The sequence below is a fragment of the Arvicanthis niloticus genome, chromosome X, assembly GCF_011762505.2.
Source record: "Arvicanthis niloticus isolate mArvNil1 chromosome X, mArvNil1.pat.X, whole genome shotgun sequence".
NCBI lineage: Eukaryota > Metazoa > Chordata > Mammalia > Rodentia > Muridae > Arvicanthis > Arvicanthis niloticus.
Genome location: NC_047679.1, coordinates 6,922,718 through 7,211,075, shown reverse-complemented (window position 1 = coordinate 7,211,075; position 288,358 = coordinate 6,922,718). Strand labels below are relative to the sequence as shown.

Below are 288,358 nucleotides of genomic sequence, written 5' to 3'. Positions count from 1 at the left end.
TAGAGACGAGGGTAACATATCCGTGCAAGTGTGTTAGGTAACTTTCCTGCAGCTGTCTGCTCAGCTGCTGGAGTCTGAGCTAAAGTTCAAAAGGAGGCATCTCCATGAACATATTTTCTAATTTAAAAAGTGTTAAAGCACTTTAGACTGAAATATCTTCGTGCACTCAAGATCCACAGATGAATGTTAATAAAGCAGATAGGACAGGATATGCTTACTCAGGGCAGATGTGAAGTCACCCATGTTGAAACTGCATTCATTAACTGCGTCAGCCCCAGCACAAATCCTGTCTTCCTGCTGACTCCCAAGACAGGCTCAGAGTTAGGCATGAGTCATAATTTTGACAATGCAGACAGCAGCAGGGTGTTTCTCTTCCCACTCTGGCTCTTGTTTGCTTTGTGCTGATTGGAAAGCAGGGGTGAGAATGGAATTCTAACTCCATTCAAAAGGCTCCAGATGAGGGGGTCACTTAACGACTTACAAAGTAAGTTTTAAAGTAGCTTTTTGAATGGAACAGCTCTCATGCATGCTACAAGGCAGTGAAAACTGGGCTTGGTGATTCGTGCATTCTCTTAATCTCACCCCTGGGAGGCTGAGGCAGGAGGATTGGCACAAGTTGAAGGCTAGTTCCATCTACATAGAGAATTTTACTGCATTTTTTAAAAAGATGTAATTTAAAAAAAAAACTGCAAAAATTGAACAGCACCCTCTCTCCCCCACACTGCTGATCAATGTGCTAATGAAATGACCAAAAGAAGAAGCCCAAATGGCCAATAAGTATTTTTAAAGGTATTTTAGCCATCAAGGAGGTGCATATAAAAATGACTTTGAGGTTCCATTTCACCCCAGTGAGAATGGCTGTCCACAAATCAAATGGCAGCAAATGTGGGGAAAGAGGAACTGTATTCACTGCTATTGAGAATAGAAATGAATGTGCCCTTTATGGAAACCAGTTTGGGGGTTTCTAAAAAAAAACTAAACATAGAACTATTATAAGACCCAACTGTCTTAGTTAGGGTTTTACTGTGAGCAGACACCATGACCAAGGCAACTCTTATAAGGACAACATTTAATTGGGGCTGGCTCACAGGTTCCGAGGTTCAGTCCATTATCACCAAGGTGGGAACATGGCAGCATCCAGGCAGGCATGATGCAGGAGGAGCTGAGAGTTCTACATCTTCATCTGAAGGCTGCTAGTAGAAGACTGACTTCCAGGCAGCTAGAATGAGGGTCTTAAAGCCCACACCCACAGTGACACACCTACTCCAACAGGGCCACACCTCCTAATAGTGCCACTCCCTGGGCCAAGCCATCACACGAACACATACCCAAAGGACTCCATATCCTACCGCAGAGACACTAGCACATCCATGTTCTCTGAAGCTCTATTTGTAATAGCAAGGAAATAGAATCAGCCTAGATGCCCATCAGTTGATGGATGCATAGTGAAACAGAGTTACACATACATGATAGAACAGCCAAATTAAATTATGAAGATTCAAGAAAATGGGTGCATCTTGAAATGATCATAGCAATAAGGTATCCCAGACTCAGAAAGAGAAAGACAGAATTTGCAGGTTTCCTCTCATGTGCAGATCCTAGCTTGTAATGTGCGCATACTAAAGGGGACCATGTTGGGAGGAGGGGGTGCTGAGGCAGGGAGGGCAGATAATAGATTCTGTGTGCCATGAAGGTAGTTAAAAGGACACTAGGGTTACAAGGGCATAGGAGAGAACAGAGAGAGAGATGAGAGAAGAGTCAGGGGATCAACAAAATCTATCTTTGAAAAAGAACTCTTAAGTTTCTACTCCAGGGCATGATGTCACATATTTTTAATCCCAGAACTTGGGAGGCAGAGGCAGGCAGATCTCTGTGTGTTTGAGGACAATCTTAGTTACATAGCAAGTTTCAGGGCAGCCAGGACTACACAATGAGACCTTTTCTCAAATACACACATAAACACATGTAAAACTCAGGAAATATACTTCTATTTTAAAATCCATGGTGATATTTAAATATTGAACACTATGAAAGATATCACTTAAAAAATAAAGTGGGGCTGGAGAGATGGCTCAGTGGTTAAGAGCACTGACTGCTCTTCCAGAGGACCAATTCCCAGCACCCACATGGCAGTTCACACTTGTCTGTAACTCTAGTTCCAGGGCCTTCTGACACCTTCACACAGACATACACGTAGGCAAAACACCAACGTACATAAAATAAGAAAATGGATAAAATATAAAGTATCATGCATATACTCCAATTTTCCTATAGAAACTGTGCCACTAGCAATTTACGGATGTACTTCTTAATAACATTATCCTATGATCAAAGAAAATGACAGAATGAAATCTGAATGGTGATACAAGTGCTACTATCAAAGAGAAACACAAGCAGCCACGATGATTTCCTGAAGTTAGAACTCACTATCACAGTCTTGAAACAAAGATCAAAGTCAAAACTAACGGATCAAGAGCTGGCTCAACCGTTAGGAGCATATACCCCTTTTGCAGAGGATCTGGGTCCAGGTCCCAGCACCCACATCAGGATGCTCACAACCACCTGTAACTCCAGCTCCAGGGGATCCAACACCTTCTGGTCTCTGAGAGCCCTTGCAGCCACACATGCACATACCCCCACACAGGCACATACATATATGCACAAGTAAAAATAAAGTAAATCTTTTTAAAACTATCAAACTGAATCTAGAGGTCCAAAGGGGGTCTGAGGAGCTCAGAGGGCAGTGACAGGTGGACATGATCAAAATGTATTATATATGCTGATGAAATTATCAAGGAATAAACTTTTAATTTCTTTTTTGAAAAAAAAAGAAAGAAAGAAAGGGGCTGTTGAGATGGCTCAGAAGTGAGGAGCCTTTTTTGCTCTTGCGAAGAACTGGGTTCAATTCCTGGCACCCACATGGTAGCTGACGATCATCTGTCCTCCTGAGACACCAGATGTGTAAATGGCATGCATAAATACACGCAGGAAAAACAACCCCACACATTAAATAAACAAGTTTTAAAAACAAAAAAGAAGCCGGGCAGTGGTGGCACATGCCTTTAATCCCAGCACTTGGGAGGCAGAGGCAGACGGATTTCTGAGTTCGACGCCAGCCTGGTCTACAGAGTGAGTTCCAGGACAGCCGGGACTACACAGAGAAACCCTGTCTTGAAAAAACAAAACAAAACAAAAAAGAAAAAAGAAAAAGAAAACTGAGTATAACTAAATTTTTGAGCATCAGTCACCATTGACAAGAAAAGTAGGCACAGAACCCAGGAGTGTGTCATTAGGCATAGAATTCAAAGGCATAGAACCTCTGCAGCTCCAATGCTCTTTGCTCTTCTACAAATAATAATAATAATAATAATAATAATAATAATAATAATAATGAAAAGAAAAAAGAAATGTGCAAGGAAACTAGATGTAAAGAAATGATGACACACTCCTCTAATCCCAGGAATTATGAGGCAGAGGCAGGAGGATCTTTGTGAGTTTGTGGCTGCATAGAGGGTTCTAAGCCAACCAGGAACCTAGGAACCTGTCTTAATAAATAAGAAGGAAACTGGGGGAGGGGAAGAAGGGGGGAGGAGAGCCGTATTGGCTGGTTTAGTTGACCACTACGGCTCATGCAGTAAACTACATTCTTATTATAAAACAAAAAAAAACCAGTAAAGTACACAAGAAAAATGTTTCTATAAAACAGTGTTATTATGAGGCTGCACTTTCATGACTACTGAACAGGTAGGTCTATAGCAAATTCTTTGCTAGTCACTCTCAAAGGAGAAGAGGCTAAGGGCATTGGGGAGCCTGCAGAAGCCACCCAAGAGCCAAGAACACATCTAGCCGTGTGTGGGCAGGTGAAAAGTAAACTGTAGGAGTTTGGACAAGGCAGCATTAAGCTCCTGGCAGTAATGGATGTGGAAGGAATCACAAGTTCTTTGGATGACTCATACTTCATTTCCTGGAGCAATTTATTTCCCAGAGCATCAAATTCAGAGCAGCCCATTACCACCAGAAATGAAATTGTACCTTTGGTGTTTTATTGTTCATGGTAGAGAGAAAGGGCTAGCTCCAAAGATTTCATCACAGAGAAATGTGGTCACATCTCACAGGCAATGCATAGACAGCATCCCTGGAGCTGTGTTCCAGGAGGCAGCCAGCTCTTTCCACCAAGAGATCTACCAAAGGGGAGGACCATGTTACATATATAATACAGAAAGATCTGGGTGACACTCCCAAAGGGAAGGCAATGACAAATGTCAGAGCAAGAGAAATGCTATGGGCTACCAAAGAGTTTATTTGGTACCAAATGAGCTACTAACACATGTGTATTAGACTTTTAAAATTAAAAAAAAAAAGAAAGAAAGAAAAGAAAGCTAGCAATACTAACTACTGCAAAGATGAAGTTCATTTCTTCCTACTGGAGAGGATTTAACAATCTGGAAGACTGTCAGGTTTTTCATAACTAAACATAGTCTTCTCGTGCAATACAGCAATTGTACTTCTAAGTATTTAATCAACTATTATTGAGTTATGCTCACACGACACCCTTACATATAAATGTTTAAAGCACATTTATTCATAGTTGCCTTAAACAGGAAGCAACCAAGAGGTATTTCAATAGATGGCTATATGAACAGACGGGTACATCTGTACACTGGAATACTATCCAGTTATTTAAAAAAATGAAGTGGGCTAGAAATGTCATATGTCCCCCAGCGTAGTGTCAAGCAGAAGAGCTTCTCTACCGGCAAAGTCCCCGGTGCTTCATTTACTCGCGGGTTCCTCTTCTCGGAATCCATGGCAACCACTGGCCTGCTTATTAGCTTTCACTTTGTGTTTTCCTAAATGCCAGAGAAAATGCCTTCCTGTACTGGTTCCTTTCACGTAACAAAGGCATCTGGAGCACCAGCCTTTTCTCTTTGCTACTCTCTCCTTTTCCCTAGGCTGGGGACGAGTCTCAAGACAACTGCTCTAGCACTGAGTTTCAGGCCCTTATTAATCTTTATCCCGAGACCGGGCCTCACAAAAACGGTTTGGTTGTTCTCTAACTTGATATTCTCCTGCCTCGGCCTCCTGAGTAGCTGGGATTAAAGGGGTATGCTACCACGGCTGGACTTCATCCATATTCTTGTATGGCTTGCTTGTAATGTTTTTTTTTTTTTTCTTCTTTTTTTTGAGAAAGAGTTTCATGTAGCTCAGTTTGGCTTTTGACTTCCTGCGTAGCCAAGGATGACCTCGAATTTCAGATCCTCCTGCCTCTAGCTCCCAAGTGTTGAAATTATAGGAGTGGGCTCTCATACCCAGTTTATAGAGTGAACCCCGGACCTCTGTGCATGCTCTGTACCAACTGAGGCTCCAGATGCCTTTGTTACGTGAAAGGAACCAGTACAGGAAGGCATTTTCTCTGGCATTTAGGAAAACACAAAGTGAAAGCTAATAAGCAGGCCAGTGGTTGCCATGGATTCCGAGAAGAGGAACCCGTGAGTAAATGAAGCACGGGGGACTTTGCCGGTAGAGAAGCTCTTCTGCTTGACACTACGCTGGGGGACATATGACATTGTGCATTTTTCAGAATCCATAGAGTATACCCTAATGTAGGCAAGGTTTGTTTCTTCCTTTTAAAATCACAGGTTAGGAGATTGCAAGATGGAGTGCAGAATGTGACTAAAGAATCTTATGGCACTACACATGTGCAAAATTTCACTGCAGTGGGTAGAAAGAAAAAAGGTTGAGCCAAGCAACAAACGTGAGACTAAAGGTGAAAGGAACCAGAGTCTAACCTGTAGTTGTCTGTGTTATTCCCCATAAGGTCACATAATAACAGGTCTGACGCTATGGTGTGCTATATACCAGAAGCCAACTATTAAACAAATGGAGGATGGCTTCTTTGTGTTGGAGTGGGAAGTTACAAATGGGCAACGAGGAAAGGCTGGAATCATCTGAATAGTGCTGGAGGAGGCAGAAAAAAAAAAACCACCTTAGGCTCCCTAAATTCTAGAAGCAGATTCTCATTCTCGGACAGGGACTATACAATACAATATAAGATCAGGGCATCTGGTAGTCCAGAAGGACACAAAATCTGTACTCAAAATACTATTGCTTAGCCAGATGGAGAGATAGCTCAGAGGTTGAGAGCACTTCTGCTCTTGCAGAAGACCCAACTTCAGTTCCAGCATCCATATTGGAAGGCTCACAACTGTCTGTCACTTCAGCGCCAGGGAGATCTGATACTTCTTGGGCACCTGTGCTAACATGCACATATCTACCAACACCCCACACACACACCCCTATGCCCCAACACCCCCACAACACAATTAAAAATAAAAATAAATAAACCTTAATAAAGAAAATTTTTTGCTCAGGTGGCCATGGTGACATTGGGAAGGCTAAGGCAGGAGGCTAGTGGCTTCAAGGATACCCTGGGCTACATGGCTATACACTGTTGCACCAGCAACAATGACAATAGTAAATAAACCCCATCAGGTTTAACTCACTGTGACTTAGATTGTTGTTCCATACTGAGGACCTACTCCTGACACATGACCAATGATCATTAACGAAGTATATTTGTGGAAAATTTAAAACTTACATATGCACCAGCTTTAAGAAAACCACAGATGCGCTGGGGAGATAGATGTCCCAGTTGAGAAAATGCTGCCACATAAGCACAAGGACCTGAGTTTGACTGTAGCACCCACATAAAAAAGCTGGACATGGTACCTCATGCTTGTGATTCCCAGCACTAGAGAGGAGGCAGGTGAATCCTGGGGATCGATGCCCCCCCCCAACCTAAACTAATCAACTAGCCCTAACTAAGGGGAAAGCTTGTCTCAAAAAACAAACAAACAAAAAACAACAGGTAGACAGCACCAATCCTGTTTTTTTCCCCCTCTTTGCTTTCTATTGTGATAAAACACTATGATCAAAAGCAACTTGGGGAAGAAAGGGTTTATTTCATCTTACAACTTGTAGTCCATCATCCAGGGAAGTCATGGTAGGAACTCAAGTCAGGAATCTAGAGGCAGGAGCTGATGCAGAGGCCATGGGGTATGATGCTCACTGGATTGTTCCTCTCTATGGCTGCTGTCCTTAGCACTTGTCCCATGATGCTGCCATCTCCAAAATGCTGGGGTCTTTGAAACTGGGCTGCTGTAACACCAAAAGCCTCTTGTGGTGCCTGGGCAGTATCATCACCAGCTTTTCTGGTGACAGACCCAGGGGACCAATATTGGGAGCAAAAGTGGATGTGTCACTAACCTCACTTCTGGGCATCTGGCACACAACTTTGACCTTGATGGGGCTGGTGGGACTTGGGCAGAATGGTGGAGGCAGCTGGTGTCAGGTAAATACGGGAACAACCAAAAAGTTGCACTTAGCTTTCTTGGAGCCAAAAGCAGAAGAGCTCAGATAATTTTTTTAATCAAGTATGCTGAGATAACTTAGCAGTTAAATGGTGAATTGTGCCGGGCAGTAGTGGCGCACGCCTTTAATCCCATCGATTGGGAGGCTTTGCTAATGGTTTCTGTTTTACATCAAGTGTTATAAAATTAGATTATGATACTGTTCTAAGAAACATTGAGCCTTGAGCTTTAAATGGATGAACTGTATGCCATGAAATGGTTAAAAGATGGGAAATGAAAATGAATAATGAATGTAATGGATTGAAAAACTCCTTTGTGCTGAAATGATTTTTGTCAAAGGTCCTTGGTTCCCTGTAGATAACACTAGGGAACCAACTCATCTTTTTGAAAATAAATAAGGATTAGAAACCAGGCACTTATTCCTTCTTCATGCTATGAACTGTGCTGCAAGGTATCCAAAGAGTTAAGGAAAGAAAGTTGTTTTTATTATAGAAATACTTTATCCAAGAAAGAACAGAATTAGAATCTCGAAAATTTGCAAGCCCAAATGAAATACAGAATCTTGGCATCTCTTTCTATTATATGAAAGGCAGAGCCACCCATACCTATATCTGATATTTAGTGTTAATACTATGAAATGGAGTAGCCAGGCAGTACATACCTCCTGGTGTGCTGTGATCTGAAGCATTCTTGCTAATGAAATCAAATCTAAATCCGACCAAGCTTCCACATCTAATTACAAATGCACAGAAAAGAGGTGTGTGTGTGTGTGTGTGTGTGTGTGTGTGTGTGTGTGTGTGTGTTAAATGACACACAAGAGATGGAGCTGGTCAGCCAAATAACAGCCTGTGGGAAAATTTCCATGTCAAAAGCTCTCCTTTTACCTCTACAGACAAATGACAAGAATGTTAGTCAGAAAGCAGGTAACCTATAAACAGGCTTAAGAGACATACCAACCATGCACTGTAAGGGACCATGTCTGATTCCTAGTTTAAACAAGCCAAAATGTAAAAACATATACATGGGAGAATAGAGGATACCCTAGACCAGTCCTTTTCAACCTTCGTAATGTTGCAAATCTTTATACAGTCCCTCATGTCATAGTGACCCCCAACTATAACATTATTTTGTTGTTACTTCATAACTATAATTTTGCTACTGTTAAGAATTATAAATATCTAATATGCAGGATATGTGATATTCAACCTCTGTGAAAGGGTCTTTTGACCCCAAAATGGGTCTCAGTCCACAGGTTGAGAACTACTGCTCTAGATACTGAGCAGAGTTCATTGGTATTAATAGACTAATGTCAATATATTTTTTTAGTAGGGATAGGGGTAAAGTTTGGGGGGGGGGGCTTTTAAAAATCTTTCCTGAATGCATACTTGAAATATTTTTGGTGTGAAAATATAAAGTCTTGGATATGTTTTAAGATAATCTCGCCGGGCAGTGGTGGCGCACGCCTTTGATCCCAGCACTTGGGAGGCAGAGGCAGGCGGATTTCTGAGTTCGAGGCCAGCCTGGTCTACAGAGTGAGTTCCAGGACAGCCAAGGCTATACAGAGAAACCCTGTCTCAAAAAAAAAAAAAAAAAAAAAAAAACCAAAAAAAAAAAAAAAAAAAAAAAAAAAAAGATAATCTCACAATGGTGAGGCTTGAAAAGCAGCTGGGAATATATATGAATTAAAATTGGTCATATGGTCTTAGCGGCTGAAGCAAGTGGCTGTTCGTATGCAGGTTCTTGTCTCAGGCTCCTCCATGGATAAAATGGGCAGACAGCAAAGGCTGAATCAATGTGAAGGACGTTTAGCTACCTGGGAGTGACAACACAAAGGGAAAAAAATAGAGGCTCTGAACTCTAGGAGGCAGGAGGATGCCAATGGAGAGAGCTTCTCCAGTAGGTGTTAGTTCTAACCCCCTTGACAAGCTGAATGCGAAAGAGATTAAGAGCAGACATTAAGGCTCTGAGCTCTCAGTGGTGTGATGCCTACTACGAGTGGGTTTCCATAAAACAAGTCCATGAACAGATAGCTAGCTGACAGAGAGCAAGACAATACCAAGAGTGAAGGTAGTGAAGGTGGGAAGGTCCCAGAAGCAGGAACGGTGGGGTTTGAGCAGTGTGTTTGTCCCTACGGCCTTCTTCCTCTGAAGAAGAGGCTCTGACCTCTGCTTAGAAGAGTTAACTGATACAAAGACTGTGCTGGGGGTTTGTACAGGCTCAGGTGGACTCTTGTTAGCTAGGTGTACACAAATGAACTGAAGAATTAGGACCAAATAACGGAAAGTTCATTAAAACCAGAAAGTGCGGGCTGGAGACATGGCTCAGCAGCTAAGAGCACTGACTGGTCCTGAGTTCAATTCCCAGCAACCACATGGTGGCTCACAACCATGTGTAATGGGATCTGATGCCCTCTTCTGGTGTGTCTGAAGACAGCAACAGTGTACTTGTATATATAATAATAAATAAGTAATATTAAAAAAACAAAACATGCCTCAGTTAGAGCTGCTACTCTGTCCCCTCTTTCCACTCCCAGTTCAGAGGGAGGTAACCGAGGTTTTCTCCATCCATTCCTCCCCCGCCCCATCACTTATATTACTACTAACTGATGTATATGTTTGAAAATATTTCTGAGTAAAAGGAGATTGGTCATTTGTTTATTGAAACAGAATGTAGCCAGGCAGTGGTGGCGCACACCTTTAATCCCAGCACTGGGGAGGCAGAGACAGCAAGATGCCTGAGTTTGTGGCCAGGCTGGTCTATACTGAGTGAGTTCCAGGCCAGATAAGGCTGTACAGAGAAACCCTGTCTTGAAAAAAGAAAGAAAGAAAAAAGAAAGAAAGAAAGAAAGAAAGAAAGAAGGGAGTGAGGGAAGGAGGAAAGAAAGAAAGAGAGAGAGAGAGAGAGAGAGAGAGAGAGAGAGAGAGAGAGAGAGAGAGAGAGAAAGACAGATAGACAGACCCTGGAGCCCAGGCTGACCTTAAGGTCCTCCCTCCTCTTCCTGGGTGCTGGGATTACAGATACCTATCATCAGTGCCAAGCATGGAAAAACCCCTTTTTTTTTTTTTTTTTGCTGTGTTGGAGATCACACTGCAAGTGTTTGGGGCATACTACGTAAGCCCTCTACCACTGACTTAGCTCCCTTTTCATGCTTAAAATGGATAGTTATTTCTTTTATTAATTTTTAATTTTAAAAATGTATTTTAGCATTAAATTATTCCAGTGGAATGTCACTGTATATAAATTACACTTCAGAGAAGGCTCCATGGACTGTTTGAGACAGGGTCTCTCTGTGTAGCCCTGGCTATGCTAGAACTCACTCTGTAGAGCAGGCTGGCCTCGAACTCACAGAGATCCACCTGCCTCTGCCTCCCAAGTGCTGAAACTAAAGGTGTGTGCCACCACCTCCGTGCTATTTTTGTTTTTTGTCCATTTTGATTTTTGTTGCTTTTCCTGGCTTTTGTTTGCTTGTCTGTTTTTGTCTTTTTGAAGGAGAGAGAAAGAACCTGAAGTTCGGTGGGTAGGGGGTGGGGAGGAGTTGGGAAAGAGGAAAGAATATTATCAAAATATATAAAAATACTTTTAAATAAAATTTAAAAGGAATGTTCTTATTGTGTTTTATAATGTGTGGTAGATCACTGCCATTGTGTGTATGGGGTAGTCAGAGGACAACTTTGTGAAGTTGATTCTTCTGCCCTTATAAAGGTTCAAGGGATCAAACTCAGGTTATCAGATCTGCATGGTAATCACCTCTACCCACTAAACAATCTTACCAATCTTAGGCTGTTTGTTGTTGTTTTGTTTATTATGTGTGTGTGTGGGGGGGTTTGTTTTGAGATTTTTGCTGTTTGTTTTTGTTTCTTTTTGAGACAGAATCTTTGCTTTGTAGTTCAAGCTGTTCTAGAACGCAACAAGTAGCCTACCGCTGGCTTCACACCTGTTGTCCTATTGTTTGTTCCTAAGGAGTTACAAATATTTACTACTTTGCCTGGGGGAAGGGTGGGAGAGGTAGTTTTGTTTGTCTTTGTTTTCCCCTTTTTTTGTTTGTTTTTTTGATACAGGGTTTCTCTGTGTAGCCCTGGCTGTTCTGGAACTCACTTTGTAGACCAGGCTGGCCTCCAACTTAGAAATCTGCCTGCTTCTGCCTCCCAAGTGGTGGGATCAAAGGCGTGCGCCACCACTGCCTGGCCATTTGTCTTTGTTTTTAAATATTCTTTCAAACATTAAATTGAGCCCTGAGTATATCTTTACATATAAATCCATACACATTTTTGTCTGGTTCTATAGTCCTAGAATGTCCCATCAAAAGGTGCTTGGTCCCCACCCTGAGGCTCTATTTGAAAGTTATGGAACCTTTAAGAACCAAGTAGAAGTAGGTCACTGTAGATGTGTCCATTAAAGGATATTGAACCGTGGTCCCTTCTTGTCTCCTTCTTTACTCCCAGGACATGAATTAACCAGCCTCCTCTGCCATGTGTTCCCCACCCTGCTGATGCCTTTGCCACAGGCCAAAAGGCGAAAACTGCTGAGTCCAAATCAACCTTTCTTTTATGTTGTTTATTTCAGCTGGTCTGACACAGAGACACAAGACTAAGAAACCAAGTAAAAATAAAGCAGAACTTTCTGCTGCATAATCTGGCAGCTAAATCTCATCGTGTGTGTGTGTGTGTGTGTGTGTGTGTGTGTGTGTGTGTGTGTGTGTGTGTTTGTATATGGATATATATGGGTGTGTGTGATATGTGTATATGTGTTGATATGTGTGTTTATGTGTGAATGTGTTTGTATATGAATATTTGCGTGTGAGTTTGATGTGTATGTATGTGTTTGCATATAGGTATATATAGGTGTGTATGTGTGATGTGTGTGTTTGTATGTGTCTGTATATGGGTATATATGTGTATGTGTGATTATGATTTGTATGTATGTGGGTACACGTGTGTGTTTTTGTGTGTATGTATTTGTATATGGGCATTCTAGGTTTGTGTGTGTGATGTGTGTGTATATGTGATGTGTGTGAGTGTGTATGTGTTCACATGCACATGTGGAGGTCAGACAACAACTTATAGAAGTCATTTTTCTCCTTTCACCGTGTGGGTTTTGGGGATCAAACACGGATCATTAGCCTTGGTGTCAGAACTGGGAGCTGTGTCAGCAGTTCCAAACTATGACACTATCCTCAGCACAATGCATTAAGTGTCAGTGTTTCCCCAGTATTCTCCGTGATAAAGATGTGTATTTCAAGGAGACACATCAGGAAGATAGGTCAACAGAAGATGGCCCTAGGCATGCTTTCTATTACTCGGCCATCTAAGTCCAGGCCTGAGGTGGGGCAGGGTACAAGGTAATCTACTGCCCCAACTCCTGAGATGGATTGATAGAGCAAGTGGCTCAGGCCTCTAGCTTCACTATAGAAGATCCTTGGCACGAGTCAGTGATTCTCAAAAATAATTTAGGAGACCAAATTAGGTCATCTATTTTTAATTATTGTGGTTATTAATTTGACAAATTGTAATTTAGTGCCACTCTCAGATGCAATAATTCGTGAGACCTGAAGAGCTGATCATGTGTTCTTTCAATTGAGGGTTTTGGTTTTTTTAATTCTTCACACTGAAGGCATGACAGAGTTCCTTACACCCTTTAGCCAACAATGTTGACTCTCACATTTTCTAACTTTATCTAAAACACAGTCCAAGAGAGTAGCTTTTTAAAAAAAAAAAAAAAAAGTGCATTATTCAAAACACAAAGACCTCTATTTTGGGAAGGGAACATTTCCAAGAGCTTTAAAAAGGAAAAAAAAAAAATCACCCTCAAAGTTAGCAACAACCTTGAGCAGTATCTAATTAAAGCATTTACAGTAAACAACTGATTGATAAAGACAACTCAGAAACCCATTTATTTTTCCATTGAAAGTGGGTGTAATCTTTGAATCACAAACCTGCCTGGGCTTCACTGCCATGCAATAGGATGGCTTGCTGGTTTTCTATTAAAGAAAAAAAAAATGTGGTAGGCAGTGTTGCTCACAGTTTTTCTTCGTGTAGCACTTCTTGGAATTATATCAAAAGCCATCCTTTACAAACAACCCCCCCACACAATCTTAGGTGCTTCTAAGTTTGGGTCAGTTTGCTGTTGGTAAGAGCCCAGCTAAGATGAGATCGCAGCAGAGAAAAACAAAAATGCACGCTGGCTCTTTGAACATGACCCGGGAAGCTCTATCAGAGAAGTCTGGGTTTCTATTCATTAGGCAGCCAAATGAATTCCTGAGTGGGAGGAGGGTCGATGAGGAGTGGGTGGGGGATGGGTTGGCCATATATTTCTGGCTCTTTCGGAGATTCTGAACACATTCGAACATACAACTAAAGGTCTGGGATCACCATGGTAATGAAAGAGCCATCTAAAGGGTTGCTTTGAAATAGCATCTCTGGCCATAAGGCTCTAAGTCTGAATTTATTCGCAGTTTTGCTTTTGCCTTGCAGTGTTACAAACTATAAGAGATAAAACAAAAGCCTCAGCTAGACGTAGTAGCTAATACCTGTAGAATACCTCTACATGCTGAAGAGGCAGAGGTAGGAGGTGCATCATTTTAAATCCACACAATGATTTGCATGTATCCTAGGGGCTCCCTATCTGTTTGAGATCATCATCAGCCAGCCTGGACTACACTTGGGGCCACTGAGATGGTGCAGCTTGTACAGGCACTATCAGCCAAGAGCAAGTTCCTGAGTTCAATCCCCAAGATCCACATGAAAAGGGGAGAAAAAATCGACTCCTGTAAGTTGTTCTCTGACCTCTATACGCTCCAAGCCCACACTCACACATGCACACACACACACACACATATATGAATACATGTAAGGGAGGAAATGAGAAGAAGACCCTATAGAATCTGGGGAGTGTGCCCTTAGAGATGTAGCTCTGGTTCCGAGTTTTGGAACTGGGTGACTCCTGGAGCATGGGGCCATGACTCTTGCATATTCACTAGGAAGCTGACATAATTCACCAGCATGGAAAACTCCCACCATGGTATTCACTGTAGCCATCCTAATATCTAGAGTCCTGTCACAGAGCATGAACTGCCTTTATCTCAGCTTACCAATGTGCTTGAGGATTCCAGGTTTGTTTTTGATGCTGCTGAGTTATGTCAGCTTCCTAAGTGAATATGCAACTCTCCCTACTTTATCAGTAACCATTCCTAACTTGCTTCAAGTCTTTCATGGGAGATCCCCTTCCTGACAGTTTCAAGACAGTTCCCAACTCAGTTGAGATACTTCCTGGTTTATTTGGACTTCCAACTTTCTTGAGATTCTTCCAGACCTATTTGTGACTCTTCCTGGCTTGTATAGAACCAATCCTTCCAGACATGTTGAAGACTCTTCTTGATGCAGTTCAGACTCAACTAGGAATACTGAAATCTTCTGAACATGGTTGAGGTGATTGATTCTTGATGTATCTGAACATTTTCCTATCGGCTGAGATCCTTCCAGACACGTAAAATTCTTCTTGACAACTTGGAAACTCATTTTGATTAGACATCTGTTGTGGTTTGGATATGAAATGTCCCTCCAAAAGACTTATGTATGTATGTAAGAGTTGGTTCCCAGCTGGTGGCACTATTTGAGAGGTCTTGGCAACTTTAAGAGGTGGGGCTTGGTTGAAGAAAGTAGGTCACTAGGGGAGTTGTTTTTAGGGGCTAAATCCCTTTCTGCTTCCTGTCTGTACATGCTTCTACCAAAGTGACATTCTACCTAGACCACGGGCCCAGAATCAATGGAACCAAGGACTATAGACAGAATTTTTCTATAAACTGTGAGCCAAGATAAGCTTTCTCTCTTCAAGCTGTTCCTCTTGGATATTTAGTTACAGCAATGAAAGTCTAACTACCGACAGTCTTTTTGGAATTCTTGGTTAACTTTCCTGATATATATAAGACTATCCCTGATCTGTTTGAGACTCTTCAAACACCTCCTAATTTGTTTTGAGATGATTTATGACATGTCTGAATCCATGCCTGATATTTTAGATTTGACCTGTCCTGTGTGACAGCTTTCCTGAGAAACTTTTCAACATCTTTGAGGGCCTTCTAAGTTGTTTGAAACCCTGATTGAGTTATTAGATAACTTTCCTGATGTAGCTAAGACTCTTTCTGATATATTAGCAAATTTTATTGACTACTGGAGCTGTGCGTTATGACTTCTCTAAAAAATATTTGGGATTTTCTTGACTTGCTGAGACTCTTCCTAATAACTTGAGGCCCATCATGAGATAATGAGAACTTCTTATCAGTTTTAGAGCGTTCCTTTTGTGTTTGAAACCATCCCTTACCTAGTGGACACTTCCTTCCTTCCTTTCCTCCTTTCCTCCTTTCCTCCTTTCCTCCTTTCCTCCTTTCTTTCTTTCTTTCTTTCTTTCTTTCTTTCTTTCTTTCTTTCTTTCTGTTTTTGTTTTGAGACAGGGTTTCTCTGCCCTCGCTGTCCTGGAACTCACTCTGTAGACCAGGCTGGCCTCGAACTCAGAAATCTGCCTGCCTCTGCCTCCCAAGTGCTGGGATTAAAGGTGTGCGCTTCCACTACCCGGCATGGCCACTATTTCTGACTGGTTGAATGTCTTTCTCACATGGCTGAGATGCTCCTTAGGGTGTTAGAAATAGCAGCTGATGTAATTAATCTCTTCCTGTGAATCTGAAACCCTTTCAGATAGATCTAAGACTCTTCCTGTAGTAAGCCCTTTCCTACACATCCGAGACTTGTACAGATGACTTTCACACTTTTCCTGACTTGTTTTATTATCATACCCAGAGCCTCTGTGATGCTTAAAGAACTTGCCAACATGTTGGAGACCTTTCCTGACTGCTTAGGCCTGTTTCTGATGACTCTGAGATACTCTGTGACTTGTCTGTGACACCCTCCATGACTATGTGGCAACATTCCAACATTGTTGACTGTCTTTTTGGTATATAATAAATTCCTCTTGTGTGTTTGAGGCTTTTCCTATTTTAGTATTTCTGCTCAGCCTAATGATTGTGACATGCTCCCTGACATTTATAAACCCATTTGTGACACATTTGTGCCCTTCCCATTATTCAAGACACTGTCAGGCATGTTTTACATCCTAGCTGCTTTTTGAGACCCTTCAGATTTACTGACAGATCTGAGAACTTTCTTGACTCTGTGGGTGTGGCCTATTTCTGACATTTTCCTAAGTTCTTCTGCCTTGGGTGAGACTGTTCATGACATGTTAAACATTTCTTCTGAGTTGTCCAAGAGCCTTCCCAACTTATATGAAAGCTTCCCCTGGCATACCTGAGACTCTTTTGAAGGTATCTGGGCCTCTTTCTCACAGTTGGAGATGCACATTAACTTGTTTGGAGCTTATCTTAATCACCCAGAGAAACTTTAAGACTTGTTGGATGAGATTCCTGATGCCTTTAAGACATTCCCCAGAACACAGCACTTGCTAACATTTTGTTACTCGGTTGGACATCTTTAAGGTTACTCATGACACATTTGAGACTCTTTTTTGATATGGTGACATTCTTTGTTATATCTAAGACACTTCCATTCTGAGACCCTTCCTGACTTAATTGCAGATTTTTTTTTTTTTTAAAAAAATATTTATTTTTATTTTCTGTGAATGAGTGTTGACCTGTATATGTTTGGGCATGGTGTGTACCTGGTGCTCACAGAGACCAGGTGAGGATGTTGATTCCCTGAAACTGGAGTTACAGATGGCTGGGAGCTAGATGTGGATGCTGGGAACTGAACTGCAAAAACATCAAATACTCTTAACTGTTGAGTCATCTGACTAGCTAAATTATAGCCCTGAGCTGCTTTGAAAACCCTCCTGATTTGAGACGTTTCTTGATGTGTTTGAAAACTTTCCTGTATGTTCTAGAATGATACTAAACAGTTTTAGACAGCATCTTCCATGACTCTCTCGGTCAAATCCCACTTTGACTTGTTTGGAAACTGGTCTATATGTGTGTATGTATTTGTATATCTAGGACATATTTTAGGTTCTCCATGACATGTCAGCACCTTCATTACTTATATAAAATAGTTCCTGATATCTTAGAGACTTTTGGTTGCTCTTCTAAAACTTACCAACACCCTTTATGAGTTCATGACTTGCTTGACATTCTTACGTGCCTGAAGATAATTTTTCTGACTTGTGACCTAGCTAGAGGTCTCTTTGTGTCTGTCTGCTTGAGGCAATCAGTGACGTAAAAGTTCTTGTTGATTACTTTGGGCCTTCCTGGACTTGTTTGAAAAGATTGTTGATAGAATTAAAATTTCTCTTCTCACTTGTGATAGTTTCTGAGACTATCCAGACACTTCCTAGCATGTTTAAAACTTCTCCTTGGAATATTTTGGGCTCCTTCTTATCATATTTGAGAACCTTAACATACTTAAAGACTCTTTTGAACATGTGTTGTCAGGATTCTTAGTGAGATACTACAAACTTTTCTGACTGCCATGAGATAGTTCTAAAAGTCATGTGAGTCTCGTGGTGAACTATTCAAGCCCCTTGCAGATGTATTTGTAACTGATCCTCCTGATCAACTTCATACCCCTCCGATGACTTTGAGATCCTTCCAAGCTGATTTGAAAAGATTGATCACATAGTTCAGACCTCTCTCCTCTTGAGAACACTTTCTATTCTGCTTCAGAAGTATTCTGTCCTGTTTTAATGCACTTCCTGGTGCATTTGAGACATTTTGATGATGTTGAGACCCCTCTCTGTTGTGACTGAAACCTTTTCTGGGGATTGTGACTCTTCTTGAGACACTGCAGAACCTTATTGACTTGGGTGTTATCATCCCTGAAGTATCCCAGATACTCAGCTGTTGGAGAGAGCTCCTGTCTTATTAGAGATGTTTTCTGATACATAAGAGACAATTCTGGATTTGTTCAAGCCTTCTTCTATGTTAAAGACACTTCCTGGTGTGTTTGTTATGACATGACTTTCCTGACATGTCTGTGAGAGTCTTCTTGCTGTCTCTGAGATATCTGCTCACTGTTCCAACACATAATGACATCTATGAGGCATTTGTCTCCTTCAATCATTCCTTTTCCTTACATGGATATTTGAGACCCTTCAGGTGACCTTTGGAACTCTGTCATCCAGGAGATTTTTAAAAATAAACCTGAGACTGTCTGCCCTTCTTGAGAACCTTCCAGATGTGTTTGAGAGTCGCTTGCAGGGATTTGAGGCTCTTCCTTTAGTTTAGAAAACCTCACTGACTTACATGTGACTCATCTTGACTACTATGAAAAAGTTCTGGACTTGTCTGAAGTGCATACTTAGGTGATTAAGAGTCTTGGTGTCTGTTCTGGAAGTTCTTGAGAACTTTGAAATTCTTCTTGTTATACTAGGAAACTTCCCAGTCTAGTCTGAAATACTTCACAATTCTCTGAAAACCTTTTCTTGAATGGCTAAGACCCTTCCATAGGCATACAGGCTGGTGTTTTCTCCTTGAGGCCTTTGGTTACACACTTTCTGTTCTTTCTGATGACTTTGAGACCTTTCAGAGTTATTTGAGATGTTTGATGCAGGCGAGTCTGCTCCTCAGTGTGTGTGATACTTTCTGACGTGGCTGCTGCACTTCCTCACCTACTGGAGATTCTTCCTGCCAGTTGGAGGCTATCCTGAAGTGTGCACACTCTAAATTGTATCAAGTAGAATTTTTTAAAAAGAAAAAAGAAGAAAAGAAGAAAGGAAGGAAGGAAGGAAGGAAGGAAGGAAGGAAGGAAGGAAGGAAGGAAAGAAGGAAGGAAGGAGGGAGGGAACTCTATTTTGGATATTTCCTGATAATGATATTTCCTGAGTCTTCATCTGCCATCTTTGCAACATCTCCTAACATATCTGAGACCCTTCTAATGTATTAAGGAAGTGTTCCCCCTGTATTTCACACTCTTCCTGATGGAATGAGCCTTAAAACTGTTCATAAAACATGACAGAAAGGCTCACAAGTTGAGAACAAGTGCTTCCGAGCCACCACAGGCAGCTGCAAACACAGTAGGGACAGTTCAGAAACCTCATAACTTCTCTAGCACACATAGCGGCCTCTCCTAATATCCTTAAGACATTTGCCCATTTATTTGTATCTGCTATTGCCAAATTTATCACTTTTTGTGGTCTTAAGAACCTTTCCTATGGTGTGAGAGAATTCAGACTCCCCTCCTGTGTTTGGGGACATATGCTGGTATACCAGGCATCTTTCACTGTATTCGAGACTCTCCCTAATGACACTGAAGGCCCCTTTAGAGAGAAATTAACACCCTATCTGACTTGCCAGAGACTCCACTTCAGTCCCTTTCTGGAATTTTTGAGACCTATACTTATTTCTTTGAGACATGTTTGTGACAAGTTCGAGACTTCTTGACATATTCACAACAGGAATCCAGGCTGTGCAAGAATGTTCCTCTCTACTGGAGACACTGACTAACCTACTTGTAAGTCTTCCAGGTTGCTTATTCGAGATGACTTGTGATAGTCTCGAGACATTGTGCTCTGTTTGTGACGCTGTTGCTATGGTTGAGACTGTTGGGCCTTATGTAGTCTCATAAATTTGAACTTCCTATGCAGTCTTCCTCCCAAGTGCTTCGTTACAAGCATGCTCTACCATACTCAGCTTCAGAAATCTATTTTAAACTCTGCTGGATGGAGTTAAGATCCTTCCTTTTCTAGTTTTGGGCCTTCATTGACTTAAGTCAGTCTTCTCCTGCTATATTAGAAACTTGGTCCGACCATGAGGCTCTTCTTGTTTAGTAAAATGACTCCTGATATTCTTGTGACTCTTTTGAAACTTATCACTTCCTTTCCTAATTATCAAAGACCCTTTCTGATATTTTTGAGGCCTTTTTTTTTTAACAAGTCAGTGGCCTTTTTGGATTATGTGATAGTCTTCCTGTAAGTTTGAGACCCTTTTGTGACATATTTAGGCCATTCTCTTCAGCCCTTTTCAGCTCTCAATGATATATTTTGAATTTTTGATACATTGGGCCATTAGAGATCAGTTCAAGAGTTATTTATAATGTGATTAAGACAATTTTTTGTCAGGCAGTGGTGGCAAATACCTTTAATCCCAGCATTTAGGAGGCAAAGGTAGGCAGATCTCTGTGAGTTTGGGGCTAGCCTGGTCTACAGAGCAAATTCCAGGACAGCCGGGATTACACAGAGAAACCCTGTCTTGAAAATAAAACAACAAAGACATTTTCTCTCATTTTGAGAGTGTTAAGGACATGTTTGGGACACTTCCTGACATATTTGAATCCTTCCTTTATAATTGAGATCTGTCTTTGATCTGTGACCCTCCCTGAAGTAATTAAAAGTCTTATCATCCAACCCAACAATTCCTCTCCTAAGTATATACCCTAGAGAAATGAAACCCATTGTTCACAAAAATGTGTGCTGAAACACTCATGGCACTGACATGATTCATGGTAGTCCAAAAGTGGAACTAACCCCAATGTCTGTCATCTAACAAATGAGCAAATAAAGTGCATCCACATGATGAAATCATCCTTGGCCAGATTCTTTTTTTTAAACTGTGAAATATCAATGCATAGCACAACCTGGCAGATCCTGAAAATGTGATACTAAGAGATGGGATCCAGACAAAAAGGTTAGTTAGTTAGTTAGTTAGATGATGTTAGTTAGTTAGTTAGATGATTCTATTGTAAAAGAATGTACAGGATAGGTGATTCTATAAATACAAAAAGACTAGCCATTGCTACTGCCTGGAGTAGGGAGGAATGAAGAGTGGGGCTAATAGGTATTGGGGTGGTAATAAAAATCCTGGATTTGGGTGGTAGTGATGTATGTATTCAAGGCACTACAAGACTGCTAGAACTGTGCTCCTTAAGCTGATAACTTGTAGGGCATATGGATTATATATCAATAAAATCTATTACAGAAAACATCTTAATGATATGTTCCTTCCCCTTTCTTCCTTCTTTCCTTCCTTCCTTCCTTCCTTCCTTCCTTTTTCCTCTGTTTCATTTCTTTCATTCTTGACAGAATTTCCTCAGGTATGCCAGGCTGGCCTGGAACTCTCAATGGAGCCCAGGTTGTTTTCAAACCCATAGCCTTCCTCCTTCAGTCTCCTTCAGCCTGAGTGCTGAACTATAGGTGTGTGCCACACATTCAGCTGACTTCTTTAAAGCTCTTTCTGATGTGTTTGAGGCTCTTGTTGATATGTGTTAGTCTGACTTTTAAAATTCTTTTGAGACATTTCCAGAAGTGTTTGAGACCCTTCTTTATTATTTGAGGGTATTCTGCTTTGATTAAGACCCTTCTTGGCATCTGTCATAGTCAACTGTTAGCAGAACCTAAGATTCTCACTGCTGAAAACCCAGGAGGCAGAATTTAATAGGAGGAAATAGGTTTAAGACCCCCCCCCTAAAGAAAATAGCGGAGACTTTTCTGCTACAGGATATTTGACCCTGTTTCTAGTTGTGGTGTGGCTCAGTCCTTAGCACACATCTTTAATCCCTCTGGCTGGAACACAGACTCACCCTTAGTACTCATCTTTAATCCCAAACAATGAAGGTAAAGTTAGTCTGTAGAAGGAAGCACCCATCATCAAAAGTAATGTCTCATTGAGTGGCAGAATCACAGAAAGATTTGACAGAGTAAAATATGCCCAGCTCTCAGGAGAAGAGAGAGGAAAGGAAAGCTACTTAAGGGAGAGACAAACAGTACAGGAAGAAGCCAGTACAGTACAGGAGTACGGCTGAGTTTGTAAAGAGCAGTAGAGTAGAGTTGAGAGGGAGAGTAGAGCAGCAGAGAGGGAGGAGGAGGCAGGTTTACTGGGACAGTTGCAGAGAGACAGGTTGCAGAGAATTTTACAGAGACAGATTGAAGAGAGAACAAGCTAGACATAGGTAAAGTAGAATGAGCCAGAGAATAAGAAGCCAGAAGATTAGAAATGATGGTTAGAGTTAGTCTGAGGCAATTCAGAGGCAGAGAGAAAAGCCAGATTGAATCCATTAGCTTGGAGAGGAATTTGAGCCAGAACAGCTAAGTTGAACCAGCCAGCCAGAGTTCAAAAAGAACAAGAAAGATTGAACATATTCATCAGTAAGCCTCCCAGACAACAATTAAAACAGGACAATAAAAGTTACTTTTACACGTTCCTGTTTTAAATCTCTATCTTGGGACAGGGGTGAGGTCTTTTGTGGGAAACACATTGTCACAGTGAGACAATGGGCAGGGAATCTTCAATTTGGGCAAAGTCTTTTCTTGAGAATATCATCTCCTTATCCTCTTCTTCAAAAGCAAATGGAGCCTTGCTCTGAGCTTCTGATCATACCATTCGTGTGGCATTCTAAGTTCAAAAATGAACCTCAGAGTACTTTCTTCTGCTCATGTGAATTGTAAAAGAATATGTTAGTCTGAGAAGAACCAGGAGGTGCCTGGAAGTTGAGGTTCAAGGTCTCCATCCATTCTATTTTATTGGAGATAGGGTCTCTCTATGTATCTCCTTGTAAGGCAATTCACAGGAGCAAGGATTTGGGAGGGGAATACATAATGTCTACCAGCTCACCTACAGCACATAGGAACACATCTGTAACCAAGTATTGAGTTAGATTCAGTGACACCTTTTCTTTGAGCCAACTTTCATGTACAAATAAAATACAGAGATTTTTTTTTTCTTATTTATTTTCCTGGTCTTTTACTAAAAATGATTTCTGCTCAATTACCTGTACTTTTCATAAAAATGTAATTTTGAATGCTGTCTCAAAGAACCAGAACAGTGAGGCTTACAAGAAAGGAGCTCATTTTGTCCTCTAGACATATGTAGTCCAGGGCTGCTCTGTTCTTCCTTATTATGGAACTGACATCCCCAGGTGACACATTATCCACATAGTTCAAGATCATTATGTCCCCTTTCTAGCCACCAACTAATGGGAAAATGTAGCAAACTGTTCCTCTGGGGGAGGGCCCAGCCTATTCTGGGTGGTGCCATCGTTGAGCTGGTGGTCCTGGGTTCTATAAAAAACCCAGGCTGAGCAAGCCATGATGAGCAAGCCAGTAATCATGCAGCACCCCTCCATGGCCTCTGCATCACCTCCCGATTCCAGGTTCCTGCCCTGTTTCAATTCCTCTCCTCCCTTCCTTTGGGGATGAACAGCAATAATATGGTGGTCTAAGCCAAATAAACCCTCCCTCCAACTTACTTTTGGTTATGATATTCGGTCACAGCAAGAGAAACCCTAACTAAGACAGAACATGACCTTGCAGGTGCATCATAAGTTCTGTTTGTACCTTTGGTTAGAACGCCATCATACAGCCTGGCTCTAACAAAGCTGAGGAATGTGCTCTATGGTCTGAGAGGTCATTTTACCTTCTTAAAATCAGAGTTTTGACCACTGATAGCAGCAAACATTAGGGACTCCATCATCCATATCCTCCCATTTGAACCTGGGGAATTTTCAATTATGCCCCCAACCCCAGAAATATTTCCCTATGACAAAATAAAAAACAGTACCACCCCCTGACACACACACACACACACACACACACACACACACACACACAGGGACAGAGAGAGAGAGAGAGAGAGAGAGAGAGAGAGAGAGAGAGAGAGAGAGCGCTTTCTCTTCCTTGATAGCACTCACAGAAAAAAATTTTTTTTATTTTTATTTTTTAATCTTAAGCTAAGCTAGGGGTGGGAGAGGCTGTTGGAACCAAAGGCATATATTTGTAATTAAGAAATGCCCAGAACTATTAGAACAGTACCTAACAACTACCATGTACTTTGTCACTGAATGTAGGCAGGAAAGGCATAGAACACTGAGAATGCAGGACAGAATCAGAACACCATCTGTACCATGAATAATTTATACATCTTAGATACCTGCAGATCACACGGGTCAGGCCCAAGTTATATACTGCATCCAAGTAAGAAGAAACCCTTAAGCATTGTGTCTTTGGATTTGACTCGAAGTCTAATAATAGTTCTGAGCACATGCAGGAAAGTTGAGTATCACAAAGATCAACATTATTTTTGATTTTTTTTTTTAAAGTACACTTCGGATGTAGCCTAGAGAGATGGCTCAGTGGCTAAGAGCACACGTTGCTTTTCCTGAGGCTCCAACTTTGATTCCCACCACCTAAATCAGGTGACTCATAACTGCCTGTTATTTCAGCTCCATGGGAGCTGAAGCCTCTGGCCTCCCATGGGCACACACACTCACACACACACACACTCACACACAAATAAATCTTTTAAAGCTATATACAAAAAAGCTGATCAAATTAAGCTAAACTCTCCACAGTTTTACTTTCTACTTTCATAATATAAATAGATATGATTTTATTTGACTATATAAAATATAGGGACTGCAAATGAGAGAAAGCATGCAATATTCATCTAAGACTGGCTTAGTTTGCGTAATGTGACATAACTTCCCTTTGCTCTGTGGCTGAAAAAATTCCTTTTCCTTGTCTACTCCACCCCCTCCACTGACAGACACCTGGGCAGGTTCTGTAACTCAGCTACTGTGACTAGCCCTGCAGCAAACACTAATGAGCAAATGGCTCTGTCATATGATGGCTTGGAGCCTTTGCCTAAATATCCAGGGGCAGAAGAACTGCGTTATGCAGTAGATCTAGTTTTAGTGGTTCTTTTGGAGGGAGGAAGGGTGTTGGTTTGGTTTGGTTTTTTTGAGAGGGGGTCTCATTATGTGGTCCTAACTGGCCCAGAACACACTCTGTAGACCAGCCTGACATTAAACTCACAGAGATCTGCCTGATTCTGTCTCCTGATTGCTGGGGAATTAAAAGCCTATGTCGACACACCCAGCCCTATTTTCCTTTTTTTTTTTTTTTTTTTTTTTTTTTTATATACTTCCATAGTGGCTAGACTGGTTCTTGTCCCCAATAGCAATATATAAAGGTTGCTTTCTGTCCAATAACTCACCAGCATTTGGGGCTGCTGTTTTCTTAATGGCTGACTTCTTTGATTTATCCTTCTTGGATGGCTAATAAGGACAAACATTTTTCATATGCATTTTGGTCATATGAATTTCATCATTTGTACCCTCTCTGTTCATTTCATTAGCTCATTTATCATGGGGTTCTTTTCTTACTTTTCAGTGTTTTAGTTTGTATATTCTGGATACTAATCCTCTGTCAGATGTACAGCTAGTGAAGATTCTCTTGGAGGGCTGTGTTTCTGATAAATAACATGAATTAGGCCAGGCTTGGTGGCACATATTTTAAATCTCAGCACTCAGGAGGCAGAGACAGATGGATGTTTGTGAGTTTGAGACCAGCCATAGCAAGTTTTGGGTCAGCCAGAACTACATAATGAAATTCTATATCAAAAAAAAAAAAAAAAAAGTAAAGTTGGGAGTGAAGTGGCCCTTCCCAGGGAAAAGCACAACCAATTGACTGTCAGTGCCAAACAGTCAGCCCTGAGAACATGCATACAAGTAACATTGTATGAACTCAACAGGTTATATTTGGGAATATATGTCTGTATACAGATACATATTTGGATGCAATAACAATTGATGAAAAAGAAGCCATTAATATGAAGGAAATCACAGAGGTATATGAGAGAGTTTTGTCTGTGTAGGGGTTGCAAAGGCCATTCACTTGCTCCAACTCTGTACATCACAACACTTACTTATCTCCCAGTGCCAGCACAGAAGCCTTGGTTAATAATCAATGTCAAAACACAACTTTACCCCCTACCTAATCCAGCTCCCTTTACTTCCTAAAGTAAAGGTTTGTTCAGTGCTGTCCTCCAAACTACATTGCCACTATCTGAGGGTCAGCTGTGCCCACCTGAGAGAGCCCATTAAGACCAGACCGGTGGCTTGCCACCATGGCCTCAGGGGGGAGGGAGAGAGAGGGGGGAGGGAGAGGGAGACGGAGGGAAAGAGAGAGGATGGATCATTGGCCCCTAGCTTGAATTTCTAGCCATTCCTCCCAGACATCTTTATGTAATTTGCCCCTAATTGCCTGTGGGCTTGTGGGAGGTGGTGGAGTACAGAGCTGGTTAACTGGGGGGCTCCAATGTGGCTGCTTTGGGGGAGGTCACCCATGCTCTAGGAAGTAACTTCCTACCTGTAAGCACAGTCAACTCATTAATTCCCCAGGGTGAACTGTGGTGGACTCATTGGTTTGACCTTTGGACCTTAAGGCCCTTGTTCACAACTCCCACAACAACAGCCCACTAAATTTCCTATCTGTAAATCTGTGTCCCTTCTTAGGCCAGTGGCTCATTGGCGTCAGTGTTATCTACTGAGACAGAAAACAAGCTTTACTGAGGAAGAGGGTTCAAATGTGGGCACAGTACCTTTGAAGTGACTGACAGGTCTAAGAATTATTAAGCAGGTAGTTGTATATTTGAGAAAAGACATAGTTGTCTGTTTGAGAAAAGACATTTTGTCCTGAAGCTGTTCACAGTATAAAAAAGAGATATGTTTTCTTCTTTAAAAAAACATAACATGCCGGGCGGTGGTGGCGCATGCCTTTAATCCCAGCACTTGGGAGGCAGAGGCAGGCGGATTTCTGAGTTCGAGGCCAGCCTGGTCTACAGAGTGAGTTCCAGGACAGCCAGGACTACACAGAGAAACCCTGTCTCGAAAAACCAAAAAACAAAACAAAACAAAACAAAAAAACAAACAAAAAAACCTATAACATGAGGTAACAGAAGATCATAGATGAGGCTCTTAGAGTTCAGGAGATCAGAGTGGGCCTTGTAGTAAGGATGGCATTTTTTCCTTGTGAGGCAGAAAGCAAGAGCCAGGATGAAATGCTTGCAGTAAACAAACATTCATTTTCATTTGAATGGAAGGTTGGATGATCAAAGGGCAGTGCTCTTTGAGGTTAGGAAGGGTGTTAATCAGGTTTTGAAGACAAAAGAAAAAGAATGAAGCACTATGCTCCAGAGAGACAGACAGACAGACAGACAGACAGACAGAGAGAGAGAGAGAGAGAGAGAGATCATAAGAAATTGTTTTGCGTGATTATGAAGACTAGAAACTCTAAAATCTATAGAATGGCCTGGGCAGGTTGGTGCCCCAGGACGGCCAACGTTCCAGTTCCAGTGTGAATGAAGGTTGTCTGCTGTAGAACCTGGAAGAGCCAGTGTTGCAGATTGTCCAAAGGCAGTCTGCTGTAGAATTCACTGTGGCTCGAGAGAGGCCTTGGTCAAGCATTTAAGTGATTAGCCAATGTTCACTCTGTTATGGAAGGACATCTGCTTTACTCTAAATCTACCAATTGATATTAGTGTCACCCAAATCAAAAACCTCACAGAACTACCTAGAATAATTTAAACCGGGATATCTGGATACTTTAAGGCCCAGGCAAGTTGACTCATAACATTAATTGTCACAGGAAGGTGAGGCAGGTTCTCTGCTAGTTTTTAAGGTTTTGCCAACTATTGAGGGAGGCCTGGTTTTTGGAAGGAGGGAGCCTAGAGGCAGAGAGGGATATTAAGAGATAACTATGGTCAGATAAGAGGAAGCAGGAGCCCGTAGGGAGACACAGAGGCAATCATCCTGATAAGACTTGGCAACTGACCACCCTGGAGGGGATAAGGGAAGATATGCCCACAATGACTCTACGGTTTCAAAACAGGGCACCTGGGAGGATGAAAAGCCATGGAAAGAACTGGAGAGATGGGGAGATAAAAGAGTCAAGTCTTCCTGGGAGCTGCTCACCTGGAGCCTGTTCAGGTTATTCTCCTGGGCAAGTTAGCAATCAATAGGAAACAATCCACTCCAAAACTGTAAATGCAAACTAGGGCAGCGTCCTGCTCACATCTGCAGCTCGATTTAACTGCCCACTTCTGCCAGTTTCTCCCGGTATCATGACAAATCCTATTGATTCTGCCGTTGGTGACAGGAAATCCAGTCTCTTCGTGTGACAATTGAAAAGCCGATGAGAAGAAACTTTGCTCAGTTCCTTTCTACAGGACCCCTGATGGACTTGTTTGTTAAAACTTGATTGCCATTTTCAATGTCATAATTCTGGTCACTTTTTGGTCTTCAGTATCCTAAAGGGGAGAGCAAATTCTTTACTGCCTGAGCTGCACTGTGCCCAGAAAGTGTTCTGAGTCAGAGAGGGAAATGTCTAATATGCGTTACATAGCAGGAACAGAGTTGCCCCACCTCCTCTACCTCGAGGCTACTGGTGTTTGAACTGGAGTAGTCAGGCTTGGTAGCAAATGCTCAGGAGCTCTGAACCCTAGACTGTTAGTGAATTTCTGGGGGTTGTAGCTGAGGCTAGGCCCCAGGGCTTAGAGCATAACTAGGTATATGCTTCCTCCACAATGACAACCCCTCATCCATTTTGAAAATTAGATTCCCCTTTGGTTTTAGTGTCACTGGATTTTATTTATTACATATGTCTCTGTCCAGGTTGAAAAAATATTTTTTTTAAGTACAAAAGACCTTCACTTTTAATGTAGCTGTCCTGTAATCAAGTATGAGAATTCAGACCTCCCTCGGCCTCGACATTCCTTGGAGTTAGGTAGAGGATTGTAAAGACTCAGTCCCCATCTGAAGAGATGAATTTCTTTTTTAAAATGAATGAAATGTGTTCTTTGATGGCTTCACACATGCATAGCATGTACACTGACCACTCTTATTCCTGCTCTTCCCCGTTTTTGCTACAAACTCCTCTCTCATATTCATATTCATGACCCAGTGAGTTTGACCAGGGTCAGATGAATGAATACCCAATGGGTTTGGGGCCATCCTTTTAGAGTTTGGTAGAGTCAACAATCGGGTTTACAACTGAAGACGAGGAGTCTCTCCTTCCCAGAATCTATTAGCCAGAATCTAGCAAATTCACCCTTTTTAAATGAGCAACTCAATTAGTTGTAGTTAAATTTAGTGAGTGGGCCAAGCAAAGCCACAACTAAGCTTTAGAACTTTCTTACCTGACAGCCACCAACACTGTAGATTCACCCTTCCTGGACTTCGATGAAAATGGAACCATACAGTGTCTGGGGTTTTTGTTTGAGGCTGGCTGCCTTAACAATAAGACTTCCAAGGTTCATCCATGTTGTAGCATATGTCAGTAATTCATTGCTTTTGATAGGAAGATACTATTCCAAGAAGAGAGGATAGGATGTGGGTACCCCACCTTCTGTTTCACTGGTGCATAGCCATGTGGATTGCTTCCACCCTTTGACTGTTATCAGCAACACTGGTCCAGATTTTAACAACACAAGTCTTTATGTGGACATATGCTTTCATCTCTCTCATGTAGATAGATGCCAGGAGTGGATTTTCTGCCTCCAAATTGGTTGTGCTATTTTCCACTATGTGGGGAAATCTCATTTCTCCACATTCACATAGCTGTTTGTCTTTTTGAGTGTAGCCACCCTAGGGGAATGAAGCACCTCACTGTGATTTTGATCCGTTTTTGTTTTGTTTTGTTTTGTTTTGTTTTCGTTTTTTCGAGACAGGGTTTCTCTGTGTAGCCCTGACTGTCCTGGAACTCACTCTGTAGACCAGGCTGGCCTCGAACTCAGAGATCCACCTGCCTCTGCCTCCCAAGTGCTGGGACTAAAGGCGTGCGCCACCACTGCCCGGCGATTTTGATTGTTTAGACATTTCCCTAAACATTAATATTGAACATCTTTTCCTGTATTTATTAGCAACTTGGATGAAATGCCTATTCAAATCTTTTGGCTTAGGAATTTTGAGATAGATTCTTCTGTAGGCAAGGAAGGTCTTGAACTCCTGACCCTCTTGCTGCCAATTCCTAAGGGCTAAGATTACAGGCATGTGCCACCACATACAGCCCCATCTTCTCTTTCCTTTTAAATTACTTTTGTTTTGTGTATGTGTGCACATACACATGTTGTGCCACAGTACACATATGGAAGGCTGAGATCAACTAGCAGGAGTTGGTGTTTCTCTATCATGTGGGTCCTGGGGGTGGAACTTAAGTTGTCAGGGGTCCATCCATCTTTTCCAACTCAACCACTGTGGCAGCCCCTCCTTTGCTCATTGCAAAAGTTCTTGATTCCAGGTTGTGATTTAATGAGTCTGCATAATATTTTCTTTGTAATTTAATGTGGCATCATGCTTTGAATGCCTTAATATTTATGTACCTTTTAAAATGTATTGGTATATGTCTCTAAGTAGGCATTGTAATAGTGACTGTGCTGTAGTGCTATCCAGATTTCTTTCTTTCTTTTTTTTTTTTGTTTTTGTTTTTTTTTTGTTTGTTTGTTTGTTTCTGTTTTTCAAGACAGAGTTTCTCTGTGTATCCCTGGCTGTCCTGGAACTCACTCTGTAGACCAGGCTGGCCTCGAACTCAGAAATCTGCCTGCCTCTGCCTCCCAAGTGCTGGGATTAAAGGCATGCGCCACCACTGCCCGGCCAGATTCCTTTCAATGGTTGACTGTTTTCCTCCTTTAAGTGTGTGGCCAGCACAGGCATCCCTCAGCTACCAAATTCCTCAACCTCTGCCTCAGACATGGAGATCTGCCCAAACAGCTCACACCCAACAGAGGATCAGTGAGAGAGTATAAAGGTCTGACCATCCCCACCCATCTTTGGATGACTCTGAATTACCTTTCTAATCCCAGAATTCCCTGCAGGGTCAGCAAAGTCCATCATGAGAGCTGTGTGTGAGCTTGAGTTCTCTCTCTGGCCCATCCTACATTCTTCTACCTTCCATGGGTACTCGTGGGGGCTGGGGGATTGGGTGGTGTTCTTCAAGAGCTTTCCTCATTTTTAGAAACTAAGTTTCCTAGTCAATGTAGATCCCAACCATTTGACTACACTGGCTGTCCAGAAAGCTCCGGGGTTCCTTCAGTCTTCCACCTCCTGAGTGCTGGCATCATAGGCAATGCCGACATGACCAGCCTTTCTTTCTGAGGATGTTGGAGACTCAAACTCGTCCTTATGATTGCATAGCGGACTTATCGACTGAGTCACTCCCAACCCCTTAACAAACATTGTACATTAAACTCCATCTCAGAGACTTTTCTAAAAAAAAAAAGCAAGACTATAATAATTAGCTTTATGAGAATGCCCCAACGGCTCTTCTGAGAAGGTCTGAGGAGTTTCGATGGCCTCTGCTTGTGCACAAGCATACACATGTGCTGTTTGTTTGATTGGCCTGCAAGTGAGCACCTGACACAAGACAGAAAAATAAGAAATTGTCTCTGGTGATATTGACCTTGAGAATCATAAAGAGTAAGTCATTACCCCTGTCTGGTGCAAGGAGACCACACTCTTAAGGTTGGAGTGTAGAGAAGAGTACCACGCCAGGCAGAGGGGCACACATCTTTGATCCCAGCACTCAGAAGGCAGAAGCCACCGAATCTCTGAGAGCTCAAGGCCAGTTAGATCTGCAGGTCTACATAGAGAGTTCCAGGACAGCCAGTGCTAAACAGAGAGACCCTCTCTCTCAACAAGAAGACGACAACAACGATGGTGACTACAGTGAAGAAAGAACAGAAAAGAGTGACAAGGCCTTCTAGAAGCACATTCAAGTTTTGTCCAGCACCTGGGAATGTGGCCTTCTGAAAGATTTTGATGTTAATCATTAATCATTCTGTTGTGTCCACACAGAGCAATGGACCATTCTGTACCAGCTTGTGAGGATTGTTTTGCACAAACACCAAGATTGATAATGTGCCCCTAAGGGGAATCGGCTATACAGCAGGGCTCTTCAAGGATACATCAAAGGGGCAAGACTGGCCATCTTCTAGACTATATGGCCAAGGGACAGCTGGCACACCTGTTCCCTGAAGCCTGTGTTCTACCTTCAAAATGAGGATCTATTTGTCCTCTTCATACTCTTCAGTGAACCCAGACTCTCTTTGATCTTAGAGAAGCAAAGCAGAACAATTGACAATCTGAAGATAAGAAGACGTCTGCTATAACAATCATTTTTTCTCTTAGTGCTGAGCTCAAAGCTCGCCCAAGCCTGCCACAATTGTCTTGATTGCTCATATCTGTGCTATTTGCAGGTGAGGTTTAAATTTGGGGTCTCTTCAAAGCTCTTTGCATTTGCTCAAGGTATCCTTGAGACATTGCTCGTCTGTTCTGAGATTGGCATTAAGGAGATTGGTGTGCTACAAAAGCAAGACACAGAAAATGGTGTTCATCAACCCATTTTAGTGATGGGCCCTCAACCAGTATCCCCCAAACCAGCTCCAAGATATGAGCTGCTTACCCCTCCATTAACATTGGAGTGTGACCTGTTCACTCTTTTTGTTTGTTTGTTTTTTCGAGACAGGGTTTCTCTGTGTAGCCCTGGCTGTCCTGGAACTCACTCTGTAGACCAGGCTGGCCTTGAACTCAGAAATCCACCTGCCTCTGCCTCCCAAGTGCTGGGACTAAAGGCGTGGGCCACTACTGCCCGGCCTGTTCACTCTTTATCACTCAGAATAAATGGCTCTAAGTATAAAATCCAGTATTTGTCAGTAAAGAAGACCAAAGTCTTCTCGTTTGCAGGAAAATGAATGGAAGTGGACGGCATCATGCTGAGGGAAACAAGCTGGGCACAGAAAGATAAATGCCATGTGCTTCCTCTTCTGTACAGAACTCTAAAACAAGGAATGCAACAGGGAAACTTAATGTTAAAGATGATTGGAGAACTTGAGGTTGGGTGCTGTGGAGTCAGAGTGTGTGATACCTACAAGTGTCAGATTGTCAGAGGGATCCACTGACATACGATTCATATGCTTGGTTGGTTGGTTTGGTTGGTTTGAGACAAGGTTTCCCTTTGAAGCCCTGGCTGTCCTGGAACTTGCTCTGTAGAGCAGGCTGGCCTTGAACTCAGAGATCCACTTGACTCTGTCTCCTGATCGAGTACTGGGATTAAAGGTGTGGGGCATCATGCCCAGCTATAACTCTAGAAACATTTGCTAACTGAAAAATAGTCCTTGAAATAAGGGTATTTCCACCCTTTACGACTATTTGTTCACTTCTGTTTCTCATTTGAAGATCTCTTACTATATACAGAGGAACGGTCCTGCGCCATTTTGTAGAAGGTAGAGGGATTTATCCAAAGGTGCACATTAGTGTCCAGATGGAGGCAGTCCTAAGAACCTGTGATAAACTTAGCCATTCTCAGGTATGTCATCACAGGGCTAGAGAGATGGCTCAGGTGTTAAGAATATAAACTGCTCTTCATGTGAATCCAAGTTCAATTCCCAGCACCCACATCTTGGTTTCCATCACCCATGATGGTTCACTAGCGCTAGCTCCAAAAGATCAGATGCCTCTGATGTCTGAATTCATATGTACACACGCATTCACGCATATGCATGCACGTACAGATCACCACATGGGCCTTCATTTTGAATTCTGACCTAGGAGGCAGTATGATTGGAATTCTTTTAAAATTGTTTTTGGAACTAACAAGATAGAAGAAGAAGCTGTCAGACAGCCTGCCAAACAACCTGAGTTCAATCCTTGGATCCCACTGTGGACTAAGCAAACCAACTCCGGCAAACTGTCCTCTGATTGGCACATATTCACTATGACCCTCCCCCAATAATAATACATATAAAATAAAATAAAGTAGTATTGCTTTTGCTAAGCTGGGTGAGGTAGCTCATGATTGCAGTCACCGCACTGCAGAGGCCGAGCGGCTGGATCACGAGTTGGAGGCTGGGGACCTAGGGAGGGGGGCTATTTTTGCTCAGTATGTGATGTCATTTCAGTTCTCATGGTGACAGACAGTGTACTGCGGTGCGCTGTGCTTGGGAAGCTTGATTATGTCTGGAACCTAGACGCCCCTCCCCTGTCGGGTTAGAGCTGGCAAAAAAAGAGAGAATTGAGCAGAGAAATTTGGTAAGATTAGCAGGCTCCAACACAGGCAGAGGTGCCCCAAAGCTCCCAGCTCAGTCCAGCTCTCCTGGGCTCTGCTCCCAGCTCCTGCTGCTGGCTAGCTCCCCAGCAGCTGCCTCCACTGGCCTGGCTGTCTCTCCACTCTCACAGAACTCCACCTTCCCGGTGGCTGAATACACATAGCTTCGGTAATTTTCCTGCAAGCTCTGATTTGACCAGCTGCACACATGTTTTTCCAGTAGTGGCTAGAGACTGCTCTCTAGACAGACACGTCTGTCCTGGGAGCGCTTCCCCCATCTGGGACTGGCTCTGCCTCCAGGTCTCAATCCTGAGAGTACTTACAGACCTTCTCTTATTTTAAATGAAAAATAGCACAAGACAATAATTGCTCTGGGTTATAGGGTGGATTCCTACTTGCTACTTAGAATCTATGTATCCCATATGTTTGATTTACAGACAGGAAATAAGAGGGAGTATTAAATGAGCCCTATTCACAGTACAAAGTGGGTGGAGGAACGAGAAAGGACTAACAGGAAAAAAAAAATCACTGTCTTTGACCTTGTACTTATAAAATAAGAAGATGAAACCGGAGAGGAATTGGTAGCGGAGCCATTTTGTAGACTGCACATTTTCATGAGCCAAAGAAAGTAACCTGTCCAGTCTCTATGCTGTGAATCCACTGAGCTGAAAAGGAAGGGAGTGGGTCTCACTTGGAAATCCAGTTCTTTAAAGATCCAGTGTGAAGTTACGTGTGGGCGGGAATGAAGATTCATAAGCATTAGGAACCCCACCTGGATACTGCTGCAATGTAGCCAGGGCTTTGCTGTTAGAGAAATACATCAATGATCCTTCCCGTCCTCATCTTAATGGCCTGGCCTTGCAGCCGGGAAAGGAGCTATTTCTAAAGTTTCCTGTAGAAAATGTTGCTGTCGAATCTGTGTGTGTAGACCTCTGTCTTCGGTTTAGTTTTTGAGACAGGGTCTTTCCTGAATCTGGGGTTCACTCTCTTTTGGCTGGGCAGTAAGTCCTGGGATTTGTCTGTCTCCCTGTCATGCCCCATCCCCAACCCTCAGCACTGCCTCACTGGGCTTTTATGTGGATGCTGAGGATCTGAACTCATGTTCCCATATTTGCACAGCAAGCATTTTACCTACTGAGCCATCTCCCCAGCCCAGCATTGAACCCATGTCATAGGAACTTGTAAGGATATAAATGGTCCATGGCCTTTGTTCTTTCAAGACTAGACTTGCTCATCTCCCCAACCTCCTCCATCCTCACACAGGGAGTGTTTACACCCAGTTAAAACATGCCTGCCTCTGGTGGCTGGTCATTTTATCAAATAAGAGGTGGCTGACTTTGTCAATTTTCTTCTCCTACTCTGAATTAATAAGCCTGGCTCACAGAGCAGTGAAATTTAATTTCCACCAAGCAAATATAAATTACTTTCTCCTTGGCTGGTTTTTAGAAATCTTCTAGTTCTTGTGCCTAGAGCACCCACTTACTTACTGCCCACAGAACTGAAGCTGACAAGAGGGCAAAGAGTAGGAAATGACCATAGGCCAGTCCTCTGCAGGGAACCTTCTCCTCGGCTATGGGTTACCTGAACACACGTATGGGGGGTCCCTATGCAAATGAGATAACTACCTGCCTACCCTCAAGGACCCAAATAAGAGATCTTGCACTGGGCATGATGGTACATGGCCTTAGCACTCTGAAGGCTGAGAGGGAACTGTGAGTTCAAAGCCAGCCTTGGCTACAAAGAAGACTGGGCTAGAAATGGCTTTGTGTTTGAGTGCTTGCCGCTCTTACTGAGGACCTGAATTCAGATCCCCAGCAACCATGTTGGGTGGCTTATAACCACCTGGAACTCCAGGGGATCCTACACCTTCTTCTGGCCTTCATGGGCACCTACACATCTCTCTCTCTCTCTCTCTCTCTCTCTCTCTCTCTCTCTCTCTCTCTCTCTCTCTCTCGTGTCTCCCTCTCTCTCCCTCTCCTTCTCCCTCTCCCTCCTTCCCCCTCTCTATCTGTCTCTCTCACACATACACATACAAACACATAAAATCTTTTTTAAAATAAAATAAGAAGGGACGGGGCTGTAAATGGCTCATTTGGCAAAGTGCTTGCCTTGCACACATTAGGACCCAAATTTGAGTCACAAAACTTGCAGGTTTTAAAAAAGCTAAATGCATAGCTGCATCCACTTGCAATCCCAGCACTGGGTAGGTTGAGGCAGCTGCATCTCTGCTGTTCACTGTCCAGCCAGCCCAGCCTACTCAGTGAGCACCAGGCCAAGTGATATCCTGTATCAAAAGAAAATAAGGTAGATAGCTCCACAGAGGGGTGGTTACTTTTACTGTCAGTCTGACCCAATCTAGAATTACCTGGAAAGAGACTCTGAATGAGAAATTGTTTAGATCAGTTGTCTCAACCTATGGGTCACCATCCCCCTTGACAAACCTCTATCTCCAAAAATATTTACATTATGATTTATAACCGTAGCAACATTACAGTTATGAAGTAACAACCAAAATAATTTTATGGTTGGAGGTCAGTGCAACATGAGGAACTGTATTCAAGGGTCACAGCATTAGAGAGGTTGAGAACCTTGGCTCTAAATCTTTTCTGTGAGGGACAGTTTTGATTACATTGAGGTTGGAAAATTAAGCCCACTGTAGGCAGTACCATTCTTTAGGCTTGGGTTCTGAACTGTATGAGAGCAGAGAAAGTGAGCTGAGCAGTAAGCACACATGCATTCATTGTCTCTGCTTTTGCCTGTAGTTGTGATGTGACTAGCCACTTCAAATTTCTGCCTTGACTTCCTTAAAAAGATGGAGATGGACTGCAATCTGAAGTTGTGAGCTTAATAATAATAATAATAATAATAATAATAATAATAATAATAATAATAATAATCTCTTCCTCCCAGTCTTTTTTTCTTTTTTTTTTTTCTTTTTTCTTTTTTTTTGGTTTATTCGAGACAGGGTTTCTTGCTCCCAGTCTTAGTTAGGGTTTTACTGCTGTGAACAGACACCATGACCAAGGCAACTCTCATAAGGACAACATTTAGTTGGGGCTGGCTTTCAGGCTCAGAGGGTCAGTCCATTATCATCAAGGTGGGAGCATGGCAGCATCCAGGCAGGCATAGTTCAGGCAGAGCTGAGTGTTCTACATCTTCATCTGAAGGCTGCTAGTGGCTGGGCAGTGGTGGTGCACGCCTTTAATCCCAGCACTTGGGAAGCAGAAGCAGGTGGATTTCTGAGTTTGAGGCCAACCTGGTCTACAGAGTTCCAGGACAGCCAGAGATACACAGAGAAACCCTGTCTCAGAAAACAAAAAAGAAGAAGAAGGCTGCTAGTGGAAGACTAGCTTCCAGGCAGCTAGGGTGAGGGTCTTAAAGCCCACACCCACAGTGACACACTTACTACAACATGACCACACACACCTTCTAATAGTGCCACTCCCTGGGCCAAGCATATACAAACCATCACACTCCCCTAAGTCACTTTTTGTCAGGGTATTTTATCATGGTGACAGATGTGAAATTAGGACAGTTGATCTCTGGCCTCCACAAGCACTTGTCCCACATGCCCCTGACCCACAATATACAAAATTTATACAGAAAAAGAAAAGAAAGTTATCTTTTCATACCTTCAGACCCCAGAGAGGCATACTCCTGTCTCTGTGTGCAGTTTCATCTGCTCCAAAATCCAGTTCCTGAGAGCTGCAACCGCAGCCAATGACCCCAGACTCACTAGTTAAGGAAACAGACACCAATTGTCTCACACTTCCAGAGTCTAGATGTTAAGATCAAGGCTTCCTTCCATGGACCAAGCTTGTCTTGTTTTTTTCTAGCAGTTGCTAGCAAGCATTGACGCTCCTTGGCTGGTCCTCCACCACATCTGTGCCTATGTTATCTTGAACTTTCTGCCTGTATCTTCATTCTGTATCCAATCTCTCTCTTTTCTTACAAGAATATTTGTCATTGGAACTTAAGTTCCTTCCACATAATCCAAGGTGCTCTCAACTCATTGACAACTGTAAAGGTCGTTTTACCATATAAAGTTGCATTCACAGGTTGTGGAGGAGGATCAAGACACATCTTTTGGGGACTGCCATTCAGCCCACTACGAAGTTTTAGCTCCCTGGATGCAGAATGTCATTGTCTGGTTTAGGTTTGGGGTTTTTTGGTTTGTTTTGTATTGTATTTATTTTTGATACAGGGCCTTTCTGTGCAGTCCAGGCTACCCTCATCTTATAAATCTTGAGAACTTGCCTCCCTAGAGTTAGGTGTGTACCATTCACTCTTACATTACCTCTTTGGGGATTTTGGACTTTTAAATTTTTGTGTTATGATATGTATATATCTGTGTGTACACATTCATGTGTGTGAGTCTGGATGCATACATGCTAAGATGCACGTGTCAAGGTAAGAAGGCAGTCTTGGGTGGAGGTCAGAGGACAATCATTGGACATCAGTGACTTTCTAGCTTGTTCATTGCTGTGTACCCTAAGCTCTCTGGCCTATGAGTTTCTGGGGATTCTCTTGCCTCACCGTAGTGCTGCTGGGGTTACAGGTGCATGTTACCTCATCTGATTCTACCTAGGCTCTGGAGATCCGAGCTCTGGTCTTCACACTTGAAAAGGAAGGAAATGCTTTCCCTCTTGAGCCATTTTTCCAGCCTACCTTGTTTTTATAAGAACTTGGTGCACGCATGCGCACGCATGTATGTGTGTGTGTGTGTGTGTGTGTGTGTGTGTGCGCACACACACACATGGAGGAGTGTGTTCACATTTGTGTGGGTGGGGTGCACATGCACAAATGTGTGTATAGAGGTCAGAGGACTACCTAGAGTATCATCCCTCCCTCCTCAGGTGTTGTCACATGACAGAAAATGAATCACAATAAAAATACAATAGCATACAGCTAATTCTGTGTTTTTCAAGGTTCAGCTATGCCCTAGTATATGTCAGTACTTCCTTTCCGTTATACTTGAATAATATTTCAGCGTATGGCTAGGGGATAGTTTCTTCACCGTTAGTTTTTAGTGTTCCGTATGGTATGGCTTTGTTCATTAGTTTCACAAGTATTCCCTGATAAACACTGCAAGGAGTGATGAATTCTTGAGCAAGTATGTACATTTGACATGGGCATAACCATGGACCTCAAAGCCTCAGACCCATGGGAGTAGCACAGCCTTCCCTTGGTGAGGATGAAAGGGATGGCAAAGCCTTCCTTGGGTCCATGTGCAGATGTTGATAGTATGTACAGAAAATGTCCAGCATAGCTTTATCCTCTACCTGATATTTACAGCCTGAAGACTGCTCCCCGACAGAGACTGATCCTACAAGACTAGCTAAATCTCCCTCCTTGTAGAGCTGTATGAAGTAACCCACTTCCTGGTTCAACTGCATGCAATAACCCAGCCTCTTTGCTCAACTGTATATAACAAAGGAGCACTGTGGCTTCTCCATGAGAGAGTGTAGCCGCCCGTGGCCACAAGTCAAGTGGGTACACCTGAAAGGGGGGCTGGGAATTGAAGGGGGAAGGAGGACGAGAAGAGATGAAGCCAAGACAAAGTTCTCTGATCAAGGCCCCCAGCTTTAATGTTCAGCTCTCAATTTAAAGGGGAAGACCCAACCCACAACCCCTCCTGGTTTCAGATGGGTGGGATAATCCATAGTCTGTTCCAGGTCACCGCCAGAGATGTCTCAAGGCAAGCCCAGGGGCAGTTCTGCTTCTGTGTTCTGGGCAGCCAAAGTGGGTAACTCCACCTAGATCCTGTCACTTGAACTTGTTGTGGTAAACAAGGTCTCTCAGGCCTGCTCATGGTGGGGGGAAGGGTACAAGAGAGCTCAGACGACTTTTCCCAGCTTTTCTGTATGTGTCCATGTGTCTGTCCTTTATTCTCTCATCACCTGGACTCAAGCTATACAAGAACACAGCAGATGACCACACATTAGAAAGGTTTAAGGAGTTGGCATTACAGCATTTATCAAAGAAGTTCATAAGTCCCTGCTTTCATAAAATACAACCTGGTAGAGGGGACAGATTATAAATACGACAAGTAAAATATATAGTGTGCTAAACAAAGGTGCTACACAGAAAATATTCAGGGAAGTAGACTTGGTTAGGGACTGGAAGGGTCTGAAAGGGAACTTTGTAGGGAATCATTGGACATTTCCCCTTCTTCCATCCATCTAACCCTCTCTCCCTTCCTCTTTCTTTCAAGGCAAAGTCCTAATGTGTAGCCCAAGTTTACTTGATACTCAGTCTGTAGTCCAGGCTGGCCTTGAACTTACAGCAGTCTTCCTGTCTCAGCCTCTGGAGTGCTGAAGCTACAGATATTTGCCCTGGATCACTTTCCATTTCTTGATCTCGGTACCAATCATGAGAGCACACACTTAAGTCTGTGGAAACATAGCCAAGTGTACACTTAAGACTTATTCACATTTCTATACCTATGTTGGACTTCAATACAAAGTTTCTTAAGACAATGTACTTCCTTTACAAAGACAGCTTAGGGGATAGGGAGATGCTTAGCCAGGAAAAATGTGCCCTGCTCTTGCAGAAGACTCCAGCTTGGGTCCCAGCATCCATTCTGGGTGGCTCACAATTGCCTGTAACCTCCAGTTCTAGGGGATCTGACACCCTTTTCTGGACTGTGGGTACATGCACAATTATGGTATACACTCACACAGATGTGCATGCATACACATAATTCAAGGAAGTACCCACCCCCAATTTTCAAGGAAGTTAGGAGATGGGGTACCTGCTTTCAATCTCTAGCGCCTAAAAGCAAAAGAGGGGGCTGAGAAGCTAGCTCAGTCATTAAAGTGCTTGTGCAATCATGAAGCTCCAAGTTCCAGCCAAGCAATAGTGTGAAAAGGCCAGGTGTGGTGGGCATGGTAATCCTAGCTCTGGTGAGGCAGAGGCAAGGGGTGTCACTAGCCAGCCAATCTAGTCTAATTGTAGGCCAAGTGAGAGACCCTGTCTCAAAAATTAAGGTGGTTGGCACCTGAGGAACAGCATGGACTTTGACATCTGGTCTCCATGTGCACAAATGTGCATACACAGAAAGGCAGAGGCAGCGTGTAGCTAGCTGCTGACTCTAAATGAAAAGTTTCAAAGCAAGTGACTTGACATCCTTTGGGGTCCAGCTGAATCCCTGACCCTTTTTTGTTAGTGATTGATTGATTTTAAGACAGCACCAAAGTATAATGTTGGTTTCGGCTCTCTCCTATTTATTTATGTTCAAGTTTCTGGATCATTCTAGCATCCTCTGACTAAACATAGCTGTCAGCAGACAGAGTTGACAGTGACTATGTAGGCAATTCTAGTTTCCAACCTTATTTCTTTTCAAAGACATTTCACCACTAACTTGAGTGTAGCTTGGTGGTATGTTTTTCTTCCTTCCTTCCTTTCTTTTTTTATGGTGCACTTACTAAGAACAAGCATTTTATTTTTAGGAGAGAATAACCATGGAATTGCAGAACTGGAGGAGGGACAGCAACGGGCTTTAATGGAAGGCAATTATGTTTGGAGAGGAAGGGGCCACCCTTGGGTACCAATTAAAGAAAAGAGCTGATCTTTTCTTGGAGTTCTGTCTGGTAGCTTGATTGAATCAAGCACTCCCTAGCAGGCAGCCAGAAAGTGTTAAATTGTACTGATGTGGAGGAAAGGTGGATGAAAAAAATAGTAGCCCTAAGTGGGTGTACTGGCCTGCTTTCTATTGCTGTGATAAATACCACAACCAAAAGTAATTTGGGAAAGAAAGTGTAGCCGCCCAGTAGCCATGGGTTCACCTGAAAGGAGGGCTGGAAAAGAAAAAGAGACAGAAGGGCGGGGGGTGGGGGTGGGGGGGGGTGGTGTGTGTGTGGAAACATGGAGCCAAGACAAAGTTCTCAGATCAAGGCTCAAAGTTTAATATTCAGCTCTTGTATATATAGTGAAAGCCCCAACGACCCCATCCTTTGTTTCAGCTGGATTACCTCAGGGGGCAGTCTATTCTTCTAAGTTCCTGTAGGAAGCTGCAAGGGCAGCCAGGGCCTATTGTGGTAAACAAGGTCTTTCAGGCTTGTTCAAGGCTGGGGAAGGGCACAAGAAAGTTTATTTCCTCTTATAGTCTATCCTGAAGGGAAGTCAGGGCAGGAACCTAGAGGCAGGAGCTGATGTAGTGGCCATGTAGGGATGCTGCTTACGGGCTTGCTCTTCTTTCCTTGCTCAGCCTGCTTTCTTATAAAAAACCAGGACCACCAGCCCAGGGGTGACCCTACCCACAATGAGCTGGGTCCTCCCTCATCAATCTTTAATCAAGAAAATTCCCCACAGATTTACCTACAGGCCAATATAAGGATGCTAGGTTATGTCAAATTGACAAAAAAAAAAAAAAAAAAAAAAAAAAAAAAAAAAAAAAAAAAAAAAAAAAAAAGAAAGAAAGAAAAGAAAGAAAGAAAAAGTGAAACAACCTATATGTATAGAGCACTTCAGAGTTTATATGAGTCAAATCCTGCAGCCATGGACAAGAGGTGACTTGATTCACCCACACTGCCGGTTCAAAACTTGACTCTGTGAATCATATTTTTTTTTCTGCCTATTTCTTCTGATTGAAACACTTTTCTCTTGGACAGAGGAGACAGACTCATAAGACCCAATAAGCTGAAGAAACTTAGACATTTCTAAGAGTCACAAGCCTGTAGTCAACAGTTGCTAGTGGAGCTACCTGTATGTTGCTGGGGTGGACCCTAGTTTTTTGAGTCATCACCCATAATGTGGTAGGCTTTGGGTTACTAAAGCTGCTCCCCGAGTCATTGATGCTTCTGTAAGTTACCTAATACAACTTATTCACTAAGCTAGACTGGGGTGGAATCATTTCTTAGATTTGTTGTCTCATCTAGAGTGAGTTCACATTGCCTTAGGCAAAGTAATATAACAGAAGATAACAAATATATGAACTAAGAGGATATTGGGCAATAGAGTACAAATACATTCTCAAGAATGCTAGTTGAAATACCAGCATTCAGGGGGCTAAGGCAGGCAGAGCATGAGTTTGAGGTCAGCTTGGGATACATAGCAAAATCCTATATAAAAAGAAGGGAGATGGCTGGGCAGTGGTGGCACACGCCTTTAATCCCAGCACTTGGGAGGCAGAGGCAGGCAGATTTCTGAGTTCGAGGCCAGCCTGGTCTACAGAGTGAGTTCCAGGACAGTCAGGACTACACAGAGAAACCTTGTCTTGAAAAAACAAAACAAAAAAAAGGGGGGGGGGGAGGAAGGAGGAAGGGAGGGAGGGAGATCGAGAGGGAGGGTAAGAAAATTATATTTGAGATGCAAAAGAAGAATGAGAGAATCAACTTGGGAAGAGGAAAGGGTTTGCTTTGGATCAGTCTGTGGTGTCAGTTCATGGGTTCTTGGTCCTGTTGTTTTGGCCCTGGGTATTAAAGGAAGCCTGTCTATCTCACAAGAGAGACAGATGAGCATCCTGGGCTGGAGAGATGGCTCAGTCATTAAAGGCTAGGCTCACAACCAAAAATATGAGATCAGCAGCCCAATATTTTCTTTAAGGCCATGCTCCCAGTGACCTTTCTTCCATAGATCCTAATTCTTAAAGATTCTGATGTGTAAATGGACATTAGGGTTAAAAGGAATACTGGGGTTAAAATGACCAAGTCAGGAATATTAGGGATGAGAAATAAGAGGGCTTGCAGTTGGGTAAAAGGAAGGGCTATGGGTAAGACAGTGTTGGTGTTAGATGTTAGCGTTAGACATCTGCCCGCAGTTCAGAACAGACCACTCCAGACCACACGGTTCCAAGGGGGGGAAGTTTATTCAGGAGATAGGACAAAGGTGGGGGGAAGAAGATGGAAGAAGACAGAAGAAGAAGAAGAGAAGTAGAGGCCGGCCATGACCACGTGGAGAAAGAGGAAGAGAAGTGGGAGGGGGGAGGGGACAGAGAAACTAGAGGCAAGAAGGTAAGAGGGTAAGAGGGTAAGAGATTAAGAGAGAGAGAGAGGAGGGGGCAAGCAGCCCCTTTTATAGTGGACCAGGCCTACCTGGCTGTTGCCAGGTAATTGTGGGGAGGAGCCTACCTGGCTGTTGCCAGGTAACTGTGGAGGTGGAGTTTAGACAGAATACTAACAGTTGGCAGACTCCAGCTGACTCAACTCCCTATACCCCTGGTGCCTGAGAAACACATGCAGCTAACTACTTAGTTATGGGTAAGAACAGCTTTTTAAAAAGCCCCCATGTATCCCAGACTAGGAGGCCCAGAGACACTGAGGTGAATACAAGCTAACCAAAAAAGACTGCAGCTATATCTTCGTAGATATGATAGGAGTTAGTTCCCCACCCTTGTCAAACTTCAAGATGGCCATGTAACCATGAGAACAAAGACATACCAGTCTAACTTACAGCTATCAGACCGAGCCAAGGGCTAACATCAGCTAACACTTGTGTAATCAGAGAATAGCAACACTAACCAGGTCTAAAGGTCAACAGCCAAGCCAGTCAATAGCTAACTAAGCAGAAGTCAGAGATGGATAGATGGGTGGGGGGTGGAGGGGCTTCAGCCACTCCCTAACTAAGCAAGCAGTGTGTGTATAATGTGCAATCATCTTCCTAGCTGGGGCCAGGGAAACACAGACTGGGTGGCTTAGAATTAACCAATCTCGGGGTTGGGGATTTAGCTCAGTGGTAGAGCAAGGCCCTGGGTTCGGTCCTCAGCTCCGGAAAAAAAAAAAGGAATTAACCAATCTCCCTATAAGTTACCTTGGTCTATGTCTGCTTTCTGTCATAACTCCTATGAAAATTGCTAGACAAGCATTCCAGCAGCCACCTACTCAGGTCTTCAAACTATAGAAGCTGTGTGGCTTTTCCCTGTCAGGCGTCCATCCTCCCAACACTCTTGGGCCTTTCTGTGACCTTTAATTCTCCTTAAAAATAAAAGCTTAGTTTTACATAGCCACATCTTTGGTCATGACCAATGTGAGGGAATGAATTGGAGAGCCACTGTCTCAGGTTGACATTTGGTGAACACCGAGTGCCTAGCACCTAAGTCCCTATATTATGCACATCAAGGCTGACAAAGGCCCCGTGCTGCTCTCAAAGGAGTATGGATGGACTGATAACCAAGCCTTTGATGCATAGGCTTTGGGGGAATGCTAAAGATCCAAACTATAGTAGAGAATTCATCCAAGGATAGCTAGAACCAGGGCTTGGGAGATTGCTCAGCTGGTAAACTTATAGGACAGACAGACAAGTATGAGAACCTGAGTTCAGATCTCTACCAACCATGTTAAAAAAAAAAAAAAAAAAAAACAGGCATGGAAGACAGTACTTGTAAACCTAACACCAAGGAGGCAGAGAAGCTGAGGCAGAAGGATTCCTAGGACTTGCTGGCCAGTCAGCCTAGACTAATTGTCAAGTGCCAGGTTCACTGAGAGAGCCTGTCTCAAAAAATCAAGGTGGAAAAAGATATAGAAAGACGTTCACTATCAACCTGTGACCTCCACATGCACATGCAGACGCCCGTGCACGTGTGTATGTGTGTGTGTATACACATATGCACACACACACACACACACACACACACACACACACACACACACACACGAAAAGTCAGAACCAGTGGGAACATTTCTTATGCAAGTAGGAAGGAAGTTGCACGGCAATCAAGAAGAGATGGGTGGGCCAGGCAGTGGTGGCACACTCTTAATTCCAGCAAAAAAAAGTCACGTAGAAGTGAGACAAGAAGCCAGGGTGGAACAGAACGGAGAGGAGAATGGGCCTGAAGGGGCTGCAGAAGCTGTCCTGAAGTGCCTGGGGATCTCCACCAGTTGAACCTTCAATTCCAGTGATGTGTTGAACGGTCACAAGCCTTGCTGGTAAGGAACACTTCCCCTGCTTTAGAGGATGGAAAATGGTAACCAAGAGATACTGACTTAGCCAAAGGCAATCAGTTCTTGGAGATAGAGCTTGCTTTCTTCACCACTGTCCTGTACAGCCTCCCCTAATTGTGCAGGACTGTCCCCTGATTTTAAGAGCCAAATAGGACCCGAAGGGGACATCCTTATATTAGAGGCAGTGTTTCTCTGCTGTCCATTAAGCCAGCATAGACAGGCTTTCTTCATAGACCACAGTGGATGTGACCAGTGGCTCTGGAGAGAAAGAATGACAGAGGAAAGGAAAGATGGACCTCACAAGGAAGAACCATGGGCTAACCTGGAACACTGAGGACAGGCACAGAAATGCTTTGGGAGCCGTTTGTTTTTTGTCATAGCTAGAGGACTGATGTTGGAAAGTGAACGCAAAAGATAGGCCCTGGCCTTGCTGCCACAAGGCCACAAGCAAATACAAGGCCTTGTCCTGCCAGATGATAACATGTACCTCCTCTTCTCCTCACCACTTTTCTTCTCTTCCTCCTTCTTTTAGACAACATCTCAGGTAACTTAAGATGGCCTCCACCTCACTATGTAGTCAAAGCTCTCTATGAGTTCCTAGTCCTCCTGCTTTAGCCTCCCAAGTTCTGAGATTACAGGCAAATGCCACCATACCAGGCTGCAGGAACCTTTTCTCAAAGGTAGATTTGAGCCAAAAATGCTGCAAAGTCACTTAAAGAGTCAGGGAACGGGCTGGAGAGATGGCTCAGTGGTTAAGAGCATGGACTGCTCTTCCAAAGGTCCTGAGTTCGATTCCCAGCAACCACATGGTGGCTCACAACCATCTGCAATGAGATCAGATGCCCTCCTCTGGTGTGTCTGAAGACAGCTACAGCGTACTCATATACAAAAAAAAAAAAAAAAAAAAAAAAAAAAAAAAAAAAAAAAAAAGAGTCAGGGAACATCCTTGAGGTACCCCAGTATGAAAGAGCTGCCCGCCAAGTGCTAGCTCATGCCTTTAATCCTAACACTTGGGAGGAAGAGGCAGGCAGATCTCTGTGAGTTCCAAGCCAGCCTGGTCTACAAAGTGAATTACGGGCCATCCAGGGCTACATAGTGAGAACTTGTCTAAAAAACAACTAGGAAGGAAGGACCAGACAGACAGACAGACAGAAGAAAGGACAGAAGGAAGGAGTAACCTGGCCTTAGGGATAGTTCTAACCAGCTGAGGACAAAAGTATTCCATGTAACAAATGGCTTTTTGTGTAGAATCAGTCCTCTCCTAGGCTCACTTTCAAATTTGACCTCTGACTGATGCATGAGAAAGTCTAGCTATGCATTTTTGTGCTATTCTCCCACAGAGTCAACAAAGGAAGGGTGTGGGATCACATTTATGGAGATCAGGGAGATGTGTTTTTCACAAAGTGTATGTAAATGCCAATCAGCCTATATGGCCCATCTTGGTAGCGTGTGCCTGCAAGCTCAATTCTTGGAAAGCCAAGGTTCAAGGCCAGCCTGGGATACTTACTTAGTGAGTTCCAGTCCAGCCTTCACTACATAGCAACCTAATCTTTTTAAAGGCAGCAAAATGAGAAAAATATGAGAAAAATAGCTTGTTGTGTGCATGCCTGACAAACCAAATTTGGCCCCCAGAACTCATGGAAGGGTGGAGGATGAACCAACTCTACAAAGTTTTCCTCAGACTTCTATACATGAGCACCCCCCCACACACACATATATCCACCATACGCATCTACAATAAAATGAAAATGGCACACTGCTTTCTTTACAGTGCTAGGATTGGAACCCAAGGCCTAGACTATGTCACCCACATGTGCCTGGCAAACACTCTACCACAGAACCCCAGTTTTAACCCCATCTCCTTCCTACACAGAAGAATTTGAGGTGCAACAAGTTTGAAGTATTTTCTTTTTTCCTCTGTAGATTTTGTTTGTGTGGTTTTAAACTATGTGTATGTTTGTCTATGTGGATATGTGAGTGTGGGTTCCTAGCAGTTTAGACACAATGGATCCTCCCCTGAAACTGAGATCTTTGTGTTACAGATCTTTGTGAGGTGCCATGTGAGTGCTGAGAATTTAGCAGAGTAGTTAGTGGGTGCTCTGAATGATGAGACACTTCTCCAGCCCCACCCTACACCTACTTTAACTTTCTTTCTTTTTTTTGGTTTATCAAGACAGGGTTTCTCTGTATAGCCCTGGCTGTCCTAGAGCTCATTCTGTAGACCAGGCTGGCCTCGAACTCAGAAATCCGCCTGCCTCTGCCTCCCAAGTGCTGGGATTAAAGGTGTGCACCACCACTGCCCGGCACTTACTTTAAATACCTAGTTAAAATGACTCTAGAGCAGTGTTTCGGAGGTGAAAGCCTGAAAGATCAGGAGTTCAAGGCCAGCCTTGGCTACGTGGTCAGGTGGAAACCAGCCTAGATTATAGAAGTCCCTGCCTTAAAAAACAAAACAAAACAAAAACCTTGATAGACTCTAGATAGACTCTTGATAGACTCAGTGGAATGTATCTTGAGTCCCAGCTACTCAGAAGAGTGCTACTGAATCATCTGAGTCCAGGGATTTTAGGCCAGTCTGAATGGCAGAGTATCTGTCTGTGTCCCCGTCTATCTCTCTGTCTCTCTCTCTCTGTCTCTCACTCTCTCACACACACATATGTGTACAATCAATAAAAAAAATAATAAAAAAATCAATCAATAATAATAATAACAAATCTTTAAAAAGCAAAACAGAGGCCTGATGTAGGAACAGGCCTTTATTCCTAGCACTTGGAAGGGAGAGGCAAGGGGAATAGCTTGAGCTGGAGGCCTTAGTGGTCTCAATAGCAAGTTCCAGGCCAGGCAGGAATACATAATGAGACCTTATCTCAAACAACAACAAAACAAAACAAAGCCAATCAAACAGATATAAAGTGATGCTAATATACTTCCTGTTTCTGAACTTCACTTTTAAATGAAGCTCAATAAGGAGGGCCCACCCTGGGAAGATATACAAAGTGTTCCTCACAACACCCGGAGGAGCACTGAAGCGGTCCAATCAAGCAGGCAGCATCAGAGGTCTTTGTGAAAGCGCTGACCTTGAGCTACAAAATGTAGCAAGGTAGCTAACTTTGCAAGACAAGGCTTCTTTGTCTTTGTTATTGTCAAAGTTTCCAAAGGAAAGACCAGCCCCACCCACCTCCTCTGGGTGCCCTTCACTCCCCTACAGTAACCATCTACATTTTACTTTGTTTCTGTTGCCTTTGAGAACCCATTGGAAACTTCGACACCCGCCCCCCCCATATTGCCACCTCTGCCAGATCAGACACCACCTTACCTACTTATATTCTTAACGGGTAGTGGGCTCCATGGGGGGGGGGCGTGCATCTAAGGATCTCCTGGGACATGGTAGATTCCAGGTTAGCACACCTGGGCTTTGAGTTCCCCAACAAGTCTGGACACCTTGCTGTCTTTAGCATCTCCCATTGGACTCCTAGTGAGAGCCTCCTGGATGGTTTACTTGCTCCACACTTGCCTACCCGACCAGTCACCTGGGTGAAGGGTGAAACCTGCCTGACTCAGACCATGGCATTTACATGCTTGGAAACCCTTTAGTTCCCATTGGTCTTCCAGAGAAATCTGAAGAGCTGGCCTTCAGGGCCCTGGTGCGTTCCTACCTCCACGATCTGTGATCTCATCTTAGCCTTCCATCACCCTGCTCCAGGTCCTTTGCACTTACTGTTTCTCATGCCCAAAAGTAAAAATTTGGAAGAACTTTCCAGCTTTTCTTCCATAGACAGCCATGTTCACCAGGCTTCTAGGCCACCTACTCCCTGAAGAGTACCCAGCTAAAGTACCTGTCGCCCTCACTCCCGCACATATCTTTACTCTTGTAGCTAGTCTTTGCCACTTTGTGGGTTCTTCTTTTTCCCAACCTTTACTCCCCCACCCCCACTTCACCCCCATCACTAGATATGAGAGAAAGAAGGATGGAGAGGAGAGAGATCCCTGAATCAAATTCCTTTCCTTCACTTTCTTCTCTGAGCACAACAAACTGCAAACAACCCCACCCTCCTGAACAACCACCAACCAAACACCTTCTAGTATATATATATATACCCTCTGAAAATTTTCCAGATTTCCAAACCTCACACAATTGCACCTAACAAAACTCTGCTAGAGCACGAGGCAAATCATAGTCAGCTGCTACGGACAGTCTGAAGCAGCTCCATAGCCACATATATTCACACCTGAGATTAAAATTAAAACACATTCTTATAATATCGCTGTGGTTTTTTAATAAAAGAAACCAAATTCCAGAATTGTCACTAAAAAAAAGGACAAATCGAGATGAGCACCAACACTCACCTCTCCATCCCCTGACTGAGGACATAAACATGACATGCATCTTCATACTCTTGCACAGCTAGAGCCAGTCTCACCACCATGCCTTCCCAGCCATGACGGACTGAACCTGACTTAAGCTGCTTGCTCAGGTGTTCTGTAACAGCAGTGAGAAAGTAGCTAAAACAGAGGTAGAGGATATTCTCATTTCTGTCCTACAGGAGCTAGGAATCAATATCTAGCTCTCTGACTTTGTTAATCATTTGGAAAATGCTCTTCAAATTCAAAGATCTCAAACCTTTTGAACTCACAATTCTTTCATACTTATTTCATTATACCATTTTATTATGTATATTTCATATACATAAATATATCATACCTAATTTAGAATCCTACAGAACTTTCTTTGTTGTCATTGTTTGTTTTGTTTCTCTGTGTAGCCCTGGCTGTCCTGGAACTCACTCTGTAGACCAGGCTGGCCTCAAAATCAGAGATCCACCTGCCTCTGCCTCCCAAGTGCCGGGATTAAAGGCGTGCGCCACCTGCTCAAAGAACTTTACACTGGTTCTATCTATGACTTACTGTGTTTAATGCTGAAACTATGACATTTTAGAAGTTATTATTTTAAAGTAGTAATGATCACAGAATGTAAGAAGCAGAAGCAAGGAGATCTGTGTGAACTATAGGCCAGTTTGGACGAGAGAGAGAGAGAGAGAGAGAGAGAGAGAGAGAGAGAGAGAGAGAGAGAGAGAGAGAGAGAGAGAGAGAGAATGGTAAGGTATTATTACCATTACCATTAGTTGGTAGATCACTTGCCTGGGATGTACTAGGCCCTGATGTGATTCTTAGCACTGTATAAAACAGATGTGGGGGGTCCATACCTGTAACCTCAGCCTTTTTAGGGAGGATCAGCAATTCAAATCTAGGATACATAGAATGTTTGATGCCAGTTTAGGCCATGTAGGCATAAATTTTTTGCAACCTACTTTTAATAAGGGTTCAACCTCTCCTCTAGGCCACCACCCAGCAGAGGGAGTGGAAGAGAAAAGTTATTAGGCTATGGGGGAAGTGGACCTGTTCAGCAATAGTTCTTTGGGGGTGAGCTTGATCTTCTTTGGCAGCCGTTCAGTCCCTTAGCAAACACCAGACACGGCTCAGCAGCTGCAGACCAGTCCTCTAGGCAGGCAGACAACAGGCACAAACCAGCAGCTACGGTCCAGTCCTTTCAGCAAGCCGACATCAGGCAGCTGTGGTTCAATCCTGAAGAAACCACCAGGCTCACCAACCAGCCTGAAGTGAGGCTGTAGAAGCCTCACAAGTGAGTTTCTTCTCTCAATGGTGGCATTATCACAAGTTGAGCTCAACAATGCTATGTAAGGTGAATCAATTCATGTGTGTCCTTAGCAAAGAATAGTGAGGAAGCAGAACAAACCAAACCAAGGCTCAGTGCCCATCTCCCATTGTCTGTGGGGTCATACTTACAATCCTTCATCACAAGTCCTTTCATGTGTTTGCTATATCCAAACATCCTTTCACCTGTGTCTGCTTCAGGAAAACAGTCTTTCGAGTGTCTGCTTTAGCAAGTCATCCTTTCACCTGTGCGCCCCAGCAAACCAACACCTTTGACATAACTAACTTTCCAAAGAACTAGAAGTTTCCACTTCAAGGCTACTTGAGATCTTGTTTCAAATTAGATAACAAAAGCATACACTGAAAATATCATAAGTATAGCACGAGTAATAAAATTTATGATATTCTCCAAAACAAAACAATCATGGAGAAAAATTGGCACTGTACATTTGTGTAAAATCTCTTTAATCTGTGGCGCTTAGATGATGGGTGGAGTGGAGCCTCATGTCTTTTATATTCAGTCTATTGGATCCATTGCTTTAGTTGAAGTATTAATATTAATATCTAAGGAATATGCAGATTCATGCAGAGTTGGAATATAAAGGAACATCCTGCTGAGGATGGGAGCCATGGGTCTTTATTTTTTTAGATTTATTTTCTATATTTTATATATTATAATATATATTATAAATATATATAATATATTTATATATTAATATATTATATATTTTTTAATATTTATTTTATATGTATGAGTGTTTTACCTGCATGTATGTCTGTGTCCCTAGAGACCAGAAGATGGCCTCCTGGAATAGGATTTACAGATGGTTGTGAGCTACCATGTGAGTACTGAGAACTGTACCCAGGTCCCTTACATGAGCAAGTGCTCTCTACCACTGAGCCATCTCTCCAGCGTGGAGCCACAGTCTTGGAAATGTACTTGAGAAGTTTCTACTGAGCTGCACCTATAGCCCCAGCTCAGAGGAAACATTTAAATAACCTCTACAGACCATTGTGGGCATTCTTTTCAGAAGGAAGTGAGAGCATTTTAAAGGTTAATTGCGATGTGGAACTTGAAACTACACCAAGATACTTTTTATATTGCTCCATTAAAATCTATCGTGTACTTTGAACAGATCTTTTATCCATCTATATAGAATTTTGTAATACCATGCATGAGTCATTTCAAAAGCAGTAGTTCAGGGTCTCCCTATGTAATGCCCTGGTTGTCCTGGAGCTCACTATGTAGATCTGACTGGGTTGGTCTGGAACTCTCAGTGATCCACCTGCCTCTGCCTCTCATGTTCTGGGATTAAAGGTGTGTGCCACAACATACAGCTACACCAATTCTTTAAAAAAACAAAAAACAAAAAAAAAACCATTTATGAATATCATCACCAATGTCATCAGGAAAGTCTTTAAATATTGAAAGGATATGAAACTCACAGGAGTGTTTACAAGATTTCTAAAATTGCATTTTTCTCTTGAAAGCTTGAATTTTATCATTGGCAACAACTACTGTCAAATTATTTTCCCTGAAGTGACAAGCTCACTTAATTTCAAGAAAATGCCTGCCAAGTACTGGTATCTGAATAAATAGAGTTTGACTGTCAGTGGTTCTTACAAGGAAAAAGCATGTTTTACAAGAAAGTAGGTTTAAAGTGAGTAAGCACAAAAAATAATAATAAATAAAAGAGTAGGTTGGGCACTAGAGATGGCTCAGTGGTTAAAAGAACTTGCTGCTCTTCCAGAGGACCTAGGTTTGATTCCCAGCACCTACATGGTACCTCAAAACCATCTCTAACTCCAGTTTTAGAAGATCTGAAGTCCTCTTCTGGCCTCTGAGGGCACCAAGCACATCCATGCATACAGGCAAAACAACTATTCACATAAAAATCAATTAACTAGTTGAAAGAGAGAGAGAGAGAGAGATTGGTTCAGCTGTCAGCTTTGCTGACTTCACTGTTGCCTTTCCTGAAGTCTTCATACCTCAGAATTTTCTTCTATACATATTTCCTATTGCATTATATCAACATCCTGTGTGAAGGGTTCAGAGAAATAGATCATAGTTCTGGGGAGATAGTTCAACATTTCAAAAGTTTGCCCCACAAGTGTGAAGCCTGGAGTTCAGATTCCCAGAACCCTCATGGTAGCGGGACAGGCATGGTGGCGGCAGCCTAAGCTTCAGCTGCAGAGAGGCAGAGACAGAGCCTGGCAACACGACAAGTTGGGTGGTTAGACTAGCCAGAATTGGCAAGCTCCAAGTTCAGTGAAAAACAGTCTCAGTAAGTAATGTCGAAAGTGATGGAAAAAGACACAAAACGTCAAGTTAGGGCCTTCAGACACATGTGTACATTTGTGTAAACTCCCACAATCCCATACATATTTGGACATATGCATACAAACATGCATCCACAAAGAAAACATCATCTATCCTGGAAGTGCCTATTCATAGAATCAGAGTTTAATTCTATATTTTTCTCTCTTATGCTAAAAATCTTAACACTATTATAAGCTTTATAATTGTGGATATAATTTGTGAAGATAATTATAAACTTCATAGCCACATTTGTATTATTACATAATATATAGACTATTTATAGTACCAGAAAAAAAACAATATTGGAATTTTTTATAGTTACAGTATATCTCATTAGACACTATGAATCAAGTCTGGCAGTGGTGGTGCACGCCTTTAATCCCAGCACTTGGGAGGCAGAGGCAGGCGGATTTCTGAGTTCGAGGCCAGCCTGGTCTACAGAGTGAGTTCTAGGACAGCCAGAGCTACACAGAGAAACCCTGTCTTGAAAAAAAGGAAAGAAAAACAGAATCAAATGACTGTCTCTTAAAGCTCACTTGAAGAAGGGAGGAGATGGCTCAGTGGTTAGGAGCCCTGGCTATTCCTACAGAGGACATGAGTTTGAGTCCCAGCACCTATATGATAGCTCACAGCCTTCTGTAATTCTAAATCTATGGCATCTGACACTTTTTTCTGGTCTCCTCAGGGGATCAGACACAGACACCAGGCATGCATGTGGTGCACAAACATACATGCAGGCAAAACAGCCATATACATGAAATATAAAATAATTTTTCTAAAAGATAAAAAGTTTACTTGAAATAATTTCTATTTGGCTAAGCCAACAAGTCATTACAAAAAAATTTTTGTTTCATTCTCCTTTTAATTTTTAAAAGTTGTTATTACATTCTTTTATCAGTGTATGTATATGAGTGTGTGAGCATGTGTGAGTGTATGTATGTGAGTATGTGTGTGAGTATGTGCATGCATGTGTGTGTGTGTGTATGTGTGTGTGTGTGAGTGCACATGAGTATGTGTGTGCGCGCATGCGTACAAGCTCACACCTACATTGGTTTGACAGGGACTACATGTGGCAGTCAGAGTGTAACTTAGGGAGAAGTCAGTTCTCTCCTATCATGTGGGTTCAAACTCAAGGTCAAGTAGTCAGATTTGGCAGTGAGAACCTTTATTCTCTGAGCCATCTCTGCAGTTTTCTGCTTTTGACTTGTAAATTTTGTACTTTAATGAATAAGTTTTCTATCATTTTATTATCACTGTGTTTTTGGACGATTTCATACATGTTATATTCATTCATATAATAATATGTTTGTTATGTTTACCCCATTACCTTCTCTTGGCCCTTGCTCCCTGCAGCTGAAACCCTTCTTCTAAACTATTATTCCCTTTCTCCTTCCCTGGATTCCAGTTTTTGGGTGGGACCCAGGGAGTTTCTTGAGAATTGCTTGCATGAACTTGGTAAGAGGTTAGTTATCAGCACTTTTACTATCAGCCATTTACTAGTGGCTACTCCGATGAAGAAAATGCCTCCGTCTCCCCCAGAAATCATTAACTGCCAATAAACTTGTTGGAAGGGCTGACCTTATGAGTCCCTCCCCCATCAATGATGGACCTTTGGTGAGCCCAGTCTTATGCAAGTTTTTTTTTTTGTTAAATATTCATTGAAATGAAATATATTTACATTATTTCCCCTTTTCCTTTCCTCCCTCCAACTCCTCTCATATACCCCACCTCTTGCTTACTCTTTCTCAAATCCATGGCCTCTGACCTCATTTTCTTTAATTCACACACACACACCACAATCTGCTCGATTTGTTTAATGTGACTTATATGTGTATGATTTCAGGGCTGACCACTTCATATGTGAAGGTGCTTTCAACATTTCCTAGTTGTATATAACTCCTTGTCTAGGGTTAGGGCTCTCTGGTATTTCTCTCTTGCATGTCTGTCCGTTGGTGGTGTCCTTGTTCAGGTCTTGTTTAGGCAGACATGTTGAAAGTTCATGGGTGTGGCTTCCCTGATATTTCTAGGAGACGCAATCTCCCAGCAGACATCCTGTTGCTAAGGCTCTTTCGATTTTTCTGCCCCCCCCCCAATGGTTGGGGAGGTTTCCTAAACCTTAGATTCGAGAGTTATAAACACAGTTTTTTAAAAATGTGTTAGCAAATCAACAGAAACGCTAGCAGTGAGCTTGATGTTGCCTGCATAATTCTTTTTCTTTAAAATTAGGAACCAAATTACTAAGATGCCCTCAGATGTGCACGGATCACCTCCCCCGGAAGATGCCCTTTTTATACATCAATCTTTTTGGATTCCAGTTTGTATTGTAGATCTATCAGTTAGGGCTGGGCACCACACAATCACTCATTCGCTGCATTCTGATTGGCTGTGGTTTTCTGTAATGGTCTCCGTCTGTTGCAAAGAGAAATTTCTTGAATGGGAGGTGATGATTACATTTGTCCATGGCTATAAGAATTAATACTTAGGATGTGGTTAGGAATTGTGCTAGATTAAGAAAGTGGCAGTTTTTAAGTTCTCTTCCAAGATCCATGGCCTCACTAGCCCTGAGTAGTTGGCCAGGGATGATTTCCCTGTTGTTGAGTGGACCATAAATCTAATTCGAGAGCTATTGATTGTGCCCAAGATATGAGTGACGTTATTGCACCTTTAGGGTTAATGTTGGCCATTGTAGTTCAAAGGTGTGCTGCCTAGGACTATGGGTTGCTTTTCTCCCTTGGAAGCTTGCATGGCACCTTCTGTTTCCATTAAAGCTAGTCCCCAGGCTTTTAGGTCAGGTCCCCTTCAGATTCTCTGGGTCCTTCAAGGTCTGGGAGGCAATCAAGGGCAATTCCCCTGACCAATAACTCATAAAGGCTTCTCATGCCTGGTGTTGTAGGTTTTGTTAGCTCGTCTGTGCCTCTTGGGTGGAGCATTACCAGCTTACCACTTCAGCTGGGAAATTGTTGTTTCAACTGTCTATGTATGTGCGCATGTTGACTGTATTCCCTACTCCCAATTAACTACTTAACTACCCCCCCTATTTTTTTCTTTTTCTTTTTGTGTTGGTTTTGTTTTGGTTTTGTTTTTTGTTTTTCGAGAGAGGGTTTCTCTGTGTAGTCCTGGCTGTCCTGGAACTCACTCTGTAGACCAGGCTGGTCTCGAACTCAGAAATCCGCCTGCCTCTGCCTCCCAAGTGCTGGGACTAAAGGCATGCGCCACCACCGCCCGGCCTATTTTTTCATTTTCTCCTTCAAACAACTTTTGCTTTCCTGTTCTCTGCCAGTTTCCACTGCCAGTGACCCATATCCCCAGCTCTTGGTAGTGGTGGTAGGGATCCTTTTGAGGAGGGGGACAACAAGGTCTCGATGTATAGCCTAGGATAATCTTGAATCCACACATCCTCCTGCCTCCACCTTCATAGTGCTGTGATGAAGATGTGCTGTCATGTCTGCCTTACTGTCTTCCCTTGCTTACTAAACTAGTAAATTCCATCCTGTTGTTTTTCTGCCTTGCCCCCTCCCCTTTTGGTGTATGCTTAACATTCGATCCCAGAGAATATTTCACAGCAATGAATGCACAGAAATATTCTTTATCCCCTTTTATACCTAAATGGTACCCCATTGAATAGATGTATCAGAACTCATTCAACTAAGCCTCCAATCAGGAAGTAGGTTATTGCCAGGGTTTTGTTTCTATGCTGAATGCTGGAATATGTATATTTGTGTTTTTATGTTTTCATAATGCACCCTTGGAATAAATTTCTAAGAAAAGGAAATACCAATAGGGAAAGCTCTGAAACTTATGGAGTCCTCTAACTTGGTAGGAAAGAGATGGTCTCAATGAAGCTTGAATTTGCATTTCTGTTACTGTGAATAAGATTAAAGACTTTCTATGTGGCTCAGAACCATTTGCATTTCTTTTGCTTCAACTTATTTTTCCTACTAGTAGACCATTTCCTAGGGTTATTAGTCTTCTCCGTTTTTAAAAGCCTCTCATATATTGGGGATAGTAACCCTTCATGATACAAGCTGAAACTGCGTTCCCCCCCCCTTTTTTTTCCTTTTTTGTCCTATTGCAGACATTTCTGCATGCAATGAGTTATTTTAGTGCAACCAAGTTTATCAAATAGTTTTCCTTATTGCTTTTGCACTTTGAGTCAGGGCTGTAAATGTTTTATCCTCTCTGGGGTTATAGGGCAGACACCTTTGCCATCAACATGTGGTCCTCAGATGAACAGCAAGGCATCCATCACCTCTAGTACATTAGAAATGTGGACTGTCAAGCTCCTACCGGGACCCATTGCAGCAGAGGCTGCATTTTAAGGAGAACACACAGACACTTAATTTTCACTGCCAACCTCAGGCCTGCTCTGGGAATGTAACCCTGGGTACTAGTGAGTCATTGGCCACTGGTATTGGGAAAAGAAAAAAAACACACAGGAAGAAATAAGATCAAGTGTTGGGTGTGGCGTGGCCTACGCCTGTAATCCCAGTACTTGGGGTGCAGAGGCAAGTAGATCTGTAGATTCAAGGTTGTCCTAAGGTATATAGTGGGACCTTGTCCCCAAGAAAAACAAAAGCAAGAGCTTGGGATATAGGTCAGTGGCAGAGCTTAATACTGGCAAACTAATCATATAGTAATACTAACTAATAATATAATAATGTCAACCTGCATATAAGATATGAAGGAAGACTGTCTAGATTACTGGTGTTAAGTACAGATGTGGAATCTTCTATTGAAAGAACCTTTAACAATGTATCCTGTGCAGTCCTAGGATTCCATGACTGATATATTGAACTGTCTATTTTCAGAAACATCTGGGAGGGCAAATCATTCATGAAAAATGGGCTCTGGTTATTTTCCAGATGAATAAATAACATTATCTGCTGCTGGGAGGCTTTTCAAGAGTCCTGTGACCATGGACTTTGCAAAGGGTGGGGGGAGGGGAATAAACCTCTTTTAGGCTTGCTGCAGTGCACAAGCAAATTCTGTTCCTCTCCTACAAGCTGCATAGTTGGACACATGACCTGTGCTAAGTAAATGGGTGGGTAAAAGATTCCGTACAAAGATACTTGTCATACCTTTGCTTCAAGGACCACGCAGTTGTTTGTCGGTAATGTTCAGTTCTTCCAGAGTGTGCGTGTCACTGAATCTCCTTTGCTGATAGCGTCCATAGAGCTTAATATGAACAAAAGAAGGAGCACGCTGGAGGAGTAAACCTTAACTCAGCTGTTTCTATCTGCATTTTGCATTGTCTTGGAATGTGAAGAGGTTCTGTAAGAATGATTAAAGCAGGAATCAGCTATGATAATAAGGTATTGTTATTCATTTTGAAGATGCAGGCTAGGACTCCAGAGCCACTTGGAATTCCAAACACTGTTAGAGAGAAAAATCGATGCTACCAAATACAGAACTGAGCCTGAAGACACGAGAAACATGGCGGCGTAATCTGATAGAGGACTTAGTGCTCTTGTTCACTTTTGACTTTTCTAGTATGTCTAAGACAGCATTCTTCAAATTCAACATGCCATTTACATTTAAAATACACGTAGGGGGGCCCATGAAATGGCTCAGTGGGTAAAGTGCTTGCTGTCAAACCTGACCATCTGAGTTTGATCCCCAGAACCCACATGTTAAAATGAAAAAAAAGACTTCACTCCCACAAGTCTTCCTATGACCTCCACCCACATGCTGTGACACTTATGTGTCCCATCTCATACGAACTGTGTGCCCTTGGAAGCCAGAAGCCGCAAACTTCCCCTGGAACTAAAGTTGTGGGCGGTTCTGAGCTTCCCAACCTGTGTGCTGGGAAGTGAACTCAGATTCTCTGCAAGATCAGTACACACTCTTAAATACTGTGCTATCTCTCCATCCTGTAAGTAAGATATTTTCAAACAGAAAACAAAAACCATGCAAGGACTATGTGTGTAGTAGCTCAGAGGTTAAACGTGTGGGCTCGATCCCCAGCACCAGCCTCCAAAAATATAAGTCAGTCTATCAATAAATATGTGTTTGGGGTGGGTATGAGGGGACAGGGAATTGATTGGGATTGGGGTATATAATGTGAAATTCACACAGAATCAATAAAAAGTCTAATTAAAAAAGGTTAGAGTTTACACTTTCAGCTCTATAGGAGACTGGAAATATATTATAGGAAATATAATATTCCAAACTGTAGAGGTTATTTAATGAGCTTCTGTAAATAAAGTTAGCAGCTTCATACAACTTCATGAGAGATGTGATCTAGTTGTCCCTGGCTTCGGCCTGACCTGGCATCCTGGGCGGGCAGGAACCATTTCCATGAGCTTTCCTGCAGTCATCATGTCAACCTTTCTGACACAAAGTATAGAGTGAAAATATTCATGTATCAGATTTTCTCAAAACTTGCCTGTGGGAGTATAAATTGGTAAAAAGAAAGAAAGAAAGAAAGAAAGAGAGAGAGAGAGAGAGAGAGAGAGAGAGAAAAGAAAGACCCAGAGGTTGATTTTACGAAAGTTATCAACACGGGTTGGGCCACGTCTCAGAGTCTCAGAGCTCTGGCTGTCCAAGCATCTGTGTAAAAAGTCAAATTGGCCAAAGGAAACCAATTCTGCCACTGGAAGAAGGGGTTAGAGACATGAGGAGCACTGGGGCCTGCTGGCCACCAGCCTAGCTGGAAAATTTCGTGTTCCAGGTTCAGTGAGAGACTCTGATTCAAGGGAATGAAGCAGTAAGAGAGAAGACATCTGATGTCCCCTCTGGCACATGTGTATAATTATGTGTGTCCACACATGCACACAGTAATAACCCCCAAATTATCAAATGTGTAAACACACAAACCGTTTCAGCATTAATTCCAACCCTATCTGATTACCTTCAAGAAATATTTACACATGTGCAAAATTTTCATGTATATACAAGAAAACACTAAAGACTGGAAATGGTCTCAGTGTCCTTTAGTGGGAAGCCAATTACTTAAGTTATAGTTCAGTCATGAAGTACTCATAACTTTGAGGGTGGAAAACGCCGGTGTATGTTGGTTATGTTGGATGGTGTATACATCCAACATAAATTATTAATGAGAAAAAGCAATTTACTTGTTGTTTTGGACCTTTGTTCATTTGTTTATTGTTTTTTTCCCCTCTCCTTTGAGACAGGATTGCTTGTAGCTGGGCTGGTCCCTGTAGCCAAGGACAACCATAAAGTTTTTAGATTTGTTGTGTGGTGTGTGCTTCTGTGTGTGTATGCATGTTCACATGTGCGTGAGCACATGTGTGTGTGTGATGTGTTTGTGTGGAGGCAAGAGCCAGATGGTCACTCTCCATTTTATTTACTGAGGCTCAGAGCTCAAGGATTCAGTCCTGGAGTCTTGGTAGCCATGTTCTGCTCCCCTTTCTTGTGGGGACGGTTGTTTATTTGCTTGTTTTTTTTTTTTTTTTTTCAAGACATGATTTCTCTGTGTATCTCTAGTTGTCTTGGAACTCACTCTGTAGATCAGGCTGCCTCCAACTGAGATCTGCCTGCCTCTGCCTCCAGAGTGCTGAGATTACAGGTGTGGGGCCACCGGATGAGGCTTGGCACATCTTCTGGCCTCTTACCGAGAAATCCCAGCATTCTGTTCCCGTGTCTCACTTCCTCCATGCTGACCATTTTATTGTTTTGCCCCACCAAACTCCTTAGTATGTGTTGCTATGCTGACTTTCAAACAGAAGTCATACCTGCTGGAATGAAATTTGCCTTGAGCAAGAGTATAAGGTGCAAAGGGCAGCTCAGTCCTTTGCAGTCCATCCCATTCCCTTGTCAGACATTCAGGAGGCCAGAGAAAGCCTACTGTTTATAAACCTTCATCTCAGGCCCATGGATGTCACTCAGTGGACAATGCTTGCTACAGAAACCAAGATTTTATCCTCAGCACGTAAAAAAACAAAACCAAAAACAAAAACAAAACAGAAGTAATGGGTGTCTCTTCTCTTATTGGAGGGTCTCCTCTGAAGTTTAGTCTGCTTGACCTTTTGTTTGAATATTTATAATCTTTTAATTGTTGCTTATGGGCTTCATAGACCCCGTGAGAGAAAGGGAGGCTGAACATTTCACATTTTTTGATGTTTTTGTTTTATGTTTTGAAAACAGTTTCATGTAGCTCAGGCTGGCCTCCCATTATGTAGCCAAGGCTGTCCTGGAATTCTTGAATCCTCTTCCTTAAAATTTGTCTGAGACATAAAATTTGTCTTGAGCACTACCGCGGCTCAAGATCTCAACTCTTCCTCCTAGACATGGCAGGCAAAATGCTCCCATGAACTCTCAACAATACCATTGCTTGAACTAGACCAGCATAATGACATCCCCAATTAGCATGCCAGTGTCAAGAGGGGGAAATTGTAGGTAGTCCCAAACCTAGATGGAGAGCTACAGATAACCAATGAGAGAGAGAGAGAATCAGTTCTTTCCAGGAACAAGCTCCCACATAAGGTTATACAATTTCAAATTGGGCACATGAACACAGGGGTAAAGCTACCTGGATTTAGTAGGTTATAGATACATATGTACATATATGTTACATATATACATCTACTTGTACACATACATGTAATAATAATAATTAAAGAAAAGATCATGAATTTGAGAGTGAGGACATAGGAGGAAATAGAGGGGTTCTCAAAAAAATAAAACTAATTTTAAGAAAAAAATTGCAACTTTTAAAGAGGTTGTGTGAGGCTGGCCAGATAGATGGCTTGGTCAGTAAAGTGCTCATGGGCTAAGCATGAGGACCTGAGTTCAATCCTCAGCATCCAAGTGAAAGAAAAAAGTGGGCGTGGTGAGAAGCATCTATAATCTCAGTGTTGGGGAGGCAGAAACAGACGAGTTGGGAGCTCGGTAGCCAGCCAGCCTAACCGATTGGTGAGCTTAAGTTTCAGTGAAAGACCTTGCCCCAAACATTAAGGTGGAGGCCTCCATGAATGTGTGCATATGTATCCAGATACACAAGTCACACACACACACATACACACACACACACACACACACACACACACACACGTGTGTGTGTGTGCTTACATGCACATGTATGTGTGAGGTTGCATGACTTTTCTTGAAGAAATCTGAACAAATGCTTATTCATCAACACCAAATGAAATAAATGATTTCATGCAAGTGGAGCTCAGTGAACCTGGGACATTTTTGGGATTCCTTACAGGAGCAGAATGAGTCAAAGGCAGTTGTGTCACTACAAAACCTACCCCAGCATGGTGATGATTCACAAAAGAAGCATCCGAGGAGCTTCCTACATGACTTGCAGGCAGCTTGACCCATGGATCATCTCTCCATCCCAGAAACTGTTATTGCTTGTGTAATCTTGGGGTAGGGGCCTTGTGAGTCTTCTAAGTATCAGGAACTTCCTGAAGCCTGTGAGTTCTGCTTACGTCCTAAGCTTAGAAGTTCTGTGTCTTCTAAGCTTAGACGTGTCAGTAAGAAGACTTACTGAGTCTTAATGAATCTCCTACTAGAAATGAACGTTTCAATTGGGAGAAAATATTTAAGCAACAAGACAACTGCCAAGAAATAGATGCACAGATTTTACAGTTTGGTGTGTGTGTGTGTCTGTGTGTGTGTGTCTGTGTCTGTGTGTTAGGAAATAAACTTAGGGCTAAGTAATCATTCTAAACTTAGTTACAGCTCTAGCCTCAACAGATCTCATAGAAGTAGGTAGAATAATGGTTATTGTAAATATTATATGTGTGAGTGTGTGCGCGCGCACATAAAATTACAGGCTAGTCCAACAATAGCTGTTACCAATGGAAAGTCCAAAAATCCAGTAGTTGCTCAGTCCAGGAGGCTGGAAGTCTCAGCTGGTCTTCAGCATACACCAGAACCCCAAAGTAGGCTCTACTGCCAGTGAAGACATGAACTTGCTAGTGAAAGCAAGAGCAAGCAGGCACAAAACAAGCATTTTTCTTCCATGTCTGTTATATACGCTGTCAGCAGAAGGTGTGGCCCAGATTTAAGATGGATCTTCCCACCTCAATCTGGGTTAAAAGTGGATCTTCCCTCGCAAATGACTTAAGAAAAACATTCCTCACAGGTATACGTAGCCACTTGGGTTTTAGTTAATTCCAGATATAGTCAAGTTGACAAACAAGAATAAACATCACAGTCGCCATAGACTGGGAACAATGAGGAGCAGTAATCACAGAGAAAGGACGGCTAACAGGCACAAGGTTGCAGTTGGCTAGGAGGAAGAACATTTAGTGTTCTGTCTCATGGTGGGTAGGATCACTATGTCGGCAATTTGTTGTGTATTTCAAAAGCCTTTGCTAAGAGAGATTTTCTAATGTGACCAACACAAAGGAACACTAAATGTCTGAGGTGATGAAGCCTGATCTGATCAGTGCACATTGATGTGTACATACTGAAACACCACTGTTCTTCAGTAAAAACACAGTTATTATGTATCAGTGAAGAATGAAAAACATAAGGCCAAGGGTATGGCTGGGTGATAGAACACTTTGTTAGTGTATGCAACAAGGCCCTGGGTTTGATCTCCAGTACCTCAACAGAATTAATAAAGATTAAAACTTACACACACACACACACACACACACACACACACACACACACACACACGTGTTTTAAAAGTGAATATTCAAGCTGGGCAGTGGTGGCACACACCTATAATCCCAGCACTCAGGAAGCAGAGACAGGTGGATATCTGTGAGTTTGAGACCAGCCTGGTCTCCAAAGAGACAGTTCCAGGCCAGACAAGGCATTTACACAGAGAAAACTTGTCTTGAAAAACAAACAAACTAGCAAGTGACTGTTGAAAAAAAGAGAAAAGAAGGAAATCATGGAGGGAAGAAGAAAGTCGGTCAGCTATACATACCCTGTTCTTTTTTTTCTTCTCTTTTCTTTTCTTTCTTTCTTTCTTTCTTTCTTTTTTTTTTTTTTTTTTTGGTTTTTCGAGACAGGGTTTCTCTGTGTAGCCCTGGCTGTCCTGGAACTCACTCTGTAGACCAGGACATACCCTGTTCTAGTTAGGTTTCTTTCTAGTTAGGTTTCTGTTGCTGTGATTAAACATTGACCAAACCCAATGTGAGAGAGGAGCTTGTAAATCTCTATCTCAGCCCATCATTGTGGCCACGTCAGGACAGGAACCTGGAGTTCAGGAACCGAAGCGCAAGTCATGGGGGAGTGCTGCTTCCTGGCTTACTCACTGTGACTTGCTTAGTCTGCTTTCTTTTTTTTTTTTTCAATTGGATATTTTATCTACATTTCAGATGTTATCCCCTTTCCCCATTCCCCCCCCCCATTCAGAAACCCCCATCCCATCTCCCCTCCCCCTGCTTCTATGAGGATGTGCCCCCACCTACCCACCCACCCATCCACTTCCACCTCCCAGCCCTCGAATTCTCCCACACTGGGGCATCCAGCCTTCACGGGACCAAGGAGTTCCTCTCCCATCTATGCCCAACAAGGCCATCCTCCCCTACATATACAGCTGGAGCCATGGGTTCCAACCTATGGGCTCCCAGGCTGGTGGTTTAGACCCTGGGGAGCTCTGGTTGGTTGGTATTGTTACTCTGCCCATGGAGCCACAAACCCTTTCAGCTCCTTCAGTCTTCTCTCTAATTCCTCCATTGGGAACCCCATGATCAGTTCAATAGTTAGCTGTGAGCATCTTCCTCTGTATATGTCAGACTCTGGCAGACTTCTAAGGAGACAGCTATATCAGGCTCCTGTCAGCATGCACTTCCTGACATCCACATCAGCGTCTGCCTTTAGTGACTGCACTTGGGATGGATACCCAGGTGGAGCAGTCTCCAGACAGCCCCTTCTTCAGTTTCTGTCCCACACTTTGTCTCCATATTTACTCCCATGAGTATTTTGTTTCTCCTTCTAAGAAGGACCAAAGCACCCACACTTGGTCTCCCTTCTTCATGAGCTTCATGTGGTCTGTGAGTTGTATCTTGGGTATTTCGAGCTTTTGGGCTAATATCCAATTATCAATGAGTACATAGTCCGCTTTCTTATATAATCCTGGACCATCTGTCCAGGGGTAGCACTGCCTTTAGTGGGCTAAGTTCTTCTGTATCAATCATTAATCAAGAAAATGCCTCTTAAACGTATGTACTGGCCATTGTGATGGAAGCGTTTATCTCAATTGTAGCTCCCTCTTTTCAGGTGACTTTAGCTTGGGTCAAGTTGACAAAAAAAGCAAGCAAGCAAGCAAGCAAACAAACAAACAAAAAACCTAGCCAGCATACACTTTCTTAAGAGATTAGCAGGGAGGGCATGGAAGGCATGATGGTGGTTGAGACCAATGGTGGAGAGTAATGGAGGCAGACCTCTGGCATTGACCCCTGGCCTCTATACACATGTAACACATGCATCTAGATACACATGTACATATACCTATACACCACAACACACTCGACTTCTGATAAAGAAGCAGGCCTTATGAAAGCCCAGCCTGTGTGGCCTGGCCCAAAAGTTCTGATTTTAGTAGCGTGCCCAAGAATAAATAAACACTTTTGAAAAGTTCCTAGGCCCCAATGCTGCTGATGCAGTTGTAGAGGTTAAGATAAGAAAGTTGAGTTAGGAGGGGTTATGCAGCCTTGCTCAAAGTCACGGAGCCAGTGAGTATCAGAAAATAGTTTTGAACTCAGAACTTTTGACTCTGGACCCATCACAACATCGTTATACTCTTTTTGATAAAAGCAGACAATCAAATTATAAATAAACTTATATGATCTATTTAGAATAATCATTGTGAATGAACAGGGCTAAATGTTTTTTTAGCAACATCTAATTTTTCCCTGCATCCCAAGAGTCTTGAAGGTCTAATGTTATGATCTGTTAAATGGTTCCTTAAGTAATTTCAATTATTTTCACTCTTTTTATATAATATGTTTATTTTTCATCTGACTGGTAATCAAAGATGGTAATTGTCAAAAGTATAGACAATGCACTGAGGGAAAGCCTCTATTCCACACAGTAAAATGACAAATAATTTTAAACTTTATAGCTGTTAATAGTTTAATACAATCCCCTCATTTTAGTGGCAACGAGTCTGTTAAAGTGTTCCATGGCACCTCGCAACAATTTTACAGTGGAGTCTTTATGCATTTGCAAAAATAGAAGTGAGAAATGCAGATAAGGCAGCAAGAGTCTTCTTTACTTTTACAATTATGTGCCTTGCCAGCAATGTACTCCACCAATTACATGATTAAGAGTAGAGAAATATAATTTCTTCCTTGAGAAATATGTCAAAAGGTATGGCGCTATCATACAGGTAAAACAAAAGTCTTTGAATTATCATTAAATTTTACCAACAGGTAAAGCAGTCATTTGTGCACCCAAAATGGGAAAAGAATCATGTTTTCTGTCTTAACTCCATCCTTTTTCTGCTAGTATGTTTTGTAAAGTGCAATTCCTCATACTTGCAGCTAAGGACTGGCCAATCATTCATTTGTCTCTGGTACAACACTTTACCTTTACTTCATCAACAAAGTCTCCAGAGTTATTTAGACTAGCAGAGAAGTTTAGAAAGCTTCTAGAAACCTTCTTGACACACTAATGACTTGTAGGTGAACTCCCTCCACACAAACTCTGTTCTACACCATCAACCTGGGTAGCTGTTACATATATAACAAGTGTGACCTTTGGTGAAATGGACATTGTGAATAATTCTAGTTTTAGCCATAATGTGACCAAATGTGATAGCCATTATGTGTTTTATGTTTTGTTTTCATTATACTATGTAACTTGGTTTGATAGTACTTAGAACAGGAGACCAAAATGGCACTCCAAAACAATGAGTTATTGTTACTGGTTATGTCATTAAATAGACAGTATAGAACATTGACAGAATGTCACCCTCACTGTAGTTCAGGGCAATGGCCTATGAAATAAAATCTATGGGTTAATATGATAATAGGAGGATTCTAGGAGTTCCAGAAATTTCCCTTGGCCTACAGGGCACAACTCGTGAAGCAAAGAACAGCCATTACAAATCTTCTCAATGAAGTAAAAAGTGGGAGGCATAGTAAAAGAATCTTAACACAGTGAAAACAGAAATATATGCTGTGCAAAAATAACCAAACGGAAATTTTAAGGAGGAAAACTCTAATACCCAAATTACAGTCTGGCTCTTAATTTGCTATTAATCTCATTTTAGGTTTTTTTTTTTTTTTTTTTTTTTGGGTTTTTTTTTTTTTTTTTTTTTTTTTTTTTTTTTTTTGGTAATAGCATCCATTTCTGTTTTTGAGACAATGTTTCTCACTCCACACTACTCAATTTGACAACAGTGGCTAGCCAACCAGCTGCAGAGATCCTCTGGTCTCCACCTTCTGGGCACTCAGGCTCCGACACACGACACCTAGCTTTGACAAGATGGCTGGGGAATCAATCTCAGGTTCTCATACTTGTATAACAAGCTCGTGAATTATGGAACCACCTCCCCAGTCACCAACACCAGGGGTCGTAAGCAACAAAAATGCTTCTAAAATAAAGCACAATGAGGGAATACGTTACAAAACAATATGCATACCTTCAGTGACAGTATTAAGTAGTTTTGTGTACGTACAATTAGAATCCCGAGAAAGGAGAAAAGCTGGGCACACAAAAATATTTTAAAAAGTAGCCCAAAGGATTCTGTAAGTTTCCAAAAATGATCTATGATAGCTACTTCTGGTTTTCAACGAGTGAGTTTGTTACATATATAGCAAGCCAAAACAAAAGAATAAATAGCAAGTGACAGACAGATGCACTGATACAGAATATTGCTAACCCAGGTACTCAAAACCTGCATCAGTCAGCTAGAGTGTCAGATACAGAGATTTCTGGGCACAGTAGAGTACCTCCTTGGGTGAAAGAACTAATAGCAATGTAAAGATAACATCATCAAATGAGGTGCTCACAGCATCCAGCACAAACCACCTGGGGAAGTGGAGACAGTTGGTTGGCTTTCCTTATTGAGCTTTCTCTCCATGCTGAGTTTTCCATGGCTGAGCTTCTGGCCTCTCTTTCCCACTGCAGGCAATTTTATATCATAAACAATAGCAACTTCTGTAGGAAATGTCCTACCTTGTAGCTGTTGTCAAGGACATGATGTTTTTACTCCTGGGCTGTTTTGCTGTTCTCTCCCCTTCCTGTCACAGTTAGAGCAGATAGCCTGTGCTCAGACAATCAGCTTTGGAGGACACTGAGATAAACATGCTTGGTTCTTTAATGAGCTGAATCAGAGGGGAGTGTGTCTTCTTACAATTTTATCCTCAGAAAACATAGCCTTCAAAAACAGAGGAGTGTGGGATTGGGGAGATAGTTCAGTGGGTAAAGTACTTGTTACCTAATACAAAGACCCAAGTTTAGATCCCTAGCACCCAAGTAAAAACCCTCAAAGCTGGATTTAACCAGTTTGCAACCCCAGGGATGAAGGGTGGAGACAAATCCAGAAGGCTCACTAGACATCCAAACAGCGAGCTCATGCTTCTGTGAGACACTGCCTCAAAAAACAAGGAAATATAGATCTCTAGTCTCAACAGAGACAGGAGAATCTCTATGAGTTTGAGGTCAGCCTGGCTTACATAGTGGGAGACTTTCTTTCAATCAATCAATAAAACACAATAAACAAGGTAAAGAAGTGATTGATGAAGAAATTCTCATTTTAACCTCTGGCCTCTTCACATGCCCACCTGGTATGCACACCAGTACTCAGTACACACCACACACAAATACACACGGAGTTCATTTGTGGGGTTGGGACTAAAGCAGACGGGGAAAAGCCATCAGGCCTCAACCCTACACAGAGAATTACAGGTAACAAAGAAATGCTGTGAAAGGAGAGGTAGTCTTGTCCAGGGAAGAGCATGACAATTGGTTATTCAATACCAAATGGTCAGCCATTAAAGCATAATACAAATAACATTATATAGACGGAGCCTACTATATATATGAACACACACACACACACACACACACACACACACACACACACCCCTCCCAACAATTAAAGAAAAGAAGGCCATGAATTTGAAAGAGAGCAACGGTGGGAGGCACGTGGGTGGGGTTGGAAGGGGGAAAGGGAGTAATTGTATTATAATCTCAAAAAATATTAAAAAAATAATAAAAAACTAGAATAAGAACATACTAAACCTGGAGTTAGAAGCCAAGAAAAAGTGAGGTTGCCAGCTGAAAGCAATAAAATAGAAAATGGGGGCTGACTTGCGGCACTGGCACAAGCCTGATGACCGGAGCTCAATCCCTGAAGCCCATGTGAAGGTGGCAGGAGGGAACTGACTCCATGAGGTTATCTTCCACGCATCCTCCAAGGCATGTGTGTGCACTCCCCATACATCATATACACACAATAATAAACAATAGAATGTGAACAAATAATACAAAGATCAATAAACCTAAAGCTGGCTCTTTGAAACTATCAATGAAATGGATAAACCTCTAGGTAGATGGATCAAGGAGAAAAGTGAAGACGATAAATACAGTCGCTATCAGGTATAAAGGAGGACGCATCATAGAGATGACAGAGATTTTACACGTGTGTGCAGTTAGTTATGTGTGTGTAGCAATGCATGAGAGAATAAATTATAACTATATTCACAAGAAAAGGCTTTAAAACGGTGGGTCTGATGTTAAATCGAACAGACAGACATACCCACGCTTATGCAACAAGCAACCTTACTAGGTTGGTTGCTCTTAAGATTTATAAGATTTTTCTGATTCAGGTTACTAGCTCTTAGAGAAGGCATTTCTCACAAAATCCCAGCACATAATATCAAAACTATGCAAAGCTCTAGAGGGTTGCCACCATGAGTCATCACGACACAGTCTGGAAAGAGCTGGCAAAGACTGCCTTGTGTTTTTATCTGAAAGGATATGTTTGTTTCAGAAATTCGCGACTGCTGAACAATTTGAAAACAAAGGGTATTCACTGCATTAACAGAATGCAGAACGGCCTTAAATGATGACTGTCATAAAATTCATTAAAAGGCTCTGATACAAAAGCTCCAAATGGGAGGTGGGCTTCCTTCAGATGACACAAGTATGGTAGAGGAAACATCAAAAGCATTGAAAACAAAATCGGAGAAGCTCATGAGTGTTGGGATGTAGTTCCTAGCCAGCTGATGAGGCAAGGAGGTATCATTAACCGTACTCTAGGCATATGGGGAAGTGAGGATGGCCTGTGTGGAAACTTGGGTATGTTAAAAGGTTGGCAAGGAGTGGGGAAATGGGAACTGGAAAACTTTATATTGCAAAAATATCAATTTCCCATGCATCTGCTATGTTATGTCTGTAAAATGACGTTAGCCGCGCTACTCTTTTGTATTGGTTTAGTCTTGTTTTTTTGACTGTCTCTACCTCTGGGTTTTTTGTTTTTTTTTTTTTTCAAGACAGGGTTTCTCTGTGTAGCCTTGGCTGTCCTGGAACTCACTCTGTAGACCAGGCTGGCCTTGAATTCAGAAATCCCCCTGCCTCTGCCCCCCAAGTGCTGGGATTAAAGGCGTGCACCACCACTGCCCGGCTCTACCTCTTGATATAACAATTGCTGGTCTGAAACTCGCTATATAGTTCAGGCTGGCCTCTAGTTTGTAGTGATCCTCCTGCCTCTCCCTACTGAGTTTTGGGTTATAGGTGTGAGGCACCACACCCAGTTGGATTTTTTTTTTTTCTGAAAGTGATTTTAATATTTGATGGTAATAATGCCACTATTGGAGGTCTTAAGATGCTTTGGTGTCAAACTAATTAAAGTGGCATTTGGAATAACGAATGGCTCATCTTGTACTAGTTGTCTGGCCACTTCCCATACATCATATACACACAATAATAAACAATAGAATACAGACAAATAATACAAAGATCAATAAATCTAAGGCTGGCTCTTTGAAACTATCAATAAAATGGATAAATCTTTCGGTAAAGGGATCGAGGAGAAAAGTGAAGACGATAAATACAGTCGCTATCAGGTGTTAAGGAGGATGCATCTTAGAGAGTATACATGTGTCTCAGTGTGTGCGGTTATGTGTGTTTTTATTTTTCTTGTTTTTTTTTGCTTTTGTTGTTTTTTGTTTATTTGTTTGTTTGGACAGGGTTTTTCTGGGTAGCCCAAGTCCTAGAACTTGCTGTGTAGCCCAGGCTGGCCTCCAACTTAGAAATCTGTGTGCCTCTGCCTCCTGAGTGCTGGGATTAAAGGTGTGTGCAACCAATGAATGCCTGGTTATTTTTCTTGTTTTTTTTTTTTTTAATTTTTTTAGATTTATTTTGGGAGGAGGGCACATGCACCATTGTGGGAATGTGGAAGTCAGAGGACAACTTGTGGGAGTCTCCTTCCACCATGTGAGTTTGGGGGGGTGTCCAACTCAGGTTTTCTGGCTTGTCAGCAGCAAGTGCCTTTTCTTGCTAAGCCATCTTATTTTTTCTGTTTTCAAAAGTATAAAAATTACAAATAACTCTATGGAAAGTCTTTAGGGGTATTCTTCTGGGAGATCAAGCAATGAAGGAGCCAGAAACACAGAGCCAATAGGTTGTAGAAGGTGGTCTAGTACCAGATTTGGAGTTCATCTCCTAGCAGGAAGGATCAGATAGCAAGTTCTGTCCTCAGTGGCATGAACGAGCAGTTGATCTCTTCCAGGGCTCAGTTGACATTTTCTTCTGAGTGGCTCAAAGAGGGAAGATGCATGCTAAAATGGGTCTTTATATCTAGAAGGGAGAGTTTGCCAAAATTGCCTGACTTGGGACAGGGCAGAGCTCCAAATGTATTGAGTTTGCCTCTAGCTCTTGCCAATGTTGTATCAGGCTCTTTTCAAAGCCATTTCATTCCATTTTACCAGCACTGTAGGTCACACACACACACACACACACACACACACACACACACACACACACACACACAGTGGTACTTTGGGCTTTTGTAATCAGAAAACAGACATTCCATGCTGCCCCAGCAGGGATCCCTTGCGGTGCTGAAGTTAGATGAGCCCTAACCTTGGCAAAGAGCCCCTTCTGGTATGGTGGAGGATTGGAGAAGAACCTTCCTTGAGTCCCAGTGTAAACAGCCCTGCTGCGAACCAATTAGCCAATGCACAGCTCTGTGCAAGAGCCTGGTAGGTTCTTCCTTTCCACATTTCTGATGCACCCCAGAGCATAGGATAGACTGTGTTCTAGGTGACAAAAGGGTTACCTCTGACCCCCTCACCTCCATCGCCCTTTCATTTGTTCCTTCACCTGGCTTCCTCCTGTTTCTTATAGATACTTTTAAATTTCCTGTTGCTTTAGCTATAGTGTTCCTTGTATATATTTTGATATTTTGTTTGTTTGTTTGTTCTTTTGTTTCAGATAGGATCTCATGTAGCCCAGGTTGGCCTTAAACTCCTAAAGTAGTCCAGGATGATCTTGAGTGTCTGATCCTTCTGCCTCTACTTCCTGAGTGATAGGATTACAGAGATATATCACAATGCCAAGCATGTTTTTCTTGTTCTTGTTCTCATTATTGCTGTCCCTGTCTCCTACTGCCCCCCCAACCAAGAAATGGCTATTTCTCCTAAACTCCCAGGCTCCAGTCATTCTCCTGATGCAGCTTTGAGTAGCTGAGACTACAGATTCATGTCAATATGTCTTGCTGGGCGTATCTCTGCCTGGTACTTTTAATATCTAAGCATTCCATTATCTATACACGAGTTAGTCTACTGGGGTCTCCATTTTAAGGGTTTGAATGAAGTATAGAAATCTTACCTCTTTTGATAACTCAACACTCCCCCATTTATAATATAATTATGCTAACGATTTCCTCTACATGTATTAAGAACTACAAAAACCAGTACTGTAACTATTGCTTTAACAGTTAAACATGATTTAGAAAGGCCAAGATGAGAGAAAATGTCTATTGTATTTATCTCCCCTTTTATTCGGTCATTCTTCCTTCCTTCCTGATATCTAAGACTTCTCCTGTCACTTATGTTTATCAAGATTATCGTGGGTCACCGGGTGGTGGTGGTGCACGCCTTTAATCCCAGCACTTGGGAGGCAGAGGCAGGTGGATTTCTGAGTTCGAGGCCAGCCTGGTCTACAGAGTGAGTTCCAGGACTGCCAGGGCTACACAGAGAAACCCTGTCTTGAAAAACAAACAAAAAAAAAAGATTATCATGGGTCTTATTTGCTATGCTGGGAAAGTAAACCCAGAGTCCCTCCTGCCTCAGACTGCCAAGTGTGGCACTTGAGACCCACCATGCCTGACTAAGTTTCTTTTCAGCACTTAAGAAACATGGTAGTTTTCTTCCACTGCTTTTTGCTTTCTCCTAATTTTCCTCTTTAGATAACATGTTTTCTTCTGGGTGCTTAGATTAGTTTGTATTAATTCTCATAAGCTTGGCTCTAATAAATCACAGATTTTTGTTGTTGTTTATCTTGCTTAAAATTTTCTCAGGTTTGCCCTACAGTGGTGGTGAATATGTTTAATTCCAGCACTAGAGGCAGAGGCAGGCTGGATCTCTGTGAGTTCGAGGCCAGGCTGGTCTACAAACAGAGTGAGTTCCAGGATAGCCAGAGCTACACAGAGAAACTATGTCCCAAAACCCAACACAGACACACATACTCCTGCATCTATATGTTTATGTCTTTTTTGGCAACTTTCAGAAAATTTTAGGCATTAATTCTTTGACTACTATTTTAATTTCATCTTTCTCTCTTGAAACTCTCATGATCAAAAAATTAGATTTTAATATATTATCTTCCATGTCCCTGAAGGTTTGTTCTTTTTTTCCAGTCTATTTTCTCTCCTTGCTTAAATAGAGTAAATTCTATTTTAACATCCAATTCTGATTTTCTCCTCAGACTTTTAGATTCTGTTATTGAGTCTAATTATTTCTGCCTGTAAGCTATTGTAATTTTCAGTTCAAAAAATTGCATTTTGAGTTTTGAGACTTTCCTCCCCATTTGTTTCAAACAAACATGCTTACAAAAATGTCAATGCATTTTTTTTTTAATGACAGCTGTTTTTAAATCCTTGTCAGTTGATTCTAACAATCCTGTCATCTTAGTGAATGGTCGTTTCCCACTCAAGCTGAGAATTCCCCGATTCTTAGTATGGAGAGTGCTTTTCAAAAAACTGACGTTATATTAGTCAAATACTACGTTTCAGCAAGTCTCTCCTACGCAGCTCAAACTAACTAGCTACGGGCAGGGAAGGGTTAAGTTCCAGATTCCGAGAGCAGCGTTTGCTGACGTGTGCGCACGCGCGCGCCTGCACCTGCGCCTGCGCTCCTGGACTGCGTGTGACTGCCTGGCGGGGCGGGGCGGAGCGGGACGGGGCGGGGCGGAGCGGGGAGGGGCGGGGCGAGACGGGATGCTGGCTCCACTCTAGGCGGCTAACCGCCAGTCGCCTTGCGCTCTGTGGCGCCTCGACATTGCCTCCAGTAATCTGGCCATAGCTAGGAACTCGTCAGCCCTGCGAGGGGGGGTGAAAGTTCAGACCCTGGGCTGGGTGACGTCAGCGGAGGGGGCGGGACGCCTCGGCACTTCTCGGCGGAGGGGAAAGTCCGGGCTGTTTCAGCCGAGCCAAGGAATGGGAGGCGCCCTAGCCTCCCCGCAGGCCACAGCGCTGGGAATCCTGCCTTCCCTGCTATCTCCCTGAGGCAAGGGGTGTGTGGGAATGTCTCTTTTCTGTCGTGAGGCTCGAACCTTTCCTGCTTAAGGGTGGGGCCACACAGGCTGTTGAGATTTTTCTCTCTTGTCGGGTTTGGCTGAAATGGAGCAGTTATTGTGCAGAAATTGTCTGTCTAGATAGAAAAAGCAGACTTTTCTTGCAGGGTGGGTTTATTTTTTTGTTTGTTTTGTTTTTCATTTTTCTGTCTGTGCCTGCTCTTTCTGGGGTGCTGGCTTCTCCAAAACCAGTCTGGAAGGTATGGAAATCCATAGTTATGTGTTCATCAGGTCCGGTAGCCCTCCATAGCTCCGCTTTTCATCTCCACCTTGTTTTATATCTAAAATTAGGCATTTTGGGTGTTCTTAGTGGTGCTGGGAAAAGTGCATTTTACTCCATTTTTCTAGAGGCCTAGGGCCCTAACAGTATTTTTTTCATACGTCATCACAACCATGAAAGGATGTGTACAGGCTTGGTAGGCCTTGTCAACCGAATGGGAATCCATAAGTGACTAGGAAGACATTCTAGAAAATCAGTTTCTTGGTTGTTGTTGGGTTGGTTTTTTTTTTTTTTTTTTTTTTTGTATTTTTTTGGTTTGGGGGGTTTTTTTTTGTCTTTAAAAAATTTGAAAAGATACATCCCTGCCAACAATTTTCTGTTTCTCTGCTTTCACGATTATGTAAGAGGAAAGAACCATGGTTTCAGGGAAAGGATAATAAAGTCAGTTCTAGGAGTTTTTGTGTTTTTACTAAGGTGCGATTAGTTTATAAAGATGTGTATATATTTAAAATACATGATTGCATACAACACACACTCAAGCATGTGCTCACGAACACATACGCAAACCACTGCAGCATCGCCACAACCAAAACTAGGAACAAATCTATCACCTCAAAAATTTCCTGATTTTACTTTCAAATTCCTCCCTTCAGTCTTCCTTACCTGAAACCTCACCCCAGGCAGTCAGGGCTCAGGCTCTTGCTATGTAGCCCAGGCTGGCCTCCAATTCCCCATCTTCAGGCTTCAGCCTCCTAGGTACTGGGATCACAGGCTGGCCATATCACACCCATATTACTGATCTACTTCCTATCACAAAATAAATGTGCATTGTTTAGAATTTTGTGTAACTGTAATAATAATTATTGGCTGGCTTCTTTCACACATGATAATTCACTTGCAATTCATCCATTTTACTATACCTATTGCTAGTTTTCCTCTCTTTTTAAAGATTCCCATGTGTGTCTGTATGACAATGTGGCTAGCCTTTCATTTGTTGATGGACATTCCAGTTGTTCCCAATTTTGGGCTGTTATAAATAAAGTGGCTCTGAACATTCATATGCAACTCTTTGTATAGATATGATATATGCTTGTGGCTAAATACATAGGAATAAAATGGCTGGATCATAAAATAGGCATGTGTTTAATATTCTTCTCTCCCTTTTTCTGTGTGTATACAGGTTGGAGGTTAACACGGAGTGTTTCTCAATCACTGTGTCACTGAACCTGGAGCTCACTGACTCTGCTAGACTGGGTAGGTAGCCAGCAAACCCTAGGGACCCTCTTATCTCTCAGCTTCTCCAGGATTGTGGATACATGCATGTATCACCATGCCCAGGTTTGTTATTTTGCTTTGTTTTTTTTGATGAGGTATCCCTTTGTACCCCTGGATGCCCTAGTACTCAGTAAGTAGACCAGGCCTCTGTCTCCAGAGTGTTGTGATTAAAAGCAGGTACCACTCACTCGTGTCCAGGCTTTTTATGTGGGTTCTGGGACAAACTTGGTTGCTTGCATAGCAACTGCTAAATACTTTACCACATGATTGTTTCATTTGACACTTCTCCCAAAGAGTTTTGAGAGTTCCCATTTTTCTGTATCCTTGCCATGCCCTGTACATTTCTTTGCATTTTTGCCATTATAATAAGTTAGAGTAGTATCTTGTGCTTTTTACATGTTCCTAATGATAGTAATGAGACCAAGCATCTTTCCAAGTGCTTTTTGGCAACTTAGGTACCTTCTTCAGCCAAGTGTCTGGGTTTGTTCCTTATTAGTGTTTCAGAGTTCTTTATATATTTTAGGCATAAATCCTTTACTAAAGACATGTCTGATCATTTAAAATTACCATACAATGCAGCAATTCCACTTTCAGGTGCAGATACAAAAGAACTGAAAATGAAGACTCAGAGAAATGTTTTATAGCATTTACAGCAATCTGAGTGCTTATAAATCCATAAATATCTACAGAAAGTATGCTGTGACCATACAATGGAATACTGTTTCTGTGTTTTGGTTTGTGTTTTTTTTTTTTTTCTTTTTCTTTTTAAAAGGACGTTCTGACAATTGGATGAACCTTGAGGGCATTGAGCCAAGTGAAATAAGCCAGTAACAGAAAGACAAAAGTCCTGATCACACTTAAATAAGGTAAGTAGAATCATCAAGGATGGAGAGACAGAAAGCAGAATGCTAGCTGCTAGGGGGTGGGGGAGGGCAGAATGGGGATTTGTTGTTTAATGGATGTCAAGTTTCAGTTTTGCAAAAGGAAAAGGTGAGGCTGGGGACATTGCTTGCTGGCAGAACACTCACCTAGCATGTCTGAGCCCTGAGTTCAGTGTCCAACGGCTCATGCACACACACATTCATACTCGCACACATGAGAAAGAAGGAAGGGAAGCTACCTTTTACTAAAAATGATTTCTTTTTATTGTGTGTGTGTGCGCGTGCACGGCTGCCTGAGTTGCAAGTGCCCACTGAGCGCAGAAGAAGGTGTGGCATCTCCTGGAACTGGAGTTGCTCGTGGTTGTGAGCCACCTGATGGGGTGAGCTGCACTCAGGCCCTCTGCGCTAGCAGCAAGTAGTTAACTGCTAAGCTGTTTCTCCAGCCCACTATGTGTGTTTGGAACCACGTAATACATCAGAGTGACTTTTGTTTAGACAGCCAATTATCTTTTTAAGATATTTACACAAATAAAAGATATTTTGAAAATGTTTATAGGGCTCGGGTGTGGCTCAGTTGTAGAACGCTTGCCTACATAATACCATGGCTTCCATTGTCAGCAGTGGGAAAAGAAATAAACGAACTTATATTTATCAAATTTGTTAAGCATTCCTGGCTTCATTCATTTGTATAGATTCAGACTGCCATCTGCTATAAATTTTCTTCTACCTGAAGGAAACATGAACATTTCTTGAACTGTAAATGGTCTTCACCACTGAGCCCTTCTTTTTTCTTTTCCATTCTTTTGAGATCAGACTTTCTATATCTCAGGCTGACCTTGAAGTTTCAACTTTGGATGCCTCTGAATTTCTGATCTTCTTTGCTCTGCTGTTTGAGTGCTGAGATTACAGGCTTGTATCACCAGATTTGTGTGGTGCTTTGGATCTAGTCAAGGGCCTGTGCACACTAGGTAAACACTCTATCAACTAAGCTGTAGACCTATACCTAACTTCCATTTAGTTTTGTGTTTAAATTTTGGTAGTTTACATGGCTGTATCTTCAAGTCCACTAATTTTTTTCCCAAGAGGATGAATGACACCTAAACAAACAAACAAACAACCAAAAAATCAAAACCAAAAATCCCATAAAGCCAAAAAACACAAACTTTATAGCGTTGGAGTTAATAGTGAAGTATTGGACATTTTTCCTTAAATTAGAAGTCAGGCAATAATGTCCATTCTTTGTACTTCTCTTCAAAGTGTGCAGATCAGAAAGGAGGTGGTGAAATTGTCTCTGGTTGCACATGACACTCCTGTCTCTTTAGAAAACCTTTAGGAATACACCCAACCACTGCTGACCAAATTTTTCAAGTCACAAGTCACAGAAGACGAAGTTCATGTTTCCAAAACTCAGTTTTACTTCAATATGCTGTCCAAAAACAATTGAAAAATACAATTTTTAAAAATGCCATTCCATGTGTAATCTCATCAAAACCATTAAAATAGTTAAATAAATTTAATGTGTATAAACCTCAATGCAACAGAACCTTTTTTAGAGAAAGGAAAGGGAAATGAAGTAAATAATGAGCTAGGTCATCCCCACAAATTGAAAGCCCCAGAAGTGTAAGCATGCAGTCTTCCCTACTCTGATTTCTAGAGTCAAGGCAGTCCATATAGATAGCAACAGTTGTTTGGGTAAGTAGTGAAAATCTAGTTCTAAAGTTTATGTGGAAATGTAAACGACCTAGAGTGTGCAAAAACTTGTTTTGAAAAAGAATTATTCTCAGCCAGGGAGATAGATGGCTGCTGCATCAGATCTGGACCCCACGTGGTGGAAGGGGAGAGCTGACTCTCACAAGGTGCTTCTAACCACCACAACTGGCATGCTTGTGCATGAACTCATGCCTGCCTCTCTCTCTCTCTCTCTCTCTCTCTCTCTCTCTCTCTCTCTCTCTCTCTCTCTCTCTCACACACACACACACAAATACAATTTTATAAATAAAAACTTAAAATTATTCCTCAAACAAGCTGGGTCAAATTATGTTTTTTTTTTTTTAATTTTAAAAATGTTGTACGCCGGGCGGTGGTGGCACACGACTTTGATCCCAGCACTTGGGAGGCAGAGGCAGGCGGATTTCTGAGTTCGAGGCCAGCCTGGTCTACAGAGTGAGTTCCAGGATAGCCAGGGCTATACAGAGAAACCCTGTCTTGAAAAACCAAAAAAAAAAAAAAAAAGTACCTGCTTCTCTGCACTCTACAAATTTGATAACTCTGGATCTCATCAACATTTTTTTATCTGTCTGATGTTTGAAAAAAATGTTTGAATTTACTGGTGAGGTTGAGAGTCTTTAATATTTTATTAGCAATATGATTTTTCTTTTTTATATTGCTTTTTCATTGTAAAAATTCTATGCCTTCTCTTAAGAACTTGATTTTTTTTCGTAATCTATTTGTTACATTCTCGTGACTCAATCTTTTGTCAGTTCTGTTGAAGATACAAAAGACTGGGCCAGAGAGGTTTTTTTTTTTTTTTTTTTTTTTTTTGTGAAGCAGGGTCTCACTTTGGGTAACCCTAGCTGGCCTGAATCCCTCTGCCTCTGTTTCCTGGGGCCATGTGCCACCACACCCAGTTTAAGGGTTCTTTGTTTGTTTTTAAAAGCATCCTGTGGTTAACATAATTTTTAAAACTTAGATGTATAATATGTGTAACCCTTTCTGTATGGCTTCTGCTTTTTAAGTCTTATTTAGGAAAGTATCCCTTAACTGCCAGGCATAGTGAAGCAGGCTTGATCTTTAGCACTTGAAAGGTAAAGGCAAGACTGGGGGTGGGGTGTTCAAGGTCATTTGCTGTTACATAGGGCATTATGTATCTGTTTGGGGCTGAGGTCGATCCTTAGTCTCAAGAAAACAGAAACCCAAACCAGAAACGAAATCCTATATCATAGGGTCAAAAAGACATTCTTAGATTATCTACCAAAATGTTTCCCAGATGTATTTTCTGTGCTTATAGAGAATCTGTATAAGAAAAAAAAACAGGATGACATCATACATACTGCTTTATAACCTGTTGTTATGTAGCAATATATTTTGAACATCCTTTCATTTGAATAAATGTATCGCTTGTGTTGTGGGTGGGGTTTCCCGGGAAACAGACTCTGGAGACAAGAGATTTGTGTTCAGGAAGCTTATCCGGGAGTGCTTTCGAGACTGACGAGCATTCAAGCTCCAGTGGGGGAAGGGAATGAAACAGGATTAGATTGGAGAGGACCAGGCAGTGCTGCAGTCGTCACAACGGCTGGAGCATGGGTTTAGAATTCTCTTCATCACTGTTCCCATTCGAAGAAAGAAAGCTGGGGTATTTGTTTGAAGCCGGCTGTCTCTCCCTGGGGAAGAGCTGGGGGTGTCACTGGGCAGGGCAAACTGCCTTCTTGTGAGTGTCATTCCCAGAGCCAGCCAGCAAGCGGGCAGATTAAGGCTGGTTCAGGCTGGTAACCCTCCTGATAGCTAGGAGCCTTAAAGGAGGGGAATCTGAAGACCGTGTCACAGCTCACCACCGTTAAAGACACTGCTTGCTCCAAGTTGCAGAAAACACCAACCCACCACTCTCATCAGGTTTGCAATAGGTGATTCTTGGCAGAAAGGTATCAGTCCCTTTCACGAGGAAAGCAAAAACTTTTGGAGAGGTGCCCAGTAGGCTCTCACATTTCATTGACCTTAACTAAAATGTTAGGTGCAGGGGGAGCAGGAAAAGTGGGGTCAGGGTTGCCCTGATTTTGTGCCTCGAGTAGAGAACATTGCTGCTCAGAACAATACTTTAGCATAGAGGAAAAAACACAAAAGATTTCTGACAGTATCGGCCACAAAATGGAGTTCTAGACAAATATTTTGAATAATCACATCTACTTTAATGCCACAGATTTCATATTGACTGGCATTTGGGTGTCTATAACATTATGTTGTTAGCTGGCCAGTGGTAGCGCACGCCTTTAATCCCAGCTTTTGGGAGGCAGAGGCAGGCGGGTTTCTGAGTTCAAGGCTGGTCTGGTCTACAGAGTGAGTTCCAAAATAGCCAGGGCTACAGAGAAACCCTGTCTCAAAAAACCAAAACAAACAAACAAACAAACCATTATGTTATGTTCCTCTGTATTGATATTAACAGCCTAGTAATTTTTCCCTGCCCATATCTTCCATTGTTTCTTCAGGATTGTCTTAGGTTGCTTTCTGTCTCAGCAAACATTATGACATAAAGCAACTTGGAGGAGTTTTAGATTGCATGTTACTGTCCATAACTGAGGGGAAGCCAGGCAAGGACCTGGAGGCAGGAGGCCATAGAGGAACACTGCTTACTGGTTTGCCCCCCATGGCTTACTCAGCCTGCTGTTTTTATACCACCTAGGACTACCCACCCATGGCTGCAGTGGTGGGCTATCTATCATCTATATCTATCATCTATCATCAATCATCAATCAAGAGAATGCCTCCACAGCCATGCTGACCAGGCCAATCTGATGGAGGCACTTCCTTAGTTGAGGTTTCCCTTTCCCAGGTGACAAAAAGTAACCAGAGCAAGAATGAAACACTAAGTATATCACTTGGAAGTGCACCTTTAAAAGAAGTTTGATGTAGAATACCAGTAAGTACCATGAAAAACCTCTGTGTTTGCTTTCCTTGAGCAGTAGACGAAGAGGCCATTTTTTTTTTTTTACCTGCATCCTTTTAGACACTGGATTTTAACTTTTTTTTTTTTTTTTTTTTTTTTTTTGGTTTTTCGAGACAGGGTTTCTTTGTTAGCCTTGGCTGTCCTGGAACTCACTCTGTAGACCAGGCTGGCCTCCAACTCAGAAATCTGCCTGCCTCTGCCTCCCAAGTGCTGGGATCAAAGGCGTGCGCCACCACTGCCCAGTGATTTTAACATTTTCATTAGTTGTATATTCTTTTTTTTTTTTTATAAATACCCTGCCTTCACTCTCAGTTTAGATTGATTCTATTGGCTATATGTGCTTGGGGAGGGGTTGCTTGTCTGTTGTTTTGTTTGCATTATAGTCCACAAATGTGTTTTGAAATCTCTTAACTCTGGAAAGCTTTGAGACACCATCTGTCACGTATTCTTTGTACTACAAGGGTTAATTTCAGCAGATCTGCCTGGTTTTGCTAGTCAAGACATGAAACATACTAACTAACAGTGCCTTTTAAGCATCAGCCCAAGGAATTTCAGGGCATTTCGACCCAGTTTGTTATATTTGCTTATGAAAACCAATGAGATTGATGATTGCTTAGCAGTCTTACTGCTACAAACCTTTGTCCGCACAGGACTCTGGTATTCAGAAAAATAGCTAGGTGTTTAAATATGAGGGCCTAAATATATATTCTCAGGATTGATGGGAGCAGTGGCACATCTGTGCTAAAGTACTTTAGAACATGAACAGTTATTTTCTGACCTATAAATTACACTCTGGATAGCTAGCTAATGTATGCCGGAAATATTTTGGAAATGTCACTCTTGAAAGTAAAAGGAGGGAATGGGGACACATGGACATAGAAACAACTGGCCATGGCCATCTTGATGAGGAACATGACAGTGCTATTTCAAAAATAATTTACTGAATGTAAGTAAAGTTTATGAATAGTAAAGCTCTAACCACCAGTTTAAATTTTCTTAATGAAAAGGTATTAACAACCATTGTTATAGTCAAAATAAAACCATGATGCTATAGATCTAAGAAAATACTTTAAATATTTTCTGATCTCTAAGAATATAAATATATTAAAATTATAGGAATAATTTGAATTGGATTTTATATTACTTGCATTATCATTATAGCCTTGCATGTGAATACTAAATATTTATTGGCTCAGAAAAATATTCTTGGAGTCTATATGCACTTTAGATTAAATATATAGAAGAATAAATTAAATGATATTTGATATGTGTATGTGAATTTCAAATTCATGTAATGAATTATCATTGAAATTCACAGTGATAGGGTAAACTAAGTACTAAGACATGGCGTAAAAATCTACAACTCCTACACAAATATACTTAGCTATCTGTCAAAATAGTAAAGATTAACTCAGTGCAGATGAGAATGCAGACAAGAGCCCAAACATGGTAGCATGTCTTTAGTTTCAGCACCAGGTAGCTCTTTGAATTCAAGGCCAGCCTGGTCCACAGAACGAGTTCTAGAACAGCCAAGGCTACAAAGAGAAATCTTATCTTGAAAAACCATAAAAACAAAAACAAGAACAACAACAACAAAAAAAAAAAAACAGAGAAAATGAACACTCTTTCTGTTCTATGTAGGAATATGATAGGGATGTATGTAATGTTTAATGTGCATCAATTTGACAATGTATAAAGCACTCACAAAGTAGACTTTGGACTTAATAAATCTACCTTTAAGTCAAGTTGTCTAAGATAATTGTTTATCCAGAAAAATCTTCATACACAAATACATACATATTTACTATAGCATTATTTATAATGACAAAAGTTATAAGCAATTCAGACACCCTAAAGGTAAAGAATCATTGCAAAATGATGAAAGCATCGAAACACTAAACTTTAGTGACTAAAGGACAGTAGTTACATAGCAGAGTTGAATGAAACGCCACAGTGGACTGATGACATCTGTATGCTGCTGTTAAGAGTATGATGCTTGGGCTGGTGAGATGGCTCAGTGGTTAAGAGCACTGACTGCTCTTCCAGAGGTCATGAGTTCAAATCCCAGCAACCACATAGTGGCTCACAACCATCCATAATGAGATCTGATGCCCTCATATGGGTGTCTGAAGACAGCTACAGTGTACTTACACAAAATAAATAAATAAATTCTTTTAAAAAAAAAAAAGAGTATGATGCTTAAGTTAATTTTATATCCAGCCACTTTGCTGGAGTTGATAGGTTTAGCAGTTCTCTGGTGGAAGTTTTAGGGTCACCTAAGAATATTATATCATCAGAAAATAGTGATATTTTGACTTCTTCCTTTCCAATTTGTATCCCTTTGACTTCCTTTTGTTGTCTAATTGCTCTGGCTAGGACTTCCAGTACTATATTGAATAGGTAGGGAGAGAGTGGGCAGCCTTGTCTAGTCCCTGATTTTAGTGGGATTGCTTCAAGTTTCTCTCCATTTAGTTTGATACTGGCTACTGGTTTGCTGTATATTGCTTTTACTATGTTTAGGTATGGGCCTTGAATTCCTGATCTTTCCAAGACTTTTACCATGAAGGGGTGTTGAATTTTGTCAAATGCGTTTTCAGCGTCCAATGAGATGATCATGTGGTTTTTTTCTTTGAGTTTGTTTATATAGTGGATTATGTTGCTGGATTTCTGTATATTGAATCATCCCTGAATCCCTGGGATGAAGCCTACTTGATCATGATGGATGATTGTTTTGATGTATTCTTGGATTCGGTTTTCGAGAATTTTAATTGAGTATTTTTGCATCAACATTCATAAGAGAGATTGATCTGTAGTTCTCTTTCTTTGTTGGGTCTTTGTGTGGTTTAGGTATGAGTGTAATTGTAGCTTCATAGAATGAATTGGGTATTGTTCCTTCTGTTTCTATTCTGTGGAATAGTTTGAAGAGAATTGGTATTAGGTCTTCCTTGAAGGTCTGATAGAATTTTTCACTAAAACCATCTGATCCCGGACTTTTTTTGGTGGGGAGACTTTTAATGACTACTTCTATTTCTTTAGGGGTTATGGGACTGTTTAGGTGGTTTATCTGATCCTGATTTAACTTTGGTACCTGGTGTCTGTCTAGAAAATTGTCCATTTCATCCAGATTTTCCAATTTTGTTGAGTATAGTCTTTTGCAGTAGGATCTGATGATTTTTGAATTTCCTCAGTTTCTGTTATGTCTCCCTTTTCAATTCTGATTTTATTTATTTGGATACTGTCTCAGTGCCCTTTGGTTAGTCTGGCTAAGGGTTTCTCTATCTTGTTGATTTTCTCAAAGAACCAGCTCCTGGTTTTGTTGCTACTTTGTATAGTTCTTTTTGTTTCTACTTGGTTGATTTCAGCCCTGAGTTTCATTGTTTCCTGCCGGCTACTCCTCTTAGGTGTATTTGCTTCTTTTTGTTCTAGAGCTTTCAGGTGTCCTGTCTAACTGCTAGTGTATGCTCTCTCCAGTTTCTTTTTGGAGGTACTCAGAGCTATGAGTTTGCCTCTTAGCACTGATTTCATTGTGTTCCATAGGTTTGGGTATGTTGTGCCTTCATTTTCATTAAATTCTAAAAAGTCTTTAATTTCTTTATTTCTTCCTTGAGCAAGTTATCATTGAGTAGAGCATTGTTCAGCCTCCATGTGTATGTGGTCTTTCTGTCGTTTTTGTTGTTATTGAAGACCAGCCTTAGTCCGTGGTGCTGAGCCAGGAAGTGGATGTCTTTGATCCCAGGATTTGGCAGGCTGAGGCAGGCGGATCTCTGAGTTAGAGGTCAGCCTGGTCTATAGTTCAGGACAACCAGGACAACAAGAGAAACCCTGTTTTCAATGACCCTCCACCCCCAGGAAAACAAAACAGTACAGTGCTGAGAAAAAGCAAAGTGCAGGAATATTGTGTAGCAAATCAATCTTGGGAGCTGTAAGTCTCTGCCTATGTTCTGATATTTTTCAAAAAAAAAAAAAAAAAATACTGGGAAGGTAAAGCAGGAATTAGTAAAAGTGGTTTCCTAAAGGGGGAGGGAGGGGACTCAGAATTGTCCAGAGGTGGAAGCTGGTTTCTTTGAATGTATTTTGCTTCATAGTTTTTGTTGTTTTGCTTTTTAGTTTTATGTAAAAGATAACCTTTAATGATAACTGTCTCTTAGTATTTAGACCCTTGTGATGTCCTACCAAAAGGGTACCCTGGTTGGGCTGTGTGATACCTTCCACAATTAGGTTTTAGACACACTGTAGCTTCCTTTTTGCCCTTTCTCTCTCTGGATCATTTGTTCTCTGGGAAATTCTTTGCTCTGCCAAATAGTAACACATGAGAATGTAAGGCCCTATGAGAGCCCTGTGAGGGGCCATCTTGGAAGCCACGCCTCCAGCTCTGAACCAACCTTAAGGTGCTTGCAGCTTGGTAAGAGAGTTTGCCTTGAGCACCTCTAAACCACGACTGCTAAGCTAAGCTGCACCAGGTTTCTGAACACAGAAAACTGTAAGAGAATATATGTTTGTGGTTTTACACTACTAGTTTGTTATATAAGCTGTTAAGCTATAGCACATCACTAATTTGAGAACTGTAAAATGTTTTTAATAATTTAAAAACTGAATATAAGCAAAAAAGAAAAAAGATAATTTTAAAAAATTGAAGATGAACTGGGGGGAGGGGGGAGAGCCCAACTATAAAGCTAGTGGCAAAAGTATACAGTAATTATTTCAAGTGACTTATAGGCAGAGTATTTTTGCTATGTATCCTCCTGTGTTTGGGTCCCAAGGACAAAAATAACTAGATAAATCTTAAATGGCACTCAGTGATCTAATTGTCACTAATAACATTACTATCATTATCCTGGAACTATATTTGTGTAGTGGAGTAAACCAGATAGGTTATTATGTTAACACCATTAAGACCTAAGATTTTACACATGAGAAGAGAGATGTAAATCAAGGAAATTAACTGGAAACCCTTTTGCTTCTTAGATTGGAAATAGGAGTTTGTCATAATTTCCTTTCCTAAAAGTCACAACTTTCTTAGTCCTGTTCAATGAAGAGACAAGAAAGAAATTATATCAAAATGTCAGTCAAGACTTCATGCAGATTGTGATGTTTAAATATCATTTAAAACAGACAAACAAAGACAGGCAGTGGTGGTGCACGCCTTTGATCCCAGCACTTGGGAGGCAGAGGCAGGCGGATTTCTGAGTTCGAGGCCAGCCTGGTCTACAGAGTGAGTTCCAGGACAGCCAGGACTACACAGAGAAACCCTGTCTTGAAAAGCCAATAAATAAATAAATAAATACAGACAGACAAATAGTCAGAGCTCCTTAGAGAAATGGCTAATTTCTGTTCCGAGGCTGGATAGATACAGGATGAACCTGGAAGATACTCTTAGTAGAAATTAAGGATGGAAATAAAACTGTACACTTTCTAAGGAGCTCCTACTGACACAGGAGAGAACAAATGGCTCAGGATAGAACAATCTGAACTTCAAAAAGCATTAGTTGTTAGTGTGGTTCAGTGGAAGAGAGCCTGCTTAGCAGGCATGGGGCCTAGGTTCAAACACCTCAGTTCTCTCTCTCTTTTTTTTTTTTTTTTTTTTTTTTTTGTTTTTTTTTTTTTTTGTTTTCGAGACAGGGTTTCTCTGTGTAGCCCTGGCTGTCCTGGAACTCACTTTGTAGACCAGGCTGGCCTCGAACTCAGAAATCCGCCTGCCTCTGCCTCCCAAGTGCTGGGATCAAAGGTGTGCGCCACCACTGCCCGGCCTCACCTCAGTTCTCAAAACAAAAGAAAACAAAACTACTTGTGACTGCAGAACACTCTACATATTTATGCATAATTTTTAAAAAGCCCACGGAGTTCAAGATGAAAGCAGATAAATAAATAAATGTATGTATGTATGTGTGTGTGTGTATGTATGTATGTATGTATGTATGTTTTGGAAGTTGCTGGGATGCCAAGTTAGTAATTATACAATTGGCAGATAAATGGAAAGCCTGCATCTTGCTTTTCTTTTATGAACTCTTGGAGCATCCAGAATTATAGTTTTATGTTGAATACATTCAGGCTCAGAAAGAGCATTGGGATTGGGAGAAAAGCATTTAGTGAAGGGATAAATCTGAGGTATGTAAATGCTTTTGTCATCGGTGTGGACAGTTCAGGCTTGTACAATTCATAAATGTTCATCCAGTTATTTGCTTAGTATTCATGTGTTTTATTGCAACCTGGCTTTTGTAACCATACAAAATAACGGGCTTCATTTGGACACCCTCCATAACTCTTCATTCGGATACTGTATATAACATTATAGTGATATTCACTAGCCCATGACTCTCTCCTGTCCCCTTCTTCCCTGAAAATAGCCTCCTGTCTAATTTAGATAAAGGACACCTTACTCATTTCACCTCATTTCTAAAAATTACAGGCCTGTGTCGTCGTGTCCACTTTGGGGGGAACAGGGATGGAACCAGGACCGCTCACTCGCTAGGCACAGATTGCTGTTGTGCTGTGCCTCCTGTGCCTATAGTTTAGATTTTGACTAGAAACTCTGTAAGCCACATATCTTCTTTGCCGGTGGCTTCCTGCTTGCCTCTGGCTATGGAGGGACATAGAAGGGACTAGCAGGCTGGAGGAGGGTGAAGGAACTTAAATGCTTTCTCTTCTTCTTTCCTGTCAGCTTCCTGTGCCTCTCAGCTTCCTCCAGAGACACTTGTCCTTGGCAGCTGTGCCTTCCTTGGGTGTCCAGCTGAGTTGTTTGCAGTTAACCAGCTTCAGCAAATGTCAGCATGAGGTGAGCAGCACCCTTCCTGGGGCCTGAGCCCAGCCCCAAGAAGCTCCTCCTCCCAGTTTCTAACTACTTGTGCTATCATTTTTGCAAACCCCGTTCCTGAGACAGTCACTGCTTCCTATAGTCACTGCCTCCATAATACCATAGAGTGTTTCTTACCCCCTTGGCTAGTTATTTTACATTATTAATATGGCCTCCGATCCTTGACTAGCTCTTGGCTGACAGAGACTCTTATTTGTCACTGGTGAACTGCATTAGCCCCTAGAGTTCCTGCTAGAAGTTGCAAGTTGGGCCAGTGTATGTTAAAGGAAGAGGGGCAGTGTCTGCAGCACAGCCAAATGGCCTTTATAAAACAATTGATTTCTTGTTGCACAAGCCTTCATTGTCTTTGAAAGACAGTTTATTATTACAATAAGACTGCAGCCCTCTCCATCCACACTCCCAATTCCGATTGCCTTCTCTTCATCCTTCTTATGAAGCAACTACTATATTAGTTAGCATTTATATAGACTTTTAAACATACAAGTATTTGTTATTTTGAAATATATGGCATTTCTATAGGTTTTTAAATTCCAGTTCATGGTATAATGATGTTTTTTTTTTCTAATTTCCCTTATTCACTAAATAATTTCTTTTGGAAGTCATTCCGCATAGTTTGTTTCTTTTTAACTATTGCATACTAGTTCTCAGCATGTATACAGCATGGCTTATTTCACAAGGTGCCCTGTTTTAATTATTACAAAAGCTTTATGATTAATTCCAGAGTCCTTGTTTCTCTAGGATAGATTCAGAGTAGTAGAAATACAGAGTCTGAAGGAATGTGTATTTTAAAAATTGTAGTAGATGTTAACAAATATGTTCTCTTAAAATACAGTTCGAGAAGCTGAGTAGTGGTAGCACGTGCCTTTGATCCTAGTAGAGGCAGGTGGATGTCTGTGAGTTTGAGGCCATCCTAGTCTACAGAGTGAGTTCTAGAACAGACAGAGCTGTTATAGCAAGAAATCCTGTCTTGAAAAACAAACAAAACAAAAAAATATAAAGTTGGAGTTTTTAAGTATACAGAGAGCCTTCCAAGTTCCTTCTGTCTTGCTGTATACTTAAAATCAGAATGTTTTCAGCTGGCTTGCTACCCTTCTGCTGACTTGGCTGGTACCGAATAACAAGGGTCAAATGGGTAGGAATGACATTACTTAAAGAGCTGTGAACATGGGATCAACATGGTGTTGGTGCTCAAGAGCTGAGTTCTACAGGATTATGTCTAACCTAAGGAGCCAAAGGACAAACCAAACCACCTGAGTGGTAGGTAGGCTATTCAGCCATGCAGAAGCCAGATCAGTGCACAACAGTGGTATCCTAGTATGCCACAGAAGCCTGCAGATGTCCTTGAGCTAGGAATCAGAGAGGATGGAAAGAACCTTCCTCCCTCAAACAGAAGATGGGTGAGAAATGGCCTTGTGGCAGTCTCCCACAAGATAGGGACAAGGAACTCCCTTGCAGCAGCCCCGGTCCTTATCTCTGCCTGTTCCAGGAGCAATCATAGGGCACTCTGCCAAGACTCCTTTCAGACTGCAGTTAAACCTGGCTCGTGTGGCCTAGATGAAGATGTGCAAAGTCATCAGTGTGTTATACTAGGGCCATTCTCCTACACTTGATTGCACAAAGCTTTTCTTGGTCTGTCTTCTAGTATTTTGGACAAAGGGACAGTCCAATTTTTAAACCCAGTTCCCAAATTTCCCAACTCTGACTTCTTTTCCTTTCTGCTCTTCAATCAGACAGTCCTTGCCTGAGTTCCACCCCCCACTTCCTCCCTACCTTTTTTGCTAAACATAGCAAATAACCACCAATGCAACACCTCACATTGCCTTCTGTCCCCTTTCCATGAAATTATTGGCACAGAAGGCATTTTGTATGGCTTCCAATTTTCCAATTTATCACAGGTGACATTTTAATCAAGACTTTTGCTGCTTTTTAATATGGCTCTCCATCTTTCTGAACTTTAGTATCAGTTCCTTTACTGCCCACTGTTCAGAACCCTCCAAAATGCAACTGCTCATCATATGGTACTGGGCAGGTGAACAGGTCATACTGGGCAGGTGACAGGTCAAAGGGTACTCCTCTAAGCAGTCAGAAACCCTGGAAGACAAGGACTCTGTTGCTTTTAACACATAGCAACCAAAGTCATCATTGAGGGGACAATGCAGTCATGGCCATTGCACCAAACTGGAAGGGGAGAAATGCAGTTAAGACTATTGGAGTTTTATAGCCAAACATTTCTTCTCATATTCTACCGATTGTCATCTTATCATATGGGCTGGGAATGTGACTTGGTTGGTAGAGTACCTAGCATTCTTAAAGCTCTGGGATCCATCGAGCAGTGCTAATATGGAGTATGTGTGGTGCCCTCCTGTAATCTCAGTGCTTTGAAGGTAAAGAGCAGGAGGATCAGATGCTCAAAGTTATCTTCGGGTATATATTGAATTCCAGGCCAGCTAGTCTGGGCTACATGAGACCCCTGTCTCAACACATGAACACCAACACCACCAACAAAAAGCCATAATTTCATCATATGGCTCCATCTGCCTACAAATGAAGCTGGAAAAGATGTGCCCAGGAGGAAGAGGCAAGCATGGCTGACGTGAGCAGCTAATGTCTGCTCCAGGTGCTCTGGTGTATGAGGATGGTGAGAAATGCCCAAGCTGTGAGGTGTTAGTTAAGGTAGAAGAACCAGAATCTGCTGAGTCCAAGGTATCTGGCCTGAATAATTGGAAAGAATAGAGTAACCATATAAGATGGTAGATGATGAAAACTCATGTCATTTTGAGATGACTGTAAAATATGCACATGGAGACATCAAATAGGCAGTTAAATAAACAAGTTTACCTCTCAAAGGTATATTCAAAACTGGATATGTAAGAGTATGGACCTTTGGAACAGTGACAGTTGTTAAAGCCACTAGACTCTCTCTAAACATGAACTTATATTCCTAACATTGAATTTTATTCATTCTGCAAAGTACATTTTCTCATGCCTTTGAAATGGAATGCATTTTCCAACACTCGGTGGAATCTTCCATTGTTGTGATTGGTAGCATGTTCTTTCTTTGTCAGTGGCATTTGATCTAGTGATGTGTCTTATAATAGATGGTACCCCAGGTTCAATGAAATATAATAGCAATTAACGGCTGATAATATGGAATACTGACTGCTGAACACCAAGTACCCCGATAGTCCATCCTATGACTATGTTTATATGTAGTTATAATATAGAAAGGTGAAAAGCGGTGGTTGAGGAGATAGCTCAATAGCTAAAGAATTGAGTTCTATCCCCTGAAACCAACATGAAAAAAGCCAGATATGGTGGTATCTGCGTACAGTGGTGGCAATGGGGAGGTGGACATAGATTAATTTCTGGGGCTCACTGGCCATCCAGTATAGCTTTCTTGTCAAGTTCCAGGTCAGTGAGAGACCCTGTCTCCAGTGGGGAGCTGGAGAGATGGCTTAGTGATTAAGAACACTAGCTTCTCTTTCAGAAGACCCAAGTTAATTCCCAACATCCATGCCAGGCAGTTCATAACCACCTGTAACTCCAATTCCAGGGGATCTGAAACATCCTTCTGGCTTCTAACAGGACTCTCACACATGACACACACACACACACACACACACACACACACACATCAAAATTTAAAAATTAGAGGAGGAGGACAAGAAGGAGGAAGAAGAAGAGGAGAAAAAGGAGGAGGGGCAGGGGGAGGAAGAAGAAGAAGAGGAAAAGGAGGAGGGGGAGGAGGAAGAAGAGGGGGAGGAGGACAGCTCCAGAGGAGCCAAACTCAAGGTTATCTACTGGTTTCCATATCAAAATACACACACACACACACACACACACACACACACACACACACACACTACATGTGTAACCCCTACAGAAAGGCTGAAAACAGTCATGAGGGCCCTATTATATATATAGATCTAAATTTTGACTCTCAGATGAAAAATCACAGAACCCTGACTAAATGCTTAACCTATTTATCTAAAATGTAATGACAGTAGTATCCAACTTAAGGTTGATTCCAAGGATTACAAGAGCTAATATAGGTGATAAGAGGAGGGGTTAGTACATAATAAATAGTGAGTGATAGCCATTGGTTAAAATGTGAAGACTGATGTACGTATACAAACAATAAGAGTTATGGATCTCTATACTTTACTGAATGTGTTTTGTACATCAGAACAAAAGAGTGATCATCTTTTTTGTTTTGCCTTAGACAGGGCCTCTTGTAGCCCAACCTGGAACATCTGATCCTCCTGCCTCCACAATGCTGGGGTTAGATGTAGGACTCTGCCTTGTGTAGTTTTATGGGGATTCTTGGGATGGCTTTGTGTGTGCTACCAACTACCTGAACTATAGGTACAACCCAAACTCTGTCTTCTAATAAGAATAGGGGAATTAGGACCACCAATATTCATTGAAGCATTTTTGTTGGAAATAAATGCTTCAGCTTGCTTTTGATTAGTATTAAGAAGACAAAAATGCCATTTTTAAAACTTTTGTTGTTGTTATTTGTTTTGTTTTGTTTTTTGAGACAGCATTTTACTTTGTAGCTCTGGCTGACTTTGAACTTAGAGATCTATTTGTCTTTGCTTCCCAAGTTCTGGGATTAAAGACAAGGCCATCTTTTAATCTTTCAATGCCTTTAATATTTAAAATGGGTTTTTTAGACAACAAATAGGAAGTATTTTCTTTAATCCCTTCTGACTAGCTCCCTCCTTCTCTTTTTCCTGGTTCCTGTTCCAGCTCCCACCCCATCACCTAGCTTGCTTGGTCTCTCTTTTTTTGTGCTGGAGATGCCATACATTGTAAGTCTTGGTTCTATCACTAAGCTACAGGCCTAGTTTTGCTGTCTTTTAATTGGTGTATTTGGACTGCTGACGCTTTAAGTGACTATCAATATAGCTGTATTTCTGTCTCCCATGTTTGTTATTCCTTTCTGTTCATTGACCTTATACTTTGATCTCTTCACTCTTTTCCAGCCCCTTCTAGTGTTAACTGAACATTTTATATGGTTCCATTTTCTCTCCTTTCTTAGATGTCAATTATACTTAAAAAGAATAATCTCCAAGGGAGGAGCTCATGAGCTCCACCTCAATTGAGAAGCTGTTGGCAGTTGTTGGCTTCCAAAGGGAGAAAAGAGGTTTTTTTTTAAAGGGTGTGGTTCCTGGATGGCTCTACACCTAGGGTTATACAGTCAGCCCAAATTGGATTTGATGGGTTATTTTAAGAAAAAGAAAAAAAAGAGGTCAGGAAGTTGGGAGGGTGTGTCAAGGTGAAGTTGTATATCTTGGAGGAGTGGGGATGATTATGATCAAATTACATTATATGAATTTCTCAGTGTTATGAAATTTTCAAAGAATAAATAATAATGCCATTTAAAAAAAAATCCCCCAACCAAGTGTTGTGTAACAGTTTCTTCCAAGATTGGAACATTCCATCCTACAGGGAAGCTCTTTAATTTTAAGCAAGATAAATAACTCCAAATAGCTTCAGGAAGTCCCTGAAACTGACCAGATTCACGAGGCCAAAGTAAAAGCCGAGCATCCCCTCAGACTAGGAAGCTGGCCTGCAAATAAGACTCTCAGAGTGAAAAAACAAAACAAAACAAAACAAAACAAACAAACCAAAATGAAAACAAAAAATACCCTGCAAATAAGACCCTGAGACCAGACCAGCCAAGCTGCCTTGAAGAGCTTTAGAACAACTGAGGCATCTGGAAAGGAAACTTTCCAAATTGTTGCGCTGCCTGCAGGCTGCGCAGTGTGCACCAGGATCTCAGCTTTGTGAGCTGTCACCGTGCTGGGTGGGTTTTGATGGTGCAACTGTCTTCGAGTCATTTCTGTTGCTATAAGTAACCCCTTACCCATATTCCTGTAAGTAACTGTAATAAAACTCATTGGTTCACCAAATTGGACTTCGGTGGTGTCCATACTTTGCTCTGTCCTGGGATCCCTACCTGGGTAAATAGACATGTGCATTTTGTCTCTCCAGGAAAATTTTTGTTACACAACACCAGGGACAATGACATATTCCTGTCTCAACTACTTGGGTGACTCATATAGGAAGATTCCCTTGGGCCCAGTGAGTTTGGGGCAAGCCTGGCGAAATAGGAAGACGCTTAGAAACAACCCCCAATGAACTTACTCTTAGAGTTTGTCATATATTTACAGCTAATCTGAGTCTGCTTCCAAATAACTATACCACTTTCAGGTATCCAAGAAATTTTTTTTTTATTTTTATTTTTTTCTTTATTGGATATTTTATTTACATTTCAGATGCCATCCCCTTTCCCCATTTCTCCTCCCTAGAAAACTCCTCTTCCATCCCCCTTCTCCTTTTTGCTTTTATTCTATTTTTTTAATGTTAATCAAAGGCTTTATAAGTTTGGTAATGCTCAATAACAAGATGCCCATACAATCAGAAGTGTAACCCAATACCCAACCTAGATATACCAACTACCTTTGACTGGCAGAGACAGAAGAACATGTTCTTTCTCCCCCCCCCAATCACCTAGCTCTTCCTCTCCTCCTCTTCCTCTCCTTACTCCTCCTACCTTAGCTCCTCCTACATATCACCCTTCCTGTTAAAATAAAACTTTTCTCTTAAAATACAATTAGAGCATAACTATACCAATTTGTACCAGTGAGGTGCAAGATAGACCTAATACCCAGTCCATCCTTTTGTTGACTAACCAGAACCTCTGTCATCCCTCCTAACTAAAAGACTTAGTTCTGAACCTGGCTTTTTTTCTATTCAAGAAATTTCTAACAGAATATTCCTGAATCCTCTTTCCCATTTCTCATGACATGCCTGTGATTCTTTTTAGTTATCCATCAGCAATAGCCACTGAATATTCTTTCACTCTTATGATTTTGAGCAAACTACTATTAGGTCAGTAAAGGAGAAATAGCACTGATTTTCTTCTACCTCCATTTATTTCTTTTCTGACCCCCCTCTCATGGAGAGCTGAGTTTCTGACCTATATAATTGAAGAACTTATTTGAACATTTCTTTCTAGATAAGTCTACCAGCCACAGAACTTTGAGAAAAATATTTATTTCTTCACATTTAAAGAGTAATTTGGCTGGATACAGAATTCTAGTTTGTATGCCTACCCCAACACTTTAAAGATTTCATTCTACTGTCATGTGCAAGGGTTCCAAAGAGAAACCTAATGTCATCTTTCCTCTTCTTTCTTCCAAAAATTTCTACAATGAATATGATATTTGATATTATATGATTGCATATGATACCCAGATACCAATTTGAGGGGACATTTATTCTGCTTACTGTTTTCTGATCTTGGACTTGCAGTTGGTGTCTATCATTATTAATTTGGGGAAATTCAGCCTGGCAATGGTGGTGCACACCTTTAATCCCAGCACTCAGGAGACAGAGGCCAGCCTGGTCTATAATGAGTTCCAGGACAACTAGGGCTACATAATAAAGAGAGACTCTATCTCCAAAAAAGGCTGGGGGAGTTCAGGGCTACACTGACTCAGAACAAAACAAAATAAAACTGGGGAATTCAAGGCTAGAGAGATAGCTCAGGAGTTAGGAACACTGGCTGCTCTTGCTGTGATCCCAGCAAGTACATGGCAGCTCACAAGTCCAGTTCTCTTCACAACTGCTGTTCCTACAACTCTGGTCTCCATAACTCCTGCTTCAGGCCTCTGACTCCTTCTTCCAGCCTCTTTCAGCACCAGGCACACATGTGGTGTATATACATTCCTACATACATCAAGACAAACACATATTCACATCAAAGAAAAGTAAATAATTATAAATACTGTTAAATTATCCACCACTATTATAGTAAATATTTCTTCTGTTCCTTTCTTTTCAGTTCCTTTTGTGTGTGTCTGTGCATAGGTGCTTTACCTACATGTATGCCTGTGTGAGGGTGTTGGATCCCCTGGAACTGGTGTTACAGACAGTTGTGAGCTGCTATGTAGGTGCTAGGAATTGAACTCAGGTCCTCTGGAAGAGCAGCCAGTGCTCTTAACTGAGACCCCAACTAGACCTCCTGTAGACCTCAACGTCTCCCTCCCTCCCTCCCTCCCTCCCTCCCTCCCTCCCTCTCCCTCCCTCCCTCCTTCCCCCTCCCTTTCTTTCTTTTTTTCATTAACATTTTAGAGGTTTCTATTGGCATATGTTCATGTTCTCTGACATTTTCCTTGACTTCACACACCAGGCTGTAGTTGAGCCTCTCAAAGGTGCTCTTGGTTTCCCTTGTGGCTGTTTAGAATTTGTGATGCACAGGGGGATTGAATCTAGGCCTTGTTCTCACTATGTCTATAGCTTATGACTGTCCTACATCTGTAGCCCCCATTTTGATTTGTAACATTTTTTATTTGTTCTTAGAGTGTCTGTCTTATTTGGAATGCATTCCAGTTTTTTATTTAATCCCTTAGTATATTGTAGTGGTTTTAAATTCCTGCTGATGTGACCAGTATCTCTCCAATAACTGAATGAGCTTCTGAGGCTTAGCTCTTCAAACTGTAATTAAAATTTTTTCTCAGTGTGCTTTTAATGTTCTTGGTGACAGGCAGGCATGATATAAAGGGGAAACATTGCTAGCACGATTGAATCTTCACTGATGTGGCTGTGGTGTTGGAGAGAGGAGAAAGATGCTGCAGTCTGATCCGTTAAGTGTCAGTCTTTTAGTGAGCTGGTGTGGCTGGATGGCTGGATTGGGGATTTGCCTTATGTTCCTTACTCTCCCACCCATGGACATTGACAGGCTGGAGAGAGCTGAAGTCGCCATTCCATTCCCCTGTATGGAAGGTTAGAGGTCCTCCAGTTTGATTAGAACCATACCTAAGGCCGGGCGGTGGTGGCACATGCCTTTAATCCTAGCACTTGGGAGGCAGAGGCAGGTGGATCTCTGAGTTTGAGGCCAGCCTGGTGTACCGAGTGAGTTCCAGGATAGCCAAGGCTATACAGAGAAACCCTGTCTCGAAAAAAAAAAAACAAAAAACATACCTAAGGTGGTCAGACCTTGGTAAAATACTTTTCCTTGCAGACATGCTTTTGTTAAGAACAAAATTCTCTAAGAATATTTCAAAATAGTTCCTTCTCTTATCTGATTGAGAAGCAGGCAATAACCTCCTGAAACATGCTCAAAGGTATACCCTCAGAACCTGGAAAGTTCCTGCAGATAAAACTCACAAAATTGTATAGAATTCCCTGTCAGCGAGTAGTTTTTACTCTCATGTTTGTCCATGCACACTTTCAATTACAATGTAACCATACCTACCCAGTTTTGGCCCTAGCTGGCAGGCTTCTATTCCAAACTTTGGTTAACTGTGATTTTTCTAAACTTTTCATGTCTGTCTGTCTGTCTGTCTGTGTCTCTCTCTCTCTCTCTCTCTCTCTCTCTCTCTGTGTCTGTGTGTGTGGGGGGGGTGGGTAGCACTTTAAACCTTGTGACCTCAATTTTCTGATTACTCTAAGAGGAGTTGTTGACTTTAAGGTTATTTGCTTTTCTGTTATTGTAAGGTCAGTAATGATGACTCCTGAGGTCCTCATGTGCTGGGTTAGAAACTGGAAGTCAGCATTTTCTTATCATAGCAAAAAGATTAAATAACATACTAAATATTTATCTGTAAAGGACTGGTTATCCGGTTGTCCAGCATTTACCCAGGTCAGCCTATGCCTGTCTAGCATTTACCCAGGTCAGCCTGTGCTCCATAGCAAATTTGAGACCAGCCTGGGTTACAGGTGACCTTATCTCAAAAACAAAACAAACAAAAACTTCAAATGTTTTTAATTTTGTTATATTATTTTAAGAATTGGCTTTGAGAAAAATTGCTCATTCAAATAAATCTGAAAGGAAAGACATTAAAGTGACATTAGCTGTTGATTTTGGTGGTAGAATACAATACAGTTTCTCCTCTATTGGCCTCACATTTTTGTAACATCATCATATTCTGTTAAATTGTTTGTGTGTGATGCATAGGAGAGTTCTGTTTGCTTTGAGCTTCTGGTGTCCGGATGTTATAAAGTACATGGAAAGCCCTTTTCCAGAACACTGCTTGTTGCAATTGCCATTTGTAGCACACGTTTAAAAGCTGTCAGACGTCACTCTTTCAATAAGCGCTTCCATGTTTGTTGAAGAACTTGACCAGGGAAAGGCTGGCTGAATGCTTAAGCAAACTGAGAGTGAATAGCTAGCCTCCTACAGGAGCGCCTCCTACAAACAACCAGATGGGCTGGCAAAGCAAGGGCAGAACTGGCATGGCTGCTGTTGTACCCTACTCAACCCTCAAAAAAAGCAAGAGGTCCTGGAATGAACCTAAAAGTGGAAAGGAGACTGTTTATGCTAGACAGTTGACAAGTAGCCATTCCTGTTTTTCCAAAAATATTTTTTTAAAGACTGAGTTTTTCTGTTCCCTGGCTCTCCTGGAACTTGATCTGTAGACCAAGCTGGCCTTAAGCTTACTAAGATGCGTCTGCCTCTGCCTCCTGGTCGCTGGGATTAAAGGCATGCACCACTACCACAACCACCACCACCACCACCACCACCACTGCTTGGCATGAACTCTTTCAAAGAGTAAGAGATAAAAGACACTTAAGAGCCAAGAAGGAATGTCAGTTTTTAGCAATAAAACATTCAATGTTTACAATACAAGAATAAATGTATACCCAAATCCTACTAGTGTCAATTGAAAGGAAAAAAAATGGGCCTATTTGAATCAGCAAAAAATTCTGAATTGTGGGATGTCTTTAATAGAATAATCACTTATGACCACACTCTCAAACATACAAACTTGGTTAATAAATAATGTCTTAGAAATTCTGAAATAAATAGAACTCACACTTCAGTAGCCTGCCATGGAATTATCTGGGAAGCATCTTTTTTAGTTGAATTCTTAGTACTGCCAGTCTTAATTCTAGAAAGTTCTATAGAAAACAGAGCATTCATGTCATTGCTATGTTATTTACAAAGGCTTTAAAGAAGCTGTTTCAATTACTGAGAATGATTTAGGAATTCAGAATCTTAACAGATCTTTAAAAAATTTTCCAAACAATTTTATTAAGAAACTAGATTGTAAAAAAAAAAAATCCCTTATAATTTTGTTTATGCTGTGCATTTCAATAGTACTTCTTTTTTTTCTTTTGTGAAAAAGCTTATGTTTATTTTATGGGTGTATTTTGTCTGATGTGCTCTGTGTGAATGCCTGGTGGCTATGTTGGAAGAGGGCATTGAATCCCCTGGAATCAATCACTACAGTAGTGGTGAGCTGCCACATGGGTGCTAGGAAGTGAATCTGAGTCCTCAGAAAGAGTAGCAAGTATTCTAATGCTGAGCCATTTCTTCAGCCCCAGTCTTTTTCTCATTTCCTGAATGACAAAGCCAGTGGAAAGATCAAAACAATGGTCCTATAGAATATCACGTGTTGATGTGAAAATGATTAAGAGTCATGTTGTGTACAATAAACTTAGGCTTATATTTTCAATAGGGAAGATCTGGAAAATTAAGAATATTCCAGACAAATATCTGAGCTATACTCCTGTGAAGAGCTGGAGTTACTAAAACATGCTAGGGTCAGGAGTAGGTATAATCTGTGTAACAATATGATACTCCCTCTTAGACTAAAGAACTCTGTACTTCTTAGAGCTATACAGAATTACGTTTTGCTTACAAGAAGAACAAAACGATCTAATTATTTTACACTGTGCTGGTTTGCACAAAGTACACAAAATCAGTCCTTTCACATTTTAAGCAGAATGTCCAAAGATCCCCATAATCTAAAGCAAAAGAGTCTTCTAACACTTTGAATGAAGACCATAGACACACTGGACAAATATTAACTAATGCTTCCTGTTGGGAGTGGGGCGAGTCAGCTCTGGGATTCAGCCAGCCTTTTCAGGTCTCAATTTTCGAATCTTTTGAATGCCTAGAGCTGTCTAGTCTCTGGTGCTAACTGCATGATAGGCAAATACAGATAAATCTAACATAGCACAACTGGAAGTGCTCATTCTTAAAGGAAGAAGACACTTATTATTAACAATGGTATGGCGTAAAGACCATTAACATCTGCTATAGAGTGGCAACAGTTTTAAAAGCAACTTTTTAGTCAAATAGGTATTTGTCACCTGTGCTTTTCCATGGCTTCTTATCTTTTGTGGTCTGGCCTGCTGTCTTGTGATCCCTCTGTTTTGTTCCTTGCATGTGGACCCTTTTTGGACATCCTGCAATCCTGCAGAGCTATGCAGTTTTTTTTTTTGTTGTTGTTTTTTTTTTTTTTTTTTTTTTTTGCACAGGCTTGAGGCACTGATCTTTCACCTTACCAGCTTGAAAACCAAGGTGAAGCTGGTCATGATGGCCCACACTTTCAATCCCAGCACTCAAGAGGCAGAGATCGATGGAACTCTATAAGTTTGAGACTAGTCTGGTCTACATAGTAAACTCCAGGACAGCTAGGGCTATGGAGAGAGACCCTGTCTCAAAACAAACAGAAAAAAAGAAGAAATAAAATCAAGGTGAAAAATATTTCATCTTGTTACATGTGTTTTGCCTTGTGTGGTTTTAGTTTGGCTTTTTAAAGGTTGCTACAAACAACTTTTGTGTTGTTTATTCACTGGAAGAAGCTATCACCAAAACATGCACAAACTACACAGGCACTGAATTACTTATGTTTCTTATTTCTATGACAAAGAGTTAGCAAAAACAACTTAAGGAAGGAAGGAAGGATTTATTTTGGCTCACTGTTGTACTATGCATCTATCATGATGCTTAAGGCAGCTTGAAGAATCCACATTCAGGATACACAGAGAAATGGATGCTGGCATCCCTGTTAAGTGTCCTGTCATCCCTCCCCCACCCCCACCCCCACCACCTTTCCTTCCTTGAGAGAGTGTTTCCCTCAGTAGCCTTAGCTGTCCTGGCACTCACTCTGTACACCAGGCTGGTCTGGAACTCAGAGATCTGCCTGCTTCAGTCTCGGTACTGGGATCAAAGATATGTGCCGCCACTGCTAGCCTTGATTCATAGTTTCCGAGATAATGGGGTAAACTCTGGGCTTTGTGAAGTCTGACACAATCTAGGAAGCATCCTGCAAACTTTTCAAAGTTAAGATACAAAATACAAAAGAGAATATTTAAAATGAGAAAAGGAATCACCACAAGTTACAAGTTGTAAATAGCTGAAAAAATTAAAAGAGCACAAAATTTAGGAAGGGGAAAACATGGTTGCTTAAAATATTTTTCTTGTGAATAGTTTAGAAAATTTTATTCAGTTTTACAACTTAATATCAAATATATTAAGATTTTATTATGAATTTTTAGACAACTGTCCAATTTCATAGACTTATTTAGTAATCTTAAAAATTCTTTGATTTGATAATAATCTTAAGCTAGTTTATCCTTGATGTTTTTCTTGTAATGCCTATGATATTCATTGGTGACTACTGGTGTAGATGCCAAGATTAAAGCATTTTCTGTAACTCTCAAGTAGGCAAGTATAGGACATGTCTCCTTTGTGTGTATATCCCTGAGATACAGAGATAATCCAACACCAGGGTTACTCTTGGTGTTCTTGCTGGACTTTATATCCAAGTCCGACTGCAAATAGGTTAGTTTCAGAGAGGCACCATCAGAGCAAGATGGACAGATCATTTCTAATGGGAGATTTTTTTTATAGGGAGAAACATTTAACCCCTTGACTACAGAACGTCTTTGAAATTTGTCCTCAAGAAAGCCTACATTTCAGGATGTACGCTAGTAAGCAGTGAATATACTTAGCAAATCTTTTTTTGGGTTGGGTGGGGAGGGGATAAAGTACAATGGGAAATTTTATGAGGAAATGGAATATAATAAAGTTCTGTCCTGATGGCAAAGAACCAGGAAGTTAAAAAAAAAAAAAAATTAGTCTTCAACCTGAAAGGACAAGTGTTAGAAAAGAGAAACCAAGATAAAGGAAGTGAGAAGAAAGGGCTGGACTATAGTGAGTTTTCATTTCAGTTATCCAATGGCATTGAACTTCTTATGTCACAGGGGGCAGTCCTGTAGCCATGCCCAGCCTGGGAGCCAAGTGTACATTTCTTCCTGGGAAGTAGCTGCACAACTAGGACTTAAAACTAGACTTGCTGCTAAGAGTATAATATGTAGCCGGGCAGTGGTGGCGCACGCCTTTAATCCCAGCACTTGGGAGGCAGAGGCAGGTGGATCTCTGAGTTCGAGGCCAGCCTGGTCTACAGAGTGAGTTCCAGGACAGCCAGGGCTACACAGAGAAACCCTGTCTTGAAAAACCAAAAAAAAAAAAAAAAAGAGTATAATATGTAGATCCCTATAGGAAATTACCAATATTTGATTGTATTTTTTTCCTCTTTGAATAGGTGTGGGAGAGCTCTGAGAATTGACTCCAGAGCCTCACTTGTGCTAAGCATTACTGAGGTACACTCCTAGCCTTTCACCCTTAAAAATACATAGTAAAACATACCATGGTAATTACCATTTACCATTGTAATTACCATTAAGTGTGCTGTTCTATGGCATTAAGTACATTAACAGTATTGTACTATTTTTGCCATCTCCATAAAAATCCCCTGTCCTTAAAACTCAAGCTCCCATCCTTTTTACCCCTCTGCTCCAGCAGCCTTTACCCTACTTTGTCTACTCTTGGTATCACATGGAAGTAGAATCACATGGGAACTTCTGCATCCTGCTTATTTTTCTCAGTATGTTTCCAAGGGGCATGTATGTTCTACTGTCTGTCAGAGACTCATTCCTTTTTAAGGCCATTCATTGTCTATGTCTCCCACATTTTGTTTATCCAGTCATCTACTCAACATTTGGCTGGTTCCCACATTTGGCTATTGTTACTATGAACTTTGGTATACAAGCAATTGTTTGGGTCCCTGATTTCAGTTCTTTAGGCTTTATCTAGGAGTAGAATTAGTATTGTTATGTTTGGGTTTTTGAAGATCAGCTTTATGGCTTTCACCATTTTACTTTTCCACCAGCAAGGTAGAATTTCAATTTCTCTGCATCTTGACATTCATTATCTCCTTGCTCCCTCTCTTGCTTTTTCTGTAATAGTCTTTCTAATGACTATCAAGTGTTATCTCACATGATTTTGACTGGCATTTCTCTAATGAATGGCCCTGTTAGGTATTTTTTTTTTTCATGTATTTATTGGCCATTCACATATTTGATGAATGTGTGTTCAAATCCTTTGCCTATTTTCATTTTTAAATTTTAATTTTACCTTTTTGAGATCGAATTTGACTATATAACCCAGGCTGGACTCAAACTGAACATTGTCCTGCCTCTGCCTCTGCTTCTGCCTCCAGAGTGCTAAGATTACAGGCAACTGTAACTGCCTTCTACCCAGTTTCCTTTGCTTAGTTTTTACATTTTTAAAATTTTGTTTGTGCATGTGCAAGTGTGTGTGTGTGTGTGTATGTGTGTACATGCATTACAAGGGATCAGAGAACAACTTGAAGGAGCCTATTTACTTCTTCCACCATGTGGGTTCCAAGGGTCAAACTCAGGTTGTCAGGTTTGATAGCAAGCACCTTTACCCACTGAGCCATCTCACCAGCCCCCTTTGCATTTTTGTTTGGTTTTATTTTTGGTTTTGTTGGTGTTTTGGGCAGAGTTTTTCTGTGTAGTCCTGACTGTCCTAGAACTCTCTCTAGACCCTTTTGCTTATTTCTATATTGAAGGGTTTTATTTCTTTTGCTGTTGAGTTGAAGTTAATACTATGGGTGTGAGTTCTTTATTAGATAAATGATTTACAAAGACTTTTTAAAAAATAAAACAAAACATTCTGTAGGTTCCTTAAAAAGGGTTGGGTTGTTATTTTAAATTGACACATAGTAATGATATTTATACGGTATAATATGATAGCTTCTTTTTTTGAGCGGATGAATGGAGGTAGACAGATCTCTAGCTTCAATCTTGTTGAAAATCATGTATTTTTTATTTTTTTTATAATGGATTACCTAGGATTTTCTCTATGTAAGATTGTTATTTGCAAGGAAAGTTTTAATTGTTCTTTTCTTATCTGGGTATCTGTCATTTCTTTGCCTTCTCTGGCTAGAACCTCAAGTATAATGCTGAAGAGAATTGGCCACTGTGGACATTTTTGTTAAAGATGCACTTTAGATGTAGCTAAAAGACCTACATTTACTTACCAATCTTGTTGATCTTAAACAAATGATTTACCCGTTTTGTTTTTCTATCTAAAATCAAGCCTAGAAATACCTACCCATCTGTTTCAGAGGGTTCTGAGGATTAAATAGAACCCACCATACCATGTACTTAGCTAGCAAATTTAGAGTGTTACATGGGTAGTAGGCTCTCTCTGCAGGCTCCATAAGCAAGGAAAAGCATGCACAGAAGTAATCATATAAACAAGATTGCATGTGGGTTTCTTGTTTGTTTGTTTTGTTTTTCGAGACAGGGTTTCTCTGTGCAGCCCTGGCTCTCTTGGAACTCACTCTGTAGACCAGGCTGGCCTCGAACTCAGAAATCTGCCTGCCTCTGCCTCCCAAGTGCTGGGCATGCGACACCACTGCTCAGTGAAGATTGCATGTGTTAAGAGTTATAATAAGGACTATAAATAATATGTTTAGGGTAAGCTATTTTGTGGTGAAAACTACATAGAGAAATGCTGCATAGAGAAATGGTTTTTAAAAAGTGACATCAGTACCATGTTGTCACCTAAATTCTTTGGGATTCCATTTAGTATTCCCTTATTAGAAATGACTGTGTTTATAGCATAAGTTCAACTATCCTATAATATATATATAATATATCCTATAATATATCCTATAATATAATGGACTTAATAGTATTTTATAATGATTCTAAATGACGTTTGCTGCCAACAGGCATTTTTTTAAGTGGAAATGAAATGGGATCGATCAGTAATTGTATTTATGTCCTCTTCATTTGTGAATTTTAGGTAAATTATAGAATTGTTCCAAACCTACCAACGTTTGAGATTAGTCTGATAAATTTTTCCTCTGCAGCATGTACTTTGGATTCTCAATATGCAGAAAATAGTCCCTGACATAGTGGATGGGTTCCTAAGTCCCTCCCAGGCTCTCATACTGAGCGGTGCTGATGATATGGCAAGAGAAGTCATTTTGCTACATTTAGTATTACTGAGTAGCTAAGGTGTTTAGGACGGTGTATAATTTTTTTGTCTTTACTGTTGTAAGGATTCCTGTGTCGAAAATGTCCTCAGATTCCCAGTCACTATGCCTTTAAGACTGACGAAATGCTTTTAGGTACTGATGCTGCAGGATCGTGTGAATGAGCTGCTTAAAGCGCCTCCCTCAAAGTGGAGTGGGAAGGCCCCCACGCTCTGGAGTTCAAGCCACACCTTCTCCCTATCGGCAGGGTGCAGGTGGCCAAACCCTCAGGACCTGGTAGCACTGCTCAGTGGCCTGTCCTGTCCTCGTGTCACGGGACACGGATCAGCTGCGCAGTTAAGACCCTCAAGTAACGCGGGTACAGACGCCTAGCACTGAGACCCAGGAATTTCGTCTTTCCGTCACCCCCCCATCCCCGAACCATCCCGGAAAAGGGGGAGGCTGGTGACGTCACCATCCGGGCACTCGATGGTGGGGCCATGGTTCACAATGGAACAAAAACAAGCAGCCCTAGACAAACTCGGTGACGGCTGCAGCTTGCGTGCTTAACCCTCTTCTGTCCACATCCCGGCCATTCCCGACAGACTAAGCCCTTTGCCCAGGCCGCATGCGGCATTTCTCCCTTCTCCCACCCCATCCTCCTCTCCGGAATGTTCTGGGTCCTAAGTCAGCTCTCGGCCAGGTCCCCTTGCTAAGGGGTACGTTAGCGTCTCTGGCCCGCGCATGACCCCCTGGAGGGGCCGTCCGGAAGCGACGGTAGGGCTGAACAATCTTTCCCTAGCATTGTCTTCCCCTCCCCCACCCAGTTCGCTGTGTTCCAGGCGTCCGCTGCCTTGTCTGGGCCCCCTAGTGGCCCACAGCGTTCCTCCTTTCCTTCCCTCACCAAGCCGAGGTGGACAGGGAGAGGGGGCAGCTGGCCTAGAGGGGGGTTGGGCACGGGGCGGGGCCGGGCCGAGCGTTGAGGGGGCGGGGCTTAGAGGGGGAGGGCCCTGACGGGGGCGGAGAAGCTCAGTCTTGGGCGGCGCTGAGACTAGTGGGAGTCTGCGCCGCTGCCGCTGCCGTTGCTGCTGCCGTTGCTGCTGCCACTGTCGCCGCCGACACCGCCACTGGCCGTGCGGGTTTTTCTTTTTCTTTTTCTTTTTCTTTTTGTCTTTTCTTTTCTTTTTTGATTTGCTGGATCCGCCATATTGACGAGGCTGTGGTACCCAAGGCTGCGGAAGCTTGACTCCGCCGGTGGCGGAGCCGCAACCTCTCGGTAAACGGCCCATTCGGGCCCTCCTCCCTGTCTCAGTGAACCCCCTCCCTGCCTTGCACCGGCTCCCAGACCTCGCGGGAGCCGGCCGCCGCCGCCTCTCCCTCAAGGGAGGCGGCTACCTTTACGGCCCTAGGGCTTGGGGTTGGTGACGGGTGTGAGGAGAGGAGCCGCAGCCTAGCGAGCAGGCCGGGAGTGGGGGGATAGAGGCGGCGACTAGGGGAAGGTGAAACTGCCGCTGCAGGAGGAGGAGCAGGAGGAGGTGACGCAGGAGAAACGCACAGCCCGGAGCTTGACTGAGCTCAGAGAGCGCCCCAGCCTGAGGGGAGAAGGGGGAAGAGGGCCGCCGCCGGCTGAGAGGGAGGAGGAGGCGGTCTGGGCCACCGCGGCCCTAGGGCGGCCAGGGTGAGGGGCCGACTCCTTGTCGGTACGCGTAGAGCGCCGCGAGCCCGGCATCCGCAACCTCTCCTCATATTTTTGTCCCTCGTCAGCCCCTGGCTTGGGATGCTCCCAGGTTAGGCCTCATCCCGGGATCGAGCTTTTGCCTATCGTCTCCCGCCTCCGCGTGTCCTGCTACGCAGAAGACTCCAGTGTTGTGTTTGGTGAGTACTTAGCTCGGCGGTGCCTTGCCCGGGCCTCCAGCTGGCTGGAGGGGTGGGGAGGACGGCGCGAGGGGGTGTGTGTGCGTGAGAGGTCCCTCCCGTGGGGGCCGCTGGCTAGTGCTGTGGGGGGGGGGAAGGCTTCCCTTGTCGCCCCGGGGCCGGGCCGTCGCGAACGCGCGCGAGCCTCCGTTGTGCGCGCGCCCGGCGTCCCGTGAGCGTGTGTGTCTGGGAGCGAGCGTGGCGATGTGTGTGCGTGTGTGTTTTGGACTGGCAGGGAAAATGGCTGACGGCTCTGGCCCTCCCCCTCCTCCTCCCTCCCCCTCCCTCCTTCCCCCCCCCCCTTCCCGTCCTGACTGGAGGGAGAGGAGGAGGAGGATGGAGACTCCGGGCGCGGCGTGCCGCCCCTCCACCCTCGCGGGAGGTCGGTTCGGAGCGCGCGACAGCGCGCGGGCGCGCCGGGGGTGGGGGCGGGGACAGTTGGTTCGCGCGCCCCTTAACCCGGCCGCGGACGCCCTCAGCCTGTTCCACTTGACACCAAACGCCATTACTGAGGTGGAGTGATTTGGAGCGGGAGAGCTAGGCCGCGGCGACGCCTGGCTCTCTGGCCCGCGGACTAGTTTGCCTCCCCAACGCCCTCCCGCGATAACCCGCAGTCGCTCGGTGGCCCGCGGCCCCGGGAAGTCGGAGCTGGTTATCGCGCCCCTCCACCTCCCTCGTCCCGCTTCGGCGGCTCACGGCCAAAGGCCCGGAAGGATGTTTTGATGCCGAAATCGCTTCCAAGCGAGAGCAGACCTACCACCTCTGTATTTTTAGCTGTTCCTGAAGAACAAGAAAAAAAGAAGACGAAGAAAGAAAATACTAGTATGTGCAAGTTTCTGACTAATAAAACCTTCCGATGCTTGTGATGTGAGGCTTCAGGCTTGATGAATGGCTTGTTTTTCATTCATTGTGAAAATTTTAAGTTAAACAGGTGCGAAGCTGGGGTTTTGTTTCTGTTTGGGTTTCTTCAGAGACTGGAATGATAAGATTTTTAGATATGACGTGCTTAAATTATTATTTGGGAAGTTCTCTAGTTACACCGTTAATTGACTTTTCACAGCCACAGTTTACAGGTGTGTGTAATTGCCGTAGAGGGTCGCTGATTGTTAATGAAGGAATTGTGGGTTTTGGTACCATTTTCATGTTTCTGTTAGTAGGAGAGGCATTCGAAGTAATTTTTTTTAACCTTAAAACCCACCAGCCTTCTATCTCTTTGTATAATTTGACTTATGAAGAATTATTTTGGGTGTACTTATGTGGGAACTCTGCAGCCGGTAATAAAGGAGCTCATTCGCTTCCTTTATTATTATAAGGATTGGTTAACCATGATTAGGTCCTACAGGTGAACTTAATTAAAAATAGAGACTACAAACTCTTTAGATTGTTGTAGTCTACTGAATTACCAGGCTGCCATTTTGGCTTCAGCAAAATGCCTTAAAATTCTTAAGAAGATTTAGATATTAAATATACAGAGATAGTAACATTTGTTTTTGCAATGTTTAAACTTACTTGCTTTGTCATACTTGCAACTCTAACCATTTATACTTTATTGTTGCAGTGTTTGGGTAGAATGAGAGCCGGAAGTATTTGAAATTTAATGTTTCAAGGGTGAAAATAAAAAGAAAAAGTATGTTTTGCGTTCACTTAGTAAAAACTCTGTCTTTTAAGCTATATGAATGTCTTTATGTTTTTTTTCTCCCCCCCCCAATACACTGTTATCTTAATGTTCTGCTGTTTCTTCCTTTAGTTTGCTGACCTTGGTAGAATCTAAGGGACTATCTGGAAGGATTAAGGACCAGAACACCATGGACAAGAATCTTAGGTTTTTTTTTTCTTTTTCTGAAAGTAACTTTGAAAAGCAGATTTTATCCTTAAATTATGGCACATTTCATGGGGATCCCTTCATTTTCTATCAGTTGAATGCTTCATCCAGTAGGATTTACTTTGGTTCTTTTGTCTTCTAGCATCTTGAAATACATTTTCTGATAATCTCTAGAAGAGCGATTTAATGCTGTCTCTTCAAATTATTTTTTTTGACATAATATTAATAAAGCTACTTATGGATGTTAGCCATATGCCAGTCATTTAATTATTGATTAGTTAGACACATGAAAACATTCTATTCTTTTTTTTTCTATTTAATGTATCAATTTTTTTTAAAGTTTTCATATTTATAGAATTTTATTATTGGAACCAGTCTTTGTTTAAAGCAGGTGAGAGAAAATTACTTGAAATATATAGGGGTGTCTGGGGCTAGAGAAATGGCTTAGTAGTTGAGAGTACATAGTGTTCTTGCAGAGAATCCAAGTTGAATTCCTAGCACCCACATCAGGCAGCCCACAAACTGTAACTCCAGCTCCAGGGGATCTGACACCCCTCTGTGTGTATCTCTTTCTCTCTCTCACACACACACACGCACACACACATATGGATTAGTCTTTGATTTTGATCCCCTATGAAGTGAGATATTCGGTGGTTGAACTGTTATTTTTGCATATATTATTTTTTTCTTGCTGATAAGTTTTCTGAATCTTGAAATGGTTCTCAAAAATTAAACAAGGCTAGTTTCCATTTCATTGTTTTAGGACCTGTATCTTTGAGAACCATGTTATTGGTTGCTGTCTTGTGTTTCTACGTGTGCTAACAGTGTTTGGGAAGGATTTACTACATTCATACTCAATTCTAGATATTAGAATCACTTGGGAGTGGTTTTCTTGTTTATCTGATATGGAACTAAATGAAAGCTATATTTTAAGAGCACTGTGTATGATTCTAATACTGTATCAGAGTTAAAATTGTGGAGCTATTGTTGTATATTATTATAGCACTTTTATAGATAAATAAGAAAATAGATTTTTTTCCTGCTTTCCTTTTTCAGTATAAGTAGCACTTATTTAGTATTAATTACTCTGTTAAGCATTTAAACATTGTCATTTATTACATTATATAGGTGGTGGTGGTGGTATTATTATTATTATTATAATACAGTGGAGGGCCTGCCATACTTAGTAGTACTTTAGCTTAGGTGCCATATTAGTGAAATGATACTGACTACAATTTTAAAAGAAATTTAGAACCTTTAGTTTGTTGACTATAACAGAGTAGCTTTAGATTAGTTTTATTTTTAAGACTATCAAAATTGACATCTGAAAATAGTTTGATTGGCCATGGAAAATAGAACAAATAGGTGTCTTCCATACCTCAACTAACATGTTCAGAGTAATAGGTTATTAGTGACTTTATGACTAAAATAATACTAGGCAGCTTTTACATTCCTGAAATGAAAAGATATTTATTTCCTGGGAATTCATATTGTTTCAGCATACAGTGAAATTGTAATTTCAGTTTGAGAACTCTGAATTTCATTTAAGTTAAAATTTTACTTTCAGTAAAAAATTTAAGACTAATGGTTTTAGCATTTTTTCCTTTTTTAAGATTTATTTTATCTATTTCATGTATGTGAGTATACTGTTGTTGTCTTCAGACACACTAGAAGAGGGCATCAGATCCCATTACAGACGGTTGTGAGCCACCATATGGTTGCTGGGAATTGAACTCAGGACCTCTGGAAGAGCAGTCAGTGCTCTTAACCACTGAGCCATCTCTCTAGCCCCCTCTTTTACCATTTTGGTAGTGTTGGTTGATAATTATGAAATGAAAATAACCACAACAGATGTTGGGTTTATGTGCCCTGTTTCCTTAGGGTCTCATGAACACTAGGGCAGTTAAATCCTACCACCAAGTTACATCTCTATCTCTGTAATTATTCTTAATGTGACATAAGAATCCTCAAATATCTTTAGTGAATTTTAGAAAATGGAATTTTAATGATCTTTAAAGTTCTTTGATATTATTTATGTTTCTGTGTTTTGAGACAGGAGCTCACAAACCTAGGCTGGATACAAACTGGCTGTATAGTATCTGACTTTAAACTGATCCTTCTGCTCCCACCTTCCAAGTGCTGGGATTGCAAGTATATTTGCTGGTATATCATCTGGCTCTGAATTTTCTTATGTAGAAAAAAGACTGAAATTTTCTGACATGTTATTGGTGCTAAAATGACTAGTATATTTTTAGGGGAAAATGTGGGAAAGTATTAGTGTAAAAATGAGATATTTACCTAAAATTATACTTGATCTTTGCCAAAAGGCTGAGAAATGATTAAAATTTTTCAAGCACACCTATGCTAAGTTCTGTACCCATCATAGGTACATACATACGTATATTTAGCAAATGACTTTTGGTTGTTTGGTATTTTCAGACTAGTCCCCTATGAAGCTATTGACCTCAGCCTCCTAAGTACATGAGAGTATAGACCTGCCATGCCACACTGAGAAGTTTCCAATTTTATTCTGGGTGATTGCCTAACAGTTACTTCTCTGCCTCAACTGTGTGTCAGAATCTTTTGTAGAACGTTTTCAAAGTATGTTTGTCTTGGTCTTATTCTACAGATTACAAGTAAAGTTTGGAACAGGAACTGGGCATTTAAAGAAAAAAGGAGGAGGTCAAAGTAAAATGTATTTGGAGTACAAGCCTAATGATTAGAGTTCTGTCTTGGTAACCCAGGACAGGAGAGTTATTTTGCCATTCATTTTAGGAAAAAGGGAGAATTTGCAGTCCTGTGCATTTTGTGTTTTGTTAGCAATATACTTAAACCTATTTTGTCAATCAAAAATTTCTGACTGTAACCCAAAAATAGGGAGAAGTTCAGCACCTAGATTGATTAGGTATATGAGAAAGTGATTTCACATACATGACTCAAATATATTTCTTCACACATTCATTAGTTTTCAGAACCTTCTTAAGAGTTAAGGTGTCTGGCTCCAAAGTTAATGTTTTTAATATCTTTTAACGAATTAACTATTTTTATCTATCACAGATAATTATTTGCTGTGTCCTAGGCACTGGTCTAGCAACTACTATTGTGTAAAAGGAGAGGCACGGGATTAGTTCTCTCTAAAGTCCTTAGGCTCTAATTGGCATCATTTTATGTGTCTCATAGAAACTGATTTAGGTAGATATAAGTAGTAGACCTTGTTAAGGTGTAAACCAATGGGATTGTCCTATTTTCAGTTGTTTTTTTTTTTTTTTTTTAAATAACGTAGTCTGAATTTATTTTCTCAAGGATATATCAAGGCTAGTGTAAATGAATTTTTTTGAGACAGGTTCTCATCATGTGAGTAACCTTGGCTGGCCTGGAACTTGGACCAGGCTGGCCTTAAACTCAAGAGATCCACTTGCCTCTGCTTCCTGGTGCTAGAATACCAGTCTGTTATACCCAGCTGGAAATGAATTCTTTGAGCATTCTTGGCATATGGGCTTTAGGAATTGAGTCTTTACTCTCCTACATTGTGTGCCTTTTTTATTATTCATTTTGTTTAGTTGCTTTGGTTGTTGTCCTACCACAGATCTGCTCATACCTGTCAACTCATGGGAGCCTGAGTCAGGAACATTGCTTGAATGGAGATGATGAACAATGCAGGGAGATCCTATCTCAAAAAATTGTGTGGGGTTTGTGTGTGTGTGCATATGTGTGTTTTCCTTCAGGTTCTTTTAGGTTGGTGGATTCTGTCTACTACACACTCTTAAGTCACTCATTGATATATCCTTAGCTCACAGAAAATGTCTGGCACATGCATACTTACTAACCATTTGGTGAACATAGTCAATTCTCTGTATTTGGTTACATTTATTTATGAGGGAGGGAGTTCTTGTGGAAATCAAGAGAAAAACTTAAAAGGAGTCCTTTCTCTCCTTTTACCATCTGGGTCCCTGGAATGAAAGTCAAGATTATTCTGCTTGGTGACAAATACCTTTCTTTGTCCACTGAGCCATTTTACCAGCCCTCAACATGATTTTTTTTTTTTAAAGATACCTTTGCTGGACCTAGTTCCATGGTTAAAAATACGTACTGCTTTTCCAGGGGACTTGGGTTTGGTTCCTGTCACCTACATGGTGATTCACACCCATTCATAACTCTAGTTTCAGGGAATCCAATGCTGCCTTCTGATCTCTGAGCATCAGGCATGTACATGGTAAACATACATGTAGGCAAAAAAGGAACATACACAATATAAATCAGTCATTAAAAAATATATATTTTTGCTATTTTGATTTTTTTTTTCCCCTTCACCAGTTACAGGAATGACTTGACCTGATAATCCTTTTCTTATCTTTTATTTATTTTCATTCTCTGTCTGTGTGTGTTTGGGGGCGGAGAGAGAGAGAGAGAAAATATGAATGAATGAATGAATATGAATAAATGAATCAATGAATCACTTGGTTAGCCTGGAGCTTGCTGTGTAGACCAGGCTGGCCTGGAACTGAGACATGGGTCACCTTGCCCGCCATTCTCATCTTATGTGTGTTTAAGTGTTAAATGCACACATGGATTCAGTGCCCTTGGGGCCAAAAGAAAACATAGGATCCCTTGGAACTTACTTAGTTGTAAGCCACCTGTGGCTTACTAGAAACCAAACCTAGGTCTTCTGCAAGAGCAAGTACTCTTAACTGCTGAGCCTTGATAGTCCTTTTATGATGAATTCTGGAATGAATCTAGTCTTTCGTTTGTTTTTTGTTTTTTCAAGACAAAAGAGTTTCTCTGTAACAATCATGGCTGTTGTAAAACTTGTTCTGTAGACCAAGCTTGCTTCAAACTCAGAAATCTGCCTGCCTCTGCTTTCCCAGTGCTGGGCTTAAAGGTGTGCACCGCCATTGTACTGCTGAACCTAGACCTGAACAGAAGGAAATGGCCCAGTGAGATGAAGAAACATAATTAAGATAGCATGAAATACCTTCATGAAGCTCTTTCCATAGTTAATACCAGTTGTTTTTTAAACCAATACCGTTGCCATCATTCATCAGTTAATGGATATTAAAATCAGGGATTTTGTCCTCTACCTTTCAGTATTTGCAGAACACCTACAACATTGATTTCCCTGAATGGTAAAATTGGGGTCCTATTTGATTTGTTTGCAGTACCAGAGATTGAAACTAGGACCTTGAACATGCTTTAGCAAGTGTTCTCTTTGCCACTAACCTGTGTATATTCTCAATGCCATTCTTCCATCTTTTATTTACTTTTTATTTTGAGACAGGGTCTCCCAGACTTGCTCAGGCTGGTTTTAGTTCAATTTATTTTCTTTTGACTAATTATAAAAGTATCACAGGGCTGATATTCTAAAAGGGTTTTTAAAAAGCTGCATGTTTATTTGCAGAGTTAGCTAACCCTTGAACGAAACAAAAGGAAAACTTCAGCTAGGCTTGGTGTTGCAAGCACAACAGATTTCAGGGATAGCCTCTGCAAGCACCTGGGAGGCAGAGGCAGAGACTAGTGCTCTAGTTTTTAAAAATTAGTATATTTTATTGTACAGAATGAATTTCATTATTTCTAAGTGTTTATTATGTACTTTGATCATTATACTTCCTTATTTGTTCTTCTGTCTCCTTTCTCATTCGTTTTCCAAGTAGTTGTCCTACTTTCATGTTCTATATTTTATAATTTAGCTTGTCTTCTAGAGGTCAATATTTTTGTTGGCTTGAAAGTTCCTTAATTTATTCACTTTAAATCCCAATATCAGCTCCTCCCAGTACTCCTTCACACAGATCTTCCCCCCCACCTCCCCTCCCTTCTCTGAGGTGGAGAGCCTTCCTTGGGTCTCTTCTCTCCCCCCCCCCACCCCCCCACACACCAGATTTCTACAAGTGCATCCTCCCTCTGAGGCCAGGCAAGTTGGTCCAGCTAGGGGAATGGAATCCACAGGCAGACAACAGATTCAGGGATAGCCTCTGCTTTGGTTATTGGACTTGCATGAATACCAAGTTGTCTTTGAAAATGTCTTAATTTTTATTTCATATCAAAGTATCAATGACTTAAGATTGTGGGATAAATGATAATTGTCATTACTTTGGTCATTACTTATACCACTCAAGAAACTGAGGCAATGAAGTGAAGAATAGCCAGGATCACTGGACCAGTAAAATGCTTAAGAAAGAGTAGACACAGAGAAAGCCTTTAAGCTAGGTCCATTTGAAGCCCTGCTCCCTCTATCAAACCCCACTTATGGCTAGGTTGAACCATTTATCCCACCATCTCTGCTGGAATGAATTTGGCTAAACCTCCATACAGATGCATCATTTTATGACACTGTATAGTTTTTTTCCCCTAACATCATTTATGTGAACTCTGAACATGTACTATGTTAATCAAGCATTATCAAAGGAATTGTTTTCTTCAGATGATTTTGAGCTGTTAGTCTTGGATGTTAAATCTCAACCTGTACATTCTAACTTTGGAAGGAGAAGACAGGAAAAAAGGTAGAGAAGGGAAACATTCCCATTCCTGTCTTAGTGCCTTGTGTTTTGCTGACTGGTGGATTTTGAAAGTCAACAAATTTTGTTAGTTGGTTACAGGTCTATTTTTCTTGTTTTACTCTCAATAATATGAGCTTCTTGAGTCTGTTTATTATTATCTTTGACACCAGAGAACATGACAGTTGATGTTTGGACCTTAACAGAGTGGTTTGTTTGTGAGCACAATAGTGCAAAAGGATTGGGTTGCTCTTTATAACTCAGGTCAAAGGAAAGATTAGGCAAACCTTTTCCATAAGAGGCTAGATAATAATAGTTTGTTTGGACTTTGTGGGCCAAGAGGCAAAATTGAGGAGATTGAATTGTATGTTGAAATAAAAATGTAACTAGGCACATTAAGTATAATATAGATCTAATGAGAAAAAGCAAAACTTGGTTTGGGAGTATAATATAGTATTTGAATTCAAAGCTAGTGTTCTCTGAAATTGATTGCAAATATTTCTGTGTTAAGTCATTCTTGAAGTTGTAGATTGAACAAAAAACCAAGCGGTTGGATTTAGTTTGTCACCCTAGTTTTTAGTTTTGCCTGACCTGGCTTAGTTCCTAGACCTGGAGGGCTTATCCAAAAATTTCTCTGCTCATTCCAAGTTTAGTTCAATTAGTCTGCAGTGGAGGTCTAGAGTGTGCTTCTAAAAAGTTCCCAGAGAATTACGACAAGAGAAGTACTCCATTAATTCTAGCATATCCTACTTCATTGGTCTATTACAGTGTAGTTCTATCTTGAATATTCTGCTTTGTGCTTAAAGTTCAGTTATATAGTAAATACCTGTTATGGACTGGGTTGTACTGTAAATTAAGAACTGTACCAGGTAATAGGAATGCAAGATTAAAAAAAAAAAAACAGAATTGTCCCACCCCATATTAAAATGAATTTAAAGTTAAGTCTCCATATTTACTTCATTAGAATCTTTGAGCCAGTACAATTTGAAAGGAGGCCAGTGATGTAAGCTAAATTGGAAAACTATGTTATCAAGTACAGTGAAACTTCATTTGGTATACAATTTTAAAATATCAAAAGTTCTCTTTCAAGACAGTTAAGCTGTAATTTAATATTTGATAGAAAGCTTTCAGGGGTGTTATACTTTATTTTTTTCTGATTATGAAATTCAGTCTTATTTCAAGTAGCTAGAAATACAGGCATCTGTCATCATTCTTGCCAGTCATTAGTTTTATCTCTTTACTCCACTTTTGTACATAACTTTTTTGTTCAAAACTTATCATAAAGTTGATTTTAATATGACTTTACAACTTTATTTCCCATACACTCTCTCTTTCTCTTTTTAAAAGATGGTTTCTACTTTTTTGTAGTAGTAGTTTGTTTTTTGAGATGTAGTTTTATGTACACCAGGCTAGGCTGTAACTGTGTAGGTGAATATGACCTTAAACCTTCTACCTCTTCTTGAATGCTGGGATTACAGGAGCATATTGCCATGCAGAGTTTATGCAGTACTGGGTATTAAACTGGATAGGTACTACACCAGCCGAGCTATATATTTCCAGCCCATGGCTTCCATTTGACAGTTGAAGGTAATCAGGAATTTTATAAATACCTCCATTCTGAGAGTGGAGAAACACTGTTGATTAGCTTTGCAATATTTGAATTCTTTGAAAGAGGATAAGGAAATACATTTGAGGATGAGGTATTTTTGTTGTTGTTGTTGTTGTTTTTGAGACAGGCTTTGATGTTTCTGGTCTCAAACTCCTGACACTCTTGCCTCAGCTTTCCAAATGTTGGTAGAGAATACAGGCCTGCATTACCATGCCTGTTTGGGTTTTTTTTCCCCTTAGAGCCAGTAACTTAACATGTAATTTCTTCTGGCCTTCAGCTCCTTGTGATCTTCTTGCTTCAATTTTAAGAGTGCTAGGATTACAGTCAGGATCCATCACTCATGACTGGGGAAAATGATTGTGGTTGTGTAGCTGAATGAAGACTGAAGAATTTTCCTCTGAATTTATTTTTTGTGAGAGCTTCCCCTTCCTACTATGCATTGAAATTAATTAGTCATATAAATGTAAGCTGGGGTTGTTTTAATGCCCTTGTTTCCTGCTCTCCCCAAATACTTCTCAAAATGCTTACTGTGCCAATTCTATGAGAAACAAAATTTTTGACATAGTCTGCTTTTGTAAGGTTCTTTCTCATTCTCTGAGCTAATTGGTCAGTAGTTGGTATAGTAAGTTAAGTACTCCAGCCTTTCATAATCCCTCTCTCCACCTCTTCCTCTGTGTATTAGGTATTGTAACAGGTTAATAGGGATGTCTTCTTTTCCACCTACCATACCCTCAACAATCCCAAAGGCCTAGATTATAGTTGTAACTGCTAAGTGGTAAGCAAGTATTTGATCTTGGTGAAATTGTAAAAAAAATTCAAACTTAAACTCTGATTACTGCCTTACTGTGATGATTGACTTAAATTCATTCATTTAACACCATTATAGGTATAGAGAGATATAAGGATGGTTATTAACATCTACCTTAAAGACTCTAGGATGTTGGGCCAGACACTTAAATAAGAGCTGAATCTGGTGCAAGGAGCTGGGGGTGTAGCTAAGTAATAGTGTGCTTGGTATTTACTAAGCATGAGGCTCTTGAGATCAATTCTCAGCACCAAAATACAACCACAAAAGTGTGAAAAATGTAGTGGTAAGACAGATTGCTAAGTTTGGATTTTTTAAATGAGGCTTGCAAATCTTCAAAGATGTCATTTTGATGCCGCTTGAATTAGAGTTAGGGACCTTCAGGTGGTATTTCTTAACCTTGATGTTACTGACCAAGTATTATTTGATCAGACACTTCCTTGAGGCATGCCGTATACTTATTAATCATCTCCGATTTCTACCTATAAAATTTCAATAGGACCCTTCTCCCTATTGTGATGACTAATAATGTGGAAAAGTATGCACCAAGTAGAAATTGAGACCCATTACTTGAAACGGTACAATGGCAGAATGAAAGAGTGGTTTTAGAGGAAAAACTAGTATAGCATAGAAGGAATACTGGAGAGAGTCAGTTGAGAGGAGTTATGGGAGATGAGACTTAGTTTAAGGCTAGGTTACAAGATAATATATTAGAGCATTTTAAGTTTGAGTTTTATAATAATAAGTGAAGGGCCTTTAAGTGAAAGACAGTGGTTTCTGGGTTTTTTTTTTTTTTTAAGATAATTCTGAGGGGAATGGGCAGATAGCATGAAGACCTGAGCTAAATCCCCAGAACTCACATAAAGCCAGGTACAGCATGCACCTGTTAATTTCAGCAATGAGGAAATAGAGATAGATGGATCCTTAGGGCTCACTGGCCAGCCCAGCTCTTCCTATTTGGGCAGTTTCAGGCAGATGAGAGACCCTGTCTCAAAAAATAAGGTGGGTAATATCTAATGAACTACACCCAAGATTGTCTTCTGGTTTATGCATGCGCTCATTTGGAAAGATTCTGAGCATAACATGGTAGATATACTGAAGTAGAAATGTAGCAGGGAATTGGATAGTATTATAATAGTTCTTTTAAGTGATAAAAGATTTTGACAATGAAATAAAAGAATGGGTTCCCCCAGGGTTCTGTCTTTGTCTCTATATGGATTCTAGGGCAAAAACACCTCTTAACTTCTCCTATCTCTAGTTCCCTTCCACTAGGAGCTGCTGACTGCTGAGACATGTTGAAAGGTCACAGTGCAGAATCTGGGTTATAGGAGGACTACTCTTGCAATGTGTACCTTTACATTAAAGGGTGAATTATCTAAATATATTTATCATCTTTGTCTTCTATGTGTAAGAGGTCCAGGACCTGGCACCAGAAATTGTTAAGTATAGGCTCTCCATGTTTAGCTTAGGTGTTATCTTGCTATTTTAAAAATAATAGAATCTGTAAAAATAGATAAATAATCTGTTTAAGGTAGCTGTAATTTTATTATTATTTTTGTAGGGTTTTGGTTTTTGTTTTGTCTATTTTATTTATTTATTCATTTATTTATTTATTTATTTTTGCTTTCTTAAACAGCCCTTTTTGTTTTTAGTGAAAATTGGGGTTAGTGGAAGGGTAAAGGGAGAAGTGGAGTTTGGAGTAGTTTTTCAAGTAACAGAAAATATAAACGGTAAAACAGATTGGATTGACAAAGTGCTTGGAGAGCAGAGGGATAATACAATTTGAATATTTTCTTACCCTGTTTCTACCTACACAGAGACTGGAGAGCTTTACAAAACCCAGAATCTTATGGGTTAGTTATAGTTGGCCAGTAGCTTGTAGTGTGACTTTAGGGACCATAGATTTGGTGGTGTAGAGGTATAATTTTTTGACAGAACAACATAAACTTTGATTGAATAATCATGGCTGTTTTGTGTGGTGCCAAGGATTAAACTCAGTTCATATACTCTAGGCAAGGTTCCTATTACTGTGAGGTATGTTCCTAGCCCAAAACTTGGTAAGGTTTTCTTTCATCTGAAATCTAGTTTAAGCTTCAAGAACATTAATGTGGGCCTGCTAGGCAAATATAATATTTAAGGGGAAATTATTTTTCTGAGTAGAAGTAGATCAATGTGCACAGGTAAATGCAGTAGCAGTGATTTTTGTCTAACATGATTTCAGAGAAAATAGTGATACCCCACTTGATTATTTTTTTAAAGGGAACTAACCAAACAAGCTTATTGGGTTTTATTGTACTTCTTTTTCTTTCTTTTATTTTGGTTTTGGTTTTGGTTTTGGTTTTTTGAGACAGGGCTTCTCTGCCTGTGTAACTCTGCTGTCCCGGAACTCTCTGTAGTCTAGGTTGGTCTTTAACTCACAGAGATCCAACTGCCTCTACCTCTCAAGTACTAGAAGGCTTAGCCTAACAATTTCAAAGATTTGTATTGGGTGTCTCACAACCAGGTATAACTCCTGTTCTAGTGAACCAATCACCCTCTGGCCTCCCTAGGTATCCATGAGTACATGAATATAAATAATAAAAATCATTTAAGAAAAACTCATTCCCTATCAGTGTAAATGTTTTTATGAAAAAAGACTTTCCCAAGATAAGAATTCTCAAGGACACCGGTGGTTTATAATTTTTGCATCTCTGAAAGACGACTGGGTATAAAATTTTGTGACAAGTAATATCTAACTAAGAAAAAACTTACGGTCTCTAGGAAATAGTGGATCTCATAGTTGCCAGGGAACCCCCAGACCATGCTTGTAAAATCAGTAATTTACTAGACTGCTATAGACAAGAAAGTTTAGATCTTTAAAATGGCATCTAATCTACTATAAAATTTTACTTTTTAATCAATAATTTACCTGTATAGTCACCAATCAGGTTATTATACAGAACATTTTTAGTAGTAGTCTAGAAGGTTCACTTACTACTCCAAAACATATTTTGACCTTTCTACTACAGTTATGTGCACATATATCAATGTATCATTTATTTTATTCATTCTTCTGTTGGTGGACATTCGGATTCCAGTGATTTTTTTTTTCTTTTTTAACTAATACAAATGTTGGCACTGGGTCTGGCATGGTGGCACACTCCTTTAGTCCCAGCACTTGGGAAGCAAATGGATCTCTGAGTCTACAGAGTAAGTTTCAGGACAACTGGGGCTACACAGAGAAACCTTATCTTGAAAAACAAAACAGAAACCAACCCAAATGTTCTCATATAGTGAATATATTCATAGAATATATACCATACAGTGAAATATTAGCAATAAAAAGGGAAATACTGTTGTGCTTCAACTTTCATGAACTTTAAAAGCATTCTGAAGTGAAAGAAACCAGTTGCAGGAGGCAAAAAATAGATTGAGGGAGGCTGTAGGGAATGGGGAGTGGCTGCTTAATAATGAGGGTATGGTTTCTTTCTTTCTGGTGCTGGCAGTAGAGTCCAGGGCTCCTTGTATACTTGCTACTGAGCTACTCCCTTAGCTTTGGTATGCTTTTTCTATTGTGTTCTGGAATTGTAATTGTGCAACTTTAAATAAAGAAAGACCCATTCAATTGCACAGTTCAGATAAAATGATTTATATTACGACTTTTGAATAATACAATGAGAAACAATTTGAAATTGTTTAGTTTGCTTTGTCACATCCTTTACTCTTCTACATCTGTTGCTTAACCAGTCTAATTGTGGAAGATGCAGGCAAAAAGATATACTTAAAGATAGTTACTAATGATCTATCTGCCTTAAGATGTTTATTGAACGAAGTCTTTGTTGTTCTGAAGTCATTCTTTTCGATTAGTCACTTTTAAAGTGTTTGACATCCTGACGGTGGTCTAAAGGTTCTGGACACCTTTAATCCGGCACTTGGGAGGAAGAGGTACGTGATCTCTTGAGTTCCAGGATGCCTAAGGCTACACAGAGAAACCCTGGCTGGAAGAACAATCTGTTAGCTAGTAACTTTGAGTTCATCTTAAGCAGTCATTTCAGAGTAGGGTAGGTAATACATGTTACAGAAGAGTTAATTGATTGATCCATGATTTATGTCTTAATGGTTTAAATCAACATTTCTCACGAATGTTGGCTGATAATGTTTTGGGGACTGAAGTTTATTGTGCTCCTGTAGTACCTTTGCAAGGATTTGGTAAGTTTTAGGTAAAAGTATATCTTTCAGTTGTAAATAGACCCCGAACTGTATATATAAGAAGTCTGGGATTATTTAATTTTTTAGAAAGATATTAAGGTAGATAATGGTGAATTTAACTTTGTTATGTTTCAGGAAGCAGAACTGTAATTAATAAACCAATGACAAGGTGAAATAGCATTTTGATGGTAGGAAAACTTTTTATGGCAGCAAGGAATGCTGCAATGTTAATATGTCTAGAGGGAGAATAGATGTAGAATCACCTTCATTTTTGCTATTTCTTTTGGCTATTTCCAAATGCTCAGTTTTCTTTGAGCCATCCCTCCCTGAATCCCTATAAAGTTGTAGCTTTCTATATATTTCTTTTGTGTGTTTTTCATGAAACAAAAGTTTGCTTTAAAAAATAAATCTTTTCATCTGTTGATTTCTGGGATAATGAGAATAGCAGGCAAATTTCACATATGAATGGTATGTTGGTGCCAGGAGCAACTGATATCATAGCATAACATATATACAAAGTGATGTAGTAATTGAAGTAGAAGTAAGAAAGCTGCCTTCCACATGGCGTATGATGGTTTTGGTATACCCATGCTAGGCTCAGGAATTCAAATCTAGCAGTTGCAACTACTTCCAAATTTGTGATGTTAATAGGTTTTTTGGACTTAGTTAAAATACATATTTTGTTTGGTTTTATATAACTACAAATAAGTTTAATTTTTTATTAATCATTCCATTTGTTTACTTCTCTAATGATATTCTACTTCCTGTTATCCCTTCTACCAGTCCCCCCATCTCACATCTCCCCTTTGCCTGTATGAGGGGGAACCCACCCACCTATACTCTCCCACCCCACTGCTCCAACATCCCCCTACTCTGGGGTATCAAGCCTCCCTGAGACCAGGGGCCTTCCCTCCAATTGCTGTCAGGCAAGGCCATCCTCTGCTACATACGTATCTAGATCCATGGATACACCCAGGTGCACTCCTTCGTTGGTGGTCTAGACTCTGGGAGAACTGGGTAGTCAGGCTAGCCTATATTGTTTTTCCAATGGAGTTGCAACCCCCTTCTGCTCCTCCAGTCCCTGACAGCTCCCCCACCAGGTTCCCTGAGCTCAGTCTAATGGTTGGCTCCAAGCATCCACATCTGCATTGGTCAGTTGCTGGCTGGACCTCCCAAGGAACTACCACACTAGGTTCCTGTCAGCAGGTGTCTCTTGACCACAGCAACAGTGTTGGGTTTGGTGTCTACAGACATGTTGGATCCCTAGGTGAGACAGTCCCCATTTGGCCCTTCTTCCAGTCTCTGTTCCAGTTTTTGTCCCTGTTCTTCCTTTGGACAGGAACATTTCTGGGTTAAAAACTTTGATGGGTGGGTGGCCCCATTCCTCTACCAGGGGCTGTGCCTCTATCTACTGGAGGTGATCTCAGCAGGTTCTGTTTCCCCCTTCTCTGCACATTTTGGTTAAAGTCATCCCTGTTGGGTCCCAGGAGCCTCACATTTCTCTGGTTTCTGGGACCCTCCAGTGGCTATCCCCAGTTCCTCATCTTCTCTGCTACATATTTTTGTTTGATTTCCTGACCCTTTGTACCTTTCTCACATCTCCTCTAGTTCCTGATACTGCCCCCCCTTATTTCCTCCCCCTCCTCTCTCGCTCCCAGGTCCCCCCTCCCTCCACCTCCCACAATCATCCTGTTCTCCCCACAATGTTGAATTGAAGCATCCACACACCCTGGTCTTCTTTCCTTCTACGTTCCATATGGTCTGTGGGATGTATCATGAGCATTGTGAGCTTTTGGGCTAATATCCACTTATTAGTGAATACATACAGTGTGTGTTCTTTTGTGTCTGTGTTACTTCATTCAGTATATTTTCTACTTCTATCCATTTGTCTATGAATTTCATGAAGTCATTATTTTTTAATTGCTGCGTAGTACTCCATTATGTAAATGTACCACATTTTCTGTGTCCAGTCTTCTGTTGAGGGACATCTGGGTTGTTTCCAGATTCTGGCTATTAGATAAATAAGGCGGCTATGAACATAGTAGAGTATCTTTTGGGTATATGCCCAGGAGTGGTATAGCTGGGCCTCTCTAGTAGAACTATTTTCAGTTTTCTCAGGAACTGCCAGACGGATTTCCAAAGTGGTCTTACCAGCTTGCAGTCCCACCAACAACAGTATGCTATCATATCATCTGCAAATAGTGATATCTTGACTTCCTCCCTCCCAATTTGTATCCCTTTTATCTCTTTGTTGTCTAATTGCTTAGGATAGAACTTCGAGTATTGAATAGGTAGGGAGAGAGTGGGCAGCCTTGTCTTGTCCCTGATTTTAATGGGATTCCTTTGAGTTTCTCTCCATTTAGTTTGATGTTGGCTATTGTTTTGCTGTATATTGCTCTTACTATGTTTATAGTATGGGCCTTGAATTTCTGATCTTTCCAAGACTTTACCATGAAGGGGTGTTGAATTTGGCAAGTGCTTTTTCAGCATCTAATGAAATGATCATGTGGTTGTTTTCTTTGTGTTTGTTTATATAGTGGATTACAGTGATGGATGTCTGTACATTGGACCATCCCTACATTCCTGGGATGAAGCTTACTTGATCATGATGGATGATCATTTTGATGTATTCTTGGATTCAGTTTGTGAGAATTTTATTGAGTATTTTTGCATCGATATTTATAAGAGAAATTGGTCTGTAGTTCTCTTTCTTTTTTAAAAACTTACTTTATGTATATGAGTACACTGTCACTGTCTACAGACACACCAGAAGAGGGCATCAGATCCCATTAGAGATGGTTGTTAGCCACCGTGTGGTTGCTGGGAATTGAACTCAGAACCTCTGAAAGAGCATTACTTCTTAACCACTGAGCCATCTCTCCAGCCTCTTTCTTTGTTGGGTCTTTTTGTGGTTTAGGTTATCAGTGTAATTGTGGCTTCATAGCCACAATTACTAGGTAGTGTTCCTTCTTATTCTATTTTATGGAATATTTGGAGAAGTATTGGTATTAGATCTTTTCTTGAAGGTCTGATAGAAATCTGCTCTAAAATCATCTGGTCCTGGGCTTTTTTTTGGTTGGGTGACTTTTAATGACTGCTATTTCCTTGGGGGTTATGGGGCTGTTGGGATGGTTTATCTGATCCTGATTTAACTTTGATATCTGGTGTCTGTCTAGAAAACCATCCATTTCATCCAGGTTTTCCAGTTTTGAGTATAGACTTTTATAGTAGGATCTGATTATTTTTTAATTTCTTTGGTTTCTGTTGTTATGTTTCTTTTTTCATTCCTGATTTTGTTAATTTGGATACTGTCTCTGTACTGTCTCTGGTTAGTCTGGCTAAGGGTTTATCCATCTTGTTGATTTTCTCAAAAGAACCAGTTCCTAGTTTTGTTGATTCTTTGTATAGTTCTCTTTGTTGCTATTTGATTGATTTCAGCCCTGAGTTTGATTATTTCCTGCTGTCTTCTCCTCTGGGTATATTTAATAAGTTTAATTTTTAATTGTTTCTGTATATAGTTAAGAAACATTTGTTTTTTTTAAATTTGTTTAACCCCCTCAGGCAAAGGTTTTCTCTATGTAGCCCTGGCTGTTCTGGAACTTGTTCTGTAGACCCAGCTGGCCTAGAACTCGGCAATCTTTCCCCCTGCCTCCTAAACCCTTTAATTAAAGGGGTGTGTCACCACGCCCAGATTCCCTAAGCAATATTTATTATAGGAAGTAATTAAAAGTTGCTCTAAATGTAGAACCAGAATTAGCCAACTTGAGCCAGCTTACCATTGATAGAAACCTAGTAGGTGTAATCAAATAAACTAGAACCACAGTTGGATACTTATCACTAAGTTATTTCTCTATTAAATGGGAAAGATACATTTGTAACTCAAAGGGTGGTTTGTTTATATTTTCTTTCATTCAACAGATAATTTGTAAGTTGTGTAGAACTGCATAATTTTGATGTCATTTTGTTAGTGGCTTCTTTAATTTCTCTGCTATTAAAATTGTTTTAGAGCCAGAACAAACTCTGATAGGAATACTATGATATTGCAGAGGGTAACTTTTTTTTTTTTTTACTTGAAATTCATTTTTCACAAAGGACAATGTAGCTATCAGCTCTAGTAGAGTTGGGCTAATGTAACATAATACACCTGTGTTATATAAAATGTTGAAATTGTGATTTCACAAATCATCCATAGCAATTGTGACAATGCATATCAAAATCAGAAAATCTTGATAATATATATAATTTGGAGATTCCCCCCCACCCCCCGCCCGCCCTGGGCCAGTCTAGAGATCATATTCTTAAGGAGCCTTTGAAAGTTCAAAAATAAGAATTGTCAAGAATGAATAATAATCTAATCAGCATTTTGAAAAATACATTTACTGGGTCCCTTCTGCATGTTCCTGGCACTTGCACATCCTCTCAGTAAAGTTTTCTAATAATCCCTGGAGGTGTTAGCCACCTGGAGAGAGCAAGATGATACTTGGAAATTGAACTTGTGGTTCTGTTATATTGCACTATGCATTCCTGAAAGAAGAAAAAAAAACCTATGTCCTGTAGAATCAGCCTTGGAAAACTAATAGGATTCATGAAAAACAGTTAAAATTAAAAGCTGTTTGGTTACCTGAAAGTTATCTTACTTTGTAATTAGTAACAGTTAAAAATTCTAATAGCTGTAGTGGCATATGCCTTTAGTCCTAGCATTTGAGAGGCAGAGGTGGGTGGATTTATGAGTTTACACCATCCTGATCTGCAGAGCCAGTCCAGGACAGCTAGGGCTACAGAGAAAAAAATCTTTTTGTCTTTAGAAACCAAAACAATAGCAACAAGACAAATACATAATTGAAAAGGTCCTCAATTCCTGACAAAATATAAGACTCTTTAAAGGTAACATAATAGAAGGGAATGGGTATATGGAAGGGTTGAAGTTACTGAGTTTAGGATACAAGGTTAAAGTACATACAAAAGTCAGGTAGAACTGCAAGAAAAAAGTTCTTAGCATGTGGCTAGACAAAGCCAAGAAGAGTGTGGGACAATAAACTTTTCTGGCTACAAAATAGTATGATTGAGGAAGGCTGGCAACAACCACAATTCTGCTTTATGAATTTGACGACTATGTACCTTATAAATGGAATCATAATGGTTTTTATATCTTTTTTTAACTGACTTATTTTATATTTTATTTCATGAAATAATACATTCAAATTCTTGTGCATATTGCAGCTTATAAAAATCTTTTTTGAAACAATCTTAAGCTGCTAGCCTTTGCTAGCCTGGAATTTTGCAGAGTAGCTAGCCTCAAGCTGAGAGATCTGCTTGCCTCTACCTCCAGAGTGCTGAGATTAAAGGTATGCGCCACCATACTTGATAAAATTACCTTTCTTTGAAAGCAATAATCAGAGGTTCTAATTTTTCCGCATCCTTTTTACCACTCCCCACCATCTTCATTAAAGTTCAGGCATTTGGCTGGCCCTTTAATTTTTATTTTTGGTGCTAGAGATTGAGCTTAGTGCCCATTCACATAGTGCTTACATTCTCCCATTGTACTACAACCCAAGCCTTCAAAATTTGTAATTTTAAATCTGATTTACCTATTCCTTTTGTTGCTTGTGCTATTAGGAAAATCCATTGCCAAATCCTAGGCTGTTGAAATTTGCCTTTTATGCTTTAAATCAGTGAAGACTAGATAAAATAATATTTTCACACCAAATTTTTCTGTTTCAAGGTATCAGTTTGATTATAGAACTTTCTTGATCTGGATCTTTACATGTATTCCACTTGGAATTTATTGAAACTCTTTGATGGTTTTTCATTAAATTTGGGGTGAGGTTTTGACCCTAATTTCATCACAGATCTTTTCTTTTTCATTACTCTATGGTGATGTGTGACACATTATTGCTCTGATAATCTGTTCTTGAGGGTTTTTTTTGCTCTTAGTGCTTTTCAGATTGCTATCTAACAATCTGCAAATTTGCTGCTTGTAGTGAATTTCTGATTTTACTTACAGTCTTTAAGTCCAGACCTTTAACTTGGCTCTGGGATTTTGTTTTTCAATGTCCTTTTTGTATCTTTATTAACAGTTCACCCTTAAAGGATATAATCACATTTTCCTTTCCTAGTATCCTGCTTTCCTTTAATTATTTTGAGGATACATACAAGAGCCATTTTTCAAAGCCTTGCTAAGTTGGGCATCTGGACTCTTTGAAGGTTTTTTCTTCTGTAGGTGGACCACACATTCCTGTTTGTTTTCAAATATTTTAATTTCCAATATAAAAATGGACCCTTAATACAATGTAGTATATTGGGTAATGTTTTTTTACTTGCCTCGCCACATCCAGGGCTTTGTTGTTTGTTTGGTTTATTTATTTATGTAATGACTAGGTGAACAATTGTAATAAATTTTTTCCTGTCATTTTTGGAATCTCTGTAGTCTTCTCTGTTGAGTGTTCCAACAAGCGCTGTATGTGTCTTGTCTTTGCCTGCCTACTCTTCTACCCAAATATTAGCTTTTTACTAATTACCTACTGATTGCTCTATATTTTTACATGATGCGTTGGGTTATAAAATTCCCCAGTCTGATCCCTGATCCAATTATAATTTCATTTTCCAGGGATAATCCTTTGTGCTAGTTCTTTAGGCTTTGTTTTTGACCCTGGATGGTTGTTTGAAGCTCTATTTCCCTGGTTCTTTTTGGTAAACTACTAACTGGGTGGTTTTTATTGGCTTTTATCGAACTACCAGAATCTTATCTTTCTACTTTCTACCTTAACTTTTAATTAAAAAATTTTAATTATTTTGATAATAATACTTTTTAATTTTAAAAATTATGTGTCTAGGTTTTTTACCTGCATGTTTTGTATGTATAGCACATATGTATGTATTCCTGGTGCTTGAAAGGCCAGAGAGGTTCATCTTATCTGGGATTTGTAGAAGATTATGAGCTGCCATGTGGCGGCTAGGAATCTATCTAACCTGAGTCCTCTACAAGAGCAGCCAGTGCTCTTAAATGCTGTTACGTCTCCATTCCTTTTAGATTTCTTATTGCATATGTGAGTGCATGCATGAGGGAGTAAAGAGAACAACCTACAGAAAATGGTTCTTTCCTTCTACCATGTGGATCCCAGGGATCCAACTTAGGTCTTTAGGCTTGGTAGCAAGCACCTTCACTTACTGAACTTGGAGTTCCCAGATTGAGCTAGGGTAACTAGGTGGTTAGCAAACTCCAGGGATCCTCCTGTCTCTACCCTCCCACTGCTGAAATCACAAGCATGTGCTGCTTTGCCTTGCTGTTTGTGGGGGTGCTGAGTATTGAACTCAGATTTTCATGCTTGTGTGGCAAGTATTTTACACACGGAGCTATCCAGTTTATAATTTTAAAAAGCTATATTTCTTATTAATATAACTAGTTATGTTTTAGAAAAACAATTTGAGGAAATCATTCATGAAAAGTCCAATTTCATGAAAAGTCTCTAAATCCAAATTTTTGATAGGTTTCTGTAGTTTTGCCCCTTAATAATTTATAAGGTATCTTTGTCTGGGATGATTTTCTTATCACTTTTGCCCAATAGTTTTGGTTTGTCTATTGATGAGTTTTTAATATGTACAGATGGAAGGGAGGCCTGGGTGTGTGTCTGGGTCTATGTGTCTAAGGGCTAGAAAGATGTCTTGGCGGTTTACTGCTCTTGCAGAAGACCAGGATTCGCATGACAGATCCCAGTGGCCTGTACCTCCAGTTCCACAACATCAAAAAAACCTGGGTTTGGTTTCAGAACTCATGGTGGTGGCTAATTCCATTTCAACAGGATCTGTCTCCCTCTTCTGGCCTCTGAGCTCACTGCTTGCACGTGATGAACAGATACACTATTTTGCTACAGCAAAATAGTCATACACATGAAATACTGAAAAAATAGTTTTTTCTCAAAGACACCATTCCAGAACATTTTCTTATTTAACTGAAAACATCCCTTTAATGTTTACTGGAGACCTTAACTTTTAATTTCCATGGATAAATCTGTCCAAATTCTCCTGATATCTGTGAATGTTGCCTAGAGTATATTTTATTTTAATTGGAATTAAGTTTTTTGTTTACATTTTCCTCATTAACCTACTGATAAAGTACACTTTTAAAGTACACTTTTAAAAGTGTACTTTTAAAATACACTTTAAGAAGATAATATAGAGGCAGACACAAGTTAGATATGGCTATGAATAGGCTTGAATAAACTGCAGCCTTTTTGTCAACTCTGAAATGAGGAAAATAGTACTTTCTGTAGTGGGCAGACTAGGAGAAACAAATGAGTTGTATGAGTTGTATAAAGTACTTGAAAGTCTGTATAGTTTATTGCTACAGTACTGAAGTACAAGAGCTCCAAATATGTTTTATATGCCATGCTGATCTCGAATGGCTTAAGCCAGGTTATGAGTAGAAATTTTGCAAAATGCTTGTAGCAGTCTCTCAAAGAGTCAATGAGTAAGAACCTTGACTGGCTTAGGTGATATTTCAATTTTAGGGTACATGGGTTGTTCTGGGCAATGTGAAAGTGTCGAGAATTAGACCCAAATACAGATAAAGATCCAGTTTTTTAATCTAGTGGCACATTAGACTCAATCACAGGAGGTTGGTTTGTTTGTTGTTATTTAAAGTGCATTTGTATTGTCTTGATTGTACCTAATGAGGAATCTGGACATTAGCACTATTAAAGTACCTCTTTAAAAAGACCAGAGGTGCTTTGCTTTTACTCTGAAGACCAAAAGGAAACTCAGTGGTATAATAATTGGAATTAAAGTTTTGGTTGTATTCTGTGCACTTTTTTTAGGATGCTATTAAGTGAATGGGATCTGTTGCCTTGAAAGGGCTCCAGAAGTGCTTGTAATGAAAACCTTATCAAAAATGCAAAGCTACAATTAATTGATGAATTCAGTTGTATTGGAGTAATAGGTTACACAGTTTACTCTTTACAAAGAAAAATTCCCTCCAAAAGGTGTGATGGTGTTTGGGAATAAGGATGGGATGTAACTAATAAGAGTGTAAATTTCTTACAGTTATGGAATCTGAAATTCAGGGTCTAGGTATTGATTGGTTTGCTTGTTTATTTTCTTTTTTAGGGGTGTGTGTGTATGTGTGTATCTGTGTGTGTTGGAGAACTTGTTGCTGTCTTTGTTAGATGAGTAGTGTGTCTTAAAAATTTATAAGTCAGTTTGTGCTTTATGTCCATGCTTTTGCAATATACTTAAGGTATTAGTTAAGGTCAGTTTGCCCCCATTCTATGATTTAACCAAGTGGCAGCTGACTTCTTGATACACTTTGAAGTTAGTTCCAGAAGAAAATTGAAATTACTTGATACAGGTGGGTTTTGTGGTATAATGTCTCCAGTACCATTATTAGTTTAAGTTGAATGTAGTAATGAAGCTTTAGCTTTTCACTTTTTACTTTTCATTTATATATAGCCATGCTCTCTTTACTTGATTCACTGGTGATAATAAACTTGAACAGTTTTTAGTTCATGCTTGTTATATCTAAAATAAAATACTCTCTTTTCTCTTTTACTTGTAGGTTATGCAATGGTCTCTGCAAGATGTCTTATTCTTGAATTTGAACCTTTTAAGACTGACAAATGCTGGTACTTCATCTTCTATAAGTGGACTATAATTTCTTTTCTTAAGACAACTACATAAGCAGACAAAATTGCAAAGATCTGCCCTGTGTCGAGTATGACAGCCACGACTCGTGGCTCTCCAGTTGGAGGGAATGACAACCAGGGCCAAGCCCCTGATGGACAGTCTCAGCCCCCCCTCCAACAGAATCAGGTAAGAAATTAAAGATACTAGTTAAAGCCACATTGCTATGTCTCCTCAATTCTTGAGTGCTAAGTAAGGAAATGTGATAGAAAGAATTTTCAAGTAACCATAAAGTGAATGTTTTAAGAAAAGTAAATACAGGTTTTCAGTAGCAAAAAAACCTTAGGTGCTGTTTTCTGGCTTTTTTCAGATGCCTTACATATCAGTCTTCAATAAAATGAACGAAGTAAGCTTGGTGTCAATTCTGGGAAAACCATTGTTTGAGTTAGTGTAGCCTATGGGATCAAGTAAATTATAATTCCGTTTTGTATGTCATAGACATAAAATCATTAATTGTCAATCTAAAAATATTTTTAAAGAGTATGTACTGGAGTATTACTATTACTGGTGTTCAGATTTCACCTTTGCACCATGCTAACTTTATGTGTAGGTAAATTATATAATCTCTAATCCTGTTTCATTTATATGCTAGGGATAACAGTAATGGAACTTCATACCAGTTTGAGGACCAAGTAAAATAAAGGGGGGTTGGGAAGATGGGGCTTAACACCCAGAATGAGGCTTCCCCTTCTAAGGGAAATGGGGGGGGGCTTATGTAAGGGGGTACTTGGAGGAGAAGAAGGGCTGACATTGGATTGGTAAGTAAATAAATAAATAAATTTAATAATAATAAAAATATCTTAGCATAGATACTGGTGTCAGTATTTGCTTGCCCTAAAGCTCTTAAGGCAATATGTATCAATTATGTAAGGTTTCTAGTTCTGATTCCTGTTCCCCCATTGGAAATTTTTAGTAGGAAGATTATTCTAGTTAAAAAACCTTGATTTTTGTAAGCAAGTTTTCTATATAGATCAATCTTTCTGTTTTTCTGAGAAAAGAACTCTACATAGACCTAGCTGTCAAGTGCTGGCATTAAAGATATATGCTATCATGCCCTCCTAGATCCATCTTTTTTTTAAGAGTTTTTTGTTTGTTTGTTTTTTTGGTTTTGGTCTTTTGGTCAGTTTTGTGCACTTCATCTAGAATGCCAACTTCATTTAAATGCAATTGTTTACAATACTGTTTGTGTTCTTGGGTGCAGGTATGGAACTTCCTTGCATATGCTAAGTGTGTGCTATAACTTGGAGCTGCTTCTCACCCTAGATCTTGTAATTTTTTTTTAAGTCTTGGGGGCTTGTGGCAGTGTGTCTTTTCTTCATCTCTGGTACTGCTAATTTGTATTGTATTTTCTCTCCTAATCAGTCTTTCTAGGGGCTTTACCAATTTAATTCCCCCTTAAAAAGCTTTTGGGACTTTGATAAACCTCCATAAACATATAACATACTTTTATATCTGCTTATCTTTTCTTTACTGTCTTTGGATTTGGTTTTCTTTTTTTTTTAGAATTTATTTATTTTTGTTTAAGTACACTGTAGCTGTCTTCAGACACCCATATGAGGGCATCAGATCTCATTATGGATGGTTGTGAGCCACCATGTGGTTGCTGGGACTTGAACTCATGACCTCTGGAAGAGCAGTCAGTACTCTTAACCACTGAGCCATCTCACCAGCCCTGGATTTGGTTTTCTTTTCTTTCTTTTTTTGTCTTTGTTTGTTTGTTTGTTTGTTTTTGAGGCAGAATCTCACTTGACTGTCAGCTTTGTAGACCAGTCTGGCCTCAAACTCACAGAGATCCACCTACCTCTGCTTCCTGAATGCTGGGATTAAAGGCTTGAGCCATCACCACTGGCTTGGATTTGATTTTCTTGTTTTTATCTCCTGAAATTTATTTTAGCCTTTTCTGATATACACAGTTTTATACTTTGAAGAATTAAATTGAATAACACAAAGAGTAAGATTTGTGATAATGGAGGTGTTACATGTAAATTAATTCAAGTTGTATATACATGAGTAACAGACATGCTGCTTACAGAATTACACATTTTTGTAGTGCTTGGGTAAATTTTAAAGCAAAAATGTAATTGTAGATTACTTTTATCTGTGGCTTGGTACTACTTTCTTGCTATTTAGCTATTACAGCTATCTATTCTATCATTCTTATAGAAAAGATATTTTGCCCTCTCTGATTCCCCTTTCTCTCCCAGTTGAGAGAAATGAGCAAGCCAGATACTCTCATCCAATGTGGCAACTTTTAATTCATTTTCTCTTACAGTTCTCATTTTTAAGACATAAAATGGTCATAGAACTTGGAGCCATAAATTTGAAGGCCAGTATTCAAGATTCTTTAAGCATAGTCAAAGGGTTGTTGGATACTAATGATTATTTTTAAAACCAGGAGCCTAGTAGTAGTTTATTTTTCTCTGTCTTCTCTACTTTATTACCTGCATTGTGCATGGATTCTAACCTCTTTTGCAATGTTACGGCTTTGCAGGGCTTTCAGTGGAAAAAAAATCCTAATTATTAATATTATATTCATTTTGAGACAAGTTCTCTCACTATGTGGCTTTGGCTGGCCTGGAACCCTCTATGTAAACCAGACTGGCCTCAGTCTCAGATCTCATGTCTCTGTCTCCCAAATGCTGAGATAAAAAGCATATGTTAATTTTTATTTTAAAATCTACTTGATTTTTTAAGAGGTCTTAGGTTTGTGACATTAACATTATATATCTGTTAGGTATTATATATGCACAATGTGTTTAGGATAGGTGGTATTTTTAAAACAAAAGAACAAAAACAGATTACATTCTTGCCTATTGAATCACTCTGTTTACCTTAGAAGTTCTCACTGTTATTTTATATTCTTTAATGTTAGTGTTTTAAGTACTTCGTAAGATTTGATACTGTTGGATCACTAAGGAGCGACCAATGTGTTAATCAGAGCCCATGTTAGGGCTTAGTATTTTAGTTTCTTTTTTCTTTTCATTAAATATATGTATGTATATCTATCTATGGGTATGTGCATATAAGTGCAGGTGCGTACAAAGCTAGGTGTAAGATCTCCCTGGAGCTGGTATGAAAGGTACTTGTGAACTGCCTTCTCCGAGTCCCAGGAATTGAACTGTGTTCCTCTGGATTACTCTGCTGAGTAATCCCTCCAGCCTAGGGCTATAACCCAAGCGAGCGAGTTCTCTGCACCATGTGTGTTCGAGGCATCAGGCTCAGCAGCAATTGCCTTCCTTACTCAGCCATCTTGCTATGACCCATAAAGGGAATTTCTTAATCAAAATTTTAACTTTAAAATATGTACCTGTAGAAGAAATTTTAAGTCACAAGACATAAAAACTAGTAACAAGTGGGGTGACTATTCCTCAGATGTGGTAGCTGAGAAGGATCTGGATTATATAATTTGGCAATGTGTGCCAATGGCTTTAAAAGAAATTATCTATACTGTTATATTTCTAGTATCCTAAAGAAAAATTTGTGTTCTACAAGAGGATTTATACTTGGCAATGATTCATGTTAATTTTAATTTATGTAATGCTGAAGAATTTGAATACTTAGATATTGAATTACAGGGCTGGAGAGATGGCTTGGTGGTTAAGAGCACTGACTGCTCTTCAAAAGGTCCTGAGTTCAATTCCCAGCAACACATGGTGGCTCACAAATGGAATCTGATGCCCTCTTCTGATGTGTTTGAAGACAGCTACTGTGTACTCATATACAAAATAAGTAAATCTTTAAATAGATATTGAATGATAAAGGACAGATATAGTCCCAGTTTTATTGAAAATTTATGCATACACCACCAGTTTTTATTTAGCTCATAAAAAGATCACAAGAGTGTAATTAAAATGTCATCACTGGTGTTTTATTTGTTGGTGTGATGTTATAGGTGTTTACAGTTGTTTTTGTCTGTTTTCTGTAAGAGAATGTAAATACACAGGACAAAGTGTTTTGTTGGTGTTTAAAATAAAACAGGCTTCTAAAGTTACATACTTCAGATAGCTTTCGTATGGGATTTCTAGCACTTGAATTCTTTGACTGGCAACTTGGCTGTTTGGTAATTGCAGTGTTGCATTTTAAGTGTATAAGCTCACCATCAGGTTGCCAGTCTTGTCTTGGAAATTTAGTATAAACTTTGGAAGGTGAACATATTAAATACAAGCTTTCAATGATGAATTTTATGTTACTAACATTTTTAAAAATAATGCTAATAGGTTTGTGGTTGTATGTGTGTGTTAATAGAAACTTACATCTATAATGCTATTTTTTAATCAAGACTTCATCGCCTGATTCGTCCAATGAAAATTCCCCTGCAACTCCTCCTGATGAGCAAGGTCAAGGTGATGCTCCTCCACAGATTGAAGATGAGGAACCGGCATTTCCACACACTGACTTGGCAAAGTTAGATGATATGATCAACAGGTCAGTTGATTTTGTTTCTAATATATATCCTATATAAGAAAACCAAGGGTTTTTTTATAGCATTATGTGTGGTGGGTAAGGAGTTTCTTAGCCTGCCCTTCATTGATGTTCTGCAGAGTAAGAAAAGGTTGTAAAGAAATGAGAAAAACATATGAAAAACCCCATCATTCTCACTGGGCAGTGTGAGTTTGACAGGGGCCACTCAAAAACTGGGCACTGGAGCAATGGCTCAGCCATTAAGAGCGCTTGCTGCTTTTCTAGAGGACCAGGGTTCAATTGCTGGCACCCACATGGCATCTTTTACAGCTGTCATCCTTAATTCCAGACCCAGGAGTCTGGTGGCTTCTTCTGGTCTCTAAAGACGCCAAGCATACACAAAGACACAATACTCATACATATATAATAAATTAATTAAAAATGAGAATATCTTTAAACGAATAATGAAAATATACTTTCTTATAGGTACTTTGCTTTACTTTTGGTGTATTTTTAAAGTCAAAACTATTAAATCTGTGACAGTGAAATAAATGTCCTTTGCATTAAAATAAAACTGAGTTGGTCGTAGGGTCCCACACCATTAACCTTAACACTTAGTGGGTAGACGTAGGCAGATTTCTGAGTTTAAGGCCAGCCTGGTTTACATAGTGAATTCTAGGATAGCTAGAGTCACATAGTGAGACTTGGTCTGGAAAAAAACACGCAAACAATTATCTGATTTTCTTAGTAATAATTGTGCATTACTAAGTATAGAACTATGTTGTGTAATATATAGTAAATAGATTAAATTTCTCTAACCCCTCCCTTATAAACCCCAGCTTTATTTCCCCCTTTCACATATTCCAACCAAAATTTTTTAATTATCAGGAGTATATTTTTCATATTATATTTCTGTTTACTATCATATATTGATCTTTCTACACATACAAAATCTTACTATAATTTTGTGACTTGTTTAAACTTGTTTGAAATATTCTTCCAATTGACTCATTTTCAAGGGAACATTTAAGGGAACATATATGCTTCTAATAGCAGCCTATATATAGTAATCACATGAAATGAACTATTGAAAGTATATATTTATGATGATCCTTGATTGTTCGCATGACATAACAAAGTTGCATTGTTACATTTCAGTTTTGGCTGGTTGGTAAAATATGCAGATTAGATACTAGTCTGCATAAAAACAATTCTTGATGGAGCAAGGCAAAGGATGTTTATAAGTAAATAATGGGCAGTTACTTGTTTCTAATACGTTATTAGAAAAAGTTGATAGATTATCAAGCATAAATCAGTCTTGGCCCCCTGAAGTTTTTATTCTTTGTGAGGAAGTTCAAGGCTTTTATAATCTATCCTGAAAACTCTTTTCTGTGATGTTTTCATAATAGGCCTCTGTGATGCCTAATTGATATTTTATTATAGTAGTTTATATTGTTTTTTTTTTAAAGTCTGCTTGTAGAGACAAGTTATAATTGTAAAAAACTTTAGCCAGCACCAATGTTTCATATTTAATGCTATTTGTTAACATTTAATATTTTCATAGTGAAATAAATAATTGTAATTAACAACTGACTAACCAGTAAGTCTCTTTATTTTATAAATTCCTAGGCCTCGATGGGTCGTTCCAGTTTTGCCGAAAGGGGAGTTAGAAGTGCTTTTAGAAGCTGCTATCGATCTTAGTAAGAAAGGTATGTCTCAGTGTTAATGCTTTTTTTTTTTTTTTTTTTTTTTTTTTTTTTTGGTTTTTCGAGACAGGGTTGTGTTAATGCTTTTCTAAATGCGTGCTGCTAGATATGTTTTCACTTTATTCTTAAAAACTTCGTTTTTCTTTTAAAACACAGTGTTTTAAGTAAGTGTATAGTAAACTTATAAATAGAGGATTGTCCTTTTTAAAGGAATGTGAGCTTAAGAGTGCTAGACATTAAATGTATATGTATTCATGTTTCTAAAGAGTAAGTCCACAATGATTTAAAACATTTTTGTTATGGGAATTCCATAATACACACAAAAGTTTTGCAATTAAATACTCTGTAGGTGATAAATAGTACATCTATCAGTCAGGTTTAAGTAGCTGCGGAAGTAGGAAGTGGATGGTGAGTATCCTAAGGGATTTTGATTTTTTTGAGACAGGGTTTCTCTAAGTAGCTCTGGTTGTCCCTGAACTCCAGGTCTGTCTCTGCCTCTTGAATGTTGGATTAAAGGTATATGCCCATACTGCCCTGGTTAAGGCACTGGAAATTTAAAAGGAGCAATATTTTATTTTATGACATATTATTTTGTATTAAAATTTTATTACTCTGAAAAATAACAAATAATCAGCTTATAAACAAAAGATTTGGCTTAATAGTTTTCAAGATTTCATAATATGGTCAGTTGGGCCAAGGCAAAGTGTGGGTAGAGCAAAGAGGTTCACCTTTTAATGTCCAGGAAGCAAAAGAGAAAGAGTCAGTGTCTTTTGGGGGCAAATCAGTTTTGAAGACCAACCACTACTTTTTTCAGGTTCTTGTTTACTAGATTCTGCCTCTTACAGGATCCACCAAGTCCCCATATCACCACAGAGTGGTGACCAAACCTTTTGGACAGTTAACCAAAACATACTACCACAGTTGTGTTATAACTGACAATAAGCAAATTATATTAGTTATTGTCAAAATTAACATCTTTATAGTACCTTGCTTGGGTTCATGGCATTCCCTGACAAGGGGAATTTTATCTCACATTAGTTATTCCTCCTTTGTTTAAAGAATGTTTATTATACCATATCAATCTTGAAAAGCTATAAAATAAGTTACTCAGATAATTGTTGTTTTCCACAATTTAAATGAACATTGCTAGTTATAGTCTAAACATTAACTATGTAATAAAAACATGCTATTTCAGTTAATTCCATTGACATTCAGTGGCTTGTATACCTTCCTCATATTTAGTTTTAGCACCAGTTTATTTTAGATAAGGCTCAATTTAAATATCGCACATTGTATAATTAAAATATTTTTGTACAAAGTGAGATGTTAAAGACATTCTTTGTATTTGATGACACATGGTGGCTCTGTTGTCTTTTTTTTAAATCAGATGAAGCAAGGATATAAAAGTGTAGGGTTGATAAAATGGCCTGATGATCTGAGTTCAACCCCTGGAATCCACTTAAAGGTGGAAGGAGCAAACTGACTTCACAGTTGTCCTCTGACTTCCATATGTACTCTATAGCACCCATCTTTTCAGATCATACATGCATGCAGGAACACACATAAATAATGCATTTTTAAAAAGATAAAATAGGTTCTTGGCTTGGAAGAAGAAAAATGTATATAGATAGTAAAATCAAAGAAGACAAAATGATTCATTGTACTTTGTCATTCAGAGAATAGTAAAAATAGGAATTTATATAAGTACCTAGTTTGCAAACTAATATTTCAAAAAATAATTATGAAATGTAAAAATTAAGGCTTATTTTCAGAACAAACTGATATAAAATACTTAGAGTCTCTGTCACATGATACTGACCATCATTTTGGGTTTACAGTACAGTGTCATAATTTGTAGTATTTTCAGTTACTTTTACTTCCTTGATGATTAAACCTAAGATCTTGTACATGTTAAGTCTAGCTGCCTTCACAATGAGTTATATCCCCAGTCCTGAGTTACTATTAATATTACCACGTTAAATGTACTTTTGCATAATTATTTTAAAATTTTATTTAGGGTGGGAGGGCTGAAGAAATAGCCAAGTAGTTCATTTATGGATGCTTGCTGCTCTTAGAGAAGAAACCCAGGTTTGGTTCCTAGCACCCATGACTGGTGGCCCACTGGTGTAATACCAGCTCCTAAACACCTGCACTCAGCATGGTATAAACTCAGGCCATTACATACACACTTAAATTTTTTAAATAATAATTATGAGTTAAGTCTCATACAGAAACTTTGAAATAACATTATTTCATTGTGAGCATTTTTCCCCAGCTGTGCTCTTCAACTGTTAGCTTGTTATCCAGGTTTTTTGATTACTTAATGCCTCTCATTATATAGCTGAGCATAATAATTATTTTTTTCTTCCCTTTCTTAGGCCTTGATATTAAAAGTGAAGCATGTCAGCGATTTTTCCGAGATGGGCTAACAATCTCATTCACAAAAATCCTTACAGATGAAGCAGTGAGTGGCTGGAAGTTTGAAATTCATGTGAGTTTTCCATTTGACTTTTAAAAAGCAGATTATATAGTGATCCTTTGGATGGGAAGAACAAGCGTGTGTGTTTGTGTATGTATATTAGAGTGTAAAAGTATAACTTTTAAAGTAATTTCATATTAATTCATCTCTTTGGATGCAGCATGAACATTTAAAATTATCATGAGATTTTAGAGTTTAAAATACTTGGGTTAATCTTTCTCTCTGGTTCTCCAGTACCTTGTGACCTTAGGCAGATCACATTTTATTGAAAGTCTGGTGCTGTCAATTATAAAATGTGCTGCTATTTTATGTATTAAAGGCAAAATGCCCAACAAGGGGAAAATATAATACAGGTCTAGGGATACCAGAAAGGTCAGTGTTAATAGAAGTAATGACAAATGAACTCACATGTATATTTTAATTTGGGCACCTAAAGTTACTAAGTATTGGAATCATGAGCTACTGTTTATAAACAGTTCTATAGCCTTGATTCAATTTACAGTTGTGATTTCTTTTTAAGACTACTTAAAGTGATCTCAAGCCCCTAGTATCTCCAAACATTGAACAGAGACAAAAACAAATACTTCAGTACTCATTATTTGTAGGATGAAATCAGATTTTACTTCAACAGTGAAAGAAGTTGTTTTTGAACTAATAAGATGCTGTAAATGCTACAAAACTATTTCTATGGAAATAGTCATAAAGCAGTTGATGTTTTGTGGTCTGAACCATTTTTTCAATTATGACCATGGGGTAAAAGTCCCACTATCTGGTTTAGCACAAGTTCTTAGATTTAGAAATATACAGCTTGGCAGTATATAGTCTTCCATCTAGGGTAACTGATATATTATTTCAATTGTAGAAAAATGGGAATTTGTATCTTGTTGAAGATGACAGGAGAATTTGGCAACTCATAGTACCCACTTCATTTTTAACCAAGTAGCTTTTTGAAAGCAGATTAATTTGGTCATAGTACTAGTGGATCAACTAGTATCTATCAGTATAAAAAACGGGGAACTCATTTAACATTAGGGTTATTAGAGTAATTATTAGAGTATTAATAGAGTATTATTAGAGTAATTAGGGTTACATCTGTTTGAAATTGCAGTGTTTTCATATTCTAAATCACCTTTCTCCCATATATAACAGAGATGTATTATTAACAATACTCATCGCCTGGTGGAGCTATGTGTGGCTAAATTAGCCCAAGATTGGTTTCCGCTTCTAGAACTTCTTGCCATGGCCTTAAATCCTCACTGCAAATTCCATATCTACAATGGTACACGTCCCTGCGAGTCAGGGTCCTCAAGTGTTCAGTTGCCTGAAGATGAACTCTTTGCTCGTTCTCCAGATCCTCGATCACCAAAAGTATGTTGCTTTGTTATTTTCAAATTTTTATTAAGATTGTATTGTTCTACCACAGAACTTTAATCTCAGTCTCCTGGTAACTTGGCAAAAGACTGGCTTAATTATACTCTAAAAGAGGTTCTGCATTGTTTTGAATTTTTTATTTTGTACCAATGCTATATTTTATTGTTTGTACTACTATTTAGTTTTTCTGTGTAGTAATAATTGACATCTGACAACCAAATGTATTTTGAGACTTTTATATATAGCACCAGGAGCCTTTTCACATAGTTATAGCATTTTAGTTCAGTGCTTATGGCTTCCTAAAATTTTTCTCCATGTTAATTAACTATACTTTATTCCTGTTATCTTTTAGTCAACCTAGAAATAGTCGTAATTGGTTTAAAATATAACATTTCCTTTATAATAATAATAGAGGAGATTATAACTGATTAAAAATCTCAGGTGTGAATCAATAAGGCCATGATGATTTTATATATTCTAAGTTTTTTAAACTTCAAAATAGATATGTGCTATACATGTTTAATAATACGTCACAAAAGTAAAATAATAGAAATTATAAAATAGAAACAGGATAGTAGTAGCCTTTAATCCCAGCACTTGGGAGGCAGAGGCAGGCAGATTTCTGAGTTCCAAGACAGCCAGGGCTACACAGAGAAACCCTATCTTGAAAAAAAAATAAAACAGAAGGAGAAGGAGGAAGAAGGAAAGAAAGAAGAAAACAGGATAGCAAATCTTTGAAATTTTACTAAAATTTTCTATAGTAGTGTAAGCAAGACTGTACTTGGTAGTTTTTTTTACTGTACACTTTAAATTTTATACTTTTATAATTTTATTTTCTTTAGTAAGTGCTAGTAATATATAACTTCTAAATTTTAGACTTTAGGGACACCTTTTTTCAAACTTTAAATTTTATTTGAGTAATTTGCCTGCATGTATGTTTGTGCACTGTGTGCAGGCCTGGTGCTCTTCTTAAGGCCAGAAAAGGACATTGGATCTCCTGTAACTAGAGATACGGAGCGTTGTGAGTCACCATGTTGGTAATCGGAATTGAACCCAATTTCTCTGTAAGAGCAGTGCTTAAGAACCAAGCCAACAATTGTGTTAAACTTAGAACTGTTATTTTTCCAGTTCATATTGTTGCCGCTAGATGGCTTGTTTTTGCTTGAGTAGCATCCAGTTACCATCAAAGTAATGATCTTCAAAGTCAAAAGTTCCATCTAGCCAGCCATGGTGGCATACACCTTTAATTCCAGAGAGGCAGAGGCAGATTGGATCTCTTGAGTTCAAGGCTAGCCTGGTCTACAAAGCAAATTCCAAGACAGCTGGGACTTGAGAGACCCTGTGAGGATAGTAAGAGTGGAGAAGTCTATCTATACCTACATTTCTTACGTTCCATTTTTTTTCTCCATGGGTCAGTAATCTTCTGCCTAAGGGGCTCACAGAAAATAACTCAATTTAACATGGCTAATGCAAAGATTTGGAGTGACTTCTGGCTGAAGATATTTTATGTATTTGAAATCTGATTCTTATACAAAAACTGTCAAGAGAGACATTCAAAATCTTTGAATGTGTTTGTATATATTTGAATAGATATTTTGAATATATTTGAATATATTATATATAATTGTATTTTATATATAATTGTATATATTTGAATATATATTTTGTATATATTTGAATATATTTATATATTTTTTATATATTTTTGTTGGATTATGCCTATAATCCATATTTCTGGAGAGTTTTTTCTACTAGCTACTGAAATCTGAGGAATTTTGTGATTTCTTATAGTTGAATCTTTGTAAACCTTTTTTAAAAATATCAAGGATATATTGGTCAGAATTTTCAACTCTGTCCCTAGTTGGATGCAGGCACTATGGATATAAAACATAAAGGAAGTATTCTCCAAAGATTGAGTATCCTTGGGCTCAATATGTAAACCAGATTCAAGAGATCTAGCTGCCTCTGCTTCCTGAGTGCTGGGATTAGAGGTGTGTGCCACTCACTACACCCAGCATATATGTAATTCTTTTTAAAAAGTGTATCAAAAATACAGGTAAAACTACATATAAAAGTGCATGTACATTCTGGGCTATGAAATCATTTCAAAAATTTTCTATGTAGGACTGGTTTGATGTTGCCAGTTCCAGGCATCTGATTCCTCCTGACCTCCACAGGCATGTGGTGCACATACATGGAGACAAAACACTCAGAAACATAAATTCTTAAAAGCAGACAAAGAATATATATAACTCTTAAGTATATCAGCTCAGTAGTCTTATTCTAGTTACCAAGACAAGGTTTCTCTGTGTATTCCTGTCTTTGCCAGAACTCACAGTCCAAGCTGGCCCTAAACTCGCAGAAATCTGCCTGTCTCTGCCTCCTAAGGGCTAGAATAGATAAATGCATATGCTACCATGCTCAGCACCTTAGTGAAGAAATTTTTAAAAATATACCACATAACAAATGAGTACTTTTTTTTTTTTTTTTTTTTTTTTACAAGAAGAGAGATCTGGTAAACTTTGGGCTTGAGGCAAAAGAGATGGCTCAGTGGTTAAAGCGGAACTGGATTCAGTTGACAGCACCCATATGGTAGCTCACAATTATCCTTAATTTCAGCTCTAGTAGATCCAAAGCTCTCTTCTGGTCTCTGGGCACCAGACATGCACATTGTGCAAATGCATGCAGACACTCACACATATAAAAAAATTGAGTTTAATGACCTAGAAATGGTCTTCTAAGAGCAAAGTAAAACGTAGAAAAATAGTAAATATACTGAAATTGGTAGTATAGATTTCTTAGAGAACTTAGAATTTATATTGCTATATTAGTTTTTTGTATTTGGTCTTTAAAACAAATATTAACAGCTGGGCATGGTGAGGCACAGGCAGGTGGTAGATCTGAGGTTTGAGGCCAGAGCACATTCCATCCAGGACAGCCAAGGCTATACAGTGAGACCCTGTTTCAAAAAACCAAAACAAAATAAATACTAGCATTAAAGTCTTTTATTCAGCAGTCACCCTTTTAAAAGTAGCTGTAGGTATTGTTTTTGCTTAGGACATAATAAAGAAATTCTTTACCCTCACTGGCTTTTTTTTATTTAAAAAAAAAAAAAGATTTATTTATTTCATGTATGAGTACCCTGTCACTGTCCTCAGAGACACCAGAAGAGGGCATTGGATCCCCATTACAGATGGTTGTGAGCCACCATGCTGTTGCTGGGAGTTGAACTCAGGACCTCTCAAAAAGAGTAGTCAATACTCTTAACCACTGAGCCATCTTTTCAGTCCCTCACTGCCTTTTAAAACATGGCCTTTTAGAGGGTGGCAAGGTATAAAAAAGGTTGTCTTAATACTTAGTTTTCAGATATATTTAATTCTTTTGTAACCTTTTAGTTCATTTTAAGTTGTTTTCAATTGCAAGCTTGATGGAAAAATAATAAAATGGGAAGTAAACGTATTCATATAAGATAGCAAAAGCATCCAGATGTTCTAGTTAGTACTACCACATCACATATTCCACATTATAATTTGTTTAATATTTTTTCTTTTTATTCGTCCTGCAAGGCAAGTAGTTATTCAAACCTATGCCTTTGCTTATGGTAGACAGACATTAAATTCCTGCAACATAATGGGTTAGTTTTCAATTGACAGTTCACTTTTAGGCTTCAGGATTATTTATGTGGAAAATTTAAATACTTATAAACTACGATAAGAATTTGTTACATTAGATTTTCTTTGATCTATTATTTAAGGTCTTTTTAACTTTTTAAATTGTTTTTAATACAAGTGCTTTTAGGTATTTACGAAAGTCATATACTCTTAAAGGTGGGATAGCTGAGATGGAAACGTAGCTTAACAAGCAGTGTGTTCCTGTAATCTAATTAATTCATGCTTACTATTTATTGCTGCTGCTCACAGGTTGATTACTGTGAATGTTTTGAAGCCTTTACAAGAATGATTTAACATTAATTGTCTTTAATATATCAGTCAAAATAGTGCTTTGTTTATCATAAATACCACAAAAGTAAACTTTTGTTAATTGTATTGCAGGGTTGGCTAGTGGATCTCCTCAACAAATTTGGCACTTTAAATGGATTCCAGATACTGCACGATCGTTTTATTACTGGATCAGCATTAAATGTTCAGATAATTGCAGCCCTTATTAAGTAAGTAACATTTAAAGTCAAATGTTTAATATGTTAGTAGTTTCTGTTATTTTGGCTCAAATCAGAAATGGAATAATTGGGGCTGGAGAGATGCCTCAGTGGTTAAGTGGCTCTTCTTTCAGATGACCTGAGTTTTATTCCCTGTACCTATGGCAAGTACCTCAAAACTGTCTTTAACACCAACCAACTCTAGGAGGATCCAGCATCTCTGACTTCTGAGGACATCTGCATATACCTAATCCAAATGTGAATACATAAACGCACACCCAGAATGTTTTTAAAAATAATACATGTACTATGAGAATTTACTAAATTGATGCTAAAAAATGAGTATTTACAGTAGTTTCTTCTCTTTCAGACCATTTGGACAGTGCTATGAGTTTCTTACTCTTCACGCGGTGAAAAAATACTTTCTTCCAATAATAGAAATGGTTCCACAGTTTTTAGAAAACTTAACTGATGAAGAGCTAAAGAAAGAAGCAAAGAATGAAGCCAAAAATGATGCTCTTTCAATGATTATTAAATCATTGAAGAATTTAGCTTCACGAGTTCCTGGACAAGAAGAAACTGTAAAGAACTTAGAAATATTTAGGCTAAAAATGATACTTAGGTAAATTATTTATTTATCTTGGAAATAATTATTTACATGAATTTTTAGAGTTGATTTACAGCTGAATTTCTCTTACAGATTGTTGCAAATTTCTTCTTTCAATGGAAAGATGAATGCACTGAATGAGGTTAATAAGGTGATTTCCAGTGTGTCATACTATACCCATCGTCATGGCAGTCCTGAGGAAGAAGAGTGGCTCACAGCAGAGAGAATGGCTGTGAGTAATAAGCATTTAAGCCTAGAATGACTGTCAGTAAAATTAGTAATGTTAGCATTCTAAGTTTAAGTTGAATATTGAATCTTTTGGTTAGTTTACAACTTTGTTAATCTTGAAATTTTAAATTAGCATACTTATTTGGTGGCTGAATATATCTTTGATAAATTTATTGTTGAATGTAATTATTAGATTATTGCAAGTTTTGCTATAAAAATTGTAGAAGTAAGCTCGAGAATGAATGAGATAGTATTTGAAACATAATTGAAGAAGGGGCATGTACATATGACAATTCCAATTAATGGCTTGAAAACAGAAAATACACAGGGAGGGTATGGTAGGGCTCAACCAGAATCTTAGCACTGCAGAAGCAGAAGCAGGGATATTTGCTACATGCTTAAGGCCAGTCATGGCTACATATTGAGATCCTGTCTGTCTGTCTCTCCCCCCCCCCTATATATAGAGATTATATATCTATATATAATATAGATAGACATATATATATATAATATATATATTAGAATATGAGCTACACAACTTACTTTTTATCTTGATTTTGAGGATTTGTTTTTAAAGTGTGTAATTTTATATCATTTTGGCATTAAATACTTAGAAAAATGTTTATTTCCCATATATATTTTATGTATGGCTGCTGTGATAAGTTACTTATTATAAAACTCATGTTATTTGAGTACATATGTGGCAATCATGAGACATCTTAGCAAACCAATATTTTTACTTCCAAGAATCTCTTCTGTTAATAGGGGAAATGATTAGAATGTGATTTAAAAAGAAACTATGAGGAAGTATAGCTAGTTCATTGAAACCTTTGGTTTAGTTGTGAGCAAAAAGAAAATACAGGATATTTAAACCAATCCTTGGGTTAGGAGGTCAGGTCGTAGATGTCTAGTTTTGTGTATGTCATGGGTCTGTATGCATTGAGAATGTTGTTGGTCCCTGAGCTGTGCGACCCATCCTAAAGCATATAGAAAATATCATTCATTGTATAAAAAATGTTGTAATAGTTTGACATTGATATATATTTGTTAATATTTTAGAAGTTTCTTTAACAAATTGGGAATTTTTAAACTTATATTAGCTAAAAAGATCATATTTATAGCACATTTTGGGCCCATCTACCTTTATTCTAAGAAAGTTGAATACTGGATTATTTTGTTTTAAAAAATTCATGAGTCCCACTTTATTGCTCTTAAAGTTAGGTAAATGACAGTCAAACTGGCTTAGTCTAGCACAGTAGTACAGAAACAAACAATGAAAGTATGAAGACTTGATTCAGATTCCAGTGCTAGTATCTGCAAACCTGTTTGCTGTGCTAAGAAAATGTATCTCTTACTTAGATTTCAAACATGCAAGTGACAATAGCATCCAGTACATGACAGTCAATTAATAAATCAAAGTCTTTTAAAGGGTATCTTTTAACCTAATACTAAAACCATTCTGGGGCAGAATTAGTTTTAAGGAACCAAATACCAAAATACCAAAAATGGCCGTGTGCCTATTCTACTTAAACCTTAAGTGATTGTTGCATTTAAATATTTTTGTGAGTTAAGTGCTAGAATGTATAATATCTTTTTTATGATTTTAGCATTTATACTTTATGGGGATATTTCCCAATAAATTACTTTGTCAGGTATGGTAGTTCCCAACTTTAATCTCAGCACTTGGGATGGATGTGGAGGCATGAAGCTCACAAACTTAAGAGTAGCCTATGCTACATAGCAAGATGCCATTTTAGGAGTAAAAGAGAAGCGCTTACTGTGAATTTTTTTTCTCCTGTAAATTTTTTTAAAGTAATTTTTATGAGTACAATGCGTTTTTGCCTATTTTGTAAATATGCTTTTGGATTTTTATGTATTCTTTAAATTATATTTTAGTACTTTAAAAAAGTCTTCATGCTTTGTTTTGTTTTGAAACCTGGTTTTTAAATTACCTTTAGGAATGGATACAGCAGAACAACATTTTATCCATAGTTTTACGAGACAGTCTTCATCAACCACAATATGTAGAGAAACTAGAAAAGATTCTGCGCTTTGTTATAAAAGAAAAAGCTCTGACCTTGCAAGATCTTGATAATATCTGGGCAGCACAGGTAAGGCTCTTGAATTGAAACCTCTTAAATCCTTCTGGAAGAAATTGTCAATAATGCTTCAATAGTCAACAGTTCATATTTGGCAAAAGTTAAAGAGGCAAAAAATAAAATAATAAGGGAAACTGAGTGTACTTGTGTATATTTGCAATCTCAGCACATGGGAAGTGTACAAGTGGAGAATCGTGAAGCCTAAAGTAGCTTAGGCTTCAAAGTGCAAGCTTCTGACCCAGAAAATAAGGGCTAGGGATACAAACAGCTCAGTGGCACACTGTGCTTGACTTAGTACCAGAAAATAAAGTAATATCTGTTGGGAAAATAAATATACATCTATCATTGACCTCTTAATAGACTTAGTTCTTCAGTATAGTTAAATCACTCAATTCCAAAAGACTTAAAAACTTTTCAGAAGTATTAGCAACCTTTCTGAAAAGGTTTTAAAAGCTAGAAACTACATAAACATTGTTGAATTCTAATTTACAAAGCTTTTGGGCTTTTTTTTTTTTATCATATGTGAGTACACTGTAGCTGTCTCCAGACACCCCATAAGAGGGTATCGGATCCCATTACAGATGGTTGTGAGCCACCATGTGGTTGCTTAGATTTGAACTCATGACCTCCAGAAGAGCAAGTCAATGCTCTTAACCACTGAGCCATCTCAGCAGCCCAAAGCTTTTGTTTTTTGTTGTTTTCGGTTTTTACTTTATAGAAATACAGAAAATAGCTTTGCCTTTGAGTATTGAAAGTTCCAGTTTGGGAAATACTACTACTACTACTACTACTACTACTACTACTACTACTACTGCTACTGCTACTGCTACTACTACTAGTAGTACTAGTAGTAGCAGTAGTAGTAGCAGCAGCAGCAGCATTAGTAGTAGTATATTCAATAAACTAATTAAAAATTTGATATTTCCTAAAGTACATGTTAACTGTCAGATTTTAGATCTAAAGAATCAGTAGTTAATTTTATGTAGCGATTAATTGGTGATAATTTCCTGATGGTCATTAGCAATCAATATCTATATCTATATCTCTATATCTATATCTATATCTATATATATTGTTTCTACTGTTCACAGTCTAGTTTGCTATGTGATCTTTGTTTTTATTTATCAATAGGCAGGGAAACATGAAGCCATTGTAAAGAATGTACATGATCTACTGGCCAAATTGGCATGGGATTTTTCTCCTGAACAACTTGATCATCTTTTTGATTGCTTTAAGGTAATTATTAACACAGCAAAGTTATTACCATTTTATATTTAGATAGAATTGATTCATTAGAACTACAAGTTATTCTTAACCCACAAATACTTAAAAAGCTCATAAGACAGTTTCTGTTATGAAAGGACTTTATCTGGCTTGAAAGACTTTGCCAGTGTTTTCTTTCTAAGAAATTGATTTTCATTTCCATGATAGTGCTAATAGCCCTAATAAAGACTCTTGTTCACAATTCAGATTAGTATTTTCAATTTTTCCCAGTCTATTTTAGAAATAGGTTGAAGTGTAGAAAAGTAGGAAAGGAAGATTGTGAGGAACATAAGAGATGGCAATAGAAGAAATATCAATACAATGGTGTTCTGGTTATATATATTCAGGTAAAGCATAGCTTAATAGAAATGTAGCAGTTTACAAGGCAGTGCCAGACCATACAGTCACACTCACATTGGTTCTGTCATGTAATTTTATATAGTGTTAACAGTCTCATCAGTTTCTGAGATTCAGTGCATGGTTAATTGGTTAGTGAATTATTAATTAAGAACATAACATTATAATAGTGCTTACAAAGGGAGGGTCTTTTAACTATTGGCATTACATCATTATTCACCAAGTATTACTACTAAAAATAGTCATTCTGACTATTTTTGCTGTAACACTTTGGAAGGTTCTGTGGTGTCTCTGATGAAGTGTAATATTCTGAGACTGTCAGTATAGCTCAGCAGTAGAACAATTAGCTACCGTAACAAGGCTCTCAATCAATCCCAAAAGATTCTTGTATATATACAGCAGGTTGCATGTCTAAAAACACATGAACTGAAGTGGTTTGTAATAGCTACAAATGTCTCTGTAGAGAGGATATATAACAGATGTTCATATAATGGGATACTCCATGAGAATGGAAATAAACAAACCCTAATGATTTACCAACATGGATGAAGTTCATTGGCAGAATACTGAAAAAGGACTGAAACTATGTAGTAATTTCTGTACCTTGATTCAATTAACATAAACTTCAGAAAAAGTCCCAGATGGCTCCTAGGATTCTATTCACCACATACGGTTTTTAATGTAGGTAATGTTTACATAGATGTCTACACTGGGTACTCTTAAAATGAAACCAGTTTACATCTTCAGTGTATATTTCACGTAGGGGAAAAAATGACCCCAGGCATATTAAGTCAGTCACTAGGTATAAAGCCTAAAAGTCCATATTTTCATTAAGTTTCTAAGATTAGTTTTAACACATTAAAAGTTATAAATGGGATGTCTTGTTGAAAATTTTAGTGCTTTGAAGGGAACAAATTAATGAATGTTTGTTCATTTTTAAATATATCTTTCACATTTTACACTTGAAAAGATAAACTTGCTGTGTACACTTTCCCCATAAAAAACTGTAGAAATAATGTAAGCAGTTATTGTGAGTGCCCTAAAGTAAATAGTCATTCATTCTTCATGTTGAGGTGACTCCTGAAATAGTGGTGATATATGACCAGTGACAGCCTTGAAAGAAAAGAAATAAAACAATGATTACATCCTTTGGGTCTTCTTTCTCCCAGGATAATCTTTTGATAATTCCTTAATGATTAGTTCCTTAATGATTAATTTATTTTCCCCTTCGGATTAATAAATGTTTATCAAGAGCTTGGTAAATAACAAGCACTTTTTTTTGTTGTTGTTGTTAGAGTATATCTCACTTTGTATCCCTGGCTGCAAACTCACTGTGTAGACCAGGTTGGCCTCAAACTCAAGAGAGATCTATACTACCCTAAAATGAAGAGGAGAAAATGAAATAAGGTTTTCATGTCATTTAAATGTCTTTCTAGGCCAGTTGGACAAATGCAAGTAAAAAACAACGGGAAAAGCTCCTTGAGCTGATTCGTCGTCTTGCAGAAGATGATAAAGATGGTGTGATGGCACATAAAGTGTTGAACCTTCTGTGGAATCTAGCTCACAGTGATGATGTGCCTGTAGATATCATGGACTTGGCTCTCAGTGCTCACATCAAAATACTAGATTATAGTTGCTCCCAGGTAAGGAGGTGTTGTTTGGCTTGGTTGTATAACTTTTATGTTCCTACAGTACTAGTTAGGATGGCTAAAGTACAGAGCAATTTTAGGTTATTCTAACATTATCTTTCTAATGATTTCAAGAATTGATGTTCATCTAAGTCCGCCTTTCTTAGGCAGTTTTAAGAGCCAACTGAGTCTCTATGGAAGAGGAAGTACAAACAGTAGGTCATTTAGTGATAGTGTTGTCCTATGTATGGTAAAGGACTCAAATAGATCATAAAATATTAAAGCTGAGTTAGAAACTTTGGAGATAAATACTTCTTTGCTCATAAAAGATTAAGAACAATTAGTAGAATTTCCTAGGTAGTAGATCATAACATCAGGGTGTTACATGTTATGCATGATTCTGTGATGAGATAGAATCTTTTTTATGTTAAAACAATAAATCTCAAACCTAGTAAGTTGTAAGTCAAACTTTGCTGAATGTATGTGATAAATTTTAGTTATTTACTTTTTAGAGTTTGCTAGTGATCTGAAGTTAAGGCATACCTAGAGTACTTTAAAAAAATTAAACTCTTACAATTACAGTATAATATTTATCATGCTAATTTTATAAGAAAAACCAACTTTATAATTCCGTGAATTATTGGAATTTAGCTTAATTTCATTATAATATACATTTATCTTTAAATACTGTGACTTAAATAAGATAGAATTCTCCTGAGTATTGATCTTTATAAAACACTAAAATTGTTTAAGGACCGGGACACCCAAAAGATCCAGTGGATAGATCGCTTCATAGAAGAACTTCGCACAAATGACAAATGGGTCATTCCTGCACTGAAACAAATTAGAGAAATTTGTAGTTTGTTTGGTGAAGCACCTCAAAATTTGAGGTAAGACTTTTAAAACTGGACAATGTAAATATTTTTATTTATGGTTTGTTAATTTCAGTTTGTAAAAGAAAATTTTAAAGTTAATAGAGTAACAGGAAACTAAGAAAAGGGCTCCCTTTGGAACAAGAATCTTTTGTCATTCCTACCTCCTTTGTTTCATTGATGAGGAAAGGAAGCCATGATTAAAAGATCAGTATTAAAATCAAGGTGATCTTGCTGTTTCATGCTGTCACATGGTAGTTTTCACAAACAAAAGACTTTTTTTAATTTTAAAGTTAATTTAGAAGATTAAATTGCATGGAGATTTAAGTGATAGTAGATGGCATGATAGAACACTGAATTTTTTAATATCATTTTTTAAGATACTATCTTAGGCCAGGCATGGTGGTACACACTCTTTATCTAAGTGTTTAGGAATCAGAGGTAAATGGATTTCTGTGGTTTCCAGGCCAACCTGGTTTACACAGTGAGTTCTAGGCCAGCCAGGACTACAGAATGAAACCCTATCTCATGGGGAAAAAAATACACAAAAAAATCAGGTGATGAAGAGATGATACAGTGCTTAAGAATACTGGGTAGCCTTCCAGAGGACTGGACTTCAGCTCACAACTATTTGTAATTGGATTTTCAGGGGATCTCATGGCCAATTCAGGCCACAGTAGACACATGGTGCACAGACACTAACACATGTATTAAAAAGGAGGATTTTTTTTTTAAAAAGTGAATTAATGGATAAGATAAATGTACTATCTTAAGATTCCAAAATCTGTTTATTAAGTACAAATTGTCCTCTTTTTTTGGGAATGAGTTAAAATGGTTGGCATAGAAAGGAAAAATTATGTGGCATGAAAGAAAGCTGAGTGTAGTGGAACTAATGTTCATAGATGAAGTGTGAACAATGCAATCATATAATCTTGGGAGCATTCTCTAAATAATCATGGTTTCCTTGTATAATAAATTCAGATGGAGGAAAAACAATGTTTGTCAAAGTAATCTATGTTGAGTATGTTTAGCCCAGGGTACATGTGCCACTTGACCTTTCTGAAATCTAGCTGGTAGACATAGTATTCAGGTACTCTCTTAGAAATTAATGACCTTCTCTATACTAGAATGGTAGTATGAAAGTTGACTATGAAATTTGTTTTGTGACAAAACAAATTGAAAAGGAATTAAGTATCTTTTTAGTAACAAGAACAACTTGGCTGCAAACTAAATATTCCCAGGGTGTAACTTAAATAGCTAATAGTTTTTAAATTTTACTACATTCTTTTATTTTGGAGGGGAGGGGGAGTAGGAACTCATTTTTGTATGTCAGTCAGAAAGCAACATGTTCTCACTTTCCAAAATGAGGATAATGGGGATCAAACTCAGGTGTTCAAACTGACAGCAAATTCCTTTTCCTGTTAAGTCATCTGTTTGGATGATGATGGAGATGGTGGTGATGGTGGTGATATGGATATTGATATCGACATTGATTGATATTGGTAAAAAAAAAAAATAACCAGCAATTGCAATCAATACTAGTTATACAAAAAAGTTTGGATCTTTGTAATTTTCAAAACATCATGTTTTCTTATAAAAATGCTTTGCTACTGCCATATTACAGTAATAGGCACAAACTGATTCTTGATTTTCAAGTAATACAATTTTTATTTTTTAACACTAATTTTTAAAAATTGTTTAATGTCATTGAGGAAGTTAATGATTGAAGCTATATTTTCAGTTTTTAATTAGTAGCTAATAATTTAGTTGTAATAAACACTTGATTGCAAGACTTTAATTGCCTAATTATATTGTTAAGTTCTTCTCGTTTCAGTCAAAGTCAGCGAAGTCCCCATGTATTTTATCGCCATGACTTAATCAATCAACTTCAGCACAATCATGCCCTAGTTACTTTGGTAGCAGAAAACCTTGCAACTTACATGGAAAGTATGAGAATGTATGGCAGAGGTATGTATTGTAAGATAACTGAACTGTGAGAAGTAACAGTGATTGCTGTTTTCTATTAATTACCTTAGGAGTAACAATTTTATTTTTTAATTTTATTTAATCTTTTTACAGCCCAGACTTTATTCCCCTCCCGGTCCACCCTCTTGACTGTTCAACATCCCATACCTCCTCTCCTCCTACCCTACCCCCACCTATCCCCTACCCCCAACCCCATCTCCCTGAGCATGTCCCCACCCCCACCCCACCAGACTTCCCCACTCCCTGGGGCCTCCAGTCTCTTGAGGGTTAGGTGCATCTTCTCTGACTGAGTCTAGACCCAGACCCAGCAGTTTTCTGCTGTTATATGTGTTGGGGCCTCATATCAGCTGGTGTACACTGCCTGGTTGGTGGCCTAGTGTCTGAGAGATCTCAGGGGTCCAGGTCAGTTGAGAGTGCTGGTCCTCTTACAGGGCCACCAGCTTCTGTTCATTGGTTGGGTGGAAATACCTGCATCTAATTTTTTCAGCTTCTTGTTGTGTCTTTCAGAGGGTAGTCATGATAGGTCCCTTTTTGTGAACACTCCATAGCCTCAGTAATAGTGTCAGGCCTTGGGACCGTCCCTTGAGCTGGATCTCTGTTAGGGCCTGTCACTGGATCTCCTTTTCCTCAGGCTCTTCTCCATTTTTGTCCCTGCAGTTCTTTCAGACAGGAACAATTATGGGTCAGAATTTTTAACTGTGGGATGGCAACCCCATCCCTCACTTGATATCTTGTCTATCTGCTGGAGGTGGGCTCTACAGGTTCCCTCTCCCCACTATAAGGCATTTCATCCAAGGTCCCTCTGAGTCCTGAGAGTCTCCCACCTCCCAAGTCTCTACCAGTCAGAATTAAGAATTTCTTACGACCTTTTAAGATAGTGCCTGATTTGTTTTATTACTACATCACCTTTTAAGAACCTTTTGTTTTCTGTAAGTCTTAAATATCTTCCGTATGTGAAGCCTTATGTTAACATATTTTGACTTCTAAATAGATGTCATTATCTCTTTATGAGTGTGCTTATGTTATGTTTATAGTCCAGCATTCCCAAAAGAAAAGCTACCTCCTAATGTTCTGGTTTGTCCCCACAGCCATAGAGAACTTTATGTAGTTTCAGTGTTACAGACTGAATTATACATGATTCCTATATATACCATTCATTTGCCATGTTATAGGATTTGCAATGTACATATTAAAAATGAGGATTTGTAACACCATTTCATTAGAATAGACTCGACATTGAATTAAATTCATACTGCTTATAAGTCACCAAATTTTTGTTTTAACACTAAAAATTCAGATAAACATAATTAAAAACAACTCTCCAGATAGTTGACTCTGCTGTTAGATTTCTCCCCTTTGGGCCAGGTAAGTCCTCAATGAGGTGCCAGATAAAGCATTAACTAGTCAGCTGAGGAGCACCAAATAGTGATCTTTAATTATTTTAGTCTTAAATCGTTTCTCATCACCATGATAGAACATTGAAGGCCATATAGGTATACAGCCATGGGGTATATGTTCTATACCAAAGAAAACCAAAATTAGAGAAATAGAAAGGTCAAACATGGGATTAATTCATCAGACTTTTTCATTATCAGTACAGACTTTGCCCCAAGGTGTCATACAAGCTATATGTATATTTTTCTGCTGATTTTTATGTACTTAGATTTCATTCTCAAAAACTGGGGACTGTGGGAGGGGGGAGTATTTAGGAGGTGGTATATGTTTAGTTTATTTAGTTCAGCCTCACTAAGGTTTTCTACTCCATTTGAGTCAAATTCTACATGAATTACTGCTTTATCTTAGTTTTGTGGTCACAAGAATGCTTGCATTTTCAAGACTTTTCTTATATTGTCTATTTCTGTGTGTGAATATGTCAGTTTGCACATATATTATCCAAGTCTGATATATGACTGACTCAAACATAGTATTTTTTATGATCTTGACTAAGTTACTTATACTAAAACAATATCTGGCACATAGTAAGCACTGGATTTTTTTTATATTTTCCTCTGAATTCATTGATACCACACACCTCTTTGTCTTAATAAGTCTTTATAGTGAACACTTGTCTAAATATTTCAATATGGGCAAGAGGTTAATTTTTTTGCAAGAGGTAATTTTTAAAGCTACTAAAATCCTATTAAACTCACCAATAGTAATGCCTGCCAACATTTTTGAATTTTCAGTTGTACAGTAAATAACAGAATTTGTTGCTTATGCATAGTGAAGGTGTGTGAATCTCATTACAAATGAGATGTTTAGCAGAATAACATCAGACTTCCACAGTTCACTGATAATCTGAATTACAGGCAACCATTGTATCAGCATTAAGCATATGTTCTGTTCATATTTCCTTACCACAAGCATCTTCAGCTTGGGTGGGAATGCGTATCAGTCAGATGGTTAGAAGATGCCATCCTCTACATTTGGGTTGTTTTTTTTTTGTTTGTTTTTTTTTTGTTTTTGTTTTTTTTTGTTTTTGTTTTGTTTTTTTGTTTTGTTTTTTTGCCCATGTTCTTCACAATTTCGTCTCTCCCCTGCCCCCCTCCTCTGGAGAAAGGAAGGTCTTACTGTATAATTCAGGTTGTCTTGAAACTATAGACAAGGCTGCCCTTGGTCTCAGTGAAATCTGTTTGCTTCTGCCTCTCAAGTACTGGAACTAAAAGCATACACCACTATACCCAGCACCATCTTCTATATTAACTTTCTTAAATAAAGAAAGATGAACTTACTAAAATTCTTACCAATATTTGCTTATGTGTTGTAACTACTAATGCTTTCATGTGCTGGTGCTTACCAATCTTTCTGGAGGTTTTCTGTACAGACATCAAAGTATAAACTACCTTTCAGTTGTCACTGAAGCTTTTGTTCACTGGTAGGATAGTTATTGTGCTTACCTCAACACTTACTAGAAATATGATTTACCTCATCACTTTTCCTTGTTCTCAGCCATGAAAGTACAAAGTCTATATGGGTTTTTTAAATGCTGCATTAACTACTTTGTTAGCATTTTCTACCTACCTGGAGAAATGCCTTTTTTGGGGCCTAGAGCAGGGACTTCTTACTGGGAAAAGTATGAAAGTGATCAAAGAATCAAGTTTATGTCAAAAGAATGAAGGATTTGGCATTTATCAGCCAGAACTAGAACAAAATAATAAAAATAACTACATGCATTGAATAAATAAAATATAAACTCATATAAAGGAAAATAAAAGACTCAGTGAACTGCGACAAAACAAATTTTTAACTGGATAAAAATACAAAAATAATTTTAAAGTATCTAGAAATTTTTATAAGGAGTTATAACAAATAAGAAAAATCTAAATCTCAGAACTAGCAGTTGAGCCACAACTTGTTCATTTGTTTCTACAGTTAGCTTTACCATGAGGAAACAACTCTGGACTAGTTTGACTAAGGAGTAGTCCCCCTCCCCACAGCTCCTAGTCTAGGACTGCACTTGATTTCTTGCACAAGCTGCTGTCCTTCTTATTCTTAGTCCTTTGTTACAGATGCCCTTTTAAATATGCAGATGTGACTTCATTACCCTGCCCACTCAGTATCTGTGTAAGTTGAAACTTAACTCCAAATAATATAAGCCAGCCCTAATGCCCTAATTACCCCACCACAGCTGGCTCTAGTGGTCCATACCAGGGGAAATTAATGGCCCTATTTTCACCCCTGCACATATTGATAAGTCACAGATATCATTCTTGGAAAAGCTGTGTGCTGTTGTGCCTCTGATTCATATCTAGCGATACAGACAGATGATGTGCCCAAAGGGTGGAGAGAAGCCATAGAGACAGAGTTTCCACAGTTGGTTATATTTGAAGAAACCAGAACATTCCATGCCAAGTAAATTCTCTACAAAAAGATGGATGATGAACATCTAAAAGGGTTGTAGCTACCTTTTAACTGCTATTACCAAGTGAAATGGTACAGCAAACAAGTTTCTACCTGGAAGGCAAAATAAGCCCTTCTATGATCCCAGTCTCATTGAGGACTCAAAAATGCTGTTTGAGTGTGTTATGTTACATCACCCACTCAGAGCTGGATATGGAACAGATTGTGAAATTTCTTCAGAGAAATAATAGGTGGCTAGTAAGAACTTTAAAAGATGCTCAATGTCATTAATTTTTAAAATTTGAGTCAAAACCACATTTTAAGAGAAAGAGTATATTGTGATATAGGACAACACTTGGTATTGCTGAGACTGTTCAGAAATTGGATTTTCATTCTTTGTGGGCTTATTTACTAATTAGATTGGCAGTTCTTCTATGTATTAAACAGAATTTACCATAGCATGGTCCATACTCAAGTAAAATGGAAACAAACTTTTAAAAAATTGGAAATGAACATTTATAGCAAACTTGCTACAATAGCCAAAAGATAGAAATAATAAAAAGTGATGTGTGCATACAGTACAATATTGCTCAGCATATCAGAAGAATAACATGCTACAGTACACATGAATCTTGAAAACTTGCTAATTTGGGGGAGCACCGATAAAGACTATTATATAATTACACATATATGAAATGCCTCAAATAATACTATCTGGGGAATGCGTATGAAGAGGAAACAAAAATGATTTGTATAATCTCTGATATGAAAAATGTAGTATGCTACAAGACTGGTAATTACACAACTCTCTTAAAAACCTGAAGACTTTAAATTGTTAGGTTGATGATAATCATATTTTATTTGCTTGAATTGGGAGCAAACATGTTTAATCTCAGCACTCAGGAGACAGAAGCAAGCAGATTTCTGTTAGTTTATACAGATTTTCAGAATAGCCATGGCTACACAGAGAAACCTTGTCTTAAAAAACAAAAGTTTATTAGCAGATGAACTTGATTGATTTTGATGTATTTATTTTATTATATGTGAATGAGTGTTTTTCTAGTATGTATATGTGCACCATATACATGTGTGGTGCATGAATCAGTCAGAAAAGGACATCAGATCTCCTGGAAATAGTTACAGTTTGAGCTTATGTTGGGAAGTGAACCCAGCTCCCACAAAAGCAATAAGTAGTCTTACCCACTGAACCAGTTCTCCAACCCCAACTTAATTTTTCATACTGAATTCTAAAATGGCTCTCAAAACTTGATACTTAAAATAATGAGAACTGATTTTGTGTTGGTTATCTGCCAACTAATTTTCTAAGATTCATGAATTGATCATATATATTTCCTCCATGGGATACCTGCTATATAGACAATACAAGTCAGGAGTGGTTGTCTTCCTTATTTGCTAGCAAATAAGAGAATTGTTGGGACTATTTACAGTAAAATTATCAGCTTTTATTTGTTTGGTGTTTTGTTTTTGAGACAGGATCTTTCTATGTATCCCTACCTGGCCTGGAACTCAACTATATAGACCAACTGAACTCAGACAAAGATCTGCCTGCCCTGCCTCTTTCTCCCCATTGCTGAGAGTAAAGGGGTAAACCACCACTTCCCATGTAGTACAAAGCTAGAACTGTTTCAAAGCTGTATGTCCAAAGTGTTAAGAATTGAACACAGAATGGATTGTTAGGGCAGGTTGCTAAAAACCAGTGGGGCAAAAATAGCATCTTGACAGTGAAGAAGCCTGGGGGAAACCATTTCAACTATGTAATCAAAGTGAGCATCATGAGGATTGCCACAAAGTGACTTGATCTGCCTTCTGATTGTTAATACCAGGAGGATATAGTATCACTTCTCTAATATTCTTGCTCAGAATTTATAGCCCAAGTATATGAAGGAAGAAAGGGGTTCTAAAGAATTTGGTAGTACATTTAACAGACCATTTCCTTTGGGTTGTATAGAAGGAATGTATATTTTATTAGGATATTAGATGGGTTGGAAAGCACCAGTTATCAATGTACCAAGTATTAGATTTGCAGTTGCCTTATATAATGATAGACGATCAATGATTTTTAACTGACAAGTTACTTGGTTGAAATCAGCAGTGGTATGATTATCCATATATACATACATATATATATATATATATATATATATTATGTATATATGGATAGATGTATATAATATGCATCTTTTTATTTTTCTTAATTTGCAGACAATGAAGACTATGACCCACAAACTGTGAGACTGGGAAGTAGATATAGTCACGTTCAAGAAGTCCAAGAACGGCTTAACTTCCTTAGGTAGGTTTGTTTAATATCATTAGTATTGCTCTCTGACAAGAGTATACTGACTGAATATGCTGTCTTTTTTGATTTTTCCCTTTGCCACAGCTTCCTTTGTTGCTGAATGCTTTAAGATTAGTGAGTGGATTGTAACATTCATCTCATTTTTTTAAGCTGTAGGGTAAAGTTCTCATATTTGTTTTTGCTGGAAATGTTTACTTTTAGAGAACAATTTTTTAGATACTTACGTTCCAAATGTTGACCCCCCCCACCGTTCTCCCTCCCAGAGTTCTTCACCCCATACCCCCTCCCTAGAGGACAAATTTTTATACATTGATACAAACCAGAGACCCATACTATCATTAGTACCATTGGGACTAAGCAATTGAGAGAAAATTTCTTTTGGACCTAATCGGTGAGTCCTGTAGTACCTTGTTCTACAGTGTCTGGCAAAGGCAATTTGAAATCAGGTTATTAATAACATTGTCTCTAAGAAGGATAAGGAAAATGTGTGTTTTCATTAAACCACAAAGATTTGTTCCATGATACGGTTTTTAGTGAGTATGCCTTTAAAGCTTTGAAAAGTTTATAAAAGGGTTACACCTTAAGAAGTCAGACAAGGGGCTGGAGAGATGGCTCAGCAGTTAAGAGCACAGACTGCTCTTTCAGAGATCCTGAGTTCAATTTCCAGCAACTACTTGGTGGCTCACAACCATTTGTAATTGGATCTGATGCCCTCTTCTGCTGTGTCTGAAGACAGCTACAGTGTACATTAAATGAATAAATAGATCTTTTTTAAAAAAAAAAAAAAGTTAGACAGTGCTAAGTATCAATACTTCTGAAAATTGGTTGCTCTGATACAGGTCCTGGAGAGTATTTTTGTGTTGTCCCCTCCCCTTAATTGTTGACTTAATTTTATTGAGCTCTTTTGTTTTGGGGGAGAGAATAGGATTGTATAATGATTTTAACTTGAGAAAAACTCTTCCATCTTTTAAGAATGTTGGCATTTGTTTAAAGTTGATGCTCTTCAACCACTTAGGTAGAAGTGAGTCATATTTATTGATAACCTGTTTTGTATCCCTTCAGCTTACTAGAACTAGAAAATCGTGCAAGCCCCTTTGCCATATTCAAGTTTTGAATTTAAGAAGTATTACAGCCCCAGTTGGTTGTGTTAGTACTTATGTGTGAATAATAGCAGCTCAACTAGAGGCAAAAGAACCTTATTTTTATACCTCTTTTATTTTAGCTTGTGTTAATAAACACTTTATATTTTACCTCCTATTTGACCAATAAGAAAGAATCAGGTGTTTTAGAATAACCAGTGTTTCTGTGTGTAGTCCTGGCTGTCTTGGAACTCAGATTAAAAACTGAGAAACAAGTTCAATATATATATATATAATTGTGGTATAGGTATTATTTCATACATAAACAGGTATGTTGTATTTCAGGATAAATGCCAAATAAATTAATTTTTTTATGTTTTTCTAAGATTTTTATTGAAGGATGGCCAGCTGTGGCTGTGTGCTCCCCAGGCAAAACAAATATGGAAGTGCTTAGCAGAGAATGCAGTTTATCTTTGTGACCGTGAAGCCTGTTTTAAGTGGTATTCCAAATTAATGGGAGACGAACCAGACTTAGATCCTGATATCAATAAGGACTTCTTTGAAAGCAATGTGCTTCAGCTTGATCCTTCCCTATTAACTGAAAACGGGATGAAATGTTTTGAGAGATTCTTCAAAGCTGTGAATTGTCGAGAAGGAAAACTAGTAGCAAAAAGAAGAGCATATATGATGGATGATTTGGAATTGATAGGATTAGACTATCTTTGGAGGGTAAGTCAAAACTAGGAGCTCTGTCAACATTGTACCTGATGTATGAATAAGTAACTATAACTAAAAATGTGGCATATAAGCTATAAATGTGTTCTTTGATGCTTGTCTCAGGAGTCTGGGATTTATCATTATCTTGCATTTGTGTGTTCCTTACTAGCATTGTTTAACATTCTTCTAAATCTAGAAATGTATAATGTTGATCTATTGAAAGCTAAAGTGTCTTTTATGATATTTTATATTTCTATCATTAAAACTTGGGTTTGTTATATAGCTGCTTCTGTTTTAACTTATGTTTTAGATGTCTGCAAATCATATACATATACCAAGGTATTTCCTGTGGTATTTGAGTACTTAACACTTTTCAAATAAAGTTTGGAGTTTTAGGACATTAGTCTGTTTTATAAGCAATGAAAGGGCTTGAAAGGCAGTGCATACTTAAGCATAAAATAAGCCCCAGATTCAGTCTCCAGCACATATTTTAATGTTGCAGACCCTTTTCTAAATCCAAATTTGCACTTCAGATAAAACGAGTGGGTGGCACATATTTGAAAAGTAGAGTTCTAGGCCAGCCTAAGGCTACAGATACAGAATAACATCCTGCCTTCCAAAGATAATAGTAGCAATCATTAAACTTTACATGATAATGTAAAATGTAAACATAGTTGAATAGAGGAAACCTGTGTATTTTTGTTCATTGTCTCCAGGCTTCTTAATCTTGCTTTCTCCAAACCTCTTTACAGGGATCAATCAGCCTTGATACATTTTATCTAAACACTATAGAGTGTATAACAGAGTTTGAAAACCACCAATGTAAATAGGTGTGGATTGTAAATATTGTAGAACTGAGAGAAGGGAGAATTTTTATTCTAATCTGTATTCAAGTAGCATCTTGCTTTTTTTCTCACTAGTTTAAATTCCTCCTTGAAAGCCCCACACTTTGGTCAAACCATATTTTATTTGGACTAAATTTTAAAAGTTGCATTCTTTGATTCATTTGTCTCATTTACTTAGTCAGCTTAACCATTATGTTGAATAGTGTGTTGAAAATAACTAAAGCTATGATTTGAATATAAATGCTCAATGAAACATTTCTTGAGAAACATTAATTTTTTTTAATATAGGTTGTAATTCAGAGTAATGATGATATTGCCTGCCGAGCTATTGATCTCCTTAAAGAGATATACACAAACCTTGGTCCAAGGCTGCAGGTCAATCAGGTGAGTTTCAGTATGCATTAAAACTAGTATAAACTAGAATTCCAATTGATTGAACTATAATCCTTATAAGATTTTTCTCTTTAATTCAAAATTAACTGGAAATTGTTTTTGTTTCATCTACTAAAAACACATATAATAGCTGGATGTGGTGGTATATTCCTGTGATCTCGGTATCTGAGGGCTTGGGGCAGGAAAATCCCAGGTTTTGAGCTGGTTTGGACTATATAGTGGCACTTTGCCTCAAAATACACACACACATAAAATACTTATAGAATACTATTTAAATGAATCTTGCCTTGATAATAATCTTGAAGTGGTTGGGTTACGTTGAATGTCTATTATGTATTGAAATACTAGTGACTATGCTGAGTTTTTTTCGTAACTAGTACATATCCTCTAAATTTCTTTTTTATCTCATACTTATTTGACATTAGTTTCTCTTCAAATAACTATCTGCCAAAAATATTGTTTAGAGCAATGTTGTTACATGTTCTCATCTCTATTTGGTCCATTATATTTGTAGGTGGTGATCCATGAAGACTTCATTCAGTCTTGCTTTGATCGTTTGAAAGCATCTTATGACACTTTGTGTGTTTTGGATGGTGACAAAGACAGTATTAATTGTGCAAGACAGGAAGCTGTTCGAATGGTCCGAGTATTAACTGTTCTAAGAGAATATATAAATGAATGTGACAGTGATTATCATGAAGAAAGAACAATTTTGCCTATGTCCAGGTTTGTGAATAACTGATAACATGGATTAATTTTTAGTTGCTTGGTATTTTCCTAACCCATTTCCCTGTTTATAAGTGTGTACAAGGGAAAGAGAAGAAATGAGATTTATCTTTTTGAAAATGTATCTTAACCTTTAAAAACATAAGTATCTTATGGAAATGTTTGCTCATTTTGTGGTAGAATAGTTTATTAGGGAAGAAAGCACTCATAGGAGAAGTAAGTCAGAGCTTCTAGAGCTTTTTAAAAAAAAGTTCGTGATTATTTTCTTTTGCTTAAACATGTTCTCACTGTGTAGCATTCAGGATGGCCTTAAACTTAGATTATCACTGCTTCCCCTGAGCAGGGATTATGTGTCCAGCATCCTGTCTTTTTTAAATAATAGACCTTTTATTTCTTCAATGTCAGCTTTTATTTTATTAATTTTCTTGTTACATAAAAAAAAATTATTTTGTGTGTGTGTGGCCATGCGTGTGTCATGGTGTAAGTGTAGAGACCAGAGGACTGTTTGAAGGAGTCGGTCTTTTCTTTTATCATTGGGTCATTTGGTTCTCAGGGACCATTGAGTCTTCAGGTTTGGTAGCAACCCCCTTTATATACTGAAACACCTCATAAGCCCCAAGTTTCAATATAATTGTGTGTTATATACACATTTTTATGTGTGGAGGTATGCTCACCATGCTCCTTTGTGGAAGTCAGCAGTAGACTTTAGATGTCCTATTCTGTCACTCTCTGCCTTATTATTCCATTTAGACTGTTCTCTCGATGAGCTAGGAACTAGACAGCCAGCAAACCCCAGTCATCATATTTTTGCCACCCACACTTTTAGAATTAAAAGTAAGTTCTAGCTCAGCCAAGGCTCCATAATATAGTGACATTCTCTTACAAAATAGAAAAAAAAACATAGTACATAGTTATACTTTTTTTCCCTTTTTAAGATTTAGTTTTATTTTGTTGTGTATGAGGGTTTGCTTACATGTTTATATGTGTTCCACATGCATGTCTGGTACTCTTGGAGGTCAGAAACAAGCATTAGATCTCCTGGGACTAGAGTTATAGACACTTGAGCCCTGTAAGATGAGCCATGTAGGTACTAAAAACCTAACCTGGTTCTTCTGCACCCTATCTCAAACAACAACATAATAGTATACTCAGATTGAAAAGTACTTCAACTGAATTCTTAAAACCTCACTTGACAAGTAACCAATGTAGCTAAAACATACTTTCAGATAGTTTAATTGTGTTTATTTTAAGGTCTTACCATTTAATAGTTCAAATGATACTTATGTTAAGTTGTTCCTTGATGATATAATTTCATATTTTTTGTATCATACCTTCAAAATAAAATGTCAACATAATATAGTTTTGGAATGACTTTTTGGGCAATTCTGGGCAGTAGTGCCTCTAATCCCAGTACTCAGGCAGAGAATGGTAGATCTCTCCCAGTTGAGGGCAGCTTGGTCTACATAGCAAGTTCTAGGCCAGCCACAGTGAGACCCAGTCTCACAAATAAAGTTCAGACAAAATTTGTAACAGCTTTTTTGTTGATGTTCTCAAGGTAAATTTTATCGCATATTTATAAAAGCAAGGATTAGTGATTTGAGTTTTACAAGTATGGAAGTGAATGAATGTTCCTACTATTGTCTGTGTCTTAGTTGGGGGCTGGTTGGATATAGTTGCTTGGAGTGCTCCTCCTGGCCTTAAATTTGTAATCCTTCTTCCTCAGCAATTGCTGGGGTTTCTGGAATGAGGCACCATGCCTGATATTTGTATTAATTTTTATAGGTCAATACATTATTTTATATGACTGTGGGCATAAAAGTTCTAACAGTAGAATATAGTCATTGTGTTTTGGATGCTGGAGTATTTAAAGTTAAAAGAATAAAGGATTTTTATTTTCAGGGCACTAAAAGGTCTTCAATTCACTTTTATTTAATAAGAAAATAACGTTTCATCTTTATTTTCTTGGCAGCTAAATTTGGAGATTTGCTGAATATAGTATTTTCCATTTCTTTTCTCCACCAGAGCTTTCCGTGGTAAACACCTCTCTTTTATAGTTCGATTTCCAAACCAGGGCAGACAAGTAGATGACTTGGAGGTTTGGTCTCATACAAATGATACCATTGGTTCAGTTCGACGATGCATACTCAATCGCATTAAAGCCAATGTAGCTCATACAAAAATTGAACTCTTTGTGGGTGGTGAGCTTATTGATCCTGGAGATGACAGAAAGTTGATTGGACAATTAAACCTAAAAGATAAATCAGTAAGTATACTTCCTGAAAAATTTTTAAACAGAACCTCATCCTGTATTTCATTGTTGAATATTTATTATGTAATCTTAATGTCAGATGCTAGGGTTATAACACAAACTCAGACATTCATTGATACACTTAGAATATGTCAAAACAAGTAGTTATAACAGTACGTTTAAAATGTACTTTTGAAAATATTAACATCTAACTTTTGTTTCATTATTTTATGTATATGTTTTTTTTTTGTATGCACGTAATATCTGTACCATGTGTGTGCCCGGTGCCCTTGAAAATCAGAAGAGGGCATTGGATCTCCTAGAACTGGAGTTACAAACCATTGTGAACTGCTATGTGGGTGCTAGGAATGGAACCCAGGTCCCCTACAAGAGTAGCCAGTGCTCTTAATCACTGAGCTACCTCTCCAGCCCCAGCATCAAGTTTTCTGTTTTCTATTGTTTTTTTTCCTTGTCTTTGATTCTACTAACATATATCATTTTCAGCTAATTACAGCCAAACTTACACAAATAAGCTCCAATATGCCTTCAAGTCCTGATAGCTCCTCTGATTCCTCAACTGGATCTCCTGGAAACCATGGTAATCATTACAGTGACGGCCCCAATCCAGAAGTGGAAAGCTGTTTGCCTGGAGTGGTAAGTATATTCAGTTGTACAAAACATTATACTTATTGAGAATTGTCGAGAATAGAAAATACATAAACAAGCATTTTTTTGTTGTTGTTGAAGAACTCTTTGTTTAATGAGGTAAAATATCTACACACTTATCCTTCAACTTGAATGAAGCCCTCTGAAATGTAATTGTAACTCAGTTGAAATTTAAACCAAAACTTTCCTCTAGTTAATAACTATTTGGTTATATTTGCATATAATTAATCTATTGAAATTTAATTACAACATTTTGGTATATAAATTTAGAAAGCTACAACTGTCTTACATATTTGTTCTGTAAAATGAATCCTTTAAAAACTTTGTATTTAGGGAATTATGTGTAATCTTATTGTATCCAAACAAAACACTGACATCTCCTATTAGCCTCTGCTTTCACTTCATAAGAACTTTAATGACTGCAGTAACACCATCCACTCCAGTCTAAGAACAAACTGGTTAGAAATTTAGTAATGGCATGGTGGCAGTTTCACTGTGTTCAGAGTCCTCTTAAGTTATATGCAGATGAGAAATAGTGTAATAAAACAGTCAAAAGGTATCACAAATACGGCTCAGATGATGTTTTAGGCCTGCACCACAAAGAATTTGTACAGGTGAGATGAGCAAGAATAACAGAAGTAGTCTCCTGTGTGACTGCCTGAGTCTCATGGGGGGGAAAAAAAAACAATAACAGAAGTAACAGAAGCAAAGTATGGAGATAAGCTTTTAGGAAGACCCTTTTTGAAGCCCAGGAGTAATTTTTCAGCTAATTATTTTTGTCTTATATTCTAGATAATGTCACTTCATCCCAGATACATCTCTTTCCTTTGGCAAGTTGCAGACTTAGGGAGCAGCCTAAATATGCCACCTCTTAGAGATGGAGCAAGAGTGCTTATGAAACTTATGCCGCCAGGTAAGACGTTTTCAATGAAGACATAATGCATGCTAACAATAGAAGGTATATTAACAAATTCCTCTTCTAAATGAACCATATATCAGTGGTTGATAAACTAGCCTGTAAGCCAAAATCTCCTAACAACTTATTTTTATACAGTCAAACACTTAAAGTATCTAAATTTTTCAAGGGCTAAAATAAAATCAGAACAGTATCTGTGTGGAGTTTTGTGAGGTGGCTCAATGGGTAAAGGTGTGTACCTGTAAATTTGATGAACTGTAGAAGAGAACTGACTCCCTTCAGCTGTCCTCTGACATCCATACATTTACCATTCACTCACACATCCACACCTACAAATAAATTAATAAAATTGTTTTAAGTTTTGACACCAGATTCTATGAAATTTTAGTATCTGTAATCTTTTCAGTTTTGCTGTCTTACAGCTATACCCATTTATTTAGATATTATTAGCAAAGTTTTGTTGATCAACAGCTGAGAGCTCAGTAGCAGAGACCAGGTTGCCCAAAGTTTTAAAATAATGGAGTATGGCCAGTTGCAGAACTTGTTTGCCTGGGGCCAGTAAGATGGCTCAGTAGGTAAAGGTGCTTGCCACCAACCTTGAAGACCTGAATTTGATCCCTGAGACCCACATGGTGGAAAGAGAATTAATTTCTCCAAGTTATACTCTTGACTTCACTTGGGTGCCCATGACACAAGCACATAAACAGTTGTGCACACAAATACAAATAAAGTTGTACTCAGACTTCTATGTGTGAGCTGTGTCAGGTGTGTACTCACACAGCTTACATGTTCTCGTTCTCTCTCTCTCTCTCTCTCTCTCTCTCTCTCTCACACACACACACACACACACACACACACAAATTGATTAACTTAACAGTTTAAAATCAAGCTATAGTGTCCAAACAGTGAACATTTGATTAATGCATTGCTTTACCAAACAGAATGAGTTGTTTTTCCTAAGAGCTACCTCCTTCCAGGAGTTTAAAGATTATTTTTAAATATGCCAAAGTCTATTTTAAGCTCTTCACAGTCTCTCTTCTCTGTCTGTCTGTTGCATTCTCTCTTGCTCACTCTCTGAGACAGAGTCTTACTATGTAGGTTTTGCTGGCCTAGAATGTACAGATCACTTGCCTCTATCTCCTAGTGCTTGGATTAAAGATTTGCACCACTGTGCTTTCCTGGAGTTACTTTTTTAAATAATCCATTGCTATAATTATGTAATTACTTGGATCTGGGTATCCTTCAAAGAAACTTGATGAAAGAATAATCTAAGTCAGAAGCTTACAAACTGTAAACCCATATGATTGGAAGCCTGCTCACTTTTCTGAATTGCTCTGAAAAGCATAAGTTGTCCTTTACTTTTTTCTAAACATGCTTTTCTTAACACTCGGGATTTCCCCAAGTGCTTTTGGCTTTCTTACTCTTTCTCTAAAGCTTCTCTTCCTGCCATGTGGTTTCTACTTCCTTGTCAGTTTAAATATAAGCATTACCTTCCTTCTCCTTCATTTCCCTCCTTCAGGCAGCTGCTGAAATTTTACAGCTTACCTGCCCAGAGGTTTTTCTTTTAAACTGTAATAAAATTGTCCTTCATTTTCCAAAAATTATGTAAACCCAAGACCCATAGCCATTTATTGATGGCAAGTTTATGGATAGGTTTTTCACACTATATTTTATAATGAAAAGCTTATATATGATCAGGGACCTGAAATCATTTAGTTATGCATATGTATAAGAGCTGGAGTGGCCACAAAGCAATCCTTTGGTTAAGACTCCAGATATATAAATTTTAAGCCAAAACCATTTTTGTTTAGAATTAATTGTTTTTTTTAAGGTTTTGTTTGGTTGTCTTTTGATAGAGTCTTGCTAAATATTTCTACTGAACCATTTCACTTAAACTCATTTCTTTGCTTCTACTTCTTTTTGGAAGTAGAAGGTGGAATGAAGATTCCATCCTTCATTCAAGATTTTTGCTTTTTGTTTTGTTTTCTGAGACAGTGTGTCACTATGTAGTACTGGATATCTTGGGACTCCAGGTTGACTTCAAACTCAGAGCTCTGCCCTCTGCACTGAGATTAAAGGTTTGCACCACAGTGCAAGGCTTCTTTTCTCACTTTCTCTCTCTTAATGTTTGAATTTTTATAAGGTTCAGTTTCTTTTTTTTTTTTTTTTTTTTTGGTTTTTCGAGACAGGGTTTCTCTGTATAGCCTTGGCTGTCCTGGAACTCACTCTGTAGACCAGGCTGGCCTTGAACTCAGAAATCCGCCTGCCTCTGCCTCCCAAGTGCTGGGATTAAAGGCATGTGCCACCACCGCCTGGCAAGGTTCAGTTTCTTAAGTACTGTGATGTCTTTTGGTGAAACAAACTAGGTAATCTGAATTTCATAATAAAGCAGGAAATAAACTTGGAGGTAAAAACTATTGCTGTTATTTACATTTCCTTTGGAAGTGGGGTTCTTTTGGGTTGTTTGTTTGTTTGTTTGTTTATTTTAAATCAGTCTCCAGCAGCTGGATAGAGAGCATGTTGACTGGAGGCTCCTGGATGATAGATAGTTCCTCTATGTTTAGGCTGGCTGATTAAAAGGCTCTGATTGGTGTTTTGGTTCTCTCTCTTTTGTTTACTTTTAAATCAACCCAAGTATGGTCCTGTATTACAGAAACTCAACTGAATGTAACTGAATGTATAGCTTAACTGAATCGTTTGCTGTTTTATGCATGCTCTTGAAATTGCTAGAAGTGATATAGATGTTAATTGTGTTTTATGCCTCTCTCTTTTACAGATAGTACAACAATAGAAAAATTGAGAGCTATTTGTTTGGACCATGCCAAACTTGGAGAAAGCAGCCTTAGTCCATCTCTTGACTCACTTTTCTTTGGTCCTTCAGCCTCACAAGTGCTATACCTAACAGAGGTTAGTTTTTTTGTTTTGTTTTGGTTTTGTTTTTCATTTTGGACTTAGTTCTTGTTTAAACTTGATCTTGTACTGCTATGAAGAGTGTGGATAAGATTATAAGGTGGTTTTGAAGTGATCAATGTCTTAAGCAGTTTTGATGGTAAAATGGAGGTTATGTCTTAAATCCCTTTTAATACAATCCTTCTCTTCTCCCTCTTTCCCTTCTATTTTCAGGTAGTCTATGCCTTGTTAATGCCTGCTGGTGCACCTCTGGCTGATGATTCTTCTGATTTTCAGTTTCACTTCTTGAAAAGTGGTGGTCTGCCCCTTGTCCTGAGTATGCTAACCAGAAATAACTTCCTACCAAATGCAGATATGGAAACTCGAAGGGGTGCCTACCTCAATGCTCTTAAAATAGCCAAACTATTACTAACTGCCATTGGCTATGGTCATGTTCGTGCTGTGGCAGAAGCTTGTCAGCCAGGTGTAGAAGGAGTGAATCCTATGACATCGGTAATACAGACTTTCTTTTGGTTTCTAAAATCTTTAATAGTAGATAGTAATTTTTAAGGTTAAATGTCTCAATGATTCTAAAGTCTCAAGTTAAACTTTGACTCAGTATTGAAGTTTTTTTCTAGTATATGTCTTGTTAATAGAAATGTTCACTTATTACTCTATATTTGTATTAAAATACACACAATCTTCACTGGCTTTGCTACTACTTGTTTAAGAGGGCATTTCCTTCAGTTCTTTCTGACCACTTGAGTTTTTACTTCACTCTCACTTACTGTAAAACAAACACCACATGAATGAATTTCTAACTTAATGTCAAGCAGGTAAGATACCAGTGGTGGTAAGATTTGTAATTGATTTAGCCTTTTACCAGTTTTCTGCCCATCTTCATTGGCTTAAACTTTAATTATGAAGGCCTTGTCATTCTGTCTTTGCCTGGATGGTATCTTTGATCCATTTTCCTGATCTCAAGATATGCTAGAGTTTAATGACAAGTTAAAGGCCAAATTATGCAAATAGTTACTAAATTACTGATAGAAGTCAAAAGTCTTTAGGGGGATGAGGCAAGAGGATTAGAACATATTCAAGGCCAGCCTGGACTATGGAATGAGAGACCCTCTCTTTAAAAATAAATGTCTTAAGGAAGAAATTTTCTTTAGAAATCACTTAGGTCATATTGGGGACGAATGGCATGTTGGTGATTATGATATGTAATTGTTTCATATATGTGACAATACTGTAATACTTCAAAAAAAGAACCTTTTTATTTTTAAAATTGTTTCCAAAATAATTCATTAATGAAATGTTTTTAATTAGATTTTTTGATTGCTTTTTTATTTTGTTTGTTGGGGTGGTTGTTTTGTTGGTTTTTTTTTTTTTTTTTTTTTTTTTTTTTTTTTGGCTTTGAGACAAAGTTTCTCTGTTTAGTCCTGCCTTCTCCTGCATCTTGATCTATAAACCAGGCTAGCCTTGAACTCACAGAGATCTACCTTCCTCTGCCTCCGAAGTGCTGGCATTAAAGTTGTACACCGCCATGACCTGAAGTTTTATGATACTCAAGATTTGCCTACTAGCAATCCTAAACGTCAGTGGTGATGGAAAGTAAGAGAGAATAATTAGTTAATTGACAATAGTTGAGGCAGAATAATGGACATCTTGATCTTTTTAACAATAACTTATTTTTGTTTTATGTAATTATTGTTCTGCCTGCACTTTTGTCTGAGAGTGTCATATGCCCTGGAGCTGGAATCACAGACTCTACTGCTGAGCTGTCTCCCCAGCCCCCCATAATAATTGTATTATCTTACTTAGTCTGACTACTTTCATATGTTAGAAATTTTCTGTAAGCCAGCTAGGCATGGTGGAGGCTTATAATTTCAGGATTTGGAAAGCTAAGACAAAAGGATCGAAAATTGGAGGCCAGCTTGGGCTACATAGGAACAAAAACAGACAAAAGCAAAAGGAGTGAACTTTTCCATAAAAGATAAAAATGACTAAGATTATATATTGTTTACTGTGTTTCATTTTATTATGACTTTTAAAAGTAATTTTATTGGGTTAAAAGGAAAGACTGATTCTTATCAGGTGTGGTGGTTCTTACCTGTTTACCTGTAATCCCAGCACTTGGAAGGCCAAAGCAGGAAGGAAGCAATGAGTTTAACATCCCCTACCCCCAGCTTTAACCTGAGACCTTATATTACACTGAACGAGGGAGGGCTCTTGTTAAGATAAAAAGATTCTTGTTTTAATCCTGACATGACTGCTTAATGAAGTGTACAATACACACAAAAGGCAATAAAATGCTTTTTCTTGTATCTTTTATAATACTTAGAACATGGTTATTTTCTAGCTGTAGATACTAAGGTATTGTAATTGTGAAGTATTTGTGGTCAATTAAAAGTTAAACACAATTTTAGTAATATTAGGGATATCATAAACATTGACAATATAGAGAAAAGTTACAGCTCAAAGATAATCAGAAATATTCAGCTAACTACATTGTCTGTTTCTCATTGATTAAAACAGTATACTATTAAGGAAAAATATTATCTTTTGCATGTTTTATTTTTTATAGTCGTGATTTTTCTAATTTTCAAAGTAGAATTTGATAACTGGAGATTATGAGCAGAGTCTGCCTAAGGATACACATGTAAAAGATATGATTTACTGTATCTTGACATGAGTTTGGACTTGATCTGTTTGTAGAAACACGAGTTTGATTAATCTAGAATAGGGGATTATAGAGAAATCTGTGCCACTTGCATACCCTTGGCAGGGTGGGATGTGACTGTGGAAGGAAAACATCTTGGGATTGCTGATGAATGGGTCAAGCAATATACAGAATACTCAAATAAAATGATTAACTGTTTTTCAGGTCAACCAAGTAACTCATGATCAAGCAGTGGTGCTACAAAGTGCCCTTCAGAGCATTCCTAACCCATCATCTGAATGCATGCTTAGAAATGTGTCTGTTCGTCTGGCTCAACAGATTTCTGATGAGGTTAGTATTGTAAGAGTTATATAGGTAGGTAGGTAGGTGTGTGTGTGTGTGTGTGTGTTTACTTAGAATGTTGTACATGTCATAATTGTTAGTATACAATTTTTTATACTGTGTGTTTTGCCTGCATGTAATATGTCTGTGCACAGCTTGCATGCCTGATGCCCTTAGAGATCAAAAGAGGGCATTTGGATCCTCTGGAACTGGAGCTTCCTCTGGAACTGGAGCTTCCATGTGGGTACTGACTGGGTCTTCTTGCAAGAGCAGCTAGTGCTCCTAACGAGTGAGCTGTCTCTCTAACCCCAAAACAACTTTTTAAAAAATTCAGTCTAGATCATGTTTTTTGATGCCAACTTAGGATTATTAGTACTTTACTTTCAACTTTATATATAATAAACAGCCTTCTTTCAGAGTGTACATACATTTCACACTCATACAAACACTACACAGTAATTTTTTGTACTTTTGGGACTACAGTCAAATCCAAGGTTTCACAACTTACAGCCCTGAGACAGAATATCTATAACTTTCTTTGTGAGTTTTTTGCAGTCAATACTTTTCTTCAGTTCTAATATCAGATAACCACTAAATTTTTTGTCCCCTATGAAAAATTTCATTTTCTTGAGTATTACTCAATTGGATCTTGTGCCTATAATCCAAACACTTGAGAGGCTGAAGCAGACGGATAATAAATAGAAAGCTGGCCTGCAAGACCCAATCTCAAAAAAAAAAGAAACAAATTTTTAAAAAGAAGTTATTGATGACTTTTTGAATTGTCAGTGTTCTACAGTTCAATAAATCATTTCTTTTTGTTAAATATTATCCCATTGTATGCTAGTCATAGTGACACATGCCTTTAGACCCAGGACTTGGGGGACAGAGGTAGGCAAATCTATGTGAGTTCTAGGCCTTCCTGTTCTACATAGTGAGACTGTCACTATATATGCATGTGTATTTGTGCACTCAGACACACATACACATAAGTAAATAAGTAGATACATTATAAAATATAATCCCATTATGAATATTCCATGATTGGTTTATGTGTGTGACAAAATATACTTGGATTTTTTTCCCTTTTAGATATGAATAAAACTGCTATGAAAATTTTATACCAGTACTTGAACTTCCTATTCTCTAATACCTGCCAGTGCAATGGTTGTCGTTGCTGTGGTGGTCAACACTGTCTTCTCAACAGTTTTAATTAATCATTATTTTATAGGCTTCAAGATATATGCCTGATATTTGTGTAATTAGAGCTATACAAAAAATTATTTGGACATCAGGATGCGGGGGATTACACCTGGTATTCAGCCCAAATGAAGAAGTCACAAAAATTTATGAGAAGGTAAGAATTGTGAGAGGAATATATCCACTATATAAATGAATGTTGATTGCATATATGGCTACACTTCTATGCTCATCTTTAAAAATCACCTGCATAGTTATAATTGCAGGTATACCTCAATAAAGGTTTATTTTTAAAACAATTTAATCCTGCTCTGAGAATACTTTAAAAATAAAAATGAGATTTTCCATTTCAGTAAAGTCAGACCATCTCAAAAAAGTTGTATTTTCCATTATCTTTCAGTCTTGTGTAAGTTAGGGTTCTGTCATGTATACTTATTCCTTGGATACTGTTGCATTCTTAGGGTTTTTTTTTTTTTTTTTAGTTTTGCTTTGTTGTTTTTTTATGTGTATAAATGTTTTACCATGTGTGTACATAGTGTACCCTGAATGTCTGGTTCCCTCAGAGGTCAGAAGAGGGGATTGGATCCCCTGACACTAGAGTTATGGACAGTTGAAAGCCACCATGCAGATGCTATGTATTGATCCTGGTTCCTCTGTAAGAACAAGTGCTCTCAATCACTGAGTCAACTCTCCAGCTCACACTTCTCCATTCTTAAGAAAAACTTGTAATAAGGACTTCTTGCTAAGTACAGTGCCCTCATTATATTGAACACTTTGTCCTTATTACTATTTTGGTGTTCTCGTAGTATCTGTTTGGTATAGTGTCTCTTTGGTATATTCATTTGGCAAAATGAATGAAAGCCAGTTTCAGTCACATTAAAGTTACAGCATATTTGGGGTTATGAAAAAATTTTAAAGCCTTACTGAGCAGTTAGTTGTTCAAGGAGATTTTTTTTAAAATTAAATAGCACAATAACATATTGTGCCAGAGTGGTTCATAAAGAAGGAATGGTTGGTTGTTGGTTCAGAAGTGCACAACTCAGAAGGTCTCTAGGAGCTTCTTAACTACAAAGTGCTCAATGATGTATTTGCTCAGTGTATGTGTATGTATATGTGTGTATATATATATATATATATATATATATGTCCAACCCCTTTTGGGTCATAACAAAATATTGACATTAGACAGTTTTCTTTTATAATTGTTTCTAAATTATTTCAAGAGACCTCAAGAAACAGGTAAAGAGAGAGACCGTGTAAGTTTAATGGTAAATGAATTTTAAGCACTAAGCTTTTGAAGCTACTTAGTTTTCTTTTAAGCTCTTTCTAAATTAACTTTCAAAGGATAAGATTCCTTTTTGCACTTTTCAAACAGTATTAGTTTTTGTTGTTTCCTTCCCTTCTTCCTCCCTTTTCTTATTCTCTCTGTTCTCTAGAAGGTGCCTTCCCTTACACTTTCATATTACATATGGGTTTTCTTTTAAAGCTTCTTTAAATAATTTGTTCCAATTATTTTACAGACCAATGCAGGCAATGAGCCAGACCTTGAAGATGAACAGGTTTGCTGTGAAGCATTGGAGGTGATGACACTGTGTTTCGCCTTGATTCCAACAGCCTTAGATGCTCTAAGTAAAGATAAAGCGTGGCAGGCATTCATTATTGACATACTGTTGCACTGTCGCAGCAAGTAAGTTTCTTTTTTTATTTTTAAGAAACTTGATCTTATTTTTGTAAAGTAGAATCAAATTTATGTTGGCACAAGGTATTATAGAAGCCAAATACTCTCTATGATACATTAATATTGAGGAAATTTTCAAAAATTATATTTGACCTAACCTAAATTTGTTTAATTTTAGTCTACAAAATTGGATAAGATATTGGCCTCCTGTCTTGTATTCCTAGATGCCAACTGTTAATTTTAATGTGAAAGTTTATAAGAGGGTTACCATACAAATTTATGCATAAAGATTAGTTAATTATAATCCGTCTTTTTTTTTCATTTTAAGAGCATTTAATCAATATTAGTAATGTTTCAAGATGTTTTTATACAAGTAATTCGGATTTGAGACAATTCAAATCTGTAGAATTAGGTTTCAATTCTTTTATAGCAGTCTGATCCTGATCTTAACATGTAATTATAAAAACTAGGCCAGACATGGTGGTACATATCTTTAATCTCAGCACTTTAGAAGCAGAGACAAGGGGAACCTTTAGGTTTTCGACTAGGCTGCTCTACATGTTCCAAGACAACCAGGGCTACATAGCAAGGCCATGTCTCAAAACAAAAAAATCAAACAACAATAACAAAAAAATAGCAAGTGTAGCCCGTTGGCAGTGGCAGAGGCAGTGGCATCGGTAGCACCACTGTACACACCTTTAGTCCCAACACACCTGTAATCCTAGCAGGAGGCAGAGGCAGTTAAGATTTCTGTGAGTTCAAGGCCAGCTTCTTTTATAGAGCTAGGATAGCCAAGGTTAAACTCTGTCTCAACAAACAAAAACCACCACAAAATCTAATTGGTGTCGCTAATGGCTCAGGTACAACTTGCCTAGTCCCAGCAACACACAAATAAGATACAGTGGAGCATCAAGTGAGAATGTTTGGTGATCAGAAAAGAACCTTGAGTGATTTCCTTGATAACAGCCAGTCTAGCCTTTTAAGAAACCCTTTTTCATCTGGGTGGTAGTGGCATATCTTTAATTCCAGCACTGGGGAAGGAGGGAGGCAGTGGCAGGCAGATGTCTGAATTCAAGTCAAGTCAAGCCTGTTCTACAGAGTGAGTTCTAGGACAGCCAGGGCTACACAGAGGAACAGGGGTTGGGCACTGGGAGAAAAGAAAAAACAAATGCAGAACAGGAAAAGCTTTTGCTACCTCTATAAGAAAGTTGTTGTCTTGAAAAAAAAAAAAGTAGCCATAGTTAGACAGCTGTGTACATTGAAAAAAAATAGTATGAATCATTCTAGTTCCATTTAATCATGAGTCATCTTCAGGGAACTACTACTGTATAAACATAGTAGTTCTCTGTCCTTAAAGACTGTCAGAATCACCTGAAAGATTTGTTAACACATTATTGGTCAGGCCTACTAACATTTCTCTTTAGATCTGAGAATTGGCATTTCTACAAAGTTACCAGTTGATGTTCCTCATGTGGAGGTCATGCTTTTGGAATCAATACTACAGTATAAGGAATAGGTGCAGCAGTATCCTTTTTATGATAACATAATTAGCCCCTCTGCTAAGGCACAACTGGATAAAAATTCTGTGGAAGGGGGACTGGTAGAGGTTTTTAAGTTTAATTGATATAGGGCATTTTTATATCTATTAGAGTTTTTTTAGCCTCTTCAGAAAAAGGTTAGAAGGCATTCCTCAAACTCTTCAGGTATTCCTCAAACTCTTCAATGACAATATGAGGTCATAGCTGTGAACATGGCAATGGTAAACTCATCTACATGCATTTTGTCATGACTGTTTAAGTGGATGTTAGTTTATGTTCCTAATATATCACCCCCTCCCCAAGAGGAAACAGTATATTAAACATAAATCATTTCCATTTCAGAACTGTTCGTCAAGTGGCACAGGAACAATTTTTCTTAATGTGCACCAGATGTTGCATGGGACACAGGCCTCTACTTTTCTTCATTACTCTGCTCTTTACTGTTTTAGGGGTAAGAGACTTAAAAAATGTTTACCAGTTTAATTCCTTCAACAAAGAAAGATATTCTGGAATTTATGGGTTTAACTTGTATCAGTTAGGGCAATCTATACTTAATCAATAAAACATTAGTTGGACATCAGGGTTTTTGAAAAGGGAATTCAAAGCATGAACGTATTGATTCATTATAATGTATTTTATCATTTTCAGAGCACAGCCAGAGAGAGAGCTAAACATTCAGGCGACTACTTTACTCTTTTAAGGCATCTTCTTAATTACGCTTACAACAGTAACATTAATGTACCCAATGCTGAAGTTCTTCTAAATAATGAAATTGATTGGCTTAAAAGGATTAGGGTAAGTTGCAGTTAATATTTTGTTTGTATCATTAAGAAATAGTGCTTCATTTATAAATGGTTCATAATTTAAAACATTTTATGCTCGAATGTTAAAGGAGGCCAAAGAACAGACATTGCATTGTTGGGTTGTACTTTATAGAATTATTTTCTGTAAGCATTACTACTTAGAGAAAACGTGTGCTTAAGATTTAGAATACATGGTAAGCATGGTAGCACATGTTTTTTAAGCCTAGTACTTGGGAAGCAGAAGCAAACTCATTTCTATGTATTTAAGGCCATATACTGAGACCTTGGGGAGGGGTAGGGGGTTGTCATATTGAGGTTCAGCTTTTCTGCTTTTAGCAAGTTGTCATTTTAAAGAAAATACTTCCCCTCCCCGCAGCAGCCAAAAAAAGTAAATACATTATTTTTGATCATAAGTCTTTTGAAGACCACATAAAAATTTATTTCTGAAGAAATCTATAGTTATGTTGATTACTTTTCTGTTTCTGTGATAAGATATCCCAACAAAAACAAGGGAGAGGGGATGGGGCTTAAGAGTCCATCATATCAAAAAGGGTATGGCAGTAGAAGCAGGAAGCTGGCTGTTCACATTGAATCTGAAGAACCCTAAAAGAAAGAACAGGAAGTGAGTCCAAAATTCAAAGCCAACAAACACACCCTTCTAGTAGCTAATGTATTTCCTCCAGCAAGATTCTACCTCCTAGAGGTTTCTCGGGTGTCCCAGTCAGTAGCTGCCATCTGGGGACCAAGTGTTCAAACATGGGATCCTATTAGGGAACATTTCACAAACTTCAACAGAGTTTAGCCTTTAGATTAGCATTTCTTCTAGTAGTCTGTAAAGCACATGCATAGAAATTTTATTTTTAACTTGCTTGACTGGAAAGCTTTGGGGGAGAATTGTCTCATATCCTTCTAGCTTTCTTGTTCAGATTCCTTTGTTTTATAAATTAAGCATTTGATTTTTTTCCCCTTTGTCAGGATGATGTTAAAAGAACAGGTGATACAGGTGTTGAAGAGACAATCTTAGAAGGACACCTTGGGGTTACAAAGGAACTACTGGCTTTTCAGACTCCAGAGAAAAAGTTTCATATTGGTTGTGAAAAGGGAGGTGCTAATCTCATTAAAGTAAGTTCTGTGTTCTTGATTCTAAACTACTTGTAAGTATTGTTGTTTAGTATGATTGGTAGCACTAGGTCTTTGTGGGTTTTTTTGTTTTGTTTTGTTTTGTTTTTTACCTTTTATAAAACCTGCCTTTTAAGAATCTTTACCAAGAATCGTTACAATATTTATTTAGATAATGTAAAGCACTAGTATCTTCCAGTAACCATAACCTGTTTTTAGGTATTATATACATATAAAAGTAAAGTTTTCCTAAATTTTCTTTTCTGAAAAATCTGGACTGTTTCTAAGGATATTTAAATGACTCAAGCCTCTGTTTTAGTTTTTTTAATTTTGTTTTCTTTTTCTTTTTTAAGACAGTCTCTGTAGTTTGGACTGTCCTGTAATTTCACAGAGATCTGCCTGCCTCTGACTCCTGAATACTAGAACTAAAGGCGTGTATGGCAGTCTATTTTATAAGAGTACATCATATATATCAATTCTTTAATGAGTTTTTTAACCGGGTAATTCAGACAAAAATTGCCATTTTAGTATAATTTTATTCAAAATTAGCTTCTATAGATATCCATTTGATTTTTTTTAAAAGTAAATGTGAAATATAGATCTGGGCACAAAAGTCACTTGAGTTCAAGGACAGCCAGGGCTACATGGACTCTTGTCTCCAAAAAATGTAAAATATAAATGGTTAAGTACTGCAGCAATCAGTTATATCTTTATACGTTTAAAAAATAAGAAATTAAGTATACCCAGTAAATAGTTAAAATTACCTAGTAAATAGTAAAAGTGAAACATTTTTACTAGAAAACCGACATAAATTTTTTGTGATGTAAGACAGTCCTCTTTCCAGAATGTCATTGCTAATATTTAATTCTTTATTTCAACTGTTTAGGAATTAATCGACGATTTCATCTTTCCTGCATCCAATGTTTACCTGCAGTATATGAGAAATGGAGAACTCCCTGCTGAGCAGGCCATTCCTGTCTGTGGCTCACCATCCACAATTAATGCTGGTTTTGAGTTACTTGTGGCATTAGCTGTTGGCTGTGTGAGGAACCTTAAACAGATAGTAGATTCTTTGACTGAAATGTATTACATTGGTACAGCAATAACTAGTAAGTACTTTAAAACATATTATTTGTGGTGATGATTCTGTTTTAAACTGTTTGCTTTTTATAAACATCTTTAAGTCATATTTTGGTAGTAACTAGTCTGGGATTTTTAGCAAATAGATAGGAAAACATAAGTGATTATACGAGTATTTAGTAAATTTAATGTTATCTTTCAAATTGGAAATGCAGCCTATCTCCATTGTAGTTAGTAAATGCAACCAAAGCCTAAATCCCTTGATGAAGAAAACCTTTCAGGGCCTTACCAAGAAAATGCCTTTATATTTTTTTAAAGCTCTCACTATGTTCTAGAAAGTTTAAATGTAGTGAGGTGAATTTTTTTTAGCTTAATTTAAAGGAGTTTTTCTTTTGATTGAAACAATTTTGCATGTTAAAAAATGGGGCAGGGAAGATGGCTCATGCTTGTAATCCCAGCACTGGGGAAGGCAGAGGCAGGCAGATCTCTGAATTTGAGTCCAGCTTGGTCTACAGAGTGAGTTCTAGGACAGACAAGGCTACACAGAGAAACCCTGTCTCAGGGCAGGGGTGGTATTTAAGCATAAATTGAGTATATCAGTATACACCTGTAATTCTAGTACCTTGAAAGGTTGCTGTGAATTTGAAGCTAACCTGTTTGTATCAGTTAATTGTCCATTACTGTGATAAAAACACAGTGAGCATGCCAACTTACAGAAGGAAGAGTTTACTTGGGCTGCTATTTTCAGGGGGATAAAAGTCTATCACTATCTTATCAAGGAAGTGTGGCAGCAGGTAGGCATGGCAGGAACAGTAGAGCTGACAACCTAGAGCTACAAGCAGGAAACAGAATAAACTGGAAATGGCATGACTTTTGGAGCCTCAGAGCCTGCCCCCAGTAACATACTTCTCTAACAAGGCCACACCTTCCTAAACTTACCCAAACAGTACCACAGACTGGCAGCAAAGTTAAATGCCCAGAACTATAATATACATGTCATTCAAAAAGACCACAATGATCTCCATAGCAAATTCCAGGGCAGCCAGGTTTTCATACCAAGGCTTTGTCATAAAATAAAAGCAAACAAGTGCTAAAGAGAGTATACACTTTTAAAAAGTAGATTTTTACCTATCTGATTTCTTGGCCTTTTTGATAGTCATAATTTTACCATAGTTCAGACATTTCTTGTCATCTCCTCTGTGTATTCAGGTCCTTTAGAAGATCAGCCCGTGCTCTTAACTGCTGAATCCCATCTCTCAGTCCCCCTGATATTTTTTGCTTTGCTCTCTACTTGATATTGCTGTCATTCCTTGTTCAACACATAAGTGGTTTACCTATTCATCTATTGTCTATAAACCTGTCACTTCAGTATATTGTCGTTCATTTAGCTGGCCTTCTAGAAAATAATACTTATATTGTTTCTAGCTTTATGCTAGGTACAGAAACATAGGGATATGTTTAGTAAGTATATCTCCCATTCTCAGCAAATTTTCGTATCCACCATGTGGTTTGCTCTCCAAAATAGCACTGTGGATATAAGCAGACCTAATTTTAGTCTTATTTGCATATATCAGACAAGGACATAAACCCAGGTAGCTTTGGGGGCTTATTGAAACCACAAACATAAATGAATACATTTCATTAAAGCTGAGCAACCATCACATGTTATTATTCATATAAACTAAAAGTTAATAATGGGCTGGAAAGGTGTCTCAGTGGTTAAGAATGCTTGTTGCAATTATAGATGTCCTATGGTTGGTTCTCAGGACCTACCTTGAGTGGCTCACAAATACTATAACTCCAATTCCAGGGGTTCTACACATATCTCTAGCCTCTGTTCATCCATGTATATACAAACATACATATAAATAAAAATACCTTACAAAACATAATGAATGGTGGATAGTACAGATAACACTAACCCTAACAAGAAAAGGTAAGCAGCTATGTGCCATCTCATGTGAATATATTAGAGACTGCCATAAAGGCAACACCAGATTAAAAACAATGGGGTTTGTGGTAGTTGGCATGTGGCTCAGTTGGTAGAATGCTTGATATACACAGAGCAATCAGTGGCTTTGAGGCCTAATATTCTGTAAACTAGGCATGGTGTTGCATACCCATAATTCCAGCACTGGGTGGATTATAAAATCATTTAAAAAAAAAAAAAAAAAGGAGGCTCTTAAGTTGAATATTATTATCCTTAGTTACATTTATAGTTCCAGGCCAGTCTGGCTATATGAGACACTGTCTTATAAACATACAAATAGAATCAAAGGTTGGTAGGTGAAGGCGCCTGCAGTGATGTGGGTTGCTGGGGTTTTTTAAAGATTTTATTTATTTTATGTATATGAGTACACTGTAGCTAAATGTTCAGAGATACCAGAAGAGGGCATCAGATCCCATTACAGATCATTGTGAGCCACCATGTGGTTGCTGGGGGTTGCTGGGAATTGAACTCAGGACCTCTGGAAGAGCAGACCTCTTAGCCACTGAGCCATCTCTCCAGCCCCTGGGTTGCTGCCTTAAATGCATTTATTAATGGAAAAATGCCAAAAGAGAGCCCTGCCTCCTATGACTGCTCAGGTAGTAGTATTTCTATTTTGTCAGCTTAAGAGAGCTTAAAAAGCACAAAATCATTTCTGCTTGTGCTATAAAACTCTTCTTTCTTTTTCAGCTTGTGAAGCACTTACTGAGTGGGAATACCTGCCACCTGTTGGACCCCGCCCACCAAAAGGATTTGTGGGGCTGAAAAATGCTGGTGCTACTTGTTACATGAATTCTGTGATTCAGCAACTCTATATGATTCCCTCTATCAGGAACGGTATTCTTGCGATTGAAGGCACAGGTAGTGATGTAGATGATGATATGTCTGGGGATGAGAAGCAGGACAATGAGGTAAATTTCTTTTATTACTTCAGTTCTTCTCTGTGTGAAATTTTGATAACAGATACCATTCTCTCATTGGATACCAAGGGGATAAATACAGTTACCATCAGTTTCCACAAGATTTCCTTCCCAAAACCTCAAGATGTCAAAATTTACCAATATATAAGTAGTCTGAATGGAGCCTACACAAATCTTTATAAGAAGTAATGATTTTTAAAAGTCTGGACATATCTGCTACAAAATTAATCAATTTACCTTCATGAACCCATGTTGTTAGTGGATTGAAGATCTAATTGTGTTGTGGTTTCCTTCCTTAGATTGTAAAAGTTATGTTTGAAAGTGGCCACGGCCTCTTCCACTTGTGGAGTGTGTCTCATTACAGCAGTTACAAACTATCCATCTTTTTTAAAGTACTGTTTGATAGAAGTTGAAATTTGACTAGTTTAAATCGATGATGGCCAACCTTTTGACACTTCTGAGCCATAATTTGGACAAATAATTGTCTTGGGCCACACCTTCCTCCCCCTCATTTTTTGTTTTTGTGATTCTTTTAAGACAGTCTTATTATGATGTCCAAGCTAGCCTCTGAAGGTCTCCAGCTTCAGTTTTCCAGGTGATAGTTTATAGTGTCTATACCACCACACTAAGCTAAGTTTTTCACTTTTATCTTTGCTTGTTCCTTTTTGCTTATGCTTATATTTTCCCCCAAGTCTTATCTCTTCCTACTTAAAAACAAAACTTTTGCTTACGTCATATACTGTTTACATAATCTTGTGGCAAAAGTTTAAGCTTCCTGAAAAGTAGCCAAAGCAGAATAAAGCAATGGAAAAAGAAATGTAAGTGATAGCAACAGGTAAAGGTTGATAAGCCTGTGGCTTTTCAAAGAAAAGAATATAGCAGTACTGAAGTTGGGTCTTGTTTGTACCCATACTGTGTGTGTGTGTTTTTATTGTTTTATCTGTCCCTGTTTGTAGTGTTAGAATCCCATGAGTTGTATTCTTACCGTCATAAGTATTGTTAGATCCCTTCATTCAGCAAAATTGGATTTGTTCTGAAGAGAGAGCTTACCACCTCTGGGGCATTGCCTCTCTTGGCAGTATATTTACACAAAAGTTTTTCGTTTTTTTGAGATCCAACTTGTATACTCTTTGTGCCTTTGATATCATAGTAATAAATTGTTACCAGCAATAATGTCTTGAAAATTTTGCCGGGTGGTGGTGGCTCACGCCTTTAATCCCAGCAGAGGCAGGCGGATTTCTGAGTTCGAGGCTAGCCTGATCTACAGAGTGAGTTCCAGGACAGCCAGAGCTACACAGAGAAACCCTGTCTCGAAAAACAAAAAGAAAAAAATAAAAGAAAATTTTGCCTTCAAGTTTGGTTTTATTGTTTTTAGCTCTAACTTTTAGAACTTTGGTACAGATTGAGTTGTTTTTTCTATGTAATGTTAAGGAGGGCTCAGCTTCATTCTTTTACTACTATTAATGTTTATATTCTTACGTGAAATGGCAGGAACAAACACTGTAAATTAAATGTATACACCTTTTGAAAATTAAGGGCTTGGAAACAAAGTAAAAGTTTATGTTCACGAACTAGAATTTATCTTGACATATTTTACTAAACTTCTGATTAGCTCATTAATAATACCTTTTTGGTTTCTAGAGCAATGTTGATCCCAGGGATGATGTGTTTGGATATCCTCAACAATTTGAAGACAAACCACCACTGAGTAAAACAGAAGATAGGAAAGAGTACAATATTGGTGTTCTAAGACACCTTCAGGTTATCTTTGGCCATTTAGCTGCTTCTCGACTACAGTACTACGTGCCCAGAGGATTTTGGAAACAGTTCAGGTAAAGTATGGGTGGACAGTAATAAAGCATCACTTGATAAATAGCTTATATTCCTAAAGTACATATCTTAAGATAGCTTTATGTTCTGTTTTTAAGCAATTTCTAACTATCCTTAAATTTTCTTTTTGTGGTGGGGCATGAAGAAGTCTCATAGTAAAGGACAATTTTTTTTGTTTTGGTAATTTTTGACATGTTAAAAATTAAACAGAGCTGGGCAGTAGTGGCGCATGCCTTTAATCCCAGCACTAGGGAAGCAGAGGCAGGTGGATTTCTGAGTTCAAAGCCAGCCAGGTCTACAGAGTGAGTTCCAGGACAGCCAGGGCTACACAGAGAAAAAAATTAAACAGAATTAGTGGTTCTCAATCTTCCTAATGCTGCAATCCTTAAGTAAGGTTCCTCATGTTGTGGTGACCCCCCAACTGTAAAATTATATCTATTGCTATTTTATAACAATAATTTTACTACTATTATGAATTGTAAATATTTTTCAAGAAAGGGGTCACAGGGCCAAAGGGGACACAACCTACAGGTTGAGAACCACAGCTCTTTGTAGTCCTGGCTGTCCTGGAACTTGGCTTTGTAGACTAGACTAGCCTTAAACTCACAGATGCCCTCCTGCCTCTGCTTCCAGGGTGTTAAAATTAAAGGCATGCACCACCATATCCAGTCAAAAAATTATTGATGCCTGGTGGCATTGGAGGCTGGAAGAGGGTGTTGGATCCTCTGGAATTGGCATTACAAATGGTTCCTAGCTATCATGTGGATGCTGGGAACTGAACCAGATCTTCTGCAAGAACAAGTCTTTCTAGCCTCCTCTAGTCTCTTAAGACATAGCTACCTAGATTATGAAAATATCTGATGCATATACAATAGATTCATAGGGGCATATGTTAGGAAGATATATTTCCTCCTACTACTTTCCAAATTATTTTGAGACAAATCACAGATAATAAAGTTTCACCTATGCTTCATTGTGTGTCTTTGTTTTAAAACATAATGAATTTATTACTATGATTTTAAAGCTTCCGTGACATTGAGTATAGTCAGCATTTGAACTTTCCCATTATCTCAAATAATTTTCCCCAATTCAGAAGCCATGTGAGGACCATATACCATAAATAGTATTTTCTCTTTTCTCCCTCCACATTCTTTAAGGTGCCCAGTGAGATCCAGGGGCTTGATCAGATTAGCATGATATTTTTGGTTTTGTACGGGAGATAGACAAGGCTACTAGATGGGTGTTGTGCCTACAGTTTTATCTCCATGGGGAGTTGGTACATGGCATTTTTCTGCCTCTTCTCTGATGGTAGCAGCAATATATATATATATATATATATATATATATATATATATATATATATATATATATTATGTGCATCTGTTCACTTAGTTCAGTTAAGAACTGGTACCTTGGTGTCTTAACAGATGTTTCTGTTGTAAGGGGCATGCGTGTTTTGAAGTATGGTGAATTGTGTTACAGCTTGAAAGTAAATAAAATAGACTAGTGTTATTTCCAATAATGTAACAAATGATAGGTCTGATTTTTTTAACATTGCTGTGTGTAGGGGGTTTTTGTCCAAAATATAATATTTGTTACATACAAGAAATATTTATTGAGTAGTGCTGTGGCATATATAAAGTACATTTGTCATCTCTTGCTTGGAAAGAATGCACTTAGGTCCTCTGTGTTTATTAATACAATGTCACATGTAGATTCCATCAGAACCCGGACAGAAGCAATGGCTGTTCTCAATTTGTGTTGTATACATATGTATGAATGATAGTTTTAGAATTAGTTTGTCTAATTTAAGTCCTCCCTCAGATCACTAAAAAGAGATTAACTGTAGAATAAATCAAGCCATTCTTTTTTCACTTAGAAAAATCAGTTTAACGAAGGTAGACAAACACATTCTTTTTGTCTGTAATCCAAAATTTGTCAGAATGCTTAGTGAAAGCATCCCTGTAAGATCCCCCATTTCATTTTAATGTCATCTACAGCTGGGTTCAAAATTAATGTATATGTTGTACCATCTGAAGCAACCGTTACCTTTCTTAGAGCTATGCTATCAACCATACCATTAGTTCTTTAAGCAGTTCTTTGCCACTTTAATACCACTTTTACTGTGGGTCTCACTGTCCCCTCAATACTTTGAACATAAAGTACTGGCTTTTCTGTGTTGTTTCCTACTTTCTCATGTAGTTGTTTTAATATGCTGTCATTGTAATTGCCTTACCCACAACTGTAAAAAACAAAATGTTTATATTGTGATTGTCACATGTTACATGTTAATATTCTATTCATTTCACAGGCTTTGGGGTGAGCCTGTTAATCTTCGTGAACAACATGATGCTTTAGAGTTCTTTAATTCATTGGTGGATAGTTTAGATGAAGCTTTAAAAGCCTTAGGGCATCCAGCTATGCTAAGTAAAGTTTTGGGAGGTTCCTTTGCTGATCAGAAAATTTGCCAAGGCTGCCCACATAGGTAAGTGCTAATATATAATATTGTCATATAAGCTAATAAGAATAAAACTCTTACTAGTGCTAATTTGAAAATGGAATATGCCACTATCAGACTCCTATAACAGAATAAATACTGTGAATATCTGAGTACCTTGGGATGGTTTTTGTTCTGTTTTGTTAAATAACTTGATTCCTTTTGATGTTTTTAATGTCTTACTATTTCATACTTTTAATTCTTTCATATTTTCCTAAGGAATTAACAAGACAGTTTACATAATGACTTAGAGATGTACTTACAAGTTTGCTTTTTATCTTGGAATTTAGATAATATAGATACACTAAGTTTTAAGGATGACAGGCTATGGGGATTTTTTCTTAATAAAATAACCACTTTTAAAACAAAATCAGGTATTACCACCTTTTTCCCACACACCTATTATCATCATTCTTAAGGCATATATACATACAAAATACTATAAAAGTTAAGGGGAAAACTGCATATTTTTGTTGTTGTTATGATGGTTTTTAATTTTACATGTACTTTTTTTTTTTTTTTTTTTTTTTTTTGAGACAGGGTTTCTCTGTGTAGCCCTGGCTATCCTGGAACTCACTCTGTAGATCAGGCTGGCCTCGAACTCAGAAATCCACCTGCCTCTGCCTCCCAAGTGCTGGGATTAAAGGCGTGTGCCACCACCGCTTAAATGACAAAATAAACTAGAGCTCAGCAGTTACAAGTTCTTGCTCTCCAGAGAACCCAAGTTTAGTTCCCAGGATTTAGAACTCAAACTCCAGGGGATCCAACACCCTTTTCTGACCTTCATGGGCATACAACACATGGCAGACACACAAACTGACACATAAATTTTAACAATAACAAATATCTTTTAATGGGGGCAGCGAGGTGGTTCAGCTGGTAAAGCACTTGGAGGCTCAAGTTGGCAAACTATGGAAGGAGAGGACCAACTTCACAAAGTTATCCTCTCACATGCATTGTGTATGTAATAGCGTGTACAGCCACACACACTATAAATAATACATTTTCAAAAATAGTTTTCAATTAAAATTCTTTTAAAATAGCAGTCTACTATTAGAGAACTTTATTTTCCTAGGGTAGTGATAAAAAAAAAAAAAAACCTATAAATTATGGGCCTTATCTAGCCAGTTACCTGTTTCTATAAAGTTCATTAGAACTTGCTCACTCTATATATAATACAAAAGTACTTACCTACTTTTGCTAGAATGGCAGAATTGAGCACTTGCCACAGGGGCCCATAATTACTGTCAAAACACATCACACCTCAAAACAACATGGTAGACTAAAAGAGCTTAAGCTCAAATAGCCCTGTCTTTTTGTTTATTTGGTTTGGTTTTTTGTTTTTCCAAGACAGGGTCTCTCTATGTATTCCTGGGCTGTCCTGGTACTAAAATAGGATGAACTTGAACTCAGAGACTTTCCTGCCTCTGCCTCCCCAAGCTGGCCTGTCTTAATTCCCACTTCACTCAAGTGTGGGTGGTGATAGTTCTCAAGCAATTCTGTCATTGAAGGCAAAGGACAGCATGTAATCAATCTAATGTGACCAGCACAGTCTAAATAACCAGGAAATGCCATCAGTATTGTTAATATTCCATAACCTTAGACGTTTCATAGTTTAAGCATTATAAATTTCCTTTCATTAAATATGTAAAGAAGTATTTAGAGAACTGAAGACTAAATCCTTTTCTGATAACTTCTTAAATAATATCTTTAGGTACGAATGTGAAGAATCTTTTACAACTCTGAATGTAGACATTAGAAACCACCAAAATCTTCTTGATTCTTTGGAACAGTATGTCAAAGGAGATTTACTAGAAGGGGCAAATGCTTATCATTGTGAAAAATGCAATAAAAAGGTATGAATTATCTGTTAAGATAACTATGATACCTCTAACTCAGCAGCTATGGGTAGTCAGTAGTTTCTGGTGAAGAAAAAACAGTTTTCTTTAAGGGTGTGTGTGAGTGTGCACATGTGCATGAGCACATTATCATTAATTATTTTGGTGGGCTTGGTGGTGGTATTTTTTATTTATTTTGTTTGTTTGTTTGAGATAGTCTCCTACCTCCCTGGCTGTATTAATCAGACTGTCTTGAATGGGTAGAGAGCAACTTGCCTCTACTTCCAGAGTGCTGGGACTAAAGGTGTGCACCACCACATATTTAATGGATTTTGAAGGTTTGGGTAACATTTGTTTATTCTCAAAGTTAACACTTTTTTCAATTTTCCTTTGTCATGATAAGAAGTAGTTGGGTGAGATAGAAAGTATGTGAGAGTGTGTGTATGTTTTAAAAGAAAAAACAAAATTGTAATAGCTTAATACCACCTTTGTTATATGAATTAGCAAGGGTAAATTTGTTTTCTGCTTAGAAACAAACACCAGAGCTGATGGAGGAAAACATTTTTTTGTCTTTTTTTTTTTTTTTTGACAGGGTTTTTCTGTATAGCCCTGGCTGTCCTGGAACGCACTCTGTAGACCAGGCTGGCCTCGAACTCAGAAATCCGCCTGCCTCTGCCTCCCAAGTGCTGGGATTAAAGGCTTGCGCCACCACTGCCCGGCAACATTTTTTTGTCTTATATCCAGAATTGTTTTGCTGAAAGTATTATTTTCTTAAATATAATAAAATTTGTTTTTTATTACCTGATTAGATTTTTTCCCATGGGAACTTAGCTCTTCAAGGAAGAAGGATATTCACACATATGAATAGTAAATTATGTTTATTCTTTCTGGCTTTCAAACCATTTTACCTCTAAGTCTCCTGTAATGTTTGGCCTACCACACCACTTAGAGAAGTATGAAAGTCTGTACATTTGGATTATGGGGTATGAAACAACATTGTCTGCCACCATGGGTCTTGAGACATGAGACAAGTTCCTAAACTTACCAGGACTCTTAACACCCTATCTTTAAGGTTAAGTAATGCCAACTTAAGAGGGTTGTAAGGATTAAATATGTTATCACCTCTATAATATTAACTACTTTCTAATTGCCCAATAAAAAGTAAACTATTCAGTTTGTTTACAGCAAAGAACCTTAGTTGGAATAACTGTAAATAAGAAACAATGACTAGAGGCCAGGGTAGTACAGAAGAAACTAGGCAGTAAGTCATGTTTAAATAACTAATTTTTGCATTTTGTAGTAACTGGTATAGGCCATTTCCATATTATTAATCAGTTAATGTTTACATCAACTTCAGAGAAATATCTTAAGATTATAATTCAAGTAAATCTTAGAAAACTTGATGTGTAGTGCTTTTTAAAGAATTTGCTAAAGAGGCTAGAGAGAGAACTCAGCCATGAAAAGTGCTTTTGCAGGGGACTTGGATTTAGCTTTGAACACCAACATGTCAGTATGCAGTCATCTATGGTTCCAGTTTCAGGGAATCTAATGCCTTTGTCTGGTCTCCTCAGCCACCAGCATGCATGTAGTAGTACACTTACACATAAAATGATTTACTTGAAGAGATACATGTAGTGATTCACAACTACACAAGAAAAGCCCAAGTACCAGGTTCAGGTCTGCCTAAGTTTCATAGTACATCAATCTGAAGCCAACTGGAACTATAATATGAAGCCCCCTATCCCAAGGGGAAAAAAATAAGAGAAAAAGTTTTACTTGGTCTTGTGGTCTTGATGGCACAAGCCTGTAACCTCAATAGGAGACTGAGGTCTGGGCTACAGAGCAAGTTGAAAGCCAGCCTGAGCAGAAGAGAATTGGAGATATAGCTAAAGGATGAGTGCTTGCTTTTAACATGTGTGACGCCCTGGGTTAACTTTCTGATTTGGGGATGTTGGTGTTTTCTTGGATTTTGGTTTGCTTTTTGCTATTGATTGTATCTATTAATTTTCTCTATTGATTTTAGGTTGATACTGTAAAGCGCTTGCTAATTAAAAAATTGCCTCCTGTTCTTGCTATCCAACTAAAACGATTTGATTATGACTGGGAAAGAGAATGTGCAATCAAGTTCAACGATTACTTTGAATTTCCTCGAGAGTTAGACATGGAACCTTACACAGTTGCAGGTGTTGCTAAACTGGAGGGAGATAATGTCAACCCAGAAAGTCAGTTGATACAACAGAATGAGCAGTCTGAAAGCGAGAAAGCAGGAAGCACAAAATACAGACTTGTGGGTGTGCTTGTGCACAGTGGTCAAGCAAGTGGGGGACATTACTATTCTTACATCATCCAGAGGAATGGAGGGGATGGTGAAAAAAATCGTTGGTATAAATTTGATGATGGAGATGTAACAGAGTGTAAAATGGATGACGATGAAGAAATGAAAAACCAGTGTTTTGGTGGCGAGTACATGGGAGAAGTGTTTGATCACATGATGAAGCGCATGTCGTACAGACGTCAGAAAAGGTGGTGGAATGCATATATACTTTTTTATGAACGAATGGACACAATAGGTCATGATGATGAGGTGATAAGATACATATCAGAGATTGCTATCACCACAAGGCCTCATCAGATTGTTATGCCATCAGCCATTGAAAGAAGTGTACGGAAGCAGAACGTTCAGTTTATGCACAACCGAATGCAGTACAGTTTGGAATATTTTCAGTTTATGAAAAAGCTACTTACATGTAATGGTGTTTACTTAAACCCTCCTCCAGGTAAGTGTCAAGAGTTAGCTTATTATATATAGCAAAGAGTATTTCTTATTTCTAAGATTTATTAGTAGGCATAGCCTTGCTCTGTGAGAGAGAGTGTGAGTGTGTGTGTGTGTGTGTGTGTGTATTTTTAAGACAGGGTTTCTCTATGTAGCTCTGGATATCCTGGAATTTGTGTTGTCGTCCAGGATGGCCTCAAACTCCAAGATCACTCCCAAATGCTGGAATCAAAGGTGCACCATCACCATTCTGCTAGCTTTATTCATCTTATACTTATAAATGTTTTGCCTACGTGTATGTCTGTGCCATGTGCATTCAATTCTTGAGAAGGCCAGAAAAAGGCATTACATCCCCTGGTACTGGAGTTGCTGAGTGGGTGCTGAGAACTTATCCTTGGACCGATCTGTAAAACCAGCAAGTGCTCCTGATTGCTGAGCCTTCTCTCCAGTCTGCATTTCCCTTTTTTGGCGAGTGAGGGTGTATGTTTGTTTGGTTTGGTTTTTTTAGATGTTTCTCTGTCAGTCACCCTGGCTGTCCTAGATCTCAGAGATCTGCCTGTCTCTGCCTCCAAAGTGCTAGAATTAAAGGTGTGTGCTGCCATGCCCTCAATATATAAAATTATTTTCATTTTGAATGGATGTAAGTTGATACTTTTGGCTAAAATTAGATTTAAGATGATTTGTGTTTGAGTACTTAAGTATTTATTGTCATACTGTTTGGAGATAAGTTTTTGTTTGTTGAAGCAAATTTTTGTTTAATCATTAGTATAAAGGAATGTATTTGGTTCTAAAATCAGGAATAATAATTTCATAAATAATCTAAGAAGAGTTATAACAAATTGAGACTGCAAAGTACAAACTTTGAAAATGGGACGTGAAGAGACACTTGATTTTTTTAAATATGTGTGTATTTGGTTTTTTTTAGGGCAAGATCACCTGTCTCCTGAAGCAGAAGAAATCACTATGATTAGTATTCAGCTTGCTGCTAGATTCCTTTTTACTACAGGATTTCACACAAAGAAAATAGTCCGAGGATCCGCCAGTGATTGGTATCTTGTTTTGAATTTTTATTTTGTTTAAGATTTGGTGGTGGTCTTTGTAGAGTGCTCTATATTTTTTTTTCAGAACCGCAAGACTATTATTCAAACTTAAGTGGCAGAATTTCTTTGAAAAAATCATAGTAATAAGAAATCATAGTGGGTGCTACACAGAGAAACTGTGTCTCAGAGAGAACAAGGCTGAGATAACCTAGGGGAGTGACTGCTAATAGATTAAGAGGAAAACATTTTTTGAGTGACAAAACAGCCTAGACCTGTGGTGATTGATGCACAACTTTACCAACACCCTAAAAGAAAACCACTTGAATGCCATAAACTTTATGATACAAATTTCAGCTCATGCTGTATTCAAACCTATACTTAAACTTCGTATGAATCATTTGGCTATTGTAACTTAGGGAAACTTAAATAGTCCATATGGGGGCTGGAGAGATGGCTCAGAGGTAAGAACACTGGCTGCTCTTTCAGAGTTCATTTCCCAACAAACCACATAGTAGCTCATAGCCATCTATAATGAGATCTGGTGCCTTCTTCTAGCCTGCAAAGCATATATTTAGGCATAACACTGTAGACAAAAACAAATAAAAATGAATTTTAAAAAGACACTAAAAAAAGAGAAATAATACTAAAATACTTGGCATAAATTCAAAGGGTAAAAATAAGTATAGAGGCCATTATAATACCTTTTTAGCAATTGTTATTTACTGAGAGCCAGTGAGGGTGGCTCTTGCCATCAAAACTTGACAAAACTGAGTTTGAAACCCAGAACCCACATGGTAGAAGAAGAGAACCTATTCCTGTCAATATAGTCCATTTACCTGCCCACGCAAGCATGTGCTCGTACACACACATACACATAAGTGTACAAAGCTTTTTTATGTGTCCAGAAGATAACTACAGTAAGGAAAGAAGTTATTTTGTCATTTTGGGGGACAAGGTTACTCTGTGTAGCCCTCAGTATCCTGAAACTCACTCTGTAGACCAGGCTGACTTTGAACTAAGACTCCCAAATTCTGGGATTAAAGATGTACACCACCACCTCTGACTAGTAATACAATTTTAATGAACAATTCAAGCTTTTGACTATTTTATAACTCCATGAGATTAGGCCAATTCATATAGTATTCATCTCTCTTCTCCCCCCAACAACCTCTACTCCACCCTACCCCACCCCTCACACACAGGGTTCTCTGTATAAATAGACCTGGCTGGCCTAGAACTCTCGTATACCAGACTAGCCTTTAACTCAGATCTGCCTGGAGATTAAAGGCATGCATTACCACACCTAGCTCATCATCAATCATTTTAATGTTAATACTAGAAGTGGCCATTGCTGCTGTTCTCTCCAGTGATAAAAGATACTTGCTTTTTTGTTTGTTTTGATCCAATTCTCTATCACTTTACTATAGGAGAAGTGAACTGAATTTATAGTCTGATAGTTGTGTTTTGTTTTGTTTTAGGTATGATGCATTGTGTATTCTCCTGCGTCACAGCAAGAATGTGCGGTTTTGGTTTGCTCACAATGTCCTTTTTAATGTTTCAAATCGATTCTCTGAGTACCTTTTGGAATGTCCTAGTGCAGAAGTGAGAGGTGCATTTGCAAAACTTATTGTTTTCATTGCACATTTTTCCTTACAAGACGGGCCTTGTCCTTCACCTTTTGCATCTCCTGGACCTTCTAGTCAGGTAATTGTACCTTTGTTTATATATGTATTTACAAAAAAAATGTGCTTTGTTGAAGTTGAAGAGAAAAAACTGAATGTAGGGTTTTTTTTTTATGATTACCACACATCAGACACCTAGACTGATAACCTGACTTCCATTAAAATTACTAGATAAAAAGTAACAGTGATTATTTGCCCTTTAAAAATACTTGTGCGCATGTGCTTTTTTTTAAACCTTTATTTTGTGTGGAGTGTTGTTTGTGTGGACAAAGATCAGAGGACATTTGTGGGAGTCTGTTCTTTCCTTCCACCATGTAGGGTTCTAGGGATCAAACTCAAAAGTCCTTTCTGTTTGGGTGGTAAACTCCTTTACCCATTGAGCCATCTCACCAGTCCTGTTTTTTAATTATCTAACAAAGTAGTGTTTCCATATGGGATTTTTTATAACACTTCTTTCTGGTGGATTTTTAATAAACATTTTTGGTTTTAATTGCAGCAAAGTGAAAAACGTATAATTCAAAAGCTGAATGTGGTACCACAATCATTTGTGTGGTACAAACCTGTAATTCCAACTGCTAGGGAAGTGCAAGTCAGCTTGAGCCAATTTAGTTGATATGCTTTCTTCAGTAGTAAGAAGAGATCTTGGTAGCTAAGCTCCGTGGCAAAGGTCTTCTCTATCTAGCATTAGCATACTCAAGTCCTTGGAGCAATCTGGTGTTGGCAAGCAGGGTGAATAGAATTCATGTGATCAGTCCTTCCAGAAAAGTATTCTTGTGTTCAACATACACATAAAATTATCTTTGCACCTTGTTGAGAATCAGCTAGTGTTTTCTCCTTTACAGGCTTATGACAACTTAAGTTTGAGTGACCACTTATTAAGAGCAGTACTAAATCTCTTGAGGAGGGAGGTTTCAGAGCATGGACGTCATTTACAGCAGTATTTCAACTTGTTTGTAATGTATGCCAATTTAGGTAAGAATTAAAATTTTCATAATTTCTGTTAAAGTGTTATGTTAAATAATATTCAGAAGGTCCAATGATGAAATAGGATTTGGCTTTCTTTTCTTTACATTAAACCTTCTTTAAATATAGACCCCAGTGAACTTCATAATTTTTTACATAATATTTCTGTGGTAAACACAAGTGAGATTCTGTTGTCTTAACTGTTGCTTCCAAAAGCAATGATAATACATCTGCCTGCTCTATTAACATACTCATTCCCAGGTTTCATCCAGTTCACTAACTAAATCAGAATTACCACAGTTATTGCAAAGAATCCTTGTTTTTACTGTGAGAGTCATCAATTTTACAGTGAGGTCTGGAAAAAAATGAAGTAAAATAAAATTAGAGAAAATGTGTTCATTCAATTAGTGCTAGTAGTATAGGAGAGCATTTGTTTAGCTCATAGTAATCCCAGGTTCGATTTCCAGCATCACTAAAAATTTTTAAAGTAAGAATTGACTTAAATTACTCTGCTGCTTTTCTTCTCAAAGTAGCTTGCTCTCTCTAATACTACTTGCTCATTCCTGTTTAGATACTACTAGAACTAAATATCATGCACAATTGTCTTCCACTATTTTATTTTGTTGCAAAAGATTGGATTAGGGGAGAATACTTGTCTAGCATGAGCATGGGCATTTTCAGAATCAAAGGATGGTGATACACATTTAATTTCAGTACTGGGGGGCAGATCTCTGTTAGTTCAGTGCTAGTTTGTTCTATAGATTGAGTTCCAGGACTGCCAGGCTTACACAAAAACAAACCCTGTCTCACAAGCAAAGAAAAAAGGCAAATAATTCTTGCATTATTTATTTTAATTAGCATGGACAGGAGATAAATTTACTATAGTAGAAGAAATTATAAAAATTACCAGTAAGGTATTAGTATACTAAGAGAACCATTGACAGATTCTATAAGTGATAATTATATTCAGCCATATTCAGAATTGGTTCAGAAACTTACAGAATTGGTTTTTTAACCAATAACTTCCTTAAAAGCTTAAATAAATAAATAAATAAATAAATAAATAAATACCTTTTTACATTGAAATTTGAGTTGCAACCCAAGCAGCTCTTACTGATTCATGATCCTCTTTACTTCTCATTTGTCTCTATGGTTGGTTGTAATCTTTAGCCTGTACTAGATCCCAGAACCCTGTTTCTCACGTGGTTGCTCTTATAATAGGGGCTATAGTGTAGTTCACATCTAGATTTTAGCTTTTCCAGGCTATAAGGTCTTCTCTGTTTCAATGTTTACACACTCATTGTCAAATCTGTACTGTTTTGTATAGATTTCAATATTGAAATTGCTAAATTGGTAAGTTTCTTAGCTGGTTAAGTAATTCTGAATCTAAGTTCTTATAAAGTGATAAGACAAGGGTTAGGCATGGTGGCAAACACCTTTAATCCGAGTTCTTGGGAGACAGAATGAGTAGATCTGTGAATCTGAGGCTGGCCTGATCTACATTAGCAACTGTGTAGAGAAACCTTATCTTGGGGGTTGGGGGGAGTTGATAGACCTTGGCTAGAAATACAGCCAAAGTGTTTGCTGTACAAGAAAGAGTTTAATACTCAGACCTCTGATAAAATAAATGCTGAGTAGGATATGATGATCTGCCTGCAATTCCAGCCTGAAAAGGTTGAGTGGAGATGATCCGCAGAGCAAGCTGGCTAGTAAGGAGAACTCCTTATCTGCAAGCTCTGCGTTTGAGAGATTCCTGCCACAGAGGTGAAAGAGCTTTGTTTTGTTCACAAAGTTTTTTCCATCCTAATGTTTCCTTCTATGTTTTCCCCCTCTCTACCTGTGTTCTGTCTCTCTTTCACTGCAGGAGTGGCAGAGAAAACACAGCTGCTGAAACTGAGTGTACCTGCTACCTTTATGCTTGTGTCCTTAGATGAAGGTCCTGGTCCTCCAATTAAATATCAGTATGCTGAATTAGGCAAATTATACTCAGTAGTGTCACAGCTCATCCGCTGTTGCAATGTCTCTTCAAGAATGCAGTCTTCGATCAATGGTAATCTATTCTTGGCAATAGTTTTGAGTACTCTGGGTCATATGTAGAACTAGATTAAATATGGTTCTGAAGATACTTAAATACAAAGTAAGGGTGTGAATGAAGAAGGTCCACTCTTGCAACATTTTACAATGTTTGCAGACCTGTTCCTTTTTTACATGATTAATGGACCTTTTTCTGCTTGCTACTGGGTTACATTAGTAACAATTATATGTTAGGATACCTAGTCATTGTAATACACAGTACTACTTTTCTTTGTTTTACTTAGAAAACTTGACATACAGCTCCTTTTTTTTTTTTTCTAAGACGCATTCATAGGCTATGTTCTGAGAAGTTTACATTGTTATTGTGGAGAAGCTTATTGATCATTGACAAATCTGTATTGTAGGTAATCCTTCTCTTCCAAATCCTTTTGGTGATCCTAATTTATCACAACCTATAATGCCAATTCAACAAAATGTGGTAGACATTTTATTTGTGAGAACAAGTTATGTGAAGAAAATTATTGAAGACTGCAGTAACTCTGATGAGACTGTCAAATTGCTTCGCTTTTGCTGCTGGGAGAATCCTCAGTTCTCATCTACTGTCCTCAGTGAACTTCTTTGGCAGGTTAAGAAAACATAACCATTGTTAAATCTCTATGGTTTGATTTGTTACCCATTTATACATTATTCACTGTGTCTTACCTATTTCTAGGTTGCATATTCCTATACTTACGAACTCCGGCCCTATTTGGATCTGCTTTTACAAATCTTACTGATTGAAGACTCCTGGCAGACTCACAGGTGGATACTTATTTTTTTATTATCAGGCTAATTAGACTTAGTCCCAGGTGTTACATATACTTGAAATTGACCACCCCCACATTTAAAAAAAATAATACAAAAACACTAGAGTTCTAGTGAATGTTCAGTGTTACAGGAAAAAAAACTCAAGACAGAAGTGACTACCAAGTTCTCCAGTTTTTGTTAGGTTTTTTTCTCATTGCCCAGGTTTCATACTTACATATTAACATCATTCAACTGAATTGTTTTTTAGTTAAAACTAGCAATGGACTGTATACATATGAATTTATTAATAAATCCAAGGATTGTTTTAGGTTTAGATTATACTAGTTTTAGAACTAACCTCACAACATAATCTGTACTTATTAATGATAGTTCTTAGGTGAACAGAGCATAGAGACACATGCTTTTAATCCCAGTACTTGGGAGTTACACAGTCAGATCTCTGGAGTTCCACAGTCAGATCTCTGGAGTTCGAGGCCAGCCAGGACTGCACCAAGACCTTCTTTCAAGGTGACTCAGCTGAATTTGATCCCATATGGTTGAAGGAGAAAACTGTTTCCTCCAGCTGTGGCACATAATGTATCTGCCTTTCAAGTGCTGGAATTAAAGAATTTTTAAGTACTAATTTTTAAGATTATTTATTCTGAGAGTTGTAGAGGTGACTCAGCCATTAAAAATACTTGTTCTTGTAGATGACCAGGCTTGATTCCCCAACATCCACATAGTGGCTTAAAACCCTCTATAACTCCAGTTCTCTGGGATCTGGCACCCTCCTAGCTCCTAAGGCACCCACCCACCAGGCATATATGTGGTACATATATGTACATGCAGGAAAAACACTTCTACTTATAAAGGAATAGAAATATTTTTAAATACGAATGTTTAGAATGGATTACAAATGCCAGAATTTATCAATTTGCATGAAATTATCTTTTATCATTATTTCAAATTACAGTTATAAAAATAGCAGTAAGCAAAATACCAGTTTTCTTGAATCCAAAATGTTCTAAGCTGTCACTATTGATACTTCTGAGATGATTTTAATACAGTCTAGTTTCTAGTATTTTTCTTTTAAAAAAATAGCATTATATTGTATAGCTTTTAGAATGTAGTAGCATTCTAAAAAACAGAGGCAGGCAGATCCATGTGAGTTCCAAGCCAGTCAAGGCTATGTAACAAGACCATAGCTATATCTAAGTTCTCTTTTAGCATATGGTGTGATGAAAACATAGGTTGGATTAAAATGTGAGAAATAACTCAAGTAGTCAGTAAAAACTCATGATTAACCTAAGTTTGAAAATAATCTCATAGTAAGGCTTTTTTGTTGTTGTTTTTTAGTTTGTTAAGTAGGTCTTAACTATTTATAATGTCCTCAATGTATCTTGTATTGTTAGACATGAGAAAGCAACGCAAAGATAGTGCTGATTAAAGATATTTTTTTTGTTTTTTTTTTTTTTTTTCAAGACAGGGTTTCTCTGTGTAGCCCTGGCTGTCCTGGAAGTCACTCTGTAGACCAGGCTGGCCTATAGAACTCAGAAATCCGCCTGCCTCTGCCTCCCAAGTGCTGGGATTAAAGGTGCGCCACCACCGCCTGGCTGATTAAAGATATTTTAAGACTTTCTATCAGTTGACAAAAAAATAAAGGTAAGGTTGTGGCAAAGCACTTATCTAAAATGGGTTAGGCCAGCCCTCAGCCTCTACACTGCTGCCCCCAACACGAATTTGAGAAGTAAGAGTTTATATGCATTATCTTAGATCAAACAGAAGCCTATACCCATTTAGACACTCTTGGTTGGCCCTGGCAACCATTAATCTGCTTGCTTCTAAGTTTGCCTATTATAATCATTTTGCCAAAATACAACATTTAGCATTTCGTGTGTAAGTAATTACAAAGATCCTTTATATACAGCATGTATTGGTTCCCTTTTACTGTTCAATAATACTTAGTCTTACAGGTATATGTCCTATTTTATTTGCAGGTAATGTCTAACAAAATAAACAGATACTGGGCATAGTGGCATAAACATGTGATCTCTGCAGTTTGGAGGCTGAGCCAGTCATACTGAGAGGTCAAGATGATTCTAGGTTCCATAATGAAACCCTGTCTCAAAAACGAAAGACAAAAATGACTTAAAGCAAATTATTCTCAACTACAGTGTCTCTGTTAACTTTTAAAATTTGTGTTACTCTTTGAGTCTTGAATTTGCTTCTGGTAACGTATTTAAACTTATTGAACACAATTTGAACAAGTAAAGTTAGTAAGGATACAGGCTTAAGTCAGACTAATTGGTAACTGTATGATCCTAAGGCAGGCTGTTTTATCTATTTCCTCATCTGCTCAAAGATTTAATAGTGGTACCTACTGTCTGTTATGAAACAACTGAACCCACAGGCATTTACTGGGTGGCATGTAATAAACAATATTAGCTTCTTTTAATTTTTAGAAGTTTTTATCTTCCATCTGATTGTTTTTCAGAATTCATAATGCCCTTAAAGGAATTCCAGATGACCGAGATGGGCTGTTTGACACAATTCAGCGTTCTAAGAATCACTATCAAAAAAGAGCATACCAGTGTATAAAATGTATGGTAGCCCTCTTTAGCAGTTGTCCTGTTGCTTACCAAATCCTGCAGGTAAGGAAGGGTGTTTTCTTATTTCATAGAAATTTAAATCAGAGTTAAAAGATCCTGTTTTGAAAGGCTAAACCTGTAGCTCTGTGGTATACTGCTTACCCAGAATGTACAATTCCCCAACATGACAAAGAATAAGAAAAGAAAAATGGCATTAAGATCCTGTTTTAATCCAGGTATTGGGGGGGGGGGTGAGGTGTACATCTATAATCCCAGCATTTGAGGGTAAGGCAGGACAACCACAGGTTTGACAACAACCTGAACTATGTAACAATTACCAGACAGTCAGAGTTAAATAACAAGACTATTTCAAGGGGAAAAAAAGAATAGAATCTTAAGTTTGTGGTGTTATCATTTTAAGTTATCTTTAATACATTCCCAATCCTCTTTAAATGTACATGATTTTATTTACTTTTGAAGGGCAATGGGGATCTTAAAAGGAAATGGACCTGGGCAGTGGAGTGGCTTGGAGATGAACTCGAAAGAAGACCATACACTGGCAATCCTCAGTACACCTACAACAATTGGTCTCCTCCAGTGCAAAGCAATGAAACATCAAATGGCTATTTCTTGGAGAGATCACATAGTGCTAGGATGACACTTGCAAAAGCTTGTGAACTCTGTCCTGAGGAGGTAAAAAAAGCCACCAGTCTACAAGAGATAGAAATGGAAGAAAGCAAAGTAATTCTTTATAGGCCACTGACTATGTATTAATGATACTGTTGTTTATTAAGAGCGTTGCTAGACTTCTATTTGCTTTAATGTATCGTGATATATTAATGAGGATTCCTCCATCTGGAGAAGTTACTGTGCTATAACCTTAGAAATTATTTCCAGGTGAACCCAAATTAGGAATTTTAAATTGTTTTTTAAACCTCTATGTGTATGCGTGTTTTATCTGTGCACCATGTTCTTGCCTGGTGCCTATTGAGGCCTGAAGAAAGGATATTGGATCCCTTGAAACTGGACTTAACAGATTTTTTTTGAGCTGCCATGTAGGTGTTGGAACTTGAACTTGGGTTCTCTAGAAAACAAGAAGTAATCTTTATTAAAATATAATTTCATTCCCTCTTTCAGCTACCCCCACACATTCCTTGCTCTGTCTCAGATCCATGGCTTCTTTTTCTTTAAATGTTACATGAATCTGTATTCCTAAATCTATAAATAACAACCTACTCAGTGTATATAAAGTTATTTATATGTTTATAACTTTAGGTCTGACCATTTGGTATTGGATAATCAATTGGAAAACTCTTCCCTGTAGGGATACAGTTTTTCTGCTCTCAGCATTCCTTCTTTGTCTGATGTTGAAGACTCATGAAGCTTCCTCCATCCATATTAAGATATCCATTGTTTAGGCAGCCCTGTTGTTGAGACTGCTTGGATATACCTTCCCTGACATTTCTAGGCAACATAGTTCACACTGGACTTCTGTCCCCCTGGCTCTTATAATCTTCTGCCCCTTCAGTGTTTGGGAAGGTGCCCTGAGCCTTAGATATAGAAGTTATAATCATAGTTTTTAAGAGTTGTTAATAAGTTAACAAATTCAGCAGTAAGCTTGATGTTGCCTGCATAATTCTTTTTCTTTAAAATTAGGAACCAGATGACCAAGATGCCCCAGATGAGCATGAATCACCTCCACCAGAAGATGCTCCATTATACCCCCATTCCCCTGGATCTCAATATCAGCAGGTAAACAGGAGTCAGATGGTGGGGTTAACCTCTACAGTGGTTCTCAACCTTAATCTTGCAAACCTTTAATACAGTTCCTTGTATTGTGACCCCCAACAATAAAATTACTTTCATTGCTACTTCATAACTGTAATTTTGTACTGTTTATGAACCATAATATAAATATAAAATGCAAGATATCTTTGATACCCCTGGAAAAAGGTGGTTTAACACTCCCGCACCACAAAGGTGTTGAGAACCACTGCTCTAGAATTAATTTCATGCTTGATTATAAAAGATGGCTTTTTGCCAGGCAGTGGTGGCGCATGCCTTTAATCACAGCACTTGGGAGGCAGAGGCAGGTGGATTTCTGAGTTTGAGGCCAGCCTGGTCTACAGAGTGAGTTCCAGGACAGCCAGAGATACACAGAGAAACCCTGTCTCAAACAAACAAAAGAAACCTTTTTTTTTAAAAAGATGGCTTTTTACTATGACTCTGGACTAACTTTGGGGGCATGACCAGAAGAATGGGTTGGTATGGGATCATGGTACAAATTTGAATTTGCCCCAGGAATATGATTCCCTTACCAAATAGGTATGTCTTGTACCAGTATAGAATGAGTAAAATTGTCAGTATAAAATGGTAATCATTGCTTAGTTTGAAAAGGATTATGATGACATTTCTTGTTAGTCTGCAAATAAATTCTAAAAACAACTAAGGTATGACAATGAAGTAATGCTGTTGCTTAATTAGACTGGGATTTCATTAACAGTAAGAATTATTGGGAATTTGACATTTGATTAATTGTCAAATTAATTACCTACAAAATAATTACTACCAAAATAAGGTAAAGAAATAATATATCCTGAATGGGAACTTTCCTAAAATGTAGATGTGGCCAAGTCAAATGTTTCGAGGGAGTGATAGTACACAAATAAAAATTAGCTTTCTGACATGGTGCAGAGTGTTAAAACTCAAGAGTATATGACTTGTTTTTAATCCCAGTACTTGAGAGACAGAAGTAGGCAGATCTCTGAGTTTGAGACCAACTGGGGTTATATATTAAGACCCTTTCTTTAAAAAGGGGGTGGTGGTTAGGGTCAGTAGTGGCACATACCTTTAGTCCCAGCACTTAGGAGGCAGAGACAATCCGATCTCTTAAGTTTGAAGATGTCCAGGGCTACACAAAGAAACCCTGTCTTGAAAAAAAAATTGGGGGTGGGAGTGAGATCTGCTGACAGTCTGTAATCCTCTAAAGTTCCCAGGTGCTGCCACTGCCATAAGAATGGCACTGAAGGTAATCTTAGGTTTTAGGGTGTAAATGGAACCACAGAGAATAGTGTATGGAGCCTAAAATCTTGGCCTGGCTTATGGGCATATAAGGACAACCTAACTGAAGTTCAGGTATTTAAAAAGACAAAAGAAAGTTATTGTGATATATCTGTAATTCTACTGCTGGGAGAGGCAGGCAGAACCTAGTTGACATAGTGAGTCTATTTTTCTTTCTTTTTCTCTCTCATTTAATAGTTCTGTCTACATAGCAATTGCACCTATGGTCAGTCAGGTTTATGCTGTGAGAAAGAGTTCATTTAGGCTAGCCCTCACATCATTCTTTGTGATTAGTAAGTCAAGAACAGTAATGCAGTATTTTAATTTGTCAGACTTAACCTAAGTTTTTGGAGCTGGGCTGGCAAAATGGGTCAGAGGGTAAAGGCACTTGCTAAGCAAGCCCCACCCACCTGAGTTCAGACCCTAGGATCATTATGGTAGAAGAAAAACTTCTCAAGTTTTCAAGCAGTCAATTATTTGGACAAAGATTTATACATACCTAGCCAGTCATGTGTTCTTTAGGGTTCCAAGGTTTGTATTTGCCTGTAAGATTTTTCTCTTTTCAATTGATGTTGTAAGTCCTAAGAGTAAAAGAAATGTTTCTGTTCCCACCAATTTCAACTCATGAGTTTAAAGTGTGCTTACTGCTGCAAAGGTTGGGTTTTTTGCCATGTTTAATTATATATTGTGCGCTTATGTGGGTATCAGACTTGGGTGTCAGATCCTCCTATACCTAGAGTTATGCCAGTTTAAGCCACCTGGTATGGATGCTAGGAACTCATCTGTGGTTCCCTGTCTGACCAGTATATAATCTTGCCTTTGATTGTTTCTCCAGCCCTGGAAAATTTGTAATACACAGATTTCACTTCCCTTTCAGAATAACCATGTGCATGGACAACCATATACAGGCCCAGCAGCACATCACATGAACAACCCTCAGAGAACTGGCCAACGAGCACAAGAAAATTATGAAGGCAGTGAAGAAGTGTCCCCACCTCAGACCAAGGATCAGTGAAATGCACATATTAACTGGTTCCATCAAGACTGTGCACCCAGGCCTTACAGTCCAACTTTTTCTGTGTCTGGCTAATATTTCAAACTAGAAAAACTATTCCTAATCAACATGGAGTGGAGAGTTTATTCACTGTCTTATCTGCAGAAATTTGCTGTCAATATATAACCCGCCTGCAGTGGAAAGTGTATAGTGTTTTGTAATAAATGGCCTGATGCTAATGTGTAAATGGCAAAGGTGTATATAGTATATTAATGTTTGACTGTTAATTCTTAAGCAAGAAACTTTTTTTTTCCTTGATGAGACTCACAGATCTACAAAACTACATTCATTTTCTTGTTATACCTACTGCTCTCTGCAGCCAGTGTTGCCTACCTTGTGGCAGTTGAATCACCTCCTTTACAAAAACAAAGTAAACAAACATCAACAAAACAGCCCATTCATACATGTCACACCAATAGTTTCGTGTTCATTGTTTGCCACTGGAGTCAATTTTACTATGAGCAATGTAAGACTAATTACCTTTTGATTTATTTGGTTGATGTGGAAAATTGGTGATGTACTATGTTTCTAGTCTTTTTCATTGCCTTTTTATTCTGATGTTAGGTTAATCACTTTGAAGCTATAGATATGCTGTAACATTTAGCATGGCTTCACACAAGTTAGTGTAGCCAATGAAGAAATATTACCATAATGACTGCAGTTGTCCTGACATGGCATCTGCATTGCTCGGAGCTTTTCTTCTTAAACCCTAGATTATAAAATACAGACTGAGGGAGAACTGTGACAAGCAGGCAGTTCTCAATTACACACGCATTCTTCTCATGTTTGACAGTGTGATCTCTGGGTGGAATAAAGAACACTTAAACTTACCAACTTGGTAATGGGAATTTTGAAAGATTTAAAACAAATACACAAAAATTTGCTTCGCCAGGATGCTGGCTGGAGCCTAGTAGTCTGTATTTGGTGTGCTTGTTTCGTTCTTTGCTAGAGCTTACTAAGTGACTCTTTTCAAACTGTCCTTCTGCTGCGGAAGTCCTCAGAATCCCACAATCTTTGGAGTACCTCTGCACCAAGGTCTCTGGCTGATTCTCTGCTCAGTCAATTTTACTTGAAAGCAAAAATTGTCCTAGCTCCTTTTCCATTATTCCAAAAATTTTAACATTCAAAGCAGGGTCTAATTTTAAAAATTACTGGTAGTTAATATAATTGAGGGATTAAATTTTAGAATAAACAATTTGAATAAAGACAAAGGACTCAGTTAAAACTGTATTTCAGAGAAAATTGGTGACTTGAATATGTGTAATTTTTTTGCAACCTGTCTAAAACCAAATACCCCTGCAAACAGATACAGCCTACGCTATTTAAATATTTTGCTGTTTTATTTTATAGAAATTATTTTGCTGAATTTGCAAATAGAATTTGATTTAAGAAGAACATTTTGTCCTGTGGTGTGTTTGGGGGTTTTCGTACTTTGTCTGCCTCCCTCCCCCCCTTCTCTCTTTGAGGACTGCATATTTCGGAAAGCTAATTTCTGTGCATAGCATGTGTAGACATAACCTGCAGTGAAGATTTTAGTCTCATTACGTTTTTGTGCACAGAAAGATGGGGTCTTTGGCTCTTTACTAAAGACTTGGAGAACAGGATGTTGACGCTGTAAAAGTTCCCTAACAATCAATCTTGTACTTTTTGTATGTTTTTATATACATGTGTATTTAATGAGCACAAGCTTGGTTGTATTTTTTACGATTCAGTTGGTAGGAAAATGTTGAAAGGCTATAGTTGGCATTGATCAAAGCAGAAGCAAAATTGAACATAATGTTATTTTGTGATTTAAAAGGGGCAGTATTTAAGATAAAGGTTTAGGTATCTTATTTGCAGTATTTCACAGTTCTGCTTCTAGGCTTCCTGTAATTTTAGCAACTTTTGACACCAGATAGATTGTGTTTACATCAGAATTTGCTTTTGTTTTGGTTTTTGGAGCCTGGGGATCCAGGGCCTGAAGTACTCCAGGCTAGTGCTCTACCACTGAGCTGCACCTCCAGCCTGAATTGAAGTTTGAGCAAAGGTTGTACAGTGTTTGCAATTCCAACTGGAAACTTTTAAAAGTTCTTCAAGTAGTGAAATAGGTTAGCTTTGTTTGGACGAGTAACTGGTACTAGTTACATTATCTTACCATCTGACATGTGACTTCGGTATTTTCTGCTTCTTAAGGAAATAATGAAATACGCAAAACTTAGTGACTTTAGGTAAGAGAGAAAACTTGACATTTTCAAAGGCTGTGAATTTTTCTTGGAGGGATTCTATCCCCCACCCCTGGTAGTTGCTTTGAGTGTATAAGCCCACCAGTTCCAGATGATAAGTGCTTATGAGTCATGGTTCCCTTCATTTGAGGAAGAGTGGGCCTGTGTCATGACCAGGAATGAGGGAAGGTGAACAGAGTTATTTTTGTTTGTTTGTGCAAATTATTTTCTATATTAGCTCTTTAAGCATTAATGTATAACCAGAAATTTTAAGATGCATGTTATTGTAAGAGCAACATAGTGGTGATTTCCAGGTCTTTTCTCTAAAACATAAGTGGCACATTTTAAATTTGAAGTCTTAAAGTGCCTAAAAGTTATTTGATTCTCTCAACTGATTTCTTTTGAGCCATATGTTTTCTCCTTTAAATGTTTGTTGCAGAATCACTAGTCTTCATTTGAAGAGCTCCCACATTTCTAAATGGCATGATTACTCTATTGAAGACAGTAGAATCTGTTAACGTAAGACTGAAGAGATTTTATTGTGCAACTGTGTAAACTGGGGCTTTGCCCAGTCGGATCTAAGTATTTTTGTGTACAACTTGGTAAACACCGTATTGCTGCTGTTTCTAAGCCCTCCACCTACCAAATTCTCATGTTCAGCATCGCAGAGGCAGAAATACAAGCATAATCATATATGGGCTTTGTTTTTTTGTTTATTTTTCTCAGTGATGATTTCCCAGCTTTTTTTGTCTCTTAGCTATAATTATACAGACCTAGAATTATTCAAATGTTTTCTATTTTCATGATTAACTTTTATTAGTGGACAATAACAACTTAAGTCTTTAATCCTCATATTGGTTAAAAAGATGAGGAGCCTTTTTTATTTGAATTACTTTTGTAAAGGAAAGCAACAGTCTGAATATTCAGGTGACTACTTTGGCATAGTTCTTCAGGTTTTTATTAGTATTTTTCCAGGTTATGTTTTCCCATGAACTATTTTACTTTTTTGTGGTTAATTTGGTGGCTATATCCTGCCTTATTTAGAATTTTAGAAAATTGCCTTTTTGTGAAAAGTGCCCAGTTTTTATTTCTAGTTTGAAGGTACGAGGACATACAACTGCTGATAAAGGAAAACAGCACCCCTTTGCCCCAGCTTCTGTGTTACCAACATAACCATTCTCAGTACTGGTTTCATTGTAGGGCCCAACCAGAATTGGTCCTGCACCTACATGAGTGTTGCATATTTGAAAAGAGTTTGGGTGTGATAAATCACTACAGAAGTGCTGAATGTATTAAGAACTTGCTGCCGATTGTATTTCTAATGATTATTTTGTGTTTGCAGAAGTATGTAGCACTTGTCCTCCAAGCTTACAGGTGTAAGGGGGGAAAGGTGAACCACATTTTAAAGTCACTAATGAGTGTGATTTTTTTTTTTTTTTTTTTTGGAATTGGGGTTCTCAAAAGGAAATTTCACCGCCCAAATCCCACATACTTCTTAGCCTTTTACAAGCCAACAGACTGACATAAAGATTGTCCGCAGTTCGTAAGATCTAGCACATATACAAAAATAAAACTTTATAAATTAAATTTGGGTTTTTCTTTCATTTATTAACATAGGGTTTCTCCCTGTATTGCTAGGGGTGGCATGCAAGGCATCAAATTTATATAGGCAAGTGCCATATCACTCAGCCACATTTGGCCCTTGAATTTTTTTAAGGGAAATGTTTATAATGGGTCATTTATAGATACAGCATGGTTATATCTAAGCAGCTGAACATGGGTTCTTAATTTTAAATCTGAAAAGTCCCCTGTTTTGAGGGGTTGTTAGTGTGAAAAGTCACTTTAGCATGTCATCTGAAATGCTGAAATTCCTTTTCATTATCTGAAAAAAAGTACAGTTGGCTTCTGCAGCAGAGCCTGTTGATGCTTCCCTAAGGGTTACTGCTAAAGAAAGGAATCCCAAATATTCCTCACATTTGATCTTACTGAAACACTGCCTACCTCTGTAGCTCAAGCTGGTCTAAAATTCACTGTGACCCAGGGTAACCTCAGCCTCCCAAGTACCAGGTTTACAGCTGGTTTTCTGGTTCATCTTCCTGCCCCACTTTTTTATTATTTTAAGCAGAATCAGGGCAAAGTATAATAGTACATGCCTATGAACTTACCACTTAGGATGATCAGGAGTTCATGGTCATTGTGTACTTAAATTTGGGCTAAAGGCCCTATCTCAAAACTCTTTAATAGAACCAAATCAAATCCAAAATTCTTGCCTTTTAGAAAACTCTAGTTGGCCCATTTCTGTTTAAATTTTAAGAACCAATTGAGTATCCCTTAGCTAACTATTTGGGACAAAAAGTGCTCAAGATCAGAAACCTAGGGAGTTACTTGCATATATGAGATGTCTTGGGAATGAGACCCTAATGTAAACACATGTGGCATGCACTATGAGAAGAGTTCCATGTTGTGATGGTCCCTTGCATTTGACTTTGAGGTATTTTGCGTTTTTTGTTTTTTCAAGGCAGAGTTTGTCTGTGTAGCCCTTGACTGTACTGGAACTCTCTTTGTAGAACAGGCTGTCCTTGAATTCAGAAATCTGCCTGCCTTTGTCTCCCAAGTGCTAGGATTAAAAGTGTACCACCAACACTTGGCTGGGTTTCTGTGGTTTTGTTTTTGTTAGTATACAATGCCAGGCATAGAACCAAGGTTCTTCCACATACTAGGCAAGCTAGCACTCTTATCACTAAACCATCATAAGCCTAGAAATGTAACCTTTACAAAACATTCCCTTTGAATATATGAAATTTAGGGAATCATTTTAGCTGAGGTGTGATTGTGCTTAACTGCTCCTGGATGCTTCAGAACATACTGTCTCACCAAGTCAGAGATACCAGTGAGGAGGGGAAAACCACTTTCAGGTTCGTTTGATGAGAACCCATTTGGTTGCTTGTCTTTCTTACTGCCGTGTTTACATCCATTTCTTTCCTAGCCATTGGAACATTGAATGAGCTCAGGAGAAATTTTGGATGGGTGTTCTTACGCTTTAGCTAGGCCCAGAGAAAAGGAGAAACTAAATTCATAAAGGTACAGAATTGCAGGCTGGGAAAATGGCTTGGTCAGTACAATGCTGCCAGTAAGCATTAGGACCTGAGCTCAATTGCAGAACCTACCAAAAATATGTCAGATGTGGGTCACTCACACTTGTAATCCCAGCACTAGGGAAGTAGAAGTATCCTGGGGCTCCCTGACTAGTCAGCCAGAGACCCTTTTTCAATAAAAAGATGGTAGAAGCCTGCGTGTTGATACATACTTTTTAATCCTAGCATTCAAGAAGCAGAAGTAGGTGGATCTCTGTGATGTTGAGACCAGCCTGGTCTACAAAGTGAGTCCCAGAAAAGCCAGGACTATGTAATAGACTCTCAAAAAACAAAGATGGTATCTATTACAGTATATGATGGGGAAAGGGGTGCATGCATGCCACTAATGACCTCATGGAGGTCAGAGAACTGGAACTTTAGAAGTGGCTTCTCTTCTTTTCGACCCATCTCACCAAGTCAGAGATACCAGTGAGGAGGGGGTCTTAGGAACTGAACTCAAGTTGTCAGACTTGGCAGCAAATGCTTTTTTATGCTCTGAGCCATCTTGCTGGCACCATTTAAGTGTTAAAGTGCAGAATGGACTAAAAGAAGGCTGGGTAGGTATTGTAATAAAGTTATAAGTACACATACAAAGAACAAATGTCACCTGAATCCCCACTAAATACTGAGGGCCTGACATGAAGTTAGTTTTAAAACAGTTAAAGCTGCAAAGATGGCTCAAGTTGAAACATCTACTGCTCTTGCAAAGGACCCTATTTTGGTTCCCAAGGCCACTTGGTTGTAATCAGGTTGTTCTAACCCAAGAGAAGAAAAGCCAGATGAACTCTTTATGAATCTCAGGTTTTTATTGAGCCACATAGACACAGCCAGGCCATGCACCTTATTTTTTGAGACAGGGTTTCATCTGTGTGGTCCTGGCTGTCCTGGAACTTACTCTGTAGATCAGGCTGGCCTCGAACTCAGAAATTCACCCAGCAGAGGTTTTATAAAAGTAAAAACCACAGGTTTGGTAGTCCTGTTGATAATAGTTTCAATAGCTGTTAGCAAGCATGGCAAGATATGAACTTTTCATAAGAATAAGGCACAGTTGTATTACCATAGTGTTTCTGTTTGATCGGGAGCAGAAAGCCTTACAATTACACAAGCAAAATAATACAGGTTAGCAAAAGTTCCTGTAAGTGCCATACATACATGAGGGCCAGACTGGCTTCAGGTTTAGCTGGGAGTCAGGCCAGGATCTAGCAAATACATTTTTCCCTCGTCATGGAACCATTCATAGCTCCATGGGCGCCAGGAACATAATATGGTACATACATGCAGGCAAAACACTCATAAATATTTTTCAAAAGTTAAAGGCCAGAGAGATGACTTAACAGGTAAAAGGGCTTGCTGCCAAATATAGAAACCTGGGTTCTATCCTCAGGACCCACAAAATGAGACAAGTTGTCATCTGACCCCACATGTTTCCACACACATACAAATAAAATGTGATTGATTCATTGGGTTTTGTTTTTTTTTTTTTTTAAGTGAGTCTTAATATGTAGAGTTTATTTATTTATTTTTTTTTTAAATTTGAGACAGGTTTCTCTGTAGCCCTGGCTACCCAGGGACTCACTCTGTAGACCTGGCTGGCCTCAAACTCAGAGGTCTGCCTGCCTCAGCCTCCCGCGTGCTAGGATTAAAGGCGTGCACCACTACCGCCTGGCAATTTACCTCTGAGTTTATAGTCCTAGCATTTGGGAGGGAAAAAAGAATCCCTGGATTTTCTGGACAGCCAATCTAGCAACCTGTTGGTATCTACAACTTTAAGACTACAAGGGAATAGGCTTGCAGATGGAATCTTCTAACCCAAGGGTTCCCTTTTCAGCCCCTTGTGCCTGGATTTATAGTCTCCATTCCAGTGGAGAGACATCTTTTCATTGCTCTGATTAAAGGATAATTTGTGTCTGTAGAGGTCAGGTTCCTCTTTAGTTGCTTGTGGTCACATTGACCAATCCCAGTCTAACAGCTAGCACTTCAGCTCTCCTGCCCAGTGGAGCAATACCTCTATGGAGGGTATTGGCTCATGCCTCCTTCTTAGGTCTGCTCACCTCAGAATGTGTCCCCCAGAATAAAATCCAAAGATGGTTTATTCATGTTAATTGACAGCCCGCTCATTAGTCATAAGGACTGGTCTCTTCCTCCCTCCCTTTCTCTGTAGCCCTGGCTAATCCTGAAACTCACTCTGTAGACCAGACTGGTCTTGAAACCAGAGATCTGCCTGTCTCTGCCTTCCAAGTGCTGGCATTAAAGTTGGTCACCACCACCTATGGGCTTGAGGACTGGGCTTTCTGTTTGGTTGTATTGGTGAGGTCATGTTTCATGTAGCTTGGGGTGCTTTTGAGCTTCGGTTCCTCCTGCTCGCTTCCCTCTTCAGGGCAGAGATGAGAGGCTTGTGTCTGAAGATCCATCACAGTGAAGCAGACAATGAGTCCATAACCCCAACAACAGGGAGGCGGTGACAGGTAGATCCCAGAAGCTTCTGGATCAACCAGTCTAGCCAATCGATGAACTCAGGGTCCCAGATAGATGCTGTCAAAGAGTAAGGTGGAGCCGGGCAGTCGTGGTGCACGCCTTTAATCCCAGCACTTGGGAGGCAGAGGCAGGTGGGTTTCTGAGTTGGAGGCCAGCCTGGTGTACAGAGTGAGTCCAGGACAGCCAGGGCTACACAGAGAAACCCTGTCTTGGGGAAAAAAAAGAGTAAGGTGGAAAGGCTGGAGAGAGGGCTCAGCTGAAGCCCTTGTTACTTTTGCAGGCCCCAGTACCAACATGGAAAGGCCAATATGTGAACTCCAGCTCCAGATCTGGCTTCTGTAGGCACTCTCGTGCGCTCACACACGCATGCGCGCATGTACACACACACACACACACACACACACACACACATGCATGCACACAAAACCATATATGTTAGTTCCAAATCAATTTTTCAAACGTAGACTGGGGGGTTATTGTGGGACTGTAATGGCCTAGGGACATGGAGGAAGGCTTGAGAGACAGCTTCAACCCCGGAAACCTCAGAGACAGGACAGCATCAGTTGGCTATCTTCCCTCTCTAGTGGGTTTGGCCTAATGTTACTAGTATTCTGTTAATTTTTGGTCCCTAAAATTGTTTGCACGAGTCCACTTGTCAGACACTGAAGGAACCATCACCCAGTTGGTTCTGATTGGTAAATAAAGATTCCAACAACCAATAGCTGGGCAGGGCAGACAGAAGTGGGCCTTGAGGATTCCCAGGCTTGGAACGGGGAGGAGAGGAAGAAGGAGATCTGCCAGGCCAGGAGAGTGTGGAGGAGAGAAGAGACACCATGCCTAGGAGTGCAGGACAGAAGAGAGGCATGGGCACCATGTGAAGGAACTGGGAGAGTGCAATCCAGTTGGGAAGCCCTCTGGGTCCAGAGCAACCAAGATATTACATAGAATTAGTAAGTAATAACGGGATTAACCATGTGGAGGTTAGGCAGTGGCCCAGCTATTGAGATGATTAAGGCATATCAAAATATAAAGGCTGTGTTTCATTTAGAAACATAAAACATTGAGGTGGGTAGCGAACCTGCCACCAGAATTTTATTAATTAATTAATTCTTTAATTCAACACCTCTTCTCCCAACCTGGTGCCAGAAAACTAGCTCTCCCATCATTAACCCTAGTAAGAATTTACTACCTTGACAGTTATCGGGACTTCAGTCCTTGTTTGACCTTATAAGGTCCCTGCACCCCTACAAACCCTGAATATACGGATGAAGTGTCTTCCAACATCTCTGTTCTGACCAACTGTACACAGCCACACAAACCTTGCCCCAGAGACTGTGACCATATCCCCAAGGACACAAATCCTCTTTCTTCTCCCCACATCCCACCCCTGTTAAACTGAACCAGTTTTCTGAAGCTTTTCCCGGGGTGTGTGTCTGTTCTTTACCAGAACACTCACAGCTGAGCAAGATCCTGCCTGCACCCACCTAGCGCCTGGCTAAATTCCCTTTCTCCAGTCCAGCCCTGTGCACAAAGGGCCTGGCTCCCCTAAGGGGGAGAAGCAGACACGGGATGGCAGGTCACGGCACACTAGGAGAATATTTGCCTAGCATGCAGGAATCCTCGGTCCATCCAGTACTACAAGGAAATAAACAATGATGGTGACAAGCAACAGAGAAGATGGCAAATTTGGGTTGCCTGGTTCCCTGAATGGTTGCTACAACCCTGGTGGTTTGTTATATTGTTGCCTTTTTAAATTTCTTAACTTGCCTTCACTTCTGTTGCTAAGTTGTTTTGTTTTGTTTTGTTTGCTTCCTTGCTACAGTTTTACTTTGTATACTAAGCTGACCTCAAACTCAGCGTTTTCATTTGCTTCAACCTTCTGAGTGCTGGAGTCAAAAGCATGAGCCAGTATTTACTTTTTTTGTTTGTTTTTGAGGTCAGGTCTCACTATTTAGCCTTGATTGGTCTGGAGCTTGCTACATAGACCAGGCTAGCCTTGAATTCACAAAGACCCACTTTCCTCTGCCTTCTGAATGCTGGGATTAAAAACATGCACCACAGGCTAGGCAAGGTGTTTAATCCCAGCACTCTGGAGGCAGATGCAGGCATATCTTTGTGAGTTTGAGGCCATCCTGGTCTACAAAGTAAGTTCTGTCAGGAGCCATCTAGGAGAGGCTAGGGCTAGCAGGTGACTTTCCTGGAGGTGGCCCACCATTTTTGCATGGCCTATGATGGGTGAGCTCTGAGAGGCAAGGTTCCAAGAGACTTCATTTCAGGATTGCTTCAGCTGATATGCCTTTTCTTTTTCTTTCTTTTTCTTTCTTTCTTCTTCTTCTTTTTTTGTTTGTTTGTTTGTTTGTTTGTTTGTTTGTTTTTTGAGACAGGGTTTCTCTGTGTAGCCATGGCTGTCCTGGAACTCTCTCTGTAGACCAGGCTGGCCTCGAACTGAGAAATCCGCCTGTCTCTGCCTCCCAAGTGCTGGGATTAAAGACTACCCCACCCTCTTGCAATGCACACACTTTTTTTTTTAATTTTTAAAAATGTGTATGCATTGGCTATTCAGCAGCTAAGTGAGACAGATACAGACACCCACAGTTAAACAGTGGATGGAGCTTGAGGACTCTTGTGGAAGAATGGGGGGAAGGATTGAAGGCCCTGAAGGGAATAGGAACATCACAGGAAGACCAGCAGAGTCAACTAACCTGGATCCTTGGGGCTCTCAGAGGCTGAACCACCAACCAAAGAATATACACAGGCTGGACCTAGGCCTCCCTGCACATATGTAGCAGATGGGTCCCAAACAGCTGGAGCAGGGGAGTAGAGGCTATCCCAAAAGCTGTTGCCTGTTTGTGGAATATGTTCTTCTAGCTGGGCTGCCTTGTCTGGCCTCAATGGGAGAGGATGAACCCAATCCCACAAAGACTTGATGTGCCAGGGTCGGGGGATATCCAGGGAGATCCCTACTCGCTCAGAGGAGAAGGGGGCTATGAGAGAAGGTTTGTGGGAGGGGTTGACTAGGAGGAAGCATGAGTGGGATGTAAAGTAAATAAATTTTAAAAATTAAATTTAAAAAAATTGTATGCAGCTGGGCGGTGGTGGCGCAGGCCTTTAATCCCAGCACTTGGGAGGCAGAGGCAGGCGGATTTCTGAGTTCGAGGCCAGCCTGGTCTACAGAGTGAGTTCCAGGACAGCCAGGGCTACACAGAGAAACCCTGTCTCGAAAAACCAAAAAAAAAAAAAAAAAAAAAAAAAAAAAAATCTAGCTATAAGACATGTTCTTAATTAGTGATTGATGGGCGAGGGCCCAGCCCGTTGTGAGTGGTTCCATCTCTACCCTGGTAGTCCTGGGCTCTATAAGAAAGCAGGCTGAGACAGGGCAGTGGTGGTGCATGACTTTAATCCCAGCACTCTGTGAGTTTGAAGCCAGCCTGGTCTACAGAGTGAGTTCCAGGACAGGACAGCCAGCACTACCCAGTGAAACTCTGTCTGGAAAAAAAAATAATAATAAAACAAAAAACAAAAGGAAAAACAAAAGGAAAGAAAAAAAAGAAAGAAAAAGGAAGGAGGCTGAGCAAGCCATGATAAGCAAACCAGTCAGCAGCATCCTCCATCAGCTCCTGCATCCATATCCCTGCCATGTGTGAGTTTCTGTCCTGGCTTCCTCTAATGGTAAACAGTGCTGTGGAAATGTAAGCTGTAGAAAACCTTTCCTCCCCAAGTTGCTTTTGGTCATGGTGTTTTATCACAGCAATGATAACCCTAAGAGAAAAGCCCAGGCCATTCTTACTCTGTTTTTTCTCTCTGCCTTGGGTTGTGGTCAAAATGTAAATTGTCAGCTACTGCTCCAGCACCATGCCTGCCTGCCCACCACCATATTCTCTGTGATGATGGCCACGAACGAACCCTCTGAAACTGAAAATAAGCCCCCAATGAAATGCTTTCTCTTATTAGTTGCTTCAGTCATGGTGTCTCCTCTCTGCAATACCACACTAAGATAGCCTTATGAAATTACCAGTTCCCATGATGCATCTGCCACCATGACTCATCTGACACCATAACACATCTGGAAACCCTGCCAAGAAGACAGAGGGGAAGAGGGAGGGCGGAGTAATTCTTTTCCATAGACATTCTTACTCATTCCTGAGAGCCCTTGTCATGCCACAGCCCCCTACTCAGGAACAGTCCTTTCATTTATGTTTACCCATAAAGTGTTATTCAAATCCACAGTGCAGTGTGTACTTTGGCTCTCAAGTAAAAGGACTTCTCCATTCCTTCATCGGCTGTCACTTCTCTGAATTCTTTGCTCTGACAAGAAGCTGATACATTGGTAAATTATTAGTTCTGTCCTGAGACCTGTCCAGCCTACACCCACCACAACAGACAAACACCAAAGCCATGCATGACCTGTTGCTGGCAACTGGCATTTTTGCTTCAAGTCTTCTTTTCTTTTCTTTTCTCTTCTCTTCTCTTCTCTTCTCTTCTCTTCTCTTCTCTCCTCTTCTCTCCTCTTCTCTTCTCTTCTTTTCTTTTCTTTATGGGTGTGAGAGTTTTGCCTACTTATGTGTATGTGTGGGAATTGAACCTGGATCCTCTGAGAAAGCAGCCAGTGCTCTTAACCACTGAGCCATCTCTCCAGCCCCTAAGTAATATTTTCATTAAAGAAATCAGTTAATACACTTGAATCCTGTTTCCATCTGCTTCAGTGCCATTGAATCAGATACATCAGAAGCTACCAGAGTTAAATTCAGGGCACAGGTTGGGTCTTTTTTTTTTTTTTTTTTTTTTTTTTGTTGAAAATAGATTTTTTTTTTCATACGATATCAATATATTCTGGTTACAGTTTTCCCTCCTCAAACTCCTCCCATATCCTCTTCATCTCGCAACCCACCCAAATCTACACCTTTTTTCCCTCTCTCCCATTAGACTACAAAAAGGTGTCTAAAAAAATAAGATAAAATAAAAACAAATGAACCAGAATAGAGCAAAACAGAAAGAAAAAAGCCAAAGCAAAAATCACAAAAACCACAAACACACATTTGGACACACAGAGAAACAGACTCAGAAGCCATAATATATAAAGAAAAGATCTGTAACATAAAACAAACACCAAACAAAGCGTTGGGATGCAAAACCCCTCTCTCTACTACTGCCCTAAAGTGTGGCTTATATACCAAGTGAGACTCTGTTGAAGGAAAACAAGATTTGCATAGTTGAACACTTGTCAGTTGGAGATAGCTTCTGGGTCAGGCAGGGAGCTTGTGCCTTCTTCTCTCAGCTCTAGGATGTCATCTGATGCAGGTCTTATATGATGCTGCCTCAGTCACTGTGAATTCCTCACCAGTGCCATTGCAGGCAGGTTTTAATGCTGTTCAGCTTTCCTGATACAAATGACTGTAAGGTAGGTGAAAAGGTCATGGATGTGGAGAAATGAATGAGCAACTTACGACAGACAGCACAGGTCGTTATCAGTGGGAAGAGCCTGCTGTGGAGGTTCTCTGTGTGAGACTCAGAGGCAGGGATTTTTTTTTTTTTTTAAGAGTTATGCAGTCTTTGGGTGGGAATATCTGTTTATTTCAATTCAGTTTCATGCTATTTTCTCCATCTCAAACAGTAGAAATTGGTGTTTATAGTACTCTCAGGATGATAGTTGATTTATTGACTTCCTTAGAGACAGGGTCTATTTTTTTTTTTAAAGAATTTATTTATTTATTTTGTGTAAGTACACTGTAGCTATCTTCAGACACACCAGAAGAGGACATCAGACCTCATTATGGATGGTTATGAGCCACCATGTGGTTGCTGGGATTTGAACTCATGACCTCTGGAAGAGCAGTCAGTGCTCTTAACCACTGAGCCATCTCACCAGCCCGGGATTTTTTTTAAGTGCTGTTTGCACTGCTAATGTACACATATCCCAAAAATGGAGAGTTGGGATAGAAGAGTCTGGTCTGTTTTCCTCTGGTTGATACAGGAGAAACTGGAAGCGACAACTGGATGCTATAAAGGATTTACTAACAGACTTGCATACACAAAATGGAATTTAGCTTCCTGTGAGAAGGAAAATTCTGTACCTCTACCACAATAGAAATGTGGGTTTAGAGAAACTGGTTAAGAAGTGTTCATCCAGCCGGGCGGTGGTGGCACACGCCTTTAATCCCAGCACTTGGGAGGCAGAGGCAGGAGGATTTCTGAGTTCGAGGCCAGCCTGGTCTACAGAGTGAGTTCCAGGACAGCCAGGGTTACACAGGGAAATCCTGTCTCGAAAAACCAAAAAAAAAAAAAAAAAGAAAAGAAAGAAAGAAAAGAAAAAAAAAAGAAGCGTTCATCCATACCCTGTCAATTAGGCTCCGGAGCTGACCTTGATTGACAACTAGCCCATATCAGTCCATCCTCATATTAAAGACCATGCATGCATCAAAGGACAGTGGCACTTGGAAACAGCCCTTGTTAAGTCCTGCTCAGACATCAAGTTCAAGGGGGGGGGATTATACTCCCGCCAGGTACTATAGGTTGTACCTAGATAAAAAGTACTGGGGGCAGGGGACAACATTAGTATATGTAAAAAGTAATTGTTACAGTATCCAGTATCTTTGCTATGCAAATCTCTTATTGTTCAAATGGCCAGACTTGCAGTCTCCTGTCTGTTTAAATTGCTCAAAGTGTGACTTGGGTTCTGGACCTCAAAGAGATTTAAAGGTGACAGCTTCTGGGAGATGCTTAAGCCGAAGTCTTTTACAAGTGCTAACACTTTCTGTAGGAGGCCGGTTTCTCTGGGCATCAGCCAGAGTTGGAGAAATGTCTTTCCTCTCTGAGTGTTCTGAGTAAGTTTTCACTTTAAAAGTGCATGCTAGATTCAAACCTTAGGACTGTTTTGTTGGGAGGCAGAGGCAGGCGGATTTCTGAGTTTGAGGCCAGCCTGGTCTACAAAGTGAGTAGTGAGTTTCAGGACAGCCAGGACTATACAGAGAAACCCTGTCTCGAAAAAACAAAAAACAAAAAACAAACAAACAAACAAACAAAAAACAAAACAAAACAAAAACCCAAAAAGAAACAAAAAAACTGTTTTTTGTTGTTGTTGTTGTTTCTTAAGTAAGTAGCAGGGCAGTGGTGGCCCGTGCCTTTAAAAATCCCAGCACTCAGGCCAGATCTCTGTGAGTTCGAGGCCAGCTTGGTCTACAGAGTGAGCTACAGACAGGGCAACACTGAGAAACCCTGTCACTGTCACTAAAAACAAAACAAGTAACTGATGGGACTAGGGAGCTGGCTCAGTGGATAAGAGTGTGTGCTGCATATGCGACAGAATCTGACTTTGTAGCCCTTGTTAGCAGTTTGCTAGGCTCTGCCCCACAGTTACCTGGCAACAGCCAGATATGCCTGACTCACTATAAAAGGGGCTGCTTGACCCCTCCTCTCCCTCTTACCCTCTTACTTTCTCTGTCCCTTCTCTCCCCATTCCCCTACCCCCCTCCATGTGTTCCTGGCTGCCAACCTTCTCTCTCTCTCTCTCTCTCTCTCTCTCTCTCTCTCTCTCTCTCTCTCTCTCTCTCTTTCTCTCTCTGCCTTTCTCTGTCTCTAGTCTCTATTCCCTCCTCAACTCCCCTTCCCCTTTTCATGCCCTGAATAAACTCTATTGTATTTTATACCTGTCGTGTGGCTGGTCCCTCAGGGGGAAGAGATGCCTCAGCATGGGCCCGAGGAGACACCCTCTTCCACCTCACCATACCTCGCCTCCACCAGACATATCCTAGATCTTTCTTTTTTTACAAACCACAACAGTCCTAGCACCCAGATAAAAGCTGGCTGTGGCCAGAAACGCTAGTAACCCCGGCTAATAAGCTAGTAAGCCGGCTCTGGGTCGAGGGAGAATAGAGACCAGAGGGTTGATTACTGAAGCTTTTTAGGTGATAGTCTAGCTGGAAAAATAGAATGTCTTTGTTAGAGTTTCTATTGCTGTGAATGATGTGTTTATTAAAAAAGATAAAGAGATTAAGAGACTATGTTTGGTGGGTATGTGGAGAGGTATGGGGGAAGGGGGTGTCTCAGCGGGCCCATGCAGAGGCATCTCTTCCCCCTGAGGGACCAGCCACACACCAGTATAGTATAGAATAGAGTTTATTCAGGGCATGGGGAGGGGAGCCAGGAGGGTAGTAGAGGCAGAGAGAGAGAGAAGAGGGGGCAAGCAGCCCCTTTTATAGTGGACCAAGCCTACCTGGCTGTTGCCAGGCAACTGTGGGGAAGAGCATACCTGGCTGTTGCCAGGCAACTGTGGTGAGGAGCATACATGGCTGTTGCCAGGTAACTGTGGAGATGGAGTTTAGACAGAATGCTAACAATGACAAACACTATTCCCAAAGGCAACTTGGGGAATAAAGGATTTATTTGGCTTACACTTTCCAATCATAGTCCATCTGAAGTGAAGTCAGGGCAGGAACCCAAGACAAGAACCTGAAGGCAGGTCCTGATGCAGAGGCCATGGAGGAGTGCTGCTTACTGGCTTGGTTTGTTTTTGTTTTTGTTTTGTTTTTTTTTTGTTTTGTTTGGTTTTTTTGTTTTTTTGTTTTTTTGTTTTTTTTTTTTTTTTTTTGAGACAGGGTTTCTCTATATAGCCCTGGCTGTACTGGAACTCACTCTATAGACTCAGAAATCCGCCTGTCTCTGTCTTCCAAGTGCTGAGATTAAAGGCATGTGCCACCACTGCCTGGCCACTTACTGGCTTGTTCAATCTACCTTCTTGCACCACCCAGGACCATCAGCCCATGGGTGGCAGAGCCCTGAAGTGGCCTGGGCCCTCCCCCATCACTCTTTAATCAAGAAACTGAGAAAATGCCCTACAGACTAGCTGAGGGAGGCATTTTCTCCATCAGGGTTCCTCTTCTGAGCAACTTTTTCTTTCTTTCTTTCTTTCTTTTTTTTTTTTTTTTCTTTTTTTTGTTTTTCGAGACAGGGTTTCTCTGTGTAGTCCTGGCTGTCCTGAAACTCACTCTGTCGACCAGGCTGGCCTTGAACTCAGAAATCTGCCTGCCTCTGTCTCCCACGTGCTGGGATTAAAGGCATGCGCCACCACTGCCAGACTGAGCAACTTTTTCCTAAGTGTGTGCTCACACACACACACACACACACACACACACACACACAGAGAGAGAGGCACACACAGGAAGAGGAAGAGAGTCCTTACTTCCTAGAGACAATAGCTGTTCAGAGCTCTGGCATTTACAAAGAAACTCTGGGACCATCTGAGTGCTAACAGAGACTTCATAACATCAATCCTTCATTAGTTGGTTTCTGTATTGGATTAGGGAGAGAGAAATGAACCCACTGCTGGGACTAAATGACTTTTACTCTATTTGCCTAACACCAGAGCTGTGTACAGACTGTTTTCAAATTAGCAAAAATCCCCAGGACTGAGCAGAGATTCTGCCCAGAAAGAAAGCATATTCCCCTACTTTGCCGCCCCCATGGAATTTGATGTTATTTGCATATAGAATGAAAATAAGAGAAGGCCATAAATAATGGTCCCCTTACACTTGTTTGTCCCTGCACTGGCTTTCACATGAGAAACAACGGTTGCTGTTCACTACCATTGAGATCTGAGATGCTAAGACGGGTTCTGATTTTGAGGCAGAATATAAAGACAAGGAAAATTAAGGGACACGGGAAGAGGAAAAAAAAACACCTCTCACCTCCGGATTTGGTTTATTTTTCTTGATGACTGAGTCAAGAGAAAGAAAGAAAGGAGAGAGAGAGAGAGAGAGAGAGAGAGAGAGAGAGAGAGAGAGAGAGAGAGAGAGAGAGAAGAAAGAGAAAAGAAAGAAAAAGAAAAGAAAAAAACATATCATAACTGAGGTTTGGCAAGTTGGTTCAGATGGTAAAGGCTCTTGCCACCAAACTTGATGACCTGAGTCCAAGCCCCAGGACAAGCATGTTGGAAAGGAATTATGCAGATTCCCACAAGATGTCTTTGTTAATCTTGAGATTTGAAAGAGAAAAACTAGTTCAACAATTTTGAGCCAAATTTGAAGCAAACTTTTTTTTTTTTCTTTTTCGAGACAGGGTTTCTCTGTAGCCCTGGCTGTCCTGGAACTCACTCTGTAGACCAGGCTGGCCTCGAACTCAGAAATCTGCCTGCCTCTGCCTCCCAAGTGCTGGGACTAAAGGCGTGCGCCACCATTGCCTGGCCTGAAGCAAACTTTAATAAAAAGGACTGACCAGGATGGACTCTGGTCAGGACCACTCTGGGATTCTCAGTGAGTGACCATGAGACATATATTGTAAGGGCTTCTTAAGAACACCATATTTTTCCCATACTGCTTTGTTATTTTCCAAGAACTACAACTCCCAGAATTCCAGAAAGTTGCCTGGTCCTTGGGCAGGTGGGGCTTACAGGTTAACTTCAGATCTTAAACAATCTTATCTCCACTCATATTTAATACTATATACTCGAGGGGAGAGGGCACCAGAGAGGGGGGAACATGGAAGTGGATGTGCGCCTGTCTCTAGCAGTCAAAGAATTATACATTGCAGAAATACACAGCTCATCAAGCAAACCGAGCAGACCTGCTCGAATCTCTGATGTCCTGGAATTTCAGCTGAATGAAGTGAAGACACAGACATCAGAGGCTTATCAATTTACCCTTCCCCCCTGCCCTTCTTCTAATATCTTAATGCCCAAATTCAGCTTGAAGAAGTTAAAGAAGAGTCAGCGCCCCTATTCCCTGGGCTTGGGGACTGAGGTGGTTAATATTGGGCTGTCTTTCTAGGGGAAAGTAGTGGTTTTGTTGGAACAGGGAGGAATAGCTAGGATAGATTGCATAGCTGTAACCTATTGGTAGAAATCTGTATAATTGTTATTAAGATGAAGTTATACTTTCTTAAATAGTACAAAATTTAGGGTTTCATTGGTATATCTTCTTCTATTAAGTCAAAATTGGTGGGCACTGTTGCCGCCTGCAGCAACAGCTGAACGGGGTTCACCTGTAAGAGAAGCTGAGAATGGGGAACGGTGGGAAGAGATGAAGCCAGACAAAGTTCTCTGATCAAGGCTTGAAGTTTAATAATTTGCTTTCACATATAAAGGGGAAGCCCCACCCCCCAGAGTCTCTTCTTGGTTCAGCCCAGAGGCTGAGGGGTTCAGCCCAGGGGCTGGGCAAGGAGATAGCAGTCTGGAAAGGTGTCAAGGATAGCTCAGCAGGCAGTCTATTCAACTCAACTCCTGTGGCAGACTTCGGGTCTCCAATGCAGGCAGCTTCCCAGGACCTTTGTTATTGGGTCTCTAGTGGTAAACAGTGTGTTCGGGCCTGCTCAGCCTGACAGGCTGACAGCCTTGGGGAAAAGGTACCTTTCAGTTCCCCCCTTAACCTTTTAAGACGGCAGTGCCAATATTTCATACACATTTTCAGGCACAATATTTCATACCGTCTAGGGTCTCGAGTAGCCGGGCGACCGTGCCTGGCTTAGGTCGGCGTTTATCTTGCTCCTATAATTACCCGTCATTGAGGAAAACATACATAGCATATTGATGTATGCCTCTGCCTTAGGTTTATAGGAGCTCAAAACACTCTTACCCATCGTTGACTATCTGGCCATCATTGGCCCACTCTCTTAGACCAAGACCACATTCAGACCAAGGAACCTGTGGGAATAGGCTAGCTGCAATTTTTTCACCACGAAGTGTAACCACCAGGAGGAGGTGGCTGAGCTTGCTGAAGGTGACCAGCAGTGGTGGCTTAGGTGGCTTAGGTGCTGGCCTGCAGGGGGCGAACCTTTGTGAGGGTAATCAACCTGCTTAAAATACAAGGTTCAGAGGTTAAAAGCAACATGATTATTCAAGCAATGTAGAAAATAAAGTTGGAAGTGGAAGTATTTCAGTATCTAACCCAACTGCTAATTAGCAGGGATCAGACACAAAGTCTGGCCACCAGGTGGGTAGCTTAGTAAAAATTACTTACTCTCCAGTAAGAGTGGAGGCTGTTAAATCAAGTTGAATCAGCTGGCTATTTTTGAGCCATCTTCCTCATCAGAATCATAATTATTAGGCTCAAGATCTGTGTCCACTTGACGGACCAATTTTTCAGGTAGCCATCAGGCTCTGATTTCTTTTTCTGAAAAATGTAGACTGACCCACGATCCCAAATTAAAACAGGATCGGGACCACACCAAGTATTGTTAAGGGGTCTCTCCACAAAACCCTGGCAAATGAGTTAGAAGTAACTGGATGCCAGTGGCGATCCACTGCAGACTGACCTTTAGCATCAGTTTGCAGAAAATTTAAAACAAGACAAAAGCAAGGTGTGCTTTTGGTGTCCTTGGGGTATAATTCCCCCTTTCTAGTTTAAAAAAGCCATTTTTTTATAACTACTTGTAAAACCAGGGAAGAAGCACCATTAGCTGCTTTTTCCACACTCAGAGAGTTTCATAATCTCTCTTTTACAATTTCTTGTCCTTGAGGATAATAAGGAAATATCAGTAATATTAAATTGTCAACAAAACATCTCAAATGTTTGACTGTAGCCAAATAACTGTAATAGTCAGTTCCATTATCTATCTTAATCTGATATGGAACACCAAGTACAGGAAAATAATATAGGCAACAACAAATTATATTTTTAGTTGCTTTTCTTGTTAAAGTAGTTGTAACTAATGAAAGACCCCCGCAAGGGGACCCTCACCCAAGTCCGGGCCTGCACACCCCAAGGACACACAAGAGACCTTCTTGATGCAATTGCAGAGGAGGTTTAATGACGAGGGCCCTCGGGCCGGAACATATCTCACGCAGAAGATAGAGGTTCTGACCCAGAACCCAGGAAACTTGGGATATTTATGGGTAGGGGTTGGGGAGAGCGGGAAAATTTGGCGCGGTTACATATGATTGGATATTTCAAACATCAGCAACTTGCAGAACTGGCAGAACTTGCAGAACCTCGGACCTCCCAGAAAGGAGAGAGAAGTAAACACCAGATAGCCCATTACTCACTTGAGCTTGTTTGGACTTGTCTGGGCACGCCCTTGCATGCCTTTATTTTTGGTCACCCTGCCCCTGCAGGGACTTAATATTTTATTATGACTATATTTAACAAATTGTTGGTGGTCTTTGCTGACCATGAATTTTTTGTTATTGTTTCAATGCTGCTTTCAAATTTTATTTTCACACTAAAAGGTCTAAAAGGTGTCAACTCACATGTACATATTTTAATTTTTTAATCAAAAATGAGTAACATCTATTTGTCAAAATTAATTATATGTAAGTCCTCAAGGCTTAAGACCATTATGAAAAAATTGAAGATATTGAGAACAAGTTTTTGCAATTTAACTTGCACACTTTCTAGAAATGTCAAATTGTTGTCTTAAGCTATTACTCTTTTGATGTTGTAAAGAATAAGACTGTATGGCCAATTATTTTTGAAAGGCCTAGAATATGTCTAGTATATAAATCTGCTCTAGCATTGTCCTGTGGTTCAGACAATCCAATGAGCTTTTAAATGTCTTATAAAGTTAAGAAACAGTATATGTTTTGTAAGTTAAGCTGTATTTTTATAAATAAAATTTGAGAATTAGCTATATCTAAAAAAGAAACAATTTTAAGCAATTATAAATCATGAGCCATATACTGGCTATGAGTATATAAATAGAAAGCTTGATTTTTTTTAGCATTTCAAACAGTGGCTACAACACATAATTTAATTGTGTTGAAGCAGGGTAAACTCAAGAAAAAATATACATAATGATTTAATTACATATACTGTCTTCTCAATAGATGAGGCATCTGTAAATATAGTAAATATAGCAAACATCTTTTCTACGGGCTGCATGCATAGTAAATTTTAGGAAATATAAAAGCATGCATGGAGAAAAATGGTAACAAATGATTATCAAATTTGTCTAAAATGTTTGCCATGTAATAGGCCAAATATCATTATTTTTCAATAACCAATTTGTTATTTGGAATAAGGAATATACCTTTTATCTAAAATGCTTTTAGGATTTTATCATATAATCTTGTATAAACACAATTATAATTTTATAATAGGATATTTAAACTTTATTTGTAGACAAAGAAAGATAAGTCCACATTAATGTTTTCTTTTTCCAAAGGGCTGCTGTGGACATATGAGTAGTAACAACACAAACAGCCAACAATTTATCAGTCTATATAATCTATCTGTTGATAACTAATAGCTTACTCTATTTTCAGCAAAGCTCTCTCTCCTTTATAGTTGTCAAGGGGAATTAGGACTTGCATCCCTTTGAAAATATCAAACAGAGGTTTAAATCCTCCTATGGTAAGCTTAAGATGAGGTTTTAGCCAATAAATATCTCTTTTTTTGTTGTTGTTGTTTTTTTGTTTTTTTTTTTTGTTTTGTTTTGTTTTGTTTGTTTTTTTTTTGAGACAGGGTTTCTCTGTGTATCCCTGGCTGTCCTGGAACTCACTCTGTAGACCAGGCTGGCCTCGAACTCAGAAATCCACCTGTCTCTGCCTCCCAAGTGCTTGCTGGGATTAAAGGTGTGCACCACCACCGCCCAGCCTAATTAATATCTCTTAACAACTTTTAAAAATCATTAAACCCAAATCAGGATTAAAAGGAAACCATTTTCTTTTTGTATGTATATTTACAAGCCAGAAGATGGCGCTAGATCCCCACCACAAATGGTTGTGAGCCATCATGCGGTTGCTGGGAATTCAATTTCTCTACTTAAGATACTGCCTTTGAATCTTTTTTGGAGCAACAAGTATTTCAAAAATTTTTTAAAGCTGACAGGCTGACAGCCTTGGGGAAAAGGTACCTTTCAGGGCACAAGGCTTAGACCCAGTCCTTTTTTAATTTTTAAAACTGATCTGAAGTAGCCTGTAAATTAAAGGCCTATAGCAAATTCATGGCTCTGAGTTTATTTGTTAGGGTATTTTCTAGATTTTAATTAGAAATAGCTGAAAGGTGTTAACAGACAACAGTCCAGATTGCCTTACATAGATAGTTGGTTTTCAAAAAACATTAAAAGTCGCCAGGCAGTGGTGGCGCATACCTTTAATCCCAGCACTTATTTGGGAGGCAGAGGCAGGCAGATTTCTGAGTTCGAGGCCAGCCTGGTCTACAGAGTGAGTTCCAGGACAGCCAGGGCTACACAGAGAAACCCTGTCTTGAAAAACAAACAAACAAACAAAAAAAACAAAAACAACAACAACAACAACAAAAAATCAGAAGTCCATAGAATTGATGTTACAAACATTTCTGTATTAATGTTCATTTTGATTAGAGACCTGCCTGCTCCTGACAGCTTCCTGTCGTGGATTCTAAGAAGAAATTGAGCATCTTTGGAGTTACTCCAGTTGTGATGAGACAGCCACTAGGCAAGAATTGCCTCTTTTCATCTACAGATAAATTACTGTCCAGAAAAAGGACACACCTGTGGAACAGTCAACTTATTATATCTGCCAAGACAAAGTGGTCAGCCCTTAAAAATTCTGCATCACTAGATCTGTCAGATGATCCTGGGCCAGAAGGCTGAAGACCAAATGCTCCAACATTTTGAAGGGACTGTCCAGGTAATCAGCGGTCTCTATAAATTGGCTAAGTTTTAGAGGTCACACTTGATGCTTCCCATAGTTTTAGTTAATTCAGTCATTCTGGATTTTTGATGGGGTTGAAGACTTGTAGTCTCATAGCCAATCCTGGCTATTTACTTTGGGAGAGTGAATTTGAGAGGATGGTTTTGTTGGTTTTTTTTTTTTTTTTTTTTTTTTTTTTTTTTTTTTTTTTTTTTTTTTGGTTTTGGTTTTGGTTTTGGTTTTTCGAGACAAGGTTTCTCTGTGTAGCTCTGGCTGTCCTGGAACTCACTCTGTAGACCAGGCTGGCCTCGAACTCAGAAATCTACCTGTCTCTGCCTCCCAAGCGCTGGAATTAAAGGTGTGCGCCATGACTGCCCAGCTGAGAGGATGGTTTTCAGATGACATTCATTCTAAAGCCAAAACATAAGCCAGGTTCAGAACTAAGTCTTTTGGTTAGGAGAGATGACAGAGGTTTTGTTTAGTTAACAAAAATGATGGACTGGGTATTAGGTCTATCTTGTTCCTTACTGATACAAATTGGTATAGTTATGCTCTAATTGTATTTAGAGAGAAAGTTTTTTTTTTAATTTTAACAGGAAGGGTGATATGTAGCGGGAAGTTTTTCCCGCAAGTTGGGAGGAGTAAGGAGAGGAAAAGGAGAAGGAAGAGGAGGAGCTAGGAGAAAGGGCACCAGAGAGAGAGAGGGGGGAACATGGAAGCGAACATGCGCCTGTCTCTAGCAGTCAAAAGTAGTTGGTATATCTAGGTTGGGTATTGGGTTACACTTCTGATTGTATGGACATCTTGATATTGAGCATTACCAAACTTATAAAGCCTTTGAATAATCGAAAAAATACTATATACTTGCCAATGCATATACATATGTGTGTACACATACACAAAATAAATGTAAAAATTAAAAACAAAAACACACAAACAAAAAAACCCCAACCACATTTGATGAAATTAAAGTTGCCTATATAGACAATGTTTTCCTAAAGACATCACAAAGATGCTGATTAAGAAGTGAACTATGCTCACTTAGGTAAAATTTTGAGCTTTCCTAGACCAGCATTCCATTTTCATCCCCTAAATACACTGAACCACAATAAAGCCACATCACAATTCCATTACAAAAGGATTTTTTTTCTTGGACAGCTTTCTGTATGGCAGAGAATTACCTTGACCTTCTGATTCTCCTGCCTCTACCATCAGCCTGCTGAGATTAAAGACTTTTATTACCACACCTAGTTTGATTGGGTGCTGGGGATCAAACCCAGGGCTTGTACATGATAGGTAAACATATGTTAAGAAAGATACATCTCTAGCCCTGGAAAAATAATGATAATGATAACAATAGTTCTAGTTTTTCTTTTTCTTCTTCTTTCTTCTTCCTTTTTTCTTCTTCTTTCTTTCCTTCTTCTTCTTCCTTCTCCTCCCTTCTCCCTTCTCCCTTCTTCCTTCTCCTTCTTCTTCTCCTTCCTTCTCCTTCTCCTTCTTCTTCCTTCTCTCCTTCTCCTTCTCCTTCTTCTTCTTCTAAAATGTGCATTAGTGGCGTTTTGTCTGCATGTATTTCTGTGTAAAGATGTTGTATCCTGGGGTTACAAACAGTTGTGAGCTGCTGCCATATGGGGGCTGGGAATTGAACCCAGGTCCTCTGGAAGAGCATTATGTACTCAATAACCACTGAGCCGTCTCTCTAACCTTCCTCTTTCTCCTTCTTCTTCCTCCTCTTCTTCTTTTAAATTATTTTTTTTTTATTTTATGTGTCTGAGTGTTTTGCCTCACCTGTATGTCTGGTGCCTGTGGAGGTTAACAGATAAGGTCAGATCTCCCTGAACTGGAGTGACAGACAGTTGTGAGTCACCAGAACTGAGCCTGGATCTTCCTGAAGATCACCAGCAAGTACTCATAACCACCTAGTCATTTTTCCAGCCTGTAGCTCTGGAAATTCTTTAAGAAAAAAGTGGGGCTAAAGGGTTGGCTCAGCAGTTTAGAGAATTGGCTGCTCTCTTGGAGAACCGGAGTTTGCTTCTCAGCAGCTATGTCACAAGAGCCTGGGATTCCAGTTCCAGGGCATCCAATGTCCTCTTCTGGTCTTCAAGGACAACTGCACACACACGCGTGCACACACACACACACACACACACACTTAAAATTAATCTTTCTTTAAAAAAAAAAAAACAAAGTAAACCAGCTTGTATATTTTTTACATAACTTTTTAAAAAAATATTTTTAAAACTATGTTTGGGCTGGAGAGATGGCTCCAGGATGGAGAGTGGTTAAGAACACTGACTGCTCTTCCAGAGGTCCTGAGTTCAAATCCCAGCAACCACATGGTGGCTCACAACCATCCATAATGGGGTCTGATGCCCTCTTCTGGTGTGCATGAAGACAGAGTACTCATATGCATTAAATAAATAAATAAATAAATAAATAAATCTTAAAAATATTTTTAAAGTGTGTGTGTGTGTGTATCTACATGAGTTCAGCTGCCCATGGAGACTGAAGAGGTAGTTGTGAGCCACCAGTCATGGATATGGGAACCTAACTTGGGTCCAAGAACAGCAGCATTCATTCTTGACTTCTGAAGCCACTTCTTCAGCCCTTACATAACTTTTAGTTTTTCAAGACAAGGTTTCTCTGTGTAGCCCTGGCTGTCCTGGAACTCACTCTGTAGACCAGGCTGGCCTCGAACTCAGAAATCCGCCTGCCTCTGCCTCCCGAGTGCTGAGATTAAAGGCGTGTGCCACCACCGCCCGGCCTTACATAACTTTTAAAAGTCACTTACATTTAAGCTTTCTTAATCATTAAGCTTTGTTGTAAATGATATCCCTTGAAGAGAGCAATTTAGTAAACTGCACAGTCATACACAGAGCCACTATAAAGACTTGTGAACACAGCTCTGGAGACACCCACACTTGGGGTGGGGACAGTCAGGGGTGTTCTATTGTCCCTTTCCCATATGTCTTCCTCCAAATAATTAACAAAGTCACAAGCTCTTTCACTGTGGCCCAACCTGAAAGTTTTTCTTGTGACTTCAAGGATCTGGCTTTATCTGAGTGGAGCTCCCTGGGAGGGGTGGGGGGATGGGAATGTGACCGTAGCTGTGCTAGGCTGAAGTGCCTGACAAGTTTAAGCAGTGTGATTTCTAATCAGACAAAGTACTTACCTTTGATGTGGGGAGAGTCACCCACCCCCCACCCCCCAGTGGAAGGTTTTTACGAAAGAAACTGATAAGCAAATGGGCAGTCCCTACCCTGCTGGCTTGGAGTGAGGGCACAGTGGGTGTCTGAACTCAAGGTAGAACTAGGCCTGTAGCCAGGGCCAGGTCTCTGCTGCTCTGTTTCCCACACCTTATAACAATCCTTGAGGATTTTATCTGGTCAAAATGATGAAGAATGAGAGACAGAAAGGGTGGTAAATGTTAAATGTTCTCTTTTAGGTCAAGTCAGGGGATCACCTGGAATTTGGGGCTGGCACTTACCAAGTGAGATCTTGTCACAAAAAATTAAATTAAAAAGAAAAAACAATCAATTGGGCTGGAGAGATGGCTTCGTGATTAAGAGCACTGAATGCTGTTCCAGAGGACCTGGGTTCAATACCCAGCCCCTACATGGCAGCTCACAGCAATAACTCCAAGATCTAACACCTTCACACAGACATGCATGCAGGCAAAACACCAACACACATAAAATAAAAATAAGTAGGTTATTTTTTTAATTAATCAATCAATGACATCTCAAAGAGATAACTGATTATTAAAATAGATATCTTTTCAGGGCCAAAGATTACAGCTCAGTAATAGAGAGCTTTTCTAGCGTGCTTGAGGGCCTGAGTCCCACCCCTACCAATGGAAAGAGAGAAAAAGGGAGAGGGGGTGTCTCAAGAGAGGCAGGGGACAGAGGGAGGGAAGGGGAGAGAGAATGAGAAAACGGATGGGGTAGCACAGGCCTGTAACCCTACCAATGAAGAATTACTCTGGGCTCCAAGCTCCAAGCTGGCTTGGGCAAATGAGATTCTGTTTCAAACAAAATAAACAAGTAACAATAAAAAGGAATACAAAGCAGCTGTATTTCTTTTGGGACCACTATCCAGAGCTTAGAGAGATACAGTTAAGGGCTGGCAGACAAGGCTAGGGATTGGGCTTCTAGGGCAAGTGAAGGCCAGGGTTGCCTTGGGATGCCCACCAACTCTCTCAGGAAAGTACCACCTATGCTCTTTTGTGTCCGTGCCAGGTGTCAGACCCCCTCTTCCTTTGCTACTTACCACATGGATTCAGATACTTGAAGGTTTCTTTTTACAAAAGGGCAGCCTTTTAGACCTGCTCCATGCCACCAGGCCTGCAGTGTCTCTGAATAAGCAACTGGAAATTCAGTGACAAACATACTTGGGGGTGGGGTGGATTATTTTATTTTATGCTTTTACAAGAAAACAGACAGACTTATGTGTATGTATGTATATGTATATTATGTATATGTATATATATGTGTGTATATATATAGAGAGAGAGACAGAGAGACAGAGAGACAGAGAGAGACAGAGAGAGACAGAGACAGAGAGAAAGAGAGAGTGGTGTCATATGTCTGTAATTTCAGAACTTGGGATATGGAGGGAAGAGTATTGGAGTGAGTTCAAGGCCATCTTGGGCTACTTGAGACCCTGTCTCCAAAACAAAAACAGTACAAGAACAATACAGAACAAAACTCAAAACCTAAGAAAGAAAGAAAGAAAGAAAGAAAGAAAGAAAGAAAGAAAGAAAGAAAGAAATTACCTCGCCGGGCAGTGGTGGTGCACGCCTTTAATCACAGCACTTGGGAAGCAGAGGCAGGCAGATTTCTTAGTTCAAGGCCAGCCTGGTCTACAGAGTGAGTTCCAGAACAGCCAGGACTACACAGAGAAACCCTGTCTCGAAAAACAAACAAACAAACAAACAAACAAACAAACAAAAAAGAGATGACCTCGGCTGAGATGTGGCTCAATGGGAAATTGCTTCTGAAAGGTCTGGATTACATTCCTACCCTGTAAAAGAGAAAAACCAAACAGCATCACAAACAACAGATTACAGGATTGCCACCCAGGACTCACTGGATTGTTTTAGTGATTTATTGTATTATTTCATCGGTATGAATGTTTCATTTGCATGTATGTATGCACATGAGTGCCTATGGCCTTGGGGGTTAGAAGAGGAAGTTGGATCCCCTAGGACTGGAGTTACAGCTGGTTTTGAGTGGCCATGTTGGTGCTGGGAATGGAACCTGGGTCCTCTGGAAGAGCAGCCAAGTCACCAAGCCATCTCTCCAACTGTCCTGTAACCACCTTTAAAATGCATATTTTGGTGACTGGAGACTAGCATAACTCTAGATCTAGGGGTATCAATGCCTGTAGCCTCTTAGGACACAGTACTTATGTGCCTGCATACACAGAAATAAAAATAGTAATCACAAAAAAATACAGCTCAGAGAGCTGGGGGTGTTGGTATCAGCCTCCGAACCCAGTGACGTCACTTCTAGGCGACTCCCACATCGTTGCGGAGGGAACAGCCCCACGCTCCCAGAATCCACCTGGCTCCCTCACCTGTACCTGGGAGATACTACGTCACTGCCCATATAAAACAGGCAGTACACCGGACTCGAGCTCTCTTTAACCTCTTATCTCTCCCACCTATCTCTCCCCACCTTTGCCCTTTCCCCTGAATAAACCTACCCCCCCCTTGGAACCACGTGGCCTGGAGTAGTCTATTCTGTACGGCGGCTGGGTTTTCTTTCATCTTCCTTTCAGGGGGTGTATCTCAGTTGCAGAGTGCATGGCAGAAGAGTCCGCATAAGATCCCATATCACCAGTGTTAGGGTTAACCTTGGCAGAGTCCCTTGGCAGGCTGGGACTAAGGTGTGTCGCAAAGATTACACCACCTTGGAATAGATCTCCCAAAAGAGATTTACTTGGGGGTGGGGGAGGTGGACTGGTCCAGAGAACTAGAGACAGAGACAGGGTGAGAGAGTTGGCTGTGATGGTGATGGAGGAGGCCTTTTAAAGGGTATGCCTGTGGCATTTGGTGATCATGTAGCTGCTGGCGCTGAGGCGCTGAAGGCAGGCTGGGGCTAACAACTTAGCACCGGCCACACAAATCAGCTGTTGGCAGAGCATCCGACCTGAAGTCTGCAGTGGTGTGCCCACCCTGGTGTATAGTCCCACCAGGTCTTACTGGAGTAAGACGTCTCCAGCCCTGACCCCTCATAATCTACTCACGCAGCTCCCCTGTCCCAGCCAACAGCAAGAGTGACTTGTTCGCCGGGCGGTGGTGGTGCACGCCTTTAATCCCAGCACTTGGGAGGCAGAGGCAGGAGGATTTCTGAGTTCGAGGCCAGCCTGGTCTACAGAGTGAGTTCCAGGACAGCCAGGGCTACTCAGAGAAACCCTGTCTCGAAAAAACCAAAAAAAAAAAAAAGTGACTTGTTCAATCCTGGGGTCTGACGTCTCTTCCTGACCTTCCTGTACATTACAGATGTACAGCAGCCACCACTTAACTAAGCTCATAGCATCCCCTTTCTCCAATTTTACACACATATATGGTATGACAGTAGCTTTCATTCCTGAGGTCGCTCCAAGGGTTTCCAGCAAACAAGGAGGTGGATGCTAGAGCCTTAGTTCCGGCTTCGTGCTCTGGATATGCGTCTCTGGTTTCACAATGTTTCTGTGTGAGCTCAGTGGTGAGACGAGGATTAATTATGGATACACAGAGGCTGCGACACCTGCCAGCTCTGTGCTACTTCCTTTAGGGCCCTGACCACCCAGTCACATAGACCTTCGCCCATCAGGATGGTGAGGAAGCCACAATGTCCCATGACCATGATCTTTAACAGAACCGCATCCGTCAGGAGTCCGCGGCTCTGTGCCTGGCCAAGCGGGCACACTTTTTGTTGCCAAAGATGGGTGGCGTCACCGGAAGTCTAAAGGAGCGAGGTTTGGAAATCCCCTTGGAAACCCAGCTCTTGTGCTCCGCCTCGCTTGACGTTAGGCTCTGCTGCCCTCTAGTGGCCCCAGAGTAGCATGAATCACGAGGAGTGGGAGATGTCATGCTCAATGGCATGGAGAATGGGGGAAGGGATCTGATTCTCCTGCGCCCTCCCCCCCCCCCCCCCCCCCCGCTTTTTCTGCCCTTTGTTAATCAGAATTCAAAAAGCACCTAAAGCTTTTACACTCACGCATATCCAGAGCACGAAGCCGGAACTAAGGCTCTAGCATCCTCCTCCTTGTTTGCTGGAAACCCTTGGAGCGACCTCAGGAATGAACGCTACTGTCATATCATATATGTGTGTAAAATTGGAGAAAGGGGATGCTATGAGCTTAGTTAGTTAAGTGGTGGCTGGTGTACATCTGTAATCCCTACAGTACAGAGGCACAGACAGGGGGTTCACTGTGAGTTCGAGGCCGGCCTGGACAACATAACTAGACCCAGTTTAAAAACAACTCTGCTATCTCTACCCACTATGACTCTTCCCTTTGTCCCATTCCCACAGGCTAAGGGTATTAGTATTCTGTCTAAACTCCGCCTCCACAGTTACCTGGCAACAGCCAGGTATGCTCCTCCCCACAGTTACCTGGCAACAGCCAGGTAGGTCTGGCCCTGGATCCTGAGATGTCGAGTTGGAGATACAGTTGGTATGACTTTAATGGGCCATTATATTTCCATATATAGGAATTACTGGCCATCCTAAGACAGGATTGCTTTCCAGGAATAAGCTGCCTGCCCACCTGGTAGCGCCACACTGAGCTACAGCAGTTGGCAAGTGGGTGGTGGAAGAGAAAACAATGTTTCAAATATGCAGAGCCAAAAGAGGGCCTGTGAAAAATTATCCCATCTATTAGTTATGAAACTCTCTGAGCCGGGCAGTGGTGGCGCACGCCTTTAATCACAGCACTTAGGAGGCAGAGGCAGGAGGATTTCTGAGTTCGAGGCCAGCCTGGTCTACAGTGTGAGTTCCAGGTCAGCCAGGGCTACACAGAGAAACCCTGTCTCGAAAAACCAAAAAAAAAAAGAAAAGAAAAGAAAAGAAAAAAGAAAGAAAGAAAAGAAAAAAGAAACTCTCTGAGCAGGGACTGGAGAGATGCCTCAGTGATTTAGAATACTAATTGCTCTTCCAAAGGACATGGGTTCAATTCCTGGTTCCCGTATGGTGGCTCACAACTATCTGTAGCTCCAATTCCAGGGAATCCACTACCCTCTTCTGATCTCTTCAAGATCTGCATGCACGTGGTGCCCAGAGAGTACATGCAGGCAAAACACCTGTCCACAGTGAGACCTAATCGCAAAAAAAAAAATCAAAGAAAAGAAGATTGTAAGCCGGGCAGTGGTGGTGCATGCCTTTAATCCCAGCACTTGGGAGGCAGAGGCAGGCGGATCTCTGAGTTCGAGGCCAGCCTGGTCTACAGAGTGAGTTCCAGGACAGCCAAGGCTATACAGAGAAACCCTGTCTCGAACCCCCTCCCCCAAAAAAAGAAGATTGTAGGGATGGTGTTAACGTCAAAGATTTGAAGAAAGACCACCAACCCAAATCATCACAGTCAAATTAATTAAAGCAAGCTTACACTGCAACCTAAGAGTTTTTCTGTGTAACAGCCCTGACTCTTCTGGAACTCACTCTGTACACCAAGCTGAGTCTACCACTCTGAAGATACAGAGAACTGTCTGCTTCTGCCTCCCAGCTGCAGATATTAAAGGTAAGAGCCGCCACCATAGTCCACTGCAAGCTCTTACTTTTGAAACAAAGACATGGTTGCAAGGTGGTCATGATAGCCTTTTGAAACAAAAATAGGGTTGTAACATGGTCATAACTTTTTGGAACAAAGGCATAGTTGCTGGTTCTTGGAACAAGCAGTATAGAACCATTTGAAGTTAAAGTTACAGGTGGGGCATAGCCTAAACCTTGAGAAACAGTTTTAGCCATAGATAGGGTGGAACCAGGATGGTTCATCAGCGGCTCAGCAGTCAAGAACACTGCCTGCTCTTACAGAGGACCCAGGTTTGATTCCTAGGATCCCTATGGCACCTTTAGCTCCAGTTTTAGGGAATCCAGTGGTACCAGGCACACACATGGTGCACATACATGCTGGTAAAACACCCATACATGTAAAATAAAAATTACACAAACAAACAAACAAACAAACAAACAAACAAACAAAAAACCTATCAGAAAGAGCTGGGAAACTTTCGCTCCCGAGAGAATAGGAGACTTGAAATATGAACTTCCCATGCTGAAAGCTGAAACTTGCAAGGTTCTAAAAGGCTCTTTTTCCTCGACTTCTAGAAGCAGCCAACAACAGCTGGCAGAGGAAACCCTGACCAGCTACCAAAAGGAGAGCTCTCAGTCCTGCTCAGTTGTCCAGTTGTCCAATTACACAGAGGACTTCAGGGTTCAGGAATTGTCACCAGTGTTTGGGTGGGCTTTTCTGGAATGCATCTGCTTTGGAGTTACCCCTGCTCCTGTAAGTGACCCCTCACCCATACTCCTGTTAGTAACCACAGTAAAACTGGGGTTTTCAGTAATTCATCAAGCTGGACTTTGGTGCAATCATTTTGTTGGTCTGTCTAGGGTAAGGAGTACAGTGTGTGTGCTCTTTCCCCTGCAGAGCTCTCACATGGCAGAATCAACAATACAATAGATATAAGAGCAGCTGACTATGCGATGAAACATATCTCTCTCTCTCTCTCTCTCTCTCTCTCTCTCTCTCTCTCTCTCTCTCTCTCTCTGTCTCACATCCTGGCTGTCCTTCTGCCCTATCAGTGCACTTTACACCTAACTTTTTTAATTTCTTTTTTATTCTCATTTCCTTTTATTTGGGGGAACAGCTTTACCCTCTCTTTTTCAAAAATTACATTTATTGCCAGGCATGGTGGCACATGTCATTAGTCCCAGCACAGGAAGCAGGGGCAGGAAGATCTCTAAGTTCAAGGCTAGCCTGGTCTATAGAGGGAGTTCCAGGACAGCCAGGAATATTATACAGAGAAACCCTGTCTAGAAAACCCAAAACCAAACAAACAAACTCCATTTATTTGTGTGTGTACACGTGCATGTGTGCCACAGAGCAAGTCTGTAGAGGTCAGAGGATGACTTGTGAGAGTTGGTTCTCACCTTTTAACATCTGGGTCCTGAAGACTGAACTAAGATCATCAGACTTGGTAGCAAGTACCTTTACCTGCTGAACCATCTTTCCAACATCACTTTTTTCTTGAAAGATCTTGCTGCTTTAGCCCAGGCTGGCCTGGTGCCAGTGTTCATCCTGCTTCAACCTCTTGAGTGCTGAGATCACACACACTTTCATACTTGAGGATTTTTCAGATAATTCTATAAGTTGTCAAAAGAGACTATGTATTTAAAAAATGAATTGTGACAATTATTTTGGATCAGACCAAAAGAAGGTGTGTGTGTGTGTGTGTGTGTGTGTGTGTGTGTGTGTGTGTGTTTGAGACAGGGTCTCACTGTTTAGTCACCTTGAATTCACAGACATCCTCCAGCCTTTGCCTTCTGAGAATTAAAAACATGAACCACCACTCCCTGCTGCAGAGGAAAGAAAGTTTAAATACAGGTAATGAAGACCTCCCATACTCAGGAGACCCTTCCTCAAGTCTCAGGAAATCACGACCACCCAAAGATCACAAGAAACCATACCTGGATGCAATCAGCAGAGGCTTTATTAGGGAAAATGGCCGGTGGTCAAACCACAAGCTCTCTCTCTGAAGAGCAAGGTTTGGCCCAGAGTGATGGGTAAGGGTCTTTTAAAGAGCAAAACCACAAACCAGGGGAGTGGGGAGGGGGTGAGGGGTTGCCAAGGATACATAACATAAGAATAGCAAAACATTCCAGAGAAACCCACCCTGAAAGGTTAATAGCCATGTCACTGTGTCCCACCCTGTCATTTACCAACTACTTCAGATTAACTATCTTCACTTCTTCTGGCTATAGCCCCACCTAGGTGGCAGCATCTTTATCTGTGGTCAGGAATGTGTCTTCCTGCCTTGGGCCTCTCCCACCCATAGGTGGGCCTACTGCCTGAGGCTTGAGGAATGTAATTCATCCAGCAAGTGTCCTGGGGGGCCTGAAATCTTATTTTCAGTTCCGAGTTCTGGAACCTTCACTTTTCCTGCTCAGGTCTAAGGCAAAAAATCTACACATATTTCATAAAATAGCCTTTATAATTTTTCACTCTACAGTAACATAAGGGCCTTTGGGGCTAATAGTTTACCTGATAGAACAATGGGGAAATTTTAAGAGTCCTGGACTCTTTCCCTAGTACTGCACAAGATCAGTCCTTAAATTTGGAGCCTATTTTGTTTTGTTTGAAACAGTCTCACATAGTTTAAGGGGGACCTTGATCTCCTGATCCTCTACTTTTGGATGCTGGTGTTACAGTAGCACACCACCAGACAGATTTATGTGGTGCTAGGGATGGAACCAGGCACTGTACCAACAGCGATACATCACCAGCCTTTGCAGCTTTGTTTGTTTGTTTTTTTGAGACAGGGTTCTTTGTGTAGCCCTGGCTGTCCTGGAACTTGCTCTGTAGACCAGGCTGGCCTCAAACTCAGAGATCTGCCTGCCTCTGCCTCCCAAGTGCTGAGATTAAAGGCATTTGCCACTGTGCAGGGCTTTATTTTCATTCACTAATAAAGGGTTCTCCAAGCCAGGCAAGCCAGGCGGTGGTGGCACACCCTGTCTGGGGTGGGGGGAGGTGGGGGGAGGTGGGGGGAGGTGGGGGGAGGTGGGGGGAGGGGGTTTCTCCAAGTTGTAAGATCTTCAGGTTTTGTACTACAAAACCCGAATCAATGCATATGCACACACACACATGCAGGCAGCCTCTCACGTGCACATATTCCAGAACATTCAGACTCAGATTTAACACAGATTTATTACTTGTTACTAAAAGCTTATTTGGGCCGGGCGGTGGTGGCGCATGCCCTTAATCCCAGCACTTGGGAGGCAGAGGCAGGTGGATTTCTAAATTCGAGGCCAGCCTGGTCTACAGAGTGAGTTCCAGGACAGCCAAGGCTATACAGAGAAACCCTGTCTCGAAACAACAACAACAACAAAAAAGCTTATTTGGGGAGAACTGTTTTTATTGGTGAAACTAATTTTACTAACGAGCTAATTTTCCACATGACCTTTTGGCCTTTATTGTCATTCACAAAGAATTTGGAGAGGGCAGCTTTGGGTCACCATTGTCGCTGACAGAAGGGGTAATTTTTGTCTTTCCTTTTTTAGTCCTTTGGCTATTTAAATATACTCATCATTTGTTATATTAGTGTCTCACGTGCTAATTTGTATTGTTCTATAGACATTTATAAGAGGGGTGTGTGTGTCCTCCAATATGTTGCTCAAAGTTAAGCAAATAAAATCTGAAGAACCCTTGTCCCTTTGAAGGCATGAGACTATCCATGACAGTGGGGAGGTGTTACTGTATGGTGGCTCTTTTTAGTCGGGTTGTCCTAGAAGAAGAAACATGAGCTACAAGGGTATACCAGATGGAGAAAACTAGGTTTCTTGTACCAAAATAGTGTTATCTTTATGGGAAAAGTCAGCTAGTATTAAATACCAGAAGATGAGAAAACGAGCTCTGTTCAAGAGGGTCCACATTTAGTCTCCATCTTAGCACCTGCTCCTCTTGTAGGACAAAGTGGACCATCAGCCTGCCTGGAGGCCTTGATGAATGCTGACTCACACAGGGTAAGGTGGTCATTTCAAGATGCCAGGACCTGTTGGCATCTTGAAATGGCCTGCATCATAGGGAGCCAGCTTGATTTGACCTTTCTTTAAACACACAAACAAAAACCCATCAGAAGTTCTCAGCCCAGAACTCTCGAACTCATTTGCATTCTTTGGACTGGATTCTAACTGTCATGGTGTCAAAACCCAGGAACAACCACCAAAATGTTGCAAGGTAAACTGGGCCAAACTTTCAGTCTCCTCTGAAGTAGGAGAAAGAAGCAGCCAAGACTAAAAGGAGGGGAGCCTTTTTACAGTCGAGCTCAAGTCTGAGGTACACAGCAAGTGATTACAAAAGTAGAATTATTTATTTCTATGATAACGAGAAAAGTGCATGTTGTGGGATTATGTTGTCTGCAGTCTGTCCACTTTCCTCTACATGCCAGACTGAGGAGGAGGATGAAGCAGAAACCTGGGATGGATAAGCTCCACAGGACTCTGGTCCCAGCAGGAATGCCGGGAGTGTTACAGCTCTTCTTAAAAGAGGAATGAAGAGGTTTTGGGCAGCTTGTGTAGAACAGGTAGCAAGGCTCCCAGGTCTCTCAGCAGCAGCAATGGCAGTGGTGTGAGCTTCTGCAGGCAGCGAGAGCCTGGCCAGCCAGGATGGTCCAAGAATCAAGACCAAATGCTTTGAGAGCATCTTCCCCAAGTGTTACAGCTCAGTAAAGAAAGCCATTCTCAGACAATCCTCAGTGAGGTAAATCCATATGGACAGGGAGTATATGAACCTTGGCGAGTGGGATGGGATTTAGAGGGTGTTTTCTGTTGGCGGAGTTTGAGAGATTGGTGAGGCTCTATTTTCAGGAAGAAGGACACTCTAGGTGGTACATTATGTGACCGTCTGCCCTTGGTCCTCTCAGTGGGGTGTCACGGTTATGTTTTAGAGTTGCTATAGAGACAGGTAGGGAGTGACTCCACTCCTGCTGTTTTCAAATCTCTGAGATTCCTGGGGTTTGGGCTCACTCAACTTCAACAGTTCTCCCTATCTGGTGGCACAGCCTACTTGCCCATAGAGGTTTATGGTCAGCCAATCCTTGGAACAGACCATGAAACATTACAATCTGTAAATCACAAGACTATAGAGGAAGAACAAGTCAAAACACCAAGTTGACTTTAGCTTGGGACATAACTAGAAAAAAACACCCTAGGAAACTGTGCCCTTCCCCCAGCCTGCCAGCCTGAGCAGACCAGAACAAGCTGTTTACCACAATAGACCAAACAACAGTAGGACCTAGGAGGCATTGCATTGCTGGCCTTGGCGCCTTGCAGTCTGTTACAGGAGCTAAGAAGAATGGACTGCCTGTTGAGCTTGCCTTGACACCTTTGGACTGCTATCTCCTCACCCAGCCCCTGGGCTGAACCGGAAGAGACTCTGGGGGGTGGGCCTCCCCCTTTATATGTGAAAGCAAAATATTAAACTTCGGGCCTTGATCAGAATACATTGTCTTGGTCCCACGTTTCTCTCGCCCTCCATTCCCCTTTCATTCCCAGCTTTCTTCTCAGGTGAACCCAGTTCCCCGTCGTAGCTGCTGGCGGCTACAGGAAACAATATAGAAATAAACCAACATCTAACATTACATTTAACTAGGAAAAGAAAAAGAAAAAAATAGAGTCAGCTAGCTCTTAACACTGAAGACCCCCAGACTCGGGAGACCCTTCCTCAAGTCTCAGAAAATCACGACCACCCAAGAATCTCAAGAATCTGCAATCAGCAGAGGTTGGGGAGTTGGCTAGCCAAGGTCAAAACTGCTCGTCCACGCAGGAACAGAATTTTGACAAAAGGCCAGCAAGCTGAGGGGTTTTTTTTTTTATAGGGAAAGGGAGGTGCCGGGAGCCAAGCCCAGGAAATTACCGGCTGTTTTAGAAAGTCTAGTCAGTACAAGGTTAAGAAAGGACGTTCACAGGTCTCAGGTCTCAGGTCCCAGGAACCGAAAGAACGTCTGGCATTTCCTTGGAGCTGATTATGACAGTGGGAAGGTCTAGGGCGATAAGGATTCCATAGTAGGATAGCCCTAAGCAATGACCCTCGCCCAAGCTTCCCGGTTTGCTGTGTCTTTATAACCTGCCCCCAAAATTAAAGTTTCAGAGCTTGATCAGAACCCAGACTTGCTCTCATTCTTTGTGTCTCTTGTCCTTTCATTCGTTCGCCTCCTTCCCTAAGGTCTCGTCGAATCCCCGCGGGCTGGGGCAGGGAGGAATTTTCTCGAGGTTACACAGGATTGGTTGCTTTACAAAGTTTGAACACCAACAGGCTGTAACACTGGAAAGACCAAGGGGGTAGGGGGAGTAACCCAGAACAGTGGAACTTTTCAGAGGAACCTACCCTAAACGATCATTACCAACTATTTCAGGTAAACTATTTTTCACTTCTTCCAGCTATAGCCCCACCTAGATGGCTTGCATTTTTCTCTGTGGTCAGGAATGTGTCTTCTTGCCTTGAGCTTTTCCCACCCACAGGTGGGCCTATTGCCTGAGGCTTGAGGAATGTAATCCAGCAAGTGTCCTCTGATTCAGGGATAATGTCCTCCACCCGGAATGTGCCCCGGAGCAGTGAAGGCCTGAAATCTTATTTTCAGTTCTGCTTTCTGGAACCTGCACTTTTTCTGCCCAGGTCTAAGGGCAAAGAAAAAGTCTACATATTTGATAAAATGGTCTTTATAATTTTTCACTCTACAACACTAACATCAAAATACTGAAAAGGTGACGCCTCCAAGGATTCTCAGACCTCTCCAGAATGCTTGCTGGCAATGTCAATCGTTGATTGTCTCTCACTGAATTGGGGTTGGAGAGGTGGCTCACTGTTTAAGAAGGCTTCCTGCTTTCCAGTGGACCTGAGTTCAGTTCCCAGCACCCACATAAAGCATCTCATAACTTCCTACCTGTAACTCCATTTCCAGGGGATCAGATGACCTCTTCTACTGTTTACAGGGACCTCCATGCTCATTTAGACATACATATAAAGCATAAATAAAAATAAAAATTTTTTGAGACAGGGTCTCACTATGTAGCCCTGTGCTGGCCTGCAATCCACTAAGTACACAGACCAGGCTGGCCTTGAACCCAGAGATTTGACTGCCTCTACCTTCTGAGTGCAGGGATTAAATGATTGTTCCACCATTGTTAGCATTCTAAGCTCCTCCCCACAGTTACCTGGCAACAGCCAGATATGCTCCTCCCCACAGTTGGCTGGCAACAGCCAGGTAGGCCTGGCCCACTATAAAAGGGGCTACTTGCCCCCTCCCCTCTCTCTCTTGCTCTTGATCTTCTGCTCTCTTGTTTCTTTCTTGCCCTCTTGGGCTCTTCCCTTCCCCCCTCCTTTCCCCATTCCCTTCCCCCTCTCTCCACGTGTTCATGGCCGGCCTCTATTTCTCTACTCTACCTTTCTTTGTCTCTAATACCCTCTTAACTCCCCTCCCCATGCCATGAATAAACTCTATTCTATACTATCCTGGTACATAAAATAAAAATAAATAAATAAAATAATTAAAAGTTATTTAAAGGGCTTAGAGAAATGACTCAGCAGTTAAGAGCACTGACTGCTCTTCCAGAAGACCTAGGTTTAATTCCCAGCAACCATATGGAGGCTCACACCTGCTTGTAACTTCAGGTCCAAGGGTTCGAACACCCTCACTCGGGCATACATGCAGGCAAAACACCAACGCACATAAAATAAAAATAAATTATAAACAAAACAAAAAAAATCCTTTGGAGATGGAGCCCAGTAAGAGGAAATTAATTTCCTGTAGGCCTCAGGCCATACCAGAAAGGCTAGCCATCAGATTTACTCACAGGGAGGGTGATATATCACATTGGATATCACCTCAGATGGGGGGGAGGGGCAACCAACTATGCCTGGGGACATTGTTTTTGCAATGAGGATAATGGCAGGCTGAAGCAGGAGAAGGGTGGAAAGTTCTAGGCCAACATGGACTACACAGTGAGTTGGAGGTTAGCCTGGGCTACAAGAGACCTTATCTGTCTCAAAAAAAAATCACTCTGCTATATTGGTCAGGGTTCTCTATAGGAACAGAACCAACAGAATGATGCTATACTTATAAATAAAAAGAGGATTTCTCAGAGTAGCTTCTAGGCTGCGGTCTGGCTAGTCCAACAATAGCTATCTCCTGATGGAAAGGTTAAGAATCCAGTAGTTGACTGTCCATCTCAGCCGGTCTTCAGTATATGTCAGAATATTGAAGAAGTAGGTTCTAATGCCAGGGAAGGAATGTCTTCACAGCAGGATAGATGGATTTGCCAGCAAGAGTAAGGACAAGTAGGTAAAAACAGAAAGCTTCCTTTTTTTCCATGCCCTTTTATGTAGACTGCTACCAGTTCTCCCTTCTCCAAATCATGTACACATAAATCATAATCATCATCATCATAATAATAATAATAAATTTAAACAATGAAAAGTAAAGAAATCAATGTATGTATTTGCCAACAAAAGGACTCTGTGGGTTCTGGGGATCAAATTCAGGTTGTCAGGCTTGGTTGTCTAATATAGGTAGAAGATAAAAATTATTAAATATTTATTGGGATTAAGATTTTTTTAGTCATGTCAACCAGCTAGACTCCCCGGAGCTCCTGAGGACAGGACCACCAACCAAAGAGCACACATGGAGGAACCCATGGTTCCAGCTGCATATGTAGCAGAGGATGGCCTTGTTGGACATAAGTGGAAGGAATGGCTCTTGGGCCTGAGGGGGTTCCATTCCCCAGTATATGGGAATGATAGGGCAGGAAGGCGGGAGTGGGTGGGTGAGTGGTGGAGAGGCAGGGGGAGGGGGATGGGATGGGGGTTCTGGAGGGGAGACCTGGAAAGGGAATAACATTTGAAATGTAAATAAAGAAAATATCCAGTAAAAAAGAAAGAAAACAAAAAAGATTTTCCCAGTCAGGCTGGAGAGATGGCTCAGCAGTTAAGAGCACTGTCTATTCTTCCAGAGGTTCTGAGTTCAATTCCCAGCAACCATATGGTGGCTCACAACTATCTGTGTTTGGATCTGATGCCCTCTTCTGGTGTCTGACGAGAGTGACAGTGTACTCACAGACAAAATAAATTTTAAAAATCTTTGAAAAAAAAAAAAAAAAAGATTTTCCTAGTCAGATGCAGTAGTGTATGCCTTTAATCCTAGCATTCAGGAGGTCGAAGCAGGCAGATCTCTGAGTTCTGGGCCAGCCTTGTCTACAGAGTTCCAGGACAACCAGGACTACACAGAATAACCCTGTCTCAAATAAACAAACAAAGGAAAAGAAAAAGAAGTTCCTTACTGGCAAGTGAAGTAGAAATTTCTGGTTTCTTTGGAGGTTTAGTTGTGTCATGTGATGTTTTTCTGGAAACTGTCTTATGAGAGGATGTTTTGCTGAAGAAGATACATGGAAGGATGTTTTGCTGAGAACAGACACATGGTGTTTTTCTGGAAGCTGCCTGGAAAAAGAGCATGAGATGTTTTGCTAGGAGGGACACTTGAGAGAGCACGTGATGTTAGGGAAGAGTATAGATATAACCCAACAGACAGTGGATGATGCTGTGTGGTATTGGTACACCTTGCCACTCTTTGTAGGTCATTGTTTGTCACGACTTCATAGAGAGAAATGTACCAAAGAACTTCTGGTGGTGTCCCTGTGGCTTCTTGCAGCTTCCTTTGACTTGGGCCTATTTGGCAGAGCCTCGAAGTTTCTTTTGACTTGAACTGCCATTGCTGGTTGGAGAATGTTGCTTGTAGGTGGCTAGCGCTTTCACTGCTGATTTATGTGAACTGAACTGCTGATATCCTAACAACACAGATTGTATTTGCTCCAAAGAACTATTTCTAAACAGGTCTACATCCTCCTTTGTCCTAATAACCTTTCCTTTCCACTACCTCTGGTGGGTGGTGGGCTAGAAGGCAGGCTAAAACATTTAAGTACCCTTATTAAAGGTAGGTTTTGAAAATTCTAAGCCTACAGGAATATGAAGTGGAAAATTCTGCTTTCTTTTTTTACAACAAACACATGGGAATCCCATGGGCTGTTGGTATGTAAGCAGTGGCCCCTTTTATAAATTTGGAAACTCAATTCCTGTGACAATGGGCACAGCTTGTGGTTGTTCTGGATCACCAGTATCAATACCTTCCCCAGGAGCATCTGCCCTAGCAGCCTTGCTCCTAAAATGGTTATCAAACCGACCTATATGGCAAGAGCAGTGGTCCATAACACAAGAAAAATTGCAGGCACTTGTACCACTGGTACAAAAGCAGCTGGAGGTTCAATAGCAGTTTGATCCAGAAGAAACTGAGGCTCTGCCAATTGGCCCGAGTCTGAGGAATTGACAAGCAGAAGTTCTTTGGTACATTTCTCTCTGTGAGGTCATGACAAACAATGGCCAGCAAAGAATGGCAAGGTAAACCAATACCATATAGACTTGTCAGCGAAGACCAGCATTAGCAAAGCCCAACAATGACCAGCAAAGAATGGCAAGATGTACCAATACCGGTAATTCAGTATCATCCGCTTTCTGTTGGGTTGTATTTATACCCTTTCCAAACATTGCATGCTCTCTCAAGTATCCCCTCTAGCAAAACATCACTTGTCTTTTTTTCCAAGCTGCTTCCAGAAAAATACCATGTGTCTGTTCTCAGAAAAACATCCTTCCATGTGTCTGCTTCTACAAAAACATCCTCTCATAAGATAGTTTCCAGAAAAACACCACATGACACAACTGAGTCTCCAACGAAACCAGAAATTCCCAATTCATATCCCCATTTCTGTTTAAAAACTTGTCTTTTTCTCTAATATTATCAACTTACATACAATAGAAATAAATATAAGAACTATAAAACTAGAACGTTATTGTGGGGCAGTAGACCATGCCAGAAAACTTGGTGTGATGTTTTATATATGCTTGGCCCAGGGAGTGGCACTATTAGTAGATGTGGCCCTGTTGGAGTAGGTGTGTCACTGTGGGTGTGGGCTTTAAGACCCTCATCCTAGCTGCCTGGAAGTCAGTCTTCTACTAGCAGCCTTCAGATGAAGATGTAGAACTCTCAGCTCTGCCTGTACCATGCCTGCCTGCATGCTGCCATGTTCCCAACCTTGATTGATTCAATTTAGTAGCCTCTTTTATACTTAGGTCTGCTCTAGTTCCCCCTCTCTCTTTTTTTTTTCTTTCTGGTTTTTCAAGACAGGGTTTCTCTGTGTAGCCCTGGCTGTCCTGGAACTCACTCTGTAGACCAGGCTGGCCTCGAACTCAGAAATCCACCTGCCTCTGCCTCCCAAGTGCTGGGATTAAAGGCGTGCGCCATCACTGCCCGGCTAGATCCCCCTCTCTTATAGAGGATTTGTAATATTATAACTACCAAATTTAAAACTATCTTCATTTTGATAATTAAAACAATTATTATTATTTGGCAACCAGGTCTTGAGGAACCAGTATCAGAATTAGAATACAAGCAGCATCAGGCCAGCCCACTACAGGTGAGTATCAAAATTGAGAGTATTCCTCAGCCGGGCAGTGGTGGCGCACGCCTTTAATCCCAGCACTTGGGAGGCAGAGGCAGGCGGATTTCTGAGTTCGAGGCCAGCCTGGTCTACAGAGTGAGTTCCAGGACAGCCAGGACTACACAGAGAAACTCTGTCTCGAAAAAACAAAAACAAACAAACAAACAAAACCAAAAACAACAACAACAACAACAAAACAGAAACAAAGGGGACAGGGGACAGGTGACAGTGTCTGAGGAATAATGACACCTGAGGGTATCTTTGGGTCTCCACTTGCAGGAACATACACACGTATTGTGAAACATTCTGAACTTTACTTTCTGGTGGTGTTAGGGATGGTTGAACTAGGGGCTTTGTCCATTAGAGACAAGCATTCCACCACTGAGCAATCCTCTGTCCTCCGGTGAAGCTCTTCTGGATGATATTATAAGGTAGAAGGCATATAAGCTTATCTAAGTCCAGTTTACACAATTGAGAGTGAGTTCAGATGTGGAATGAGAGTTACGAGAATGGTTCATAGGGGGATCCTGGTGGCCACAAATGTACTGGTGGGGGTTGCTAATAACGGGGAGGCCGTGCACATGGGAGAAGCAACCAGACATGCAGAACTCTGTACTTTCAATACTGATGGGAACCAAAGCTACTCTAAAAACTAAGATCCATTTAAAAGTAATGTCGGAACTGGAGGGATGGCTCAGCGGTTGCACTGGCTGCTCTTCCAGGGGATCTGGGTTCAATTCCCTGCACTCACATGGGACCTCACAGCTAACTCCTGTTCCAGGGGTTCTAACATCCTTTTCTTGCCTCCACAGGTACATAATCAGGTAAAACTCCCGTACACATAATATTTTTGTAAAAAAAAGAAAAAAAAAAGTAATGCTGGTGGAAACAAACCTCAGTAGGTTGTTTAAAGGCTGCTGATGGCTGGCACCTTCTGAAATGTGCCTCACTCCCCTTTCCTCCCAGGTAGACCTGCCCTAGCAGCCAGAAGCTTGAGCCATTGGCTTGCATTCTCTTAGAAAAGTTTGGTTACTTTACATAAGGAAGCCCAGGGTGTGGCTGTCACTGGAGAGGACTCCTGGGTCCTTACTGGTAACCAGATATCCAGGGAGGCTATTCTTCACTTCTCAGCAGGGATCCCAGTCAAAACTGGGCTGGTTGCTGTGACTGTCCTAACATGAGCAAAGTCCTGTCTCAGGAGTCAATCCTCAGCACCCCATAAAAAATGGATGTGATGACCCACATCTGTAATCCCATCACTTGGGAAGGTCAAGAGCTAGAGAGACAACTCGGGTTGATGTACTGTTTGTCTCAAAGCATGAGGACTTACGTTTGATTACCCACAGAAAACATTAGGCATTATGGTGTCTATCTGTAATCGTAGTTTGGGGGAGGTGGACATAGGAGGGTCCCTGGGGCTCACTGGCCAGCTAGACTAACCTAATTAATGGGCTCTGGGTTCAGTGAGAGACAATGTCTCAAAAACTGAAGTAGAGAGCTGCAGCGATGACTATGCGGTTAATAGCACTGGCTGCTTTTGCAAAAGACCTGGATCAATTTCCTTCACCAGCATGGCTGCTCACAACTGCCTGTAACTCCAGTTTTAGTGGATCTAGTGCCCTCTTCCAGCCTTGTCAGGCACTACATGCACAGAGAGTATAGGCACACATGTAGGCAAAATACCAATACATGTAAAATAAAGCAAAAAGCAAAAGCAAATGAATACAAAACCAACATGGTGACTGAATGAGGGAGAGCTCCAAAGGCATCCTCTGCCTTCCAGTCGATCCCTTACATTCACCAACACATGAACACAAACTCACACACACACACACACACACACACACACACACACATTTAAAAAGAAGTTCAAGGTTACCCTCAGCTATACAAGGCCAGCTTGGGCAAGAAGAGACTCAGTCCCAATAAACAAAACATAATAGATCAAAACAACAACAACAAAACCCCAGAAAATGGAGTGTAGATAATAGGGACATCACTTATCTAACATGCCACAGACCCTCAGTTCTACTGCCAGTGTGGTGCTTTGAGTGAGAATGGCCCCCATAAGGTCATAGATTTGAATACTTGGTCCCAGTTGGTGGAATTGCTTGAGAAGGATTAGGAGGTGTGGCCTTGTTGGTGGTATGTCACTGGGGGGTGGAGTTTGAGGTTTCCAAAGGATACATCATTCCCTATTCTTCCCCCTCCCTCTACTTGTGGATCAGATGCAAGCTCTCAGGCACTGCTTTATTTATTTATTTATTTATTTATTTATTTATTTATTTATTTATTTTTTGTTTTTTGAGACAGTGTTTCTCTGTGTAGCCCTGGCTGTCCTGGAACTCACTCTGTAGACCAGGCTGGCCTCGAACTCAGAAATCCACCTGCCTCTGCCTCCCAAGTGCTGAGATTAAAAGCGTGCGCCACCACGGCTCAGGCACTGCTTTAGCACCATGTCTGCCTGCTGCTATGCTTCCTGCCGCGATGGTTATGGACTGTACTACCCTCTGGAACCAAAAGCCCCAAACTAAAGGCTTTGTTTTTTTATGTTGCCTTGGTCATGGTGTCTTATTAAACCAGCAATAAAAAAGTAAACAAGATACTCAGCTTCAAATAAATAAGTGGGAACAGAGAACTGACTCCCACACGTTGACAAGTTGTCATCTGACCTCAACACATGTACAGTGGCACACATACACAAATACACACACAGACACAGACATACACACACCACCACCAAGGTCCTATGAAAGAAGAGATGGGAGAATGCAGGCTGTAAGCCTGGAAAACAAGGCCAAGTTTTGCCTGCAGCTACCCTGTGTCATCCCTCCAAGATTAGGTCCCCAGCACCCTCACCACCCCACACCCTAGAGATGTTTATTTCCCTGGGTCTCTGGCCTCAGCTCCAGTCTCAACCCTAAAGGCCAGTAGAGGCAAAGACAGGTCAGTGTCCTTTAGGGCCACCGGTGTCATGTTCCTCAGGATTTAGGACTGGGACAGGGGAAGACAACTATGATCTCGCAGAAGAGCCACCTGTGCTGTGTGTGAGGAAAGCTTAGAGCTGAGGTAGCAGAGACTGCAGGGCTGGGGCAGGGGCAGAAGGAAAGAAAGAGGCAGGCCCAACCATGGCCTCCTACCATTGGCCTTAAGAATTCATAGATACTCCATCCCAGACCTATGATGTCTTCTCTGGTTCAGCTTCAAATCCCCAGGACTTGGACTCTGCCTATCATGTGTCCTCCAAGCAAAGTTGGCTTCCTTATTTTTCTGGTTTTTTTTTTTTTTTTTAGGAATAATTTTGGGTTCTCAGGAAAATTAAGTCTAAGGTACAGAGAGGTCCATCAGCACCCTGCATCCCTACAGGCACAGCAGCAGCCCCACCACCTAGGGGCTTTCGTTATTATCATTTGACCTATATTGTCACTCAAACCCAGTGATTACTCTGCGTTCCCTGTTGGTGGTGTCCTTTCAGTGTGCTCAGAGGAATTGGTGTCATGTGTTCATCAAAAAAAAAAAAAAAAAAAAAAAAAAAAAAAAAAAAGGTAGGGCCCTGCACTCTATTGGCCCTGTGCCCTGCCATTCAAATGGTGATCTTCGATATCCATCCCCTTCCTCTGCATATATGCCTTGTTCAAATATGTGTGTGTGTGTGTGTGTGTGTGTGTGTTGGTTTTTGAGATAGGGTCTTACCTTGTAAGCCAGGCCAGCTTCAAACTCACTGTGTAATCAAGAATGACCTTGAATTTCAGAGCCTTCTGTCTGCCTCCCAACACTGGGATTGTAGGCGTGTAACATTGCTCACACTCAGCCCTTTATCCCTTTTGTTTCTATAGTCTTGCTGCTTTCCAGAATGTTCTGTAGCTTTTCTGGTTTGGCTGTGTTCATTTAGCAGCTCATTTCGCTTTTATGGTAAACATTTCCTATTTCTATTTTTCCAATCTTTCTCCCACTTAATATACACAATGAATAACAGCTTTCAATTAAGGGAAAGGCTGATTTCAGCCTTGCAAGTAAGTTGGAATCAAATGTTTATCCTTAAAGACAAAAGAAAAATAGTATTTACTGACTGAATAGTGGGAATGGAGATTCCTGGAACTTCTGGTTTGGGGGGCCTAACCTGTGGAAAGATTCTGTACCTTCATTTTCTCCTGCAGGGGTTCTGAAACTCCATGAAGGGTGCCGAGGAGTGGCTGCTCAGTCTCCCCCACCTACTCCCACTCCTATTCCCCCTCCATTTGGCAGCACAGCCAATCTGCAGTCAAAGGTATTTAGTGATACACTGTGGGGCAGTGGCAAAACCATTCCTGGGCCCTGTGTCAGGGACTCCTGCCAACACTCATGGCCTTATTTCTCTAGAGCGCATCAGCGTTGCTCTGCAGGCAGGCACTTAAGCCTGGTGCTTTCTCTACTACATCTGCCAGCAGCTGTAAGAGCACAAAGAGTGGCACTTTAAATAAAGTGGTGGCACTCTGTGACTGCAGGAGATCAGTGTAAGTACCTCTGCAGATGCCGGAATCCATCAGATGCTCACTCCTTTGTATAAAATGGCTTAGTGTTTACAGAGAACACGCATACCTCTTCCCATACGTTCTGAGACAGAGTCTGGCCTTGAACTTGCTGTGTAGCCAAGACCAGCCTTGAACTCCCCATCTTCCTGACTCTGACTTAGGAGTGCTGAGATTGCAGGTGTTGTGTTTTATAAAAAGATAAGGAGAGAAGGAATATGTTTGGTGGATGTGGTCAGGTGTGGGGGAAGGGGGGCCTCTGCGAGCCCATGCCGAGGCATCCCTTCCCCTGAGGGACCACACGATGGTATAGTATAGAATAGAGTTTATTCAGGGCATGGGGAGGGAACTTGAGAGGAGAGGAGAGATAGAGAAAGGCAGAGGGGGGAGGGAGGGAGAGGAAGAGAGGGAGAGAGGGAGAGAGAGAGAGAGAGAGAGAGAGAGAGAGAGAGAGAGAGAGAGAATAAAGGAATAGAGGCTGGCCATGAGCATGTGGAGAGGGAGGGGGAGGGGAATGGGGAGAGAAGAGACAGAGTAGGAGGGTAAGAGGGAGAGGAGAGGGCAAGCAGCCCCTTTTATAGTGAGTCAGGCACGCCAGGCTGTTGCCAGGTAACTGAGGGGCAGAGCCTAGACAAAATGCTAACATTCCCCCATTTTGGTGTAATTAAAAAAGGAAAAACTAGAGAGAGGTGATGGTGGAGCAGGAATAGGGTCATCATGATCTCTGACTACTTCCTTCTGATTTGGGGGTGATGTTTCTAGGAAACTTAGAAAAATGGGTATAGTGTTAGACGTTAGCATTAGATGTCTGCCTAGCTCAGAACAGACCACTCCAGACCACACGGTTCCAAGTGGGGGAGGTTTATTCAGGAGATAGGGCAAAGGTGGGGGGAAGAAGATGGAAGAAGAGGGAAGAAGAGAGGAAGAAGAGAAGTAGAGGCCGGCGGCCATGACCACATGGAGAGAGAGGAAGAGAAGGGGGAAGGGGAGGGGACAGAGAAGCTAGAGGCAAGAGAGTAAGAGATTGAGGGGGGGGGGCAAGCAGCCCCTTTTATAGTGGACCAGGCCTACCTGGCTGTTGCCAGGCAACTGTGGGGAAGTGCATACTTGGCTGTTGCCAGGTAACTGTGGAGGTGGAGTTTAGACAGAATGTTGGTTCAGTCTTAGAGTTGGCTGTTTCCTTGCTGTCCAGGGTTTGTGGAACCATTACTGGATAGATCAGAAGGAGCAGGTCCAGTAGAAGAAGCATCTGTGTCTGAGAGAGAAGACTGGAGCATCTGGGGGTTGCTTCTCTCGAGCTGTCCTGGATGTAGTAAATGCCTGGACTTCACACACACACACACACACACACACACACACACACACACTATAGGTAGAGAATAAATTTAAGTACGTTTGGGAGAAAGAAATTTTTTCTTAGGTGTACATTTGAAACCCTTAGGTCCTGGTGGTTAAGGGTGAGTCCCAATTTCAGGGCACAGGATGGGAATCCCACCCTCTGGAATAGGTAGTAAGTGGGAACTTAGGCTATTGATTGGCAGATGTGTTTATCTGGATGGAGTCTATTTGGTTCCTGAGAGGTAGATCTGAGTGAGTTCCCTGTAGCTTATACGTTTACAAAAGAGATAACAACACAAAGTTAACAACATGGACAGGCTTTAAGATGAGCTTATGGAGGATTTTTATCCTTTCATGGAGCAGAAGGAACAAGAAAGGCTTTTTCCCTCTGTCTAGGAGACTGAACATACATAATGAGAAACAATTTTACGGTTAGTTAAAAGATAATCAAAAATCTTAAAATTTGAATTTGTTATTCGACAGTTGGATCGTCTAGTGGAATGTTTCATTAGGGTTAGGCAAATTTATAGAACTTGAATAATGTTAGCAAGAGGAAATATGAAGCACTTAGTCACTGGAAACTGAGTTCAGGTAAGGAAGTAACAGGTTACATCTATGAAAGCTAACATCCGAACTAGTCACTGGAAACTGAGTTTAGGTAAGGAAGTAACAGGTTCCATCTGTGAAAACTTACATCTGTGAAAGCTTACATCTGAACTAGTCACTGGAAACTGAGTTCAGGTAAGGAAGTAACAGGTTACATCTGTGAAAGCTAACATCTGAACTACTCACTGGAAACTGAGTTTAGGTAAGGAAGTAACAGGTTCCATCTGTGAAAACTTACATCTGAACTAGTCACTGGAAACTGAGTTTAGGTAAGGAATTAACAGGTTACATCTGTGAAAGCTTACATCTGAACTAGTCACTGGAAACTGAGTTTAGGTAAGGAATTAACAGGTTCCATCTGTGAAAGCTAACATCTGAACTAGTCACTGGAAACTGAGTTTAGGTAAGGAATTAACAGGTTCCATCTGTGAAAGCTAACATCTGAACTAGTCACTGGAAACTGAGTTTAGGTAAGGAAGTAACAGGTTCCATCTGTGAAAGCTAACATCTGAACTAGTCACTGGAAACTGAGTTTAGGTAAGGAAGTAACAGGTTCCATCTGTGAAAGCTAACATCTGAACTAGTCACTGGAAACTGAGTTTAGGTAAGGAAGTAACAGGTTCCATCTGTGAAAGCTAACATCTGAACTAGTCACTGGAAACTGAGTTTAGGTAAGGAATTAACAGGTTACATCTGTGAAAGCTTACATCTGAACTAGTCACTGGAAACTGAGTTTAGGTAAGGAAGTAACAGGTTCCATCTGTGAAAGCTAACATCTGAACTAGTCACTGGAAACTGAGTTCAGGTAAGGAAGTAACAGGTTACATCTGTGAAAACTTACATCTGAACTAGTCACTGGAAACTGAGTTTAGGTAAGGAAGTAACAGGTTCCATCTGTGAAAGCTAACATCTGAACTAGTCACTGGAAACTGAGTTTAGGTAAGGAAGTAACAGGTTACATCTGTGAAAGCTAACATCTGAACTAGTCACTGGAAACTGAGTTTAGGTAAGGAAGTAACAGGTTACATCTGTGAAAGCTTACATCTGAACTAGTCACTGGAAACTGAGTTTAGGTAAGGAAGTAACAGGTTCCATCTGTGAAAGCTAACATCTGAACTAGTCACTGGAAACTGAGTTTAGGTAAGGAAGTAACAGGTTCCATCTGTGAAAGCTTACATCTGAACTAGTCACTGGAAACTGAGTTTAGGTAAGGAATTAACAGGTTCCACCTGTGAAAACTTACATCTGAACTTGTGTATCCTTTATCATAAAGTCTGTAAGAAATCTGGCAATCTCAGCTAGTTAACAAATTAACTAATGAGCTAATATAGTGGTGGATTACCTTAGGGTAAGGAACTAGGTCTGTTTTCTAGCTTTCAAGCTACAGTTAGCTGTCAATGTAGTCAGAAATCTGGGAAGAATAAATTATAATCTAGAAGTGATCTATTAATTAGAAAATGACAGAGTTCATCTATAGTCCAAACAATTCCCAGGGTCCTGTGGTCTCCATGGCAACTTGGGCAGAGTCAGTCTGGCTTTCAAGTCCAGAAGACAAAGATCCTTTTTCTCTGTGGAATGGATATGTGTGACATGAGAAACGACTTACCTTGATTTAGACAATGTAAGTTATTTAACTCTCGGGGTATCTAGTTTTGTCCACTGTGTTTCTCAGTGGTTATCGTACCACACTTCAGGAAGCCTCTTGTAGCTGTGTCCATTATCTTCTGAGACTTTGGTAAACTGTTAGAATTTGGGAGATTCTGTCATAAGCTTAAATATTAATAATTAGCAGACTTCTGACAAGATTGAGAGCAGTATCTTAAACATAATCTGAGCCGGGCAGGGCAGTGGTGGCACACGCCTTTAATCCCAGCACTTGGGAGGCAGAGGCAGGCGGATTTCTGGGTTCGAGGCCAGCCTGGTCTACAGAGTGAGGTCCAGAACAGCCCGGGCTATACAGAGAAACCCTGTCTAGAAAAAACAAAACAACTAAATAATAACTAAATAACTAAACAACAAAATAAATAAATAAAAATAAACATAATCTGAGTTAGACAATAGAGCACACTATAATTTAACGGCAGTAGCAAAAAAATCATTTACCAAGGCAGGATAGAGCTGAAAAACCTTAATTGTTAAGTGACTTTGACAGGCCGCATTAGCAGAGAAAAACACATTTTGCATTAGCAGAGAAACACTTGGCTTAGAGTTGGTGTGGACCAGAATGGAAAGAAATCAGAGAGCTGACAGCAGTGGCGTGAGACCGTGGTGACAGAAAGTATGTCCAGGCGGGTTCAGGCCTGTGACAGGAACTGAGCAGGCAGGCACGCAGGCTGTGAGAACAGGCGAGGGACGTGGGCACACAGTGCTGAGAAAACAGAATGGAAAGAGAGCAGATGATTGTTTATAGGCGCAGCCTCACTATTGATCAGTGTGGAGGCCATGGCATGCAGAGGCTGGCAAGCTTGCAGCTTGATCCCTGCTGGGGCTGGGGAGTTTTGACCTTCCATTTGTGACCTGGGCTGGTTCCAGCTCAGAGTGAAAGACAGGCACACACGTGTGCACGGCTGACGCACCAGGCATGCGCACGGGGTGGGGGGTGGGATGGGGCGCGCACTTGCGCACTCTGCCTGAAGAGCACAGATCACGAGGAGCCACAATGGCGGTGGTGGTGCCGCAGTGGCAGGATCGAGGGGAGGGCGGGGAGGGCAGTGTGAGCCCGCCGGGGGAGGGGGGCTTCCTCCTAGCAGCCAGAAGCCCTGGCCCAGTAGCAGAACGTTAGCTTAACGTTCTGTCTCCTAGCAACTCAACTCCTGAGGCAGGAGAAGCACAGTACTCCCATACAAAGAGAGGGGAGAGCGAGAGAGAGGTGGGGGGAGGGAGGGAGGAGGGAGGGAGGGAGAGATCAGGGGAAAGCAGTGCAGCATTGTCCCAGACTGGGCGCGGGAAGCGCAAGGGGGCAGGGTGAAAGCTGCTCCACCCCTCCCCCCGTCCCCCCTCCCTCCTGCCCCCCCTCCCCCGCAGCTGCAGCAGAGCTCGAGCCCAGCCACGAGATGCTGGACTGCCAGGCAGGGGCGGTGGCAGCCGTGGTGGGCAGAGCGCAGGAGCGGAGTCCCAGAGAGAGAGAGAATGGCAAATGGCAAGAGAATGAGGGTGGCGGGGGAAGCCTACGCTACGGATTGCTAGCGAGAAGAGTTGTTTTGAAATGCCAGTTCAGCGGTCATGTAAAGATATTGCTTGTTGGTCACTGTAAACTAGACCTGGACGTCCCAGTAAGTAGGGACAAGGAGGCAAAGACCAAGCCGTTGGGTGAGAGTAGAGCTATTAACTACCCCTACTAGCATCTTGAGGATAAAATTAATAACCAGAGAAAACAACAGCTAGGCCAGGTCACCAGGTTGTCACGTGGTGAACTGGGGGCTGAGCTCTGGGACGGTGGGAGAACGGTTCCCCAAGGCCTAGGGTTCTCAGCAGCAAGAAAGGAACTGCCTCAGAGGAGAGAGGAAAATCTCACCCAAGAGGAAATGTCCTAGAACGAGGGTCAGTGAAAAGACCAGCCATAAAGACTGAGTATCTCCATCCTCAAGGGCAGCACAAGGATGGCTCTGAGCTCAAGAACTCTCTACCCTGGGACCATGGAGACATTTACGCTGGCTAGTGGGGGGTGGGGGGAGGCTTACCAGTTCTCCCTTCTCTAGTTTGGGCTAGCAAACAATGGCTCTCCATGTGGTAACAGGGGGTATGTGAACCTGTGGACTGTCTCGGCACCAAATGATGTGTTTCATGAAAAGATAAGGAGAGAAGGAATATGTTTGGTGGATGTGCAGTCAGGTGTAGGAGAAGGGGGTGCCTCTGCAGGCCCATGCTGAGGCACCCCTTCCCCCTGAGGGACCACAAGACAGTGTAGAATAGAATACTATAGTATAGTTTATTCAGGGCATGAGGAGGGGAGGGGAGAGGGTAGTAGAGGCAGAGAAAGGCAGAGGGAGGGAGGGAGGGAGAGAGAGAGAGAGAGAGAGAGAGAGAGAGAGAGAGAGAGAGAGAGAGAGAAGTAGAGGCCGACCATGAGCATGTGGAGAGAGGAGGAGGGGACAGAGCAAGAAGGCAAGAGAGAGGAGAGGGCAAGCAGCCCCTTTTATAGTGAATCAGGCACACATGGCTGTTGCCAGGTAACTGTGGGGCAAAGCCTAGGCAAAATGCTAACAGCAGGTTAATCCCAAGTGCTGGGATTAAAGGTGTGCGCCACCACCCACCACCGCCCGGCTTTGTTTTGGTTTCTTTCTTTTTCTTTCTTTCTTTCTTTCTTTCTTTCTTTCTTTCTTTCTTTCTTTTCTTTTTTTTTTTTTTTTTTTTTTTTTTTTTTTTTTTTTGGTTTTTCGAGACAGGGTTTCTCTGTGTAGCCCTGGCTGTCCTGGAACTCACTCAGTAGACCAGGTAGACCAGGCTGGCCTCGAACTCAGAAATCCGCCTGCCTCTGCCTCCCAAGTGCTGGGATTAAAGGTGTGCACCACCAACGCCCGGCTTGTTTTTGTTTTTTAATGTAAGGTTGGTTGAGTCTCTGGCTTTGAAAACTGTGGGGAAAGAGGGTGACAAGATGCCAGGCTCCTCTCTAAGAACTTTCAACATATGTAGCTAAACCTTCCAACAAGTTGATGAGGTAGGCAGTAATTAGTCCAGTGTGTGTGTGTGTGTGTGTGTGTGTGTGTGTGCGCGCGTGCGCGCAAACAGATTTGTGGGGATACATATATGTGTGCAGATCAAGTCTCTTAGGCATCATTTACCCTTCCTTCCTCCCTCCCTTCCCCCCTCGCCCTCTCTTTTTGTGTGTGTGTGTGAAAGGGAGAGAGAGACAGAGACAGAGAGACAGAGAATGAGAGAGAGAATGCTATGACATGGGCATTAGCAGTCAGAGGACGACCCCAAGTTTGGGCTTTTAACTTTGAGGGTTGCCATTGTGTACAGCAGACCTTCCAGAAAGCTCCCGGGAATCCGACTGTCTATTCTCCATCTTGCTGTGGGAGGGCTGACATTATAGATACGTACTAACATGTTTAGCTTTCTGTGGGCTCTGGGGATGCCAGCTCAGGTCCTCATGCCGGCACATCAAATGCTTTCTCCCATTGAGTCACACCCTCGACTGCAATCTTATTTATCTGGGCTGGGTCTCTCAGTGGCTTAAAACTCACCCAGTAGGCCAAGCTGGCCAGCAAGTACTGGGAATTCTTCCGTCTTTATTCCATCCCATCTCACCTCACCCCTGATTCACTCTGTTTATAAGTGGAGCATGCACACAGCAGGAGGGGACAGTACAAGCAGGAGTCACTGGGGGACATCTTAGAGGCTGGCTACCACAGACCTGAAGAGAAGCTAGACAGAAAAGGACCCAGGCCCTCAGAAAGCTTCTCAACTTTATTCTAGAGGTGACAGTAATAATAATAACAGCAACAACAAAAATAATAACAAATATTTTTAAAGCATCCAAGCCCGAGGAAGTGTTTGTCAGCACTACACAGGCCCTGCTCTGTGTGTGACACAGTTACCAGGCACTGTAGAGAGATGTGGACTCTGTAGAAATTATTTCCATTTCTTAACTACCATATGGTTGTTGTGCTTCCAGGAATAGTTTTAATTGATTGACACCAAAGAAAGAGAATATGTTCTTGCTGGTCTTAGAAACGTAACAACTTGCTGGTCTCAATGATCTCAGCCTACTAAATTGTTTTTACATTTATGATTTATTTTTATTATTGTGTAGATGTGTTCATGCTGTAGCATTCGTGTGGCACTCAGGAATTAATTTGCTCCTGGGTTGTCAGGCTTGGTGGCAAGTGCCCTTGCCCACTGAACCATCTTGCCAGTCTTTGGCTGCATGTTTTTAACTTATTTATTTTTATTATTTTATGTATGTGAGTACACTGTATCTGTCTTCAGACACACCAGAAGAAGGCATCAGATCCCATTACAGATGGTTGTGAGCCACTGGAACTGAACTCAGGTCCTCTGGAGAGCAGTCGCTGCTCTTAACTGCTGAGCCATCTCTCCAGCCCCTGGCTGCATGTTTTTTAAAAGTTACTTACTGTGTGTGTGTGTGTGTGTGTGTGTGTGTGTGTGTGTGTGTGTGTGTGTGTTGGTTGGTTGGGGGGTTGTCCATGTGCCATGTCTCATGTGTGGCGATCCGAGAACAACTTCATGGAATTCTTTTTTACCCTTACTTGGGGTCCTAGGGTCAAACTCAGGTCATCAGTTTATCTGGCAAGAGCTTTTATAGGTTGAGCTATCTCTCTAGCCACAGCTTTATTTTGTTTGTCTGTCTATCTTCTATTCATCCATCCATCCAGATATCAATCATCCATCTGTTTTAAATGGATATGTCTCATGTAGGCCAGGCTAGCCTCAAACTTCCTGTATAGCTGAGAAACTGAAGAAGATTACTTCTCAAGTGCTAGGATACAAGACCTTTGTCACTACACCTGGCTTCACCAGCTTTTATGGTTTTGTTTTGATTTAAAGTTCATTTATGGATGAGTGCTTTCTCTGCATATATGCTGGTACACCAGAAGAGGGCATCAGGTCCCATTACAGATGATAGTTAGCCACCACGAGGTTGCTAGGTATCGAACTCAGGACCTCTGGAATGCTCTTAATACTGAGCCATCTCTACAGGTCCAGTGTCACCAATTTTTGTTGTTGTTGTTATTGGCTTTTTAGTTGTGTGGGGTTAAGGGTTGAGACAAGGTTTTGCGCTCTAGCTCTGGTTGTCCTGGACTTTTCACTCTGTAAACCTGGCTGGCCTTGAACCCAGGGGTCTCCCTGACTCTGCCCCCAGAGTGCTGGGATCAAAGGTGTGTGCCACCACTGTCCAGCGCTAAATGTGTCATTTTAATGGTACCTGTGATCTCAGGACTGGGGAGGAGGCAGGAGGATGGAGGCAGAGGTAGTTGATACCTTGTGAGCTCAAGGCCAGCTTGGTGTACACAGAGAATTCCAGGACAGCTGGGGACCCCCCCCCCATATGCTGGCTTGTACGTTCTTTCTCCTCCTTGTTCTTGATGTTCCCTGAGCATTTTAAAAGTTTTTTTTTTTTACACACACACACACACACACACACACACACACACACACACACATTCTCACTGCCTTTGGAGTTACATACAGATAAGCACTTGTGCCGGGTGGTGGTGCATGCCTTTAATCCCAGCACTTGGGAGGCAGAGGCAGGCGGATTTCTGAGTTCGAGGCCAGCCTGGTCTACTGAGTGAGTTCCAGGACAGCCAAAGGCTATACAGAGAAATCCTGTCTCGAAAAACCAAAAAAAAAAAACAAAAAAACAAAAAACAAAAAACAAAAAAACAAAAACAAAAACAAAAAAAAAAACAGATAAGCACTTGTGAGTAGCGTGATCTCTGCTAGGATCTGAACTGAACTCAGGTCCTCCGAAAGAATCGCATGAGGTCCTAACCATCTAAGTTCTAAGTCATCTCTCCAGTCTGGATTTTGGTTGGTTGCTTTTTGTATTTTCATTGATTTATTTTTATTTTAAAGGTTTGGTTTTGGTTTGGTTTTGGAGACAGGGTCTCTGTACATAGCCCAGGCTGATCATGGACTCAGAAACTCAGTTGCTTTTGCCCCCTGAATACAGACTGTTCTTTTGGAGGACACACTGGGGAGGCAGAGGCAGGGGGATCTCTGAATTTGAGGCCAGCCCAGTCTTCACAGCAAGTTTCAGGCAGCTAGGACTACACAGAGAAACCCTTTATCAGGAAAACAACCAAAAACTCGTTAGAAAGAAAGAAAACAATGTAATCAACCATTGCACTTCCCACTCATCAGCTTTCACAACCTAAGTTAAATGCATGGCTTTAACTTACACTGTGTACTTTCATGTCCCTGGCCCAGAAAACAGTGGATATGGATGTGCTGCTGATCAGCTGAAAGCAGCTAACAGATTGAAAGGGACCTTTAACAAAAGAAGTATCACCGTAAATATTCCAAGCATCATGTGGACATCGGACATCGGTTAATTAATACTGCACTGGTTGGGGACCAGTAAAGAGATTTCTTTCCTTGTTAACTGTTTTCTGAGAAAGGCCTTCTCTGTGTTTTCTGTTCCAGGCTGCCCTAGAACTCAGAGATCCCCCTGCCTCTGCCTCTCCAGTATGTCCTCTGAAAGAACAGTATGCATTCAGGATGCAAAGGGGGGTGGATCTCTCAGTTCAAGGTCAGCCTGGGCTTCGTAAATACTGGGTTCCAAGACAGCCAGGACTATGTACAGTAAAAAAGAACTCTATAAAAACATAGTCCTCATTCCTTTCCTACACCAGGTTTTCTGTGCTGTTCATCATACAGAAAGAACAATGCCCTTTGTTAGGGACAGACACCACACATACAACAGATGACAGGCCACAGATCACAAAACTAAAGACACAGGAAGAGAAGTGGAAAATTCAATTTTGGGCTCACTCTTGGCCTAAATTATTCCAAGAGAAAGATTCTTTCTCATCTCTTAACTTGACATTGACACAGGTCTTCATTGGTGCCCTGCTTGGACTAAACAGACATTTGTTCATGTCTCCCCAGGACAAGTCACATATCAGCCCTTGACTTGTGTTTGGAAATTTGCATTTGGAGAAGGTTCCTGCCATTTCTAGGACCAACTTTTTTTTTTTTTTTAAAAAAAAAAAAAGGTCAAACATCTGCTTTCTTGCTGAGGGCTGTGCTGTTGGGTAGAGTGCCTGTGCTACCAGCCCCCAGTGACGATCTGGACACTGAGTAATGAGCTCTGGCAGACAGTGTGGCACATGTATCATCACAATTTATTACTGGGAGAATTAAACATGTCCTGCTTTGAGACTTATTAAAATTTTTAAAAGGCCAAATTTTCCAGCCTTGCAATCCATCTTTACTGAGAGGCAGGGCTCGTCACCGGCTTCATCAGTGGTGGAGGTGATAGAGCACTTGCCTATCATGCACCAAGTCCAGGGTTCAATTCCCAATGCTGCCAATAAATAAATAATTGTAGACAGACTTTCCCACACAGCTTCTGGATGGATGCACAGAATGTTCAGCTCTGATTGCTATATGGTCTCCTTGCCATGGCAACAGGAAGCCCTTCCGCCATCTTCCTGCCAGCTAAACACAAATGACCCCAACTCCATGAGCAAATCAACCTGTCAAGTGCCAACATCTTTCATGACACTTCTGCAGAAATCCTGAGCCAAGGACTACAGCCACCAATCCACCTGGGTGGCTGGGCAGCCAAGGACAACTGTCAATATGCCTGTCCTGCCTGCCTCTGCCTCACAAGTGCTGAGATTAAAGGCTAATGCTATTAGGCTTGGCTTGTTTGTGTTGTTTTTAATGGGCCCTATAGTACAATTTGACAGGCTGGACTCAAGCTCTCAATCCCCCTGCCTCCACCCACTTCCTCAAAGACAGTCTGGAGACTCTTATGAGAATATTGTTTGTATGTGCCCCAGGAAAGCCTCATTTAAAGCTAGATATGTGGTGAACATTATAATTCCAGAACTCAGAAGGCTAAAAGGCAGGAGGATTGCCATTAGTTCAAGGCAGGCCTGGGCTACATTAATTAACCTAAGACTCTGTCTCAAAAAGCAAAAGAAGTTGAGCTGGGCATGTTGTACAGCCCTTTAAGAGACATTATTTCATTTTTGGTTTTTTCCCTGGAGCTGAGGGCTGAACCCAGAGCCTTGATCTTGCTAGGCAAGCACTCTACCACTGAGCTAAATCTCCACCCTCTACACTGTTTTCCTAAAGGCAAATTAAACTAAAACAGGCTGAGTATAAAGTTTGAGTAGCAGATTGACTACATAGCTTTAAATGGTCTCAAAGCACATTAACTTGGTTCGATGTCTAGCAAAAGAGCAGTTTCTGAGGGCCAGAGGGGTTTTCAGAATAAGCTGTTGTCTTAGGGTTTTTATTGCTGTGACGAAAGGGTTCATTTGTCGTACACTTCCAGATTACAGTCCATCACAAAGGCAGTCAGGACAGAAACTCAAGCAGGGCAAGAACCTGAGGCAGGAGCTGATGCAGAGCCATGGTGGGTGCTGCTTACTTTACTGGCTTCCTTCCCCTGGCTTGCTCAGCCTGCTTTCTTATAGAACCCAGGACCACAGCCCAGGGATGGCACCACCCACCATGGACTGTGCCCTCCCCACTTGATCACTAACTGAGAAAATGCCTGACAGTTGGATCTCATGGAGGCATTTCCTCAGCTGAGGCTCCTTCCTCTCTGATGACTCTAGCTTGTAACAAGTTAACACACAAAAACCAGCCAGCACAGCTGTTTCCACAAAAGACTGAAAAAAAAAAAAAAGAAAGAAAGAAAGAAAACCCCACCCAAATCTAGCTCAGCGGACCAGTGAGTCGGTCTGGCTTACTTAGAGGCATATAGGGCAAGGGGTTATTTTCCGGAGCAGGGGTGACTCCAAGGCAGCCGCACCACCAAAAACATGATAATTCAAGAAAACTGCATCCTGAAGGTTCCTTGGTGATTGGCAAGCAACTTAGCTGTCTGGACAGTGTGCTCCCCCAGAAATTATTACTACTTGTATAACCTGTGTGGCCTTGTGGACCCTGTAAGTTTCAGTACTGGGGACGGGGCTATGGAGGAAGTTCAGTAAAGTGAGTGCGGATCTTGGGATACCATGGAACTAGGGGAAAGAGTGGATTATAGGTACAGGTATTAATGGACACTCTTTGCCCGTCCTGTTTTATGTTTCTGTTTGTTTGTTTGTTTGTTTGTATGTTCGAGACAGGGTCTCACTTTGTAACACAGGCTGGTCTGCAGCTTACTATGTAAGCTAGCTCAAGCTCACAGTAATCCTCCAGCCTCAGCCTCCCCAGTATTGGGATTCCAGGTGTGCATCACCCTGCTCAGCTTATGGTCTCTTTCTGGAGCGAGACCTTTGCTTCATAGACAGACTTCACTTTGTGAAAATTCAGCCATGCTGGTACGATGTATATCCCATGGCTCTTACATTTACATTAAAGTTAAAAAAAAAAAAAAAAAACCAGCACAGAGGGCTAGGGCTGTAGTTCAGTGGTCTATTTAACATGTAGGTCCTCACTTCCATTCCCAGCAGCACAGAAAAAGCCTCCCCCTTCAAGCCCAAAACAACAAAACAAAGTAGAGCAAAATTCATGCTAAGTGACAATATCCGTTTTTCAGGCACACATATAAAGAGCCAGATATAAAATCAACACAAATCTGCATCCAGATTTGTTAGCAGACACCTCCAAGGGCAACTCAGGTATTAATGTGCTTCTAATGTGTCCTTTCCTTTTTTTTTTTTTTTTTTCAGCTAAAACGTCATAATGTAAACTAAGCATGCTCAGAGGCATTTCTATCTGTCTCTTTAAATTTTTTCAAACAAACATGCTGGCCACAACCTTACACTGAGCATGCCTAAACGTGTATTTCTTAACTGAGCATGCTCGGAAATGGCTTACGTCATTGAGCATGCTCAGGGGTGTACTCCCCAACTGGGCATGCTCAGAATTGTGCTCCTTGCTCTTGCATATTCATGAAAGGACAACCCCTATATGAATATGTATAGACTCCCTGACTGTGGTCCCCATGCTTCCTTTGTTCGCAAGGACCTTGCTTTTCAGTAACTCCCCTCCCTCGGCCTGCAGTGAGTAATAAATCTCTCTCCTGTCTTTCAGGCTAAGCTCGTTTGGGCTTTGTCCTTAACACAATGTGAGTCCATGGCCTCTGGTTACAGGCTCAGTCCGTTGAAGACTGAAAATAATTTGGGGAAAAAAAAAAAAAAGATTTTGTCTCCGCTAAACACATAAAGACTTCTTTTATCCTTCCCTGAACAGAATAGTATAACAGCTGTCCATGTCTGCTCGTCGTGCCTTCTTTTCATATTTCTAGAAATAAAGCAATGCATAGGGGAGGAGAGTCACAGATTATGAGCAAATATCATACTATTTTCCTTTATTTAATTGTTTGCCTGTTTATTTAGAGACAGGGTTTCATATGTCCCTGGCTGGCCTTGAACACTGGAGGCTTCTGTGTCCAGTTCTGAAGTGTGGCGGCTACAGGGATGCACCGGCATCCTCAGTTTCTCATACCATTTCCTATGAAAGGCTTCAGCACCTGTGAGCCTTTGAGCTTTGTGGACCAAGTGTCTCGGAAACGGAATCCTCTGCCTGGGACACAGGGGCCACTGTAGGTCATATGGATTGCCTGTGATATCTAAGGGATAGGACAGATCAGTAAAGGGTTTACCTATCATGGGGAGGTCCTGGGTTTAATCCCAGCACCTCAGAACAATCGCCATTAAATTGGGCTGGGGGTGTAGCTCAGTGGGTAGAGTGTTTGCCACCATGCTGTTCCTCAAGCCTCCAAATAAATGCCTGTGGGAAAAAAAGGATTTCCTTGGAAAGGGATTATGGTGAATAAAAGACCCAGTGGGAGATAGTAGGGCACACCGGTAATCTCAGCCCTGGAGAGCCCTGGGTGCAGACAGGAGAATTAGAATCTAATGTTATTTTCAAAGTAGTGAGTTCAAGGTCAGCCAGGACTCTATGAGACTCTGTCTCAAAATAAAAGACAGGGTTTTAAGCAAACCATCTCTGCTATATGTCACACAAGCACAGGAGTATTGTTAACTTGAGCTCATCCCTGGACCCAAGCAAAAAGGATGATCCCAGCATTCAGAGAGGCCCCCTGCAGTCCTAATGCTTTCTATTGCCTATTGCTCCAGTTTCAAAGTTTCTAAGCAGGCACTCGAGCTCTGAACCTATCCCCAGGTAAAACCAACACTTGTTTTCATTTTGTGTGTGTGTGTGTGTCATGTACATGGGTGCACATTTGTGTGTGTGTGTGTGTGTGTGTGCAGGCCAGACATCAGCTGTTGATGCCATTCCTCAGGAGTTCCATTCATCTTAGTTTTTTTAAAATAATTTATTCATTTATTTTTACTTCACATGCGTTGGTGTTTTGCCTGCATGTATGTCTGAGTGTGAGGGTGTCAAATCTTGGAGTTACAGACAGTTGTGAGCTGCCATGTGGTTGCTGGGATTTGAACTCAGGACCTCTGGAAGAGCAGTCAGTGCTCTTAACTGCTGAGCCATCTCTCCAGCCCCTCATCTTAGTTTTTGAGCTAGGGTTTCTTACTGTTGTCAAGTCCCAGGGATAGATCCATCTGCATGGTCCAGCCTACAAACATACACCTCTAACCCTGGCTTTTTAACAGATTCTGGGGCTCAGACTCAGGTCCCCATGCTTACATGGCTAGCAGCTGACCAACTGAGCTATCCCACTAGCCTCTGAACCACTTTTGCCTTTTCTCTTAAAAGTTTGATTGATTATGTGTGTATGTATATATGTGTGTGCATATAGACACATATGTATGTGTATGTATGTATATACACACATATGTATATATACTCTTGACAACTGAACAGAGGCTGAAGGAGCCACTTCCAAGATGGCCATTTCATGGTATTGGCTGTGGGTTGGGCCCTCAGTGTCCCATGACACATAGATGGATCTCCTTATACGGAGGGGTTGCAATGTCTTTAATAAACTAGTGTCTTAAGTAACACAGTATTCCCCCTTTTGGCTTTTCAAGACAAGATTTCTCTGTGTAGCCCTAACTGTCCTGGAACTCACTCTGTAGATTAGGCTGGCCTTGAACTCAAGATATCTGCCTACCTCCAGAGTTCTGGGATTAATGGTGTATATCACCATCACCAGGCTAATACTTTTGGTTTTGAATGAGTTTATGAAGCAAACCAAAGGAAAATAATAAATAGTGAGTGATAGGTGATTAATTGACAGACAAGGAGCAAAACATCATTAAACTGGGTAATCAAAAAATCCAGCAAACCAGTATGGTACTGCATGCCACTAATTCTTATACTCAAGAGGCAGAGGCAGGGATGGCTCTCTGTGAGTTCTATGCCAGCCTGTTCTACATAGAGAGTCCAAGCCAGTCAGAGCTATACAGTGACACCCCTACCTATAATCAGACAGGACAACAAACCCTGGCAAAAATGGACCTTGGAGGGGAGGTAGCCAGCTGGGGTTCTTATGTGGATGAACTTCCCTTCCCCACTGCTGGCATTTTCAGATCATGGGCAAACCTCCAACGGAAATGGCTTACCTTCTAGCTGTCTCCAAGGACATGCTAGTTTTACTCTTGGCCTATTTTTCTGTTCTCTTTCCTCCCTGTTACGGATTTAGGGGGCTAAGGTAAATCCCCAGATAAGGGGTCTTGGAGGACACTTGCCATAACGTGGATCTGAAATGGATCCGCCTGGGTCTGAAATGGTTCAGTTCCACTTCTCCTGCTCAGTGAGCTCAAACAGCACAAGACTTCCTTGCTGTGATAAGATACCATAACCAAGAATGAGTTCAGTAGCACATGACTTTAGCCTAGCATGTGAGAGGCATTGACAGGCTAATCTCTGGGAGTTCAAGGTCTACACAGTTTTAGGACAGCCACAATCCAACCCACCCCACCCTCACAAGAAAGGAGAAGAAGGAAGGAAGGAGGAGGAGAAGAAAGGGAAGAAGAAGGAAAGAAAGGAAGGCAGGCAGGAAGAATTTGGGATTTCTGATTTCAGGGGGTTCAGGATTCAGGAGTTCATGCTGACGGAGGAGGACCACCAGGCGAGAGTCACATCTTTAAACACAAGCAGGAGGCAGAGACCACACACACTAGGGACCACTGGAGTCTTTTGGACCACAAAGTCTGCCCCAGTGACACACCTCTTCCAATGAGGTCACACCCCCAATCCTTCCCAAACGGGGGTGGGGGGGCGGGGGGGGGCGGGGAAGACCACGCATTCAAACATATGAACCTATGGAGAGTGTTCTCATTCCCACCACCAGGTCAATTCACCAAATTAATTTACATGACACACGGCAGAAGGCCTGTCCAGGAAGGCCTATCCAGCAACCTTCGCTGACATGGCAGTGTTCATCTCCAACTGCTAGGAGGCTGGGAAACACAAAGCCGCAGGAATGGTGGTGGGGAAGGCAGAGAGGAGAGCATCGCGACATGCAGGCATGTCTGTTGCTGCCTCAGTGGTAGAGCGCTTACCTAACATGCTGGAGTCCTGGGTTCTATTAACACATACACATACACACACAGAAGTCATTTGGTCTTCCAGGATCCTTTACTTGGAGTGGGAGGACTCTTAATAGGAAAAGGTGGGCATTGTGGCCTATAAAAGGAACGTGCCCTTGGTTTTAGGTTGATGTTCTGGCACTCGGGCTCCATAGCAAAATGAAAACCAAACCACACACTCCCAAAACCCCAAATTCATCAAAATAGATATTTAAAACTTATCTCATTTGAAACAGTGCTGTTTTTTTTTTTTTTTTTTAAATCCGTGATGTGTTTATTGGGATAATTCCCCACTCGTCTTGAGCCAAGGTGCTTTGAGTGCTGTGTCCTGCAGGAGCAGTTAGCCTTGCTTTTCCTTCTGTAGGCTGACGGCAGTGCAGCAGCCAACACAAGACACTGCCCTTTGTTTATGGCTAAAGACTGGGCTGATTTTATGACATCCTGGGCACATCACATGCACTAATAGGAGTTGGAGTTCTGTATCAGGCCCCACTTCTGTTTCCTTTTCTCTTCTGGAGAGGGATAAAGGAAATACTTTGCATATCCTCATAGGTCTAAAAGGAAGTAATGTATTCTCTAATAAAATTAGTTTGTAAAAAATCCAAGCAGGGGGCCGAAGAAGGCTCAGCCATTAAGAGTACATAACTGCTCTTGCAGGAGATACAGGATCTATTCCCAGCACCAAAATGGCAGTTTGCAGCTGCCTGTAACTCCAGTTCCAGGGGATCTGGTTCTCTCTTCTAACCTCTGCCTGCTCCTGCGCACACTTGCTTACACGGTGTCCACACGTATCTGTATAAAAGAAAAGAATAGATCGATTGCTTGTCTAGTAAAGCTCTGGGTTCAGTCCCCAGTATCCAAATCAAAACAAAACAGGCCGAGTTGTGCCACGTGGCACATGCTTTTAATCCAGGCACTGGAGGACCTAAGGCAGGAGGCTAGCCATGACTTTGAGACCAACCTGAGCTATGTGGTGAGCACTCAGCCAAAGAGTTTTTCAGGAACAACCGGTATGGACCACAGTCTTTGAGGATGACTCATCTGTGGGAGAGAGAAAAAACATGAGACATCACGGAAATCTAGAAAGGCCTAAGGGGGCTTAGTGTGCTCAGGGTTTAGTAGGGTGTTCAGTAGGATACAAAGAGACCCTGGATGAAATAGTGCACACTTTTAATCTAGAATTCAAGAGGTAGAAGCAGGACCATCAGAAGTTCATAAGATGTTTTACTACTGACCAGGCCTGAGCTATATAAAACCCTGTCTCAAGAAACCAAAACAATTGGGAGGCAGAGGCAGGCAGATTTCTGAGTTCTAGGCCAGCCTGGTCTACAGAGTGAGTTCCAGGACAGCCAGGGCTAAACCCTGTCTCGAAAAACCAAAAAAAAAAAAAAAAGAAAAAGAAAAAAGAAAAGAAAAGAAAAGAAAGAAAGAAAGAAAGAAAGAAACCAAAACAAAGCCAGGCGGTGGTGGCACACACCTTTAATCCCAGCACTTGGGAGGCAGAGGCAGGTGGATTTCTGAGTTTGAAGCCAGCCTGGTCTACAGAGTGAGTTCCAAGACAGCCTGGGCTACAGAGACCCTGTCTCTAAACAAAACAAAACAAAACAAAACAAAAAGCAAACAAAAGAAACCAAAACAACAAAAAGCCCACAAACAAATGTCAAAGGCCAGGCAGGGTGGGGCACACCTTTAGTCCCAGCACTTGGGAGGGGGGAGGCAGAGGCAGGCAGATCTACAAAGCAAATCCAGGACAGCCAGCCAGGCCTATTACACAGAGAAACCCCCGTCTCAATAATCAATAACAACAACAACAAAACTAACCAACCAAAACAAAACAGAACTCAACAAATAAAACAAAATATGAAACAAAACAAAACAGAAAAGCCAAAGCAAACCAAACATCAGAAAGGCCTAGGAAATGTTGACAGGTGAGACAGACTCAGGTCCAACCTCAGCAAGCACACTGCCACTTAGATGTCAGCTTCAGGAAGGACCTATATTTGGGTGGAGACACTCATGATTGGAGAGAGCTGAGTGACAAGGCCAGGCCAGCTCACCAGGCCACAGGAGAGGAAAAGGCCCCAATTAACCACTGTGTAGGGAGGGCGGATAGAGAAAGCTTTGAGGCCTGTTAGGAGGAGGAGCAGAGGAGCTGCCTGGGTCCTGTCCAATGATTGTCAAGCATAAAGCTGGCTCTCATTAATCAGTAATGAAGTACAGAAGCCAGGCATTGTTGTTTATGGATCTTACCCTAGCAACCTGGGAGCAAAGCAGAGGAACAAACGTTTCCGATGCCAGTTCCTTCTCAGCCCCCTGCATCACGATGATGGCTTTTCCCAGCAGACACACTGACTGTCTAGATGGGTCCTCAGTAATAGGGTGGAGAGGCCACAGTGTCACCCTCCAGGCAGGAGCCTGTGTCTCAGGGTCCCTGCTTGTGTGAGTCTTAGCTGTCTTGCCCTGAGCCACTTCAGCTGCCTTCAGGCTGTAGAGGTGGGGGTTAAGGAGAGTGGGGACTGGGGATTCCTGCTAGCCCCAAGTTCTCTTTGGTCTCATAAGGAAAATTGCTATCTGCACCTGGGGCTCAGCATCCCCAGAACCTTACCCTTCTCTCTGCTCTGCATTCACCCTTAGCTATCCCCCAGTAAGGAAGGAAAACCCTCTAGGACATGGAGAGCCCAAGCGCTTCTCATGCTAATCCATTGCCTGGTATCCCCTCTGCCTGAGTTTTTCCACATTGGCCACAGCTCACTCTGGCCAATGTTTGTCAGAATATGTATGCATTCTCTCAATAAAAACAATTAGTTTTTAAAACCTCTCTTTCTTTGTGTGTGTGTGTTGGAATTGAACTTGAGGCCTTACACATGCTAAGCAAACAATCAGCAACTCAACTTTAGTCACGGCCCTAAATTTGTTTCTTTTTTTTTTTTTTTTTTGGTTTTTCGAGACAGGGTTTCTCTATGTAGCCCTGGCTGTCCTCTGTAGACCAGGCTGGCCTTGAACTCAGAAATCTGCTTGCCTCTGCCTCCCAAGTGCTGGGATTAAAGGAGTGCGCCACCACTGCCCGGCCCTAAATTTGTTTCTTATTGTGTGGTAAAATACATATAATATTTTTTAACTTTTATAAAATGTTCAAACTATTAAAATGTGACACTTTCCATTTTAGTCTTTGTGTGTGTGGTATGGGGGAATCAAACCCAGTTTCTTAGTATGCATGCCAGGCAAGTGCTCGACCACTGAGCCACACAGCCCTGCCCTTCTTTTTTGTCTTACTAAATTGCACAGGTTGGCTTTTAACTTGTTGTATAAGCCAGACATTCCTTGAATTTCCAATTCTCCCATCTTCCTTTCTCAGAGTCCTGAGTAATGGTATTACCTTACCTGTCTGATTGTCTAACTTTTTTTTTTTTTTTTTGGTTTTTCGAGACAAGGTTTCTCTGTGTAGTCCTGGCTGTCCTGGAACTCACTCTGTAGACCAGGCTGGCCTCGAACTCAGAAATCTGCCTCCCAAGTGCTGGGATTAAAGGCGTGTGCCACCACTGCCAGGCATTAGTTAATTTTTTGAGACAGGGTTTTGTGTGTGTGTGTGTGTGTGTGTGTGTGTGTGTGTGTGTGTAGCCCTGGGTGTCCTGGGACTCACTCTGTAGACCAGACTGGTCTCTGCCTCCGGAGTGCTGGGATTAAAGCTGTGTACCAGTACACGCCACTTTATCCAGCTTTTTTTTTTTTTTTTTTTTTTTTTTTTTTTTTTTTTTTTGGTTTTTGAGACAGGGTTTCTCTGTATAGCCTTGGCTGTCCTGGAACTCACTCTGTAGACCAGGCTGGCCTCGAACTCAGAAATCCACCTGCCTCTGCCTCCCAAGTGCTGGGATTAAAGGCGTGCGCCACCACCACCCGGCTCCTTATCCAGCCTTAAAAAGGAAGAAAAGTCACATTTGCCTTGGCATGGATATATATTGAAGACAAATATTGACTTAACTGGGGTTCCTTTTTTGGGGGAGGGAGGTATGGTTTTTTGAGACAGGGTTTCTCTGTGTATCCCTGGCTGTCCTGGAACTCACTCTGTAGACCAAGCTGGCCTTGAACTCAGAAATCTGCCTGCCTCTTAACTGATGTTCCTTGAATAGACAGTTTCATAAAGACAGACTGGAGAACAATAGTTGTCACGGAGGAGAAAGGAATTGGAAGTTTGAGAAGATGAGAAAGGTCTAGAGATGACTGGTCCCAAAAGGGACCAAGGGACAAGAAGATGATGGAGATGCTGTCACAGAACCTCAGGTGGCAAAGGAGAAAAATGAAGAAGCCAATGGCAGGGTGATGGAGAAGTGGATTTGCTGAAGAAAGTTGCTGCTCAAGCCCGGCATCCTGGCCTCTCACCCCAGCAATACTGACAGTGCTGGCGTCCACATTATCGACCTCTCTCGTCTGGAGAGGCAGGCCGAGCACGCTTAGTTAGCTCACAAAGGTGTGGCGCGTGAGATAGGTATTCATGGAACTCGATGAACAGCTGGTAGATGAAGAACTGGATGCCCATAAAGCTGAGATGAGGAAGGACCTCAAGGGTCTTACACGGATTGGGTTTCACACCTGCCCTGCATTGAAAGAATGCTGAAAGACTTCAGTGGTAGCTGGCAGATGAGATGAGAGTTGCCCTTGCCAGAGCCGCCTTCTTTTTCTTTTCTTTTTTCTTTTTTTTTTTTTTTGGTTTTTTGAGACAGGGTTTCTCTGTGTATTCCTGGAACTCACTCTGTAGACCAGGCTGGCCTCGAACTCAGAAATCCGCCTGCCTCTGCCTCCCAAGTGCTGGGATTAAAGGCGTGCGCCACCACCGCCCGGCTGCCAGAGCCTTCTTTATTCAGCTCTTCACGCTGCTTCTGGATGAGCCTACTAACCACCTGGACCTGGATGTTTCTGTGTGGCTGGAAGAGAAACTTTCAAGCATATCCTGGTCCTTGTGTCCCATTCCGAGGACTTTCTGAATGGGGTCTGTACCAATATCATCTACAACAAGAAACTGAAGTATTATATGGGTAGTTATGATCAGTATGTAATTCCATCTACAATAATCTAAAATTTGGCAGTGAGCTTGACACATGAGTGGCCCTAGAGAGACCCAACAGTGCAGGGAACTCCACTGTTCTGAAGCTGCTAACTGGAGAGCTTCTGCCCAAAGTTGGAATGATCTAGAACCATTGTCATGTCACAATAGGGCATTAGTTACCATCACCACTTACAGGAACAGCTGGACCTGGACCGTTCACCATTGGAGTACATGCTGAAGTGCTACCCAGAGATCAAGGAGACAGAGGAAATGACGAAGATCGTTGGGAGATAGGGCCTCACGGGGAAACAAGTGAGCCCAATCCAGAACCCGTGAGATGGGCAGAAGTGCCAAGTGTGTCTGGCCTGGCTAGCCTGGCAGAAGCCTCATATCCTCTTTCTGGATGAGTCTACCACTCACCTGGACATGGAGACCATTGATGCGCTGGCAGACGCTCTCAATGAGTTTGAGAGTGGCATCTTGCTAGTCAGTCATGATTTCAGACTCATCCAGCAGGTTATGCAGGAGATTTGGGTCTGTGAGAAGCAGAACGTCACCAAATGACCTGACAATATCCTGGCCTACAAAGAGCACCTCAAGTCCAAGCTGGTAGATAAGGAGACCCAGCTCACCAGGAGGACACATAATGTGTGAGCCCTCAGCCAGGCTTGGGTCAGAAATGCCACCTAGAGACTGCTAGCTGAGCTGACACCTGACTCAAGGACAGGACCCTGGGGCTACACTCCCACATTACTGCAATCCTGCCCCCAGCCTTTCCCCGCAGCCTGCCTTCATTGCATCATATCTCCAGCTGGACAGCACCTATCCATGTCCCACCCTCCTTCCATTTGAGTCTGTCTGTACTCAGCTGGCTGTTCCCTCTAGACCCTTGTGGGTTACCTTGCTCTGAGAGATACAGCCAGTGATACCAGGGTCAACCCAAAGAACCCAAGCCATGGTCTGGCCCTGGAAGGATTCAAGAGCCTCATTTTATGGGTTTGGTGTTGTTGGGGGAATACCGCCAGCCCATCACCGCTGTTCCTTATTGCTTCTGGTTTGGAGCTCTGGGACAGGGCCTTTGTCCCACTTAGTATTTTTTTTTTTTTTTTTGGTTTTTCGAGACAGGGTTTCTCTGTATAGCCTTGGCTGTCCTGGAACTCACTCTGTAGACCAGGCTGGCCTCGAACTCAGAAATCTGCCCCCACTTAGTATTTTAATAATTATTTAATAGTGTAGCTCTGGGTGTCATCTACAAAGTATCCAGTGAAGAAGTTGTGGGGCTGGAGAGATGGCTCAGCTGTTAAAGAGCACTGATTGCTCTTCCAGAGGTCCTGAGTTCAATTCCCAGCAACCACATTGTGGCTCACAACCATCTGCAATAGGATCTGATGCCCTCTTCTGGTGTGTCTGAAGAGAGTGGCAGTGTACTCATACACAATAAATAAATAAACAAACAAATAAATAAATGAAACTTGAAAGAAAGAAAGAAAGAAAGAAAGGAAGGAAGGAAGAAAGAGGATTGCCAGGTGTGGTGGTGCACACCTTTAAGCTTAGCACTGGGAGGCAGAGGTGGGAGGATCTCTGTCAGTTCAAGGCCAGCCTGGTCTACAAAGCAAGTTCCAAGATAGCCAGAGCAAACACACAAAGAAACCCTGTTTTGAGGGGTAGGGGAAAAATAGAGGAACCCATAGTCCCCCCCCCCAAACAAAACCCAAAATGACAAAAAAGAATACATTCTTGAGCTGGGGTATAGCTCAGTGGTAGTGTATGGTTAGTGTGTGAGGCCCTGGGGTTGATTCAATAATTGGTAGTGCCACAAAACAAAAGAAAATATGTGCTGGGCGATGGTGGCACATGTCTTTAATCCCAGTACTTGGGAGGCAGAGGCAGGCGGAGTCTGAGGCCAGCCTGGTCTACAGAGTGAGTTCCAGGACAGCCCGGGCTACACAGAGAAACCCTGTCTTGAAAAACCAAAACCAAAACCAAAACCAAAACCAAAACAAACAAACAAAAAAACCCAAAAACAAACAAACAAAAAAAAAACGAAAATATGCACAACTATATTATTGTAGAAAATATTTAATCTCAATTGGGGTTTGTACCCCACCTTTGATCATTCAATAAAAAGCACACACCTTTTATATTTATAGTAAGCTTTAACCAGCACTAGAACTGGGCAGATATCTACCCTCTGAACTATTAGAATCTATAAACCCAAATTATAATTTTCCATGTTCTGCCTGGGCTGCTCTTCATGATTCACCCTTCTCCCCCCACCCCCTCTCCTTGTGGCTCTCCTCCGACCCCGAAGCCTAGCCTATCTCAATTCTGCCCAGCTATAGGCTGTAGGCATATTTATTCACCAATCAGGGATAACTTGGGAGGCAGGGTCACATAGTGTCACTTGGATCTACGTGCAGATTCTCTAATCCTTGGGGCAACTGGGCCTGGGGGGGGGCAGTATTTAGCATTACAATACATAGCAACGGAGCAAACCTTAACACTACCACTGTGCGACATCCTCAGCCCCCAAAACGGTGTCCTTATATAAAAGCGCATCAGTTAACCTTTTAAAATCTCTCTAATTTCTAGTTTACTCCAGATGAATTTAACTCCTGTTAGGCATATCCCCTCGTTTCCCACATCTCAGCTATAAGAAAATGGCCTCTAGGATGGCCCCTCCTGTTCAGGCTCCTGCTGAGCTTCCTGCCTCAGAGCCTTTGTGCTGTCTTGCCCGCCTGCGGTCCACTAAATAGTTTCGGTTGCCTAAAACTCACCATCCTTTCTTCCCCTCCCCACTTGCCAAGGTTTCCTGGCTCCTGGAACTGGTCTAACTTCCCTTTCTCTACTAGCGGTCCTAACTAAGCCTTCCCAATGCTGAGAATTCCTTCCTCATGTTGTGGTGACCAAGAACCATAAAGTTATTTTTTGTTGCTACTTCATAACTGCAATTTTGCTACTGCTATGAATTGTAATGTAAATATCTGTGTTTTCCGATGCTCTTAGATGACTCCGGGTCGTCGGTCGACCCCCAAAGGGGCCTCTACCCTGAGGTTGAGAACAACTTTAAAAGGCCTCCTGTTTGTTTGTGTCTGCAACTGTGCTTTACAGATTAGCATGCGGTTCACCTCGCTTGCCTCATTCTCACTTGTAAGCTCACTGGAGGCACCCTTCCCTTGAAGAGTGTCCTTGCCTCTGGCATTTTTGCTAGCTCTAAGTTTCACACCGGATGGTGATTTATGGATGGCCGATTCCTTAGGATCCTGAGAGTCTGGCCAAGTAATTTGGATTCAGTGCTAAGGGGACATTTTAAGCCAGGCGATGACAAAACCAAGCAGTATTTTCTGCAGACTTACGTTTCCTGTTGGAGAAAGAACTAACTTAAATGTCCTTTACAAGCTGTGAGAAGCCTGGCTTCCTCCTTGTATCTGGTAAAGCCTTCCCATCTTATCAGTAAAGGGACAATATGCTTATTTAGGCTAGCATTCCAAAGCGCGGCCAGGAAGTCATCCCTGCAGCCCCAGTGCCACAAGATGGATGGGAGTCAGCACGGCGGGGAGGAAAGCGGTACTTATAAGATATTGGAAAAGCACATGTGATCACTGTGAACAATCTGCCGACGAATTTGGAAAATTAGATGAAAGGTACAATCTTCTGGGTGTAAAATAACAGCAATCGGAAACAGAATATCAAGGGCCGAGCAGATATCTCAGTGGATAAAGCGCTTACAGGGCAAACAACGACCTGAATCCAATCCCTGGAACCGACATAAAGGAGAGAACCGACTGCTCAAAGCTGTGTTCTTTGATCTCCACATGCCCTCCCCCACCCACTCCCTCATCACACAAAAAAGAGACACATGCGCTTTTTTTTTTTTTAAATTAAAAGAAAGAAAGGGAGTAGCAAGCCAGGCATGGCGGTACATGCCTGTAATTCCAGCACTCGGACGCAAAGGCAGGCAGGAGAAACACGAGTTTGAGGTTAGCCTAGCCTATGTAGTGAGATCTTGTTTTAGTCTTCCCACCATCCTGTCCAGCTTTGTCTCCAGCCAAGGTCTCGCTCGACCTTGCTACCCACCGCTTTTCCTGTGAGGCTGCAGCTGCCGCAGCGGCGCAGCAGAGCAGCCCAGGGTGCCTCTCCTGCCCAATTAATTTTGATGGCGCTATTAGAACCCACATATGCAAAGGAGACAAGCACAGTATCAAGATCAGAAAGAAAGTGGCTGAACTCCCTTGCAAACACAAAGCCAACAATCCTAAGTACATCAGGAAGTTGTGTTCAGGAGCGAGCAATACGCTGAAACTCTTAAGATGGAGTCGAGCAGATGATGGGATGCAGGGTCTAGTCCTGAGCTCCTGGTGGGATCAGGCTGAGTCTAGATGAAGAAACCATGTCCCTGCCTGGCTTTTCCCGCCTCCAACAGTCTGCTGAGAGTCCTCCCTCAGTTACTCAGGCAGAACTCGGATGCAGGGTTGCGCAGTGGGGGAGGGATTTGTGCCCCCCTTGAGGGGATGTTGGGGGCAGGGGTGGAGCTGTGCACATGCGCACATGCATGCCCTTTGTTCCTCTCGATCATCAACTCTCAGAACACAGAGTAGTGATTATGGGTTTATTTCTCCCCAAGGCGGAGACCAAGTCTCATAAATATTTCTTTCCTCTCTCCAGCCTGAAATGGATGAGGCCAAAAAGATTCTGGCTTGAAGGAACTCCTGGAGAGAATTTGCAACTGCTGGAGCTACTGGGTACAAAGAAAGCCTTTTGGAATCTTGGTTTAAGCTGTGTAGGAAACCGAAAAAACATGACCTAGTTAGTTCCCTTGGGTTGTCACATGCTAGCTAAGCCACTAGAATGCAGACTGGGATCTCTGACGGATTGCTGCTTGAATGTTAAAGTAATCACCAGGCTGTTTTAGGAGAGGGTATGGCCACTCAGCCAGAGGGAGAGAGTTAGAATTGCTGTAGCTGACGCCATGGCCATCCGGAGTCATTAAGGTTAGGACTATGGGGGAATTGCTCTAGGGCTGCCTGTAAATTAGAGAGCAGAGCTTCAGACAGAGAGCTAGGAAGGTACTAAGTGTTAAAACAGAAGACGAAGCTGGGTGTAGTGGTGCACACTTGTAATCCTAACACTAGCAGGCTGAGGAAGAAGAGCTGTGAGTTCTGGGCTAGCCTGGCTTATAAAAACACTCCACTAAAAATGGAGGAAGACAGAAGGCTTGCCCACAGAGAGAAGGGTAGAGACAAGGTGGGCGAGAGAGTAAGGGTGCTAGTTTTTAAAGAATGTAACCAGATTCGGATGCTGTCTCTGCCTGACCTGTAAAGAATGAGACACTGTTTCCATTAAAGCCCATTCAGTTGGGCCGGTGAGATGGCTCAGTGGGTAAAAGGGCTTTCTGCCAAACTCAACTGCTTCACTTTGATTCTCAGACCTCACATGGTGGAAGGAGAGAACCAATTTACTTCTGTAAATTGTCCTGGATGCCTTACTTGCACCATCTCTCTCTCTTTCACACACACACACACACATTTTCTCTTTGTCTCTCTCTTTCTCACACACACACACACACAACTGTTATAAAAATAAAAAATTCGCTGGGCGGTGGTGGCGCACGCCTTTAATCCCAGCATTTGGGAGGCAGAGGCAGGTGGATTTCTGAGTTCGAGGCCAGCCTGGTCTACAGAGTGAGAGTTCCAGGACAGCCAGAGCTACATAGAGAAACCCTGTCTTGAAAAAAAACAAAAACAAACAAACAAATAAATAAATAAATAAAATAAAATAAAAAATTCACTCAGTATCCTTAAACTGGATTAATAATTTTGTATAAACTTGCCTAAGCCATAGAGTACCCAAATATTTGGCCAAACATTATCCTAAGTGTTTCTCTGAAGGCATCTTTTGATAATATTAACACTTAATAGATTTACATTAAGCAAATTGGCCTTCTCAATGTGGGCAGAGCTCATCCGATTCATTTGATAGCTTCATTACAGCAAAAAAGCTCACATGCCCCCACCCTTAGAGCCAATTCCTTCTCCCCGTCTTTGAACTGGGAGGAGTATACTGTCTTATTTTGCTCCTGATTTCAGACTCACACTGAAGCATCAGCTCTCCCTAGGTCTCCAGTTTGCTGTCATTTGGACTGGCACTACACTGTTTGCTCTTCTAGATCTCAGACCTTTGGACTGGGGCTGGAACCAGGCCACCAACTCTCCTGGAGCTCAAACCTTTGGACTTGGGTTAGCACTATGTCACTGACTCTCCCACAAGGCACACTGCAAGTCTGGGGACTTGTCAGCCCGCACAGTTGTGTGTATGAGCCAATTCATACATGCACACGCCTTTTACGGCCTCTGTTTCTCTGAGGAATCTTGGCTTCTACATTGGATAAGTAAACCCCGTTCCTCAATACATATTCCAACACATAGTGTGCCTTTTCAGTTTGGTCTGCAGGAAGGTGAACTGTATTTCGTGGTTCTGGGGATGGAAGCCAGATGCTGCTAGCTACATCCCTAAACCCATGAAACACTCTAATAGGGCCCTGAACGTCACAAACACAGCCTCTTCCATAATTAGAAGAGCCTGTCCAAGAGTCTTACTATCTCTTCCCCTCCCTAGCTCAGGCCCACTTGGGTTTGGTATCATCCAGCAGGAAGTGGGTGTAGCTAGCTTCCTATCAATTTCCCCACCTTGTACTTCCTGTTCCCCAAGTTCTTGAGGGAGAGGGTGGAGGGTAGGCCGGTCGGACCAGACGTCTTCTACAGTGGTTCTCTCTGAGTCCAGCAGGTCTCTGAAGCTGAATCAGGAAGTTTCCATGGACTCTTCAGAGATTCCCATCCCTGGGGCTCCCCGCCCTCCCCAAATCTTAACAACAGAGACAGGAGCATGGCCTGTTATCGGTCTGCCTCTTTATGTTTTGGTCTCTGCCTCATCTACCATGGCAAGTCCTCTTGGACAGTCTGTAAAAAGGCCCTAAGTGGGTTGTGTCTCTCCTGTGGGGGCTGAGGAAGCATTCGGGCATCTTTTCTCTTGTGGGTTAGCCTAATCCCCATGTAGCAGCACTGTCTTTTGGCCATTGTGGCAATTAGCCAGGTGTCTTTTCCCTTTAGAAGCTCCATCTTGGAGCTGACCTCAGTGCACAGTGACTTTTACTTTCTCCAGGGTGGGTGTGGAGAAGCTGGGGGCTACAGCACTTCCTTTTCCTGAATGAACATCTCTCTAGCTCTAGGGCCTCTGTGGTCGGAGGACTGTGAGGACCTACTGGACCATTTTGACGCTTGTACAAACACCCTGAGGGCAATCTTTGCCAGGCCTGTTGTGACAGCCTTGGGTAAACAGTGTCCTTTTTTTCTAGAGAGGGTAATTATGTTTTCTTCACTGGGGATGGAGCTGGATCTCCTGTGTCCTCAGCATTTTGCTTTACCATCAACTTCACTCCTAACCTAGGTCAACAATTCCAAGACACATTTATGTGGTGGCTCAGAATGTCCGGTCACCTACAGTGATGATGTACTGGGGTCAGCTGTCCTACCTTCCCTGTCGAACTCTTTCTTGTCCCTCACTCCTATTCCTTGGGACCTGTCCCCAGAATAAGGTAGCTTTAAGGAAGGGCTTTTACCAGGTCCTGCTTTGAGGACTTGGGTGGGGCTATGGGGTGAGGAGATGGCCTTGGCCCCAGATCCCTTATTAGGTGTTGGATTAAAGGTTGCACCTTCCTACATGGGGGTGCAATCCCTTCACCCCAAGTCTCCTCACTTTTCTCCCCCTCTTACTCTCCAGCTCATTCCTGGCTTTCATTTCATGAGACCCCATATACCACTTTTGCAAGTCTGTATCTAGCAACTAGTTACTTGGCACTTGACTTTGAAATGATGTCACTTTGGCACTTGTTCACTGTGGCTTGCTCTCTCTCTAGACACTATTGTGCATTATGTATGTGTTCATGTATGTGCATGTGGAGGCCAGATGTTAGTGTCATATTTCCCCCATTTACTGTCCACTTTCTTTTCCGAGACAAGGTCTCTCAAGGACTGAATCTGGAGATCATCAATTCATCTGGGCTGGATAGCACATGAGTTAGAGGATCTTCCTGGCTTGGCTTCTCCACAGTCCTGCAGCACTCCTGGGCTTTATGTGGGTACTAAGGATCTTAACTCAGGTCCTCAGCTTGCAGGGTAAAGGCTTTACTGACAGCCATCTCTCCATCCTCCTGCCTTTCACTTTTGTATTTTGACCCCTGAATTCAACCCCTCTTCTGGGAAATGCTAATATCCAGGGTTCTGTTTTTTAAGAGTATTTATACAATGGTCTCCCGTTCTCCTACTACCCTGCTGAATGTGTTTGGACCCATTGAGCTTAGCTATTAGTACCAGACCCAAAATATGAGGTACAAGTAAGTACCTCTGGTGAAATATTATGCAGCTACGAATGGATTTTGGGCTTCTTCCAGCAGCTGCATCATGTGGCGACTAGGTATTTAGTTGCTTCTCACCCATTTTCTAATGCCTGCTGGACTTTTCCACTCGCATGTCTTCAGGCTTCTCAGGTTAGCAAGCCCATGATAGCTTATTATGTCCTCCCACAGAGATCTTCCTCATGTATTTGTGGTTTTGGTGAATGGAGTTAGCTAAACAGTCTCTCAGGCTGGTCCCCTCAGGGATCTTCTGAAAGATGCAGACTTCTCTACTCTTCCTATTCTCTCCCATCTCTCCCAAGATTCCACATCCTACCACTCAACCATGATCTCTGTTCTTGGCCCATCACTCCAGAAGCCCTGAGACTCCCAAGGACTCCCTGCCCCTAGTTACTGCCTTCCACATCAACTCAGACAGCATCACTTAGCCACCACCCCCCTTGCTGGCTCTAGAACTCAGGGTCTTCTATATGCCAAGCAAGCATTCTACCACGGAGCTGAATTTCTAGCTCAGGTCTTGCTACTTTTCAGTTTAGTAATGCTGGTGGTCCTTCCACCAATCAGATGACCCAGTAGCTCTCAATGTATGACCAAGAGCCCTAAGTCTTCACAGATGAGCCCCAACTCCCTCTTCTAGGCTTAGTCTCTGCACATGAACGATACCCAGGACCTTCTCTGAAGTGCAGCCTCGTGGGCACAGTGGAATTGTGGTTTGAAGCTGCAAACCCTTCATTTCCACTACCAGACTGTGCACTCTGGGCTCTGACACTGACCTGGTGACCGAGGCTTTGCCACCCCCAGTCATTCCTTTCTGCTCTTATCACATTGCTTCATTCCTAGAGTGAGTCAAGGTTCTCAGTGATGACTATTCATTTCCAAAGTCTCAAGGGTCATGCTAGCCACATTCAAATAGCAGCCATTTGAACATATATGCCCAATGTCCTATAGAGCAGCAAGTGGTCAGAACCATTGGGAAGTTATGGAAGTTGCCTGCTTAGCGTTTAGTATCCTGGCTTTGAAGAGAACATTCCAGAATACTGTGATCTTCCTCCACCCATACCTCTCACTTGGTAATGTTCTGAGAAACTAAACTGGGACATGCTCAGAGTACTCACTTGGGTCCATTGGTCCACTGGGAACAGTCCCTTGCCTGTTCTGAGAGTGGTCCAAGGGCCAGAAAAGAAGGCTGGGGGATCTCAGTGCCACAATAACATATGTAAGAAACTGTGTAAGGTCCCCATGGTAGAAATCACTCAGACTAAGGGAGAGGCCTTAACTCAGGAAGATGTCCTGAGTCACATGTCAACATGTTGACAGATCCCTCCAGCATATTTTCT

At 40.5% G+C, this 288,358-nt stretch overlaps 1 protein-coding gene, 1 long non-coding RNA gene and 1 pseudogene across 10 annotated transcripts; 2 read left to right on the top strand and 1 right to left on the bottom strand.

The window, feature by feature from the left end:
- Positions 1-75,507: 75,507 nt before the first annotated feature.
- On the top strand, positions 75,508-212,211 carry Usp9x (ubiquitin specific peptidase 9 X-linked). 9 transcript variants are annotated; one of them, XM_034486192.2, is made up of 49 exons: positions 75,508-75,659; positions 77,120-77,193; positions 77,987-78,080; positions 89,411-89,524; positions 108,427-108,537; positions 133,039-133,292; positions 137,443-137,588; positions 139,194-139,273; positions 141,649-141,761; positions 142,899-143,117; positions 147,173-147,288; positions 147,647-147,898; positions 147,977-148,115; positions 150,070-150,222; positions 151,342-151,446; positions 153,267-153,473; positions 154,212-154,348; positions 156,165-156,298; positions 162,380-162,467; positions 163,939-164,281; positions 165,403-165,498; positions 166,022-166,233; positions 168,256-168,496; positions 168,986-169,135; positions 169,940-170,060; positions 172,840-172,970; positions 173,187-173,465; positions 175,840-175,965; positions 177,185-177,310; positions 178,674-178,840; positions 180,712-180,820; positions 181,018-181,164; positions 182,148-182,294; positions 183,178-183,400; positions 186,049-186,269; positions 187,920-188,110; positions 190,420-190,593; positions 192,320-192,461; positions 194,467-195,220; positions 196,142-196,265; positions 197,735-197,960; positions 198,781-198,910; positions 200,766-200,951; positions 201,340-201,560; positions 201,648-201,736; positions 204,216-204,372; positions 204,790-205,002; positions 205,966-206,061; positions 208,247-212,211. In XM_034486192.2, exons 6-49 carry the CDS (start codon positions 133,197-133,199, stop codon positions 208,382-208,384), a joined length of 7,665 nt encoding a protein of 2,554 aa, XP_034342083.1. In that variant the 5' UTR covers positions 75,508-75,659; positions 77,120-77,193; positions 77,987-78,080; positions 89,411-89,524; positions 108,427-108,537; positions 133,039-133,196; the 3' UTR covers positions 208,385-212,211. The 9 variants fall into 9 exon arrangements, with proteins under 9 accessions (XP_034342083.1, XP_076774760.1, XP_076774762.1 ...); XM_076918645.1 differs by having other exon boundaries at positions 156,150-156,298; XM_076918649.1 differs by having other exon boundaries at positions 75,539-75,652; positions 156,150-156,298.
- A 61,597-nt stretch (positions 212,212-273,808) lies between these two features.
- Positions 273,809-275,679, bottom strand: LOC143435504 (uncharacterized). The gene is made up of 3 exons (XR_013105868.1): positions 275,521-275,679; positions 274,532-274,611; positions 273,809-274,362 (listed from the first exon to the last, which is right to left on the bottom strand). It is a non-coding gene; the product is annotated as an uncharacterized LOC143435504 (long non-coding RNA).
- Positions 275,680-278,032: 2,353 nt separating this feature from the next.
- LOC117694246 (ATP-binding cassette sub-family F member 2-like) lies at positions 278,033-279,388 on the top strand (annotated as a pseudogene).
- Positions 279,389-288,358: the final 8,970 nt, after the last annotated feature.

Excerpts from the sequence above, each read along its gene's own strand:
- Usp9x (XM_076918647.1), top strand. The coding sequence starts at position 133,197 with ATGACAGCCACGACTCGTGGCTCTCCAGTTGGAGGGAATGACAACCAG. Across the intron at positions 133,293-137,442 it reads CCCCCCTCCAACAGAATCAG|ACTTCATCGCCTGATTCGTC; the intron begins GTAAGAAATTAA and ends TTTTTAATCAAG. Across the intron at positions 172,971-173,186 it reads AAGTGCTATACCTAACAGAG|GTAGTCTATGCCTTGTTAAT; the intron begins GTTAGTTTTTTT and ends TTCTATTTTCAG.